The 288,358-nt window shown below is 34.9% G+C and overlaps 1 protein-coding gene, 2 long non-coding RNA genes, 1 other non-coding gene and 1 pseudogene across 8 annotated transcripts in view; 1 reads left to right on the top strand and 4 right to left on the bottom strand.

Moving 5' to 3' along the window:
• Window positions 1-41,852, top strand: part of DACH1 (dachshund family transcription factor 1) — a 407,431-nt gene extending 365,579 nt beyond the window's left edge. The window contains exons 8-11 of the mRNA XM_008517937.2: window positions 3,114-3,261; window positions 6,281-6,424; window positions 6,935-7,003; window positions 39,162-41,852. Coding sequence (XP_008516159.2) covers window positions 3,114-3,261; window positions 6,281-6,424; window positions 6,935-7,003; window positions 39,162-39,199 — 399 coding nt within the window. The 3' untranslated portion in view covers window positions 39,200-41,852. The remainder of the gene's footprint in view (window positions 1-3,113; window positions 3,262-6,280; window positions 6,425-6,934; window positions 7,004-39,161) is intronic.
• Window positions 41,853-96,150: 54,298 nt separating this feature from the next.
• On the bottom strand, window positions 96,151-212,605 carry LOC139076476 (uncharacterized). Of its 5 annotated transcripts, XR_011528122.1 has the most exons (5): window positions 212,383-212,605; window positions 202,819-202,923; window positions 113,492-113,653; window positions 99,348-99,487; window positions 96,151-97,391 (listed from the first exon to the last, which is right to left on the bottom strand). It is a non-coding gene; the product is annotated as an uncharacterized lncRNA (long non-coding RNA). The 5 variants fall into 5 exon arrangements; XR_011528121.1 differs by lacking the exon at window positions 113,492-113,653; XR_011528124.1 differs by lacking the exons at window positions 96,151-97,391; window positions 99,348-99,487 and adding an exon at window positions 108,326-109,889.
• On the bottom strand, window positions 106,286-106,346 carry LOC139076569 (U7 small nuclear RNA). The gene has a single exon (XR_011528306.1). It is a non-coding gene; the product is annotated as a U7 small nuclear RNA (small nuclear RNA).
• Window positions 174,452-175,499, bottom strand: LOC139076556 (rab9 effector protein with kelch motifs pseudogene; annotated as a pseudogene).
• Window positions 212,606-219,640: 7,035 nt separating the features above from the next.
• Window positions 219,641-222,330, bottom strand: LOC139076477 (uncharacterized). The gene is made up of 2 exons (XR_011528126.1): window positions 221,884-222,330; window positions 219,641-221,772 (listed from the first exon to the last, which is right to left on the bottom strand). It is a non-coding gene; the product is annotated as an uncharacterized lncRNA (long non-coding RNA).
• Window positions 222,331-288,358: the final 66,028 nt, after the last annotated feature.

Below are 288,358 nucleotides of genomic sequence, written 5' to 3'. Positions count from 1 at the left end.
TTTAATGATACTCAAGGAACCTTACTCATCATCTGATTCTGAAATAAATTTGTATAAAATACCAACATGGACCAAGTAAGCTTTTCCCCTGGGATCTAACTAGCATGTTAAGAAATGTTTCTCTCACAACAGCATTACTTTAAGTCCTCTTACACGAGCAGGTATTTGGACTTTTGAGGCTGTAGAAATAGTTGAAACATTGCCAGATCAATTACAGTGCCCCTTTGAAAAGCAAGATATACTTATTCCCTGAAAAATAATTTACAAAATAGATCATTTTAAACAGCAAAAATATTTATATATTATCACAACCATTATGCCTTACTAAAGGAAAAGAAATTTGAGACCAAACAACAATTATCTCCTGTAACTGCTGTGCCATAAAGTAAGCTTAAAATGCATTTCTTTAGAATTATCGTCATCTAACTTCAAGATCCATGAGAACTGACCTCCCCTTGGAGTAGATTCATGTTTTAAAGCTCGTATCTTTTACTGTAACTCACGTTGTCATCACAGAAGTTTGCTCCATACTCTATGTCCACTTGAGACTCAGCATTTAGTGTGTGACCTTTGGCATATGACCTACCTGGAAAATTTACAGAAGTTACACAAATCTGAAAGTACTATTATTGCTGATGATTAAAAACGTGTCCTATTGATTTATAGATGTTGTGAAGACTACTTAATATTGCTTTTCCCAGCCCCCTGCTGCACTGAAATTTAATCGGTTTTCTGTAATTTTTGCAGCAGAGCTGTCATGGGCAATAACGTACTTTTGCATATGCATCAGTTTGGCTCGAATGCAGATTTTTGTTCACACTGGACTCCTACTGATGTGAACTGATTTAAAGTCTAAAAATGAAACTTAATTTTATATAGCTTATAACTAGTCCCTAGAGGGTATTGGATCCTAAAAGCTAATATTTTTCCGACATAATCAGCAGGAATAGGTAATGTATTACCATTGGTGACATTAGCAGCAACTGTAACAAAAAGAAACAGTAAACATAAATGATCTTAGCAACTTCATAGTTTACAACAAATATTAATATAAAATTATACAAATTAGAGTTGCAGTTTAACATTATTCAACATGTTTATTCATAATGATTGTTTCATATTTAACGAACACCAAAATATTGTGTTTTGTCAGCCAAGGACAATAATAGTTTAATAGTAATTTATTTTAAACAGCTACTGATAATACAACCAATCAACACATTAAGTGGTGCCAACATTGGCATCTTGCTAAATAATCTCTAGACATTGCACAGAGAGTACATCTTTCAAAGATAAGTCAACAAGAGCAATCAGAGCAGAAAATTAGAATTTGGTATCTTAGAATTAAAATACAGCTAAACTAAAGTTTTAATTGGGGTGATCTAAAAGGGCACTTGATGTAATGATCTCTTTCATTTGTTACTAATTGTTTGTTCCTGATGAAGAAGAAACATACACAGGAATGTTGCTGAATTGAGTTAAGATGGCAGTTTCCTTAGGAGCTATTGTTAAAAACTAAAGAGTAGGGAGGAGCAAACTGCCAGGTAGAAATCCTCCAGCTTGTTTCATATTGCAAAAATTATATTGGGAAATTCAGGGTCAGGTACAACAAACATGAAATAATTTATATGTGTTTGAAAAGAGAATAAAAATGTGTTACGACAATGCTACACTGGTGGGCTGAACTAAGGGTACATCACTACCTTTCACAAGTCAACCTGGATTTCAAATTCCTAATTTAAACTACTTACATTGTCTCTTGTGTTGGTATGGCACCAACTTCCATTTGATTTACAATTTCAGTTGAAAATTTCAGTGTGATGTTCATGGACCAAGGCAAAATATCTTTTACTTCCAAATCGCATTTGGTATTGCTGAGTTGATAAGGATAGAAATTTTAGCTCCAAGTTTTACTAATAATTTCACTAATAATTTTCTAAAGTATCTTAGGAGACAACACAGGCAGAATGCTTTGTAAATGTTTTACACCTTCTCATCATCTCATTTTCAGAAATCACAGAATACTACTAAATTTTTTAATTAGCATACAGTAAATCAAATTATATACGTAAAAGATTCCTTAATCAGGTGTATAAATAAACGTTGCTTTTACCATATGATCTTAAATTATTATGCTGTCAAATAGTCCCCTAAAGGTTATGCTCTATTTATCATAACCATTTTGAATGATTTTTTAAAATTAGCTCATTATTAGGCCGCTAAGTTTTGGATTCCTTAAATATATTATATATCTCTAGAAATATATACCAGTAATATGATTTCTATTCATCAAATGTTTAAAATCTACTATATGGTAGGCACTCTTTGGGCCCTGGGAGCATAGTACCGATAAGAGAAAATGTCTCTGCCTCAGAGAGCTTACATTTTAATGGGGAGACACAACATAAAGCAGTAAACAAATAAATATATAACAATGTTACGTAATAATAAATGCTGTGAAGAATTTTAAGGAGGGAATAACGAGGTGGGTTTGGAGGGCTCTTCCAGATAGGGTGGGAAGAGAAGGCCTTTCTTGAGTGGTGACTGAGTGGTGAAATAAAATGAGGGCATGAGCCATACAAAAATTGGGAGGAAAAGCATTCAGGAGGGTAACAGAAAGGGCAAAGTCTCTGGTGCAGAAACAAATTGGTGCCTTGAGGAATGAAGAGACGACCATTGTGTCTAGTATAATCTCGGTAGGGAGTGGTAGAGAATGAGCTCTCAGAGATAGGTGGGTACTGCCAGGATCCTGTGGGGTTGTATAAACTATGTCAGATAATTACTTGTGGAAGAGTTTCAGCCTAATTTTCTTTTCAGTTCTTATTTTTTAGACAGGCTTATATGCTGCTCTCATTTAGCTTTAAATCTAGATATTCTAATTAGAAGCAACTGAACCTGAATGTCAAGAATATTTGTTTGCCTAAAATAGTTTAATTAGATTTAGAAGGTTTGTACTTTAGATATACTATTTGTCCTAGTGAGTACAGAGTGAATGCACAACAAAAATTAAAGAATTTGATAAGTGGGTTACTCTCTTTTAAAATGCTTTTAAGTAATGAGTGAAATGTGCTTTGTACCAAAATATTACAATTCTGAATACCTTCTTTGTACAGGGGCTCTTGAAAGTTGCCATAGATAATGCCAGAGCTCAAGAAAAACAGGTCCAACTGGAAAAAACAGAGCTGAAGATGGATTTTTTAAGGGAAAGAGAACTGAGGGAAACACTTGAGAAGCAGTTGGCTATGGAACAAAAGAATAGAGGTATTTTCAAACTTCCAAATAAGTTTAATACTTTACATAAAACATTCAACATAAGAATGCTATGTTTGATGATTTACTGTGAGACTGTAGCTTTTTTGTTAATTTACTTGTAGCTAAAGCTCAGAGAAGGATCTGAATCCTGGACTCACTGTGTTTCTTCATCTCCAAAGTACATGGTTTCTCTTTTGTTCATACCTCAGGGAATTGAAATATATCCATTATATCATTAATCACATAATTTTTATTGCTTATAGAGTTTAACAAATTCATAATTTTAAGATAAGAATGAACTCTGATAAGGTGACAGCCACGAAGAAAAATTTTATATTCATTCACAATCGCCCTTTGAAAAAACTTGAGTTAAAGTCATAAAGCTAAAATAGAAAATACTGATTATTCAAGCGAAACAGATTTAGTAAGATATTTATCAACTGAAATTGAAGACTGATGAATATCTGAACAAATGACCAAAGTTGAGTGTTTGTATAATTTTCTTTCTGAATGCCTCATTTTCATCCAACAAGGTCAAGTACACATTAGGGTAGAAACCGATATGAATTTTTATTGGGTAAAAATAATGATATTATCAATCTGTGAATTGCTTCTTTTAACACACTTTACAGTGCATGTATGGATAATTTTGAAGGTCATTCATATTTGTGTGTTTAATTATGTTTGAGGTTGAAGAGTATTTTCCTTACAACCAGCTTCCGCTTTGCCTCAACTATTAGATTCTTCTAAGTATTGTAGAAGGAGAGCTCCTATTCTGTCATTTAATAAGTATCCAACATAAATATTCCACATGTTCTCCTTTTATATGTTTGACATGGTCATTTGAGAATCATTGTTTTTGTTTTGCTCTTAAAACTGGCAGGAATTAGTAGATTTTTTCATTTAGTCCAAAGCAACAGCTAGTGGGTTTGCGGGATGAGGTTGATTTAGGAAGCTGTCACCCATGGTGTATAGCACAGTTCTAAATAATGTAGATTCACATAGGTTTAGGTACTAAAATAAAATGATATAAACATTGATAATGGGATGTTCTAAGTGAATAATGAAGATTGGTCAAAGTTCATTATATGAACCATCTTCCACGAGATAGCCATGTCTTGATTTTGTTTTCACCTAGAGAAGTCTTTTTATTACAAAACATGAGGCAGACCCTTGAATTCATAAAGTAGCTTTTTGGTTGTTTGAGAAGCCTTCAAAATTTTATTGGTTAAAACATGTTTGGAGGATTTGCATTCTGTTTCATCTCTTTAACCACTAGAGGGCAAAACATTTCACAGATACACCATGAACCTCCCATTTAATTAATTGTGAAAAATAAATTAAAGGTAATAACTACCAATAATTATCTGTTATGAATGTGTCTATTGAAGCAGTGTGTTACCCTGAAGAGACAACATGGCAATCCTATTTGGTTCAATCACATGGGAGGAAACAACGAGTGGTCAATGGCAAGGCATTGGGTATTGAGTTTTTAGTGTAACGGAAATTTACAATCCAAATAAATAATTCAGAAATTACTGTTTCTTTTCATAGAGACTTATAAACAATCATCTTTGGAAAGAGAAATAGTAGGCCAGTAATTTTGTTAAGACAAGCTATGATTTTCACACTATTAAACAAAGTAAATTAGCATTTATTTGAAACTAGTTTTTTTCTCATAAGACTGTAGCCAATGTACATTTTGAAGAAGAAAAAACAGTTTCTGTTTTTTGATGATACTAGCAACAATAAACCCAACAAATTATTGATCTGTCATCTTAACAATATTAATAATTATAAAAACGGGATGTGGAAATTAGAAATTGAAACTAAAATTCTGACTTGAACCATTATTACCTTATTTCATATTTTGACTAGTGTGGTAAATAAAAATGTTTTTGTTCTTTAATCTGTAGTAAGAAATCAAATAATAGACTTGGAATGATTACTCCTTATGACTAACTTGAGCAGAAGGATTTCCCATACTGATTCTGTCACATTCACATCCACAATGTTTATCAACTATCAAAAAAATTATTTCAGAGAAAAATACATGTATGCTTCCCATATGTTGATTGCTTACATTATATGAAGTATTGTACAAATTAAAATAATTATCATTCTGAAAGTAGAGTTAACATAGATTTTGTGAAGAACATTTTTATTTGTTATTATTTATTGACAATATATCATATATAAAGATATAAACTGTCCAGTAGGAGAAAAATGCATCATAATCAACTTTTTCTATAATAATCTACTTTTTAAAATATAAATAGCACATTAATGTTAGCAGTAGCCCATTATTATTAGCAGTGAAGTTTTATATTCTATTGGATTCCTGCAGAGTAAAAATATAATTTTCTTAAAATATGTTATAGTGCATATAAATCTTCTGTGAAGAAATTATTCATATCTCCAAGAAAATTACAATAGCTTCATCCAAAAAAATTCTGCTTATATGTGTTAACAATAATGAAGAGTATTTAGCTCCTCAGAAACAATAATATTTATTGCATTTTCTAAAACTTTAAGAAAGAATTATTAAAAACCTAATTGGTGTAACATGGTTTTGCAAAGTGTAGGGGAAATACTCCCTTTGCTATTCAAAATTGGCACCTTATAAAGAGATGGGAGGCATACTTATGGAGGTTTGCACTATGCAAACTACTCTGCACTATTCTGATTCAAGGGCAGAGTCTAAAGCACAAAATTCATTTAATCAGACTTCCTTTATCAGTGAATATAAATATTTACTAAAATTAGTTTCCCATTAACTCTGTTCCCACATATGACAATTAAAGGCATACTTGTAATGTAATAGTTCAAGGCTAAATGAAAATTGGCCTCCTTGGACATTTCACTGGGATTTATTTTAGGTAAAGGTGGAGTTGTTTTGAACTTCCTCTGCATAGGTAGCCTCGGTCCAGCAGAAAAGAAAATGAATTTTATAAAAAATGTAGGTCATTTGTAAGTTTTAACGTTGCAAAAATTTTCTTTAAAATGATGTACTTACACTTTCTTCTAGCCATAGTTCAAAAGAGGCTAAAGAAGGAGAAGAAGGCAAAGAGAAAATTGCAGGAAGCACTTGAATTTGAGACAAAACGGCGTGAGCAAGCAGAACAAACGCTAAAACAGGCAGCTTCTACAGATAGTCTCAGGGTCTTAAATGGTAAGAGGGTGCCTCTTTATGCCTGGCTGACTAACTTTCGTTTTTAACTCTCAAAAGACAATTTAGACATGTGTTTGTGGTTTATATATTTCTAGGTCTTGTGATTCATTAAACTGTGTTTGTAGCTGAAAGCATAGTGGGAAGAATAACCACGTGTGTTGGGGAAAAGCTTTATTTCATAGGTGCTTCCACAGTTTGTTACTTAACTCCAGTATCTGGGACCTGACATTGCTTCTCTGTTTAACTAAATCGGTCTCTACCGAAACGTGATAAAATATTAATCTGAGAACTTCCCAACCCCCATCCCATTTTATGAACAATTTTCCATTACTTATTTATCTATTCAAATCTTTCGATAATTCTTATGGTTATAGTCTTTGTTCAACCTTTAAAAGATGACAAAGATTTATGTAATTTTAATTCAGCACCAAAGTAACAGGTTGCTTTTTTTTTAAAGGACAATAGGAATCAAATGAAATATGTGTCACTCTTACCTCTCTGTGCTTTTAGACTCTCTGACCCCAGAGATAGAAGCTGACCGCAGTGGCGGCAGAACAGATGCTGAAAGGACAATACAAGGTAGGAATTTGCAAAAGGCTATAAATCTAGATCTTGCTATATGAGTTTTTCCTCAGCTTTAGCCTGCTATTCAAGCATGTAGCCTACCATCTGGGCCACATCAAAACAAGTTCAAACAAGGTCAAGTTCATCTTGCTTGTTTATATGAGTGAATTCATTTTGTGCTGATAGATTTTCTTTAAATTAACAGGTCATTTCTGTTTATACAATGCAATTAAAAAGGAATAATTAATTTTAAACAATGTATGATTTAATCCTGGACACAGTAAATGTGTTTTATTGAATGGTTGAAGCCCAATCTAATGCAAGAAGAATTTATAAGTTCTATTCTTTATAAAGAAAAGCATGGGTTAATCAAATAAGTGGCTCTTAAAATTTAAAAATTTCTTGTTGTTTTTGTGATAGATACTGCAAGGTATATGCAAAATAGACTAGTTGAATGTTAACAATAAACAAGATTGTTTTGTCCTATGTGAATTTTCCAAATGTTCTGTATGCCATTATATACATTTTAATAACACAAATCTGCTGAGCAAAATCATACATAGAATACTAAAGGGAGTTGTATTAAACACTCAGAAGAGCTAAACATGTATATTTCCAAGACCACACTATTAGGAAAGAATAAAATCTGAAGGTAGCATTTATAGTCTAACATCTATTCTAGACAATAAACTCAATCTGACAACATGAATACTAAACAGTAAAAAGAGCATTTGTTTTCTGTTTTAGATGAAGGTGGTTCTTCAAGGGGAAGCCTAAAATGATTAACTACTCAAATCCTTCCAATTGCTTTCATTTTGCATTTTAAGCTCAATGAGTTTTGGAAAATTTGTTAGCATTAATGGTGTTACTTAATCAGCTCCAAAAGTGTCATTCTTGGTTTAGTGTAAAGGAAATAAACTTTTGTAAAGTATCATGTATGCAATAAGTAAGAATCAGAAACTTGAAGAAACATTCCTGGAGACTGTTTTTTGCCTAAATTTATTTTACCTGAGACTATGGTAATTACTTTTTAAATCCAAGGGCTTGAACCATATGTTATTATGAGAGACATCTCTTTAGATACATATGCAGTTGCAGATGTAGGAAAAACTTCATTTTTTCAGTCATTATGTATTTCAGCAAAATTATATATGTGTGTGTGCATATAATATTATTAAAATCATACGATTTCTGTTGTGTCTCTCTTCTAAAAATTGCATACACATATTAACAAATTACTAATAACAAAGCCTATCCTCATCATCAGGGACAATAACCTCAATAAGGTCAATCTAAATATCAGCGCTGGTTTGTGTGTACAGGGACCACTCATGCACTAACTTTAGCTAATGTCCAAAGTGGTCTAACAAAGCACATGAGTCTCCAGGTAGATGTGATATATAAATTATCTTGTATCAACGGAATCCTCAAGATGGTCAGAACTCAATCCAAGAAAAATTATAGACAACATATTCCTGCATACAAATAGGAAATTTGTCATTGATATTTAGAAGTGATTAGGCAATGATTAAAGATTTGTGCATAGTTGACATAATATGTATTCCATGAGTTTGCTATTAGTAATATTTTACTAACCAATAAAGATTAGTTATTTTTATTTGAATTTGTAAAATTCATATATATTAAAATATACACTTTAAAATGGATAAAGTCTTGCTTATAAGGTTGAAATATTGACAACTCTCAATTTCTATTGTGATTTGTTTATTCTGAATGAAACTTTTAATCATAAATTGCTTTGCTTTTGCTATCCAGAATGCTGTGAGTTGGGTAACACAGAAAACCGACCCAAACAACTTTATAATTAAGGAAACAAAGCATTTGAACAACAATTATACATAGTAACTTAAAGTCAAATATAAATGATTATGGGGTGATTTAATGCTTTGGTTTAATTGTAATATGAAATCTTCATTCATATTCATTCACTTCATTCATTCTTTCAACCAGTCGATTAAGAAGATGTCTTCCTCTATTCTAATGTGAATAATCAGTGATATTCTACTTTTTGCATACTCAGATTTAATGATTTTGTTATATTCTTCAAAATGCACAGTTTTCAATAAAACAACTACTATTTATGATTTGAATTAAATGATTTTTTAAATGTAATTTTAAAAAACCACTGTAGTTAAATCTGTGTTTCTGTATGTTAGTTGCTAAAAAGGTATTTCACCAGCAGTTGAACTACCTGAGACTTTTAAGATACTGGAGCAAAGAGACCATTTTTTGCTACTCTAACCTCACTAAATTAACTCATTTAGTCTGTTGAAGTTTTTTTTTTAAACTTCAAACTAAATTAGTACATTGTAAGCTAACAAACAGAACAAAATTACCTGTGAACAAAAGAAATCAAATATAAAAGGCTATTTGGTTAAATTCTAAGTCTAAGCAGAAGAATGGGAAAGGCAAAGAAAAAGAACCAGAACTCATTACTAATTTGTGAGATGGTCTGTCATGCATTTTGGGAGCCATGAGCACCTGTTGTTTCACAATTCAAGAATGACGTCTGAACTTTACACAATGTTATAAGCCAATATGACCTCAAAAAAATAATTAAAGAGTAAAAAACACGAATGATGCAAAGACAACCCCTTGCTCCCTTCATTTTCTCTCTCTGGTGTCTTGTATTCTTTCTTGCTTCCCTTCCAATCATAAATGAAATTATTCTCTATTCCAAAATAAACTCAACTTAATTAGGAAAGACAAGGGAAATTCACGTTTATTTATGCTTGTCATGTATTTGTTTATTTATAACATTTTGACAATAAATAAATACCATGCTTGGCGCAAGAGTTAGTTACCTGGCAGTCAGACACTTGCTCAAGTGCCGAGTAGTTATCCCTACATAAGCACCTCAGGTTAGACTAAATATTGCCTCATTGGCATTTCAGTACCACCACCTTTGTCAAACTATAGAGGGGAAGAGGAAACCAGAAAGCAGTTTAGAAAATATTCCTAAGCAAACAGGCCCTAAATAATTTACTTCCTTGTCTTAATAAGTAAGATAAATCAGTTCATACTACATAGGGATAAATTATTCGTTGCTGATATTTCTGAAAACTCAAAATTCACGAGTTATGAATATAGAGTAAACATGGAAAAACTACAAAAACAAGTTTGTTTGTTTTTTTTTTTTGAGGAAGTCTAGCCCTGAGCTAACATCTGCCAATCCTCCTCTTTTTGCTGAGGAAGGCTGGCCCAGAGCTAACATCCATGCCCATCTTCCTCTACTTTATATGTGGGACGCCTACCACAGCATGGCGTGCCAAGTGTTGCCATGTCCGCACCCAAAATTCGAACCGGTGAACCCTGGCCGCTGAAGCCGAACCTGAGCACTTAACCCCCGTGCCATGGGGCAGCCCCAAACAACTTGTTTTAGGATTTAAATTGTATGCTGATTAACTCTCTCATGCCTTGAGTTACATATTTGTATGTTATGATATGTGTTAGAGTTTGAAAAATTTCTTACTTTAAAACTTTTTCTAATATCTTTTGCTAACATAGAGTAGACAGAGTTCAAATACATACTCATTGAACAGTTTTTTGGACTAGTTAATAAATATCCTCCCAAATCACTTCTGACAACACACACATAAATGCACAGCCATACACTCTGTGCAGCCAAATCTATAATGTGATAGCTTTCTTCAGCTAAGTTCTACTCTCTTTTTTATTCTCTCTCTCTAGGCAATGGCATCCACTTAAATGGTCTATTTAACTTAAATATTTTGACAACTTAAGAAAATATCTCTCCAGCCCATTCAGACATCTCCTCAGAGCTCCAGATAATATCCAACTTTTATTTGGCTGTCTCACAGGGACTTCAAGGCCCAGTGCACAAAATCGAAAGCTCTTTCACCCCCACCCCCCTGCACCCTGTCTTCGTCCAGTGTTCCTTCCCTATGGTGCCCTCATCTTGCCGATCCCATATCCTTCTTAATATATAATGAGGGGAGAACGGAGCTCGACATTTCCCTCCCTTGCCCTGCACACACCATCACAGCTCTTCCCCTCACTCTCTGTGCTTCTGCCATACTGGAATTTTTTCTTCATTTCCTGAAAGGCTCACATCTTTCTCCACCTACCAGGGATATTTTTTCCTCTTCCCTGGCTTGGCTTACTCATCCTTTCAATTTCATCTTAGAAGTCACTGTCTCCAGGCACGCCTCCCAGACTCCACACTCCCCCTTGCATCACCTCCCTGGCCCCTGGGTCTAGTTCGACGTCTTAGAAGTTCTCACCATACCTTTCACTTTTCTGTCATCACATGCTGTGCATTGGTAGTGTCTCGTTCAGTGTCTTCCTCTCCCTGGATGGTAGCCAGGCAGAGCATGAACCATGCCTATTTTATTCACAACTGTGTCAAGTGTTTGTGCCACATTCGTAGTGTGAATGTTTGATACATCCTGGTGCCTGCTACTTGTTCCCTGAAGGAAAGTATCAACCATTGACGAATTAGGACCTATGTTAGAGTTTGTGGATGCTGAGGATCCTTATGGGTCTGTCATTTCTCAGACTTTGGTTGGAGAGACTGATGGGAGGAAGTAAAGGATACTATGACTCTGCCTACAAAAGTCAGAATTACAAATTCTGGCAGAGCAAATTTTCATATCCCGTAGCTGAATTAACAGTATGTGTTTATTCTTCTTGTGTGCATTTGTAATGTTACTTTCTTCTTTGCACATTTAACCTAAGATTTGGATTTTGTGAATATTCACTTATACACAATTTTCCATTTTAAATTTATGTTTAATTTCACATACCATAGTCACATTTCTTAAATAACACTTTCTTCTTTGGTTTAATACACATTAACCTTTTGCTTCTTTTCTGATTTGTGTCTTAGAATTTCAAATGATTAAATCTTCTCTATATATTGTTTAGAAGATCAATACATAGACATGAACTGTAACATGGGAGAAATGTGGATTAGTGCTGTTTTATCTTTTATAAATTTCCCAAAAGTCTGGAAAGTTCACTTTCAAAACAGTTTTTTGTTTTTTATGTCTTAGTAAAACTTGTCTTTTTAAACCAAAAAGTAATTGTTAAAATCAATGGGAATGTGGACCGCAGTTCCTCTGACTTCTTAGAATATCTGCAAGTTATGCTTGCAAAATCTCCAGTTCACTTGAAAGTACTTCTCTTTTATTTACTTCCAATGGCCATAATCAAAACTGTTTGGCTTTTTATTCTTTTTTTGACTGATCTCAGATCATAGAAAACCAAATATTCTTCCAATAAAAGGACATGAAAGACATGCCTTCACATTGACAATCTTTTTTTTCTCCAACTTAAAAATATCTTCTTTTTACTTCCTAGATATTTGAAGATACATGCTGAATATAAAAATTATTCATTTATTCAACAAATATTTATTGAACACTGATGATATGTCAAGCACATTTTTATGATGTTACTGCTTTAGCACTGGGAAAGGACTTCAAAAATCAATTAAATCTCCTCATTTTGCAAAGAGGAAACTGAGACTTAGCGAGGGTACATGACTTGTTAAAGGTTACCCCATGAGTTAATCAGAGTTGGGAATATAATTTAGTCCAGGTGCTTTTCACATCCCCTTTTCTTCCTCCTGATTGTTTGTAGATTAGGATTGTTAAAATATGCCCTCCTTTCTCTTTTAAAATATGATTATATTACTATTGTTATTTGTTTAGTAACTTACAGTTCCAAAGCACCATAACGCATGTCATTCTTATGAGTGGCATTTATATCTGTATCAAGCTTTCTTAGTGATTCAAATATTCTAGCACTCAATGAATTTCCTACTAATATACTTTCTCTCATTAAGACCTAGGGATCTTACATAGGAAGTGGAAGTATTTGCTTATTGAAATAGTGAGGTGGACTAGGAGCTGATATTTACTGAGCCTTTCCTGTATATTCTAATTTAAAGGGGAGATAACTAAAGCTCAAAGTGGCTAATTAATGTTCTCACGTTTGCATTATGAGTTATTGGGGTCACTGACATTTGAATCCAAACTTATGACTCCAAATTCCGTGGTCTTTCCTCCATGCCTGACTTCTGGACTTAATGGCTCTCTTATAGGCTAATTACTCACAACTCCACCAGTCATTTAGGATACTTAGCACATTTCCTGTTAATGACCTAAAAAATTCCAGTCTATTGACAGCTACTAGGGAATGTTATACACTTGGAAAAAAGTGTTTCCCTTCCAGTTTTTTACTTTTAAATCAGTCATTATGCCTATACCATGTTTATAGACACTTCTAGACATGCTGGAGAAAACTTCACTTTAAGTGAAGAAAATAAAATGGCAATAAAAGAAATTGAGAAATTAATTGTACTACTTAGATAAAAGCCTTAGCCACATCCCTACAACTTAGCATGCAAGGACCTTATGATAAATTTAAATTCAAACACAAATCCAATTTTGAATTAATATAAGACTTTTGGAGAACCTCTTCATTTTTTTTCAGTATATGTTTGACCAGAGTTGCTAAATGATACTCTAAGATTTTTACTCTGTAACAGACCTAAATTGAACCTTACTTCAACTTACCACTTAGAAGATCTTTTTCAAAGTGTTTAAATTTGCTTTTGTAGAGTTGTCTTATGAACATTTCTATTTCTGATACTTAAAAAAAGGCCCTTAAGTTTAATGTAGGAGTGGAGGTTATTTAGTCATCTCCACAGAACTAGTAATTAGGAACTGCTAGGAGTCAGGTCTAGATTCAAATCTCTGTTACACTATTTTCTTTTTTCTTTAGTAGTTGCTTAAACTCAGAGGGTTATTTTGAGGATTAAATAAAATAATCCATGTAAAGCACTTAGCACATACTGGGCAATAGTATGCACATAGTTAAGTTTTAGTTGTTAATGTTAAATTTTATTATTTTGAGTTAAAGTATTTATGGTGCCTAGCAACTGGTAAACACTGAAGCTATTATTACTCTAATATACAATTTACTTTTCTTTTTTCAGAAAATTGGTCTTTACTTATAATATAATGTTGAATTATTCCCACAGTAAAGTGTTTGCAGAAATTTACAAGAATTTTTTTGTTACCTGAACCTAATTTTCCATATTTTAAAATGTCTTTATTTAGCTTAAAAGGGGAAGGCTTTCATAAAAAAAAGGAGGGGGAGTGTTGGTTAAAGCTGATTTCTGGGCTGCCTGCAGTGCATATTGACTATTGTTTATTCACCTAGAAATATGTAATCACCATAGATATTACCTCGAACTATTTTTCTCGATTTTAAAAAATAAATATTGGAATTATATTACTATGAACAAAACAAAACAATAATAAATTTACTTCTAGTCCCTTGGCACTGGTTTCTGGTGTTTGGCAGCATTTCAATGCAGCTAATCAATTTAAGACAGCATTGATTAAGTTGAACAAAAGATGATATTGATTGCAGGCAGTAACGGATAAACAAGCTATTGTGCCATAGTTATCATAGGTCATTGTTAACTACTCATTTAACTAGACAACCAGTTACTATTATTAAATAGAAAGTCTCAGAGATACTCATGAGTTTTAATATTTTATAAAATTTAGAATAATGTTTTCTTATGATTTCAGGATAAGCATTTTTATTCTTTTAAGATGTATGTAAAAAAGTGAATCTTGTTTTTGAATGTACATAGATATGCTTAACCTCCAAATGCTGAAGCCCTCCTGTAGGTTTTGCTGGAAATGGCTTCTTATGTAATTTAATTTAATTATACATAAAATTGGACATAGTGGGCAGTTAAGTATGAAGTTGCTCAAAATAGTAATAAAATGTAATTCATTATAATTATTACATACATAAAATTATTTTCAATATATTATTTCCATGGATCTAATTTTCAAAACTCTTGGTTCCTATGGGAAAAAAAAAAAAGCATGATTGTTGTTATTAAATATTTGTGTTAAGTTGTGACATATCATGAGGTTTTATCATGTGATTTCAGTTCTTGCTCCATTGCCCAAATATTAGGCAGAGTAAATTAAAGCAAAATTATTGGGCTTAGCTTGTAATACATTTGACATCATTTTTCCTGATGAAAGTAAAACAATAGGTGGTAGGTGCTGAGTCTGGGGTTATAGAGATATCAGGAATAATGAATTGGAATTGAAGATTTAGAGAGAGGAAACGGCCACTGTATAACTAAATTACTTTTAAGTATTGAAACAGAGCAGTTATTAACGGAAAATACAATAATGTATGGTTGCTGTAGATAAAATTGAAAAATTGAATTAAATTGACTTGTTCATGAACATGTTTTTGGCTTGGCTTGAATACTGTCTGAAGACCATAATCAAAGAATAGTGATAAATGGAAATTGGGAAAGATATTAGCAGAGGGACCTGAAGATCAATGCTAGATCCATTTGGATTTAACATCATAATTAGTGATATGGAAGAGTGGTTAAACAGAGTGTATCAGTGAAATTCACAGATGATACTAATTTAGAAGGTATAACCTACATCTGTGTGGACAATGTGAGTATGGAAAAGAAATTTAGAGAATTTAGAAATGTAAGGATGAATGGAATGAGATTGCCTTTGTAAGAAGGAAAATTTAATTTTAATATGTTTTTAAAAAACATTAAAAAGCTCAGCAAATATCAACGATAATATATGTCCACTTATAACTTTTCATAGTGCTGTACCAACAGTGACTGGCTACAGGACTGAGAGAACTATCAGAGGATAGGTTGGAAAATAATCCTCGATCATTGTAATTTTATATAGATTATTGTTGATGATGCTTTTTATTATTATGACTAACTAGACAGTTTAGGAAGTCAGTTTTTCATTATGGTCAATACATTAATTTCCTATTTTTTTAGGCAGTACATTATCATCTTAAAATTTAAGGAAAATTTATTTAAAATAGGTTTTCACTTTGCGTCTTTTACCTTTATTATCAAGGGAAAAAATTGATGGCATTCTCTTCGATTAACTTGCTCACTGAAGACTGTAGCAGTAGAAAATGTGTGTGATGTCTACCAAAACTGAAAAAGATTACCATTTAGTAGTATAGATTAGTGACTCATATTCACAAAATCTGTTTTCTCTGTTTTCATCCATCCTTAGACAGTAAAAGTAGCCTGGCCATCTGAGAGGACCCTTAATAAATATTCAGAGTAGCTTCTTTAAGATGGAGCATAAATATGATTTTTTTATTTTTTGAGAAATGTTATTTATACTTTGAGTTATAAAAGTGATCTGAAAATATTTCAATTACAGGAAAAGAACTCCATTTTTTAATTCTATTCACTAAATTACAGGATTTGTGTGAACAAAATAAAAAATTGATACGTAAACACATGGGGAAGGAAAGTATGTCATCAATTTTGATAGCATGTATATGTTTAGACATTCGAGATATATAACACCATTTGCTATAAATTCTCCTTTAGAAAAAAAATAAAGCATCATCATTCAGACTATAAATGTAAAAACGCTTATAGTGCATTATTGCACCTCCCATGGTTAGGGACAGAATGCAGACATGCCACAATAATGTTTTTTATTTCTACTGTTCGAACCATATTAATGAGAACATCATTTTGGAGAACTAATTATTTCTATTTGTCTTGTGTCACACTTTCTAATTCCCCTATATTAGCACAGCCAAAGCAAATTAATTGCTTTTCCAGCAGTTGAACCTTGTCCAAGAATGAGCTCACATTCCCTTCCAGTTTCCCTGTTTCTGGGAGAGCATTGTGTCAGAAATTTCTCTTGATACTAAACATAGTCTAGAGAATATCTTTACAGATTTCTGTGCGCTCAGTTGATGAAATTTATAAGTTTAAGTGACCCGCCAGGAAAGATAAAGTTCTTAGCTGCAAGATTATACATCAAAACAGTTAAAGTGAAATTAAAATTAAATGAATGAATCTCACTGAAGCAAAAAAAGCAGTAATTAATGGTTCCCTTAATTGTCTTCATAAAATATTTGCATGGGTCTAATTTGCATAATTTGCATGTATTAATTAATCTTTCAAAGGAATTTTGTGCTGAGAGAAGCCAAAAAATCTCTTTGTTTTATTTAACATCTAATGAAATATTTATCTTCTTTAATGAACTTCTCATCTTCATTAAAATAAAAATTGCACAAGTTTGTATGTTTTAAATGTTCTTATAATTGAAGTATTCAAAAAATCTCTTTAGACTTACAACAGCCGAAAAACAAACACATTACTTAGCATTCAGTATCATTTTAACAACAGCTACACTTAAAAGAAAGTCCAAATTCGCTCTCTCAAAGGTGGCAAAGCATTTGGTAAATGAACAAATGAATATAGTATTTAGTTTTAAAAGTAAGTTTTACAGAGTCTGGATCAGTTCTTTCAATGGTAGTGTTATTTTCATGGCTGCAGTAGTGGACAGCTACAGGGTATATATGAGAAAAATCAGTAAGTTTAATCGTTTGGGAGACGGTTCGTTGGTTGAAAATATTGTAGCTGGTTCAAAGAGATTAGACCATTAAAATCCACTTGCTGTTATTAACAACTGCTAGATTGACTGACAGTATTTCCTTGCAGAACCTGTAAACTTCCAACTTTATTCTAAATCTGCCTGCTGGAGATTTGCAGCAGGGCTTTCTCCTCTCACAAACTAAGAGATCATAGCGAAAACCAAGAGACGTGCCTTGGAAGGAATGAAATCCACAGTTTCAAGTGCCAAATAGCGTATATTCAAGAGAAGTGAGGATGGGTGTGAGGAGAGAGCCTGGAAGTTAAACAGACATAAGGGAAGGGAAATTGGTGATCTGTTAATGGTATTCATTCATTTTAATGCAGCAGTGATTCAGGATATGACAAAGAAGAACATCAGTTAACATTTCCAAAGTAATTTAAAGTTTGCACAGCTTTTTCACACACATTATTTTTGTTGATCTTCATGGCACGCCTGTTTTATATTTGAGGAAACTAAGGCACATGGACATAAAGCAAATTGCTTGGAATCAAACTGTGCACTCAGGACTGCTGAGTCCCTTTGACTCTGTATGCCTTGCTCCTACATCCCATCAATCTTTTCATCTCATGCTAATTTATGAAGTGGCTACGAGTGGCTAAATGTTAAACTGGATAATGAGGGTGGCATAAATCTAGAAGGATTAAGATTCAAAATGCAGATATATAATTCCTTCCATGTAAAGTTTAGTAATGTGATAAAATCAAATAAATTGAGTTTGGTTTCCTGTAGGATACATTTTGAGGCAAATATAAAGGCATTTTCACTAGGCAATGGTTATTTCTTAGCCCTGCGAACACTGTCATTACAATTTCTCATGAAGTTTTCTCTAATATAAAAAGAAAAAGAAATCCATTGGTTTACGAATAGATTTGTATAATTATTAATCAGTTGCAAAATAAATGCCAATACAGATTTTCTCTTGCATTAATATTGATACTTTCTTTAAATAACTGATTTCTAAAGGATTAAAGTTAACATTAAGACAATTTAGTCCTGAGAGAGCAGTGGTAGAGTCAGAGCCATCGCCTAGTGTCAACACTACCGTTCATTAACGTTGTGACCCGGGTAACTTACTTTAACTGCTAAGACCTGCTCTATTACTGATATTTTTATCCTGTCAAAATGGTAAAGACACCTAATTTTTTATGAATATAGACGCATACATGCACGCACACACACATACAAACGTAATGTGTCCATGGTGCATTGTGGTTGCATGGGTTCTGGATTCAGACTGCCTGGGTTCAAATCCCTGTGCTGTTCTTTATTGTCTGTCTAACACTGAGTGTGTAAAGTAAACTTTTTGATTTTGGGGGTTCCTAATCTGTAAAACACAGATAATGATCTTAATATCCACTTCACATAGTTGCTAAGGGGATTAAGTGAATTGATAGATGTGAAGAACTTAGATTGGTACCTGCTATAGGCCAAGTGCTAAAAAGAATTTGCTATTTTTACAATTATGCACACAGTTTATGTAATAGTACTTACAATAGTACTATTAGATTCATTTTGGTAAAAATCGTACGTTATTTGGATTAGAAAAAGTTCTTTTAAGCCAAAGAATATTTTTTATACGTATGTGACACAAACTTTTTATTTCAGCATGTTTTAAGCTGAAAAATAATTATATTCACCAGATTTTCCAAGCCATTTAAAAAATTCGTGACCGAATGTGAAATTCACTATTTATGTCAGTTTCAACAATATGGCTCAGGAAGATTTATTTGCAGCCACATATTCTGTATAATCATTTCTCTCTTTCCAAATTAAATAAAAGATAAACTAGTTATTTTTGACTCCTTTAGGTTGGAAGTGTTAGAGCTTCTTAATTTTTTTATCATCTTTTGGCAAATTTCTCTTACCATAGTTTGTATTTTCGTGTAGTGTGGAGTAACTGCAGACTCTCTTAATTCATATATAATCATACTCCAGAGATAGTAAATCTTCAAACATAGTTCTACTTAAGCTTACTAATTACACCTATAAAACGATGAGTGATGGCTACAAATTATTGGATCTGACTCTCATTCTTTATTTCTCCCTGGGAGAAAGAACACTGGATGGGGAGATTGTAGACCATAAATTATTCCCATACATAATCAGGTGTGCTGTGTTTAACTTTGATTCCATACTGTAGTTTTACATTTACTTATGAAATTCCCATTTTAACAGATTAAGAGCTAATGATTTGATTTCCATGATAGAATGAAATTTACTGGTATTAATAACTTCAATGTCTTTATTTTTTCTTAACGGCTTATATTGGTTAATATTGGTTTTAGGTTTACCTTGTTCCAAGTTATCACAGTGTTTTGACTGGTTTTTATAAATTTCTCTAGCAAAGTTATTTGAGATGTCACAGTCTAGGCCTTATCCTTAGTTAAAGGATCAGGAATGAAGAGAAATTTTACAAATAAGAAAAGGTTAGCTGTAAGACAACAGGAATGGAAAGTTCATTCCTCTTCTAAACCCAACAGATGGCTCTGGGTTCCAGCCAAAGGCTGTCCAAGTGGGACCATAAGCTCAGTCCTCCCATATTTGTGTTCTGAGGGAACTCAGAAATATACATTTTTATGTAAAATTACGGATTTTTAAAAGTACTGTGGAATCCTGAAGAACATAAATGTTTATTTATGTACTATGATAATAGTAAGACAGAAAAAATTTCCCTCAGTCAAAAAAGCTCATAGTATATCAGATTATGTCAACACATAAACCAAATTGAAAATAACAATTAAATCACAAGTAAAGGAAACAGCTCTCCAAGTTTTTTAGTTTTATTTATTTTTTTGAATCTTTAAAAAATTTCCTTCTTTTTTTTTTTTTTGAGGAAGACTAGCCCTGAGCTAACATCCATGCCCATCTTCCTCTACTTTATATGTGGGATGCCTGCCACAGCATGGCTTGACAAGTAGTGCGTAGGTCCACACCCAGGATCCAAACCAGTGAACCCCACGCCACCAAAGCGGAACGTGCGAACTTAACTGCTGCATCACTGGGCCAGCTCCTCTCTGAGCTTTTTAGAATGGAAGCAATGACTTCCCCTAACTACTTTCATTTCAGACATACTTTTGAGATAGAATTTTGAGACCCACTTGCCCACATATTCCTTCAAATTTATGCAATTCAGGTTAATCCCGTTGTGTTAGGCACTTAAGTGGTATACTTATTGCAAAGGATTAAAAATGCTCAATTTTTTATTTTGCAAATTCTAATTATACTTCTTAAGTTATTAGAATGAGAAGCATTTAAAGAAATTGCAGAAGGTACTTTAAAGGGTTGATTAATTATATAATATAGCTCATTCACTTGCATTTCCCTAAGAATTCAGAATCAATTCTGGTTAACATATCCAAGTCTCAATGAATGAAAAGAGTGAAGTAAATGTGGTAGATAAAAAGAAAAATGTTAATGGCGTGGCACTCACATGCTTATGGTCTATCGTCTGCAATAAATTTCTTATAATTCTGGTCTTTTCCGGGTGGGACCTCTGAGATGTGTGATATATTTGCACTAACTTCCCAAGGGTTACAAGCAGCAGAATCAAAATGTGGCTATAAAAACTATTTCTCCATATCATATTATTCCATTATTTGCAGGTATTTTATTATCTTACAATGAGACTTTAAAATGCAGGCAAAATTCATCTAGTGACTTATTGCTTCTTGTTACACATTCTAATATAGGAAATGAGGGCAGGTGGTTCCACTGCACTGAAACGATTTGAGTTCAAACTAGACAGAAACCTCCTCACTGGCTCTCAAAAAGTTACCCTTGTAACTTCCAAATACAGGACATGGGATTGGTCATAACAAACCATGACTCACACACTAGCAGACCATCCAGCCGAAAGAAGTGTGGAGACACTAAAGAATATGAGTTATCATGTTAACAATAAAGCAAACTTCATGTTGGTCCAAAGCTGGGAATAGCGGTTAGCTTAGTTTCCACATTCTCTCATCTCATAATTTCACATCCACAACCAAATTCTCAACTGACTAATTCCCAAAATACTGATAGCATTTATCTACACACTTAAAATATTAGGAAGATTAATGCTTGAGTGCTAAGAAACATGCAAAAATTAGGTGAATATTTTTAGGATATTTATACACTGTAAATTTCAGTATAACTAGATTTTTGGGTATTTTTGTTTTAAGTCAATTAACAATTGATTTTCTAAATTAATGTTTAAATGCTTAGTTGGTGGGTAATTGCCTACTTTGATCTCAAATGCAGTTTTTAGTTGCCTTGCTTTGAATGGTATGTCAATGTGTAATTCTATTCGTTTGTGAGAAAATTAGAATACAAGCATTTACTTAAACCCAACAATTCACATAGAAAGGCTGTGAATTATCACAATTTGGCTCCTTTGCATGCTATTTTTACAAAACAAAGGAAATGCACAATTTTCCAATTATTTTCTTAATGTTAAATATGTGTAGTTAACAAAGAGGTGAAATTTTAGGTCATCATTCCAAATGTCTGGGCTTTTATATTTTAACACTTGTGGTAGTGCTTTAATATGAAATATTAAACAAACAACAAGTATGAGTGCAATTTCAGCAATATTCAATGGATCAAGGACTGTTTAGAATTCTGAGAGACTTGAAACTAGTGATTTTTATCATTGTTTTTTACTATTGGCAGCATTTGTGATTTCTGAATAAAATAAGTTAGCAATATGGTAGACATCTGAATATATAAATAATTATATAAATATATAAATTAGCCTTTTTTGCTCATCTCTGGGCTTAATTTTAATTTCAGTTTCTTCTTTACTGTGATTTTTGTCTTCTTGCTCTCTAAACCACTAACTGGAGGTCTACGTTTTCATATAGTTAGCCTAATAAATACAGAATATGAAGATATCTCATGAAGGAAAGTTCTGGAAGCTCCAAAATCATGAATTTAAGTTGTATTCGAACTTCAGAATTGCTATTCGTTTCTTTCAATTAAATATTTTTCATCTGATCTCTCTTCCTGAAACCCTTCTGACCATTGCAACTTCTTTAAAATCTTCACTGCTGTGTAAACTGGAGAAACATAGATGGACACACTCCTCCAACTTCGCTTTTAGACTGCTATCAACGTCCTCTTCGGAGAATCAGCTCATGAGCAGTTTGGGAGAACTAAGTTTAAAATTGCCAGTCTGTGAGAAATGAACGTCACTTTTGAAAATATATATAGCTTCTTGAATTTTCAAAGTCCACGTTTAGTCTTTTAAACACTCCACAGTCCCGCGTTAATGTTAAACAGTGTCCCGCATTAAAGTCGATATATTTGATTAAAAAGTTAAACTAGCATTTCTTAAAATCATCTGATTACAAAACATTTTTATTGAATTTAAAGTATAATATCTCATGGAATGAACTTTGGCAAACTGTTTATTGTAACCAATTCTTGGTAAATCTATTGTAACCAATTGACTTTAACAAATATTTATACACTTAAGTGCTGGGGCCAGAAAAAATGCAAAAGACGTATCTTTTATAAATTATTCATAATCTAGTGTGATATAGAGATATATAAATAATTCTGTTAAAATGCATGTTGAGTTCATTCCTACTGATAAAGCTGTGAGTGTCAAGGTGTTGTTCAGGGGTGATGGGTACTATAAGTCAAGTTTTATTTATATAAAAATATAAAATATTTATACAATAAATTTTTTATATGAAACAGGAATAATTTTAACAAATCAAAGTTTGGCTATATCATGTGTCTGCATATCTCTAGATTCAAAAACTAACGCACTCTATAAACATTTTAGGTAGTCATACTTTGAAGTTTTTCCAATGGAAATCATTTTTAACTTTGTTGTTTGTAAGAACTCATAAACACACTATTGGGAACATGTATCCAAGGCCTAAAATTAATTTCATAGATTAAATCTGAAATTTAGAAAATTTGATATTTTTTTCCTGAAAGATGTAAAAGATGTATTCCCTTTAATGAAGTATCACTTTGATCTAGTGCTTATGAAATGTAAACAAAGTACTTACACAGCACAAACAAAGCAATTAATTCCAGTTAGGTGATTGGTAAAGATTCATTCAAGTCTGGATGTATAAGTCTAAATCCTCTGAGAAGCTATATTATTAACAGATTTTATATAATTTTTGCAAATAGAGAAATAAATGTGATGGCTGCTTCTGAGTATGGCTTTGGGCAGATTCCTAAATAATATCTATTAAAATGAAAACCTGGCCCCACCTTGTTTTATATCTTAAATCGATATACTAAATCCTAAATCCAGTATAAATATTGCATAGGAGGTATTGCTATAGAGTGAGAATAAAGAAGTGAAGAAGGTAATGAATTCAGAAGTGAGGTAATGAGCATTCAAGTTCTGGTATTGTGCAAGGAATAAGTGGGAAGCTGCCTTTGAAATACAAGGGGAAAATCAAATTGTAGGACTTAGAAAACAGTCATTGGTAATTTGAAATAGGTAATCTAGGAAAGAGATCCAGGCTACAGGGGTTGATGATGAGTTTGGCTTGTTGCTGCTGAGTTCGATATAACAAGGGGGCATTTGGATAGAGTTGTAGAGAAAGCATCTGGGTGGATATGGAGCTGGTGCTTGAATGTGAGATGGTTTGAATATGAGGTCCAGACAAGAGAAACAACCTTGGGCACCAATAAAGGCTTATGTTGAAAATATAGAATCTTTTTTCATAATCTTGATATTGTCATTCTTCTGAAAAGGCTGGAGTATCAAGCCACCACTACCCAAGAAATAATAAGAGTAACAAATGCAACGTTGAGAAACAAAGTATGTTCAAATGGCTATGACTTAATACACTTCTGTAACATTTTACACCATCCTTATTTGTAATGAATGACCTAATTTAAAAAGAAATAGAGAAATATAATGTAGCTTTTTTTTAATGGCAGTTAGAAAGGATAGATTACTCAGTGTTGAATTTTGTCCATTAAAGTGAGTGAAATACAACTTGGACAAAAAAATTTACAGGGCTAGATTATATATATAAAATTAGAATAGAGAATGCTAAAAATACATAGTGGTATATTAGATAATTCATATTTTGACTTATTTATTTTTCATCTTTGTTGATTCTGCAGATTTTACCTGTGACAAACTGTCAATTCAACTCTTGCATTAAGAGACATGTATTTTTCATGATATTGTTTCATATGGCAATATGTTGGATACCAATCCTTTCAAGTAATCAAACTACATTGAATAGACTCATAAACAAAAAAGCAACAATAATTTACTCTCATTGTCAGCTTTTCCCTCTGATGCATAGATATTCTTTGCAATCATTTGAACAGTATAATACATTCTTATTTTGATGAAGAGAAAGTAAAAATTACACTTGTTCTTTAGTCTTGGTAAGTAAAGAAAAAATGCCCAGATAATAGTGTTCTGTATTATCACAACAAAGTGTGTGCTATACGAAAATAATACTAGTTCTACACTATATTTTAAGTTTAGAGAGCATCATGATTTTTCAATACATAAGGCATTTAGTAATAGAGTCATCAGGTCTGGTTAGAGTTGCAGCATTTAGAGAATTCTCATCCAAGCCCTGAACTAGTAAAGAACCGGACCAGTGAAGGAGGGCTGATAAAGTCGTGAACTCTTCCTATGGACACCATTATGCTACCAAAGACCTGATAGGAAAACAGGCAGTATTTATTATCCAAGATGTACAAGTTAGTATTCTTATAGCTATGAAAATAAGTTTCCCTAAAAAGAGATGGCACTGAAGTCTGTCCAATTGAAATGAATCAAGGATCTTAAGATAAAACAGGCACTCTTGGTTGAACAATTTAGTATTGTCCAAGTGCAACTGTGAACCAGCCCACAGAGGAAAAGTAGTACATAGTCCCTCTGGTAGGAAAATAAAGGTTTTATTATAAAGTGGCTTTGACATAAGCCTAGATGAGCTCCTTAAATTCATAATGCTTCTCGAAATCTAACCTTAATTCAGGATATAATGATCTACATAGTGACATAAGTTAATTTTATTCATGTCACAATTGCTAGTGATGGGAAAATAAGGCAATACTGACAGTAACCACAGCCACAAGCTATTAATTTTAATGGAAATTGTGGCCTATGTTACCGTGACCCAGGGCAGAATTTCACAGTGTGCCTAAAATATACATATATCAGCACTTATCTTTTTTCTAAATATATGCACATTTATTAAAATATGCTTTAAATGTTTGTTTGTAGAGTTTTTGTGTTTATTTTTTAAAATCGTATTAAAGAAATTTGGCAATCTCATGGAATTTAATATATGCTGAGAATAAATTGGAGCTTACAATAAGCATAAATTGCAAGTTAAGTCCGGAGTGCTCAGATGTTTCCTGAAATTCTTTGTGTCCACAGAGACAGAGACAATTTGTAAAATGCAAAGTTATCTATTAGCATTGCATATTTTTGTAAGAGCACACTTTGTCTCTTTTTCATTGCTTTCCGTTTTAGAAAGCGTTTAGTGTCTTTCATTTGTTACTGTTTGTGGCGGTTTTGTTGATATTTTCCTAATCAGTTTTCAAAAAATTATCTGTTTCTTTGAAAAACGTGGTATAATGAACAATGGTTTCATACATTGCAAAATACCAGATTTAACCAAAATTGAACGTGGCCAATCACCACTACCAAAAGTTCTGAGGAACGTTAAAAAGATTGGTTTCTTCTTCAAACTAGTACCTTTTTAGCCAGTTTCAATAGAAAAGTCTAGAATGGTTATTTTTCTTCTCTTGTCTTTCTTGGTAGTTCATTAAATGGTAACAACTTCAACAGTACAGAGCTATACAATTTCCTGCGATGGTTACTTCTGTCATATTGCATCAAATGATCTGATACAATCATTATTATTCTGAAACAAGTTTATATAAGGATTAGACTATTGACAATTATCATTTTTATTTCTGAGAGGACCATCATATATCATGAAATAAAATCATCAATCTTTAAGGAAAACTTATTTTTTTTATTCCCAGTAGAATCAAAGTACCCCAAGGTAATACAAGTACAGGTAATTTCCGCTTATCATGGACATATATATTTAATATATATGTATATGTATATAATATATATATTAAAAAACAAATCCTTTAAAAGTGTGAAAAGAAATATTCTGTGATTTAGAATAATTTATTCCATTAGTAGCAAATCATTGAGGGTTTTAGAAATTATTTTAATATAGTAAGATAACAAATATTGTACTGGGAAACATACAGGTTGGTTTTGCTGTTTCTCTGAAATGCAGGTAAGCTTACAAGAGAACTCATGAAGTGGCATTTGGCTTGGTGAGTTCACATGACCCAGAGTGGGGTTATCAATCTTTTCTGTGTTCCAGAAGAAAGCAAACTAAGGTATGCTAAAACATTGTAAATCACAAGAACTGAAATATTTTCTTGTGACATTGACCAGTGCATCTTTCTTACAAAGGAAAGAGTATTAATTATGTACTGTGGCACAACAAATTACTTCAAAGCTTCATGGTTTACAACATTTATTTCCTTGTAGTTTCTTTATGTACGGAATCTGGAAGTAGCTTAGTTGGGTGCTCTGCTTTGGGGTCTCTCCCAGACTGCAGTAAGGTGTTGGCAGGGGCTTCATTCATCTCTAGTGTCAACTGAGGCAGGATCTACTTCCAAACTCACTCATGTGGCTGTTGGCATGCCTCATATCCTCAAGGGTGTTGGACTGAGGGCTTCAGTTCCTTCCTGGCTATTGGCCAGAAGCCATCATCAGTTCCTTCCCACTTGGACACCCCATAGGGTAACTAAGTACATGGCAATCCCATTCATCAGATGAAGCAAGTGAAAAGATCGGGAGAGAGTGTCTGCCAGCAAGATGAAAGGCACGGTTTCTTATAACCTAATCTTGGAAGTGACTTCCTATCACTTTTGCCATGTTCTCTTCATTAGAAGCAAGTCACTAGAGACAGCTCACACTTAAAGGAGACGGGCATCACACAACGATGTGAATACTAGGATGCAGGGAGCAGTGCTGGCCATCTTAGAGGATTCCCACCGTAGAGAGCTATGTAGAAAATAAAATTGTCTAGTTACCTGGCAAGAATGGGATTGGAACAAGGAGTATTATATAATTAAAATATTTTATGGACTCAGGAATATCTAAAGGTAAACCAGATGCCCACATTCATTCTTCAAAGGTAACCTCATCCCTGGTTGGTACTTTAAAGGACATTTGCTGAAACTTACCTGATTATCTTTGCTTTCTCTAGGCTATATTTCTGGACAAACACTACTGATTCTCATATTCTTTCTTTAGATACGATAATTCAGTCAATATACTTTCTTGCCTGTTTGCTAGTCTGTTTCTTTAATATAACTTTGCACATCTCTGTACTGGACCCTTATGTGTTAAAGTGTAGTGCACAGAGGGCTACCTTATTTAATAGTTCTTGTATAGCAGTTACTGTCCTCATCCACATACTTTTGAGGATTCCATTAGGTAAGAGAAAAAGAAAAGCTATTTCCCACAAAAGAGTCATTTCTTTAGATAAAACAATTCTCAATTTGTTGAAAAAATTTGAGCTGTTTCATTGAAGTTTGTCATTTGTCAAGTTTAGAACTATCCCAGCATTTAGGTTCAGCATTGTATAAATATGTTAAATAAAGCTCTAGAGATTTAGAACTTTATTCACTCACAATTACTTCCTTAAACAACTATAACTTTATTAAAATTACTGAATTAGTCATGCTATAGAAAATAGAAAATGCTAAACTTTTAAAGAAAGATGATGATTTTTTCCTCCAAACTTAAAAGAAAATAACTAGGCTCTGACAAGAGCTGTCCTTCTAATTGCTCCCTTTAGTTTTTCCCCACAGATAACATATAAATTGATTCTGAAAACTCAATTTATTCACCGAGGATTTTGCCTATTTATTGCAGTTCTGAAGGTTAGGAATGCTGGATTTGAAAGATCCTATTTCCCTCCTCTGCAATATTTTATTTTATCAAATAAGGCATCACTTTTCTTCTATGCTTTGTTTTAATTAAGCATAGTAGATAATTGGTCCATTCATCATTCAGGTTCAGATATGCCCTCAAAGGATTTTTTCCTTCCATCTCTGTGTCTTAGTCTTCTTTCTCCCAGAAATGAATAAAAGAGTGGAGAAAGTAATGAAATTTCATTGTACTTTTCTTTGCTGAAATTGGGAGGTCTCACCTTCCAATCAGGACAAGATAACCTAAGTGCAAAGTACCCCATTCTCACTTGCTGGTACATTAACCACTCTGATGGTTTCTCACTCCTTACTAATGAATGCTTAATTAGAACACACACACAAAAATCCTTTACTAAAGCAGACCTACCAGCAATATAATTTTTCTTTATTTACAAAAACAAAACCCAACTTTTAAAGAGGTCTGTGCTCTGCTTTTTGTTTTTGTTTTTAAGAAACTTTAAAAAGATAACTTGTGTTCCAAACACAGTTAAACAGAACAGTAATTTCCTTATACCAACAAATGCACAGTAGCATACACAGTCCTAATTAACTAATAGGTAACAGTTAAGCAGACTTCATAAACTTTACAATTGTAAATTTACCATTAAAACATAATGGGCCAATATACCAGAAGACAACTTATATCCACACCTTCAGTCCAGTAAGTTTCGTGAACCTGAACCTGGTTTTTCTGGAGAAGTCTATTAAGCAAATCACTAAGCATCTTCTTACTATTCAATACTTGAATAGGACTTCTTAAAAGCCTTTTTGCTAGGCAGAAAACATATTTACCATGAGAATACTGCCCACTTAATCAGTGAAACAGTATATGTAGATAGTAGAGAGTGTAGGGCTTTAACCAGTTATTAATAAATATCTGATATGAGTGACGTATTAAAATTTTATTCCAGGGGCCAGCCTGGTCATGCAGCGGTTAAGTTTGCATGCTGTGCTTTGGCGTCCTAGGGTTCACCAGTTCGGATCCCCTGTGAGGACCTACACACCATTTATCAACCAATGGTGTGGCAGGCATCCCACATATAAAGTAGAGGAAGATGGGCATGGATGTTAGCTCAGGGCCAATCTTCCTCAGCAAAAAAAAGAGGAAGATTGGTGGCAGATGTTAGCTCAGGGCTAATCTTCCTCAAAAAAATAATTTTTATTTCACTTAGGCCAACTATTTAATTTTTTTTTTTGAGGAAGATTAGCCCTGAGCTAACATCTGCCACCAGTCCTCCTCTTTCTTTTTGCTGAGGAAGACTGTCCCTGAGCTAACATCCATGCCCATCTTCCTCTACTGTATATGTGGGACTCCTACCACAACATGGCTTGCCAAGTGGTGCCATGTCTGCACCCGGGATCCAAACCGGCAAACCCTGGGCTCCCAAAGCAGAACCTGTGAACTTAACTGCTGTGCCACCAGGCCGGCCCCCAACTATTTAATTTTTAATTTGCATTTGAAAAAAACTTAGAAATGTTCAAAAAATTAAAACTCTCATACATCATTTAGGAAGATTCATCTCATTAATAAATTGCTCCCATATGGTTTATAATTTTCTCTCTCTGCATAGTGTTTTCTGAAACATTTAACAGTAAGATATAGAAATCATGGTCTTTTACCTGTTATATTTACCCATACATATTTCAGGGGGTATTTACTAAAAATAAGGATCTTCTCTTACGCATCAACACAGTATATTTATCAGCTCAGTAAATATTTCATTGACACCATACTTTTATTTAATCTGACATCAAAATTCTAATTTTGTCCTTTGACCCAATCATGTCCTTCATAAGCATTTTTTATAGCGTTACTGAATCCAAATTAGGATCACATATTATATTTAGTTGTCATTTATCTTTAGTCTCTTTGATCTTAAGCATTTCCTTGGCCTGTTAAAAAAGCTTATAAAATTGACATTTTCTGAAGAATGCAGTCTTAATAGAACATTCCTCATTTTGCAGCTGATGTTTCCTATGATTAGACTTAGCTTGTGTATTCTAAGCCAGTATAGTACACAAGTAAAGTTGTGTTCTTCTTGGGGTATAACATCCGGGGCATATAATACCCATCTTCCCCTCATTTTGTGATGTTAGTTTTGATAGTTCATCTGTATATTTTTATTGAGAACTTGCTAGGTTCCAGACAATATTTAAGGTGCTAGAAATACACACTCATATGTTATGTTATCTGCTCTTAAGGAAACTATAGCCAAACTTTAATCAATTTCTCTAGGATAGTGAAGCTTTATAAGTGTTGGCATAGTGAAAACAACTTGGGGGAGACAAGAGTTTGGATCCTATGACAGGTGATTGTGACAACACTTAAGTTCCAGTAATACAATGTGTGGGATCCAAACTCTGCCTTCATGAATATGGGCTGATTGTTCATGACTAAAAAGTGTTGTCAGAGGGCTAATGTCCTAACGTTAAGCACAGAATTGCTTGTTCCCTATTGCAATAGACAAACATAGATAATTGATGATAATTTTTTTTTTTATCAATTTTGCTTGCCTGTGGTTATGGAGATATGGTTTTAAGAAGATTTAATTCTCAAATAGACATCAATTCATAGAACTATAGGGTGTAGTTGGGGAAGATTCTTGAATTACAGAATAAAAGATCGTTAATACCTAGCAAAACAGGAATACCCAGTACAGCCAGCCCTGGTGGTCTAGTGTTTAAGATTCAATGCTTTCAGCTTTGCGACCCAGGCTCATTTCTCAGTCAGGGAACCACATCATCCATCTGTTGGTCATCATACTGTAGTGGCTGCATGTTGCTGTGGTGCTGAAAGCTATGCCACAGGTATTTCAAGCACCAGCAGGGTCACCCATGGTGGACAGGCTTCAGTGGAGCTTCCAGAATAAGACAGACTAGGAAGAAGGAACTAGTCACCCACTTCCAAGAAATTGGCCAAGAAAACCCCATGAAGCAGCAGAACATTGTCTGATATAGTGCCAGAAGCTGAGAAGATGGCACAAAAAGACCGGGAAGGGTTCCATCTGCTGTCCACAGTGTAGCTGGGAGTGGGAATTGACTCCACAGCACTAACGGCAACAAAAGCAGGATTATCTTAACCTTTGGTAGTAAATTCCTCTTTGCTCACAGAGAGCATCAACGTCATAGTATTGAGCCTAAAATTCAGGCAAAGGGCCTTTTCTTTAAGATATAACAAGAATGTCACTTCTCAGAGGAACTTAGATACTGTAAGCTGGTTTAACCTTTTGGGAAGAGTATTTTGCCTGGGGCTGTATTTGACTAAATAACTCAGAGCCAGCTAAGATTAACTATAGCCATCTGCAGACCTTCAAATGCCTTCTCTTCACATTCTTCAGTTCAGCTTTCATTACTGGTTTCTCTGTTTTGCCCCCCATTTAGAAAGAATGTTGTGATTAGATCAGCTTGCCCATTCTGCTTCCACAATACCTAAAGTCTAGTTCCACCTGCTTCAAATTGTCAAAGCTCTGGTCTCTCCTCAATTTTTGTGGTTACCTAGAGTCTGATACAAAGTCCCTACCATGGAAAGGACAGGCATTCACTTTCACTGTCGTTGTCGAAAAACACCGTTACCTTTCAACCTGTATATTATAGCTTTAGATGATCTTCTGTTCTCAGAACATGTTTTAAACTGGACTGTATGCACTTTCTTCTTTGAAGAAAACTGAAAAATATGTAACAGCAGTTCTTGATTATAATTTTTTTGTCTTCAATATTAGCCAAATCAAGAGCTTTATTTCATACTAGCCTTGTAATAAAACATGATATTATCTACTCTTATTTCAAATGAGCTGGGCTGTATTAGTGTATAAGGTAATCCATTACCTATGGCTTGTACTAGTATATTCGGATCATATAGACAGAATACCATTGTTGTTGTGCTCTCTTACACACAGTCTGTGCTCACTGTCTAGAATAGCACCAGGTACTTATGCAGAAAGCACTCCAAAGGGCTATTGGTTCTAGTCCTCTCTCACTTTGACCCAGTCTGTGGGCCTTAGCTTCTGTAGCTATATCCCTGAATTACATAAAGTTCAAAATCTGTCACAACTTTTCCAGTTTTTACTTTTTAATTGTATTTGACACAACCTTGAATATAACTTCTGGAAATCACTTACACTGTTATTATCTGCATTTCAAGAGAAGAAATGATATTTACTTAGTATCCTCTTGTAAAAGGGCCTGTGCTGAACATCAATCTCTCTTAAAATATTTCTCATGTTAAATGTCGACTTTGTGTCTCTGTTTCTTTGCTTTAGCAGTAGCAGAATGTTCTTACTCTAAATATAAAATTATAAAAAAAGCAAGAAACAATATTTTCTTTAATTAGCTTCTTCCTTTGGGGGTTTTAGAAGAGGGGTTATGACTTGACAAAGATCCTTCCCATCTGTTCCTGTTTGTTTGCTTTTATTTTGACTTCCTTTCCTTGTCTTATCAAATATCACATGAATCATTAACATTTGTTTTCATCGTTTGTTTTGGTTTCCCTTTCTTCACATGATTAAGACATTATGTGGAGAGAGGCTCAAAGCTACTACATTTCATATTAACCTAATATTCTTTAAGTAAATATTAAACTTTCTAGATATATGATCTTATATGTTTACCTTCTGTTATATTAATATTTTCCTCAGCTCTTGGAGTAGTTAGATATGTGCTCATACAGCCATTTTGTGAAAGCAGCAAACTTTGTTAGATTACAGGTGTCTGGATATAAGTTTTGAACAAATAGATGCCATTTTTAATAAAGCTACTTCCTAAGAGGAAATGTAATTTATTAAGCCTTTTGTGCAAAAGACATGTAAGAGATCCTTGTGGATGTTTGCAAGAGAGTTCTATTCAAAACTGGAATATACGTCTATTTGCATATTGTGTGATACCTTTCATTAGCATACTCCCTTGTTAATTATTTCATGTAATTTTCATACAATGAAAGAATTGGATTTCTGGTGTCACTCAACTAAGCAATTTGAAATTGTTCTAATTTATATGTCATCTTCTAATAGGAAATCTTGTTACATAATGTGATTAATTTTGAGCAAATTTCATTAGTTTTTAAAATAAATGATCAAGGTATCTAATATTCTAGTTTTACATATGGAACAAAAGCTAAATTATATATTTGTCTATATGAATTGGACACAACGAATAGCTATATATAATAATACCTGCAAAAACATTAAATCAAAACAGTGAACTTAATACTCAAACACAAAACAAAGCTAGAAATTTTCTGGTAGAGTCCCCATTTCTCCCTCCTTAGCCATAGCAAATAAATAACATATAGAATCTAATACTTAATGATTTGATTTGATGGTTTCAACTTTAATATTAAAACCCGAGGTCCATTTTTAGAAGGAATTTAAATTTTTTTCTTCAACTCATAATCTGTAGATCTAAATCTGCCTAATAACAATAAACAGCATAAAAAATTCACACCTGCAATAAACTATTCCTTGATCTAGATACTTTCTTATATGCCAAATTATCTCTGTAAGCATCAAATCACAGTGAACTTTGGAACTATTAAGAATTTGTAATTTAAATAGTTTCACTCAATCCCTACTCCCAAATGCTTTTAATGAGAACAGACTTTTTAATTAAATACTCCCATGCACAACGTGTAGCTTGATGATTTTTCTGTCACATCAACCTCCCTACAAAAGCAAATAATCATTGTGTCAAAGGAAGATATTTCTTTTGAAACCAAATTATCAGAATTCTAGTTCTGATTTTACTTTGTTCAGTTGAGACTCTACACACTAAAAGGAAGGCCCTGTCTCTGGGAGGATGGCGAGGAATAGATCCACAAAGCAGGGAGACTGATGGTATTGAGGTGTTCAAGAGTCAGTCCCTTCCTCTCCAAGTCAGAGACAACATATTTCTCCTCTAGTGATAGTCCAATTGCTTATTAGAGGAAAGTGACATTAGAGGAATGGACACAAAATTTGGATTCACACAAATATCAAATCATGGTGTTTCCATTTGCTAGCTCTGTGAAAATGTGCAAGACACTTCATATTTTTGAGCCTTAATAGCCTATTTGTAAAAGACACTAAGAGTACTTATTTTGCTGAGTTCTTGGGAAGTTCAAACTGGAAATCTATAAAACACCTTGAACACAACAGATCCTCAGAAAATACTAGCTATACTGATAATGACCATTCTTGCCTTTTTTGCTACTTTACTTAAAGAAAAGTTTTCAAGAAATGTTTTGAGACGTCAAGGAATAATTGTTTGGTAAACCCGGCTCAGTATCAGGAACAAATAGGGAAAATATTTGGAGGGGGCCAACATATGCAGAAATAAGTAAAGATGATATAAGAAGTGGTGGATAGGTGAGAGATTATCTAGTTACAAGGTAAATACAATGCACAAAGGACAGCCCTTAAAACAAAACATGTGAATAAGCCCTCTGAGCTTCCAGATGGAAACAACACACCTCTGACTGATAAAGTCTTAGCCACAGAAACACTCCGGGGATTCCATGATCTCCATCCTGTAGCTTGTTTTCGCAGGGCCTTCTCTATGGCCCCATGGCTTTGCTGTTTGAAGAATCAGGGAAGGAAAGCATTGGAATCATTATTATATAACATAAAAACACAGCCCGGTTTGTGTCATGGGCCCATAGACCCTTCCTAGCACCCTTGCCATTCAACTTTCACTTAGGTGGTTTGTTATGTGGCTCTTGGCTGTGGGCTGCAGGACCAATATAACTTCTCTGGAACAATGTAAAATTAGATAAAACTTTTTTTGCTTACAGATTTTGAATTACCTATAAGTATGTTTCAATAAGGATGACAAAATTGTAAAGTAGAATTGCTTTGAAAGTTAGGCTCTGTAGACAAAGGGAGACAGAGTGACTCTTCTAGGATCTGTCTATGCCTGGTCTATTTCTGCTTCCAGTTCATTCTAAGGCAGATAATCTCTGATGTATACGTATTATTTAATCACAGAAATGCCTTAACTATAGCAGGTGGGATCTGTTTTATAGCTGGCATCTTTAATGCTTGATGCATTTGTCCATCTGTCAGGAACAATAGTCAAAAATTAAATAGCAGACATTTACTAAAAGTGGAATTATAGCAGATCAGATACTGAGCTATAAATATAATGTATATAATTTTTATAAATATATTTTATATATGGTTTATGGTAAAGATACTTACAAAATAATAATTATTGTCATATTTTTAAAATGAGTATAGTTTTATTTTAAAATTAATCTCAGACATTAAAATTTCTAACATGCTAATTATTTTTTATGTGGGCATATTGATTAATTTCTCTATCCAAAAGTTTAACATTTAAGACTATATTAAAACTTTTAAGGTAAGCATCATGCTAAAGCATTCTCATTCTAATATTGTTGGGAAAAGAAATATGGCTGCTGCTTTCATGGGTCTCACCATGCAGTAGGCTCCCCATATGGAACTTCAAAGTGAAACAAGTACAATGGAGTTAATTCTTAGGGTGCTTGTATGGGAGAATAAATAGGGGAGCTCTATTTAGAGAAGTTCAATAGCAGGGAGCAGAAAAGCAAGAGAGGAGGGAGGAGGTACTTATCTTCTAGGCTTCTAGAAGGAAGAACAGGCCTGAATACTCCAATGCAGTACAGAGCTTGGTGTGCTGTAGAATGCAAAGGAGAGCCAGGGTCAAGGAGTGAGGGGAGAGTGGTAATAGATTAAGATTAAAGAGGAAAATCAATACAAAATTATGCAACATCTTGTAGACCTTGGTGAAGAATTTGGCTCCTCGATCTTTTAAAACAATTGTCCATACTTAATGGACTCTTTTTATATATCCACTCTTTGCTACTAGATTCTTTCTACATTATATGCTGTAGACATCACAAAAGATTAGAAAACTATTTTTTCAAGACTTTAATTTTTTTCTTTAATGTACAAAGATTTTAAAAATCCATAGTGAGCACTGAAATGTTAGTTTTGAACAAATTATTACTTTTCCACAGATATTGGGAAGGATCTCACTTAATGGAACTTGAATTTTGAGCAAGTTGAGAATATCTCTCTTCTCTGTTTCCAATTCTAGGAATCATTGTCTATTTTTAAAAAATAAGAATTGGAATGATACTCTTAACATAATTGAATAGATTATAAGAATAATGAGATAATTGAAAGCAGAGAGAAGTAGGGATAAATTCATGAAAGACTAAAAATTAGAAAACTTTGGTAAAACTATCAGCACTCTACTTCTTCAGTTATCTCTAGATCCTATTATTTACTAGATTTTTAAAAAAATACATTGCTTTATGTAGAAAAATTATTAGGATCAAAATTAATTTTAAAAAGATTCTATTTTTAGCCACATCGTACCAAGTATATGAAAGATTGAAGTTTATTTTTATAATATCAAGTTTATTAGGTTTATTTACAAAGTGAATAATTGAAACTCCTGCTAAGCTGAAATTAGAAGTAGTTATATATTAGTACATTTATATAATGTAAGTAAGAAAAAGCATAGTTTTTCCCACAGGTGGGTGCAATCAAGCCAAGCAAATGGAAGAAATCATGCCATGTTCCATGCAAAAGCAATAAACATTTCAGAATATGTTAATATGGTACTGTCATAGCCTTACTTAGAAAGAAATGTTCACCAAAATTATATGGTTTTAGGGGCCAGCTCCTGGGCTGAGTGGTTAAGTTCGCGCGCTCCGCTGTGGCAGCCCAGGGTTCAGATCCTGGGCGCGGACATGGCACCGCTCGTCAGGCCACATGGAGGCGGCGTCCCACAAGCCACAACTAGAAGAACCTGCAACTAAAATACACAACGATGTACAGGGGGGTTTGGGGAGATAAAGCAGAAAAAAAATTTATATGGTTTTGATATTGATATTTGAATAATTCTTGATATAGGAAGTTCGTATATTTATTGAATATTACAATAGCTACTGCTGAGCTCTAGTAATATTTAATGTTAATGAGCCTATCGTTAGGGGCCAAGAAGGTGAAATATTTTTAGACCACATATGTAGGGTGGTTATCCAGCATAGTTTTTGTATGCCTTTGAGTCATCGTTCAAAAACAGAGTTCAGTAGGATTAGTAATATACTTTCACTGGTGAATCTTAGATTATATCTTATATCCAAAGGTGTAGGCTATTTAGGGGGAGCAGATTTTCACTGTGATTATTAGATGTTTCATATATTAAGAATAAATCTGATGTATGATCATTGAACTGGAAAACTAAGAATATTTAGAGACTTTCAAGTAATTGTTATCATTACCCTTAAAGTTGAACTGGATTAATTTTACAGAGCAGCTAATACTTGACACACCTTATTAGAAATTAGCCAGAATGAGACCAATCTCATCGACTTTTCTGCCCACGTTGTTGAGGGCAAGTGGTGGATTTTTGGATATTGACAATATAAGTTAAATATATGTATATTTTAATGTATTTCAATGTTTCACTATCTACTTTTTGTAAATTACATGAAACCTATCTCTGATTCATTCATTCATTCATTCAACACATATTTATTGAACATAGACTAGATGTTTGGGACATATCAATGAGCAAAACATTACCTTCATGACATCCTGGAGATGATATTCCAACTGTACAAATTAGGCTACGATGTAACATGTGATAGGAATATAAAATTTGGACAAGCCAATATTTCTATAAAGTAAAAAACGTTGGTTTTATGACCTTTACTAATTACTATATTTACTACAGGTTATGTCAAAGCACTCAATTAACTTTGTGTTGAAGGTGAGATCTGCAAATACTTAGACTATTTTTTCTATTTCCTGAATTTACTATAGGTTATTTCTGTTTCCCTATATTTTAATTCTTGAAGGTACCAGACATTTTGCAAACATTTACATGGCAATATGCATTTTTTAAAAATCTTTGGAAAACTTTCCTTTTCCCATTATCTTTTACTATAGGTGTTAAAACTTGAAATTTAGACATATTTTACACAAATACATCAAAAGTTTAGACCACACCAAAAAGTGGACAGTTTAGAGGGTGTTATATTTGAGAAATAGGCTTATGTTTTGTTTTTCCTCTGGATTTTTAGTTTATCATTCCTTTATCTGCTTTATTCGAATGGGTTTATTGAATGTATCCAAGATTTGATTTACTTTTCTTTTTCCCCTGTGTGTTTCTCAACTGGTAAAAATTGAGTAATATATTTCCAACTTAGCATTTAATTGTTTTGGTTAATCTCAATTGAAGGGGGACAGGCTATAGTTCATTGAGAGTGATGAAATAACCTAGGTGGCTTTCACCTAAATATCAACAAATGTGCACAATAGTTACATTACATGGTATATTTAACAACACTGCTAAGGAGTAAGGTGGGAGCTAAGTCTTTCGTGATGAAGATACACCTGAGTGCGTTCAGAGAAAATTTGGTTCTGCAAGCTTGGAGGAAGTAATTGTCATTCAGCAGAAATCAACTAGCCTTGCATATCAGTGAAACACACGTGCATACTCTTATCTATTTTCTGAGTGCTGTGGAACTGATATCAAAATAGCAAATATATATTTATGAGAACTAGAAATGCTGTATTCTTTTCAACCACATGAACTCAATGTAATTATGAAATTAACTTTGAGAATATGTGAAAAATGTTGCTTCCTAAACAGGTGAAGATAGAATAAAACCCACAAATTTTATATCAGCCTATGTAATTTTTACATTCACATTTGTCCCCCAAATGTCATGTCATTAATTATTTTTTATTGTTCATTTTTAGATGGAAGACTGTATTTGAAAACTACTGTCATGTACTGAATCTTTCCTGTTGAAGAAATCCATGTTATAGTAAAGAACTTTGCAGTCAGACATTCGTCATTGGAAAGTTTGGAAAAAATAAAGTCCTTTTAAGGGAACTTCCTCAATTTTGTGTATTAATGTTCTTTAAAAGTTTAAGTATTCTACAAAAAAAGAAAGTTTCCTCCATTGATTTTCACCTGTGGTTCATACCAGAGACCTGAGAATGTTTGTAAATGTACAAGTGTCAAACTTCTTACCATTAATACCTGCAACTTTGCTGCTGGACACTTGGATACAGAGTTAAAGGCAGGTCTGAATAAGACCCAGCTTTGTTTTTTTAATGGAATGAACCATTTTCCTCTTCTGAAAATTCTGTATCTGAGCACATCAGGAGACTCTTGTGGCAGTGGTCACCCAGACTTACAGAATCACGCCCTCCAGAAACCAGCAAGAACGCTTAGAAATGAACTTGCAGAGGGCATAGAGGATTCCTTAAAAAATCAATAAAGTAAAGAGTAATATTCTGTTACATTCAATTTTAAACTCTCTAATTGTGGGTTTTCTCCTGAAGATTTTTTTCACATACTTTCCAAAAGACCAACAAATGGATGCTGACAACAACCCAGTGAATTACATTTTGCATATCTGAAAAGAAGCATTGAATATAAGCCAAGAGGTTTCACTGAAGGTCTTTTTACCTAAAAAAAGAAGTAAATGTAACATTTTCATTCCAAACTGGTAGTGGTATATAGAATTAAAATAGTAATGATGCTTCTTATTCAAACTGTTGGTCACATGTACAGTATATAAACATAAAACATACAAGGAAGGTATTATGTATGCAGTAGTATACTAGAGTTTAGGAAAATGAAAATTTTAGAAAATACGTTTTGTCACCCTGTTGGTCAGAAAGACACCTTTCTGGTTTTAACGCATGCAGGCATGTAAATATTTGTCTGGAGTCACAGTATTAATGAATGAGATCTTAAGCATCTGGTGACATCAGAATTCTGTGCCAGCCACTTTTATTTGTATATTGAACCCTAGTTAGTGCCCCAAACTGCACTATTGAGAATGGATCGTGGCTGAACAGTAAATCAAAACACCAGAAATATTTTTATATGTTAATGTCATATTATGTTAATGTTGCTGAAAAACAAAACCTAACAAACCCTTGATGTATCAGTCCAATACCATGTAGCGCGGAGTGATAAAGTTAAAATGTGTTGTGCTTCCCACCCTGGTCAGAGGGAAGGGTGCCTACGTGTTATTTTCACTGTCTTTTTGAAAGTTACAGTATGTGCGTTCACTTTTGTGCAGAAACTGGAAGTAAAGCTGCAAACAGTGCTTATTACATGCTGAAGTTACCTTCTCTTTGTTTTTCCATACCTGGAGTTACACCTTTAAAGACTGATATTGTCAGTCAGTAGAGTCGGTTATGATTTTGCTGTCATCTTAAAATTATGATCATAACGTTATTTATTACCGTAAACAGCAAAACCTTAAATGTCTAAGAAAACTAGTTTTAAAATGATAGTTCTGATTGGGTATTAATTATTTGGTTAAGAAAAAAATTAAAATTATAGATACTCCGGCACTAAGCTTCTATAGTTTTTAGGTCTTCCTTGCAATACTGGAACATATTTCTTTTGTGTAGCTCTCTATTAACCAGCCAAGTCCATTTTTTACTACAATAAAAGGTTATATATACAGTTCCTATTTTAGCTTGCTTAAAAGGGAGCAATATTTTTATTTAAAATACTGTTAGTAAATGCTTTGTAGAAATTTGGTTTTCTAAGCATAGCTCCTCCAGAACCATCTTTTGTTGTTTAAGCATGAGAGATTCTATTCTTTGTTGTATGTCTTTCTTGTTTATCCCTGTATGCAGTTTTTAAAGGATTACAACACTTAAAATTGGAGGGATTTGTGGCAAGCTTTTCAATCATACATCTTTTGAAATATTTGTTGAAAAGCCTGCAACTTACATCAGCAGTAGAATCAGCCATTGCTCCACTCCTTGCATAGAGTCACTTGATAAGTAGGTTAAATAGTTTTAAAATACAGACTTTCAAGACTTTTGAGAATGCTTTAGTGTTGGGATCGATATAAAGGAAATTTTAGCAAGGAATAAAGAAAAAAGCTATCAGCTATATGCTAAGAGAGAGTCTTACTAACATGTTGTAAATATGACAATTCATGAAATGTTATTTGAAGTCTGTAACTTAAGTTTTTTTGCCCCTTTTTTAGTTATACAGGTTGGTTTGAAATTTGTTTTTTGGTATAAACAAGTAAAATTGTGCCCATTTTATGGTTTCCATGCTTTTGTAATCCTAAAAATATTAATGTCTAGTTGTTCTATATTATAACCCCATTTGCGCTCTATGCAAGCCCTTGGAACAGAACATACCCATCTTCATGTAGGACCTATGAAAATTGTCTATTTTTATCTATATATTTAAAGTTTTCTAAAAATGATAAAAGGTTATTACGAATTTTGTTGTACAAAATCTGTACAAAAATCTGTTTTTACATCATAATACAAAAATTGGAAATTTTTCTATGGTAGCCTAGTTCTTTGAGCCTGGTTTCAATGTGAGAACCACGTTTACTGTTATTGTATTTAATTTTCTTTTTCTTTTCAACAATCTCTAATAAAACTGTCTGAAATCTCCCTGTGACTTTATTTACAGTTCGTCTTTATTAAATTTTGTGAAATGCATAGCATTGAAGGAATATTTACTTTCTAATGGGAGGCATCTAAAAACAACATAAGTCAGCTCTTTGCAATGCGAGGGGAACAATGCTCAATGATTTTATTTAACATGCAACTGCTTCTATCTCTAATATGAATTACTGTGGTGAAAAACATCATAAAAGCACACTCTGTAGTTATTGTTTAACAAGCAGATTTTCCATATTTTGTTTCTTGCCAGCTAAGCAAACTGCCCACATATACATGATTTATTTATGTACATTTCTCAGTTTATGAAGCTGTTATTTGTACCTTTTTCCTTTATATTCTTATATTCCCATGATTCTTATTTCACAAAGCTTTGTGCTGAATAATGTAAAGTAGACATGTTGATGGAACAAAATATATTATTCCCATATCTATGAGAGTGTAGATTTGTAACTCTAACTCAGTGTTTTGCTTTTGATCTCTATCATTGGAAAAAAATGCCTTTAGAAACTTTGAAATTCCAATCTCCTTTAATAATATATAAACGTTTTAATCAATCCAAAATGCAGCATTTGAAGAAATATTGGGTTACTATCTCTGTGAATATTCTAAACATTCCCAAGAGAATGGAAAATGGATTTTTTTTCTGTCTAAAGAAATTATTTCAATGAATGAACAAATTATGATTTTTTCCCTAATAAAAATCTAAAATGTTTATGTGACCATTACAAACACATTTTTGTCTTCTGTCATCATATGTTTATGTTGGTAAGACTTGTAACTCGAACATCATACAGTCTCTGGATGTCAGTGGAATTTGGTGATGATTTAAGGTTTTTCCCCATGTGATTTCATTGGAACTAGCAAATTTACAATCTGCACAAAAGCTATTTATTACTAAAGGAGAGTAAATTATGAATAAAAGTTATATGGATTGCATTTTTACAATATGGGAAGTAGAGATGTTAATAGAATTAAAACATTATTGTAAATGGCATTGTAAAAATATCACTTTTCCTCATGTGCGGGCTTGGTGCTAACATTTATCTTTATTATGTAAACTGGTATATAAAAGCTAAACTGATCCTCATTTATTCATTTTAACAGATTCATTAATAAAGCCTCTATTCTGCACAAAGCACTGTGCTAGGTGTTGTAATGACTGAAGTTGAAAACAGCTGTTGTTCCAGAGAAGCTTATATTTTTGTTGGAAAAGGAAAGCTTACTTTTAGCAAGAAAAGATTCATTGAGCATCTTCTACTCTGTAGTGGACGTGGGGCTGGTACTAAGAGGATATTGACTTAGACATTTTTCCACTAAGCAGTAATAGTCTAGTAACTAATTTTGTACATTCATCTTCTTGAGAGTAATACAAGATGATTTGGGAGTCAGACAATTGTGTAGGGGTTGAGAAAAGGGATGGATACATTTTCCCCTAGGTAAAATACCATACTAGTTATTCTTTTTATGTTATTTTTAGTCTATTTCAATCACGTCATTCTTCCTACCAATGCTTACAAACTTTGTTTTAAGGTAAGTAGCCTGTTTAATCACAAAAGCTTTATCATCAACAAACAATAAATTCCTAATGTGTTTAGATTATTGAGTATAGATGTACAATATTTAATTATCACCCAGCATTTATACATCTATGGTAAGTAATGGCCTAATATGATTCAAACAGAGCATAAATTCCTAAACGCCAAATGAGGGCATCAGGTAACGAGTGATGTTTGTAGTGGCAGCATCCATTTACATTTATAGGTTAATGAGCTAGAGATTTTGAGCTGAACTATTGGATAGTTAAGACTCCTTCGGTTGGATGTAACAAAAACAAATTCCCGCAAAGCTAAAGAGAAAAAGGAATTCGTTGTAAAGACAAGAGAGACACACATGGAACCTCAAGGCAGGAATGCAGCCAGCCCCCAGGGGCCAGGGTCCCTTTTCCACCTTCACCTTTCTGTTCCTCTCAGTAACTTCTTCTTTCTCCTCTCATTGCAGAAATATTTGCTTCTCTTGTTCATCTCTTGACTCCTCTATTATTCAGAAGCATAAGACCAACCCACAGAAGTGAACCGGTTTTCTGTTTCTTGTGCTAAGTAGACTCCCTGAGAGTTCTAATTGCCTCAAGTCGGAGCACATGCCAGTAAGGTAGCTTGGCAGTACATCAGATGCATCTGGGGAATTTTAGAAACTACTGTATCCAATTAAATTTTAAAATCTTGAGGTTGGGGCTAGGGCACAGGATCTTTAAGTTCCTTGGGTGATTCTGATGAGCAGCTAATGTTTAGGACCACTATCTGATAGGGTGGCAAGTATCACATTATAGAAAATGATTAGTGGGCCTTCTGTTGTGGGGCACGGGGGTAGTTGGGGGTTGGTGGGGGGCATTGTGAGCTGTGCAGAGACTACAAGAGCCAACTAATAGTTCTGTAAAATTTTAAAATTTCATAAAATCTGTAAAATGATATATTTTTAAAAAGTAATTTTAGCATCATGGACTTAATTCTGAATTGAATATGAATTTGCAATCCTCCCAATCAGGTGTAATAGAAGTCATATTATTTTTTTCTAAGTAAAATTATTGATTAATCTGACCCCAGAACCAACTGCACAGAGAGGTGAAAATTCTATTTCAATCATTGTCGAGGCCTCCTCCCTCTAAATGTCCTTAGTCCAAATGTTTTCCTCAGTCCATATCATTTGGTGAGACCTCTTGTGTTTTCTTACCCAGGATCCAGCATTTGAGAAGCAACCCTATGCCCCTCTCTTCGGAGATCCTCCAGGTTTGTGGAAGCAAAAATTATAACACAGTGTGTTGTGCTTCTCAATGTAGGGAGAGGAAATGTTTAAGACAATTATTTATAAATGGGCAAGTGTAAAGTTGTGTGAAGGAGTAATGTTTCTATGCTTTACTTGAAATGGTAAAATGTCAATCACTACAAGTAGACTGTGATAAATTTTGCATATATAATGTAGTACCTAAAGCAACTGCTAAAAACGCTATCTCAATATATACATTCAAGAACACTATAGATAAATCAAAATGGAATTCAATGCTGTAGTAAGGTTAGCTCCCAGATAAGCAGTGAATACTTTCTGGTAATTCATCCAGGGCTTTAAGCTACTTTGCTAGTAGTTTTCAACACTCTCTCAGGTACTTTGGCTGCTCTTTCAACAATGCTAATTGTGTGTCAAACTTTGTCTACTACAATAAGCAACAGATAAAGATACTTTAGTTGATGCATCTCCAGCATGATACGTCTCTATTTTTCTATTTATTGTGTGTGCTCACGTTCAAAATATATTTCATAGTGATATTTTTAAACAAGCAAGGACTGAGGTGATAACTATTTGGTTATTAAAATTTAATTGTTTTTAAATCACATTGTTAGCTTCTACCCCAGTATGGGAACTGGGAGAAGGACATGTTGATACCAGTCAGTCCTTTTCTTACTAACTCATCTTGTTAAATTTATAAAGGCAAAGGGGCTCCCATTGAGTTGGATCTTTCATTTAAATCCATCTATTGTCATGTGCCTGGGTTCATTTATGCTGAATGGATTTTGGCTGCTTCCGTAAATAGATTTTGATGCTTTTTAGTATATGCTTTACGTGCACTTTTTCTTTTCCCACAGATAGCTACTGTGAGATGACAATAGGTACACATCAAGGCCTAAATGAAAATGGACAAATTGTTGGGAACTGAAGTTTCCTGCAATACAGAACAGAACTGGGCAAGGGTGGAGAATCTAATCAAAGAGCCAATAGGCAAATGATCTAATAGCACAATGTATTTTCAGGAGAGGAAGGTTGGGGGTGATAGAAAATTCTTAACTGATGAACACAAATGATGATTTAGCACCTAGATTTGACACGTATTTAAAGCTGACTATCTGGGTTTGGGAGACACTGCCTCATCCTTGGGTAATCTTTCACCTGTAGTTGACTTGATGTCGCCAAATGTACCTCTATTTTGGCAGGTCACTTAGGAGTCCCCTTTGATCTGCTGAGTATTCAGTGTTAGGTCCAGCTATCTTCTGCTCATTCTCACATCTGTACCACACATATCCATAGTAAACACTTAGGTATTCTTTACTCCAAAAACACGAGGAATGTTGGAGCATTGCCCCAAATGCAGCAAACTCTCTCTGTACCTTTGTCAGAGCATTAAGCCAGACATGCATTCCTATCGTGTGAAATTCAAGCCTGAGATAGACACTGGTCCTGTGTGTCCAATAACCTCTAGTAGACAAATACCAGGTCCTCTGAGTGGTCCCATTGAGGTTTCTTCCCAGTCTTTAGATAGGAGGCAGACATCTGTCACCCCCTATGAGTGATTGAAGGGGCTTGGACCTGAAACAACCCACAGCCCTCACCAACAACCGTCTTCTTACCTTAAATCTTTACCCCATATCTTAAATCTCTTTTATAGTCTGGAGGTAGATGGACAGCTGAGGTCACAAAATTAGTTTTCAGACAGCTATCTGCAAATTCTATATGATGACTTTGCATCTTACCTTGAAATGTGGTATCCATTTTATTCATTTATTTAATTAAAAAATACTTTAAAAAATTTTGAGATAATTATAGACTAAATGCAGTTGTAAGAAATAACAAAGAGGGGCCGGCCCAGTGGTGCAGCGGTTAAGTTCGCACTTTCTGCTTCTCGGCGGCCCGGGGTTCGCCAGTTTGGATCTCAGGTGTGGACATGGCACCGCTTGGCATGCCATGCAGTGGCAGGTGTCCCACATACAAAAATTAGAGGAAGATGGGCACCGACATTAGCTCAGGGCCAGGCTTCCTCATCAAAAAGAGGAGGACTGGCAGTAGTTAGCTCAGGGCTAATTTTCCTCAAAAAAAAGAAATAACAAAGAGACATCCCATGTACCTTTCAGCCATTTTCCCCAAGGATAACATTTTGCATAAATATAGTACAGTATCAAAACCAGGAAACAGAATAGTTGATATCATCTACCAGCTTTATTCAGATTTTACCATATTTACAGGCAGTTATTTGTGTGTGTGTGTTTAGTTCTATACAATTTTATCATAAGTGTAGATTGACTGAGCACCACCACAGTCAAGATACAAAATAGTTCCATCACTAGGATCCCTCATGCTACAACCGCTAGCCTCTCTCCCTACCTCTCTGTGTAAGTCAGGGTTCTCCCGAGAAACATTACCACTAGGATAAATACACACACACACATACCCAGAAATGTGGGTGCTACTAGACCATATAGAGTATGTACATCCTCCAAATGCACGACCTCTTCCTGCCATTCCTCTGGTGGCTCCTGTGGCCTGTAGAGACAGAGTGGGGGAAATTTCCGTTGATAACTTGGTATACAGATGAGTCTAGTTGGGGCAACATGCCCACAGGGATTGCAGTCGCTATTCAGCCCAACACTGACACCATCTGGATGGAAACAGAAACAAACAGTAGCAACCAGTGGGCTGAACTGAGTGGTTTGGCTGCTTGTTAACCCTTTGCACTGACAGTTGAACTGTTCTAAAGGGATTAACTCTTTGGCTAGGACAGTGGGAGGGCGAGGACTGAATGGTCATGTGGGATCAGGATATGTGGAAAGACATTTGGATTATCTCGCAAGAACCTGAGGCTGTCCTCACTGTTTAACACCGCCAGCTCGTAGGGTGCTGACACCCTCCGGCAATCAGGAAGCTAATGCCCTAGCCCCAGTAGGAGCCCTAGCAACTCACCCTTCAGCAGATTCAACAGATTGGGTCCATAGGAAAGTGCCTACCCCAGCGCCTGAGTGGGATGGTGTACTACCGAGGATGTTGGATTGCCCTTGAAATACAGTGACTTTGTTAAGGCAGTAACAGTATGTCCTGTGTGACAATGTCCAAGGCAACTGTCAAAGCACTCTGGGGCCATTTACTGGAGTTGGGAGTTCTCAGCTGGTGAGAGATTGGCAAATTGATTATATTGGCCCACTCCCTCTGAGTAAGTGTTGTAAATATGCCTTGGTTTGTGTGGACACTGTAACTGGCCTAACCCAAGCTTTCTCTTCTTGCCACATAAACCAGGCTGCCACCATTAGGGGATTAGAGGAGCTGAGTAACACGTATGGATAGTGTCGTTGAATAGAGAGTGATCAAGGGTCACATTTTAAAGGTCATAATGTACAAGACTGAGCAAAAGAACATGACATTGAATGGAGGTTCCATCTCCCCTGTAATTCACAAGCAGTAGGGTTGGTAGAAGGGAAGAATGGAATATGAAAGCAGCAGATTAAATTACCAACAAATAAAACCACCTTAGCTGGGTGGACTAAGGTACTATCCTAGGCTTTAATACATTTAAATGATCAACCAGTAGGGCATTTTGCTCCATTTGCCAGACTGGGGACCCCTACCAAAACACCCAACACCGTAAGGTATGGAAGTCGAGGAAAATAGCCACTGCCCTGACTCTCAACATGTATCAACATGTTATGCTGCTGAGAACACCAAGCCCCATCATGCCTGGGAAAGGCTTATCTACTGAAATTTGCAATGGGATGCCCCACTAGGACAGGTGAATTACTTCATACCCCTAGGTGGGGGGGGAACCACTCACTCTCCACTGGGATCCCATTGTCCTGCTTGCAAGTGGGACCTATTGAAATGAACTATACCTGGAATGGAACATGCATCATGGGAAAAGGGGAGAAGGTAGGGGTCCTGCTTTGGCATCACCTGGTCCAATCCATTTCCTCATGCCTGACAGTGCTGCCTCCCTCGGTCAACATATATGACATGCACAGCCAGGTCAAATTTCTAAAGCTACCAATCTTCCTCTCCTCAAGGCTAGGTAGGCACGTTCTGTTTTCCATTGATACAGATCATTTATCTGCTGTCTTTTGCACCTCCGTTGGCATGGAGGACATTATAGTACAGATAGAGGGTCTTACTAACTTCACTCAGCAAGCCTTAAACTATAGCCAGCAAACCTGTCTTTACTGAACACTGAAATGTCTCTAATGGGAAAGCCTGTTCTCCAAAATGGAATGGGCTTGGACATTATTATTGTCTCTCAAGGAAGCACTTGTGCCATTATTCAAACAGAATGCTATGTGTTCATACCTGATGAGTCAGGTAACATATCATCTTTATTAAATCCCATGAGGACACAAGTAAATGCCCTGAGTGACCCAATTCCCAGCCTAGGGGACTTAGTAAATTAGCAGTTTGGATGATGGATCCCTTGGTGGAAAAAGTTACTTATTTGGGGAATCATTATCTTAATCTGTGTTTTCTTTTGCATGTATCTATATTGTTGCTGTGGCATCTGCTTCCAATGCAGCCAGACAGCCACCACGCTAATGAAACCCCTTGCACATTGTAGAAGACGGAAGCGAGGTAAGATCGTAAGAGTCCATCCTGAGGGGTAGAGTGTTGAAGGAGGAGATCTAGAGGTCGTGATTGCTGGTTGACCCCTCTGCTGGACCGGGGCAACTGGAGGCTCATCTCCTCCCCTGTCCTTGGAATGTATCTTCAGCCCACTGTTTCCACTCTAGGAGCCGTTTCAAGGATGCAGTCTTAAGAGAGTAATGTGTTATTGAGATCGTCTGGACTGGATACATGACTGAACCCTGTTAACCCTCTATATAAACTTTTAAGATTCGGACAGGCAGGCGTGAAGATCTCATCCTGTGGGCCCCCAAGACAAGCCTCTTAAGTAAGTTCTGTCACTTTTAAAACAGCCACCAATCAGGAGTGGTCTGCCTCTTTCTTTGGTCTCTCCTTACCCTCCCTGTACAGGCATCAGTTTTAGATTTCACCTGGGGAAGGAACTCCTGAGGTTGTGAATCAACATGTACTTTCTAGGAGTCTTAAAATATTTTTATTTTACTCTCTTTTTGAAAAAGAAAGTAATTTTTCTTATGTGCAGTTCTAGATTCTCAGTAATTTTTTCTTAGCAATTTGTGTGTTACACAGGCTTCTGGCATCCATTGTTATTATGGAAATATAGTTTAAATATTGTTCTTTGTAGACAATTTGTCTGTTGTCTCTTCTCTGCTTTTAATAACTTTTATTTGTCTTTGGTGCTTTGCAGCTTGAATGTAATGTGTCTAAGTATGAATTTACTTTTATTTATTATGTTTGGGACGTAATGGGCTTCCCAATAGTTGAGGAGGTGTTTTTCTTTAATTTAGAAAATTCTAAGCCATTATCCCTTCAAATAACGCCTCTTTTTTTACAACAATCTGGAATCTTTATTCAGTTCTAAATTAGAATTTTCTACTTTAACTTCTAGGTTTTCTAACCTTCAGTCTTGTATGCCATTTCTTTAACTCTGCTTCATTCCATGTAATTTCTTCAGATTTCTCTTTCAATCTACTAGATATACGTGCAGGTATATATAGTTTACTATTTAACTCTCACATAGAATTTTTAATATCAATTATTATATTTTCATTTTTAGAAGTTTAATTTGGTTCTTTTCAAACCTTCTTAGTCATTTTTGGTAGTCTCTCTATGTGTTTGGTTCTCTCTTTTATTTCTTTATGTATTATGATATGTATACATAGTCTCACATTTTTTACTCTGTTTCTAAAAATCCAGTATTTTATATCACTGAGGTCTGATTTTGCATTCATTATATTTCTGATTCTCTCTAGAGCCTTGTTTCTTAATAATTTTTAAAACATTTTGATTTGAACTCATGTTTATTGAAATTTTATCTGTGGCAATCCTTTAAAGTCTGGTTCGAGAATGTAGTATTCTGTGGAGGAATTTTATTTCCTTCTGCTTTTAACACTTTTAACTTAGATTTAAATTTAAAATAACTTTAAATTCTTATCTGGTAGTCACAGTTCACAGAGACAGTGTAAATTGTAGTAATCATCTTCAGAGCATTTCCAAATCCATGAAGGTAAGCCTGTTCAAATGAGACTTCTCTCCTCTCCCCAGAGCCACAGCTGACACCATATTTTTCTGATATCTGCCTTTGTGAGGTGGATGTTTTTCTGCTTGAACTTTTTAACTGAGAGTATAGCCCTTTTGAGTCCTAGCGTCATGTGAAATTGTCCAGTCCGACTTTATTTCCTGCCCCTCATAATCATGAACACTGAAACTGAGGCTCTGTTACCACGGATTTGTAGCTGGCTCAAGGATAAACAAGGGCTTCTGCTCTTGTCTGTTTCCTGGAGAGAAGACACTTTTATTTTGGCCTCAGAAGGACACCTCCATGTTTTAAAATATGTCATCCTGCATTTTTGGTTATATTTTTGTGACAGGGACTGTGTATTGGACTGATATTACCATAAATGAATACTCACTACTTAAAACTTAATTTTGAAACTCCTGAGATATAATCTATAACTATAAATATTAATCAATCAACAGCAGTTAAACATTCGTCTATTATGTTCTTGTTGTAAAGAATCATGGATAGTGATAAAAAAATGGAGTGACATATGTCAAGGCTTCTAAAATGGAGCTGGGAGGCCATTAAGGTAATGGGGCTTATGCACATGCACCATATCTCTGCCCAGGTGGAATGTAACATTTGAACTGTGTCTCTCTTGTTATCTTGACTCTCTTTCAGGAAAAATGCTTACTCCCATATATAAGAACATTTTGCCTTAGAGATGGCATTAGCAACCAACCACGTATAGCCAAGAGGTAGCCGTTTCTGCTAGCACCAATCACAAGTCTGGCAAAACAACTTATGTGATTTATCTCTTTTTGCCTTTGTAAACCCTTGCCTCTTTTGTCTTCTTTGGAGCCACGTTTCCGGTTTCTGTCTGAATCTCTGTCTCCTGAAATGCAATTCTAATTGTACAAATAAATATCTGCTGTTTGAATTGTAGTGAACTTTTCCTTGGTTGACAGAATTAATGATGTAATACATGTAAAGTTCTTAGTGTTATTTCTAGAATAGAATACATACTGAACAATGTTAATTATTATTATTAGAATAATACAGGACATCAAAGACGCAATCTTGGGCCTCAGAGAACACATATGTTATAATAAAAGTAAAAGACTAAGATACAAATATCCGCTGATTGCAATTTTGCAAAAATAATAAATGATGCATAGTTTTAATATTTATCTTTTCATATTAAAAGGCATTTATTTAACTTAATATATACATATATAAACACATATAATAGTACATATAAATATATAATACACATATTAACACGTATATAAATACATACAATAGACATATAAACTCTTAAGAAAGATATATGTCCAAAGGTTATGTCTTATTGATGGTATTAGAAGGATTTACTTTCTCCTTTATGACTTTGAAAGATTTCCCAATTTGAAAAATGAACATGCATTACTTTTTTTTCATCAGTAAGAGTTACTAGAGTTTATTGATACTTTTTGAACACTTACAGATTTTGCTTTGATCATTGATGAAGTCAAGCTGCTGCCAAGCATGATCTAACTGGACATTTCATTTCTTCCTCCCTCCCCATCTCTTTCTATCCTTCCTTCCTTTCTTTCTTTTTTTTCTATAGACTTTAGAAATAGTAGGTAACTTAGACGTTGTTTATTATCTTAGTTTAAAAAATTAAGGGCCGGCCCAGTAGCACAGCAATTAAGTTCACACTCTCTGCTTTGGCCGTCTGGAGTTCCCTGGTTTGGATCCTGGGCTCTTACCTACGCAGCGCTCATCCAGCCACACTGTGGCAGGCGTCCCACCTATAAAATAGAGGAAGATGGGCACAGATGTTAGCTTAGGGCCAATATTCCTCAGCAAAAGGAGGAGGATTGGCGACAGGTGTTTGCTCAGGGCTAATCCTCCTCAAAAAAAATAATAAATAAATAAATAAAAATTAAAAATGAGAGAAGAGAACTAGGCTGTCTATATAGCATAAACTGCAGCGTAAATTGAGCGATTTCCAAAGTTTACTTGATGTTGACAGCCAAAACAGACGTTATGTTGTTAGTTAAAATATGTGTGCATGTATATACAATGTTTATAAGTATATGAATGTATACATGCATATATAAGTATGTGAATGATCTAGATTCACTAGATTAAATAAATTACTCTAGTCCTATATGATTTGTTACTCAGGTATGGTTTTTTTTTTTTTAAAGATTTTATTTTTTCCTTTTTCTCCCCAAAGCCCCCCGGTACCCCGGTACATAGTTGTATATTCTTCGTTGTGGGTCCTTCCAGCTGTGGCATGTGGGACGCTGCCTCAGCATGGTTTGATGAGCAGTGCCATGTCCGCGCCCAGGATTCGAACCAACGAAACACTGGGCCGCCTGCAGCGGAGCGCGTGAACTTAACCACTTGGCCATGGGGCCAGCCCCTAAGGTATGGTCTTTGGACCAGTAGTATTGACGTCACCTGGGGGAGCTGTTAGAAATGAAGACTCTCAGGCCCTGCCGTAGATCTACCAAATCAAAGTCTGCTTTTTAACAAGATCCCCAGTTGATTCATATGCAATTAAGGTTTAAGGAGCATTACAAAAACAGATTTTAAACAGCAAAGTGAGTTGAGAGTTGAGACAATTATCAAAGGGAAAAAATCTGTTTCAATTATCTATATGATTTTTATGAAGTGATATTTGGGGAGTTGAGGAGAGGATCGTCAGGATGTTGAGTTATCTGGATAAATACTTCAGTTTAGATTTTTATGCGACAGTGTAGACACTGCCATGATGAATGCTCAAGGGTGATCATTCAAGTCTGTTAAATCAATCAGGAGAAGTATAGTAATGCTTATCATTTGAAGCTAAATTACTTATTGTACAAATAAGGATAGGAATCTAAAAATTAAAAAGAAAATCTTAAATCTCACTATGTGACTTTTCCATTTCAATGCCCACCAGTATCTATATATTCACACACAGTTGTATTTGTTCACTGTTTTGCTTAATTCCGGGCTAAGCGATGAGCATGGACAAAGTTGTGGAGGATAAATGAAAAGGATGTGACATTTGAAGACTTTGTAAGCATTCTTTTTTGTATAGTGCTATATTGATCTAATTGAAAGCATGATTATTAATAACAATTCCACTATAATCAAACTTCCTAATCATGATTTGTGACGACTGCCTCACATCCCATTGAGTTGATGCACATATAATAATTGTTCTCCCATTATATGGATATTCAGATAGTTTCTATGGTTTGTTATTATAAATAATACAGTAATAAACATCTTTGTACAATAGTTTAATCAATTAAATTCATTTCCATTGCATAAATTACCAATGGGATATTGGATTCAAGTATATAAAATACCATAGGGTTTTATTTTTAAGACATTATTTTTTTAGATCAGTTTTAGGTTCAACATGTATGACTTTTACAAACAGGGTTTTTTTTTTTTTAAGATTAATAAAGGAAAAGATGGTATAGTGAAGTCAATGAGGATGATAATTGATCTTTATTGTTTGTTTCTTCTGTTTACTTTGGGTTTTATTTGCTCATTTTTTTCTACTTTTCTAAGGTGACAATTGAGGTCATTTATTTGAGACTGTACATTTCACCCTATTGTTTTAGTGGCATATGTTGTGTTTTCATTTTCATTCAGTTCAAATTTCTTTCTGATTTCCCTTTCGATTTCTTTTTGACCTATGGGATACATACAATTGTGTCGTTTCATTTCCAAATATTTTGAGGGTTTCCAGAGATCTTTCTATTATTGACTTCTAACTTAATTCTAGGGTTGCCAGAGAACATACTTTGTAAGACTTGAATGTTTTTAAATTTAGGAGACTTATTTTATGACTTAGAATATGGTCTATGTTTCAAATGTTCCTTATGCACTTGGAAAAAATGTATATATTCCTCTACTGTTTAGTGGAGAATTTTATAAATGTCAATTAGATCAAGTTGATTGATGATTTTCTTCAAATACTCTGTACTCTTGCTGATTTTTTTTTTTTTAAAGATTTTATTTTTTCCTTTTTCTCCCCAAAGCCCCCTGGTACATAGTTGTGTATTCTTCCTTGTGGGTTCTTCTAGTTGTGGCATGTGGCACGCTGCCTCAGCATGGTCTGATGAGCAGTGCCATGTCCGCACCCAGGATTCAAACCAACGAAACACTGGGCTGCCTGCAGCGGAGCGCGCGAACTTAACCACCCGGCCACGGGGCCAGCCCCTGTACTCTTGCTGATTTTTGATCTGATTGTTCTATTATTGAAGGAAGGATACTTAAATATCTTACTATAATTGTGTATTTTTCTGTTTCTCCTTTCAATACTACTACTTTAGCCTCCTGTATTTTGAAGCTCTGATATTCTGTGCATAAATATTTAGGATTGCTAAATCCTCTGGATGAATTGACATTTTATCGTTATGACATACTTTCTTTCTCCTTTTTAATATTATTTCATCTGAAATCTACTGGTCTGATATTCATACAGACAGTCCAACTTCCCTTTGATTAATGCTACTATGGTATATCTTTTTCCATCTTTTCACTTTTGACCTATATGTGTCTTTGTAATTAAAGTGAATTTCCAATAAGTAACTTCCAGTTGGGCATTGCTTTTTGAAAAGTCGAATCAGATCATTCTGTGCCCTTTGATTGGATTATTTCGATTATTTGAATTTAATGTGATTCTTAATATGATTAGGTTTAAATCTATCTTGCCACTTGTTTTCCATATGTGAATTTATTTGTTAATTTGTATGCCATTTTTTTGTTAACTAAGTACTCTTAGGATTCTATCTTTTTTCTTGATATATTTGTATAACTCTTTGTTTTGTTGTTTTAATAGTTGCTTTATGGCTTACCCTATACATCTTAACTTATTTGAAGTCTAACTTAAAGTGATATTATATCATTTTAAGTAAAATATAAGAATTTTACAAAACTATTCTTCCATTTCTTACTTATTGATCTCTGTGCTGTTGTTGCCATATATTTTATTACTAACTATGTTATAAACCACAATGTTACATTGTTATTATTTCTGTTAAAATAGTCAACTATATTTTAAAGTAAAATGTCTTATATTTACTGACAGAGTTATCATTTCCTATTATCTTCAGTCCTTTGGCAAATCCATTTTTTTATCTGGTATCATTTCCCTTGTGTCTGAAGAACTTCCTTTAGAATTTCTTTCAGTCCAGTCTGCTGGTGATGAATTATTTCAACTTTTCTGTGTCTCAAAAGCCTTTGTTACTTTCAGTTTTGAAAGATATCTCCATAGCATAAAACTCTAGTTTGACAATTTTTCTTAAAGTACTTTAATTTTGTTGCTTTCTTGTCTTCTCATTTATACTGTTTCTGACAAGAAATCATGGTATTTCTTATCTTTGTTCCTTTGTAATTTGTCTTCTTCCTCTGGATGCTTCCAAGATTTTCTTGTTATTAAATGTTTTGTGCAATTTGATTATCATGTACCTTTGTTTAGCTTTCTTCATATTTCTTATGCTTGAGGTTTGTTAAGATTCTTGGATCCCTTAGTTTATAGTTTTTATCAGTTTGAAATATTTGAAGACATTATATCTTGTAATATTTTTCTCTTCAGTCGTTTCTCCTTTCTTTAGGCACTCCAATAATACATATATTAGACTGCTTGAAGTTGTCCCACTCTTCATGTTTTCTTCTGCAATTTTTAATCATCTGTTAATCCTATCTAGTGATATTTTTTCTCAGACACATTTGACTCATTTTCCAGAATACTAATTTGGGTCTTTTAAAAATATGTTCCATGTCTTAATATGTTCACTGGTTTTGAATGTATGGAATGCAGTGATAATAATTGTCTTAATTCCCTTGTCCTCTGATTCTAACATCTATTAGTTCTAGGTGATTTTTAATTGATTGTCTTTTCTCCTTCTTGTATCTCAAGCTTTTCTGCTTCATTGAATGCCTGGTAATTTATGATTATATGCCAGTCATTGTGAATTTTACCTTAGATTCTGGATATTTCAAATTTCTATAGATACACTTGAGTTTTGCTCTTGGATGCTGTGTCAGGAGTTATTCAGACCATGGCAAGGTTCAATGATTCTCTAGGAAAACACACAGGACTCAGCATATACTCATACTTATGATTGTGATTTATTATGGAGAAAGGATAAAAAGCAAAATCATCAAAGGTGAAAGGCACATGGGGCAAAGACCTGAGGGAAACCAGGCCCAAGCTTCCAAGGTCCTCCCAGAGTGAAATCATACAGGATACACTTAAAGCCCCGAGCAATGAGTTGTGACAATGTGTGAAACGTTGCCAACTAGGGATGTAGGTACACAAATTCCAGAGTCCCAGGAAGAAAGGAGATGTTTAGCATAAACCATATTGTTTGTTTACCAGTTTAGGCACAAGGAATCACTCATCAGTTTATGGTGAGAACACTTCCCAATCTTAAATTCCCAGATGCCAGCCAATGCCAGCCTTGTATGTAGGCTAGTCATAGGATAGCAGTCAGGATTGCTATGTTAACTCTTGTCTGCATAGATGCTGTTAAATTACTTAAAAACAATTTGATTCTTTCTGACTTTGATTTAAGTTTTGCTAGGTGGAGTCAGAGTAGTGTTTGCTCTGTCACTATTTCCCACTACTGAAGCAAGACTCCTTGAGTACTTTATCCAATAGCACATGAATTATAGGTTTTAGAGGATGGCTGTTGGAAGTAGGCACTGCTCCAAGGCTGGCGAGCCTCAGGTAATATTCCCTTTTATTCTTGTGGGTATTTCTTTGCCAGCCTTATGTAGTTTCCTTTCACATGGGTGTTGATCAGGTCTCTGCTGAAAACTCGAAAGAAATCCTCTATTGGTATCCTAAGTTCTCTCTCTGTGCATCTCTTTCTTTGGCAATACTCTGCTCTGTGAACTTGAGTCACCCTGTTCTCTGCATACTCTGAGCTTTGTCTTCTCAATTAGAAATTCCTACAGGCTCTATCTGTCTTCCCTCCTTGTTCCTTAGCCTGCAAACTACATTCAATCTCTCTTCGTGTAGTGCTCTTCACCTATCTTAAGATTTCCCTTGTTTATTTTTGTTTTTTCAGAGATCACTGTCTTTTATTGCCTGTTGTCCAGAGTCTTGAAAACTTTTTTCACACATTTAGAATGTTAGCTATTTTGGGTTGAAGGATAAATCCAATCCCTATTATTCCATCTTGGCTAGAAGCTAAGACTTCTCAGGAAAGATAAGTTTAAATAGTTACATGTTGACGTATAGTATCAGGAAAGGTAGATTTAAATAGTCCCATTTTGAGGTCTATTACCAGGTTAGCTTCTAGTCACTCAATCTCTTCGTATACTTCCTCGATCAGATTTTCTTCCTTTTCCTACCTTGATGTTTACCACTCTTAATCACCTAATCACTTGAACATTGTTTAGCAATACTACCTCTTATTCTGCTCTCTTACATAACTTTAACATTCACCCTGCTCGTCTAGTACTGTATATACCAGAAGTTTTGAGTGTCTTGAAATTTTCTGCCAAAAATATATAATGTTTTCCACTAAGACTTTACTTATACTGTCCATTGTGGCTAGACCACCTCCTTTTCTATCCTAACTCTGTCTTGTTACCTGCTTTTAATTCTAATTATGAATCAGGTCAGGTGCCAACATCTCAGGAAGCATTTCTTAATGATCCTTCCTATTCAACTAACTCAACAAAGGCTACAACCCTTCTTGGTTCTCTCACAAGGCATTGAACTCTATGATTACATCTAAAATGATTTGTAATGCTTTTTTTTTTTTTTTACTTCTTTTCTTTGAATGTGAATCACACAAGGAAACAAATTCTATCTTCTTTTGTTATGTCATAGATTCCAGGTCTGTGAATGATTTCTAGTAATTGATTAATAAATATTTGCTAAAGTGGTTATGAAATTATGAGCTAAACTATCTCTAAAGAAAATTTTCCATCATCTACTATAACACTTTAATTTATAGATGAAAATGTTTGTGAGACCCAGTGAAAGCAACAGTGCATTTTCATAAAGCATCCACAGAAAGATGCTTTAGGGGTACGGGAACATGAGGCTGAGCTCCTTGGTTAGGATGGATCAGTGGAAGGTAGTAAATGTCAGAGATAAGCACAAAGCTGGCAGATATAGCAGACATGAAGTAAGAGGAGGTGAAAAGGTAGTTGGAGGGCACATTGTATTGGTAAGAACAAAAAGGCACAGTTCAAATATTGACTTTATTAGTTTTCCTTGCCTTCTGAATTCTTAATGTTAGTATATTTTATATCCCCCTAGTAACACTAGAGAAGAAATAGGAAGAGGTGAGTCATGTATTTTGGAATGAATATAAATAATAATTAGAAGACTAATAGTAGTGGCTAACATTTATTGCACATTTATTCATTAACTATATGTAAGCACCTGCCTAAGAATTTTACCTCATTTAAGCCTCACAATAAACTCCAAGGTAACTGCTTTTGCATCGACATTCTTAAGATGAGGAGAAGCTCAAAAAGATTAACAACTTGCTCATAAAACTAGTAAATTTCAAAGCCAGGATTAGAATTTGAACAGTCAATGGTCTTAACCATTGGTTTTTAATAGTCATGACTCTCACTAACTCTTGACAGAAATCCCAGATCAAATTTCCTTAAGCAACAAAAAGGTGAAAGTATTTTTCAAATCCAGGGTTATTTTAGCCTCTTTTGTAGGCTGAATTATTTTTTTGTTTCTTCCTAGCAAGTCTTTCTCCTGTCTTCCTCCTTTATTCAAGATCTGCACAAAACATAACTCCTTCTAACAGTTTATTTCTCTATGCACCTGGGTTCCATTTACGTAGAAAAATAGAAGATTTTTTCTTCACCAACAGTGTGACTAAAATAGCTAGTATTTTCACCAAAGAAATATTCTCTCCTTCCATTGTGTAACAGAGTTATGGATAAGTTTTTCCAGGTCAACAGTTTCTAAGTAAGATCATGTGACTGAATTCTAGCTAATAAGGTAAGTACAGAGCTGATATATCCCACTTCTATGTCTGGTCCACTAAAATCTCCCATATGGTCCTTGTATTCTCTTTTTGCCTATGGATTTTGCCCCCAGAGCCACCTTGAAAATCACATTTGATGATTAAATGGCTTGCATTAGCATATTTTTCTGAATGCATGTGTGAAATAGAATACCCTACTTATCTCTCACCTATTTGGTAAGAAACAACTTCTACTTTTTTTTTAAAGATTTTATTTTTTCCTTTTTTCTCCCCAAAGCCCCCCAGTACATAGTTGTATATTCTTCGTTGTGGGTCCTTCTAGTTGTGGCATGTGGGACGCCGCCTCAGCGTGGTTTGATGAGCAGTGCCATGTCCGCGCCCAGGATTTGAACCAACGAAACACTGGGCCGCCTGCAGTGGAGCACGCAAACTTAACCACTCGGCCACGGGACCAGCCCCAACAACTTCTATTTTTTGAAATCATTGTTAGAAGAGTTAGTGATATTTAAAAAACAAAATAGTTCTTGGTTTGACTTTTATGGCCTAATTTGTTAATTTGTCCACACCTGAAGGTTGGCTGAGTGGAAGCGTTACTGTGATTGATTTGAGTCTCATAGTCACATTTAGGGTTAGAGAAGACTCAAGTCTACCTAAGTCACTTGGACTAAGAATGAGAAAGGGGAGATCATTTACTATAGCTATACTGTAGTATTCTTACCAGAAAAAAAAGAGTGGTAGTCGTCTCCAGTATAATTTTTGATGAGAGTTTCATCAAATAAGTAGTATTTTAAATTTATACCTTTAATGGCTTGTTGACACACACTATCTCATTTTATCACATGCCTTTGTGAATTGTGTAATATAGATCATCTTATTTCCACTTAACAGTTGAGGACAGAGTTGAGGAAGGTTTAAGGTATTTTTGTTTACCAAGTGTCTCTGAATTTGAGTGCAGACAGGTTTTTGATTCATTTGAGGTTGTATGTGACTGGGATAGAAGAATTGATACTAAATAAGAAATATCTGAAACCTCTACTCACTGACTCCCACTTCTATGGAAAAACAAGTTTTGCTTCCCTGTTACTCCATTTTCATGCTTACAGAATCCAGGTAACTGGTAAAGGTGAAAAAGTAAAGAAAAGATGATGACAAAGATGATTAAGAAACAATGAGGAAGAGTTAATGAATAAATGTATAATTAACTGAGCCAGAGAGTACAAGGTGGAAAAAGATAAGACAACAACTGATAGCAGACTTATAGAGAGGGCTTCTGGTGGCTTAGAATCAGGGAAGAGAAAACGCAGCTTTGGTTTAGGAGTAATATTGAAAAGTGGAAATATTGGGAAAGAGAACTTTTAGGTAAGTTTGTGTCACAGTATTGGGCACAATAGAAGTACTCAAATTGTTTTAATTGCTTTCAGCTATTGAAATATTGACATTTTTAATGCAATCATGTACAGAAACTAGTTTATGTTTACTATTAAGTGAGCTAAGCATTATTAGAATTAGATATCTTTGAAATTTCATGCATGTATTTGAAAGTTAATCAAGTAGAGGTACTAGTAAAGATTTAAATATTTCTATCCCTAGTCTCTACAATTGAATCTTGCATAGATATCAGCAAGCATTATACCTGAATTCTTAATGACAGTTGGCTCCTAAAGAGAACCATAGCATCTCCTAACAAAGTATACGTTAAAATCTTTGAAGGGCGTTCAATCTGGACAAAGAATATCTGAGACTTGTTGGCTCAATATACAAGCCAAATTCACGTTTTACTTTACAGGATCCTTAATTCAAATTTGATTGATTCTTTTAGCTGTTCTCATTTGTGTTTGCACAATGAATAGTCATATTTGTAGATGAGTCTGCAGTAGATACATTATTTTTTTGGCTTTTGAACAAACTTAGATCAATAATAGGAAACATATCTATTAAAAGTGTGTTCACTGTTGTTCAGTTGTTATGTTGAATACCGATTTCATGCTTGCTTCCCTCTGTTTTTGTACTCAGAAAAAAAGCCAAACAACTATTGTAACTTTCTTCATAGACTCTACAATGATAACTCTTTATAGGTGAAGAAGATAAAGTATGATAAAGTCTTTTATGAGCACACTCCTAGTTATATTTGGTAAAATATAGAAATATTTAATATATATTTAATATACATTCTTAGTTTCTTTGAGAATCTCATACCTTATTTTGAGACAAGAACTTGTGACTGGACTGCTTAATTTTAGTCAGTTTTATGGCTAATTTAATTAGTGAAACTCAGATACAACAATAAGCACATTTCTAAAAGAAAGAAAAATTTTTGTAGGAAAACCGTTATACAAACTGAAAAGATTCCAGCAAATGATCCCAGTACACTGTGAGGAAATCAGTCAGGCTTCAGCCACGTAAGTGTTCAAAATATTTAATTGAGCCCTAAGCTTAATTGTTGTTAAAAAATATTTTTTGGAGTTCTTCTAGTTTGAAAAGTCAGGGATACACTTAGATTACTTCCGTTTGCTGAAATTTATTTTGAGATCACATGGGAAGACATCTACCAATGGCTGAGTTCTCTGAGAAATAAACTCTGAGACAGAAATTTGCATGCCGACGTTTATTGGAACATGTTCTTTGGATCAATAACTGAAAGAGAATGAAAAAGAAGGTTTAGGCAAAAGAAGTTGAGGTTCAGTTCTGTGATAAGAAGGGCCTCAACCAATCCCATGGGAGCTGGTGTGACTGCAGAGTTGTATAACATAAATGCAAGGCGGGCTGGGCCTTCCACGCCTGCATGGAGCAGTCATTAGATGTGAGTGATTTCTGGGAAGGGGACATGACCTTGGTGAGGTGACTCTTCAGCTGGGGGCAATATTGGAGAGGTACTTTGATGAGAGTCGTAGCCAATAAGCCCAGCAGCTGAAGGAGCAAGTCTTGACGGGAGGACACAGTTGGTATACCATAGCATCCACTACAATAAAATAACTAGAAATGGTCTCCCTAGTTGCACAGCTCGGTCTCAGAAACTAGAACAAGGTTCGGGACACAGCACCTCTGTAGCAAGAGGCATTACTGGGCTTTCTAATCATACACTTGGTGTTCTTTTCTCTTTATCTTTTTATTCTGCTTTGTAGTATTTCAGCTGTGTTCTGTTTCCAGTTTTATTGCTACAGCTGCTACTGTTATTGGCTAACTTATCTTTTAAATCATGGCTTCTAAGGCTTCAGAGATAGCACAGCGTTATTCCTGCACATCTCCCTGCTTCCGCACAACTCTACTGTCTGCTTCTTATCTCACATTCAAATTCCCTAAGGGAGAGACTGTTTTTGTATTAAATTCTCACTGTTCAAGGAAAACTGTATCTCTTGGGCAAATCTCTTGTGCCAGGTCCCACTATGGGCTGGTCTATATAAACGACTGCCTTTAGTCTGTGATGTAGCTAAATTATGAAATCATAGTCATACAACATGATTATCTGTTTATAAAGAACTTCCTAGAAACAGGGCTCTGGGCAAGGCAGCCAATAAAGGGCTGTTCAATAGAGGTCTTTTTAAACTGAAGGTCGTTGCCTGGTTTACTAATTCACAGTGGTGATCCCTTTACAGATTTACCCCACAAAGTGTTTGACCCAGTAGGGGTTCTCAAATTTCACTGTGCACTTAATATCTTAGGAAGAAACTGTAAAATGAAGATTCCTGGGGTTGACAGTAGACACTCTGTGTTCATAGGGTTGCACATAGAAAGAGATTTAAAGGAAGCAGTCAGATGCTTACAAAACTGTTGGGAGGGTTGGCATACCTGGCTCCAGGTTTGACTTCCACGAATAACTCCCAAAATAACACCATGGAACTGGCTCATTAAGAGAGCTTCTTTGCCTGCTGTGATCAGGAAGTTAGGGAATTAGGCAGTCTATCATAACACATGCCAACAAAATAGACAGCACATACCTTTCCTGTTGGCACCAAAAAGCTATGGAAGAGGCACGAGGACCTCTCCTACAACTGTCCCAGGAAAATTTGACCATATCCACGCCCTACATGCAGCAGGAATAGGGGAAGCAGCAGAAACAGCGCCTCTGCTTCATGATCTTCACTCCCTTCTCACAGACTTTCATAGGTACGTCCACTTGCAGAAGACAGATTCTACATGGTATTCAAGGAGAAGGGAGCCTTGAGGAAGTTGCTCTAACTTCTAGTCTGCAATGAATAAGCTAGTCTGAACCATTTGCCACATACCCCGAGTGAATCTGATCCAGGTGTCCATGAACCACAAATGGAGAAAATAAATGATCAGATGATAACTCATTGGGTAGAAGTTAGTGGATTCTAATAAAGAAGAAAAACATTCATAAGATCCTAATAAAGAAGAGAAACATTAACAGAAGGAATAGCTTTTCTAAACCTGTCTGGATTTTACAGTGTTATTAAATATGTCCTAATTACTGTGAAGTACGCAAGACAGTATCTACGATTTTTGGTCTCGTTTTGTAAATTATTTGTAGGCTTTTATATAGATACAGCCATAGGATTGAATGTTAGAACTTACCAATCTCTGACCTTAAATACTGATATTTAAACTAACGGATAATATTGTCAACTACATTAAAACAATGGACTGATTACTTCATAAAATCATGGTTAATATGGCCCCAAGGCACATCATCCAGAATTGCTCTTTAGTGCCGCGTTTCCTGCATTGTTTCTAAGGCTGATGGAGCAAAGAGGAAAGAGAGAAGAGGAGGTAATGGATGTAGCAGCAGTGCTAAGAGCAGCCAAGGCATCGCTTAGCGATTGCCAATCACTCAGGGACAGATCCGCTATTTGCTCATCTCACTGCTCTCATTCTATGGCAGGTGAAGTTCTGTGAAAATACAACATATCAACTTTTCCTTTTTACTTTTAAATAAAACTGAGTAAAATCTATTTTCCTGTAGCTTGTGTTTCCGTAATATGAATTAGATAACATGCATTTGGTAAAAATGGGAATATCATACAAACGTTGTATTCATTCATGCTTGGTTTTTCCTCACAGTATTTCTTAATTAATCCAAGGGGTTTAATTTGGCAGCTGAGGGGGTTGATCAGGGAAGAGATACCATACAGCTTTTAGGTAGTTACTAGATGCCACTTCCTCCTTCCGTATCTCTTCTCCTGACAACGGCTCCTATATTCATTTCTTCTACAGCCCTGGACACAGATTGCTGATGTTCAGCCATGGCCAGAGAGATTCTCACGTGACAGTGACACTTCATTCTGTGCTTAGATCCTCCTCATTACGCAAGGAAAAGAGACATCAAATGCAAGGGACTTCTTAGTCCACAGTTAGTTATTTAAACAGGCCATCGTTCAGATCCTCTTCTCTCCATTATTCTCAAAGCACTCCTTCTAAGAGAAGTAACACTGAACTGAGATGCAGATACCTGCTTGCTGGAAGATTTTTTTCTCTGGCACTTTCTTCCTGATAAGTGACTTATAAATTATGCTCATTGAATGTTTTCTCAAGTTCCACAATAAATTTTTTTTGCTTAAGATGGGAAATATATTGAATTTGAGCTAGTTTTGCCATCTTCTCATCAAGAGAAGATTGAAGGCCTGTAGCACTTTATTCCTTTTGCTTGTTTCTCACCAGCTTTATTTTAAATTTTTTCCTGTATAAAGCTGTTCTCTGTGCCTAATGCAGGTCAGTCCACTGGCTGATCTTTGCTCGCTGCTCAATGGTACAGGCAGGAAGGCATGAAACACCTTTTTCCAACCATCTGGAAGGTCTCTTCCAGACCTTTGCCTTACAATACCATTCCATCCCCTTCATAGCCCTCACTTATGATTTGAGGATTTGTCATGGTTTTGTAACAGATGGAAATATTGTAAAGCAATCTTACTGACTTCATTAAATGAGCTATACATACTTTATCACCAAATAAGCATTATTGGATATCAACAGTTTAAGATGATATCTCCTCTAGAATGTGCCTACTGAGTCTAGGATTTCTGAGGATGTCTTTATAATATTGGCAGCATAACCACTGTTATCCTTCTTTAGGAGGCCTGACCATCTAAGTATCTCCACTAATTTCTACCCAGGAAAGTTATAGCAACTGAACCAAAAATGCCCTACATAGCAGAACTCAGAAAACTGTTGAGGAAAACAGGACTTATTATCTGCTTTAAAGACCTTACATTATATGCAAATTACGAGAACTTTTGAGATTAGATTTTGATGGGATAAAATTCACATTGTAATTTCTGAAGAGCACTCAAAAATAACACAAAGAGGTCGAACTCAATCTTTTAGCTGGCTAAAAAGTTAAGAGCTTGTTTAAGTAGATAAAGAAAATCTATCACACACCTTTAATAGAATTTAAAAATCATACTCAAAGAGAAATGTTAAAGACTTCCTCTTGCAGTCAGCAAAGATGCAAGGATGCTCACTATTACTGCTTCTATTCAACGTTATGTTGGAGATCTTTGCTACTGTATGTAAAAAAAATAAAAAGGAAGAAAGAAAATAATAATCATTATTAGTTAATGATGTCATGCTCTACCAAAAAAGAAAGTCTACAACTTATGAATTGATAATGAGAACAGTAAAATTTCTGGATACAAGATCAATAAAGAAAAATCACTTGCATCCCTACCCATAAGAGATATCTGGATGTAAGCAAGGATTGAGAAATATATGACTTCACGGGGAGTTTGCCCTTTGTAATAATGGTAAAGGGAAGAATTTATAGAATTTTAAGCAGGGATGTTACATTGTTGCCTTATAAGCAAGGACTGGATGGGAACAAGAGTAAAGATAGTCAGACACAGTTAGGAGGCTGTTATTGTAACTCAGTTTGAGAGATGAGGGTGGACTGGAAAAAGGGAAGTGATATAAGAATGCTCTCCCCTGTGGATGAATGGAAGATAGTGTCTGGACGTCTCAGTGATTTATAAGATGTAGTGAGTGAGCGAGAGCCAGGGGTCTGAAAGAGCTCTCAGGTTTGTGGATAGCACCAAATGGATGTCAGGCACAAGGAGATGAGTAGTTCAGTTTGGTGTGTGAGGTTTCAGATTATCACAAGATATCAAACTGGAGATAATCCTTTAAGAAAATGTATATATAGGTGTGAGTCACATAAGAAAAACCCAAGCTGAAGATACAAGTTTGAGAAACTTCAGGATATTAAACACAAAGCCATGATAGGCAGTGAGATTAATCAGGGAAACTGTGTAGTTGTGTGATAAGAAGAAAGCCAAGATAATATTGAGCCCGATTTATAATTTGAATAAAAGAAGTTGAACCTGATGAAACGTGTGGTCAGAGGGGTAGGAGAAAAGCAGATAGACATGGATGAGAAATCACAGTAGATTCAGTAGAAGGTTGGCAAGGAAGGAGAAATGGGAGAATGAGGGAAAGGGAAGAAAGAAATGGAAAACAAGAGGGTCTTACATCTTTTTTTTTAAACAGTAGGTTTTTTTTTTTTTTAAAGATTTTATTTATTTTTCCTTTTTTCTCCCCAAAGCCCCCCGTGGTACATAGTTGTATATTCTTCGTTGTGGGTCCTTCTAGTTGTGGCATGTGGGACACTGCCTCAGCATGGTTTGATGAGCAGTGCCATGTCCGCGCCCAGGATTCGAACCAACGAAACACTGGGCCGCCTGCAGCGGAGCACTCGAACTTAACCACTCGTCCACGGGGCCAGCCCCCAGAGGGTCTTACATCTTTGACCAAGAGTAAGGGTAAAAGGATGTCAGACATGATTGACACAGCTGGCTACAAGACTGTAAAATGATTCACCTTGATATTTGACTGGTTGATGGGGCTTCCCAGGCTTCCTGGGATCCTACTGAGAAGTGCGAAGATTATAGTTTGAAGTGAATTTAAGTTTTCTGATGAATGGAGAGACACTTTCCCTCTGGATCAAGCCAGACAACTTGAGTATGAAGACTGGCAACATGTCACCAGGCTTAAGACTGATGGTCCACTGTGATACTTAATTTTATATGTTAACTTACTGGGCTTTGGAGTACTGCAATATTTGGTCAAACATTATTCTGGGTGTGTCTGTGAGGATGTTGTAGACGAGATCGACATTTGAATCGATACACCGAGTGAAGCAAATTGCCTTCCCTAATGTAGGCGGGCCTCATCCAAGCAGTTGAAGGCCTGAATAGAATACAAAGACCAACCTTTCTGCAAGTAAGAGGGAATTCCTCTTGCCTGACTATCTTGAGCTGGGACATCAGTTTTTCCCTACCCTTGGATTCACACTAAAACATTGGCTCTTTCTGAGTCACAAGCTTGCTGGCATTTGGACTGGAACATCATCATGGGCTTTCCTGGTTCTTAAGGCCTTTGGATGCAGAATGGAACTACACCATCTAACCTGAGTATCTAGCTTTTAACTGGAGATTGTGGGACAAGTCAGACTGCATACCCACATAAACTATTTCTTTATAATGAAAATATATGAAGATATCAATATAGATACAGACAAATAGATAATTGTATGTATCTATCTATATATATCCTCATGGCTCTGTTTCTCTGGAGAACCTTGACTAATACACCCACTGACTTCTAGGATGATGTGATTGCCATCTTGAATTGATGGGAGACTGTAAGACAAAGTACATGAGGTAGATTTTGAATCTTTGGAATGGAAAGTGTTTATCCTTGCTGAGAGGAATTCCTCTGTGCTAGATTTTTTGAGTGAAGCAGAAGTGAAAGTTGTTTTTTCTGCTCCAAAAAGAGGAATATCAAGATAAGAGAAGGGAATTAATGGGATAAAATATTTATGAAGAACCTTCGATGGGGCACTGTTTTAAGGCATGTTATATCATCACCTACATTGTATAATTGAATCATCATCATAAACAACCATCTTATGAGGTAAGTATTATTAGGCCTGTAAAAAAAATGAAGATATAAAAGTATGAAGTCTAGGAAATTTTCCTGAGGTGACACACCTAGGAAATGAGGGGTCAAGTAATAAAATTGAGTTTGTCCTACTCCACAGCCATTCTCTCAAAATCTTTCCATTATACCTGGCTACTTATTGTTTTTTTATATACATCAAAGAATCAGGGAATGATGTTAAATATATGGTTATTAGATAAGTATTAATATCAATTGGTGGAGTTTAGGTCAATGTTTCACAAACTTGAGTAATGTTTTAAAGCATAAGCAATTTTTTCAGACCCCATTGTTTTAAATTATTTTTTAATATAAACTTACTTCAATATATACAAATATAAAAGGAAATATATTTGTTTTACCTATACCCATAAGAACCAAACAAATTTATGCATTAAATGAAGCAAACCCCAAAACCCAATAAACTCTAAATTCATATTATATTATGGTTGATGATGATATGCTGAAACTAAATCATCACTTACAAAATGAATATGTTAATGATCGTTGTAGCCAGGCTCTTTTCTATTCGACAGGTCTATACTGCTGTTTACTTGGTGATGACAAATTTTCCACTATCTCCTTTCCAAACTACTGTGAAATCTTTTATAGAATATTCTAAAGTTATGTCATATTTTTTGGCATAAAATCATTGTTTGCTAAAGCATCATATATTAAGACTTCCTCTTTTCTTACTCATTAATGTGAGAAAAATCCAGTCTAAGTAAAAGGATATGACATCATAGCTAATTCAAATCAAAATGCCAACGTGGACATTAACATGTTGTTGCAATATTAGGTTATAAGGTGTTTGTTGAACCAGATAACCCAGAATACACATATAATAATTTTTATAATGTTCTGGCTTTATTATATTTGCAAATAACTTGGGACCTGATATATACACTTGCTGAACCTCATTCTCCTTATCCATAAAATTAAGATAAAAATAATAGCTATCTCATAGATTATATGAGTATTAGAAGAGTTAATATATGTTTGACACTTAGGAAATATCTTTCACACTCAGTTCCCAATAAATATTATTATTAACAATTTTTATCCTGAAATGAATGCAAACTGTTTTAGAAATTAATTTTAAAACTTAACCAACCTCTGAGAATATACCCATAGGATCCAGGATTTAGAGAAGCCTAGTTTGACAAACCCTGGTTCCAACTTTCTATACTATTTATGCCAGAAGCTGTGGTTCACACATAACAATAATATATAGAATAATATGTCCAGCTTAATCACTGTTATTTTTCAAAAATCATTTCCTTGCTTAAACATGTGCTTATTTTAATTTGGAAATTTCTACTATTTGCCTTTCCACAGACTCAACCATCAAATCTTCTGTCAAATTTTGAATATCTACATTTAAATGCCCTGAACATTTCATCACAGAAGATCTGGCACTGGATTATTTTTCTTTTTTATTTCTGAAAAATTTGAACTGATAGGAGTTTGGCCAAAAACGTGGCATTGTGTTGATATACTATTTATTTTTCCTGTGTATAAATCATATATCTTTTAGATTCATCACATCTTATTGATTATATTAAAAGCTCCAAGCATTTCACAATTCCTATTTATTTGGATTTAGTCCAAATAAAACTAATGTCAAATTATTCCACCCACTTTTTTTCAAATTCTATTTACAATGATCCTCAAAGCCGAGGAAATTAGATGCATGATTACATGGGAAAGCAGATGTTGTGCTGACCCCAGTCGGGACAACCCAGTCGTTTGGGCTTCTCTTGTGAGCATGGACCCTATTGAAGCTGCATTTCCGCACACCAATGACAATGTCTTTTTCACTCAAAGGCAGAAATTGTTTGCTATATGAAACTCCTGGACAAATGAAATTCAATTTTCAAATGGAGAGTAACTGAGGACAGGCAAGAGAATGAATCATCCTCCCTCCTCCCCCAGAAATTCATAAGAAATCAATCATTCACTATTTTAACATTTCTTATTTTTTACTTTTTTGTTGTCAAAATCAAAGGAAGTTTATAAAGTTTTATAAGAAATTCATATGCCATTTGTTAAAAGTTGTAACCCTCAATTCCACCCAGATAAAAATCATTAGAATGTTACTAAATTTTATGAGTTGTCACGATCTTTTTTTTCCTGCCAGAGTTAGCAATAAAAAAGGGAAAATTAACTCAAAAAAGAAACTTCAAATTACATATTGAAAAATTCTCTACAAAAATAGTCTCAGTAATTATTTAATTCTTTGGCTGCTAACCATTTAATATCAGAGTCAAAGCATGATTTCTATTGCACATATCACTCGCTCTTCAGGAAAACAAAACACAAAGTTTATTACTACCCAGCTTTCTTTGTAGAACTATTGGGTTACTCAGAGTTCCTATATTTATGTGTGCCTTGCATGCCGTTTCAACAAGATCGCTTTCAGCTTTGAGAATCAATTTTCCTAGCAAAACCATGGCTTGCTTACATACACAACTACATAAAATTTTTACTTATCTCTCTGGGTTGTGTGTTCTAACTAACTAGTTCTACTGAATTCTGAACATTTTTTAAATGATGCATATCATTTAAAGGGACAATAGGAGACTCTACAATGTCCAGCAGGATAAACTAATGTGGTGACAGCCTGATTATCACATTATTACTTCCTACCTGAAACATCTTCCAATAGTTTTATAGCTGAGCTGTCCAAAACAACCACCACCACGTGAACTACAGCAACAATAATGTCATCAGTTGCATGAAGGGGATTAAATTCAGTAAACATAATAATAGAAGTTTCCTGATATTTAGCTTGTGCTGGATTGGTTTCAGTTCTCCATAACACAGATGCTACTGATCACAATGTAATTGTCAGGAAAAGAAAATCGGCCAGCTAGACCCTGTGAGTTGATTAGCATAAGGGAAATCTACACTTGTGAACACAGACAAAACCTAGCTTTGCAGAACACAATGAATGTGATTGGCATAACTGTTTGACCTCTAGTTTGAGGGAGGATTCTTGTGGTTCTATTCTTCTTTTAGAGTCATGGTGTGAAATGAAGGCAGAATGCTCCCATTCTAATCCTTTCGATTTCTCTTCTCCCCTCTATTAGTCAGCTTATAAAGCTTTTACTGCTAGCCCTAAGATCCTGGTTGTGTGATAAAGGAGCAAATGTTGCCATTGGAAACTTTAGTTTGGCTCATTTACTGTCCAGGAAACAACAACAAAAAGAAGCAAATGAGAAATGTACTTTGTAAGTGCTTTAAAGATGACCAAAATGATGAAAACCAATTTAGCAAATAGAATTTGTGAATTAAATAGCCAACACTTTTCTTTACATAATCAATATCATTTCTCCTATCAGTAAAAGAGTATATCGAGACCAAAAGTCACCTTTTTTACAGTGTAAAAACAACTTACTTGCAGATGTCTCTGTGTTTTACAGGGAGTAAATTCACTTCGTACAGTCTACGTAGTGATGCGTCTCAGAGGAAGTTGTGACTGTGACTTGGCCTCAAACAGAAAAAGTCAGAATATATGCCTGTCTGAAAATTATTTGCTCAAATTAGTGGTCATAAAATAAATAATCGAGATATATTGAACACTTACTTTATGCCAGGTCCTCTTCTAAGTGCTTTCCAGGCATTAATGATTTGATCCTTCTAATAAGCTTATGAGGGAGGAAAATATGTCATCCCCATCTTGTAGATGACAGGATTGACAGACTGCGTGGTAAAGGCTCCCAGAGCTCATAAGTGGTGAAATTGGAATTCAAAACCAGGCAATCTGGTTTCAAGGTCCATTCTTCTAGCCACTCTGTAAGACATGCCAATATAAACTATCTGATTTAAGAGACAATATGGTACTCTGGAACCAAGTTTGATTTCTGAGTTTTCCATAGACAAGCTGTCTGTTCTTGAGTAAATCAGTTCATTGTACTGGGACTCAGTTTTTCCATCTGAAAGTGAAGACTTTCCATCTAAAGGTACATGTATAATTTGTATTTATGTGTATTTTGATCTGGTTGTATACTGCATACGTATATTTTGTATCTCTTTTTTCTAGAATTAATTCTGATCTTCACGTATCTACTCTATTGCATATAGACCTCTTTGCAACAATAGAAGTGTCATAACTGCAAAACTCTGAACAAACTATTATTTTCTCTCTGTATCCACTTTATAAGTGATGAGTTCATCTTCCCAGTCTGAGTTTGCTCCATTCCTTCTGTTCTGTAATTTATAGTCTTTATTCACATATTCTGAATTTGCTGATGGTTAGGTTTTCTAAATTATATGTTCCAATGAAGAAAAAAAAATTATGTCAGACACACTACGGATAACATGTTTAATACTATTCTTTTTTGTTTTTCCAGTTTTATTGAGAAATAATTGACATACATCACTGTGTAAGTTTAACGCATACAGCACAAAACAATTACCACAAAGGTTCAGCTAACATCCATCTTCCCGTATAGATACAGTTAAAAGAAAAGAAAGAAGGAAACAAAATTTCTCCTTGCCAACACTGTTCTTGAAGAGTCAATGTAACCTCTTTTATATCATAAAGAGGAAAATGAGCACCTATGGAAAAACGATAAAACACTATGAGTGAGGCAATTTAAAGATATAATAACCATATTCTAAAACAATTAACGGAGAAATCAAAGGTAACCGGAAAAAACAAATAAACAAACAAGAGTAAATAATAATCATTTGGTGAAGTTAGCTGCCTCTCAGTTTATGGTAAATTTTCATGGAAATTCCTTCTTAGAACTAAGAGGAAAGTGAGAAATGATTTTAAAGCCTCTTGCCTTTCACAGTAGCTATTCAAAACACTGGAATATCATACCCTGTCGCCCCTGTGTGGTTAATATGGGGCCCCTGGTCATAAAGAAACACATACATAATTGAAGGAAATTAAAATAAATTAAAATTTCATATTTTGATAGATATTTAATGACTATCTTAACACCACTTGTTGTGCTGATCAGCAGCAATAATCCTCCATTAATTGTCCACCAGACTGATACAAAACCAAAGAATAAGAAGAAAAAAGAAACATTTTCTTATTTCTTTGTTCATTCTTCTGAATCTAGCCAAATGTTCATCAAATGACCCCGTTGAAGTAGCCTGTACAATGCCCGGCAACAAATTGGGCTTAAGGTTCCACTTCCTCGTGTGGCTGTGTGAAGAGCTCCTTGCATAGTAACGTCCAAGGATATGAAAATGTGATATGGTTTGTAGGTACTTGGGGGAAAATCATATCACACTTCTGTGAAAACCCCGTGCAAGAACAGTATATTGTATCTTAGACTCATGAGCTGGTGTTTAAATAACCCATCAGTTTTTCACCTACGCCTTTCTTCTATCTTGTGTGTACGTGAGTGGTGGTACAAACTTTCAGTAAAATACTTTTCTCAATTATATTCATCATTTTATTCTCTACTATAGATGTAGTAACCATTCTTTTTTAAAGCTTTTGCTTAGATTTTTCCTTTACTTTTCTACTAAAAGGATTATTGATCGTACTCAGGTTTTTAACATTTCACATCTGCTTGCTACGACCGTATCTTTGCCTGTCTTACTACCTCATTTGTATTTCATTCCATTACATTTTGTACACAGCCGCTAGAAGGTGATAGTATATATTAGCTAATGTGATCAAATTACCTTTCCATGTGATAGTATACATTAGGTCAATTGCTTGACAGGACCACACAATATTTATTTCTGGCTAAACATACTTTTAATTGCATTTTAATTCACACTTAAAATATACATAGAGTATAATTCAAAAATATAGTATAATTTGGAGTATACTTCTATAAGTTTTGAGAATGCCTGCAGATATGTAACCATCACCACAATCAAGATACGCAACTGTTCCATCACTCTCCAAAATGACATTGTGTTGAACTTTTAAGTCAGTTCCTCCCTCCAATCACTGATCTGTTTCCTATTTCTGTAATGTTCCCTTTCCCAAGATATCACATAAATAGAATCATACAACATGTAAACTCAGTCTGGCTTCTTTCATTTCACATAATACTTTCAAGATTCATCCATGTTGTTTAGTATATCAGTAAATTTTCTCCTTTTTTTCTTTAGTAGTATTCTAGTTTATCCACTCACTAGTTGAAGGACATTAGGTTGTTTCTGATGATTATGAAGAAAGTTGTTAAAACATTTGTGTTCAGGTTTGGGGTTAATATGAGTTTACATTTCCTCTAAGTAAACACATGGAAATACAATTGCTGAGACATACAGTAAGGGCATGATTAGCTTCACAAGAAACTGCCAAACTGTTTTCCCAAGTGGCTGTACCAAGATGCACTCCAACCAGCAGTATACGAGAGATCCAGGTGCTCTCCATCCTCTCCAGTGCTTGATATTGTCTGATTTTGTGTGTGTGTGAGGAAGATTGTCGCTGAGCCAACAGCTGTGCCAATCTTCCTCTGTTTTATGTGGGATGCTGCCACAGTGTGGCTTGATGAGTGGTGCTAGGTCCCCGCCTGGGATTGGAACCTGTGAACCCTGAGCTGCCAAAGCAGAGTACGTGACCTTAACCACTATACCACTGGGCTTGCCCCATCTGATATATTTTTTAATGTAGCCATTGTGATAGACTTAGTAGTATCTCTTTGTAATTTTAAAAGTAGCTTATTTGAGGTATAATTGACGTAAAATAAACTAAATAGTTACCATATCCTATGATCTTCATTTCTCTATGTTGATTCATATTTGCATTTGATTTTTAGTTTGGCACATCCTTGTTATTTTGATATTACTATAAATTCTTTAACTTTTTCCTGGGATGCAGTTGTTACTTGGAAACAGTTTGATCCTTTCAGGTCTTGCTTTTAAGATTTATTAGGTAGGACCAGTCTAGGATCAAGTATGATCACTGACATAAGATCCTTTAGATATTCCACCCAATGTCCTGTGAATTATGAGTTTTTCCACTTTAGTTGGTGAGAGTAGGCTCTTTTCCTAGCTCTGTGTGAGTGTAATGCACTGTTTCCTCTCTTCTTTTCAGGTGGCTCTTTTCCCAACCTTGGATAGATTGCTCACAGGTATGTGTGATCTATACCCAGGTGAGCATTGGAAGGGACTCCTCTCTGGATCTCCAGAATTCTCTCTCTGTGCAACTCTCTCCTCTCTGTACTCCAGCAACCTCGATCTCCCAGGATTGCTAATTCAGAGTTAGCTAACTAAACCTGTATTTCCGTTTTTTCCATAGGCCAGAGCTTGGAAACTCTCTCAAGGAAGTGAGCTGGGGGAAATATTAGTTTCACCTCGCTTTTTTACCATTTCTCAGGGATCACTGTCATTCATTGCTTTATGTTCAGTGCCTTGAAATACTCATGACAATTACAGTTCTCACTTCAGTAACTGCTCACGTGGTCATAGCTGGTATTTATAACTACCTTCTTTCATTATGCATTTGTATTCCCTTTGCCTTCAGCAAGCACCTCAACTTCCTCATTGTTCTTTACCTTGTGGATTGACGCAAACCTTCATTCCTGAATGGTCTGGGCCATTAGTAGTCCTACCTGGATTAGATTGTTCTAGTTTTCCATTGACCTTAGTCACAGGGCATGGTAATAGTAAGAGACACGCTAAGGAATCTCTTGTATTCCCAACATACCCTTCCTTAGCTCCACAATGGAGCAGTAGGCCAATTTCCCCTTGGTAGTTAGGATCAGTCACTTTAGCCAGCACACTAACTCTTTTCTTTGGCTACTGATTCAGAGGCATGCGGAGCCCAAAATGGCTGGATAGTAGTCTTAACTTCTAGTTCAATGGAATAATTGTTGTTTCTTCTAGTGGAAGTATTCCTCCCTCTGGAACTAAGACATCTAGTCCAGAAGAGCGTAAAGTCATGCAAACAGGAAGCAAAAGTTTTGCCACTCGGTTATTATGGGTAATAATGAGTGGTGCCAATCCCGTTTTCACTCCTTGATTTCTGGACCTGTGAATTCTGGCTGTGGAAGAAACAGGTTGGATGCTGATTTAGAGCATATACAGCCTTCTGGAGAATCTTACCTCACCCCTACAAGGTATTGCCACCTAGCTGGCATTTTGAGTCTTCAGTGGATCATTGCAGTGTTCTGTCAAACTAGCTGCTTCAGGATGATGGAGAATACGGTAAGATTAGTGAATTCCATGAGTATGGGCCCGTTACCATATTTATTTTGATCTTAAGTGAGTTTGCTGATTAGATGCAATGCTGTGTGAAAATTATGACAGTGCGTAAGTCATTCTGTAAGTCCATTGGTGGTGATTTTGGCAGAGGCATTGCATGCAGGGAAGGCAGATCCATATCCAAAGTAAGTACCTATTTTAGTAAGAAATAAATGCTTCCTTTCTGTGATGCAAGAAATCAACCTGCACCAGGCAGCTCACTGATCACCCTGGGGAATGCTGCCATAACAGGAACTTAGTATTGGTCTCTGCTGCTGGCAGATTGGGCACTCAGTGATGGCCTTAGCCAGGTTGGCCTTGGTAAGTGAGAGTCCGTGTTGCTGAAGCCATCTACAACCTCCATCCTTATCACCATGGCCACTTTCCCCATGGGCCCATTGGGCAATGATAGGGGTACCTGGAGAAAGAGACTGACTGGTATCCACAGAACAGGTCATCTGTCCACTTGATTATTAAAATTCTTCTCTGCTGAGGTCACCCTTTGATGAGCATTCATATGGGGCACAATTATCTTCATATTTTTTTGCCCACTCAGAGAATTTTTATCTACATACCTCTTCCACAAATTGCTTTGCCACCAATATTCCAATGATGTTCCTTCCAAGTTCCTGACCATCCAGCCAAACCATTGTCCATAGTTGACAAATTGGTATATAATCACATATCTGGCCTTTTCTCCTTCCAATCAAAGTGAACAGCCAGGTGCACTACCCAAAGTTCTGCTCACTGAGAGGATTTCCCTTCACCACTGTCCTTCAGGGATGCCCCAGAGAGGGCCTAGAGCTGTCCACTTTGAGTGGTACCTATATGTCATGCAGAACCATCTGTAAACCAGGCCTGAGTCTTCTCTTCCTCTGTCAACTGACTGTATGGAACTCCCCATGAGGCCATAGATACAGGCTGAGAGAAAGAAGAAGGGGTAGCAGGAATGGGGATCATAGGCATTTGGGACAATTGCTTTAGGTAACTTACTTGTGCCTTCAGAGCTTGCTCGGGCCTGATCACGTATATATCATTTTCCATTTGATGATGGGATGTTGCTGTGCTCAAGACTCAGGAAAGCCAGTGGTATAAATTCCAGTTCAAATCTGAAGGCCAGAGAACCAGGAGCATTGATAGTCCAAGTCCTAATCCAAAAGTAGGATAAAACTGTTGTCTCAGTTCAAGCAGTTAGGCAGAGAGAGGAATTCCGCCTTCCTCTGCAGTTTTGTTCTATTCAGGCCCTCAATGGATTGGATGATGCTCACCCATATTCAGGAGAGCAATCTTCTTTACTCAGCCCACCAATTCAAATGCTAATCTCATCTGGAAACATCCTCGCAGACACACCGAGAAATAATGTTTAATCTGGGCATCCCAGGGCCCAGTCAACTTGGCACATAAAATTAACCATTATACCTACCAATTATTTTTTTTATTTTTACTATTTATTTATTTATTAACAGTCTGTACCTTAACTTTATTTACCTTTTATTGTGGTAACATTGGTTTATAACACTATATAAATTTCAGGTGTATATCATTATATTTCGATTTCTGTGTCAACTACATCGTAATGACTACCCAAAGACTAATTACAATCCATCATCATACACATATGTCTTTCACCCTCTTCTGTCCTCCCTTCCCCTCTGGTAACCACCAATTCAATCTGTGTTTATTTGTTGTTGTTTTTGTCTTCTATTTATGACATCATACCGTATTTGACTTTCCCCCTCTGAATTATTTTGCTTAGCATAATACCCTCAAGGTCCATTCATGTTGTCACAAATGGCCAGATTTCAGCCTTTTTTACAGCTGAGTAGTATTGCATTGTGTATATATACCACATCTTCTTTATCCATTTGTCTCTTGATGGGCACCTGCTTGCAGATCTTGGCTATGGTGAATAATGTTGCAATGATCGTAGGGGTACATGTATCTTTACCTGTGTGTATTCTCATGTTCTTTGGATAAATACCCAGCAGTGGAATAGATGGACCATACGGTAGTTCTGTTTTAATTTTTTGAGGAATTTCCATACTGTTTTCCATAGTGGTTGTCCCAGTTTGTACTCCCACCAGCAGTGTGTAAGTGTTCCCTTTTCTCCACAACCTCTCCAACACTTATTTCCTGTCTTGTTAATTATAGCCATTCTGATTGGTGCGAGGTGATATTTTATTGTAGTTTTGATTTGCATTTCCCTGGTAATTAGTGATGTTGAACATTTTTTCACGTGCCTGTTGGCCATCTGTATATTTTCTTTGGAGAAATGTCTGTTCAGATCTTTTGCCCATTTTTTAATTAGGTTGTTAGTTTTTTTGTTGTTGAGATGTATGAGTTCTTTATATATTTTGGATAGTAATCCTTTATCAGATATACGGTTTGCAAATATCTTCTCCCAGTTGTTAGGTTGTCTTTTCATTTTGTTGATGGTTTCCTTTGCCATGCAGGGGCTCTTTAGTGTGATGTAGTCCCATTTGCTTATTTTTTCTATTGTTTCCCTTGCCCTGTCAGACATGGTACTTGAAAATATGCTGCTAAGACCAATGTGGAAGAGCATATTGCCTATGTTTTCTTCTAGAAGTTTTATGGATTCAAGTCTTACATTCAAGACTTTAATCCATTTTGAGTTAATTTTTGTGTATGGTGTATGATAATGGTCTACTTTCATTCTTTTGAATGTGGCTGTCCAGTTTTCCCAACACCATTTATTGAAGAGACTTTCCTTTCTCCATTGTGTGTTCTTGGCTACTTTGTGAAAAATAAGCTGTCCACAGATGTGTGGGTTTACTTCTGGGCTCTTGATTCTATTCCATTGATCTGTGTATCCATTTTTGTGCCGGTACCATGATGTTTTGATTACTATAGCTTTGTAGTATATTTTGAAATCAGGGAGTGTGATACCTCAGGTTTGTTCTTTTTTCTTAGACTTCCTTTGGCTATTCAGGGTCTTTTGCTGTTCCATATAAATTTTAGGACTCTTTCTTCTATTTCTGTGAAAAATGACATTGAAACTTTGATAGGAATTTCACGGAATTTCTAGGTTGCTTTAGGAAGTGTGGATATTTTAACTATGTCAATTCTTCCAATCCAAGAGCATGGAATATCTCTCCATTTCTTTGTATCTTCCTCACTTTCTTTCAATAGTTTTATAGTTTTCAGAGTACGGATCTTTCACATCTTTTGTTAAGTTTTCTCCTAGGTATTTTATTCTTTTTGTTACAATTGTAGATGGGATTGTATTCTTAAATTCTCTTTCTGCTACCTAGTTTTTACTGTATAGAAATGCAGCTGATTTTTATATGTTGATTTTGCATCCTGAAACTTTACTGTATTCATCTATTATTTCTAAAACTTTTTTTGTGGACTCTTTAGAGGTTTCTATGTATAAAATCATGTCACCTGCAAATAGTGTGACAGTTTCACTTCTTCCTTTCCAATTTGGACCCATTTTCTTTCTTTTTCTTGCTTGATTTCTCTGGTTAGGACTTCCAATTCTTAGTTAAATAAGAGCAGTGAAAGTGGGCATCCTTATCTGGTTCCTGTTCTTGGAGGGATAGCTTTCAGTTTTTCTCCCTTGAGAATGATATTACTGTGGGTTTGTCATATATGGCCTTTATTATGTTGAAATGCTTCCCGTCTGTACCCATTTTATTCAGAGTTTTTATAATAAGTGGATGCTATATCTTGTCAAATGCTTTCTCTGCATCTATTGAGATGATCATGTGATTTTTATTCTTCATTTTGTTAATGTGTTGTATCACATTGATTGATTTGAGGATGTTTAACCATCCCTGCATCCCTGGAATAAATCCCACTTGATCATGATGTATGATCTTTTTAATGTATTGCTGTATTTGATTTGCTAACATTTTGCGGAGGATTTTTGTATCAATGTTCAACAGTGATATTGGCCTGTAATTTTCTTTTTTTGTGTTGTCCTTGTCTGGTTTTATTATCAGGATAATGTTGGCTTCATAGAATGAGTTAGGAAGCCTCCCCTCCTCTTCAGTTCTTTGGAAGTGTTTCAGAAGGATAGGTATTAATTCTTCTTTGAATATTTGGTAGAATTCACCAAGGAAGCCATCTGGTCCTGGACTTTTATTTTTTGGGAGGTTTTGGATAACTGCTTCAATTTCCTTACTGGTAATTGGTCTTTTCATATTCTCTATTTCTTCTTCTTTCAGTTTTGAAAGATTGTGTGATTCAGGAATTTATCCATTTCTTCTAGATTATCCAATTTGTTGGTATACAGATTTTTGTAGTATTCTTTTATAATCTTTTGCATTTCTGAGGTGTCTGTTGTAATTTCTACTCTTTCATTTCTTATTTTATTGATTTGAGCCTTCTCTCTTTTTTTTCTTGTTGAGTCTAGCTAAAGGTTTGTCAACTTTTTTTATGTTTTCAAAGAACCATCTTTTAGATACATTGTTTTTTTTTCTGTATATTTTTGGTTTCTATGTCATTTATCTCTGTTCTGATTTTTATTATTTCTTTCCTTCTACTTATTTTGAGCTTTGCTGGTTCTTCTTTTCCTTTATGTACACTATTAGATTATTTGAGATTTTTCTTGTTTGTTGAGATAGGCTTGTATTGCTATAAACTTCTCTCTTAGACTGGCTTTTGATGTATCCTATACATTTTGGCACGTTGTATTTTCATTCTCTACTGTCTCTAGGTATTTTCTGATTTTTCCTTTGATTTCTTCATTGACCCAATCATCATTCAGCAGCATTTTGTTTAATCTTGACATATTTATGGCTTTTGTTTTTTCTTCCTGTAATTGATTTCTAGTCTCATACTGTTGTGGTCAGAAAAGATGCTTGGTATTATTTAAATATTCTTAAATTTATTGAGACTTGTTTTGTGGCCTAATATGTGATCTATCCTAGACAATGTTCCATGTGCATTTAAAAAATTGTGTATTCTGTGGTTTTTGGATGGAATGCTCTGTATATATCTACTAAGTTCATCTGTTCTAATGTGTGATTTAAGGCGAATATTTCCTTACTGATCTTCTGTTTGGATGATGTGATCTATCCAGTGGTGTAAGTGGAGAGTTAAAGTCTATTATTATTGTGTTGCTGTCTATTTCTCCCTTTATGTCTGTTAATAATTGCTTTGTATATTTAGGTGCTCCTATGTTGGGTGCATAGATATTTACAAGTGTTATATTCTCTCGTTGGACTTTTCATTGTGTAGAACCTTCTTTCTCTCTTGTTACAGTTTTTATTTTAAAGTCTATTGTGTGTTGTATCTGATATAAGTATTGTTACCCAAGCTTTCTTTTCATTGATATTTGTGTGGAGAATCTTTTTCCAACCCATCACTTTCAGTTTGTGAATGTCTGTGTCTGAAGTGTCTCTTGTATGCAGCATATATAGGGGTCTTCTTTTTTTATCCAATCAGCCACCCTATGCCTTTTGATTAGAGCACTCAGTCCATTGACATTTAAAGTAGCTATTGGTAAGAATGTACTTGTTGCTATTTTGTTACTCTTTTTCTGGATGTTTTAGTAGTTCTTCTCTGTTCCTTTCTTCTTCTCTTCCTCTCTTCCCTTGTGGTTTGATGGGTTTCTTTAGTTTTATGTTTGGGTTTCTTTCTCTTAATTTTTTGTGTATTTATTATAGGTTTCTGGTTTATGATTACCATGAAGTTCATATATAATAATCTACATATATAGTAATCTATATTAAGCTGATGGTCTTTTCAGTTTGACCTCTTGCTAAAATGTCTACTCTTTTACTCCCTTCCTCCAACATTTTATGTTTTTAATATCATATCTAACCTCTTTTTTTGTGCATGTGTTACCCTCTTATCGTGGAAATAGATAATTTTAGTGCTTTTGTCTTTGACCTTCATGTTAGCTTCACAGGTGGTCGATCTGCTACCTGTACTATATATGGCCTTTACCAGTGATTTTATTGCTTTTTTTTAAAAAATAATTTTCTTATTCCTATGTGTGGTCTTCTCTTTTCACTTGAATAACCCCCTTGAACATCTCTTATAAGACTGGTTTCTTGGTGATAAATTCCTTTAGTTTTTCCTTCTCTGGGGAACTCCTTATCTCTTCTTCCATTCTGAATGATAATCTTGCCAGGTAGAGTATTCTTGGCTATAGCTTTTTTCCTTTCAGTACTCTAAATATATTGTGCCATTCCCTTCTAGCCTGTAAGGTTTCTGCTGAGAAGTCAGTTGATAGCCTTATGGGGTTTCCTTTGTGTGTAACTTGTTACCTTTCTCTTGCACCTTTTAGGATTCTCTCTTTTTCTGTAATTCTTGACATTTTAATTATAATGCATCTTGATGTGGGCCTCTTTTTGTTTGTCTTTTTTGGTGCTCTTTGTGCTTCCTGTACCTGACTTTCTGTTTCCTTCCTTAGGTTAGGAGAGTTTTCAGCTATTATTTCTTCAAATAGATTCTCTGCCCCTTTGTCTCTCTCTTCTCCTTCTGGGACACATATAATATGGATGTTCATGTACTTGATGTTGTCCCAGAGGTCCCCTAGACTGTCCTCATACTTCTTAATTCTTTTTTTCTTTTATTTGTTGAGCTGGGGTGATTTCCTCTAGTTTTTTGTCCAGGTCACTGATCTGTTCTTCTGTATCACCTACTCTGCTATTGAGACCCTCTAGTGAAGATTTCACTTCCAGTATTGTATACTTCAGTTCTGATTGGTTCTTTTTAGGTTTTCCAATCTTTGTTTAAGGTCTCACTGAATTCATTTTTTTTTTTAAATCACCCTTCAGCAGTATGTACTCTTCATTCTTGTTAAGAGGGATTCTAGATATTTTTCCCCTGCTCCTTCCTTCTTATGCGGTATGAAGTTATTGGAAATAATATTCTTTTCCAGTTTACTTCCTTGGGTTGTCTGCCTTTCCAGACTTCAGTCAAGTCAACACTTTGCATGAACTCTCGCTCAGAACCAAATGGCAATTTCTGTGAAGTTAAGCTCTTAACCAAGCTTCAATTTCAATTTCACCTATACTATTTTTGTATTCTAAGTTGGAGAGTAAGATCCTTGAATACAGAAAACGGTATCTTGCTTTTATTGTTTTCTTTACTGAATCCAGTATAATACTGTAGATACAAATCCAATGACTGATTAACTTGCAAGCTAGGGGCCATAACAGTTTTGGGGACGGAAAAAGACAATGACCAGGGATTGTGCCAGTTAAGTCTTCCCCATATAGTATTCAGGAGAGAGTTGTAGGCAAGTTGGGTATCATAAATGTTACAAACATGCTGAAATAGAAGAACACAGAAGGATATTCAAGCTTGAGTAGTGAGTTATGCATTGATGGGGTGGTCAATCTTACCTCACTTGTATGAAACACTTTAAAAAGGACTTTAGCCCTCTCATGCCCTTTGAAGTGAGGAATCATGAAATATTTTTGAAATTAGTCTGTTGTTAAGTCCGTCTAGTTGTTTCCTTACAACCACAAATAATTTATTCCCTAAATTCAGTATTATGTTTTATTAGGTGGAGTTTACCAAATAGGATACTATTTTACTCTTCTCTATAAATCAGGGTCAAAACTAAACTGCATGTTTGAACTGATTTATTTCTTGATATGTTCAAAATAATTTTCTTCCTAATCTTTTTCTTTAAACCTTGCATAAATTGTTGAGGAGGTGGATTTACTGAAATCGGAAAGCACTTGGCCAAGGCAAACTGCCCTCTGGCAAATAAGAACATTGGTGCCAAGGGACACTTTAAGAGGCCTTTCTTCTTGCATTTGTGCTGCTGTGTGAAGTTATCCTATTTAAAGGCTTGTGTTTTTCCCCTGACTTTCTCTTTTCTGTACTGAGTTGTAAAAATCTCCATCTCTTTTTAATTTCCCTTTCATTTCACATGATTGCATGATGTGATCTCTTGTGGATTTTTAGTGAGAAGTTAATTTATAAGACTATTTTCTCAATTCTATTTTGCTTTCTAAACTGTGTAAAAAGGAATCTAGGTAACAAGTACAGAGGAACCAACTGCTTCAGTTATTTGTCCCTAGGATGATTATATGTCCTGTTGTACCCAGAGAAGCTCCAATTTATTGCTGTTTTCCTAGAGTATTTACCAAAAATGCCCCTTTTTGAGCCAGCCATGATGGCTCAGTGGTTAAAGTTTGGTGCTTTCACTGCTTTGGTGGCCCGGGTTCATTTCCTGGTTGCAGAACCACACCACCGTCTGTCAGTTGCCATACTGTGGCGGCAGCTCACATAGAAGAACTAGAAGGACTTACAACTTGGATAAACAACTATGCACTGGGGCTTTGAGGAGGAAAAAAATAGAGGAAGGCTGGCAACCGACATTAGCTCAGGGCAACTTCTTCCTTGAAAAAAAAAGAAGCGTATGGTTTGGGTTTTGAAAAATAATTTAAAAATTAAACAAAAAAAATGCCCCTTTTTAATCTCCAAAATGTCTAGGTTTAAGTGATGAATTATTATGGCCAATCTCCTCATAGTACAAATGGGTGCTACACGTGTATTCTTTTGTAACTACTTGGTCAACTACCTCGGAGCAACAAAAATCCAAATGGCAGAGAACAGGAGGGAAAAATCCAGTCCATTTTGTTATATTTGAAATGTGTAACATCAATGTGGCCATTTCTGCTTTTTTGGTTATTTCCTGTATATATTTGCCCAAGTAGTGGTTTTAAATAGGATTTTTCTTAAAGAAGGATAATGCACAAAGAGCAACACTTATTGCTGAATTCTAGTTAACAGAATGAGATATGGAAGCATTTTGCATTATGATTCTCCTGTTTATTTGTGAATGCTCTTGAATTAAGTGACTGGGAAAGTGAGGTGAGAAGACAGTTACAGTCCCACAGAATGTGCAATACAATACAGAGAATACCAGCTAGACTAGGAAATGAGGTACACCTAACATTTAAAAAAAGAGCAGAAGACCAAAATATACATGGTATACTAAAGGAACTCAAGTAGATATCAAATGCCACCACCACTGTCATAGATAATTGCAGATATTTGCCTTAAGAGAAGGCACATCAAATAAAACAGCAGTGATGGCAATGGTGGACTCAACATTAACATACCTATCCATTTGACTTGAAATCTATGTGCTCATGAGCCTATTCTAGAAAGTATTTCACTCCTCATAACTTTAAAACAAAGCACAATTTGGAAAAGGTAGCCTGAACTCTTATGAAGTTAGACTAAGAAAATGCCTTTCTAAATTGAAGTGAGACAACAGGTAGCGTTATATATATTCTCAATTTTTCAAGCTTCTCTAAAATTCTGTACTATCATTCCAAAACTGCGTTCATTGACATTGCTTAGCAAAGACACTTTTTGATAATAAATGCTCACCTTTGTCTTTATAGTGAATTTTATATTCTCATTATATTTTAACTGTAGAAAATTTTCTGACCTAGATTTATAGAACTTTCCACCCAAGATGCTTAGTGATCACTTCCTCAGATAAATAGGTGACGATCTGCTTTGGGAATGTGAAATGATTTCTGGAAGGCAAATGACCTAAGTAGTTCATCATTATGCATAGAATCCACTATTTTCAATTATCCATGCCACTGCTTTGCTACTTTAGCATGACTAATAAAAAGTTATTATTATTGTTGTTTCTTATTTTTTCTCTATTGAATTACAACTATGAGCAATTCACAAAGAAAATGAGCGATTCACACCATCTGTAATTACTACTGTCATTGATTTATTTGAAGCTGATGATACAGAATTACCACACTTTGGTTAATGTTTGAGCTTTGAAACTAAACATGCATGGTATTTTTTTCCAGGGCTTGAAATACACCTCTTAGACATCATTGATATTTTTGATCTTATTAAAAGGATCATCTTCTGTGGATAATCACTTTAGATGCATACTTACTGTGTGTGGCAGACACAGCTCATTGGCTATCAAGCAGCCATTGCACTCCTCATTTTCTGCCTATAGAAACTGTATTTAAATAGGCAGTAAGAAGAAATCCCTTAGTCCTATGGAAGGGAAGATTCTTCCCCAGCTCTATTATTATACCCAGGGAATAATCCTATGTCTATTCTGGGAATCTCAACCCCTTTAGCCAAAACTTAATCCAGAGTTAGGAATGTGACAGAGTTCTGACCAATGATGGGACAAATCTGCTTCCTGTGGCTCCTTATACAAAACGACAGAGCAAACATTCATGAGAGGAAAATGCTTTGCCTCATATCCCTTGTTTCAATTTTGGCATGCTGGAGGTACAGGAACCATATTTCAACCAAAAGACAAATCTAACACACTAGGATGCCAGAACAGAGAGAGAAGAAGGTCTGGACTCTTCATGACATCTCTGAGCTGCTGAACCATATTTGTATTGTTTGTTACTTGTACAATAAGTATCCTTATGTTTTGAACCACTTTTAGTCATTTTCTTGCTGTCTTTGTTACTTGCTGTTGGAAGCCTTCTTTATAGATACATTAAACAAGTTATTTTTGTTCATTAATTCCAGAAGGTCCAATTTACAAATGCTTTTCTTCACTCCTATTCATGATTATCCTCTATTTTTTGATTTGGGGGTATAAAGCCATCATCTTTTAGTTCATGTTTTCTTTAAGCTCTGGAACCAATCTCATCCATAGGCTAGGAAAGCGCAAGATTCAATAGGTCCCCTACTCAGTTATTCAACCTCAAGTGAATGTTGCATGCGGATTCTAAAATGATCATTGTTTCCTGATTCTGGTAACCAGCTTTTTGAGTTTCTTCTCTGAGAATGAACTTCTCCAGAATAGAATAGTGTTCAAGTGCACCAACTACTTTCAAGGCACCACTCTGTCATTTATTACATTTGTGAATTAAGCACATTAGGGAATTTTATGGGGCCTTGCTTTCCTTGTCTGTAGATTTAAGATAACAATACTGTTACAGATGAATATGAAGGTGAAATGAAAACAAGCTGAGCTCAGTGCTGGGTACCATGAGGGGAAAAGTCTAATAGTTGGTGTAGATATCGGTCTTTTAGAGCTCGTCATGTGGAGGCTCAAGGGGATTGGGTAAATTGTTCAAGACCCTGCAGAAAAAGAAAGATTTAAGCCATGTGTTTGTACAAACAGGATTTTTATTGTTCCCAATCTACCATGCTGCCCCATTTCTATGTTTATGTTAGTAAGATCATTCATTTCTCTTATTTTCTGAAAACATCCTTCCCCTCCTTCATCTTTCTTTTTCTTTTTCCTTTTGAGGAATATTAGCCCTGAGCTAACATCTGTGCCCATCTTCCTCTGTTTCATATGTGGGATGCCTGCCACAGCATGGCTTGATAAGTGGTGCGTAGTTCTGCACCTGGGATCTGAACTGGCGAACCCCAGGCCGCCAAAGGGGAGCACAGGAACTTAACCACTACGCCACTGGTCTTGCTCCATCTTTTCATTGTTTTCATCATTCATTCTCATTCTTCCCAGTGGAGGGGAGGAAAATCACTTGGTCTCAAATCTCACAGCTTCTTGGTGAAAAATTTGAATAATATTGAAATTTGGAGATTACTAGACCAAGATACTTCATAGTCATTTGCATTGCCAGCTTGTTAAAACAAGGTGATAATTTATTGAACGTTTAGAACAAAGTGTTTTTGGGTGTTCTGGAACCTAGTTTGGAATTAATCTCCTTTTGTCCTAGTTTCTTTTAATTCCTCTTTAAGAAATGATTTAATATGGAGTAGCTTAAGGAGTGAGGGATAATAGCCAAATTAGTAATAGTTCCCTCTGCAAGGTGGTAAAGGATGAAAAGCACAGAGACCTTTTCCCCTTTTGCACTCAGATTTTATTCTTTTACATCTGGTGCCTTGTGAAACTAGTAGGAGGCACTGAATGAATCATCGTTGCATATCATTAACATAATGCCCATGTGTAGATTTACCAGCAGACTTTCAGTTTGATAAACTGTTGGCATGTAAATATTTCCTTGAAGAAATTCCAGTCCAGCTGCTTTTGTTTACAAATCTATCAATGGTTAAAATCATTGAATGTATTTTGCCCGTTTCTGAATTACAATTACATGTCTAATTTTGAATTAATTATAAAAGGGGAAGACAAAACTACACAATAAATATTTCCCCATTTCTGGACTTAAGCCAGGTTTTCCCTTATTCATGAAATGTAAGATTTTATTCTCATGTGCCATAACCTTACCATTTTGTATTTATACGTACAGGTAGTTAGACAAAATGTGTGTATTTGAAAAATTATTTGATTCTTAGGAAGACTGCTTACTCCCTTGTTTTACTTTCTTCTCTATACTGCTTAATTGTCCCAAGGCTTTAATTAAGATTAGATTTTGATATGCCACTCACACTAATATCTAAACTGACCTGAATATTGAATATCTGTCGCTTTCCAATGTTTTCATCACGTATGATCAAAAGGATTCTGCAATTGTTTAGCTTTTCTGCTTTTCCTCCATAAATCACAGTGACCAAGTACATGAATTCATAAATTAATATAAATGGTGAAAAAAACACCAGGCCATAGGGTTGTTACTATTCATTTGTGAGTTCACCTGCAATACGATTACACTGATGGCAACAGATCATCTATCCCGCTCACACCGCATAAAAAGCATCTCATCATTCGTTGTGCCTGCAACACAACACACACAGTGAATGTGTCACACTGGATAGCCTGTGAAGGCTGGTGTGTGTGTGTGAATGTGAGCCAAGGGGCCAAGTCTGAGAGATCAAATTCTATCCAGTAGTGTTCCCACCTCTGCCCTTGAGCACTCAGACAACGAATGTGGGAGGAGCAGAAGGAGGTGGCAGTGTGAGGTGAAAGGTGGAGCACTGCTAGCTCAGAGAAAGATCTTTGATCTCTTCTTGTTTCAGAAAGCTGCTGCTCTGCTAGGTCCGTAGGACCTTTACCAGGCATTCAAAAGGTCTGCAGAAACTCATCCACAAAGATTCTTATACATCTTTAAGTCCCAAGATACAAAGTGCGTAGCACAGAGTAGCAACCCAATAAATGGTTGTGAAACTATGGAACTAAGCTGGAGATCCCAATAGGTTTTCCCTGACAATAGCAGGCAAAGCTGCAAGCATAGTGGTCTCTTTGTGAAGTAGGCAAAGCTCTGGAGCCCATTTCTCTTTGGGCTCATGCTACTTTTCTCCTAGAGGTCAATGCAGGCTGCTTCTCAGGCATCTTCAAGTAAGGCCAGCAGCAAAAACAACAAAAATAATACTATAAACTAACATTGTCTAGATTATTTGGCACTTCACTAAATACTTTTGAAGCATCATTTCATTCAATCCTCAAACACTCTTTTGAGGTAGAAGATACTATTTTTTCCATTTTGAAGAGGAGAAAACTATTATAGCATCTTTCAGACAAGACAGCTGAGATGTCCAATCAGTGGCACAAGAATTCAATCAAGCCTGGCTCCCTTTAACTTTCAAATCCCCGTATTAATGCTGTTTGTCCTAGACCTTCTCTGATTTGCCTCTGGAAAGGAGTTAACTGAGATTTCAGCTGGAAGTGCATGTATTCGGTTCTAACAGTAGAAGGGGCCAGGGTAGGTGCCTAGGAAGCAGTATTTTAATAAACACACAGATTGGTTCAATTGAAATCATCTTAGAGCCTCAATTTACTTAATACTGAGTAGGCATAATTAACTTTAAAGTGATTTTTAAGGAGTTTTTCCATAAGACAATATTGAAAAGCAGCACCATTCCAAGAAAAATGTTAGTTCTGCTGCTCTAACAGCTTCTGAGACTTGGGGCCCAGATTTAAGAGAGAAGAAAGTCTCTTTACATCAACATGTCACTGAGAAATGTATGTGGAAAACACATGTATTAGCTCTATCTTGCAAATAGGAGGCTTATGAGGCAATTCATATATGAAAGTCTCAAGTTTTGTTATCAAGAGGATAAAATCAATTCCTCCTCCCTTGTATTAGATATTCTTTTTGTAATCACATATTTCTTTCTTAATTTTTTGTCATTACACAAGTAATAGAGGATTTTTTTAAGGAAAGGAAAAATAACCTCCCACAGTACAGAAGGTTATAAAGTAAAAGTCTGCCCCCTGCTCTCCCTAACTTCAGCATCAGATTATCATGTATTTGTCCACACTTTTGTGCTCCATACAAATATTCACATATTAACAAATATACCCACTTTTACTTACGATAAAATTTTTCGTGTAGTTAGGTTTTCGTTTTTAGTAATTAGTGTATCGTGGACATCAATTTGGAACATTACAAATTTACCTCCACTTCGTCCTTTTAATAGCTACTTGATATTCTATGGAATAGATGTAAATATTTTATGTCTACCTCTATTAATGAAAATTTAAAATGTCTCTATTTTTCTGAGTTAATAATAACCCTAAAGTTAACATGCTATACAAAATATCATACATTTCTGCATGTATTCTTATCAGTTCAGGTCAGAAAAGACATGTAACAGATTGATAGTCTTGTTTCTCTTTATTTGAGTGATTGGAACAGTACGATGTGTGTGTGTGTGTGTGTGTGTGTACATTTATGTGTTTTTCTTTGTGTTTGATTGTTGGAGTGTCAGAATATGGTGACCCATCACTCTATATCTTTTCCCTTTTTTCTTGGACACACAGTCAGATGACATTTCCAAGCCATCTTTGTAGCTAGGTGTGTCCTTATCACTAAGCTCTAGCCACAGGTATCAGCAGAGTGAAGCACCACTTTTAGGCCCCGCCCAGCCTGTGGAGACTTGCCCACTTGCAATCCTGGCAATCCTCTTCATCCCTTTGGATGCTGAAGATGGCAGGGCTACAAGAAGGGAAGAGCCTGTGTGTCTGGAGTACTGTGTGTGGAAGAGTCAACTGCAAATATTGAAACCCCATTTTGGACTGTGAGTGGGTGAGAAATAAACATTTACTACAATTGATCTATTTTATAACTTAAGGTTTGCTTATAACCACACTCGCAATACTGCTCCCTCCACTTTAAAAAAAAATTAATAGTAAACATGTTACGTAGGTAATATTAAAGAGATTTTTAAAAATTCACCCAGTTTATTCAAGACCTTGTAGACCTCGTCAATTGCTTTTCTCTTTGCTGTAGTTCCATTTAGTCTCTCTTTCTATAGAATTTATTTTATACAATAAAGTATCCTTTTTTTCTGTCCTCTACACAATGAGATCTCCTTTTGTGTTCAAATTCCAGAACTGACTAATATTACTTTGAAGAGAACTGATAAGACTTGTAAACAACAATGAAAGTGTTATTTGTTAAGTAGTTCTAGAATCAATAATGTCTGACATCGACTTGACTGGTACACTATAAGAATAAACAAAATAAAACAAAACTGTACTCAGGAAGACTCAGGAAGGTAGGGAAGAACCCATGTGGAATTCATCAAAATAGGGTGTGATAGGTCTTGATCAGCATCATCCCGTAAAGAAAAAGAAAGTGCTCCTTAAAGCCATTGTGTCTGTCCACAGTTGAAGACCAACATAAAAAAATATTTTAGACAATTTTTTTTGTAATTGCGGTAACATTGTATTATAATACTATACAGCTTTTGGATGTATATCATAATATATTTTGAATTCTGTGTAGATTACATCACGTTCACCACCCAAAAACTAATTATAGTCCATCCCCTCACATGTGAGCCTAATCACCCTTTTTCCCTCCCCCCGCTTCCCCTGTGGTAACCAATCCAATCTCCATTGCTATGTGTTTGTTTGTCATTGTTTTTATCTTCTACTTATGAATGAGATCATATAGTATTTGACTTTCTCCCTCTGACTAATTTCACTCAGCATAATACCCTCACGGACCATCCATGTTGTCACAAATGGCCGGATTTCATCATTTCTTATGGCTGAGTAGTATTCCATTGTGTATATATACCAGATCTTCTTTATTCATTCGTCCCTTGATAGGCACCTAGGTTGCTTCCAAGTCTTGGCTATTGCGTATAATGCTGCAATGAATATAAGGGTGCATGTATCTTTATGCCTTTGCGTTTTCAAGTTCATGAGGTATCACCTCACTCAGGTCAGAATGGCTATAATTAACAAGACAGGAAACAACAAGTCTTGGAGAGGATGTGGAAAGAAGGGAACCCTTGTACACTGCTGGCGGGAGTGCAAACTGGTGCAGCCACTATGGAAAGCAGTATGAAGTATCCTCAGAAAATTAAGAATATATCTACCATATGATCCAGCTATCCCACTGCTGGGTATTTATTTTAGACTTTTTAAAAGTCCTGCTACAGATTTACCAAGGCTGAGCAGTTTATATTTTAAGGAATTGGAAAGTAATTCCTCTGGAGAAAAACCCGGGAGATAATAACCAAGTACCCACAGTGTCATACCATTGCACAGGACCATCTTTTTGCATAAATCTTGTTTGACAGGATTTCCAGCTGTCTATACTATACATGGTTCATTTGGCCAAACTACATTTAATGAACTTATGCCACAAGCAACTTTTCACATGATGATAACTAGGAAAAATTGTGACAACCTTAGAGAAGTAAACTTGACAAATGGGTGAATAAAAATTCTACAAGTTGTGTAAATGCAATCCCTCCATCACAAAAAATGAATGGTTAATGGCCATTCCACTCTGCATTAGCCAACACTAAAAGGCCTACTTTACTTGTGATATACAAATAACTACCTTTAGCATTATTGAGAATTATGCAACCACAGATAGAGGATAATACTTTCCTGTGAAAGGAATTTAGAAGTTATGTGCTGACTATTTGATTTTGTTTTAGAAATCTTCAATTGAAGCCTCATGAGTAATTATCCAGGGGTAAAACATGAAAAATTTAGTAAGTTATTTAGTAGGTATTCAATTCTATGTTTCTAATTTTATAAATTTTATTGTTGTTGCATAGTGGACACATACTCAGAAAAAATTTTTCTAAAAGAAAAAAGTAAAAATGCAAATAAATTTCCTTACTTAGATTGTAAACTAGGGCCATATGTAATTCACCTTTTACGGTCTTCCCCAAACAGAATTTAGCAATTGTTTTTCATTCTTATTCCAGAAACAGGAGTGAATGGAAGAATAATGATTGGTAATTTGAATCTTGGGCTGTTCTCTTTTTATTTTTAACATCTCAGCTTCTCCAAAGAAATTGATAACAAAATACACCTAGAATTTCATGAACCTAGAGAATTTAAAAGAGTTGAAATGTTTCTTTCAAGGAATATATTTAACAATAGTTTCTTCAACATGAAAAAGAGAGGATGCAAAACTCCAAGTTAATGGAGATAAATACACAAATAAATTTGTAGAGATATTATATTAAACATAATTTTGATTTAGATAAAGAGTACTGGCTCAAAGAGTTAATAGAAGTTTTCAAAAGCCACCCATAATGTGGACCTGGACCTGTCTGATTCCAACGCTGATGATTTTTCTGCTACATTAGATTATATGTCAGAACAATGTATTATTGAATAAAAATTCACAGAGGTAAGTGGAATTGCAGTTGAAACATTTTGGAGGAGAAAAAAGGGTAAGAGAAGCAGAAATAAATTTTTTTCAGAGTTCTAGGCCAGTGGAACAATATTCAAAATGACTTCTTAATGCATATTATAAAATAGGCACCATATTAATAGTAAAAATGATAGAGGAGTTTATCTGTTAGAAGTTTTATTCTGCCAAAAACAGAATATCTGATAAATTCTTGACTCACTTTATTAAATATTTCATCATGGAAAATGTAGAGGAATCAATGTGGGGAATTGCAACTTTGGACACTATTATGATGAGTAAAGAAAATCGGGAATGGAAGCCAAATGATCTTTGGGAATACGTCACTATGTCATTTTTTAGTGTATTAAAACCAAAGAAATGAAGGCTGGAAGTCACCAGACGTGACCAGGACTTTATGAAAGTGTATTTCAAAACATTGAAAGGAAATAGTTATGGCTCTATTGTTGGCTCTAAAAATGAAAATAGCTTAAAAGATATATGGATTATATAAAACAAACTTCTAAAGGTGCTATATCTTAACGTTTAATATTAAAAAGCTATGTTATTGCACTGTAGAAAATGGCACCATATACTATATATCTGTATGTTTATATCTATGGCATCTATATTTATAGCTATGTCATCTATACATCTTACTAAAGACCTAATATAAACATGGATAGATATGTAACACACACACTATAATATATTATACATATTATACATGGTATATATAATCTTAGTTTGGATACTAATTTAAAATTCTTTAAAGAATAAACACGACTTTAACTGTGTAGGGGCTGTCTCTGTCCTTGGTGTTCTTTGAATCCAGCTCTTCTTTGATCAACCAGATTTTGTTGCTCCTCCCCTCGGCGTGTCCCTCACTGTTGTTTTTCTCACGGCAGCCTGTGGTGGGGTGGTCAAGATGACCCCTGCTTTGTACACGGGTGTTTGTAGTCACAGTTGTTTGGTCTGTATTTAATCTTTTTTCAACTTTTAGATATAAAGTTTTCATCAAGATAACATTTCTAAAAATGCTGTTTTCCTCAATATACATTTTGAATAATACTTTTCCTATTGCAAATTAAAAAAAAGTTTCTCTTTCCTATTTGTGTACTCTCTTCACTTTTCAGCTATTCTGTAGCACTACAGGGCTTATTACAGCCCATATTGTTGAAAGCACAACACAAAACAAATTACATAATGTCCACCTCTTAAAAGTTATTTGGCCAACTTGTAACTTATACTGGAAACTTATGCTTTGTTAATAATTATCTACACTTTCTCTCTGCTGATTGCCTCCTATAATTCTTGAGTGTGCAGTCAGCAGGCTCACTTAACATCCCATCTGTTTTCAGATTTCCCAGACCTGTAACAGTTCCACAAGGCCATATGATTTGCTCTGGTCAATGGGCTGGGGGCAGAAGGGACATGTGACACTTCATGGCCAAAGTATTTAAGAACTTGTGCATGATCCTCCAGCCAACTGTTCCTCATTGATATAAACTCAGTGGTCTCATTGGAGAGGGGTAACCCCCAGATTGAGGTAGCCTGGGTTGCTGAGTCACCACTTAGTGGACAGTTGGCCTAAAATGGAGATGGTAAACTACAGCCCTTGGGTCAAATCCAGCTTACCACCTCTTTTTGTGAACAAGAGGGTTTTTTTTTTTGAAACACACCCTCATTTATTTACATATTACCTATGGCTGCTTTCACGCTACAATGGCAGAGTTGAGTAGTTGCTACAGAGATTCTTTAGCTTGTTAAGCCAAAAATCTGATCTTTTACTGAAAAATTTGCCAATGCTTGATTTAGAGCATCAATAAGTAGCATGAGATCGTTCTGATATCTTCACAACTAAGACCATTAATGTCATAAATATAATATTTCTAAAATATTCTATAATATATTCTCATAAATGATCATAAAACACACATCATAAAGTAAAAGACATGTCTCCAACAGTATATAATAAATTGTGATTTATTTCTAAAAAAAGAATATTTTAAACTTAACATAAAAAGATAAAATGAAATACAAGCAACATCATTTGAATAAATCAGGCAACTTATGCTAAAGATGGAATTGGATGCTCTTAGAACAGAAATTCCCTGCATATTATTCTCTACTTTGCTTTGAAGATGTCAATCCATTCACACTATGGGTTTGAAATATTTTTCCTGCCCTTTATGAGCCATTAGTAAAGAATAAAAATAGTGGTTGACTTAAGATGCTGTATATTTTTATCGTGTGAATATTATATAGGAGACAGATCATATCTGAAGTATAATTTGGCAGCTGTCACTCATCTGAATCAGTTCAGAGAAATATAAAGGGAAAGGCTAGATCACGTAGGTCATCATATATGTGTGTGTATGTGTGTGTGTGTCTCTGTCATGACATTACACAGAATCAAGAATAAGAGTGGCCGGCCCGGTGGGGCAGCGGTTAAGTTCGTACATTCCCCTTCTCAGTGGCCCAGCGTTCGCCAGTTCCGATCCTGGGTGCGGACATGGCACCGCTTGGCAAAAGCCATGCTGTGGTAGGCGTCCCACATATAAAGGAGAGGAAGATGGGCACAAATGTTAGCTAAGGGCCAGTCTTCCTCAGCAAAAGAAGAGGATTGGCAGTAGCTAGCTCAGGGCTAAACGTCCTCAAAAAAAAAAAAAAAAAAAAGAGAATAAGATACTATCAGGCCTTGCACTTATTACCCACGGCTAAATAGCTTTTTTTAAAAGAAAAGATCTGGGAGTAGAAATTCTTGTTTCCAATTCACATATATTGGGTTAATTTAAGCATAGTTTTCAAGTGCACGTTGTAGTGAATAATTGTTGATGATCATAAATGCATTTTCCATGGCTACTTATATTTCAAATGATCTTGAATAGATCATTGTGGAAATTGACTTATTTGTTTCTGTGGCTCTTTTCCATCAGCTCCTATTGCCCACCTCATCCATGCTCTATACATAAGTGATAACTGTCCACGTGGTGATTCTACCCAAGCTCGGACTTGCAGAAATGTTTATTTCTAGTCATATAGTAAGCTCTGGAGGAATATAGTATAAATCTTTAATACTTCTATGAGTAAAACCTCTAGAGGAAAATTCTACAATCTTTTCATAGGACCATTTACCCTTGATATCGTTGTCTTTTGTGCTGATTTTAAAGAGGGAGATGAACACGGCACAGGTCCCTTTCCTGTACGCCTGAAAGAGTAAACACAAAGGTGTGTCACAGACACTGGGCTCGCCTCAACAGAGTGGATTGACTCAATCACTTGAGGCTGAGTTTTATTACTTTTCAATCTCTTAATTTAAAGAAATAATTCCTGGCTGGGACCCCTCAGCAAAATTCCAAATGGGAAAGATTTTTCAGCTGTATTCTTCCACCTTTCTTTTTTGAGCTTTTCTCTTTCCATGCTCTTCAGTTTCTGTCCATACTCAAAATGATTTCTGGCTGTCTAGAATTCCTGCGCAATTTGCTAAGAATTGGAGCATTAGACTTTATGATCATCTGTTACTATAATTTTTGCTTTATTTCTGTCATTTTGAGTAAAATAATGTTAATGTCTGACTGATCTTACCATTTTCATGATCAAGCATTTCCTTATGAACCAAAACAAGTTTTGGATTTGTGGAATATGTAAGAGTTATTTTTAGCACGGGATATTATCCCATACTCTCTGGTAACTATGGTTACCACTAACCTCATAAGACAAAAATATTACAACCAGTCCTGGAAATCAAATACTATCTTTTGCCCACATACTGTCCTCAGCACTCCTAGTCTCAGTTTTATTTCCCTTCTCTGGAAGTTTTCCAGTTCCATTATATCTCTTCTTAGAGAAATCAATCAGAGCTCCAGCCAGGATTTGTGCATAAATCCCTGAATCTTCAGTCCCTATGCCAGTCACATGTGCTTATTTCCTTTAACCTATACTTTCACACATATATTTGCACACACACACACACACACACACACACACAGCTTCCTTTATCTAAAGCAGTAATTTTCAACCATGGCTGCTAAATGTAATCATCTGGATACCTCTGAAAAAACCCAAACCTTTGTATGTCCCCATTCCCGAACAATTAAATAAAAATTTTTGGGTAAGAGTAAGCAGGCATCAGTATTTTTCTTAATTCCTCAGTTCAGGAAACTCCAAGTTAATGATATAGTCCGAGGAATATTTTCATACTAGGGGAATTTACAATTTAATCATATTTAAGGTGACATAATACCACCAAATAGTGATTGAAATTATTGTTTTCCTGGCCTAGTAATCAGAGACTTTAGTTAGATGTATTCAGTATCTCTATGCATAGTTAAAGCAAGTATGAAATGTGTTGACTTTCTGTCGATTGCTGTTCGTTGATCTGCAAACATATCAACAATCCTTATGATTTGTGTTTTTCATTTGGGCTAAGATTTAGTGGTAATTTACATTTGTAGAAGTATAATATTGTTCAAATAGCAATTAAAATTTATTTCTCAAATACTACATGTGCAAGTGCACCATTTTTGAAAGTAAGTTCAAATATATTCATTCTTTTGATTCCATTACTCTAATTGGCAGACTGAATCCTAAGGAGTAAACCAAAACGCACAAAGATGTTCATCACACTACTATTTATTTAGAAGAGTATGTATGATAAAATATCTATTAAAAAACTAAATTATATGAGTGTAGGGAATAACCAATATTAGGATGTTGGAACTATAGCCATTAATAATCATATATTTGAATATTTGGTCATATTAAAAGGTCAAGGATATAAATATCAGGATATTAAGATGATTATTATGGAACAATCTCAATTCTGTTAAATGACTTCTTTTAACTCCACAACAAAGAGCACACCAGTATGGCCTCCCCGAAAGAGGGTTTTAGAAAATCAAGAAGTGGCATAAGGATCTCTGGTAAGACATTGAGTCAAAGTTTACCTGTGTCACAATTTTGTCTATAAGTGACCTTATTTATAGCCTCAAAGACAACAAACTATGTCATAATTAAGACTGATAGCTTATCAGGGTCATACTTTTGGTCTGAGTCTGGTCAAAGATGTCTGGTTGTTGAGTTTTTGTAATGTAGTCAGGCAAGTGATGAAGCAGTAAACTTAGTGAGTTTGGAGCGTCGGAGGATGGAGTAAATACAAACTCACCTACATTGCTGAGGTGCAGTGGTTGCTGGGTGAATTCCTGCTGTGGGATATCTTTTTTTCTGCCTTGGATCACAGCTGCAAGGAATCTTGAAAGGCAATTCTATTTCCTCCACAGTCAATTTCTTGAATAAGGCGGTTATCTGAACATGGCAAGAACAAGGGTCATTTATTTATTTGTTTTTGCTTTATTCCAACTTGTTGCCTGTCATAACTATTTAAGTTTAATGTATAAATTATCTCTTGCTTTAGAAATGTGGAAATTGGCCAGATGTCAATGAGTAAATAAATGCATATAATTTGAAGTAAATGCCTCTGAGTTTTTTCTCTTTAAAAGCAAGGCCGTGCTAGATGAGCCTGTCTCCTGCAGACATTCATGATTATTTATTTACAAGACTGGCAGCACAGTTGGCATTTTTTAATAGGCAGAATAAGATGGTTTTATATCTCAGAAGACTTTTGATTTAAATGACAGATAAAGCAACTCAAACATAACGGTATTAATGAAGAAGCCTACTAAGTCTTAGGGTTATGAGGAAGAATATATTGGTATTGGTTTCCTCACAACCTCTTTTAGCCTTTCATTGTTTTAAAATTACATTTCAGTTTTACTGGGTGTCCTTCATGATGAATCTTCAGCAAAATTTTAAATACCAAATGGGTTTTTACAAGGCATTCCCATCAATAGTTTTGCAAAAGGAAGAGAAAGGTATGCATTTTCTTGAAATAAAGTCAACTTCCACTGATCTTTTAAAATTATGTTCTAGGAATTTAAGTGTCAGGTTAAATGGGCTAAAAAGATTCGGAAAAAATCTAGAAAGCATGGAGACTTGTAAAGAAATACTTGATTCTCTACAATTATGCCTACGATTGGCCTTAGACCCGTGATTCTGAATGACCTCCAAATATAGATTTTCTACCACTTGCCAAAATAAAGAGTACTGTGCTAATAGCAAGTAAAGTGAGTTTGGGTACATTATTGATTAACTCTATCGTTCATGCACTGCCTTGAAAATATTTAGTTACATGATTCATTCACTTTGCACTTAATCAGTTTATGAATTATGTGACTAACGATGATAGGCCAACTGTGTGAATGATAAATTTAGTGAATAGAGTTTTCTGATGCATTTTACCTTTCCAGTACATTATCAAAAATGAAACGTTGCCTCTAATCCTAAGGAAATATAGTGTAACTCTTGGCAGCCCTACTACTACAGCATATTTTTATTCATGAGGGAATGGGGCAATGCTTTCTTTTCAGAAAGTAATATGCTTCCTTCTATCTATGAAGTAAATTTGTTATCATATCTATAATGGAAAGCAAATGATATGTCTTACTATAAGTTTACATTCTTGGTAGCCAGTACTATAATTGAGGGTATTGAAATGGTAGAAAATAGTGTGTAGAAGAATGACAGAACAGGATGCAATGTGAAGGGAAAACTGGGCTAGTTGATGCCCCAGTGATTTCTGGTTCATGTATCTAAGAACAGGGACACATTTCACATCTTCATTTTTACCTCCTATTGTATAAGAGCATAGCCATTCTGAGTCTTTTTCGAAAGAAACCAAACCAAAACAATAAAAAAGAAACCCCAAGAGGCCAAGATAGCTAATTGATTTTTACCAATTTAATTAAACAACCAGACATATTAGTGAAAAATTTCACTAATTCAATTAAGCAAAATTTTCAATTAGTAAAATTTCAGTAATTTCACTTAGCTGATTGTCTGAACTGACTGGTGGTTTACATGAACAGATGAGTCAGCATAATGATAGCTTCACAGAGAAGTAATACAATAATCAAGAGGTAAATGGTAGAACTCTCTGTAAAGTATGTAAAGAAGAGTAATTTTTAGTTGCTACTTTAACCTGTCATCACGTGAGAAGACTATATTAATTATATCTTCCATATGCTTCATAATAATTACTATATATTTGACATTGAGAATCAATACATCCTATATTCCATTGTGATTATTACGCACTTCATATTGTACATAAGTTTCTCTTCCTCCGTTCTGTGTGAATGCAATAGCCCTCTAATTTGTAGTGCTCTTGGCATACCTATCCAAGTCCTTCCTGCATGAGGCAGCCAGAGTAATTTTTTTATAAGCAGGAACTGGAACATGTTACTCCCCATATCAGAACGTTCAATGTCCCATTACCATAAAGATCAAATTCAAAAGTCTCAAAGTAGGCCACAAGGATGTATATGTTCAAAAAGCTTCCTACGCCCTGCTTTAGCAGCACCACTCACCTCTTTGTTCTCAAAGTTTTCCCCTTACAAGACATCCAATTCTACGAATGTGCCAGTCTTCTCAAGCAAAGGAAATTAGGACATCAGCCTTCCTTCTACTTCTGTCAACTTACCTATCTAACTCTCCCCATCTTTCAATTCCTCACTGTAGTGAATTTAATCGAAACCTTTCCCGACTCCTTAACTAGGACAAATCTTGCTGTATGTTTGCACATTAACCTATATTCTCTTTTGGCAAGAGTTATCACATTGTTAATAACTTATTCAATCTTTCCAGCTTGCTTTTAAGATCCATGCTGGCAGGGCCATGTGTGTTCTCTTCATTCAATCTGTAGCACCTATAACTCTTTATGAGTAGATAGGCAATGCACAGTTATAGATTGAATCTCTCAAGGAAATTACATACCGATCAAAAAAGAGAAGCAAGTATAGAGCTTAATAATTTATTTGGTCGTCAGAATACTTTGTATTTAATATTTATAACAGAACTATTTGATCCCAAGGTATTTCGTTCACCCATTGAGAAATACAGGTTCATACCTCAGAAAGAAGTGACAGTTTTTCCTTGGTGCTATGCAAATGAAACCAATTCATTCATTTGCAAGTGAACTCATTCATTAATTCATTTATCCAGCTAACATTTATTGATCACCAAATGCCAGAAGCTGTAGTCTTAGGTATATGTTATGGAATATTGAATCTTGCTTTTGAATAGCTCACTGTAGAGTGGAAGAGATGAATCAGTAGCAAATAATTACTATATGATTTTAAAATTTCTCTAATAAGAGCAAGTCTAGGAGCTATGAGGGCTCTTTAGCTTTCCATCAATTGTTTTAGCATTATGTAGACACAACCTTGCAGCCTATTTTTGGCTCACATTTTATTGACAGGATGAGTAAACAATCATAAAAAATTGAAGAAAGATATCCTGAGATAAATAACACAGTAAACTGGATTTGCTTGCCTCATACCAACCTCATCAAACTCACATCCTGCTTAACAACTGTCCTCATCATTTGATTTTCTTTCCTCCCCGTGAATATTAGGAATATTACTCCTTACTTTGTTATCTACCCAGTCTCATATTCAGTAAGTTTTTTCTAACACTAGCAGACCATCAGGAATCTGTGCATATTGTATCACATTTTTTTAAACAATTCACAGCCTCTTAACTAATTATTTTCCTAAAAATAAAAAATTACTGACGTATATCCAACACATTAACAGTATTTTAAGTGGAAATTTCAGATGATTTTGACATGGTATCACCTCAAGGAAATGCATTTCCCAAGGTAGTCTGTGATCACTGGTTTATTTACTGACAGAATGTTTTGCATGATGAGTTTCTATATCTTATCCCAACCTAACATCTTACTTGCCTTTCTGCCTACAACTAAACGTTGAGTTGACATCCTCATTGAGTTGTTCACAATAATACCTGGATGCTCTCTTTGGGAATACAGCTAATTTAGAACCCATTAGTATGTACACATAATTTACATTGTTCAGTTAAATGTGCAGTATCTTGCACAAGTCTACAGTGAATCATCTGCCATCCAGTACCAATTAACCAGCTTAGTTGCTGTTTCCAGGGTTCTGCAAAAGCCTACCTTGTTTTGCTTAACCCAGGTAATTGTATGTCAGCAACAGATTGTGAATGCTATTACTCCATCATTTACTTCTTCTTCCAGGTCATTTATATAGATCATATTACCGTGTGTGTGTGTGCATGCACGCGCGTGTACATGTGTTTGCAAAAATGAGAGTTCTTAGGGCTAGTTCTGTTTGAACTCTTTAGATGCACACCTGACAATTGCCTACAAGTTACTGAGAAGATAATAACTCTGTTAATTTGTATTCTTATTTGACCACTATGCAGGCAAAATACTCAAGGCAACTACCTGAATAAGGATAAGATATAGTATCTAGGTGTTCGCATGAATGTATATTTAGAATGATACAGAAGAAAACTTTAAATTTTATCTAATTTGCATTGAATAAATGAAAAATAATTATTTTCTGAGATTTTTATGTTGAATTTATTAATCTTCTTTATTTAAAAGCTTTTCATTCTTTCTTTCATATTTTATTCATGAAACAAATATTTACTGTATACCAAGTATATTTCAGCCACTATGTCAAATGATGGCGATCAGTGGCGAACAAGGAAAATGTGGATCCTGCTTTACCTTCTAAATGTAAAAAACAGACCAAAACCCAGAATTATAAATTGGGCTAATCATATATGAAGCAATACTCCCTTTTTATACTTGAAGGCTTTATACTCCCTCTTTTGATTCTCCTCTCTTTTTACACTTGAATGCTTTGTATACAAATTAAAGTTATCTTTCCATAGGGTAATTAGCAAAAGCTTCATTGAAGAGATGATATTTAAGATGAAAATGGAAAGCAGAGGAGGAGCCAGCTAAGTGAAGAGCGAGGATATCAGTATTCTGGAAGCAGAAATAACATGTGTGATGGTCATGAATTGAGGAAGAGTTTTTTATTTTGAAAGAACTGAAAGGAGAATAGCGTGCCTAGATATCAATAGTGGCAAATATTTGAGAAAAGACTGGAAAAATAGGTTGGGGTCAAATTATATAGTACTTTGAGATTCATTTAAAAAATTGTATATAATCCTAAGAACACTGGAATATCATTTTAGCTGTGAAATGACGCTATCTTATTTAGGACTTTAAAGATCACTCATTTTTGGAAAAGGAAAGAGGAAACTTGTTCAAGTGGGAAGGCCACTTAGGAAGCTGATATATTAAGCCTGGGAAGATGATGGATGACACTACGTTAAGGAGACTGGTGATGAAACATAAAGACATTGTAAATAAATTAACAAGATAAAATTTACAGAAGATGCTAATAGATTATGAGAGGAGTAAACAGAAGGGAAGAATCAAGAATAATTCCCAGATTTCTGACTTAAGGAATTAGGTGGAATGTGGTATCCGTTTACCGAGAAGTAAACAGTGACTTCTCGGGAAATCTAGGAGTAAATCTGGCAATTCTTAAGGGGAGAAATTTAAAACGATTGTGAAATAAATTATTTAATTTTGAATGTTTTAAATTTGAAAAGTTTCTATCCAAGTGTAGAGGTCAAACTAAGCAGATGGATATGAACTCTTGTAATACAAAGAAGAAAATTGGAATAGATAATGAATTGGAAGATACTGGTATAGAGCTTTATGAAAAGGTACAGTGAAAGAGATAAGTAGAGAACCAAGAAAAGAAGAGGAACATCAGTATTTGGAGGCTAGGTAGAGGAGAAGAAAAGTGATCTGTTACATAGCAGAGTGGGCTCATGAAATATAAAAGAGAAAAATGAACGGTATCAAATGATGTAGTGATTCAGAATAAGATTAATACAGAGCAATATTCTTTGTAGCAATAGTTTGGACATTGCTGAATATGAGAAGAGTGGTTTAAATGGAATGTTAGGTAGTAAATATGATTTAAGTGGTTAAAATGTGAATGCAGGTAGGAAACAAGAGGTGGTAAACATGGTTCTAGGAAGTTTGTCTATGGTTCTTTGAAGTTTGTTTATGAAAAATAACCAAAAAGTGAGGTTGTGGCTGGGGAACATTGAGGAAGTTATGGGACTTCGTTTTCAAATATTGGAGATACTGGGTTATTTTTTAAAAATAGTGGAAATGATTCATTAAAGATGGGAAAACTCTGACTTTTGAATGGTAACAAAATTAATTAAGTCCACAAGAAAGCAAGAGGAAACAGGAGCGATAACTCAAGTGAGATGATTGACCTTTGAAAGAAATTCTTCTTCTAAAACAGAAGGAAAGAAGGAAAAGATGAAAGCTAAATAGACTTGAAGATTTAATTGTTGAAAATGAGGAAATTGGCTAAGAATGAGGAGGGACGTACACTTGGGGCAAGAGGAGAAGTGGCAAATTTGTGGATTGAATACTCACTATCTTTCTAATCATTTGTTTATGCAACAATATTCCACAATATTTGAGCGTCAACCATGTGTCAGGAGCCATTTGAATAGCTGAGAAACATTGGTAAAGAGATGGACAGTAATACCTGCTTTTGTGATTGCAAACTAAAACTATATTTATGTGGAGGGATTTTCTGGAACTGAGGTGATTTTCTGCAGCTACTCCGGCAGATACAGAGAGGATAAATATTGAGGGCTCTTGACACAGGGGTGGCTCTGGGTCTGTGACTCTGATGTTTCTTAAGCTAACTTCCTAACTGTTGTCTCCCTTAATCATGGAGAATAGTATAGAAAAGACACCTTTCCATTTCCCAACTTCATTTAATCTTATTTCCATTGTTTGCCAATTTATTAGGTACATTAAAATGTATTGCCATTCTTTTAATTTCTTCATATTCCATTTCTCCCTCTTCTATAGTATTCTGAATTATCATTCCCATGTATGTTTTTATATCTTCTATGCATAGCAAATCATATATATTCATTGTCTTGGAAGCTTAAAACTATAAGTAATAAATTCTATATCATTCTACTCAACAGTATGTTTTTTAAAATGCGTCTTAGTTCTCTTTTATTTATTTTAGCTGATATGTGTCGTTCCATGTATCAATATACAACAGCTTAGCTTTGTCTGATATTAGAATAACCATAAAAGTTTTTTGTGTGTTGTTTTGGTTATTTATTTCTCCTATCTTTTTTTGTGTGTGTGTGGAGGGTCTTCGATGAGGACCAGAAAACCTGCTAGACAGATTCTAAAAGCGTTGTAGCACTTCTATCTTTCTACTTCAATATTTCTGTATCCTTATGTTAAAGCGTACACTTTCAGCCAAAATAGCTACATTTAAAAATTTAATATGACAAATTACCTTTAATTACAGTATTTAGATCATTTAAATATAATATAATTTCTAACATATTTGGGTTTAAATCTACCATCCACCTTATCTCTTTTTGCTTATTATAAAAATTTTAAAATTGCTTTATATCATACTATTTTAGTTATATACGACATCAGCAGAAAATTACAATATAAAACTTGACCAATTAGAACCTGATATACTTAATATTTTCTTCACTTCCTGATAAATTCAAGGACCTTGGAACACTTAAATGTATATATTCCCTTCTAAATAAATATATATCATAAAACATATATTTTTATATTATTATTGTCATATAGCTTAAGTGTACATGTACTTTAAATGACAAGGAGCTTCATTATTTTTGGTACATTAAATATTTATTTAATGTATTCTTAAATTTATCATTTCTGTTTCTCTTTAATTCTTTATGTTTTTATTTGATCTGAGAATACTTTTCTTCTATTTGAAGAACTCCGTCAATGCAACTTGTAGTATAGTCTACTGGTGACAAATTTTTCCAGTTTGTCTAAGAATGAACTTGGCTTTCATTTTTAGAAGGATATTTTTTTACTGAATATGGAATTCTTGATTGGGATTTATTTTATTTTCACACATTAAAAATTCCTTTCAATATCTTAATTTCTGTAGGGAATTTAGCTGTCGGTATTACTGTTTCTACTTTGAAGGTAGTGTCCATTTCCTCTACTTTTTAGAATATTTTCTTTTTCTTTGTTTTTAAACACTTGAGGTATAATTTTTCTTGTTTTAATTGAAATTGCTGTTCCTAGAGCTTCTTGTATCTGTAGCTTGATGTATTTTTTCAGTTTTGAAATATTATCAGCTGTTATCTCTTCAAATATTGAATTGCTGTATACTGTCTCCTCCATTTGCATCATTACATTAGACCCTTCTACCCTGTTCCAGATGTCCCTTACACTATTTTCTGTACTTTTTAAATCTTTTTACCTCTCCTGGTTTCAATTATTTTTTTGTTTTGTTTTTTCCTTTTTCAACCTTAGCTAATATGCTGAATTGGATTGATAAATCAGATTTACACAAATTGGCGATCTTCTCCCGTATCAAGTGTAACCAATCATTTCAAGAATGCACGCAATTCAAGGGCTTAGATGAAGCTCAGAGAGTTCTGGGACACCAATGGTGGTCCCTGTTGGTGATGGCTCCTTACTACATCAGACATGTCCATATGACTCAATAGATGGAGTTTCCAAGTGAGAGAGAATGTGCAATTGACTTGTTCTTGACTGAACAATTATGTTCTTTCCTGTTAAGTAAATGCCACTTAAACAAATTCTAAAGATAACTGCAATGTTGTCATTATTCCTTAACATTTAGTATTTTGTTTTTTGAAATGATTCACTTTATTACACTTAATGCATTTTTTGAATTACAACCAAATGTTTATCTTCATTATGTTTAATCTATTAATAAAATTCTGCCTATAAATCTATAATTATATTCTTTTCATTTTTAACTTTTCATGACTTCCTAAAGGTTCATCAATACTTCCTTGCTTGGTTCAATACAAATGTAGTCAAGTAGAATATGTCCAAAACTGTGGTCAGCTTAATTTACCACAATCAATTTACAAATGACCAGCAATCTAGAAAATATCAGAATGTAAAAACTATAGAAGTTTTCAGAGCCTCAATATATCAATTTGGTTGAACATTTCAAGAACACTATGTCTGTGTGAGGAGTGTATAAAAATTGATTGGGAATATAAATAGTAAAATTGACAGATTTATTTTAAAGAAGCTATATTGGGAGGAAATTCCCTTTATTTACGAGATCATTGCATAAAAAAATCAGAATTCGCTTTTTTCAGAATTCTTGAATTTAATCTAAAACATACACACACATCTTCATATTTTTTGTCAATTATATTATTTTAATCCTCTAACTTACTGTAAAACTTTACTTTGAAGAGTATTATGAGAGTTTCAAAATTAAATCTAAGTTCTCATGGGGAAATTTCTCTGAAAGTAAAAATACTCAAGTCAGTTATAGAGAGGTTCTGAAGTTAGTTCCTAAAGAGGAGTTTTGAAACTGTGTTTAGCAAAGGTTATATTTTTGGATTAAAGCCAAAGCTTCAATATATTGAAATTAGCAATTATACATTAGATATATAATTTTGTTATTTTGTTATAAAACCAGTGTCATTATACTATAGCTATAACTTTAATTACATTTTTAACTAATCTAATTTATTGTAAATCAAAAGAAAGGTTTTTATCATTCTCTTCCAGTAAGAAAATTACAAAGTCTTTATCTGAGGCATAATTTGAACCTTCAATAAAGTAAATTATAGATTTTTATTTTTAACCTGTGTATTATGAGATTTTTTGTAAGATTAGTAGGAATTCATTTTAGAAGTTTGGGCATAATACTGTAACAAACATAGAGTACTAAAATAAAACTTTTAGGAGCTGCTAAGATAGTTTCAAAAACCTATTAAAATTTTGTTCATCTTATTCCTTATGGAAGTTTGTGTGTTTGTTAACTCATTTGGTTGATTGGTTGATTTCTCTTTAGGCCCTTTTCCTAAATGAATCACTCATTATTGAATATACTTCAAAGTTTCTTTGTTGAAAATCAGATATCAACTATTTATCTTATGTAGAAATTATAATTTCAAACCTTACATATTTTTGTTTATCATCTTTATCTCTCTCTCTCAATCTATCTGTCCATCTATCTAATCTTCTGTCTTTATCTTTCTATCTATAATCTGTCCATTTATCTATCTATAATTGTTTGTTACTGTTTATATGATCTTTAGTTCTCACTTTTCTAATAGTAAGTATCGTAGACAGAGTTTAGCTTTCATATGCAGAGAAATTTTGTATCGTCTATTGAGTACCTTTTGTCATATGACTGTATCACAGCTCTTCTAAAGAATTCAGCTGAACAAAAAAATAATTTGACCAATATTATATTAATAGTTTACTGAGGAACTGCAAGCCATGATTAGAAAGGTTTTTTTTTTAAACCTTTTGTTTGTATTTTTTTAAATAAACTTTTTAAGGACAATTTTTGATTTACAGAAAAATCATAAAGATAGTAACAGAAAGTTCCTATATACCTTCCACTATTTTCTCTATTATCAACATCTTACATTAATATGGTACTATTTTTACAACTAATGAACCATATTAATACATTATTATTAGAAAAAGTCCATATTTTATTCGTATTTCTTCAGTTTTTAACTTAACGTCCTTTTCCTCTTCTGGGATCTTGTCCAGGATGCCACAATAAATTTAATACTCTTGTCTCCTTAGGCTCTTCTTGGCTATGTCGGTTTCTTGGACTTTGCTTGTTTTTGATGACTTTGACAATTTTGAGGATTACTGGGCAGGTATCTTGTAGAATGTCCCTCAATTAGGATTTGTCCAATATTTTTCTCATGATTAGACTCTGATTATGTGTTGCTGAAAGGAAGACCACAAAAGGTAAAGTGATAGTTTCATCACAACGTATTAAGCGTACACACTGTCAACATAATGTACCAGTATTGATGGTGACCTTGATCACCTGGAGGACATAGTGTTTGTCAGGTTTCTCCACTATAAAGTTACCTCCCAACCCCACTTTCCATACTGTCCACTTTTGGAAGAAGTCATTATGTGCAACCTACAACTAAGGAGTGGGAAGTCATTCTCCACCTTCTTGAAGGTGGAATAGCTATAATCAACTTTATAAAATAGGTCACAGATAAATAACTTTTATTTTCCTTTGTTTATGGCAATTTGACATGGCCATTTGAAGTCTGTGACACTTTGATTTATATGATATAAATTCATTACATTTACAACTCTTTAAAATTCAAGTGATGCATGCAAAAGACCCCAAATCTTGTTTGCCTCTAAAATTCCCTCTTTATTAGACCTTAACCCATCTCTTATCTGATTCTTACCCCTTTCATGAGCTTTACTTGGGAGATGTAGTTGGAGAGTCAGGAATGGGAGGAGGGAGTAAGAGATGCTTATTGCATACATTATTTTGTACATTAAAATGTTTCTGCATTTTAGTTCAAGTATTTTGATGTATTTGTGTGAAATGCATCTTGTGTATATCTTCATTTCTGAAATGTAATGTCTCTTATTCCTCCCTTGTCCAATATTTCTGAAGACCACATATAGAAATTACAGAGCCACAGGATAAAACATCCTGGATCCTGTAGTCAGTCCTGGGAAGGGAACAGCCTTGCAGTGTTACCAGACCTCCCATAGCATTTGCAAGGGCAAGAAACACATATCTGTAGTAAACCATCAAGGTTTCAAGATTTGATTGTTATTGTAATATAACCTAACACATTCTGACTATAATGAGAAATTTAATTTAAAATCTTAATTTAAATTTTAATTTAAAATCTTTATTTGAGAATATTTTATAGCCTAATTAATTGCTTCACTTTATCCTCAGGGGCAATCTCTTCTACTCAGATTTATTGGAAAAGGGCTGCCTTTTTCAAGCCAAAAAAGGGTTCCATAAAGAGTTTGCCAGGATTATTACATGAACGGGAGAAGTCGTTCAAATACTGAAAGACTCAAAGAAGACTGATTAATTCACTAGAAAAATATAATAACTTCTCTTCACTAGGCACCAGCTACATGAGGAAAACAAACCCTTTATTGATTCATTATTGAGTTTAACATTCCTTGCAGTAGAGTTACTTCTTGAGTCAAAATATTGTTTGTAGAAAGTCGTTACTGAATATAAAGTTCCCTGGAGAAACATTGAATTGATAATAATAGTAATAACAAGTAATATTTATGAGCAGTTCATGTTTTGTGGATACTGAGGCTCATACCATTTGCAGAGCCCACTTTAAGAAAAAGAATATAAAATTAGCAATTAAAGTATTTGTTTAGAAGAATAAAGAATATAGTAAATATTACAAATTAAAAAATCATAAATATTACAGTAATCACAAAATTTTCATTTTTGTCTGTCTACTCATTCATTTGGCAATAATTTAAAAGTATTTTCTCTACAGATAATAGAAATATATCATTCTTTCTTCTTCATGGGTGATCAAAACGTCTATTTTATTATGAGAGTTTAGAAGAGTTTCTTTCACATTCACAATTCCTCATAGGTAATGTCACGTAAATTTTAGAATTAATGTCAAAGTTGGGAAAGGCTGTAAATTTTCAGGGCGTTTCAACTTTTCTTGTGCAGCGGCTAAGTTAAATGTCCCTACATCCTTCCAGTGCTTCTTTCCGTAAGACTCACTCATGTCTCTCACATCTCAATATCACCTCTTACCCTGTCACAACAATGGATGAGACTCACAGAAGGAGGTATGAGGATTCCTGAGAGCTTTCTTTAGGCTGTTATAGCCAGCAATAACTTGAATTTGAACTCTACAAGTACATTCCATAAATCAAAACTAATGTATGTATCCTCAACAAAATTTGCTCTTAGCTAGATCCCAAAAAACATTTGCAACAACCTCAAAACTACACTACACACATGCAATGGGAGGGAAATCGGAGTGGTCATATTTGATTGCAGTTAAAATATCTTACTTTTGTAAACTTACAAAAGCATATGAACATGTGAACATACTGCTCAGTCTCCTTTCCAGGGAGTAGGAAGGGCTTAATCAAGTGAAGGACTCTGAAGCTTAAAACACATCTGCTGAGATTTTGGGCCATGAGTTGTGTTGGGATTTGTCTCATTTTACACAGGAGTATCCATTAACATATTAACAGGGACTCCCTCACATGAACTAGCTGGCAATTACCTAGCATAAAGCAAGACTGAGGAACTTAGAACTTTCAATAACTGTTGATTCCAGAATAGTCATGAGCCTGGTGCATGAAAGACTACAAGGCTAAGGAGGTTTGGATTGGGGTTCTGTGGTGGAAGACATAAAATATCCAAAAAATAGCATGAAGACTCACACCTTTGAGGAAAAGAGAATGAAAGAATCAGGGAGTGTTGAAGACAGTCATCACCACTAAGAAATTTTCTTATGCATGCACCTCTGATGAGGATACAAGAGCTCTTAGATATCAGTCTTTTTCTCCTGTCCTCCACCTTACCCTTCTAAAGTTACTTGAGATTTTGGACTTTTCTTCCTGTCTGTTGTGTCTGCAGCCATTTAGAAATAGCCCTAGACATATTTAGAAAGTACAACTAACTTTGCTTGAGAGATTTAAGGAAGATTTCATGAGCGTTTGATGAAGATGGAGTAGGAACAAGGAAGGGCATCTTGGACAAGGGATGGGTAAGAGCAGGGGCAGTATGAAAAGCCACCATATGTCCAGGGAACGGTGATTTCAGTGTGCCTGGTAGGAAATGTTGGTGATAGGAAGCAACCAAAGATGAAGCTGGAGAAGATGGTTGAGACTAAGGAATTCGGACGTGGAGGAAATTGCAGGCCAGGGAAAGCTAGAGGATCTTTGGCAGTACAGAGATATGACGACATTAGTTTCAATACATATAAGAATGGATTTGAACTGAGCAATTTGGAAAGTGTATTATGTCTTTCAGGGAAGGTGACTAAAGCCCTCCAGCACTAATCTAGCAATTTTTTAACAGCACTTGCGTGGCTTAATTGATCTAGCACATCTCTATAAGAGGTTTGATTCAGGAAAAACAAAACCGGTGAGAAATAGTTCTTATATTTACAGGTGCACAAGAGATTAGTGATCAGATATTAGATTTTGTGGCTGATCCTAATTATTTTTACCCAAAACTATTCCAAATGTATAAACACAGACATAGGCACTACGATGTTTAAGAAAATAAACTCCTAAATTTTATAGTGAGTTCCCTTTCCTGGAAATCATAGGTGTTTCACGTATTTTAACAGCATCAATGACTAACTAATATTGTTATGACAAGGTAGCATTATGTTTAGTCAGCTAACCTGTGCATCTTAAATTTTTAAACTAACATTTCTTCTTCTTTTTTTAACCAGAGAGAAAAATTAAACCAAACGAAGGGAAAGAGCAGTTTAGTTCTCAGATTTTTCTATTTGGCACATTTTCCCATAGGATTTTCTTTCACAAGTTCTCGCCTCTCCTGTGGGGTGGGTATGCAGTACTCTGACAGCACGCGGCCAGCACAGGAGATTTGAGCTCCCACACCATGACACGGAACATTTGCCTTTTGACGTTTTCTTTTCCTATCTGATTCTTGCAAACGTTTGATTTTTTCTCAGTTTAAAGTTAGTGTGTCCCTAGTAAAAATAGGCAAAACCAAAAAAGGGAAGAATTACTTTTTTCCATCTTAGTAAAATAGACTATAACTATCGAACTTTTCATTCAGACATATCCACAATGCACATTCTGGCTCTTCACTATAAGAGTCAATGAAATGAAGACATATCATCACTCCCAGGAGAGCTACAGAGAAAAACAGAAATTTTATATTTGGCAATACGCTTTGGGTTATGTTTAACATGTTTATATAGGAAGGAGAATGCACACATAAATGTCATGGACTGAAAAAATTTTCGCACTTTCTGTGGACAATAAATTGTGCTCAGTTTAACAACTTGTTTTAAGCTCAAGTCAACATATTCTAGGTAGAGCTAAAGAACTCTGACAGCAAATCTTATTATACTTAATAAAATTTTTTTTAAATGTAAAACTTATGGCTAATTTTCAAATAATCTTATATTTGGATGATCCTTTTTGTTCAATCTTTTCTTTATGATTTCTAAGAATTTACACTGATTCCAGATGATGCCATTGCCACTAGCAGCTTGCTTATTTGCTAGATTTTTAACTAAAAGCTAGTTAGACAAGCTGTATATTTAAAAACTATCATGAGATTACATATAGGCAAAATACTTGCCAGAGAAGATGCATTTCATTATTTCTGGCACTTTTAAACCATCATAAGCGTCTATTGCAAACACATCTATAAATAGGGCCACATTTCTCCATAATAAAAGGTTGGACAGGTTACACAGATTTCACTGCACATAAAACTTGGAGTATTACCACCTTGTTGAAAACCTTTTCTTCAATTTTTATGAAACTCTCTTGCTTCTCTTTTGATCAACTTGACTGTTCCTTTACAGTTTCCTTTTCTGGTGCTGCTTGTTTTGCTTGCTTTTTTTTGTAAGTCATTAGAACCAGAGAACATCTATGAGAGTCAACTTCACTTTTTCACGCATAGAATGCACTACCTGAAGCTTGCAAAAATGTGCAGCCACCCAGAAAGCTTTGTTCCTGCGTCACAAACTTTGTGCTCACTTGAGAACAATGTCAAAGGTGTTCATTTCTTTGAGTTTATCCTACTCATAGATTGTTGAGCTTCTTGTTTGTGTGTATTAATGTTTTTCATCATATTTTGGAAATCTGGGGCATTTATTTCTACAAGTATTCTTCCTAAACCTTTTTTTCCTATCCTGGGACTCCCAATGTGCATACGTTGACACTCTCATGATGTCCGCCAAGTCTCTTTCATTTTTCTTCATTCTTATTTTCTTTCTGTTCCTCAGACTGGAATCTCTAGTGACCTATTTTCAAGTTCCCTGATTCTTTTATCTCCCAGCTCAATATGCTATTTAGCCCCTCTAGTGAATTTTTCATTTCAGTTACACTTTTTCGATTCCAGAATTTCTGTTTGGTCTCTCAATATAATTTCTCTCTTTATTGATGTTTTTCATTTGTTGAGACATTGTTCTCATACTTTCCTTTACTTATTTACATATGATTTCCTTTACTTCTTTGAACAGATTCTTTTTTTTTAAGCTTAGGAAGATTCACCCTTAGCTAACATCCATGCCAGTCTTCCTTTATTTTTCAGTATGTGGGCTGCTAGCATAGCATGGCCGCTAACTGAACAGTGTAGTTCTGTGCCCAGGAACCAAACCTGGGCCGTCAAAGTGGAGTGCACTGAACTTAACCACTAGGCCAGTGGGGCTGGCCCTGAACATATTTTGAATGGCTAAAGTCTTTGCCTGGTAAATACAACATCTGGTCTTCCTTAGGGACAATTTCTATTTTATTTTCCTGAGTATGAGCCATACTTTGCTGTTTCTTTGTATGTGTCATCTTTATTTGTTGAAAACTGTACATTTTAAATAATATAATTGGAGCAAGTATGGAAGTCAGATTCTCCCTGCTCCCAGGATTTGTTTTTATTGCTGTTTGTTGTTGCCCTTGTTACTATGTATTTGTTTAGTGACTTTCTTGGACTAATTCTCTAAAAATCTGTATTCTTTGTCATCTGTGGCTGCTGAAGTCACTGCTTGATAGCTTAGTGGTCAGCTAATGATTGAACAGATATTTTCTCAAATGCCTTAAGCCAGCAAGTCTTCCACCCTTTACAAAAGGGGCTCTATGTGTGTTGAAATGTGACTTCCACATTCTGGCAGTTTACTACCCTGCCTCAGTCTTCACTTCCAGCTTCTACAGAGCCTCAGGCTCAGCCAGAAGTGAAAAACGGAGGCCTTCTTAGATCTCTCCTGAGCTTGCACACAGTGGCCCACAAGCACATGGACTTCTAGATTCCCAGAAAATATCAGAGCTTTTCAGAGCCTGCTATGGATATATTATTCTTTTGACTTTGTTTTTCATCTTTTTGTCTATCTCTTTCTTTTCCCTAGATGCCATCACTGCATCAGGCAGTAGCAATATTACACAATTGACACTACTTTTTTCTTTTGACACACAGTCTGAGGATTGGGCTTTCCTTACTGAGTGAGCTGAGTCAGGTTAAATAATGACAAACTCTGTGAATGGGGCTTTTAGTAGCTTTCAGGTCAAATCATGACAATTCTCTGGGGACTGATCTTTTGTGGGGAGCTCCAAACCTATTCTTCTTCCCTCTCCAGTGGCTGCTAGATGGCTGTTTTTCATAGCTACTGTTGCTCCAAGACTGCTGCTTTTCAGAGCTACTGTGGAGCTGAGGTGAGAAGTAGGTGGACAGGGAATTTTAAAATGTGGCAATCCTTGCTATTCTTACTGAGAGTCAACTGTTTTTCTTGAATAAACCTTCATCGGATTGTTGTAAGCCTTTGGATAATTCCAAGAGTTCTGAAAAAGTTGATTTTGACAGCTTTTGCCAGTGTTAATCCTTTTCTGGAGGAGTGGGTTTTTGAAGGTCCTTTCTCTACCATTTGGGAAGTGCTTCTCTCTCATGTTTGTAGAGTTCATTGGATATGCTGGATATGAGTGCTTTATCAGATATGTGATTTGAAAATATTTTCTCCTTGTCTGTGGTTTGACTTTTGATCTCTTAGCAGTGTATTTCAAAAGTAGAGATTATTAACTTTGATGAAGTCAAAGAAACAAATTGTTTTATTTAATAAATTGTGCTTTTGTTGTCCTATTTAAGAATTCTTTGCCTAATCATGAAGTTTTCTCCTATTTTAATCTGAAATATTTATGGTTCTAATTTTTATGCTTAAGGCTATGATCCATTTTGGGTTACTTTTTGCATCTGGCGTGACGTATAAATAAAAGTGCTTTTTGTTTTTCTGTTTTTTTGGTGAGGAAGATTGTCCCTGAGCTAACCTCTGTGCCAATCTTCCTCTGTTTTATACGTGGGATGCCGCCACAGCATGGGTTGATGAGTGGTATGTAGGTCCATGCCCAGGATCCAAAATCGTGAACCCCAGACCGCTGAAGCAGAGCAGGTGAACGTAACCACTATGCCACAGGCCGGCCCCTCAAAGTTCACTTTTTAAATGTGGATATACAATTTTTCTAGCATCTGTTGTTGACAAGACTAGACATTCTCATTGATATGTGTTTGTATCTTGACCCGAAATTAGTTGTTCATCTATTTATAACATCTTAGCAATATCAAGTCATTTTGTCCATGATTACAGTATATTTCTCCATTTATTTTTGTCTTTAATTTTTCTCAGCAATGCTTTTTAGCTTCAGGTGTTTTTGTCTAAAGCAATATCATTCATTGCTAGCATATAGAAATGCAGTCTTTGTTATAATGACATTATACTCTTCAACACTGCTGAATCCACTTATTAGTTTTAGTAGCTTTTTTGTAGATGCTCTGGAATTTTCCACATAGGCAATCATCTAGCCTGTGAACAAACACTGTTTTATATCTTCTTTTTCAATCAAGATAATTTTTATTGAAAGCAATTTCAACATCATGGCAGAATGAGCTGTCCTTTATCTCTCCCCTCTAAGTTACAACCAGTCAGACATCCACTGACCAACAAAGGACTCCCTGCACAGCATACCAGAATGTCTGAGTTATCCACACATCTATACATCTGAAGGTGGACAGGTTGAACCTCAAAGAACCAGTGGAACTAGAGGAGCAGCCCTCGTCCTCTCCTCTGATAGAGGTGATCCAAGGTGCAAATCCTCACGCTGGCACCCATGCCAGCAAGAATAGGCTGCAAGGGCAAATACAGCACTCATGGCTTGGCCTCTGTCCCTCCAGTGGTGGTGGGTGCTACACACATCCTGAGGCTTGAGGACACAGGTGAGCCTGTTACATGGCCTTGTCCCCTTCCCTTGGCAGTGGCACTGGTCTTTCCATCAGTGGAGACTACATCCAAGGCACAAATTTCCCAGCTGGGGTGGATGCTCTGACCTGAGGTTTTAAGGTAGGTTACCAGTGCACGCTAGTGCTGACCACCAGAGGCTGTGCCCCCTGCCCCTCCCAACAGTGGTGAGTGGCACACATGTCCTGATGCTCCAGGACACAGTGAATTTGGTGACCTGGCCCCCTACCCCAGCAGTGACACTGGTCTTTCCAGCAGTGAAGACAGCAACTGAAAGATGAATTTCACTGTAAAGAGCAGAGTGCCTTGACCTGAGGTTTCAAACCACACTAGTGAGTGCCAGTTACCAGAAACTTCAGGACCAGCAACAATGCTTGTGGCTTAGCCCCTACTTCTCCCCTAGCAGTGGCAGGTGGCATCTGAAACCTGAGGCTTCAGGAACCACAGCAGAACCAGAGACCCAGTCCCCAGTGGTGGTACCACCAACACCAGCTTTACCAGCAGAGGGAGCTACATAGCTGGGCCCCCAACAGTAATAGTGACACCTGCCAGCACCTGCCAAATACAATTGAAGCAGCTCAGAACAAAAGCAACCAAAGCTGTACCCAAATAATAAAGGTGGCCACTACCACAAATGTATTGGCAGAGGATCAGTTCATCGAACACAGTAAGAACTACAGTAACACAGTAGAACAGAGGGAGAGTGGCAGCTCTCCAGGAACCAAATTTGAAGTTACAGAAGATTACAATCTGACTGACAGAGAATTCAAAATAGCTGTCATAAAGAAACTGAACATGGGCCTGGCCTGGTTGCACAGTGGTTAAGTTTGCACATTCCACTTCAGTGGCCCAGGGTTTGCTGGTTTGGATCCCGGGTGCAGACCTATGCACTGCTTGGCAAGCCATGCTGTAGCAGGTGTCCCACATATAAAGTAGGGGAAGATGGTTATGGAAGTTAGCTCAGGGCCAGTCTTCCTCAGAAAAGAGAGGAGGATTGGCAGTGGATGTTAGTTCAGGGCTTATCTTCCTCAACAACAACAAAAAAGTAACTCAACAAGTTACAAGAAAACTCAGAAAGACAGTTCAATGAGCTCAGGAATAAAATCAATGAGCAGAAGGAATATGTCACCAAAGAGACTGAAGCTTTAAAAACAAGAACCAAACAGAAATTCTGGATATGAAAAACACAATTAATGAGATAAAAAGTAATATAGAGGGGCCAGCCTGGTGGTGTCATGGTTACATTAACATGCTCTGCTTCAGTGGCCTGGAGTTTGCAGATTCAGACACCATGCATGGACATATGCACTTCTCATCATGCCATCTGTGGCAGCATCTCACATACAAAAAATAGAGGACTATTGCCACAGATGTTAGCTCAGTGACAGTCTTCCTCAAGCAAAAAGAGGAAGATTGTCAACAGATGTTAGCTCAGGGCCAATCTTCCTCAGACACACACAAAATAATTCAGAAAGCATAAAAAATAGAACAAACCTATGGAGGAGAGAATCAGTGAACTCGAAGATAAAAACCTAGAAATGATTGAAGTGGTGGAGGAGAGAGAACTAAGATTTTTAAAAATGAAGAAATTCTTTGAGACATATCCAACTCATTGAGGAAAAGTAACATTATAGGTTAGTTTTAGATTATAGGTATCCCAGTGGGAAAAGAGATGAAGAAAGAAGCAGAGAAATTATTCAAAGAAATAATACTTGAGAACTTCCCAAACTTGGCAAAGGAAGTGGTCATGCAAGCACATGAAGCTAATAGAACTCTTACATATATCAATGCTAAAAGATCTTCTCCAAGGCATATAATATTAAAGCTGGTAAAAGTCACTGACAAAGAAAAATTACGAAGGGTAAGAAGAGAGAAGAAAATAACCTACAAAGGAACCCCCATCAGGTTTTCAGTGGATTTCTCAGCAGAAATCTGAGATACAGGAGAGAGTGGAATGATATATTCAATATATTGAAAGAGAAAACCTATCAGCCAAGAATACTCTATCCAGTGAAATTATCCTCCAGATATGACAGAGAAATAATGGTTTTCCCAGACAAATAAAAGCTGAGGGAGTTCTTTGCCACTAGACTTGTCTTACAAGAAATGATGAAGGGAGCCTTCCTACCTGAAACAAAAAGGCAAACTTTTACAAGGTTTTGGGCAAGGAGATAAATAGACAGACAAAATCAGAAAACTGCAATAGTGTATGAAAATAGGTTAGCAAACACTTAACTGTAAAATAAAAGAGAAAGAGAAAGAAAGCATCAAAAACAACTCTAAACACTTCAATTTGGTCACAAACTCACAATACAAAAAAGAATAATTTGTGACATCAAAAACGTAGAAGGGGAAGAGGAAAAGGATGGAAACTCTTTAGGTTAATGGAGACAAGAGGCCATCAGAAAATGGACTATATCATCTATGAGATCTTTCATATAAACCTCACAGTGACCACAGAACAAAAAATCAGAGCAGAGTCACAAATCATAAATAAACAGAAAACTGAGAAAACCATCACAGAAAACCACCACTGAAATGGCAGAAAGAAAAAATGGAAATATAGAACAACGGGAAAACAAAAGATCGAATGGCAGTATTAAGCCCTCACATATCAACAATCACTGTAAATGGATTGAATTCTCAAATCAAAAGACACAGAGTGGCTAGATGGATTAAAAAGCAATACTCAACAATATACTGTCTCCAAGAAACACATCTCAGCTCTAAAGGCAAACATAAGCTCAAAGAGAAGGGATGGAAGATGATACTCCAGGCAAATGGCAAGCAAAAGAAAGTGGCTGTAGCCATACTTATATCAGATAAGGTGGACTTCAAGATAAAAAAGATAACAAGAGACAAAGATGGTCATTATACAATGATAAAAAGGACATTCCACCAAGAAGACATAATATTTATTAATGTATATGCACCTAAAACAGGAGCACCAAAGTATATAAAGCAACTATTAACAGACCTAAAGGGAGAGATTGACAGCGACATAATAATAATAGGGGACCTTAACACCCCACTTACATCAATGGATAGCCCATCCAGAGAGAGCATCAACAAGGAAACAGTGACCTTAAATGAAACACTAGACTAGATGAACTTAAAAGATGTATCTAGAACATTCTATCCAAAATAGCAGAATACACATTCTTCTCAAGTGCACATGGAACATTCTCAAAGATAGATCATATTTTGGGAAACAAGGCAAACCTTGATAAATTTACGAAGATTGAAATCACATCAAGCATTTTTATGACTATAATGCTATGAAACTAGATATAAAGTATTAAAAAAAATGGGGAAATCACAAATATGTGGAGACTAAGTAATATACTACCAAACAGCTGCTGGATCAATGAAGAAACCAAAAGAGAAATCAAAAAATACCTAGAGACAACTGAAAATGAAAACAAAACATATAAAAACTTTTGGGATGCAGCAAAACCTGCACTAAGAGGGAAGTTTATAGAAATATGAGCTTACCTCAATAAACAAGAAAAATCTCAAATAAAAAAGCCTATCCTATACCTAAAAGCAGAAAAAGAGGAACAAAGCCCAAAGTCAGTAGAAGGAAATAAATAATAAAAATCAGATCAGAAATGAAATAGAGACTGAAAAAAAAAATAGAAAGGATCAATGAAACTAAGACCAAACTTGATAAACCCTAGCCAGACTCACTCAGAAAAAAAGATATAAGGCTCAAATAAATAAAATCAAAAATGAAAGAGGAGAAATTACAGCAGATACCACAAAAATACAAAAGATTATAACAGAATACTATGAAAAGCTATATGCCAACAGAATGGATAACCTGGAAGAAATGGATAAATTCTTAAAATCATACAACTTCCCAAAACTGATTCAAGAAGGAATAGAGAATCTGAATAGACCAATCACAAGTAAAGAGAAACAGTAATCAAAAACCTCCGAAAAAACAAAAGTCCAGGACTGGATGGCTTCTTTGGTGAATTTTATGAAACATTCAAAGAAGATTTACTTCCTATCCTTCTCAAACTATCACGAAAAACTGAGGAGACCAGTATGCTTCCTGAGTCATTTGATGAGGTCACTATTACTCTGATACCAAAATCAGAAAAGGACAACACAAAAAAGGAAAATTATAGGTCAGTATTGCTAATGAACATAGATGAAAAAATCCTCAACAAAATATTAGCAATTTGTATACAACAATACATTAAAAGGATCATACACACCATCAAGTGGGATTTATTCCGGGGATGCAGGGATGGTTCAAGATCTGCAAATCCAGAAATGCGATACACCACATTAACAAAATGGCAAATAAAAATCATGTGATCATCCTAAAAGATGCAGAGAAAGCATTTGACAAGATCTGATCTCCATTTATGCTAAAATCTCTAAATAAAATGGCTATAAAATGAAAATATCTTGACATAATAAAGGCCATATATAACAAACACACAGCCAACATCATATTCAACAGAGAAAAACTGAAAGCCATTCCTCTTAGAAGAGGAACAAGACAAGGATGCCCACTCTTGACACTCAACATAGTACTGGAAGTTTTAGCCAGAGCAATTAGGCAAGAAAAATACCTAAAACATATCCAAATTGAAAAGAAAGATGTGAAACTCTCACTATTTGTGGATGACTTGATTCTACATAGAGAAAACCCTGAAGAATCCATCAAAAAAACTTTTAGAAATAGTCAACAAATAGAGTAAACTTGCAGGATGCAAAATCAACATACAAAAGTAAGTTGCATTCCTATACACTAATAATGAACTAGCAAAAAGAGAAGTCAAGAATATAATCCCATTTACAATTGCAAAAAAAAGAATACAATATCTAGAAATAAATCTAATGAAGAAGGTGAAAGATCTATACACTGAAAACTATAAGACATTGTTGAAAGAAATTGGAGAAGATATAAACAAATGGAAAGATATTCTATGCTCATGGATTGGAAGAATAAACATGGTTAAAATGTCCATATTACATAAAGCAATGCACAGATTCAATGCAATCCCAATCAGAATTCCAACGACAGTCTTCATGGAAATAGAACTAAGAATCCCAATATTTATATAGAACAACAAAAGACCTCAAATAACCAAAAGAATCATGAGAACAAAGAACACAATTTGGAGGTATCACATTCCCTGAGTTCAAATTATACTATAAAGTGATAGTAATCAAAATAGCCTGGTACTGGCACAAAAACAGATACACAGAGCAATGGAACAGAATTGAGAGGTCAGTAATAAAACCACACATCTACAGACAACTAATCTTTGACAAAGGAGACAAGAACATACAATGGAGAAAGAAAAGTCTTTTCAATAAATGGAGTTGGGAAGACTGGACAGATGTGCAAAAGAATGAAAATAAACTATTATCTTAAACCCTACACAAAAATGGACTCAAAATGGATTAAAGACTTGAATGTATGACCTGAAACCATAAACCTACTATAAGAAAAGATAAGCAGTACACTCTTTGATGTTGAGTTTAATAGTATCCTTTCAAATACCATGTCTACTCAGGCAAGGGTAACACAAGAAAAAATAAACAAATGGGACTACATCAGACTAAACAGCTTCTGCAAAACAAAGGAAACAATCAACAAAATGAAAAGACAACCTAACAACTGGGGGAAAACACTTGCAAATCATATATCTAACAAGGGCTTAATTTCCAAAATATGTAAAGAATGCATACAACTCAACAACAAAAAAAATGAACAACTTGATCAATAAATGGGCAGAGGATATGAACAGACATTTTTCCAAAGAAGATATCCAGATGGTAAACAGGTAAATGAAAAGATGTTCAATTTCACTAAGTATTAGGGAAACGCAAATCAAAACTACGAGATATCACCTCACCACCCTCACCAGAATGGCTATAATTAACAAGACAAGAAATAATAGGTGTTGGAGAGGATGTGGATGAAAGGGAACCCTTATACACTACTGGTGGGAATGCATACTGGTGCAGCCACTATGGAAAACAGGATGGAGATTGCTCAAAAAATGAAAAATAAAAATACCATATGATGCCACTATTCCACTACTGGGTATCGATCCAATGAATATGAAATCAACAATTCAAAAGAATTTATGCACCCCTATGTTCACTGCAGCATTATTTACAATAGCGAAGAAATGGGAGCAACCCAAGTGCCCATGAATGCGTGATTGGATAAAGAAGATGTGGTTTATATATACAATGGAATACCACTCAAACATAAAAAAGACAAAAATTGTACCATTTGTGACAACATGGTTGGACCTTGAAGGTATTATGCTGAACTAAATAAATCAGACAGAAAAAGACAAATACGGTATGATTTCACTCATATGTGGAGGAGAAACTCATAGATAAGGAAAACAGATTAGTGATTACCAGAGGAAAAGGGGGTAGGAGGAGGTTGAAAGGGGTGAAGGGGCACATGTGTGTGGTAATGGATAAAAACTAGACTATTGATGGTGAACACGATGCAATCTGTGCAGAAACTGAAATATAATAATGTACACCTAAAATTTACATGATGTTAAAAGCCAATACGACTTCAATAAAAAAGTTAAATAGAGCTATTTTCATATGAGAAATAATAAAAATTAAAACCAAAAAAAGAGATAACTTTTTATTTTAATTTTTTCCTTATTTCACTCTCTATAATCTCTAGTACAACGTTGAATACAGATAGAATAGTGGCTATCCTTGTCTTGTTCTTGATCTTAGGGGGAAAACATTTAGTCTTTCACCATTAAATATGATGCTGACTGCAGGGTTTTCATGGCTGTTTCTCATCAGTTTTCAGAATTTTTCTTGTATTTCTAGCTTAATGATGGTTTTGTTCCAGGATCGTTTGTTGCATTTTGTAAAATATTCTTTTCTACATTTATTGAGATGATCGTATGTTTTTCTTTTTTAGATTGTTAATATCGTAACAATCTAAATACTGATTGCAAATGATCGTAAAATATTTATTTGCTCTTTGATATCATCTGAAAATATTGTTTGTAATATCTATTTACAGTGCAAGCAGAGCACATTTTAAAAATGAATAACTAAAATATATTCAGGATATAATAATCATAGTGAATAAAACTACACTGTGACTCCTCTGAAGTAGTGTGCACAAATGGAAATTAGGGAAAAATCCATATTTTTCCATATTAGCATGAAATATTGTATTTTCCTTTCCTGTATGTCTGTTAAAATGCAATAGTGTAATCACTAATATAAACGTATAAAAGTCTTGTTAAGGCAATAAATTAAATAATATTTAAAATGTTTCTTTCTAAATAAAATACATTATTCAGAGCTGAAAAAAAGTTGAAAATGGGAAGCGATACTTTTAGCTAATTTTTTAAATTATTAAAATTTGCATCTTGTACTTATTCGTTATCTATTTCAATTCCTAAAGAATATATAAGTAAAATAGTGTTCATTTTGATGTTATTGACTGACCTAGTTGGCAAGAAGAAGCATGAAAACATGGCAGCAAAGTGGCCCATTTGTTAATAACCTAAGTTAATACAAAAAGACCATCAGAAAATAAACTGTTAGATTTCTTAGGCATAATTGTTCCTCCTAAGCAGCAGGAATTACCAGATAGAATAGGTGAGGCAACACAAATTTACGAATGTTTAATTTATGACACGAATTTATTTACAATCTTTTCAGCAAGTGACACAAATGGGTAAGACCCAAGAAGTTTTGAACGTGTAGTTTCATTGTTATTCTTTTTATTTACTCACCAAATCTATTACCTCTTTAATAGTTCAGACCCTTCTTGCACGAACCTTGGCTAAACTGCGCCTCAGAGCTTCACCTGCAGTGAAGGGTAGTGAAGCAACTTATCACTCTGGCCTTGGTTATTGCTACTTGCTTAGTTTGCATGTTAACCTTTTCATTACACTATTAACATAAAAAAAGGACCCAATACCTGGAGTGATTAGGAGTATATTTAATTCTATCCATGAAAACAAGTTTTGAATCCCAGTTAGCTTTCAAACTAACTGCAGTATTTCTTTCATCTGGCAAAAGTAGCAAGAAAATTGGTTTTAGGTAAAATGCAGCTGAAAAATCTATTAGAGAAGGGTACACCAAAACGGAATCTCATTCCCCAAGTTGCTAACAAAATTCCAACGTGCATGCTTTTATTTTTCAAAAAAAAAATTAAATTGATATATCATACACTTCCCCCAAATCTTATTAATTTGGTGATTCTCCTATTGAAAAATGTATCCAAAAGTGAGGAGGAAAATTTATTTAAAGCTGATCTTCTTCGGATATATGTTTTGAGCGAAAAAGCAATAGATCTTAGGATCTATACTGTGAGTATAGCCGGAAGACTCCTCTCTCGTCATGAAAACAGACACATAAATTTCCACGTGCATAACCTGGTGTAAAATATCTTTTCATCGGGTGTTGGAGATAACAGAAGGGCTGTGAGGCAAAAATTGGCTCTGATCTTCACTGGACCATTCAGCATCACCTGGTTTCACCGGCTGTGAATTACACGTGGTACAAAGCGCCTGGAGGAGCAGATGCAGAGATGTTCGTGTCCTGAACTTGGAGCCCTGTTGGTATCAAAGCAGCTCACTGGAGGATGCTTCAACCCCCAAAGACTATTTGACCACATTTCCAGAGCTTTCTGATATAAAACACTTTAAGAAATAAAAGATAATATGCTAAGGCTTTCATCCCTCTCCCCTCAGACTCCATTATAATCACCTTCTGAGGAAGCACACCTCATTACAAAACCAAATTGCTTGCCTCCCAAGAGCTACTTTTTAGTCTGGGTGGATTTTACTTATCCTCCAAACAACCAAAAATAATCAAGATGATTGTCTGAGTTTGACAATGTCTGATGGCTTTTGCATAATAAAGTCAGAAAGATTTTCTTTTCTTTGTTTTTTTCTTTAAGAAAATTCCTTCTGATAAACGGAGACTCTATAATTGATGCATATTAAGAGTAACATTATTAATTCACATCATATGAATACTTATAAACATTTGTATTAAAAAAACAGAGTTTCAGTTATCTGAATTTAGAGATCTTAATCACATCACTAAGAAGCCAGCCAGAAGTATCTATTCTTATATTATTCTTATGTTATTTAATCTACCTTTTGTCCTCGAAATATTTTCCCTTGGTATTTTTGTCTAAAATACAATAGCATAATCACTAATATAAGTATACATAAAAGTCTTTTTCAGGCAATAAAGTACAAAGTATTTAAAATGTTTCTTTCTAAATAAAAGTTATTATCAAGTGCCAGGGAGAATCTCAAACAACTTTTAGGGAGAGAGCACCCAGAAATGGTGACTATAAGTTTAATGTAGCCTTCAGTTTGAAATTACATGGACCAGATTCGTCCCTGGTTTTCAAAACTCTTGTCTGGTACTGCTTTTTTCAGTCTTTAAAGTTGCCCTCACTTTGTCTTTGGAATCGTAGTCTGAACTGAGACAACTCATGTTTTCCAAAACTTAAAGATGAAGTTCTACAGTTCTCAACTCAGACGGGCTGGAGATACTTGGAGGAGCAGGGTGGTAGGTCTATTTGCATGATGACGTTAGGAGTCTCCTAAGATGAAATTTACCATAAAGAGAGAGAGAGAGGGAGAGAGAGAGAGAGAGAGAAAGGGGAAGAAGAAGGAGAAGGAGAGAAGCAGAGAGAGAGGGAGATAATGAATAGATTGTTGGCAGGCGTTATCCTGTGCATCGTAGGATGTTAGCAGCATTTCAGGCCTCTATCCACTAGATATCAATACCAATCCCTGCTAACTCCTCCCCCAGTTATGACAACCAAAAATGTCTCTAGACGTTGTTAAATATACCCTGGGGCAAACTCATCCTTGGCTAAGAGCCCCTGATAGAAGGGAAGGAGGGTTTTGAGCATAACTTTGCAGTGCGTTATTCAGATTATCATTTGGATTGGCTTGCTCTGCACCCCAATCAATGTGGCCAGGATCAGGAGTGCAGAGTGAACACAGATATGAGGATGAATTCCGTAGAACCTATCAGGAGAGTTAGAAGACCTCATGGCTACAGCTGGATGAAGGAGAAGGCTTTCAGAACTATATTCAAAGGTATATCATGTGAACCAGCTCCTGGGAACTTTCTGAAAAAAATAATATATAGATAGATAGATAGATACATATACATATACATACACACACAAACTCATGTGAGTGTTACCTCTCTTTTTGTTCTAGTCTCATGAAATGGCTGTGTGGAATTTAAATTTATTACCAATAGTGACCCTGTTGTAACGTAACTCCCAGGCTGGTGTCAACCAAGAAAATGAAGGTTATATCCTTATTAATTTTAAATACCACAAAATTATCTCTTACTTGAAATCTTTGCATCTAATAGTACAAATTTATAAGTTTGATGGATTTGAGAGTATATGGGAACTTTTGTGCTTTTCAACACTAGCTAAACCCAGAGAGGATTAAATGACAATGTGGGCCTTATTGTACCATGTACCAGTGGTCTCAGTGTCATCTCCTGGTTGGCAGTATTGACATCAACAAATCAACTTGTTAGAAATGAAATTCTCATACAAATGAAATCATATAGTACTTGTTTTTCTCTATCTGACTTATTTCACTTAGCATAATACCTGCTAAGTCCATTCATGTTGTCACAAATGGCAAGATTTCATTCTTTTTATGGCTAAGTAATATTCCATTGAATAGATATACCACATCTTCTTTATCCATTCATCTATCAATAAGCACTTAGTTGCTTCCTTTTCTTGGCTATTGCAAATTACGCTGCAATGTGGCTTCTAAAACAAAAAAAGCAAACAAAACAAAACAGAAACAATCATAGATACAAAGAACAAATGTGTGGTTGCTGGAGGGGCCGGGTGGGGGGATGAGTGAAATCGGTGAAGGGGATCAAGAAGTATAAACTTCCATTAATAAAATAAATGTAGAAAATAAATGGGTCACAGGGACGTGGTGTACAGCATGGGGAATATAGTCAATGATATTGTAATAACTTGGTGTGGTGACAGATGGCTGAAGTTATTGTGGTGATCACTTCATAATGTATAAAAATATTGAGTCATTGTGTCATACACCTGAAACTAATATAGGATTGTATGTCACTTATAATTCAATTAAAAAAAAGGACATGCAAATTCTTGGGAACCACCCCAGACCTACCGAATCACTCTTCCATTTTTAGTTTTCTATGAGTACTTTTTCATGAATGGATTTTGAATTTTATCAAATTACTTTTCTGTCTCTTAGGAGATGCATTTTAAGATTCTCTTTTTAATCAGTTAGTGCACCTTATTTTAAAATACATTTTCTTATGTTAAAACAATCTTTGTGTGTCTGGAGTGAACTCATCTGGGACAAGATATTATCCCTTTTACATATTTGTTGAGTTTTTTTTGCTAATATTTAGTATTTGAGTAAGCCTCTATATTCGAGTGAAATTAGGTTTTAGGTTCGCTTTCTCATATTATCCTCATCTGGTTATGGTATCAAGTTTACATTAACCTCATAAAACTAGTTGGAGAATACTTCTCTCTTCTCATGAAATATTTCCATAGGATTTGAATTCTCTTCCTTTGACTGTATGAAAGTATTCATCTCTAAAGCTGTATAGGTTTAACGTTTTCTCTGCTGAAAAAATTTGTGATATTAATTGAAATATTTCATGACGATATGACCACTTAGGATTTATTTTTTCTTTCATCACATTTCTTAATCTATATTTTTCTAGGAATTTCTTTTTTCATCTAAGTTTTTCACTATAAATTTCTTCGAAATGTTAAAGTTATTCAAATTTTTCTTTTCATCCTTTTAATTCCTTGCTACTCAAGGTGCATTCTGCAGATAGGCAGCAATAGCATGACCTGGGAGCATTTTAGAACTGCTCAACCTTGGGTCCTACCCCAGGCCTACTTAATGAGGTCCCTGCTGTGGGCCAAATTGTGTCTCCCCCCCACCAAACTAATATATTGAAGTTCTTACTCTCAGTACATTAGAATGTGATGGTAATTGAAGATAGGGCCTTAAAGAGGTAATTAAGGTTAAATTAGGTCATACAGGTGGGCTCTAATTAAATATAATTAGTGTCCTTATAAGAAGAGGAAGAGACATGGGGGATGCATAAACATAGAAGAGAGACCATGTATAAGCCGAGGAGAAAGGCCTCAGGAGAAAGCAAAACTGCCAGCGCCCTGATCTTGGACTTCTGCCCCTACCACTGTGAGAAAATGAATTTCTGTCGTTTAAGTCTCCCAGTTTGTGGTATTTTGTTATGGCCATCCTAGCAAAGTAATGTAGTCCTCAAGTTTTTTGTAAGCACATTAAGTTTTGAGAAGCGTTGTTTAATCTCTCCTGCATCTGCACTAATATCCCCTTTTACATTACTAATATTGTTTGCTTGTGCCTTGACACTTTTTTCTTGATCAATATTTCCAGAAATTTATCCATTTTATTAGACTTTTAAAAGGACTAACTTTTAGCTTTCTTGATCATCAATATTATATCTTTGTATGTTATTTTATTATTTTCTTCAATTACATTTGTTATTTTGTTTTACTTTGAATCTATCCCATTGTTCTCAGGTAGAATTTTTAAGCTTAATGTTACTGATACTATATAATGGGACATAATATTAATATTAAACTAGACAGACATGTGGGGTTTTGACCAGACACATTGATAATATGCAGTTGTTAGTTTATCCATATGTCTTAGAAATTTTGAGTCTTTTTATATTAGCCAAAATTTGAAAAGACTTCCCTCTTCTCATTTTGGCAAACTCTAAGTGCACCAAATTGTGTCAGCGGATTCTTTACGGCATGGATGTGTGGTGGTTCTGCTGCTCCAGCTGCAAGGAGATGAGACATAACGCTGCTTTACAAAAGTGTATAGCCATAAAATGGGAATCCTGTAGTTTGTCTAAACATCAATAAGGACAAAATTCTCTTTATCAAACAGAGTAGAACGTATAAATTTTCCATACTCTGCATTGATATTCCAAAGATAATTACCAAATCCTGTTGATTTTACGTTCATGTATTTTCCTATATCTTCTTTCAAAATCTTAGTACAAGACTCTGTTATCCCTTAAAAAACTTCTGTAACATCTTATACAGACTTGGATCACTTCAATTAGTCTTCACACAGAAGTCAGTATTCATTGAAGAATACGTTTTATCACTGTTTAAACAAAAAAGCTTAATAAATTGATCCTGTTTGTAGAATAAGAACCAAGTTTTTCCCTGTGGTTTTTTTTTTTTGATGGTTGAAGACTTTTATTTTTTTATTTTTATTTTTTTCAGATGTACATCGTAATATATTTTGAATTCTGTGTGGATTACATCATGTTCACCACCCAAAGACTAATCACAATCTATTACCACACGTGTGCTTAATCACCCCTTTTGTCCTCCTCCCTCCCTCCTTCCCCCTTCCCCTCTGGTAACCATCAATCCAATCTCTGTTGCTGTGTGTTTGGTTGTTGTTGTTTTTATCTTCTACTTATGAGTGAGATCAAATGGTATTTGGCTTTCTCCCTTTGACTTATTTCACTTAGCATAATACCCTCAAGGTCCATCCATGTTGTCACAAATTCTCACTGTGTTCTATAGGACTCTTTATGGTCTCATTTATTCAGTTTTGACAGTCTTGTCTCTTAACACTCTTTTTTCTGAGGATTCTACTTTTTTTTTTTGAGGAAGATTATCCCTGAGCTAACATCTGTCACCAATCCTCCTCTTTTTGCTGAGGAAGATTGGCCCTGAGCTAACATCTGTGCCCATCTTCTCCTATTTTATCTGTGGGATGCCACCACAACATGGCTTGATAAGCAGCATATATGTCTGTGCCTGAGATCTGAACTGGCGATCTCTGGGCAGCCATAGCAGAGTGCGCGAACTTAACCACTATGCCACCAGGCTGCCCCTGGATTCTACTTTTTCAGGATGTTGGTTTCATTCATTTCCCTTGGGAGTTTCACACATACTAAGTTCTGGATCAATCTCCAATGTACCTTAACCTGATGAATTATTCCTAATCCTTCATGGCTTTACCAAAGATCAGGGCCCTGACTGCAGAGACTACATCTGGCCCCTCAGCCATAAACTCCAATTGTATCCTATATTTTTTTCATAGTAATTTTCACATTGGCAATTCAATAATTAATTGTGTAATTAGCTATTCAAAGTCTGTCACCTTGCTGTCATATAAGCTTCAGAGGCAGGTATCAGCCCTGTCTCATTTACCATCCCAGTGTTTCATGCAAGTGAAAATAAGTAGAGACTATCTAATTTAAAGCAAGTGTGATAAAAAATTTCAGTACATTTCTTGCACAGCCAACTTTAGCAACTCAAGTTATATTTTCTAAAGTTATAACAAAATTTATAACAAAATTTATAAAGGATAATAAAACTGATTACAACACAGAATGACTTTCTGGGTGATGAATCTCTATTCATATTGGCTCCCAAAAGACCTAAGAATAAGCCCTTATACTACATTGCAGTGGTATCCAAGGGGCCATTCTATAACTTATATAATGTGAATTTGAGTGTGTGTGTGTGTCTGTTTTAAATAGACCTTATTTTTTAGAGCAGCTTTAAGTTCACAGCAAAATTGAGCAGAAGAGACTCCCTGTATACAGCTTGCCCCCCACATATGCATGGCCTCCTCCCCATTAAAATCCCTCACTGGAGTGGTACATTTGTTACAACCAGTGAACCTACATTGACACATAATTATCACCCAAAGTCTATACTTTACATTAGGGTTCACTCTCGGTGCTGTACATTCTATGGATATTCACAAACGTGTGATATATTTCTACCATTATAATATCATATATAGTAGTTTCGTTACCCTAAAAGTCCTCTGTTCTCCATCTATTCATCCCTCCCTCCCCCAACCCCTTGCAACCACTCACCATTCCTTTACTATCTCTATAGTACTGCCTTTTCCAGAATGTCATATAGTTGGAATCATACAGTATGTAGTCTTTTCAGATTGGCTTCTTTCATGTGGTAATATACATTTAAATTTCCTCCATGTCTTTTTGTGGCTTGATAGGTCATTTCTTTTAAGTGCTAAATAATATTCCACTATCTTGATGTACCAAGTTTACCCGTTGCCTACTGAAGGACATCTTAGTTGCTTCCAAGTTTTGGCAATTATGAATAAAGCTGCTATAAATATTCATGTGAAGGTTTTATGTGGACCCAAGTTTTCAATTTGTGTAAATATTAAGGACTGTAATTGCTAGATCATATGATAAGAGTAAGTTTAGTTTTATATGAAACTGCCAAACCGTTGTCCAAAGTGGCTGCACCATTTCGCATTCCCACTAGCAATGTATGATGTTGCTTCACATCCATGCCAGCACTTAGTACTATTAGTGTTTTGGGTTTTGGCCATTCTAATAGGTATGTGATGGTATTTCATTGTTGTTTTAATTTGTAATTCCCTGATAAGATATGATATTGAACATTTTTCATGTGCTTATTTGCCATCTTCTTTGGTGAAATGTCTGTTCAGGTCTTTTGCCCACTTTTTAATTATATTGTTTGTTTTCTTACTGTTGAGTTTTAAGAGTTCTTTGTCTAGTTTGGATAACAATCCTTTATCAATATGTCTTTTGCATATATTTTCTTCCAGTCTGTGGCTTGTCTTTTCATTCTCTTAACAGTGTCTTTCACAGAGCAGTTTTTAATTTTAATGAAATCTAGCTTATCAATTCTTTCTTTCAGGGATTGTGACTTTGGTGTTGTGTCTAAAAAGTCATCACCAAATCCAAGGTCATCTAGGTCTTTCTCCTATGGTATGTCCTAGGAGATTCATAATTTTGCATTTTACATTTAGGGTTGTGATGCATTTTGAGATAATTTTTGTGAAGAGTGTAAGAACTGTCTAGATTCATTTTTTTGCATGTGACTGTCTAGTTGTTCCAGTACCATAATTGAAAAGACAATCTTTTCTCCATTGTATTGCCTTTGCTCCTTTGTTGAAGATCAGTTGATGATACTTATGTGGGTGTGTTTTTGGGCTCTCTATTCTGTTCTGTTGAGCTACTTGTCTATTTCACTAATACCACACATGTTGATTACTGTAGCTTTACAGTAAGTCTTGAAATTGGGAAGTTGGGCTTGTCAGTTTTCCAGCTTGGTTCTTCTCCTTCAATACTGTCTTTGCTATTTTGGGTCTTTTGCCTCGCCATATAAACTTTAGAATAAATTTGTCAATATGCACAGAATAATTTGCTCAGATTGATTGATATTGTGATGAAACAGTAGATCAAGTTGGGAGGAACCTTGACAATATTGTTTTCCTATCCATGAACATGGAATATCTCCATTTATTTTGTCCTTCTTGATTTCTTTCATCAGACTTTTGTAGTTTTCCTCATATAGATCTCCTTTATCATATACTCTCTCTTGTTCTTTAATTAGCCTGGCTGGAGGCTTCTTAATTTTGTTGATCTTTTTAAAGAACCAACTTTTGGTTCCTGTTGATTTTCTTTATTGATTTCCTGCTTTCAATTTCATTGATTTCTGCTCTGATTTTTATGATTTCTTTTCTTGTGTTTTCTTGGAATTAATTTGCTCTCTTTCTTCTGTTTTCCTAAGGTCAAAGCTTAGCAAATTGATTTTAGATTTTTATTTTCCAATAGATACATTCAAAGTTAGAAATATCCCTCTAAGCACTGCTTTTGCTGTATCCCACAAATTTTGATAAAGTGTATATTCATTTTAATTTAGTTCAAAGTACTTTTAATTTGTTTTGAGATTTCTTCATTGGCTCATATGTTATTTAAAGCTGTATTATTAAATGTCCACATAATTTGGGTTTTTCCAACTATCGTTCTGTTATTTATTTCTAATTTAAATCTACTGTGGTCTAAGAGCAGATATTGTATGATTTCTATTCCTTTAAATTTGTTAAAGTTTGTTTTGTGGTCCAGAATGCGGTCTATTTTGGTGATGTCCCATGTAGGCTCAAGAAGTATGTGTGTTCTGGTGTTATTGAATGAAGTTGTCAATAGATGTCAATTGTATCCAGCTGCTTGATGGTGTTGATGAGTTCAACTATTTCCTTACTGTTTTTGCCTGCTGAATCTGTCCAATTTCTTATAGAATTTCTTATAGAAGAATTTCTTATAGAATTTCTTATAGAAGAGTGTTGCGATCTCCAACTATAAGAGTGGATTCCTGTAATTCTCCTTGAAGTTCTACTAATTTTTGACTCATGTATGTCGATCCTCTGTTGTTAGGCATACGCACATTAGGGGTTACTATGTCTTCTTGAAGAATTGACTCTTGTATAACTATATAATACCTCTCTTTATCCCTGATAACTTTCCTTGCTCTAGAATCTGCTCTAACATTAATATAGCAATTCTTGCTTTCTTTTATTAGTGTTAGCATTGTATGTTTTTTCCATCCATTTCCTTTTAATCTATATGTGTCTTTATATTTAAAGTGGAATTCTTGTAAACAACATATAGTTGGGTCTTGTTTTTTGATGCTTTCTGACCATCTCTTCTTTTATTTGGTGTATTTAGACAATTGCCATTTAACTATAATGATTATTGATATAGTTGGATTAATATCTCCCATATTTGTTATTGTTTTCTATTTGTTGCCCTTGTCCTTCATTCTTATTTTTGTCTTCCACAGTTTTTCTGCATTTTATGGCTTTAATTAAATCTTTTTCATGATTTCATTTTCTCTCTTTTCTTGTCATATCAGTTATATTTCTTTTATTTAACTTTTTTAATGCAGGTACCTTACAATAACAAAATAATCCTGGTTTTTCCCTCCTGTCCCTTGTACCATTGCCATGATTTGTTTCACTTATATATAAACATACATGATTAAATACATAGTTGCTATTATTATTTTGAACAAATCTGTTATCGATTAGATCAATTAGAAATAAGAAAAATAAAATTATTATTTTACCTTCATGTATTCCTTCTCTGATGCTCTTTCTTTCTTTATGTAGATCTGAGTTTCTCACTTATATTACTTTCCTTCTTCCCAAAGATTTTTTTTTTAATATTTCTTACAAGGTGATCTACTGGCAACAAATTCCATCAATTTTTGGTTATCTGATAACATTTTTATTTCTCCCTCTCTTTTGGAGGACAATTTTACAGGGCACAGAATTCTAGTTTGGTCCTTTTTTTGTCTCTCAGTGCTTTAAATATTTTCACTCTACTCTCTTCTTGCTTGCATGAAAAAATCAAATGAAGAAATGTCAGATGTAATTCATATCTTTGTCTCTCTGCAGGAAAGGTGTTTTCCTCCCCTCTGGCTTCTTTCAAGATGTTTTATTTATTTTTGTTTTGCTGAAGTTTTAATATTATTGCTTCAAATTTTTTTTCTGTTCTTCTCTCTTTCTTCTCCTAGCATTCCAGTTATTTGTACTTGTCCCACAGTTTTGGGGTACTCTGTTCTGCTTTTTTATTTTTTTCAGTCTTTGCCTACCAGTTTTGGAAGTTTCTACTGAGATAGTCTCAAGCTCAGATTTTTTTCTTCAGCTGTGTCCAGTTTACTAATGAGCCTATCAAAAGCATTCTTTGTTTCTGTTACAATGTTCTTGATCTCTAGCATTTAGTTTTCATTCTTTCTTAGAATTTCTGTCTTTCTGCTTACATTGCCCTTCTGATCTTGCATGTTGTCTGTTTTATCACTAGAGCCTTTAGCATATTAATCATAGTTATTTTAAATTCCCAGTCTGATGATTCCAACATCCCTGTCTGGTCTGATGCTTGCTTTAGCTCTTCAAGCTATTTTTTTTGCCTTTTAGTATGTCTTTTAACTTTTTCTTGCTAGCCAGACATGACATACTGGGTAAAAGGAACGGTGGTAAACAGGCCTTTAGTAATGTGTTGGTAAGGTGTAGGGGGAGTGGAAGCATTCTATAGATGTATGATTAGGTCTCAGTCTTTTAGTGAGATTTTGCTTCTGGACTGTGAACTTCATCAGTGCTCCTTAGTAACCTGCTCCTCCCCCTCTTAGGTGGAACAGGATGGCTAGAGTGGACTGGAGTTGCATATTTCCCTTCTCCTGCCTTGGTTAGGCTTTAACTCCCCAATAGTTTAGGCTCTGGTAAAATAGTTTCCCTTGAGGGCAGGCCTTAGTAGGACAGAATACTCTGGAATATTTCAAAATGGTTCCTTTTCCCCCTCCCATTCTCAGAAGCAAGAGGGGACTTTTCTCTGATAGTCACGGTGAGAACCTGGTCAAGCACCTAAAGGTAAAACTCACAAAAGTGTGAGGGCCCCCCAAGACTGGGTTCCCCTTCAATTTTTAACTCTCAGACTTGACTAAACTCAGCCACCAGCAATTCATAAATTACAGTTCAGGTTTTCCTACCCAACTCCAGTTCCCACTGAGGTTTCTGCTCATGGATTTCTGATCCAGTAAGTGGTGATTCTCTGCATTCATCTGTCAACCTCTCCAATTTTGTAGAAAGCCATTTGCCCTATGACTTTACTTCTCTGACAGATCTGAAAAGAGTTGTTGACTTTTTCAACTAGTTCAGCTTCTTATTTGTTGTTATGGTGGAATGATGACTTCAAAGCTCCTGATATACTGGACCAGAAAACAGAAACTCATATAATAGATATTTTTACAACTATATTTGATAATAATAAACATGGATGCTCTTGTATATGTCAGACACTATTCTCAGAGCTTTTTAAGTTTTAACAGATTTCAACCTCAGAATTACTCTAGGAGAAAGTTACTGGTATAGATTCTATTTTACAAGTGAGGAAACTTAGGCACAGAGAGGCTAAGAAATTTTCCTAAGGTCACATAGCTCACAAGTGATGACGTTAGAACATGAATCCAAGCTGTTTAAATCCAACCTGTTGTCTTAACCCACATGCCACTGTTCTTTGCCTACACAGCAACTGTTTACTCCTTCCTTTCTCCTTTGTAAAGTAGTCTAATTGAGTTCAGGAATCCTGTCCCAATGGGGCCAAGTCCTTCAGGAGAAGCAGTCTTATCCTTCACTAGCTGGAGCAGAATCGTATTTGGTCTAACTGATCATGATGTTTGTATTTTCCTTGTTTGGAATTCGTTTATAAATGGACATATTACAAAATTCTGGTCAAAGGGACATAACAGAGGTTCCAGAAGCCACTTTGAAAAGATTTCTCTTTTTCTACTGCACATTATCCTGTCTGGATATGATATCTGGAATTACTGCTGCCATCCTGTGAATTTAAGGGAGTCAAGTTGACATGCTGAGGTTTCCAAGATTAGTAACATGGAAAGATGACATCCTTTACCTGTTGAATTAACCTAATCCTGGAGCCAGATTTGTGAGTTGTTTTTATGAGAAAATCATTTCCTAATTGTTGAAGACAATTTGGAAAAACTTTGATAAGAGTTTTCTGCAAACTGCTGTTGAGAGTAACTAACCTGATACATAATCCAACAAAACAATGAGTAAATTTAAAATCATTTTTGTTATGTCTCTCACTTATCAAATAAAGAGTATTTCCCACTAGAAGATCCAGAAAATTGGTCCCTCGAAATAAAAGCAGTCAGTAGAGAATTTGAAGCAATTTTTTTGTGGGAAGTAATCCATAGTCATTAATAAGGTGGAAACTGAAGTCAAACTCTCTAGTTTCCATTTTTCATTCCAACACTTACAAATTATGGCCTGAGACAAGTTATTTAATTTTTATTTGCCTCAGTTTCCTCATATATAAAATAGATAAGTACTAAGAACTACTCCAGGGTTACTGTGAAGATTAAATGAGATTATCTACATAAAGTTCTTAGCAAGTACTCAAAACATCATAGGCACTAAATAAATGTGAATTGTTATTATAAGTAATATTTTATTTTTCTGAAATACAACATTCCTCACCAATTTTTCTCTACCTTACAAGATAATCAAGTTTCTACCGAAAAAATTTACACAGAAATAAAATTAGTTCCAGTTACTATACCTCACTAGGTATGCTTAAAAACATTCACAAGCTGTGTAATTCTAAGAAAAAAATTAAAATTAGATTTGTTTCAGCTAAATCACTTTGGCAATAAGGTTTTACATTTTAGATCTGACTTTAGATTTTAGAATTGACTTTTTATTCTAGGTACACTGTTGGTTTTCCATCTTTCAATGTAGAACAGCAGAATAAAAATTTATATGATGTTAATCTTAAGAATGAGATTTATTTGTCTAACTTAATTTTCAATTTATAAGTATTAACTATTGGACATGAGGTTGAAATTCTGATACCTTGTATTCTTCTTTTAATTGATTCTTGACAATGAATATAGTAATGAAATGGAATATCTTGGCATAATACGCTGCTATTTAGTATTTGACACTGAAACGTACTAGTAAGTATGAAAGTAAAATTGCCGTTTCCAAGATATTAATTTGTCAGTTTACTTCTCTTTGTAACAAGGTTTTAAAAATGCATTGTCCCAAGATTATTATTCATTTTTTTTCTTAGATTTTTTTTTTTTTTAAGCCATAGACTCAATGATTCCCTTCAATAGCCTTTCCTCGTTTTATTCTCAGTAATGACTCTTTTGGGAGCAGTGCTGTGGGGAATGAGATTGATCACCCATCACTGCTTCTGATGTGCTGTTTAACCAAGCTGGTGAACCATAGACTGTCATCATAGAGGGTATCAAATCAACAGTGTGTACTGTGCAGCCTACACTCCTATGCACCTAACAATCATGAGAATTCTTTTAGTTCATCAGACAGCCCTAGGAACTACTAAGCAAATTTCAGAAGAAAAATGTTTTATGTGATTCTGGGTAATCTATGTCACTCAAGAAGTTGAAAAACAGTGTCCCAAGTATGTGACTTCCTGATTTAGACCTTATACATTCAAAGAAATTCCAGCATTTAAGTTATATTAAGCAAAGACGTGTGCTTCAGATTTGGACTTAACTACATGATGACACTTTTAAAAGATTCATAATTATCAGTGGCAGTGTTTTGTCTCCCAAATCACTTTACCAAAACATGGCAATTTATTGAGGTGTTTTATTCACTTTATTTTTAAATTCTTCTTCTTCGACTTTATGTCATGCTCTTGTTCATTGAGGATTTGGGCAAACTCTTTAGAAAGAAAAAAATTAAATTGTTACACTTCTTAAGTGTTTTGCCTATTAACATTTTGCTCTCCAGTGAGACAGTCAGATTTTAAAAGACAACATCCATGTTTTCAGTTTATTTCATGTCTTATAGTGGTCACGCCTTGCACAATGATTACATTCTGATTACATGCTAGTAGAATTATGCCGAATTTCGTACCTTATTTAAGTAGAGAGGATTCAACTAAATTTTCTCAAGTACTTTAGTTTGGAGTTTGTGTTATTTTATGATGAAATCTATTTATAACGCAAAATCAATCTTTCCTGTTCACACACAACTTGTCATTCATCTTGTTTTTTCCAAAAATACATTGAGTATGCTTTTCAAAAAACTTTCTAAAGAGATAGAGATTAACTAAATATACCTTTCACATATCAGAAAAATCTGCTTGTGCAAAAATAAGTTTTTATTTATATATATGTAGACATATTCAAAGGTTAAGAATGCCTTCAAAATTTTTGAGAATACCTGTAACATTGCCAATTCATGTAATGAAATTATTATATGTTAATATGGAATGATCACATTATATTATATGTTAATGAATGATTACATGTTAATAGTTTTTTCTGGATCTTTTTTAGGAAAACTAAATGAGAGAATTTTTATATTCTTGAAAGTTAAAAATACAGTTTTCATTTTAAAGTAGACATAACAATAGCATTTCATTGTAATACACTAATTCTTAACATATCTCACACTTAATTGAACAAAAACAGCTTTTTCCTTTTTCTGTACTTTCCTGTCAAAGCTGATAAGTTTCTACTTCTTGATAAAGCTTCTGTTTTTATCCTTTCCAACTCATATTCTGGTTTTGAAGAGAGTGCCTGGAACATAATAGATAATAAAAAATTTTTATAGGAAAATCAATTGAATGAAAAATTGCTTCATGCACTAATTGTTTTTTTTTTGCAGAAATTTTATAATATAGTGGATAAAATTGTCAGCATATTTCACAAGAATTTTGCTTTCCCCTTTCCATGTTAAATTTACAAAATGGTTTGTGTATAAAAATGTAAAAGAAATATAATGAGATAGATAGAAAGCAACTTATTTGAGCTTCTTGGTTTGATAAGTGTGTTTAGACATTGATGATGTTAGGGCTTTTGAAGTCACTACAGGCGGAGCTCCACTAAACCTTATAGATAGTCTTTTAACTTTATATGTGCATTATGTGAGGTAGCTTAATGAAGAAGGAGGGAATATAAGAAAGAATAATACGCACTTTAATAAATCATATATCCTTGTGCTATTTAAATGTTTCTTCAAGGTTGATTGAAACTTTAACCTCAGTCTCAATAAAAAAGAAAAGCTTCAAATTTGCCAGACCTTGAATTTTTACAACACTGTGTTGAATTATGCAGTGATCAGTCAATTATTCATCTCCCTCAGCCTGAGATAGCTGTGCTTTGAAAAGCATGCAAAAATGGGGCTACAGAATGTGATGCTGTGTCAACACATTTCACTCAGGATTGCTTACAAGACAAATTTTTGTTTCAACATTGATTCTAGTTTTCTTGATGTTTGCTTCTAATAAGGTACCTGTTACAAATCAATTTCAGTTTGCATGCTTTAGTTTCTGATTCAGGATGATACACTGCCAAAATGACATTACTGCCTTTTCCATAGATTTCTACACCAGTATGAGGAATAGAGATCGTTCACATTTCAAGGTAATCTTAACATAGCACTGCAAAACAAGCCTACTTTTCTGCTAATGGAACAAGCAAGAATGGATGAACTAGTTCCAAACTCCAGAATAGATTTATCTGCAATAGTTGGAATTCTTAAAATAATATTTCACCAATAAAATTAATAGAAAGAAGAAGGCAGAAATATGTGTGCTGGCCTCTAACAAATCTATTGACAAACAAAGATCTGTTTGAGAGGCACAGAAGGAGAGAAACAGTACAGGAGTGATCAAGGGTGTGGGCTTCAGAATTTGAATCCTGAATTGGAATCATGATTTGCCAGCTCTTTAACCTAGGACAAGTGGATTTATCTCTCTGAGGCTCAGATTCCTCATTGTTATAACGGGAAAAACACATTTCATAGGATAGTTATGAAGATTATATAATAGAATGTATGTTGAGTATTTAAAACACAATGTTTAGCCCAAGGTTGGCACTCAAAAAATGGTATCTATTTTTATTAACTGATGAACAGAGATGAGAAAGGAGATTCAAAGAGATGTTTGTACCCCAGGACACACGCTTTCTAAAACTAGTAAATTTGATAAAATATTCTGTCTTAAGTGGTTAACAAGTACTGGCCACAGTACTTTGTCCAAAATCCACTGGCATATTTACGTTTAATAGGAGGACTTTGGAACTGGAAGGGGTTTCTTGTATTTGATACTCACTCTGCTTACCCATAAAGTCAGCTTTGTCTGTATCACATTTTCTTTCAATACAATTATATTGTTCTGTTTTTATAAAATCTTTTCAGCACAACTAGAATATTCAGAGACCCAACATAAATTACGAAATTCAAATCTCAGTTGATTTCCTGTTAAAGGTGAATATCCAGCCAGCCCAAAGTTGACAATGAAATTGCTCCATGTGTTCAAGGAAAGCTAGCTGAATAGAATTGGAAATCTGGAACCTATTCAATTCAAGTACACTGTGGGCATAGCTTTAGTTTTAACATTAAAGATTTTACAAGGTGGAGATATTTTTTCAGTTTGAAGACAATACTAAAAAGGTGTACATTGTTAAAGTGTTTGTTTATGACTACAAAATAATACACAATTCATCTCAAAATTAGCAAAGAAAAGTAGAGAATGAAAGATATTGAATTTCTACCTTTAATAGACAAAATTCGTCACTGTATTTCCAAACATAATTATATCTGATAACTATGGAAATAAGAGTATTGCAAACCAATTTGTCCAAATGCATAAGACATTGGATATTCTAGATATAGGGTTATCCCTTGCTAAATGATTTTAAAGTAAACCAACTCCAATTAACACAAAAGTTGTGAGACCAAATGTACACCATAATCCATATAGAAAGGATATTTATGGAAAAAAAATTCGAGTGGAGCTTTGTTTTACTATATGGAATATAAACTTAGATGCATCATTGCTTTCAAAGGTGTAATTCTTTCTTGTTAGAAATACTGAGTAAAAATCAGTGGAGCAGGGGTTAATGAATCTAGGATCAAATGAATCTGAGCATATGCTCCATTAATCTCAAAAAAGCTACCCATGTCGTTTATATAAATAACATCTCAGAATACTTAAAACTGAAAAGCCTTAATGGCCACTGACCTCATTCATAGGCCAGTGTTTACCTAGATTTTTCCAAGTTCAAGAAATAGTCATTATAAACTCTTACATATATCTGCCTAAGTTATTGTTTCTGCAGTATTTGAGGTTAGGAAACCATAAATGAATTCACTTTGCATTATCCAGAATTCTATCAGGAGAAAAAGCAAATATGTTGAAGGAGCAGAGTGAAACACGGTAAGCAAACATAAGGTTTGAGAATGAGAAGTGGATTTTCATCTGGGCCTGTCGCTTCCGAACGTGTGACCATGGCCAAATGTTCAACCTATAGTGATCTCAACTTGTAAACCCCAAAATTGGTGGTGATCATGCTTACTTCAAAGAGTTATCCTAGGGTGAAATGAGGCACAGGTTATAAAATACCTCTTATAGTCCTTAGCATCTGATAAGTGCTCAAACGTGATATTTACTAACCTATCATGATGGCCTGAAACTAGAGGGGAGAAGTGATTGTTTTTCAGAAATCTTTCGAGCTATTCTATAAACATAACGTGTTTCTACCATACAATTGCTAGCAACTCTATCTGTGATTAAATGAATATATTTCTCTATACTCTTTTCTTTTGTGCCTTTCCTTCTTATTTCATTAAACAACTTCCTATCTACCTATCTCTATCTATTTATCTATATTCTGTAACTGTTTATCATAATTATACACACACAGGTTTACACCACTTTCTTTTACACTCTGAAAAGATGATTCATCCTATTTTCTCCAAATATTTGTTTTTTAAGTGGGGCTATATGTCAGATTCGTCTGTGGAGATGCCCAAAAAATATAGACAAATGGGCCCCATGCTGGACTCGAGTCAGAATTCCCAGAGGTGGGACATAGGAATGATGACTTAAAATTTTAAAGAGATATTTTCCCAGGTTATGCTTGTACATTAAGAGCCAGTGTAGTAGAATATTTGATGTTTCTTTTGTGTAGTTGTGCTGATATATGAAACTCAGCAAATAGTCAGGGGAGAAGAATAAAAATTATACAATTCATTAGAAGGAATAGTCTTATTTCTGCATTTACTTATTAATGTCTCACCATGAAGCTAAAAATGAATCAATCCAGTTTTAAAAAGATAGGTACTTTAGCATGCTAAAATAGACTACATTAGTGAAAACAGAAGGAGAGTAACAAAAAGGGTAGAAAATTAAGATAAATTTGAGATGAAGTTCAGTATAAAATATTTAACATATAAAGACTTATGTATTTGCTAAATCTAGGCCACAAATTTCACTCTAAGCTTTGTCTAGCTAAAGCAAAGAAATAAAAATAAGCATTTGCAGTGTTTACATGGTCCATAACATAAAAATAAGCCAATGGATGGAGAAACATAATTATTCCTGATGGAAAGACCAGAAATAAATTTCTACAGTCTGTCTGTGGATGATACTAGGTCCAAACAATTGGGCAGATTTTGACGTATATTTTTTGGACAAGGAAAATAAAAAACTTCTAGGAAAACAAGATGTTTTGTATCTCTATATATAGTGGAAATATCTGATGAATCAAGCCTCTTTGCCCACAAATCAGTCTGAAGTTAGCTTCAACTCTAGCACCATACATATAATCATATAATTCTAAGGGGAAAACTTCTCAACATGGTTCTGTAAATGGTAAAGCTAGTCTTAGATATCTTAAAATATCTAGATTTATTGTTTTCTAGGAAAGCACTTTAGTCTTGGAATGAATTACTACCTTTCCTCTAATCATACCTGAGGTAATAACACGGTTGCTAAAAGTCGTCTTCTGCTAAAGCTGGTACAAGTGATGAGGTTATTATAATTTAGGGTGTGTTCCATCCTTTTGTAAGAGGTAATTTCACATGAGATGACTGTAATAGATACAGTATGCTGTGATGTAGTATACAATAATAGAGTGTAATATAGCATTGTATGAGGACTGTAGACCAGAATGACAGTCCTGGGCCAAACAACCTGGGACGATCAATTTGATTTACACATAAGGCTGATGCAAACCAAGGCACATGAACATCATGAAATCCATTTAGTCCTACATGCAGTGATGGAGGCCTAGAAAATAGTCATTTTCTTTCCATCTTTTCTTGCTGTTCAATTTTGGTTGAGTGCCATATAATGTACTGAAATAAACTGTCAACACACACTGCTATTGCTCATTGGCAAAAAGCTCTGCTGCTTTTTGGATGGTTGACAAAGTGTCTATGGCATCAACACAGAATCTTTGTAAGTATAAAATTAGATGAATATCATGCCATAGTGAAATGTTGCCTTGCTGATAACAATACTATACTCTTCATACGTACTTTTACACCTATGATTTCATTTAAATTCAATTCAACACATATTTATTGGACGGTTTATGCACAAGTGCTATGCTGAGTGCTAGGGATGCAAGAATGAATAATACATGGCCCCTGCACTTGAGGAAATCACAATATAGTGGGTAATATGGGTGTGAAAACAAATAAATTGTAATAAAATATGAAAAACACTTTTAGAATGAAAAGGAAACGTGCTGTGGAAGCTCAGAGAAGTGAACAGTTAAATTATTCTAGGAAAGTTATTGAAAAGATGACATTTCACCTGAGTTTTATGAGAAGTAGAAATTTTTCCTATTCTAAGCAGTAGGAAAAACATTTGCCTAAATCCTGAAACATGAAAAGTTTTGGAATGCTATTGTATGTTGCAAAGTTTAGTAGGGTGGAAGCATGGGAGCTTAGGATATGAAAAAAACATGAGAGAAGTGTAAAATGAGCAGAAAGAGAATTCATGGCGTTAGGGATGGACAACTGGAGGTACACTGTGAACGACTTTCTGTGGAAAGCTCAGGAATTTGGATTTTATTTTGTAACCAATGGACAGCCAGGGGTGGTTTTAACATAGGGAATTAACAGAATGATTTTTTTTTAAAGATAATCATCATGTTGAAGGGATTAGAGAGAGGCTGTGACAGGAGAATGCTGCAATAATTTGAGGAAAGGATGAGGACAGAATTGGAATAAGACCATGACAGTGAAGATAAGAATAGAAGCCAGACTTGAGAGACGTTTCTAAAGAAAAATGCAAAAAGATTTGGTGAGCAACTAAATTTGAGTCAGTGAGAGAGTGGGCAAAATCCAAGGAATAACCAAAGTTTGCATCTTGGAGGAATATCAAAACGAATGCTGACCCTCCTGACTAAGAAGACGTCAGGCAGAGTGTGTTTTGAAAGTATTAAATTGAATTCAGTTGTGCACATGCTCAATTTAAGGCACTTGCAAGATATGTACGTATGCAAGTTGGTTAAGCATTTGGAAGTGTAGCCGGGATTTCAGGAAGAAAAGTGTGGCTGAGGATAGAGACTTGAGATTCATCTGCCTGAAGAATGTAGTTCAGGTCATAGACACGGATAAAATCCTGTGCCATGTACACCTTAGATGCCTCCTCACATACTCTGATTCCTATCTGTCTCTGGGATCCTTGACTACTTACCATCGTTGCCTTCCAATCCATCACTCCAGTGATCAGTGCTGCATGGTCTCCGATCATCTTCATGCAGGCACTGACCACTTGCCCACACCTTGCACCTTTTCTCTCTTGATACCCCCTTTGCCACTGTGTGTGAGACACAGGAAGGATCTGCTTGGCATTCTTTCATGCAGAAAGTGGAAGTGAAGGGGAATTGATGCACTGTGGGGTAAAACTGTGATCAGTGGTAGACAAGAGCCAGCAGATAAATTATTTTCTTTTCTTCATCAAAATAGACTTCTATTAGTTCGTAGAGACTCTTAGGACATTACCCAATGTAATCCATCAATCAATTACATTTGATAGCAACGATGTTTCCAGCTTAGTTACAAACACTTCATTCTGGTTTTCCTTCCTTCCTTATCTCACTTCTCCTTTACCTCATTCATGCTTCCTTAATATTTGATGTCCTAATAGAATAGCAATACTTAAGACTTTGTCTAAGGCACTGCTCTGTGGGAAAACTGGATTATATCTTCATTGGGAAAGGTGTATCATTTCTGGGACCAAATGGGAGAGAGGAACCACCAAGTAATTTGAACAGGTAAAGTTTAATATAAATAATTATTAATTATAATAAGGGCTTAGAATAATAAAGAATTGACAAGGAAGACATAGGAATTCTAAAAAATGTAGAAATAGCAGGCATGAGGAGGAGTCACTCTCCATGGGGTGAGATAGAGCACCAAAGAGGCAGTTCTGCCAGGTTGGGATCAAGATCTTTTTGGATAGGGTACAGACCTGGTTCATTGAATGGAAGAGAAAGCACTGTGGTTCCACACCAGTGGAACTTTCCAGAAATTTCCTTCTAGGATGCTTGGGAAAGCTGTTCACAGGGAAGTGTCTCATCAGAGGCACCCCCATACAAAAGTACCCAAGAGAGTTGATGGGGGAAGTTGCTGGCTGGTGGGTGCTGCCAGTCACCATGCATCACAGGAATGGACACTGCAGAAAATGTTGATGTGTGGAACTTTGGTACTGCAGAATCTCCATGCACTGCAGAAGCCTATTGCCAGAAAAGAAGCCCACATTGCACACTCTTGGCCCTGGGAAAGCTGAGTGCACTGTAGGAGCTGGACACTGGAGAAGATACCTGTGCTGCAAGAGCTTGCCCAGTAAGCATTGGTGACAGGAAGAAAAACTCTTTCTCTTTGAAGTGTCACTCCAGCACCCTCTATTGATAAAGTTCAACATTATGCCAACTGGTAAAGGAAAAATATTTAAAAGGCTCAAATCCATTTTCATTGAGCAGACAAAAAGGGTAAAAGAATCAAACACCAATCAATCAATACCTGGCACACAAACTAAGAAAACCACCTTGGAAGAGTATTATGAGTAAGACTATAAGACAACAAATAACGTAGCCAGATGGATCTTGACATTTTAAAAGTAGCTTATAGAATGATGAGCCAGTGTGAAACAAATACGGAAAATTCAGCAAACCAAGGGGAGAGGGATGCTTGAAAAGCCAAGTGGATCACAGGTTTGAGGAAAAGGGTATGGTTAACAGTTTAGTCACTCTAGGGAGGTGAAAAAAGGATAAAGAGTGAATGAAGCCCTTTGAATTTGTAAATGTCTAGGTTATTAATGATATCAATGATATCGATTTACTGGTTCAGTAAATGATTTAAGGAAGAAGCCTGAATAAGATAGTATGAAGAGTAATTAGATATTGAAGAAGCAGAGATGTTCAAGAGATTCTGAGACAAATGGAAAATGCAGTTATATGAATGATAAGAGGTAGAAAGTATTTTTGTTATATTATTATTGTTATTTATTAAATGAAAGAGAGAAAAACTTTGACATATTTGTATATGGAGAAGAATGGCACTAAGAGACCAAAGTTGAAGTAGTGGAAGCCTCATATAGAGGCTAAGGCAAAGCCTTGAAAAGAAAGAGGAATCCTTTTCCCTCTGAGAAAACATGGAAAGGGTAATGATTAGCATTACCTTGGAGGGCAGGACCTATGGAAAAAGCTCAGGGCTATAGTTAGAAGACCTAGAATTTGATTTCTTTTTCTTCCTAGTAATGGGCTGTTGACTTAAGCAAGTCACACTCTTACTGTGTCTTAATTTTCTACATGTAAATTTGTGATACGAACTCAATGCTATGTAAGATCCCCTTGAGAGCTAACATTCCATGGCCATGTTAGGCTTTCCATTTTATAGTTGGAAAAGAAGAAGCAGGAGGGATAATTACCTGACCAAGCTTATCTAGAAAGTCAGTAATAAATTTGAGAGAATCACTCAGGACCAGAGCATTGAGACACAGACAAAGTGCATGAAATGTTTTGTACAAAATCAATTTTATATGAACCACCTAAATAAGCAAACTCATGAAATGCTAGAATAGTGCTTCAAATATGTCTGTAATTCAGAAATGTAACATCAGTGGAGTACAGTGCAGCATAATGACAGCCCACTCAGTAAATATGATGTGCATGTGGAATACAAATCAGTTCTCAAATAAAGGCATATTGTAGGATTTATACCAAGGGTAAGAAAGGGGAAAGAGAAACAAAGGGAAGTTATAAGTATCTGAGGCAACTGCAACCAACTCATAGAAATAATAGTATTGGTAGTTTTAGAGTTAATAGTAATGCAGAGGGACCAAGGAATTTCCCCTCTCAGCCTCTGCATATGCTAGATAAAGATCCTCTGATTCTGTGCTTCTCAAACTTTATTGGGCAGACAAGTCACCTACAGATCTACTTAGAACGTAAATTCTGACTTAGTAGACCTAGGCTTGTGGTGGGACCTGAGATTCTGTGGTTCTAACAAGCTCCTAGGTGATGCAGACCACACTGGGTAGAAAGGGTCTGAGAAATGACAATTGGCTGAACTGAAGGGTCAATATGGAATACATGTGAAAACAACTATAAAACAAGGCAAACGATATTGAAAAAAAAGTACTAGGGTGTAGACTAGTCTCAGAGGCTCAAAGGAGATTTCTAATGCATGGTTTATATTTCAGTGTTAGTTTTTAAATTCTTTCAAAAATTCCCCTTTAAAAAGTTTGTCAGCTAATGTTTGCAGCAGTTTCATGAATGTTAGTGACTGTCTAGATGAATAATCCTCATAATTTTCTTTGCAAATCAACTGATATCAGATAAACCTAACTGATTAATTAAAAGCAGATCCTGAGGGACTGTTACAGCCTGGAGAAGACTAAGGAGAAATAACGAAATGCATGTGAGAACCTCAAACAGAAAAATACATAAATGGAAAAATGAAGTCTGTGGACTGAGTAATAACATTATACCAATGGTAATTTTCTAATACCGAAAATTATGCTAAATCTATGTAAATTGTTAGTACTAGAGGATTTGGAGTGAGGGAAATAGTGAGACTCTACAATTTTATGGATTTTCTGTGTCAACTTAGTTCAAATTTAAAGTTTCTTTTCAATAAAACCGGATTCCTGTGCCCTATTCTAGACCTACTAAACCAGATTTCTAGAGGGAAGCAAGGAATGTGCATTGTCAATACATTTCCTGGGCAATTATTTTGCACATTAAGGGTCAAGAACAACTTATAACACAGCTTTTGAAAGGGGTCTTGCTCTAATCCTACCTCTGAGGTATAGAGGGAGACTGCGCAGTTACAGAAGGAATGGCCACTCGAAGTTTGATTCTGCGCACTGCAGAATACGTGCATGGTTTGATTTTGTACTGCGGGATGCGTACAATGCTACCATTTCTCTGCCTCTTACCTCCCCTTCTCTGGTGCCATATTCTAAAGCAGTTTCGTGTATCTTTGAACTAAAGATTTTACCTTGTCAGAATCTATTTGATATTTTGTTAACTTACATGATAGTCTGCCTGCAATTTTATATGAAGGTGCAATCTGCTTTAGAGTGTGATACTGAGACTCTAAAACATACTTCTAAAAGGTTCTGCCATATTGGAAGCCTGTACATTGAAAAGAAATGTTGGATTTTTCGAAGTTGGATCTAAATCAATCATGAGTCTAATGCTTCACACTGCTGATATGTCAGTCATTTGCTAGAATGGTGTGCCATTCATACTGTTAAATGAACATTTTCATTTCCCAGAGGAGTGATCTGCTGTCCATCCTTATAATATGGAACATTGTTCCCAGGCTATTTACATCAGCGCTGCTCCCTTACAATGGGCCTGTTTCATTGGTTTACATAAATTGAAGGATGCTTTTAAAGAAACTAGAAAAGAACGAATCAACGTGCGACTTGTGATTAATCGGAGAGATTGTGTGACAACGAGAAGATGCATCAGAATATAAGAGGGATATTATGGACACCAACTTTAATAATGTATAGTATACATTTAAACAGCCTTATTTGGAAAAGGTCCATATTGACTATATGTATCAAAAGGGTGATTTAGCGGAGTTTTTCCTGTGCATTATGATTATGTGACTAGAAGCAGGAAACAGTATTTGTAGTTTCAATCATCTAATGAGGTCTGTCCTAAAAACGTAGATTTTTTAAAGTATACTTTGTGGAGATATGTTTATATGAATTTTTATGAGATCTAATGGATAGGTTTAGAAGCTAGTCTGTTTTCTTTTCAAATCAAGGATATTGAGTAATTTTTGTGTAAATTATCTTCCTTTTTCTTACAATAAATATTACAAATAGGTAACAAATCTGTAAATAGAAGGAAATGGATTTTCCCCCGTTCATTCTCTATTGCTGCTGAGTGGAAACCAACCTCACAACGAGCAAAAATTACTCTGAGAAATGTTCTGAAATCAAATTTCCCTAAAGAAAAAGAGAAAAATGCTTGCACAGATTCAATCATTTCCATCTACACAGATTAAATATAAAGATACTAAGAAGTTTGCTCTTTATGTATTTTTCTTCTAATTCACCAAGTATTGGTTCACTAAAGGAAACAAAAACTAGTAAGGGTTTGTGTGCATATATAGACACACCCAACGCAAAGACACACGAGTGTACTAGACTGAAAGCTTTAACAAATCCTCATTATTCAGGTAGTTAAAGAGCAAGCTAAATAGCAGCGGCAACATGCTGTAAATCCTCAAGGCTGACAGAGAAGTGGTTATGACAGCTTTCACATTATCTTATTGCAGAATCGAGGCAGTAGTCACAGCTGGCTCATATGTCAAAATGTGTCAGGACTTAAATGGTAAAACAGGAGTGCAACAGCAATTGGCTTTTCAATCAATAATACAATCAATATATTTCACAGATATTTTCCCATATCTAAATTACTCTGCAGAGATGAGGGAGCCCGACTGAGTGTTTATAAATCAATAAAGCACACAACGAAAGGACATCAGCTCCTGTTCTCTTAGTTCAAGGTGCTGTTTGCCTCTTCTTTCCAACTCCCTTCTTATTTAAGAATGTACTTTTGAGGACAAACAGCCCTCTTGCGCACACAAATCAGCTTACTGCTGCCTTTTGTGCACAGGATGTTTTTTAATAATTTTGTGCTTGAGCATTCAAACTAAGTGGAAGGACAGCTTTTCTTAGCTCAGAACGCTTTGACTGTTAGAATTAATAAAGCAGCTCTCAAATTTCAAGTAATATATGCTACATAAACTTCAAATAAATAATATCAAAGTACAGCATCCAGACTTGCGAGTTGAAATAATAGCCCAGGGCATTATTTTTTTCCTCACATGGAACCATATTCTTGCTGAAAATTATATATTGTATTTGTGCAGATATGTCACAAATGAGAAAAATGCTGTACTCTACAAATCTATCCCCTTTTCAGAAAGATATGATGGGCCCCCCCCCCAAAAAATCTAAAATTTAATGCAAAACTCTAATATTGACATATAATTTTATTTCCAGCCTGTATATCAAAATGAGGCAAAGTATGAAGTATAGTTTAACAAAAGCTGCTGTATTCTGAGTTAAAACTGCCGTACTCTATCAATAGCCTCTATAACACAAAGTAATATTATGTTTCACACTGTCAGAGCTTCTTTAAAAACAGAAGGCCATATTGTGTTACAAGTGGAATGCAAATTAAATGCATCAATCCATATACTTTGCCTAAGCTTATGTTGCTGAGGGAATCATTTTCCAAGTAGCTTACACTGAAACACAAACAACGCCGTGAAGACCATGTTGAGGCATCATGATAAGGACATCACTTCTATGTGAATTTGGGCCATGATTCAAAAATGAGGAACCAAAATTGAAGATGCTCCTCCTTAACCAAACCTCATTTTTGTCACTGTTTTTTTTTCTCTCTGTAAGATTGAGATAGAAAGTATCAATTTATAACTAAGAATATTTACTTCTTATTCCAATGACTAAAGTGATTGGTTTGCCTAACAAGTTGGCAATGCCTTGTGAATAGAGATAGAATTTCATTCCTTCTGCCAATATTTTCTTCTGACAAGTAATTATCTCCACACTAGTAATTGGTAAATTAGAATGTAATTTCCTTTGTCAGGTCCCATCCTTTCTTCCAGCCTCATCTCCCACTAACTCTGTCCTTATACCTTATATCTCAGCTAAGGTGGACCTCAATCCATTCCCTGAATATGCCTTGCACTGTCAAGATTTCAAGCCTTTCTTCAACCTGCTGGAAAATTTTCAACTTGTGAACATATTGAACTTGTCATTGTTGCAAGGCTCATTTGAAATCAAACCCTTTTGTGAAGGCTATCTCATTCTCCAAGCAGAATTAGATGTTCTTTTTTCTAAATTTGTACCTCATGTTTCACATGGTTCTATGAGATGCTTAAGTGCTGCCTTCTTTTCTAATTATTTATTAATGCTTGCTTCCTTAAGAACACATTGCAAAACTCTCCAGTGTTTGGGGCTTGCCTTGGTCATTTTTTGATTCCCTGCTTCTGAATAAATATTGAATTGTTTCACTTGTTTTTCCTGAAGGAAGCATGTGTTTAAGGTTTAAAATCATTTATAAAAAACAATACAAATGGGCTTTAAGGTCCTAAAAAAATTTCAATCTCATTCATTTCATTAACATAAATATTCAGGAGTGGCTCCTTTATAACAGGTGCGAGTAAATAGCACCAGACAAAACAGATGGAAATCCTTGCTTCATTTTACTTACATTTTGCAGTAATGAAAAAATTGTGAGTTAAAACCATAATGGACATCATTTTTATATAAAATTTCCAAAGATTTAAGACAAATTTTAAGGCCCATATGCAATATTTTATCACATTTTTCTCATGATTATGTCCAATGTAATATATGGTATATACTTGTACTCAAAAAAATTATTCCTCATTTATCTGAAATTCCAATTTAACTAGATGTACTGTGTTTTATCTGGGAATTCTAACTTAAACGATATTTAATAAATAAAAATTAAAATAAGCTTTATCCATATACTTTTAATGCAGACATTAAAATGCTATTTAAGTGATTGACAAAATGTTAAGTGAAAATAAATATTATAATAGCATGTAGAGCATAATGTTAGTTTTATTTTTTCAAATAAGATATATATATATATATATATATATATATATATATATATATATATAAACATGGGAAAATCCCTAAAAATTTTTGGAAATATGGGGCTATACATGGAAAAAAACAATATACACCCTCTACCCGTTGAGAGTTTATCAACTAATTTAGTTACAACATAAATACAACGTGTTGGTGCGGTCCCACTTCAGGTGCAAGTTGACTCCTCCACTATTTTTCTTCCTTTGCCACAGGCCTCAGAAAATCAGCTTGATTTCTCTCCCTAAGAGCCATTCTCATTTCACTGATGTTTCTTCCTGGAAGACTGGCCATACAACTTTCTCAACAGCCCCATTCTTACTGCCCTAAAAACATTTATATACACTTTTTCTATTTTAAAGCTTTAAACTTCTATTCCAATAGTAAATAGGTAACAACTATATTTTAAAATGGAGGTGATACAAAGCTCAAGACATATTACAAATTATTTATAGTCGTGGTTTACAGACCACCATTGCATATTTTAAACTGGAAGTCCTTGGTGTTTATTCCTGATGGTGTGCCTTAACTGGCCTTTCAAACACTTTGACATCATATTTAAGGACAGTCCTTGTTCTCTTTACCTTTCTTTGTAAAGACCTCACAAGCCAGGCTAAAGGAGTGTTCTTTTTGCTACAAAAGTAAAGTTCATCTTTTTTTTTAGGAAGATTAGCCCTTAGCTGACGTTTGCCACCAGTCCTCCTCTTTTTGCTGAGGAAGATTGGCCCTGAGCTAACATTTGTGCCCATCTTCCTCTACTTTATATGTGGGACACCTGCCCCAGCATGGCTTGATAAGCACTGCCCAGGTCCATGCTGGGATCCCAGGCAGCAAACCCAGGCCACCAAAGCAGAACATGTGAACTCAACCAGTAGACCACCAGGCCGTCCCCAAGTGTAGCATTCATCTTTACAGAGATCTAGGATGGATTAATTTAGGGCTTGGTGTAGCACAGAAAGCTTTAAAACAAACTTCTGAATGTTATTATTTTTATTTCTTGAATCTTTCATTATAGGCAGTAAATGTGTTTCTGAAGATTTATTTATAAAATAAAACATAGTAAACAACTTACATATGAATTCACTTTACAATAAAATTGGAAATTACTTCTCGCAGACAATTCAATGGCCTTATGATGTTCTCAAGTTTGACTAATCACTGAATAAGAACAGCAACAGCTAACCTTAACTGAGCACTTACTATGTACCAAGCTCTTTCTATATTTAATCTAAAATCACATATAACCTCAGTTCAGATGATCAACTCTACTGATAGGATCTAGTTATATACTTTGGCATTCTGCTAAACATACATGTGCAAAACTGGAGCCAGAAAACAGCATTGAGAATTTATATACAGGAATGAGTGCTCTGAATATGCCATAGGGTCTTCAGCCAAAATATAAGATGGAAACATATTCAGGCAGAGTATAAACTTGACAGTACACAGTAGTCTTTGCTGTCATTCAAGAGAGAAAATACTGGAGAAAATTCTCCATTAGGCATTTGGAATTGCATGCAGAAATAATGTTAATAAAATTATCCATATCCTTACTTTTCATGAAATTACCCCCAAATTTTCAAACAATCAGCCTCTGAATCCCTCCCTCTCCCCTCATTGTTTGCATACTTGCTGTGGTAATAAATATCCTTCAAGATGATGAGGTAAACCTAGGATGGATATTAAATTAACCCAGGATGGAAGCTCATGCCCTCAGACCAGCTGTGGAGCGACTTCAGCATGGACAAGCTTTGAATTAATCTTGAGGAAGCGAGGAAGAGTAGCAAGTCTTGGACTGCTCTTGAAGACGTCGACAAATGAGAAGATTCATATCAAGTTTTACAAACATTCTGAGGGCTCAATTTGCTATATCATTATCAGAGAATTCAATACAAAGTGAAACAGTTCAGAGGGCTCAAAAATATTAACTGATAATGATAAAGAAGAAAGGTGATTGACTAAGGGTAGATTCAATTTGATTCAAAGGCAAGAAATACATGAAAGTTATAAGTAGCAACAAAGGAGAATTGTTTTGTTGACAGTCATGCAAATAAGCATTGACCCGTATGCTCAGCGCCTAAAATAAATTTAGTGTACTTTGTTCACATTTCCTGTCAGCTTGGGTTTTATAACAAGTTACATTTTGTTGGAACTCTGAGAATACTTGTTGAAGGAAGGAGCTTGTCTTTTTTTAACCTGCTGATTACTAGAACACTAAAAGAGTATGGTTGAATGGAAGGCTGAAGCAATGGCATTTGTAATTTAATTTGGGTCAATGAACATTTGAGGACCAAATATAACTTTCATGGTCTAATAATTCTTGAAAACTTTGAAAAGCTGGTTTAACATTCTTCTTGTATACACTTGGAAGCATAAATCATTTTAAATATCTTAATTATGTAATATGTCAAATTCATCTAAAGATACAGAGGCACCTATGTGTCCACCATACTGATTAACATTCTGTGATATTTGTTTCAGAATTTAGGTTTTTAAGAAATAAATATTAGAGATGCCTTTGAAGTGATCCTTTCTATTTTATTCCACATCCTCCATGCCCAAGAGAAAACAGATATCCCAAATTAGTTGTTCACTCTTCTCTTTAATATGCTAAACTATTACTGTAAAACTACATATCCCTATTACACATTTTTTTTTGTATTTTTAATTTCTATAATTGTACTATATCACCTGTAACTTGATTTTATCACTTAATAAAATATATTGGAATCATTGTATTGACTTTTACAGAACTAGTGTGTTATATTTGCTGCTTAATATTCCAATAATTGCACAATTTATTCATCCATTCTATCATTGAATTACATTTTAAATTGTTTAGTTGTTTTGTTAAGAAATGCTATAATCAACTCTCTTACACAGGTCTCCTTGTACATATGTGTATGTTCTCTAGAATACATAGCTCACAATGGAATTGCTAGATTTATGTGCATTTTCAACTTTGCTAGAAATTGCTAAAATATGTTATGAAATCTTAAATATATTGTTTGCAAAATCAATTTTTCTATATGTTCTAAAAAATTTCTTTTTTTATTTTTAAACTTTTTCTGTGTGTTTTATGTCTTTATCAGGAAGTTATATTTACATGATTATATATACATGATTTCTTATAGGAATATTATTTAACATATTTTTTCTATAAATGAAGTACTAATTGTTACATTCCAATTTACTGAATAGTACATTTCTTTATAGAGTTGTATTCCCACTTTGGCATGTAACAACCACACATGGATATATACATACGTATATATAGAAAACATATGCATGTAGAAAACATATATATGTACATATATAACAATTCTATGTGTGTGTGTATATATAGATAGATAGATATTCCAAGATTATCTATTATTTGCCTCTCTTTGTATCAATACTTTTTCTTTAAATTACTGTCGTTTTATAACTTGTCTGGATAGTTAGTAGATGGAATCCTATTACCACAATTAGCGCTTTCTCTCTTTCTCTTCCTCCTTCCCTTCCTCCTCCTTCACATTCTTTTTCTTTTTTCTTCTTCCTCTTATTTCCTCCTCCTTTTTTTCTCCCCTGCTTCTCCCTTTCCTCGCCTCTCTTCCTTCTCCTTCTTTGCCACCTCCCCCTTATCTCTTTTTCCTCAAAATCATTGTGGCCATTATTTGTGCTTTGTTAATCATATGAAATCAGCTTAAGTTTATCATATCTTGTTGAGATTTGTTGACGTTAAGTTGGCAAGAATTTAATTCTTTAAATAATTAATCTTCCTATGTAAGAACATAAAATGTCTCTGCACTTATATGTGTATTTTCATGTTTTTAACGTCATACATTTTTTTCCTCTGTAGTATTGCATATCTATTATTGTGTTTATCCCAAAATAATTTCTAAATGTTAGTACTTTTTATTTTTGGCTATTGAAATTCAGGGGCTTTTTTTACATATTTAAATTTGTTTTTATAGGAATATAGGAATGTTATTATTTTTATATATTGAGCTTTTCCAGATTTTTAAAAAATTTTTACTAGTTTCAGTAGATTGTCTAGTGGTGTTTTGTATAGTTTCTCTAAATATAATGTGGGTAACAAACAATTAAAATTTATTACCTCCATAATAATCCTTATATGAAATTTGTCTTGCTTTATTGTATTGCCTTGGACTCCAAATGCAATATTGACTAAAAATGATGATAATAGACATCTATCCTGATTTTAGAGATCACAAGCATAAACTTTCACCATTAATAATGTTATTTGTTGTATAGTGGTAGGCACCATCTTTCACTACCTAGAAATGTTGCTTTGATTAACAGTTTTATATCTATATAATCATACATGAGTTTTACTTTTTGGTATTTATTGAGATAATACTGATTTTCCTTTAATCATTAGTTTTATAAAAATTGATAAAATTATATTTTTTTACTGAATATAATTTCATTTTAAAAGACAAACCATTTTTGCATTTGTCAATTTTAAAAATTACACATTTATGGGCCAGCCCAGTGGCGTAGTAAAGTTCCCATGCTCCACTTTGGCAGCCCAGCTTTCGCAGGTTCGGATCCCAGGCACGGACATCGCACCACTCATCAAGCTGCTCTGTGGTGGCATCTCACATAAAATAGAAGAAGACTGGCAGATATTAGCCCAGTGACAATCTTCCTCTAGCAAACAGAGGAAGATTGGCAACAGATGTTAGCTCAGGACCAATCTATCTCACCAGAAAAAAAAAAAAAAATACATTTTTAGATTCATTGAATTAGTATTTTATTTACATATTTGTATCTATATTTTGTCCTATTATTTTTATTTTTCACACTTTCCCTCTTTAATTTTAGTATCAATGTCATACTAATCTGTTAACATTATTTGCATTAGTGAGTTTTCTTCTTTATTCTCTCTAAATTTCTCTATGAAATAAGGGTTATCTGTATTCTATTTTCTTAAAAATCATCCATAAATTCATCTGGGTCTGATACTTTTATATGGGTAGAATTTTATCTACTGATTCAATTTCTCCAATAGCTACAGGCTTGACTCTTCAGTTATTCTCTCTTTACCAGAGTCAGTTGTTATGCTTCACGTATTTCAAGACAAAAGCTCATTTCTTCTAAGATTACAAATGTATGAGTATAAATGATTCATAATGTTCCAAATGAGGTATCTAACCCCGCTATTACATGTAATGTTATCCACTGTGGCAGAGACTGCCTGATGCTTACTGATCCCTCTTGCCAGCTTTCCTTCAGGTAGTTTGAGTACATGCAATATCTTTTGGCCAATGGAGGTGGGGAACATGATAGCCACAACTTCCAGATCCAGCTCTAAAATATCCCACCATCATTATGATCATTCTCTTTGTTTTCAACCAAAGAAAATGGATGTAGTGAAGGACGCTAAGGAAGCCCTGAAGGAAGGCAGGGCCAAAAGATGGAAGTTTCACTTCAATATATATAGATGTGAATTTATTTTTATATATCCCATATGGAATTTACTCTGTTTCATGAATCTGAAAGTTCATGCCTTTGGTTAATTTTTGTGAAAGATGCAAAGATCCTGAATTTCAAGTTACCACTTGGAGAAGAGCTATCCATGATAGCCACATCAGCTGCATTAGACAGCCAAGAGGGTGAGATAGAATACCACTACTTCCTATTTTGTTTAAGCCACTGAAATTGTCAGTTTAAAAAAATAAATAAATAACTGTGTATAGAGTTAGAATTAAATGTCCTGACTGATATACTATTTTTAAGAATATTCCTCATATTGTTTTATTGTTTATTTTGTGACCAATCTTGTAAAAGATTTTCCATTTTTTTCCAGACAGCCAGCTTTTGGTTTGATGCTCTTCTCTATTATTTCTTTCTTACTACTAAATTAATATCCTTTGCCCCACACTCTTTGGGATTACTCTATTGTGTATTTTCTAACTTCTTGAGCCAATCACTCTCCTGATTTTTCTTTATTCTTTTCCAAAACATGAACTTGATACAATAAATTTTCCTCTAAGTACTGCTTTAGATGAACCTTACAAGATTTATTTTACTTGAAATAGTCTCAATATCATTCTCTTTAAAATATTTGATGACTACCATTTTCATTTCTTAAGCCATGATTTATTTAGAACGCTTAAAATTTCCAATAAATTGAATTTAAAAAATTACTCTTTTTATTGATTTATAACTTTACGTCATTGTAATGACACATAAACTTATTCTTTGGTATTTGTTGATATAAACTTTCTGGAGCTACTATATGGCCTTTTATTTTTTGTAAATATTCCATATGTGCTTAAAAAGAATGTGAATTTTCTTATTACTACTAGATATAAAGACCATAATTTCTAATATGTCAGTGTTGTGAATTGTTATCCAGACTGTCAAAAACTGATTTTTACTTGATTAATCTATCAAGTATTGAGAAAGGTATATGAAATTTTTTCACTAGATGTCTAGAGTTTTAATTTCTCCTTAAAGTCTCTTGCTTTACATATTTTAATTTCATATTATTAGGTCCATATAAATCTTAATTCTTTTGATTTCTCATGAATTAGAAACCATTATATAATTATATAGTGACTTCTTTTATTACCACAGTAATGTATTTGTCTAAAGTCTATTATGTCTCAAGTTAAATAAGCTAAAGTAGCTGCCCATTGATAAATATTTACTCAATATCTATCTCCCAAGCTTTTACTTTCAATCTTTTGTGTTCTTATGTTTGGTCTTATCTTTAGAAAATATTTTATTATTGAATATAATTTTGGAGATCCAATCTGATAATATCTAGCTATAATTGTTGATTTTTAGTAGTTTATACTTATTAGGATTACCAATATATTTGTATTTATTTCTAGAGTCCTATTTTTGCTTTTTACATGTCCTATTTTTTCCTGTACCACTTTTTTCTTTTTCTAGCCTTATTTGGATTATTTAGGTTTTTAAATTTATTTTTCTCCTCTGCTGGTTTAGAAGTTATATTTCTATTTTTTCATTGCCTCTCTTTAAATTTTTAAACATGCATGCTTTACTTAAATTCCAAAGTTAATCAAATCTCTTCTTTTCCTTCTGTAGAACTTGAAGTATTTATAAAGAGATTAAAGGTGAGACAGGAATTTGTGGGCAAGGACAGTTTCTTGGTGTACAACAAAAGATCCAACTATGCCTCTCAGACTAGAAAAGATATTCCTGGGCTTGAGAGATGGGAGAAAGTCAAATCTACTGTTCCTGTAGCTTCAGGTATCTGGTGCCTGTTACAGAACCACTGGGAATGTAATAGTTGCCTACCTTACCCTCTCACCCCCACTGGAATGGGTGTATGATCTCCAGGCAGACAGAATCATAGACAGGCTCATAAATGATGCTCATCTCCCACATGGACATGAAGTCAGCAGAGACTCATCAGAACTGAAGTGGAAGGTGAGGACAGAAGAAAAAGGAGTCCTGTGGTAGTTTAGTTGGACCTATAACTCACATCTCCCTCTCGTGAATTGGCAACACGAAAGACCGCAGAATGGGGAAACAGAAGGACTTCCAGAGTTATGGAATGAAGTTTCCTTTAAAGCAGGAGAAATAGGAATTTGCATTAAAAAGTGAAATAACCACAATAAAAATCTGAATTTATGAATTAAAACTACTATTCATAACAATGAATTATTTTTCCCTAAGAAAAAAGAGTGTATTATGAAAAGGAAGATGGTGACTGACTTTTTACAAAATTAAACATTTGTTTAATTAAATGCAAATACATTTAATAAAATGTTTTTTCCCATGAAAATAAAAGGAAAGACCTTAGAGTTCATGTTACTTAATATTCTTGCTTTGCAGGGGGGATGCTGATTCTCAGGGTGCTGGGTGACTTGCTCATGTTTAACTAGTAGGCAGAGGATGAGATTGGAAAACAGTGTCTGGACTCCAACTTTAGTGTTCTTCCTCCAGGCTTCTGTAACTGATAATGGAGGGGGAAGGGACATTGAAATAATCAAAATGATAACAATTCCCAGTGGTGGAAAGGTACATAAAGGACAAAGTACTCCCAGAATGTCCTTGAAGTGAATTACTTGCTAAATCCAACAACCCGACTAGTGAGAACCATTAAGACTTCAAAAACAATACTGTATTGAATTGTCTAACAGCTGCTGTAAGTAAACATGTAACAATATTTGTCCTTTTATTTTCTAAATGCTGTAGGCATATAAAGAAAAATTCCACATAGTTGTTCATAATAAACGACTGTCCTGCACCAAAAGTTTTTGTTCATTTCAAAAAGTATTTACTCCAAAAGTTTTTGTTCATTTCAAAAAGTATTTACTGTGTTCTGTGTGAATACTAGGATACTTTACTATTTAGATGGCAAATAACTAGGTTTTATGCCACTGTATAAGAGACTGAATGAAACTATTATTTTCCTCTTAGTAATTCCATTTCAAAATTCTCAAGTCCAAACATCACTTGATACCAAATAAAGTTAGAAAATATAATATTATGAGAGCTAGAAAATCATACAATAGACATAAGCAGTGCTTTAAAAGAAAAATACCATTCCGCTTAGACCATACTGTAAGATGGAGGAGTAAATTAAAGGACCAGGGAGCAGATCTGTGTAGCTAATGTATACATTTCAGTTGTATTAATCAAACCATTTTATAGCATTTATTGAAATATTAAAATCAGAAATAGATGAAAATTGCTCCAAAAGGACATATATATATATAAAATAATCTGGTCTTCATAAAATATATATGAAAGAAAAGTTTCCCAAAATTTAATCCAGAATTGAGTCATGAAACTTATAATATTAAATCTAGCATTAAATCGTTCATGGTGACATTATCAGAAGTCTATATTTCTATGGCCTAAAAGACATATATGTTTTAAATTTGTGGGACCCTATTTTGAAAACTTATGTTCAATGCGATAGCCCGAAGACCCTATAAGATGCTTAAATATATATATATCAATATACTCTGCTTACTTGGGAATGAAATTGGCCCAATACACTTTACGGTGATTTTTAATACAATGAAATAAGGCATAAATGATGCTTGAGTTAATTAGAAAATTTTGTGAATTTGAATACCCCTTTAGAGACAATCTCAAATGAACTTTATTTCATTATATAGTATTTATGTGTCAGAAAATTTTTGTTCTAATAATTAAGGTTTTTATTATTAGGAAAACTGGATACCTGAGAGATGGCTAGGATATTTAGTGAAATGTTGTGTTAGGAAATGATTAATTTAATTAGACTTTTATTCTTTTCCCCCAAGTTTTTGCAAGTGTATAGATTACCTTTTATATTTTCAAGATAGTTCATGACCTAAAACTTGTCAAACTAAGTGAGTTCTAATTTTGACCTTACCATTGATTGGGTTCATCATTGCTCTTCTGATAAATCATTAACTCCATTTAGTAAAACAGCAAACCCTCCGTCTTTCATGTGCTGAGTGAATGTACTACTTTTTAAAAGAATACTTCGGGTAACACTCACTACAAACAATTGCCCTTTCGCTCATCCAGTCATTGTCTGACTGTTTTCTCATAAAAAGGAAGGGTTGGGATTTTATATAGTTCCCTCTTTTGTCTTCCAGCTTTCCTCTTAGAGCTAAAAGAGAACATTTTGACTTTAGACTACTTAATTATTCAATGGAAATCAAACATATAGTCTCTCATCTAGATTATTTTTAAACTGCAGACAAGCCGATTACCTCAGTAGGGCTTAGTGAAATACATAATTTTTCTGTTTGTTTATTTAACGAGACTTTAATTAGTTAAGCTAGATTCATAACTTCTCAATTCATTTCTAAGATGCTCAATACAACCTCAAGGAAACATCCCAGAAGGAACCATTTCATTCACATCAGTAAAGGTTCTTTCCGCTCCCCAAACTATTTCTCTTTTTAAACTCAAGACTGGATTAATGTTACTGATTGATTTATATATTTTTAAAAATATTTTGCAATCATTATTGTTACCAGTTTTCTATAATTTGAGGTGATACATTTAATTTAGAAAATGCTGAATACAAATACATAATAGAGTTACTTTCTAAAATGTAAAGCATGTTATTAATATGGTAATAGTTAAAACAATTTGCTTCTTTCTTTTTCTCTAGGTCACTTGCAACAATATAGACTGTTCTGAGATTCACAGGGTTAGATATCCTTGTGATAAAAAGAGTGTTAAAATTTTGACTTTGACCATGAAATTTGTTCCACTCTTCTAAAGAAACATCGCTAACCTGTAAAGGGATTTTAACAACATGTCTTTCAAAGTCAAACAAAGCAATTCTTATACAGAGAAGGACGCATTGACTGGTAATGAGGTGTGAGAAGTTTCAAATAGCTTGGTGTGGGACCAAGGTTAATATAATTATGGACCACAAACCCCAAGAAATCATTCACTCTCTTACGTCTGAACTACCAGCCTGCAATAAAAGGTGGTCTTTCAGTCTTCAGTGCACTGATTTAAAATGATCTATTGATCCGGACCAAAGAAAGATGAATATACTGAGGAACTGAGGCCGCCTCCAAGTGATAATGAGCAGAACCGAAGGAATGTAGCTGTGGGATAGGGAATCTTCTTTCTACAAAAGGCTATGGCAAAAGCTGGGACTTTAAAGAACAATGACGAAGATTGGAAGAAGAATGTCATTCTTGTGGTCCCTGAGAAAATGCATTAAAAGGATGTCAGGAACTACAGAGAAGAATCATACAAGTGAATAAAAGATGAGTTCTTTGCAGTTGTGGAATGAAGTAGGAGCCAATGAGAATTACACAACTTTGGGAACTGTGGAAGCTTTACTTGCTTCTAAAGATTTTTTTTTAAACCTAGTGCAAATGAAAAATGTGGCAAGAAAAACCACCCGTCAAATCTTTCAATCATCAGCATTTTCCTGTGTGTTCTGATAAAGAAGCAATAATATTGAGATATGTATATTTCTGGTCTGTATATGCCTTCTCATTTTTGGTTACTCATGGACGCACATATGAATACACATGCTTTGTAGATAATTCCTTTCTAATGATTATAAATTGGAAAGTAGTAAAGATATAGATTTTTTTGTATTACAAACAAGCTAGCTTTAAAAATAGATGTCTAGGTTTCAGAAATCCTTTTTCTTTGAGGCAGAAAATACATTGATAGTACAATTTTAAATAGTTGTATCTGCATTATACCTTCTCTGTTGTTTCAGTTACTTGTGTGTTTGGGTTTAATGAATTTAAATGTGTCGCTATCATGTTCTTCAGAGAGAATTTCCTTATGTTATAGAGGAGGAATTATTTTAACTCATTCTCCTCCTTCCAGCATGAAAAACAAAAAACATGCAATAATATTTGTTCTACTTAAACATCAGTGTAGATACCATAGAAATATTTAGGTCAGGATTGATCACATTTATGAGCATATTTAAATACTTTAATAGTTAATAATTAAAATGAAATATTTCCAGTTTCTCTCTTATTCATGCCTTGTCCAGACATGCCTTACCACTCCACAAAGCTTTCCTTCACTGTGTGGTCCAGTTTTCCCCACTTCTCCACTTAGTCCCATTTACGATATTTCACAAGGAAGTGAACTGAGATGTGTGTGACTCAGTCGTGTTCTCAAGAAAACACCAAGCAAATAGGCTTTCGGCTTGGACTCCAAAGATCTAAATGGAAGAGTGGAAAGGAGTGATCATAATTTTGAAGAAGTATGTGTGATGTGGTGGAAGGTATGTGGCCCTAGACTCTGGAAAACTTGAGTGTAAATCCTGGATTTGCCAAATATTTAGCTAGAGTTTTGACTTCTCCAAGTCTCTTTTGTGCAAAATGGGGATGACAAGATCTACCTAAAGGTGTTATTGTGGTCTTTCATTGTCTACAATTTTCTACTGTCTATCTTTAAATTTCATATTTGTCAAATTTATGTTATATATGTATATTGTATAACATATATTATTGCATATGTATATTTTATATGTATATGTATATATATACACACACATCAAAGGCATACAGAAAAAACAGCAGTCTTATGTTCCACACCTCTCCATCTCCAATTCTCTGAGCAGATCACATTGCAACATTTCTACTTGTTTCAGATATTAAGCTCCATAGTTCCAAATACTGAATTTACAAATCTATTTTATAGTTTTTTCAATTTAAAATTATCTGATTTCTGACGTGGAAGATGAAGATTTCACTCTCTTATCTTCCACCACCTACTCACATACTTCCCTTCTACTCATATCTGTACTGTATAGTTTTATCATAAAATTTAGATAAATCAACATTCAGTGCTCTTCATGATTTCATAGTATTGTTTGCAGTTGAGTCACAGAATATGCAACCAATAAATTAACTTTCGTACACCAACTTTTTGTTTTCTGGAGTTTAGAAGTGCCTAATTTTATAATTTGATGGTGTTTTAGGACATTAATAATTCATCCCTACATTGTACAAAAGAACTGAAGTCATATTTGTATGGTAAATCACATAAGGTATTGATTATTTCCTTGTGTGTCTGTATGTCCGTATATGATGATTTTCTTCGCATCTGCTGCTCTCCAAGTGTGCTGACAAGAGCTGCTCAGCTGTCTACCCCGGCATCTTTCATTAAGAAATCCCCTTGCCTCTCTCTTGATTGGATCCTCTGTTTCTTCTTACTTTATTTACCTATTGTTTTAGAGAAATACGTCTTCAAGAATATTCTCGAAAAAGGTGTACTGAAACTTTGAGATCTTGTTTTGAGATCTTGCTGGTTTGAAAATAATTTTTAACCTCATATTTGAAACATAGTTTTTCTATTATTAGTGGTAATTCTCTCTAGATATTTCAAAGGCATTTTTCATTGTCTTTTAGCTGCCAGGTTGCCATTAATGAGTTTAATGCAATATGGTTACTGAGAAATTGTAATTTATTTTTGTTTTTATTCCACTCACCCCCACTTCTCAATCATAGATGCTTTTTGATTCTTCTTTTTTTTTGTTGCCACTGCTATAATATTTCTTAATGCTATGCCTTAATAAGGATATTTTTTCCCTTATTTTGTCTGTTACTCAGTGAGTCCTTTCAATTTAGAAATCTTGTGCTTTAGAAAAATTTTTTTTGCATTGTTTCCTTGACAGCTGTTCCTCCAGCCAATTTTTCACTGTCTTGAGTCTTCCTTTTAGTCCGGTCTTGGAAATCATGCATTGATCTTTTGATTTCCCTATCTTTTTTCTTTTTTTTACAATATCTTTTATCATTTTATGGAAACTCCCACAAATTTTCTTTTAAAATGTCCATTGACGTTTTCAAAGCACTGCTATGATGATATTCTCTAATTACCAAGAGTCTCTCTTTGAACACGTGGCATCCTTTATTTTCTTTTTATAGCAACCTCCTCTTGTTTATACTTACTAAAGCTCTTATGTTTCTCAAGACTTTATAGTTGGTAAAGATGGTTTTTTTTCTTGCATTATGTTTTTTCTTAGTTCATTTCTTACTTATTTTGGTCTCCATCTTTCATCTTAGAGGTTTTCTTCAAATGTCTGATGAGCCTTGGCTGACAATTCACAATCGAGAGTATAGAACTAAACAGGTGACCGCTAGACCAAGCATGTGTGAGACATGTGGAGTGGGGGCCTTCATCTTAGGAGAGAGATAGAGCATTTCACTGGAGGATCCCTCCTGACATATCTGTCAGTCTTTTCTCCTAGACTTGGCAGCTTCACTAAATGGAATCTTTAGACTCCTGCCTACCTGCATGGTACAATATATCTAGCTTCCAGCATCCAGCTTTCTAGGCATTAACTGGGAAAAGGGAGCAGGATCTCACTATTTGATGTGTATAATTTCCCTTATTTCCTTTGCTTTCAGTATGAAACCTCACTCTTGTGTTTAACCCTGCCCGATTTCCCAATAACACAACTTCTCTGGTTTAATTTCCCCAGGAGAAATTTTTCCAGGTAGTCATCTTGTTATTCTAGGTAAGGGAGGACACCTCATAGAGGTTCCTTCACAGATTAGTGAGCTGCCCTCCTATGTTTGATTCAATACTTAATCTCTACCTTCCACAGATACCTGCCGTCTGCAATACCTGGGCCTTCCACCTGTCTGCGGTGTGAATCATGTTGCATCTTGCTGCTCATGTGCCAACTAGCTTTCTTTCTTTCTTTCTTTTTTTAATGATTAGCTGTTTTTTTTTTTTCTAGATTGGCACCTGAGCTAACAACTGTTACCAATCTTTTTGTTTTTTTTCTGTTTTATCTCCCCAAATCTCCCCCATACATAGTTGTATATCTTAGTTGCATATCTTTCTAATTGTGGCATGTGGGACGCCGCCTCAATGTGGCCTGACAAGCAGTGCCATGTCTGTGCCCAGGATCCGAACCAGCGAAACCCTGCGCCGCCGTAGCAGAGCGTGCGAACTTAACCACTCTGCCATGGGGCTGGCCCCCCAGCTTTTTTATCTTTGTTAGATTCAGTTGCCATTCATCCATTCACTCTCCCACTCTGAATATTCTAGAAGGTTAACATCTCTTAACTATTTGCATCTCCTATTCCATTCTTTTCTAGTTTGTACATTTGTACTTTCCTAATGATCATTTTACTGCCATTTTAGTGGGAATTTCTATGGTAATTAAGATAATTATTTATTCAATCTATAATAACCACAAAAATGCCAGTGATTTTTATACTTTATTTTTTCCTTTAAAAAAGGATGATTTATTTAAAAAATAATCTAAAATGAATTGTCAAAATAAATAAATAAAGAATGAAACTTCTCCAGTTGAAATAGAAGCAAGGGAGATAAAACCCCACCAACTGAATTTTACCTTTCTCATCAGCCCTCGAGAAAACACCAACAGAAGCCTAGGACTCCAGAACAGTATTTGGACTCCATTCAAATATGACCATACGAAATTGGTTAGGGTTCTGGTCCAGACTACAAAAACCACTTTACCTACTTTAAACTTAAATAATTTATTGCCAGGAATAGTTTGACAGGCTGGAAGAATGGGCTCCCCACACAGCTCCAATTTCTTGCAATCTCACTCCTTCTGCTGTGATTGGGAAAGCTCCTCTGATTTAGAAAACCACCAAATTAGGAAGTCTCTGCAACAGTCTGCATCAGCAAAATAGTTATTTCCCTCAAATTCTCTCTTCCCTCCTAACTGGGATCTAATTTAATGTTTTGATTAAGTGTAGTTGATTCATGGAACTTCAATCACGTCTGGAAGCCAATGGCATCAAAGTCTGAGAAATGTACTTTCTAGCCTTTTAGCACCCTCTGGAAAAAGGCAGGAATGAGTGTAAGAAAGCTAATCTGTTGTCTAGCCACCCTACATCTACATGTATCTACCACATCTGCAGCAATTTGCTTTGTTCACACAACAATATAACTTGGATATTTTGGCTCTACTTTTTCTTTTTAAATACATACAATTCCAAATGATTGAGTGAGTTCTTCAGCCATACTCCCCTACCTAGGCTTATGAGTGGAGAAGTCAGATGCTTCAATTGATTCATGGTTTGGGATTTACATGATGAGTATAAAAGTAGAATAAGGATGCAGACAATTGAGATGAATAGTTGATTGGCTACAGTCTTTGAAGAGAAGGCTATTTAGAAAATGCTCACATCATCCTTAAAAGGCTTATTGATCAGTTTATTAGATAAAATCCTTACCTCAAAGAATAAAATACATTTTAGCTAGTGTAAGAAGGAAATAATATAATAAAGTTTATTACAAAATTCACAGAACTCTTCCAGAGCCAGAAAATCAGACTTGAAGGCTACCCTACCAGAAAGACCCAAATTCTGTTGAAGAATGACTTCAGCAGAAACCCGATTGCATGGAATTGGTCACAGACCCTGCAGACAGCATTGCTGATGCTGGCACTAGGCACTACTATTTAAGACTCTGTCATTTTGGTATGGAAAGCTGGATTCCTCTGCCAACATACTCAGTAGAATGGGTTCCAGGCAGCACTTGTTTCTTCAAAATGCTTCTGAATTAACAGAGTTAGGGTATCATGCCTGTGTCTTAATTGCAAGAGAGTTTGCTTTTTGAATTTGACAAAACATGGAACAATAAGGTTGGAAAAACTCAAATGTCCTCTACAATAGGATTGATGAGAGGTTATAGGAAATTGAGAGAGGCAGTGAAATAGGATGTTGACATCAGTGGTGGTGTTATTGGAATTTAATATTTAATTGATGTAGACATTGCAGGATAGGGCAAGAATTTACACTATGGTAGACAATAAATGCTTGTATTGTAATTAAAGAATGATAATACCTAATAAATGTAGTAAATATGTATAATAAAAAAACCCTGAAAGTGTGGATGAATAAAAAGCAATCATCCTCACATTTAACTAAGATTTAGACAAGTTTTGTATATATGGCTAACACTTATTATAGCAATTATAATAGCAATGGAAAATGAATAACAAAATGAGCTTACTAATGGCTTGTCACTAGGACTTTAATAACTCTAAGTTTTTTTAAAAGCTACTTTGAATCAGCCCCAAATTTTCCAAATATTTGATTTCCTATGCATGTTAGAGCATTTTAGGGTGTGTCACACATATATTAGTGATACAAGATAATATAGATAGAAAACAGGCCTTCAAATATACTTTCCAGAAATTGATATATCAGAAGTTATTATAACTTTTGTTTTTATAAACTTATAACAAATAACTTTAGCCTAACATACACTTCAAATTACTAATCTATTTTGGCAACAAATAAAGCATTCTTAGGATAGCAATTTCCATGAAAAGTAGAGTGTCTCTCACTGATTTACTTATTCTGGTAGCAGAGACACTATTAGATAAATTTCATCATGCAAATGTCTCTACAAAAAACAGAACCAACATTTTCTACGAGGATTTACTTCAAGCACCACTTAACGTAACTATCACTCTGCTGTTTTAGAGCATTTGTTATGTTATCTCAGAAGAAACTGCTTGTAAGAATGGAAGATTGGTGCATGTGCTTGCTGTTGTTCTCTTCTATTTATTTTATTGTAAGGTTTGCAATTTTTTTCTAAAGTTATTTTTATTCACTTTGAGATTTGACTGGATCATTGTCTTATTTCATGATTATAAAGGATGAGTGTTAATCAAAAACAAATTACAAATCTCCTGTAGCATAAAGTTTAAAGAGAGGGTTGAAGGTAAATGGTTAGAAAGAGATGAAAGTTGGAGAATGATAAAGATGAAAGGGAGATAGAGGAAAAATTTTTAAGACAGCTGAAGTCAGAAAGAGGGAAAAGAAGGTTTGATATAAAAAATGAGATGGTAGAAAGATGTAAGAAAACAGAAAAGAAAATAAATTGACATGACACAATAAAGTAGCTATGAAAGAAACAGCATTGTTGGTTTGTTGGAGGAGAAAAAGAGTAACTTTTCTTAAATGTTTGTAAAATAAATGAAGTCTAATCATGTCTTTAGATGAATAGAGTTACATGGATGAGGGATTTTATAGAAAGAATATGAGAATATAACTGTCATACTGAGTCACATCAACTCTAGAGATCCAGCATAGTTCCTTTGATGTTTTTCAGGAAAACATGTTAGTTGCCCTCCACACTCGAACCTTGGGGAGTCTGTGATCCCTAACTTCCTTTTGGTAACCCATTATAAACCCCATTCATGAATTTATCTAAGCCTTTCCTGACCAATTTATATTTTCAGTCTATATAACCTTCTAAGGTAATGACTTGCATATGTTTACTACCAACTGTGTAAAGTACAAAGCATAAATCCCTTTTATCTTTTACACTACATCGGGCATCTTCTAGTCCTGGTGCTCTTTAATTTGGTGAATGGAATCCATCATTACCTTTCAAGATTTGGCAGAGTTTGAATCCATGTAGTCTCATCTGTAGTTTTATAAAATTGAATATTCCTAACCTTTTACAATATTCTGACACAGAAGCGAAGGTTGTGCCACATAATGTCAAGAGCTTTACTTTTATTCCGTTGCAGGCTTTGAGGGAAATTCTCTCATATTTCTAGGTCTCAAAAGTGCTTGATAATCTCTAAAATTCCTTCCATCTTCCTATTGCCTGTACACTGTCACTCATCCCATCCCACTCCCAGAAAAAAAGAAAAAAAGTTGTGGAAGTGAGGGAGAAAATTGCAGTGCAGATGAGTACCTGATCTTTGAGAGTGAAACCACCAGGATTCAAATCCCATTTTCTCTTCTTAGTGCTATGCTCTTAAGCAAGTTACTTACTTCTTCATACCTCGGTTTCTTCATCAGTAACTCAGGAATAACAGTAGTTCCAACTTCATAAGGTTATATTTTGTTACCAAATGAGTGTGTGTGTGTTTGTATAACTTGAAAACAGCATCTACCACAAAATAAACACTACATAAAAGTTAACATATAAGAGTGGGCCTGGTGGTGTAGTGGTTAAGTTCATGAACTACTCTTCATCGAGCTGGGGTTTGCAGGTTCAGATACTGGGCAGAGACCTACACTGCTCATCAAGCCATGCTGTGGTGGCATCCCACATACAAAAAATAGAGGAAGATTGGCACAGATGTTAGCTCAGGAACAATCTTCCTCAAGCAAAAAGAGGAAGATTAGAAACAGATGTTAGCTCAGCGATAATATTCCTCACTGAAAAAAAAAGTTAGTGTATTCCCCTGCCCTCCCCCCCCCCACACACACACACAGAGAAAGAGAAAGAGAGACAGAGAACAACCACTTCTCCCTGCACCAGTGCCCTCATGCAATCCCATTCCACATTGACTCTGGGCTTGGCTACATGACTTGGTTTGACCAATGGGACATGAGTAAATGTGAAACAGGTCTATCTTGATAAATGCTTTTGCATGGGGCTTACCTTGTTGGAATGTTTCCCTGAGACCACTATGTAAATTGGTGCATCTAACCTACTTGAGGTTACATGAAAATAAAAGTCCAGCAATCCCAGCTGGAGCCCAGCTTCCAGTAGACCTGCCAACTGAATCTGACCACATAAATTTGCTGAGGCAAGATCAGAAGAAGGGCTGTCCAGCCAAACCATAGAATCATGATAAATCATATGATTGCTCTTTAAAATCAATAAAATTAAGGTAATTTGTTACACAGGACTATATAACTGGTAGTTTAATCTTCTCTGGATCTTTTCTATGTGCTAGTCTTAAGGGTTTATGACAGTTACTAAAAATTCACATAAAGCTAAACTAATAAATTCCAGTCTCATTCCCTGTTATAAGATGTACACACTATATGTACAAATTTGACAAAGAAATGTAATTGCGCTAAATTGAATAGATAGTGATGTCTAATTTAGTGTTCTGTGGGAAACAGACTTGGAAACAGAGATTTGCATGCAGGAAGTTTATTGGGAAGTGTCCTTGAGATTAATACGTGTGAGGGAGTGAGAAAAGCAGGCCTGGGCAGTGGGAGAAGTTCAACTGCAATGTAATTGATGCAAGGTCTCAACAGATCATTTGCCGGGCTCTGGAGCTGTGACGGTCCTTCAGAATTGTTCCAAATTTAAGAATGCGGGTCAAGCCTTTGTACCACATCCTCAATTAGTCCCTGGTTGAGGACTGCCTTCAGGGAGAGATTTTAATCTTGAGTGAGGCACCTCTTTTTCTTTTTTTTTTGTGAGGAAGATTGTTCTTGAGTTAACATCCATTGCTAATGCTCATCCTTTTGCTTGAGGAAGATTGTCCCTGGACTAAGATCTGTGCCAATCTTCCTCTATTTCGTATATGGGATGCCACCACAGCATGGCTCAATGAGTGGTGTGTAGGTCTGCGCCCAGGATCCAAACCCGCAAACCCCCGGCCACTGAAGTGGAGTGTCTGCACTTAACCACTACACAACCAGACTGGCCCCTCTTCTTCTTTTGTTCACCTTTATTTATAAATAATAAATACTTTTATTGAGATATAATTGACATATAGCATTATATAGTTTCAGGTATACAACATATTGATTTGATATTTGTATATATTGTGAAATGATCATCGCAATAAGTCTAGTTAACATCCATCACCACACATAGTTACACACTGTTTTCCTTGTGATGAGAATCTTTTAGATCTGCTCTCTTAGCAGCTTTCAAATATACAATACAGTATTATTATCTATAGTACCATGCTGTACATTACATCTCAAGGACTTATTTATCTTATCAACTTTTTTATTTAATAAAATATGGGTTTTATTAGTCAACTACAGTCAAAATATGATCTTTATAGATTTCCCTTCTTCATTCATTCCACCAAACATAAAACAGAGCTGTGTGCCAGTTTAGTTTTCCTCATGTGGGTCACAACCTTGGTTTGTCAGCAAAATCCCCTTTCTCAGCTTCATAGTTGAAAGTGACAGAAGTTGGCTGTTCTTTCTCAGATAGAGACATCACTAGCCTTGGACTGATACACATAGGATGGTCCAATCATATAGCTGTGAAAAGGGATGTCAAATTTAAGCAAGGTCCAATGCTACTTTTCTGTGTGACGTTGGTACAGTGTGTTCAGTGCTCCTGTAAGAACTAATGATATACACGTTTCTCCATGACCACAGCTAAATGTGTGGCACAACTGTGGGAACACCCAGTGGGACTCAATTTCTACAACTTCATTTCACTTAATTCAATGTAATGGAAGTCATCATAGAATTTTTGACCTGATGAGCCTCCATGGATGAAGAGCTTTGTCCTTCCCACTATTGTCACAAGATTATCCCAGGAAAGTTATGTTTTTTTACAGATCTTTGACTGAGACAAGGTCAGAGTGTTTGTATCAAACCCTCATAGCTTCAATATTTCAAGTCAGTAATCAATGAGTGAATGAAGAAACAAAATGGATGAATGACTAGAGGAATGGATGAATATGACCAGTGCCTAGATCACTGACTGCCAGCCCCAAAGCCCAGAATTCAGCAGCAAAATCTTTCTGTATGTAGAAGGGCTCCTGTTGCTGCTCCTACTGTAGTCCCATCTCTGCATGGCAGTCTTGGAAGGAGGACACAGGACTGAGAAAGAATGGACTGTTCTTTTTCATCTCAATGTCCTCATTGGTCTAAGATGGCTGCTGGAGCTTTTGCCTGCCCATCTGCATCCCAGTTATTAGGATGGATTAAGAAAAGGAGGAGGTACCCCATGTTTTTTGAAGAAATTTCCTTAAGTACTCCACACTTTCATTTGCAACTTGATGCTGGAACTTAGTCACATGGCCACAGCAAGCTGCAAGAAAGCTAGTCCAGTTGTGCATCTAGCTCAGTGTGCAGAGTCTCTGGATGACTGCTGATTCTCTAACAGATTTAGTAGCTCTTTATTATTTGGTGACTTACTAAACTAAAAGACAACTTATCTACCTGCTAAACACCCAGAAGAGAAGGAGCACAAAGAATGGCACAAAAATTCCATTTAGAACAAGTAGAGAGTAAAAACATTGGCATCATTAGCTCATCAAAATTTTGAAATCCTGCTAGGCAGGAATAGAGAAGCCCCTTAACTTGGTGATAGAATAGATTTCTTGGTTACAATACCTGTTTATTCTACTTGTGCTTTCTGGAGAAACTTTCCTGCCATTGTCCTCCCTGGTCTCTTGTTCCAGAGCCCTACCTTCTCGGGGAGACGCTTCATTCTCTATGACCCTCCATGGCTATTTCTAATGTAGGCAATAGAGGGCGTCCTTTCATGGAGCTTGAAAAGATTCTAAGGGCTGTTTCCTTCCAGTGCAGGTTCAGGTACTATTAAAGTTTTAATAGTAACAGATAGTTTCAGTCCAGGTTTATAGGTTCTTTGGCTTCCAGATTCCAGGCCTGATTCTACCTTGAGACCACTTAAAAGAATAGGCTTGGGTGGAAAGACAACATACTTAATCTGATCTTTGCTGTTAGCTTCCCTCCCATTGTCTGACAGGCAACTATTAGTGGAAGGCCTTTTTAAAAGCTTTGAGGCCAGTGATTTATCTCCCGCTAAGGATGCTTCTTCAGAGTAGACTTATATGTGCTTTAGTTTGGAGCACAGAGCAGTTATCTTTTTTAAAAAAATCCTTAAAGACTTCGAATATAATGCATTTGGATTTCACACCAGAGAGAGAGAACACTTCCCTAATATCTCCGCTTACAGATAAGCTGGATTGAGTCAGTTCCTCAATCCTGGAACTTTGTTGAAAGCAGCAAGAAGCAGCCTGCACAGACAACATTCTAACTTTTCCACACTGTCCCTTAAGGCTGTTTAGTCTGCTTTTCATATAGCTTTTTGTCTGCTTTCCAAGGAAAGGCAGGCAGCAGTTTGACCAAATGTTTTATCATTGAATTATGAATGTTGCCAGCTTCCCAACCTACCATATTGGGGGTGTTAGAGTAACCAGATTAGGCCCAAAATGGAGTCGCTCATGCTAAGCCCCTTGTCAGCAAACCTAAACTTAGCTAAGTTTCTATGCTCAGCTCTTCCAGAAAAGAAAGGCCCAGGTCAGGCAATCAGTGCTTGCCTCTTTGGCACAAGTTACCTGACCTGGCTCTAAGACTTCCCTTTGCTCCATATAAGGAAACTAACCCTACTTTAACCAATCAGAAAATGCCCAGTATAACTTCCTTTTTCCCGCTCCCTCCTGTCTATAAAATCTCCTGCTTTCTACAGTTCTTTGGAGCTCCTTTCTCTGCTAGATTGGATACTGCCCAATTCATGAATCACTGAATTAAAAAGAATAACTTTAAAAATAAAAATCTTTAAAATTTATTCATTTGAATTTTGTTCTTTAGCAGGGGTAGATATGAGGTTCTGATATTTCAATGTTTCATGCCCATGGAACAAATTCTGTGTAAATTAGGATTGTGATAGGCTGAGAGTAACAGAGACACAGAAAGTAGTTGCTTAAAAAACACATGAATTTATTTCTCTTTTTGGTATTCCAAGTGGTCCAGGGCTGGTGGGTAAGACCCCAATGCCATTAGGAGCCCTGATCTCTGTCTTTATTGTGTACCATTCCAATGAGTGGAGCTTATCCCTAAGTTCACTTGAAGGCTTGAGGGGGGTGCTGCAATTCTGAACATTATATCTACATGTGTAGGGCCTGGGCCTTGCTTGCTCAGCGAAAGCCCCCACACCCATTGAAACCATATGTCCTTCTGGCTCACTTCTGGGCAGGCCGCCCAGCTGCTGAGATTTGTAACAACCTAGGGCCTGGCCAGCCCAGATCCTCCCTTATCTCACATAAAGAACATCACGTCTTACAGGGACACAGAGCCCCTCCATGTGAGCTACTGATCCTGAGAACGCTGGTTATACCAAGGACAGCCCCTTGGCAAGCATGCAGCCTTTGTTCCTCTGTCTACTTAAGCAAGCTTCTCTCAGGGGGTGGTAATGGGTGCACATTGGTGTCCAGCTGGCCACCACTGGACCTTCCCTGTAAGTAACTCCCAATAAACCCATATGCCTTGTTCACTGTTCTCCAGGTCTTTTCTTTGGTCTCTCGGCAACCTATCCCACACTGCTCACCCGGATGGGCATGTGGCACAACAACATGATAAACCACAAGAGGGAAATTACTAAATGGAGCTGACAAACTGGCCAAATCCTCCCTTCTTTGTTCCTCTGACTTGAATTATCTCACTTAATGACCTTCCTAGTTGTTCTATCCTACACTTATATACCGTTATTCAGAACTTAGTCATCTGGTTGGCAAAGCTCCAAGGGAGGTTAGAAACTGTTGTCTTTTATTCTAGGTGGCAACGAATCTGTCTAACAATTGGGTTTCTGCTATCAGGGAAGAAGAAAGGAATGATGGTTGAGGTAGTCAACTAACAGAGGAAAATGAAAGAGAGAAGGAGAGATGAACCAAGGGAATAGATTTATTGTGAAACTTCCAGTACAAAGATATTGCTCTTTTCTTCTCTGGCTAAACTTCTAGGAAGTTGTTGAATTCTTACTAGGAGAGCTTGGTATCCTGTCTAGGAGATCAGTATTCTATTGCGTGATGCCCATAACATCACAACAGGGCAGCCATCTAATTTATTCAAATCAGGATAACTTAGAATTGAAAGAAGACACTACTCACATTCTAGAGCACTGTGTATAAACTGGAATCCTCTTGTGTAAATCAAGATATATGAGAACTTTTATCCTAGTTATGAGAAACCTCACTGCCTCTTGTCATTTACCCTCTCTGTCACCTAGGGCTAGGATTAGCATTACTCTAGCAGTAATAATAGTAATAAGCAATATTAGTAGATCAAAGCATGTTCACAGATCTCTTTCTTACTATTTTCAACAAATTGCTAAAAATTTTAAAAACAAATTCAATAAAAAATTTTATAAATAAGCTTATTTAAGCCAAGAGTTAAAGTCATTCTCAAATTCAAAGTACTAAAGGGTAAAGTCAACATTTGAACCTAGGTACATCTGATGCCAAGTTTTCCTCTTGATTCCGCATGCCACATTATTAAGAGCATCCTCTCCTCGGAGACAGGGATGTCTTTGTGAGTCAGTAGTATGCCCCCTTATCAGAAAGTACACGTGTAGGCATGGTTTAGAACACTCTCAGTCAATACTAGAGTGGTAGTCCAGAAATCATGGTCCTGTTCTGGACTGTACTTGACCAACTCATGTAGTATTTATTTGGGCTTATCCAGCATTGGAAACTTTGTAGACCATTTACTATAACATTTTTCTCCCATAACTGTGAGAGACATAACTAATCATTCTTGACATTTTCTCCCACTTGATTTGACTTAGCCTCACAATCCTTCTCAACACTGCATTTCAAACAGCCCCTTCAAGAATGGGCATAAAGGAAGTGACAGCAAAATGGTAGAAGGCAGCTCGTAGCTTTCATCCTTCCAGAAAAACATTGAAAAGCAAGCAGAAACTGTCAGAACCAAATTTGTCAGAACTCTGGAAAGCAGTAAAAAGTTTGCAGTAGCTAAGCAAATGCTGAAGCAAGATAAAGATAAATTTGAAGTAATAATAAAAGTTTGTGGTACTTTTCCTTGCCCTTGTCCCCGCCCCTCACCATTGTGGTAGAGGTCTTGGTTTTAAGGTAGCAGTAGCCTGCGTTCCTAGGGGGAACCCACTGATTCCAGAGGGAACAAAGCAGACCTATTTGCAAATTATTGTGTACATCTGTTCTAACCTTCCTAGGCACTACCTGAAGGAATGATGCAAGGTGCTTATTTCTCTGTCACCTTACTGGAAACTCAAGTGGTCAGCATTACTCAAAAACACTGCAAGCCAAACTAACAATTCTCAGATGCTTGTGGCAAAAGATTATGGTCAAAACAGTCAATAAACCACCTGAGACCCAAGAGCATAAGCTGGGCAGAGTTTCTTTGGAAAATTAGAACACTCAATAGCAGCATCTATATTGAGAGATTTAGAAAGCCGTGCACAGGCCCAGGCAAGGACACGTGCTCAGAGAATACCTGAGAAGACCCCAAGCTTTCACTTTAGGCTAATCCATAGGCTCAGTGCAAGCCTGGCTAAGTGTGGAAGGAGTGCCCCTGCATGGAGTCAATGTCCAATGCTTGCTCTTTTTTAAAAAAAATGTTATTGGTTCCTAGCATTCAGAGATATCTCTGTCAAAGCACTAGCTGAACATAAGCCAGGAAGCAGAGATTTTGGTGGCTGTACATGACAAGGAATGCAGTCTTTGCAGGAATATTTTGGGCTCACTAGACAGGTAGACCACTATAGCCTTTAACAATTGAAAAGGCAGCAGACCTTGGTGAATGAGGAGAATCTAATGTCCAGAATTACCATAGCATAAAGTTTAAATGTCCAATTTTCAACAAAAATTTATCACAAAGCATATAAAGAAAGAGAGAAGTATGACCCATTCTAAGGAACAAAGTAAATTGACAGAAACCATCCCTACAGAAGGTGAGATTTACTAGGCAAAAACTTTTAAACAATTGTCTTAAGTATGCTCAAATAGCTAAAAGAAAACATGAGTAAAGAACTAAAAGAAATCAGGAAAATGATATGTGAACAAAATTAGACTATCAATCAAGAGATAGAAACTATTAAAAAAAACAAACAGAAATTCTGGAGCTGAAAATGTAATAACTGAAATGAAAAATTCACTAGAGAGATTCAACAGCAAATTTGAGCATGTAGAAGAAAGAATCAGTGGACTTGTAGATAGGACAATTGAAATGGTCCATTTAGAAGAATAAAGAAAAAAAGTAAACTGAGCCTGAGAGACATGTGGGAGATCCATCAAGTGGAACAATGTGCACAGCATGGGAATACCAGAAAGAGATGAGACAAAGAAAGGGGCAGAAAGTCTATTTGAAGAAATAATGGCTGAAGATACCACGAAGTGATGAAAGACATGAATCTACATATTCAAAAAGCTCAGTGGACCCTAATTAGGATAAACTCAGAGACCCACACAGAAATAGATTATAATCAAACTGTTCGAAACCAAAGACAAAGAGAATCTTGAAAGCAGCAAGAGAGAAATGACTGGTCAGATACAAGGGATCCCTAATAAGGTATCTTTTTTGATCGTGATGGAATGAAATTTGAAATTAATAAGAGAAGGAAAACTGGAAAATTCACAAACATGTGGAAATTAACAATATGCTCTTTGACAACCAATGGACCTCAGAAGAAATTACAAAGGAAACTAGAAAATATTTAGAGACAAATAAACAAAACCAAAACATACTAAAACTTATGGGATGCAGCGAAGGCAGTGCTCAGGGCAAAATTTATAACGGCAAATGCCTATATTAAAAAAAGAAAAGACTTAAAATTCATAACCTAATTTTATATTTTGAGGAAGGAGAAAAGAATAACAAACTAAATCCAAAGGTAGCAGAAGGAAGGGAAAAAAAAAATCAGAGTGGAGATAAATAAAATAGAGGATAGAAAAACGATAGAATCAATGAAATCAAAAGTTAATTCTTTAAAAAGGTCAAAAAAAAAAAAAAAAATCTTTAGCTAGACTGACCAAGAAAAGAAAAAATAGAGAGAAACCACAAATAAATAAAATCAGCAACGAGAGTGGGGACATTACTAGTGACAGTACAGAAATAAAAAGGATTATAAGCGAACATTATGAACAAATATATACCAATAAATTTAGATAAATGTACAAATTCATAGAACACACTAATTACTCAAACTGAGACAAGATGAGAGGAACAGGCTAATCAGTCAAAAGTAGACCCACTTAGAAATGTTCACTTGATTTTTAACTAAGGTGTCAAGTTAATTCAAAGGGGAAAGAGTAGTGCTTTAATCGCATGGGGCTGGAAAAACTGAATATTCACTTAAAAATTAAGCCCTTAATTCACAACATACACAAAAAATTAATTTAAAATAAAGTGCTTTTAAAAATATTAATTAATGTGCATTTATTGTTTTTGATTGTTGTTGACAAAAATTTAACTAAATAAATCAGTGTTCCAGACTTATTTTACATATTAATAAGGAATTAGTTCACATTTGCAAGCCCATATGAAATGAGAAGGGAGAAGGGAAGCAGAAAGGTAGAAAAAAAGGCAGTCATCATAAAATTTAGTAAGATGTATTTTACAAATAATGAATATCTTGGTATACATGTGACTATTAAGTTTTTTTTTGAAACATAATATTTATTACCTACTGAAGTTAACAAAGAATCAGCTTGTCAAAATAGATCAGAAGATATAGTTTTAAAAATAGAGAAGGTGCAAGTTAGAATAGTGTTCATACAATACTGTGCTCCCAAATAAGAAGCAAAAAGAGAGTTAGAGCTGGAAAAAAGGGAAAACTGGAATAAGAAAATTTGAATCAAAAATTTCAGGAAGCTATATGTATATAGTTATATCTATGGTAACTATAAGATGAAATATGTCTAGGTTAAATATTCATCCAGATATAAGAAGAATTTGGAAAAGACAGAACACAAAATACTTATGAGTTTCTGAAAATAGAACACAAACATATGCTTGCCTCAGACTTGAGATTGAATTTCTTGCAAACTTCCTGGAATTCTTCCAAGACAGTTTTTGGTCCACAAAATGAGACATTCTAAGAAATAAAGAGAGGCAGATTTGGCACGAAGTTAATGAAGACGGAATTTTCCAGCCTCTCACTTGCAAAGATGCTCAGCAAGCTTTGGGGAAGGGTCTTAGCAGTGTTTCAGGTGGCCACGTGATTAAAGATGAATCCCCATATTGTTTAAGATTTAGGACTGCAATTTGTTTTTGGAAATAGGTATATGGAGCCTTGGAAAATGGGCACAGAGGATTTGAAAACACTTTGTTTCTTTTGCCTTCTGAAAACATTTCACAATGTCTCTCCCCTGCAATCTCAACAAAATGTTTGTAGATTGGTTTTGCTTAGTTGCAGAGAGTGTGCATTTTAAAGGCATTCTTTTCGTCTTTCCTGTATCTAGTCCTGAATCCAAACATTCAATGCCTTCCTGATTTTATGGCCTGGTTTTGTTGACTCTTGTCTCTGGGGTCCCACTGTGATCCCGAAAATGCCGAGTAACTTGGATGCTTGAGATGAAAAAAGCTTTGTTTAAGCTTTATTTAACCTACTCAGCTCACCAGAGTTGGATGGGCATTTCTCAAACACTCTTTTCAATAAACTCAATAAAAAGGGTTATATAGCCCTCAAGCAATTAATGGTAACTTTATGCCAGCCCTGCATAAGAATCCAATAGAGAGCTATAATATGGCTCTGTCAGGACTTTTTACACAAGCTCCTGTCTGCTGCATTCTAGCAAATACAGGAGAATAGTTCTGAGGCTTGGGTTTATTTTGGTTTAGCTTCTCTTTTGTTTTGTAAGCGTTAGCTGCAAAAATCACTGTTCTATTCAATTTAATTCTATTGTCCCTTCTCTAATTTAATTTATTTTTTCTTAGTGTTTCTAATACATGTAGTTTACAATTTTTGTGTAATGCAGAAATAATCTGAGATGTTCTCTATCCTTGATCAAGACATAATTTCTTTGTTTCATCTTTAATCATTCATGTATCTGAATTTAGCCAATACACAAGAAATTCAATGATAGAGTTTCATCTTAATAAGCATAGATTTAAGAACTGGGTGGTGTTATACTGCAAATAGAACATGTGAGATGTGCTGGGAAGGACGACAAGATCTGTCCTGCCTGAGTGCCTCAGTGAAGGATCACATAACTACCAAAGATTCCAAAGATTCCGAGGCCTGGATCCCTCATAGGGGGAAGTTTCCTACCTCTTACTACCCACAGGTTTCTGGCCTGTGGACTGTGCTAAGTACTATGTACTTAAAAATGTCTATTAGGGAGCCAGCCCAGTGGTACCATGGTTAAGTTCAGTGTGCTCTGCTTTGGCTGCTTGGAGTTCACAGTTTCAGATCCCCGGCATGACCTACACCACTTGTCAAGCCATGCTGTGGCGGCAACCCACATACAAAAGAGATGAAGACTGCCATGGATGTTAGGTCAGGGCCAGTCTTCCTCACACACATGCACACACACACACAAAAAGTCTATCAGAAAATCCTTGGAAAATCTCTTCGAAAGCAGGGGGTGGCTTTGATGATGTGAGATTTCATCTATGGTGAGAAGAAGAAGATGTGATTTTTAAGTGATATTTACAGAATTTTGGTCAAGTGGATAGCTTTCTTCTTTATGAACATATCCTACTAGATATGCTGGATTATGAATATGATCTTGAATGAACTAAAACTAGGCAAGGAACACTACTGCAGAAGAAGTTAAAAGGAGTTTCCTGAGGGGCACAGAGAATAGAAGAGAAAGAGAAGACAATGAAAGAAGGGGAAGCAGGTGAGGAAAATGTTGGTCAGCGAGAAATTCCTGAAAGTGAGAGGGACCAAAAGACTTTTGGAAGTTTTTCTAACTCTCATAATTTGTTCACTTCATGGTAATGTAACTCATCATCTCAAACATACACTGAAACTTGCGAGTGATATATTTAAATAATTAAAGAAAACAGGCTGGTTTTCATAACTGAGTCAACATGGTAGAGAATGTATCTTTCAAAGGCAATGGAAGTCAGGTCAAATTTAACAAAATTAGGAAACAGAGCATGAGATGGAAATAACACTGTATATATTTAGATGTCACAAACATCTTGGAAGTGAAGTGGTATCAGAAAATGGGTGGAGAATAATCAATTTTATTTAAACATCAAAAAAGAGGATTATACAATTAATCGAAACCGTTGGATAGTATCGTATTAGCCAACATAATGTCTAATAGTTGTTTTAAGAAATAACACCACATTTTAGTTACTCAATACATTAAAAAGTCTATTTATTACATTCACCAAGGCTAATATGGGTTGGGAGGCCCTTTTGGGTGGCTCTCCCCCAATCAGTGAAACAAGGATCCCTCCATTAGGATCCTTTCATCCTCAGCATCCTTAACTTTTGGCCGTGTGAATGAGAGATGGAGAGACTAGTGGATTACGTGGGACATTTTATGAATAGGACTGGACGAGCATACATCAATACTACTTACATTCCATTGGCCAGAACCCAATCATATGGCCCTAAACTGACTGAAGCAAGGCTGGGAAATCTTGTCCTGACCAGGCTGACTTTAGGGTGAAACTGGCCAGTCTCTGCCACAGGTGTATCTACATCTATTGCTATAATCATTTGGAGAAAATGGAGGATTGGAGTTTGGGAGTAGAACAAGCTAAAAGCCCCACTTGTTACAATTTCTTTTTAAAATCATACCTTAAGTTTTGTGTTTGTAATTTCCAGATTTGGATCAACAGAACTTAATACCCAAGTTTTAGTTGATCCCTAGAGAAACTCATTTTGACACCTAAATACAGATACCAATTCACTTTGAAAAACATATAGAACAGGGGTTGGCATGCTGACATACTTTCCTCAGAGCGACAGATAGTAAATATTTTAGGCTTGTGGACCTATTGTCTGTGTCTCAACTGCGTATCTCTGCCACTGTACTCCCAAGGTAGCCATAGACAGTTGGAAACACACATGCGTGGATGTGTTCCAATAAAACTTTATTTACAAAGACAATCATCTGGTCTGAGGGTCACAGTTTTCCATCCCCTGATTTAAATAAATAATTGATGACCTAAAGAAAAAAACACAGAAGTAGCTTATTTTATACGATATGTTGTGAATTACACGTAAAACAAATTCCTATAGATCATATCATATTTTTAAAAGCCCTTTGAAAGTTGTATAACCTCTTTTCCAAGCGATAAATTCTTTATTGAGTGAATAATCACCCCTTGAGTTATTTTTGGTTTAAATATATATGTTTACTGCTTCATAAAGACCACCAACTTTCCAGCCTGAAATAGTTTAAGTTCTCAATTCTATAACCTGTACTATGCCAATTACTTATTTTAGAATCTCTTTTACCAACTCACTTCCTATTTTCTAATTACTCATCTGTTGGTAAGTATCTTTTATTATGTGCTTTTGATTGCAGGTGCCAGAAAACTTGTCTAAGATGGCTTAAAGACTGGACAGTTTCCCTCACATAACAAGCATTCTAGAGAGCGATGGTTTCAACGCTGTCATAGGTCTGAGTTGGCTTCTCTGAGATTAAATTCTCTTTCTTTTTAAGGTACTTGAATATCCACAGCAAGTCTACACAGCATAGCCTCAGATTACAATATCAAAAGGGAATTAGAGGGAAGATTTTTTTTCTCTTGAACACCTTTTTTTTTTATTAGAAGGAAAATCTTCCCAAGAAGCCATCCAGGTCACTTTCAGTGAAATTTCATCGGCAACTATTGAATCATTGTCCATCCTCTAGAAGAAAGGAAGAAGGCAGAGAAAATGAGCATTTGACACTTTTAGTTTCTAAATGAAAAGATAAGATCTAGCAGCCAAGAAGAGAGGTTGGGCTGTGAATTGCTTTTGGATAAATAGATAACAGTGTCTGTCACAGCTCTTAAGTGAATAATCATCAAGTAGTATTTTGGTTTCTGGCAGGAACCTATAAACAGGCAAAATTTCACTCAACAGCTAACTCAAATCTCTTAGATGCCTGCAGCTGAGTGCTGATAAGAACGCCCATCGTGTCCTATAGATGGGACTCGGGACTGAACACCATCTTCGGTGGTTGCCTAGCTGGTTACATATCTCCCTGTCCATGGTACTAGCAAAATACTCTCCTGCATAGCCATGTTTTATAGCATTGGCTCTATTGGGTTTGTTGATTTATTGATCATGATTTTAAGAAAATGCTTAAGAACCTTTGCCTAGAATAAGCGTGCTTGAATTGAACAAAGAGAGACCATGGTTTTGATTAGTGTAGTGGAATTTCTCATTCTCGGATCCTTTTATTAGTAAATCAGTCTCCATTCTAGGCAATCTCTGACTGTGCATAGCGCTGGTAGGAGACAGTACCACTCTCAGTCTGAAAGCTGGAGGAGTCATATACTGATTATCCCTCTCCTGGCCCATCAGGAGTTACTTGGGTGATTTAGGCTCAGTCTATCAAACTCTCTCCCCTCTGAATTTGAATCTTTAATGAGTGGCACAAGAACATGAGGATGGGGAGATGCCATATTTATTGCAACCAGTAGAATTTAAGTGCACTTTGCTATGGTTCCTGTTTCCAGTCTTCCTTCTTCCTGCTCATGTTCTAGACCTTGTTGTCCAGTCTTTTGCTAATTTTGTGAGCCCCAGATTATATTTTCAATAAATTGAGATCTTGCTTGAGTTAGATGAGGTAAACTTCTGTTCTTGGGTTTAACCCCCAGGACTGTAAAAGGCATGTGTTGGTAGTTGGCACCAGCCCCTATGCTGCAGCTCCATGATGTTTGTGATATCTTCTTCTGTTGTGAATGTCTGAGGCTGCAGTGATGTCTGTGGCTTAGACTTGTGCTGGCTTCTGTTCTGATTGAGCTTGTTTCCCGCTCAGTGTAGAGTTGAGTAAGGGAAATGGCAGGGGAGGAGTTGAGGGAGGGTACCATAAGAGGTTTCTATAGATAAATTATGTGAGGTTTTGCTGTCTTTAATTTGATGGACTGGTAGCTCCCAAAACATTCCTTCCAACAATTTCCCGGCAAGTCTTAGTGGCTTGAGTTGCCTGAATGCATCAGACTAAACACTAACCACCCTTTAAAATTTAACTGTTGACAAATTTTTATACTCTTAAAATAGGGGTTCTCCAGAGTCTGGCTGGATACCTGCATGGGAACATGTCTCAAGAGCTTAAAACAGGGTACTTGATGTCGAGCTGTGGGGCCTGAATACACTGGAATATACATAATGTGGCCCAGTGTTCCAGGTTATTTTTCTCTTCAATCGTCCTCATCAGAGAGGGATAGTCTTCATGACTAGGCTCTTCTGCTTTTAGGGTAATTGACAGTCAACTCACAATGCCATAAAAATAAATATAACTAATATTTTCTTGTCATTTTTTTTTTGAGGAAGATTAACCTTAAGCTAACATCTGCTTCCAATCCTCCTCTTTTTGCTGAGGAAGATTGGCCCTGAGCTAACATCTGTGCCCATCTTCCTCTACTTTATATGTGGGACACCCGCCACAGCATGGCTTGCCAAGCAGTGTGTAGGTCCGCGCCTGGGATCTGAAATTGTGAACCCCAGGCAACCAAAGCAGAGCACACAAACTTAACCACTATGTCACTGTGTTGGCCTCCTTTCTTGGCATTTTTAATCTATAAAATGAAGAACATTATTATATTTGATTCTCACAGAAATGTGGAAGGTAGGAAAAGACGTATTGTATTATTTTCTTTTTAGAGAAGATAAAAGCCTTTTAGAGGGGCTGGTCCAGTGAAGTAGTGGTTAAGTTTGTGTGCTCTGCTTTGGTGGCCCAGGGTTTGCAGGTTTGGATCCCAGGTGTGGACCTACACACTGTTCAGCAAGTCGTATTGTGGAAGTGTCCCACATGCAAAAATAGAGGAAGATTGGCAGAGATGTTAGCTCAGGGACAATCTTCCTTGAGCAAAAAGAGAAACTTGGCAATGGATATTAGCTCAGGGCCAATCTTTGTTACTAAAAAACAGAAAACTTCAGAGAGTTCAAGCGATTTGTCCAAGATTGCTAAAATAATAGGTAGATGCAAGATTCAAACTCAGATCTAGCTTCAAAGGCCAAAGCTTTATATTCTAAGAGAATAATCATTTGTGGTAGATGAAGAGATGATTCAACTTTTTATCACTGAATCAGAGCTATCATAGATTCTGTCTGTTTTGATCAAATTTTACCCTTAATATTAATTATACTCTAAGGACTTGTGACTAAATGCTGGAAATGGCTTCAAAGAAGGAGCTCTGGGAACCAGTTGTTTGGGAGGCAAGAGAGACAGTTTTTAGAGGAAAAATATAACTATATCCATATTATAAAATGTAAGGGGCTGGCCCTGTAGCCAAGTGGTTACATTCATGCTCTCTGATTTGGCGGCCCAGGGTTTTGCCAGTTCAGATCCTGGGCGTGGACATGGCGCTGCTTATCAGGCCATGCTGAGGTGGCGTCCCACGTGCCACAACCAGAGGGATCTGCCACTCAAATATGCAACTATATACTGAGGGGATTTAGGGAGAAAAAGGAGAACAAACGAAAATAAGATTGGCAACAGTTGTTAGTTCAGGTGCCAATCTTTAAAAATAAAATAAAATAAAATAAAATGTGAATGTATGCCAGAACCAGAAAGGACTATAAGAAGGACCTAATGCCATCTAGTCTAATTTCTTTATTCAATAAAAGGAGAAATAAATTTCAGGCACTGTGCAAAAACTTTGTTGCATGTTGGTTGTTTAAATTTAGTATTATTTAAGCCACCCTATGTGAAAGATTTTTAAAATGCCAATTTAAAATTTTACAAAGTAGAAAATTGAGACTCACAGAGGTTTAATGATATATCCAATGTTATTAGATCTATTAAGAGGCAGACAGCGAATGAGCAAATGCTCTTCTCTATAGATTCTGGACTATGGTTTTGCCAGAATCTATACAATCCACTGCAAAATCATCATCAATGCACTCTTTTCAAAGGGAGTAAAAGGATAGTTTACTTTTCTCACAAAAAAGCCTATTTCTGGCAAGATGAATGGATCAAATACTTTAGTAGACTTATTTAAGGGCCACAATTCAAAGAAAACTAAAAGCACAAGTGTTTTTATTTTATGAATGAATTCTAAGAACAAAATATTGAAACCAGAAGAATTTTGTTCATACGTAGTTCAGGTTTCTCTAACACCTAAGACTCACTCTGGGTAATGAAATTCAATAAATAGTATGCAATTAATAGAATTAGTACAGCTGGGACACGGGTACAAAATGTTACAGCAGATGGAGGATATGTATACTTCAAACAGAGCACATTGGCAAGCAGAATAGTTAGTAAAAGCAACAGAAAAATATATAAACAGTGGTCCATTAGTCATATTAAGATGGAAAGTAAACCAAACAGGCTTGTTGATGTAATCAACACTGGACTGGAACAAAGATAAAGTGTTTGTCCAAAGGAAAGGATACCAGGAAAAGACTAGAGAATTATTATTATTTTTAAACAGAACTTTAAAGCAAAAAGAAAAACTGAATATTCGCAGAGGATACTTGACAAACAATCTCAATTGATAGGCCTGATTTCAATAAGAAAGAAGTCGATTAAAGTACTTGAAGTAACACAAATGTAATATACATCTATATATCTTACACTTGATATTTAGGATTAGATACGAAAAATTTAGTATAAAATTTTCTTTAAATCCAAATGAGGACTTTGCTATAAAAGCCAACTCAAGGAGAGTAAAGTTTAAACATATAAAATAAAGTTATAAAACATACACAGTAGTTCTTAAAGCACAGGTTTGTGGTCCATCATTTTTCCGGAAAAAAAAATTTTTAATAGATTATTTACCAAACATTGCTAGCAAGTGAAACTACAAGGCAGCCAGTAAATTATCACCTTGTTTTAAAGATGAAAATAGATGAAGGACAGAGAAGTTCAGCAATTTGCCCATGGTCATAAAGTTATAAAGTGCTAAGGTAGGAATCCAATAAATTTTTCCGAGACATAAATCCTGTGACAGACAGGTCTTACTGTGTTTGCACTGTAGAGGAAAACTTTGGACAAGCGTTGAAGGATATAACATAAGCAGTTATATAATTCTTAATAAATCACTTATCCATTCAGCTTTTGGGGTTTCTTCGTTGTAATATGAGTACATTGAATGAAATGGCTCCTTCTAATTATTATAAGTCTAATGAAAACTCTATGTTCTCTAATAAGATATTAATAAATCTATCATTTTAGAAAAACAAAAGAAACAACTAATAGTCAAAAAATTCAGATGGCATTTAGTAGTTTTTTGACAAATATACAAAATAATAAATGAAATAGTTGTTACTAGATTTAAGAAAATATTTTACTTTAGTTTAGGCAAGTAAATATAAAGAGCTCTGCGAAATACATGATTTATTTTGAAAAATATAAATTTTAAATTTGGTTCAAAAGAGATTAAAAAACTGAGTAAATTCATAACTCAAAAAGAAATGGATAAGTTTTAAAGTAGTTAACTCCAAAAGTGAACTAGAACCAGTTTTGTAGAAACTTTAAAGAATAGAACATTATACTATTAGAAAATTTTAAGAGTACAGAGAGTAAAGGAAGAAAGAATTATCTACTTTTTACAAACACAGCGTTACTCTTGACATCCACAGCTAGCAATTGCAACAGAAAATAGGCCCATCTCAATTATAAATATATAAGCAAGAATCTTTCTAAAAGGCTTGTGTGAGTAAACTCCAAAGAATGTTAACATGAATAAATGAGATTTTTACCAGGAACAGAAATGTAGTTCAAAATTATAAAATCTACTAACATACAATTCAGCATGTCAATATGACAAAGGAAAAAAATAATTTCTATAGATGCTAAGATAATTGACAAAATTTAAAATCAAAATGTGATTATACAGTGAATCTTAAAAGTAGACTAGATAGTTGCCTCTATACCATAAAAAATTATCTCATAGCAACAGTCATTGAAATCTTCCATCTGAAGTCAAGACCATGACAAAGAGGCCCACTGTAATCACTGTCATTTAAAATTATTTTGGAAGTATGAATGAATGCAATTAGTACACAAAGAGTAATGAGATATATAAAAATTTTAAAGGGGCAGGCAATATTCTTTTGATAATGATATTTTATACTTCTAACTAAAGATAGCCATCTGAAAATATGGAAACAGAAAGGGAAGTACATAAGGTGGCTAGTTAAAAAGCAGTCATATATAAACCAAAAATCAGTTAAAAAGTGAAAATGAAGAAGAGTTTCTACTCACAGGAGCAAAGACATATGTATACCTTCTCAAAAAAAAAAAAAAAACAAGAAGAAATTTGTAAGTACTATTTAAAGAAAACTTAAAAATGCTACTGAGGGACTTCAATCCAGATGAATTTAATAAAAGAAAAGCCATATCTTATTTGTGGAAATACATACTCAATATTGTGATGCTATCAATATCTCTAATACAATATTAGTTATAAATCTAATAGCATCTCTTGAAATATAAACAATCAATTCAAAACGTATGTGTAAAAACAGAGAAGAATTTGCAAAATTTTGACATACAACTAATTCTCTAGCTATTAAAATATATATTAAAGCTACATCAACTAGAATAGTTTGGAGTTATCTAACATTGATTGACAGTTTCTTGCCTTTTCAATATATAATGTACATAACCACCACATTTGTTTTTTTCTTCAAACTAGGGTGTCTGCAAGCTGATATCTTTTGTATATGTTCAAAAAGATCTGTTCCCTGGATGTATTAGAGAGACTATCATTGGGTTCCATTTTACAGATGTCATACAGATTGTCTGCCTTCTGTTGTCCCCTTCATCAGGGAGTCTAATTTAACTTAAGTGGGTTACATTTTTTGGTTAAAATCACTTTCCAATTATTCTTCCTAGGGGTAACACTCTCATCACCATGATTACTTTTCAGTTGTTTCAGAAACTCTTTAATCACCAAAAGAGTATATTTTACCATGAAATCTTTATGTATTACTGAACTCAGCCACTATATTGCTTTACAGCCTTAATAAATGGGGTTTTTTAATATGGAGAAGTAAAAAAGACAGGCATCTCAAACAAGCACAATGTTGCCTAGAACGTTATTCACAACCTCTGTTATATTAAGACTATCAGCAACTCCAATGACTAGACTGGGAAAGTAGCAGCGCTTCTTTTAGAAGCCAGTGTCCTTTGGTTAAGTCTTTAGTTCTCCATCATCAGAGACTCAGCTACTTTCTCTTCCTTTGTCTGTCTCCATATGTCTTGGTTTCTGTTCCTATTATACCAGCTGGTTAACTCTCTTTTTTCTCCAGGGTAACTCCATTTGAGAGATGATGGTCCCATTAATCTCCACAATCCCTGTTGGACAGAACCTTTTTACAAAACACTTCTAACTGTAGATTGAATCCTTTGGGTCAGGTTCTAAGAAAATGGAAAGTATTTGTGAGAAAGACTGGAATCTGGCAGGCTTGCTTCAAGAAAGCATGAGAACTTCTATCTCATGGAACAATGTTGGTTATATCAGTTGTTGGACTGACACTCACGGAAATCAACATCTTGCAGTAATTTTTATTAATTTTCATACTTTCATTCTTACTAAATTCATTCCTCAACACTACCAGGGGGCCGGCCCGGTGGTTAAGTTTGCACATTCTGCTTCAGCGGCCCAGGGTTCGCCAGTTCGGATCCGGGGTGTGGACCCATGCACCACTTGTCAAGCCATGCTGGGGTAAGCATCTCACATATAAAGCAGAGGAAGATGAGCACGGATGTTAGCTCAGGGACAGTCTTCCTCAGCAAAAAGAGGAGGATTGGCAACAGATGTTAGCTCAGGGCTAATCTTCCTCCAAAAAAAAAGAAAAAAAGAATACCATATTTTATTCTGAGAATTCTTGGCTACCAACCTGACATAATGCATAAAAGATTAAAAGTTTTATGAGTCAAAGATTCTTCTTTGGCGTCTTTAAATGAAGTTAATTTTATTTTCCTAGATTAAGAAACTTTCCTATCCATAAATGGGTTAGTTCTATAAGGATAAACAAGCAGTACTTTAATTTTTATCACATTAATGTGATAATTTTCTATAGTCAAAAAGATACAATGAAATTTTATCTAATACTATAAAGTATAGGTATTTTATACACTTAGGGAAAAATTTGATAGCATATTTCAACATGTAAAATGTGCTCATCCATTAGATTAGCAATTCCAAATCTACAACAGCTTTTGACAAAAATACCTGCGTATACACACATATATACACATAAAAATACGTCTGACTCGTTGTGTAAAATAGCAGAGTAGGAAGCAAATTAAATATCTGTAAGTGGAAATGGGTAATTGTTGTGATCCTACTGGGGAAATTATGTGGGTGTTAAACTAAATAAGGTAGATTTGTAAGTATTGATATAAAAATATCTCCAATACAGAGATCTCCACATACACTAACATGTATGAAGATAACGGTCTCTTCTACACCATGCTGTTAAAATGATTGCTTTTGAGGCATGAAGTGTTAAAGTGTGAGGAGTGTGCTGAGAAATCTCTTTCTTATTTTACAAACTTACGAATTATTAGATTTATTTTAATGAGACAGTATTTACCAATTGTACATCTAGATTTTTAAGGTTTTTATTAAAGTATAACGTACCTACAGAAAAGTGCACAAACTGTAAGTTTTCAGTTTGTTGAGTTTGCACAAACCATGAGTTTGCTCCTGTATCCAGTACCTGGATCCAGAAATGGAAGATTACTAGCACCCCAGAAGTCTCTCTCATGCCCCCTCCCAGACAATATCTCTCAAATGTTAACCACTATCCTGAATTTTAATACCATAGGTTAGTCTTGCCTGATTTTGAACTTCTGTAAATGGGAGGTTTCAGTATATATGCTTGATTTGGCTCTTTGTGATGTTGTCTATTTGATTTTTTAGCAAAAATTTATTTAATCTCCATGTTGTGTAGTATTCAATTGTGTGAAAATATTACATTTTATCCATCCAACTGCTAAAGGACATTTGGATTGTTTCCAGTTTCTGGCTAGTACAAAGAGAGCTGCTGTGAACATTCTGTACGTTTCTCTTACTGAACATATGCACGCATTTCTGTTGGCTCTATCCCTAAGAGTGAAATTGCTGGGTTATAAGGTAAGCAGCTGCTCAGCTTTTACACCTCCTTGCAAGCAGTTTTCAAAGTGGTTTTTTAACCACCTATTGGCAATGTATGGGAGTTATATTTGGTACACAGTCTATGAATACTTGGTATAGTTTCAGTCTTTTTCAATTTAGCTATTCTAGTATTGTGTAGTGATATTTCATTTTGTGTTCAATTTTCATTTCCCCTATGACAAAAAATCAAGTACATTTTTATTCTTTTAATAACCATTTAGATAAACTCTTCTTAAAGTATGTATTCAAGCCCTTTGCCCACTTTCTATTGTGATGCCTCTCTTTCTCTTTTTCTCCAGTATATTGAGAAATAAATATATGCCTCACTAATAAAAATTATATATACTTAAGATTCACGATGTGATAGTTTGATATACACATGCGTTGTGAAATAAATACCACAATCAAGTTAATTAACACATCCACCACCTCACATTGTTACCTTGTGTGTGTGTGGTGAGTACACCTAAGATCTACTCCACTCTACTTAAATTTCAAGTATACAATACATTATCAGGAACCATAATCACCAAGAAGTACATTAGATTCCCAGAACTTATTCATCGTATAATTGAAAGTTTGTACCCTTGGACCAAATCTCTCTATTTCCTCTACCCCCCACCCCCCCAGCCGCTGGTAACCACCATTGTACTCTCTGGTTCTATGAGTTTGATGTTTTTAGATTCCACATATAAAAGAGATCATATAGTATTTGTCATCCTCTGTCTGGCTTACTTCATCAGCTTCATGTCCTCCAGATTCATCCACGTTGTTGCAAATTTCAGGATTCCGTTCACTTTTTTCTTTGGTTGAATAATATTCAGCCAATATATATGGATATTATTATATATATAGAATTATATATTTATAGTGGAATATACATATATAAATATATAGTGTACAATCATTCCTTTTCCCTACATCTTTGCCAGTATTTGCTATCTCTTGTCTTTGATAATAACCATCCTAACAGGTGTGAGGTGATATCTCATTTGGTTTGGATTTGCATTTCCCTGATTAGTGATACTGAGCACTTTTTCATATAAGTGTTGGCCATTTGTATGTCTTCTTTGGCAAAGTGTTTATTTCATTCCTTTGCTCATTTTTAAATTGGGTTATTTTTTTTTTTTTTTGCTATTGAGTTGTATGTGTTTGTTATATATTTTAGATATCAACCCTGTATCAGATATATGGTTTGCAAATATTTTCTCCCATTCCACAGATTGCCTTTTCATTTTGTTGATGGTTTCTTTTGCTGTGCAGAAGCTTTTTAGTTTGATGTAGTCCCACTTGTTTACTTTTGCTTTATGTTGCCTAAGTTTTTCTGGTTATAGACAAAAAATCATTGCCAAAGCCAATGTCAAAGGGATTCTTCTCTATGTTTTCTTCTAGGAGTTTTACTGTTTCAGGTCTTATGTTTGAATCTTTCGTCCATTATGAGTGATATTTGTATGGTGTAAGATAAAAGTCCAATTTCATTCTTTTCCTTTGGATGTACAGTTTTCCTGGTACCACTTATGGAAGAGACTATCCTTTCCCTACTGTGTTTTCTTGACACTCTTGTTGTACATTAGTTGGCGACATATATGTGGGTTTATTTTGGGACTCTCTATTCTGCTCTGTTGGTCCATGTGTCTGTTTTTATGCCAGTACCATACTGTTTGGATTACTATAGCTTGGTACTATAGTTCGAAATCAAGAAGAATGATGCCTTCGGATTTGTTTTTTTCTCAGAATTACTTTCACTATTTTGGGTCTTTTGTGGTTCTATACAAATTTTGAAGTTGTTTCTTCTATTTTAGTGAAAAAAATCCATTAGCATTTTGATTAGGATTTCACTGAATCTGTAGTTTGTTTTGGGTAGTATAGACTTTTAACAATACTAAATCTCCTAATCTGTGAACCCAGGTATCTGTGCACTCATTTGTGTCCTTCAGTTTCTTTCGTCAATGTCTTACAGTTTTTAATTTAAAGATCTTTTACGTCCTTGGTTAAATTTATTCCTATTTTATTCTTTTGATGCTATAATAAATGGGATTGTTTTCTTAATTTCTTTTTCTGATAGTTTTTTGTTAATGTACAGAAATGCAACAGATTTTTGTACATTGATTTTATATCTTGCAACTTCATTGAATTTATTATGCCTCTTTTTTCTTTTTGATTTGTATGATTAATTTATATATCTGACATAAGTGTTTTGTCAGATATGTATAATACAGATATTTCTCTCTCTCTGAAGCTTGCTTTTTTATTATGCTAACTGTGTCTTTGATGAACAAAAGTTCTTAATACTAGTGAAGTTAATTTTGTCAACTTTTTGTTTCTTTATGATTAGCACTTTTTGCATATTATTTAAGAAATCATTTTTTAAACCCAAGGACATGGAGATAATACTATTTTTTAAATTGCTTTACCGTATTACCTTTTCTGTTCAAATCTACAAACCACACAGAATTGATTTTTATGTGTGATGTGAGGTCAAGATTTATCTTTTTTTCAGTATGGACGTCTAATCAACAGAGTTCCATTTATTGAACAGTCCATTATTTCTCATAATACTACATTTTCACATCTGAGTTAAGTCAAGTAACCATAAATGTGTGGAACTATTTCCACACTGTTTATTCTTTTATACTGGTCCTTTTCTTTATCCTGGTAGAGAACCAAACTGTCTTAATTTCTGTAGCTTTAAAATAGGTCCTCGTGTCTGGTAGTGCAATCTTATGTTTAATGTCGGAAATTTCTTGATCATGCACTGAGTATCCTGAACATTATGGAAAGTATCTTTACATATTCAGTGAAACTTGGGAGAATAATGAGGCACTGGGATGGATGCTTTTAACTTTCAATATTATGTTTTAGAGTAAGAGGACTTGTGTAAGTGGCTGAGTGTGTTCCCCAAATTACCTGACTTCTCACAGGCTTATTTTCTGCAGGGCAAAGATAGTTGGAAAAATATAGTCATGATACAGTTGCCTAAATAATATGCAATTTTCCTTTCCCATTTTCTTCATTAAAAATAAAACCTCAGAAATTTAACCAGCCAAATAATTATATTTCCCAACTTTCCTTAAAGACAGAACTGGTTCTTCGATATATTTCTAGAAAATTTTTTGCCTCCTTCTGATCTTGCATGCTTTCCTTTTTCTTCTGGCTTAAAATACTGTTATGATGTTTGGAATACTGGACAGTCATATTTTTACAATGGCTTAAGCTACACTTTGAGGAAACAAACATGAGAATAAATATCACAGGCTAAGAGAAATGAAGCAGAAAGATGGAAGTATGAACTTGTTTGACAGAATTCAGTTAATTAGGCACTTTGGACCCAACCTCTGGACTTCTTGTCACGTAAGGAACAGCTAATACTATTTGTTGGTCCAACATGGTCTCATGTTACATTTCATGCAGCCAAATGTAGTCATAATAGGGAAAACTATCTATTTTTCACTGCCAGCTTCCTACTCCCACCCATAAGAATTATCTCATAAAGCGTACTCATTGAGAAATACACAGTTACTTTAGAAGCACTAAATTGGCATCCCAGTGTATTAGTGGTACACTTCTATTTGAAGTGACTCATATTATTTTGCTACTTCTAGCAATTAAAATACCCAGGTTTTAAAGAATAATTTTATACATGAGGAAGGATTCAAGGTTATCTATAAAATATGATCGCTCTCATAGACTTAGATTCCTCTACATTTTTGTGAGTAGTACATTAAAGAGTGGGTTTAGAGTTAGCAATAATTTATTCATGTAAAGCTTATAACTCTGGCACACCAATGGATATTTACTTCTGAAAAAAGAAACAGACAAAAAATATAGCGAATAAGAAAGCATTGGTAATAGCAAACACAGTTAAAATCACCATCTTAGTTGAATTTTTAATTTAAAATAAAATTTAACTGTAGATAGAAACCAATATTGAAATAAACTACAAAGAACCAGTAGTTCCATCAGTTTTAAACATGTACAATGACTCTCCAAATTGTTAATTTACAGCAGGCTATGCTCCTTTTAATAACTTACTGTTTCATAAAATACAGGTTTTCTTTTTAAGTTTGAGAAAGATATGGAAAAAACTGCTTATATTTTCTGTTGTTAATTTTGGAACGTCTCCCACCTCTCACTTAGTGACACTGGTTTTCTTCCATCTGTTAGAGAACTAAATAAAATATGAGCTGTTGTCCATTATGCTTTGTAGAAATGGCAAATGCAAATACTTAGCCCACTCTTCTTGGCTTTAAATATTGTTTCTTTTTGTTTTTTAGCTCATGTGTTTATTTTAAACAAATTTCAACATTTAAATTAAGCATTGTATTTTAAATTTTAAAAGGTATTAAGGTAATTAAGTTATTAATTAATAATATAACTAAACAATATTTAATTTCAGATATTCTCCATGATCTCTATAGATTTGATATTATAGCAAGCCAGAAATAAATTCCATGGAAGACAAACCTTAAATTAATACTGATTCACTAGTATTCAATATTTTAAGATTAGTAAAAGAAACTCATAAATAAATGCTTTGGAAAATCCAAATACTATATAGAAAAAATAATCTACAGATAAATACATTAAAAAGATAATTGAGATGGTGACAGGTACCATGAAGAAAACAAAGTAAAATCATGCGATAGAAAATAGCTAGAAGGGGGTATTGTTTTTTTCAGTAATTTCATTGAGTTCATAATGGTTTATAACATTGTATAATTTCAGGTGCACATTATTATTTATCAATTTCTGAATACACTTCATTGTGCTCACACCCAGTAATCTAATTTTTATCCACCACCACACATATGTGCCCCTTTGTCCCTTTCGTCAACCCCGCAACCCCCTTCATCTCTGGTAACAACTAGTCTGTTCTCTTTATCCATATATTTATTATCTTCCACATGAATTAAATCATACAGTATTTATCTTTTTTGTCTGGCTTACTTTGCTTAATGTCACACCCTCAAGGTCCTTCCATGTTGTTCCAAATGGGATGATTTTGTCTTTTTATGGCTGAGTAGTATTCCATTGTGTATGTATGTGTATACACACACACACACACACACACACACACACACCCCACATCTTCTTTATCCATTCATTTGTAGAAGGGTTGCTTCCACATCTTGGCTATTGTAAACAATGCTGCAATGAACCTAGGCGTGCATAAGTCTCTTTGGGTCATTGATTTCAAGTTCTTTGGATAAATACCCAGTAGTGGGATGGCTGGATCATATGGTATTTCTATTTTTAATTTTTTGAGAAATCTCCATACTGTTTTCCATAGTGGCTGCACCAGTTTGCACTCCCACCAGCAGTGAATGAGCATTCACTTTCTCCACATTCTCTCCAACATTTCGTTTTTTGTCTTGGTGATCACAGCCATTCTGACCAGTATAAGGCGATATTTCATTGTTGTTTTGATTTGCATTTCCCTAATAGCTAGTGTTGTTGAACGTTGTTTCATGTGTCTGTTGGTCATCTGTATATCTTCTTTGGAAAAACGTCGGTTCATATCCTCTGCCGTTTTTTCGACCAGGTTCTTTGTTTTATTTTTTGTTGAGTTGTATCAGTTCTTTATATATTTTGAAGATCAACTCCTTGTCGGATAAATGATTTGCAAATAGCTTATCCCAGTTGTTGGGCTGTATTTTCATTTCGTTCATGATTTCCCTTGCTTTGCAGAAGTTTTTAGTCTGATGTAAATCCATTTGCTAACTTTTTCTTTTGTTTCCCTTGCCTGAGTAGACATGGTATTTGAAAAGATGTTATGTCAAAGAGTGTACTGCCTATATTTTCTTCTAGGAGTTTTATGGTTTCAGGTCTTACATTCAAATCTTTAATGCATTTCAAGTTAAATTTTGCGTATGATGCAAGATAATGGTCTACTTTCATTCTTTTGCATGTGGCTGTCCAGTTTTCCCAACACCATTCATTGAAGAGATTTTCCTTTCTCTGTTGTATATTCTCAGCTCCTTTGTTGAAGATTGACTGTCCATAGATGTGTGGTTTTATTTTTGGGCTTTCAATTCTGTTCATTGATCTGTTTGTCTGTTTTTGTGTGGAAGGGGCTGTTTTTAATGGTGTGCAGAGGAAATGTCTGAATTGTAATTGAGCTAATATCCTACATTAGCATAGATGTACAGCTCCTATAACAAATTCCTAACTGAATGATAATAATTTAAATCACTTTTTTCTGTATCATGTAACAGTCCTCAGATTAGCAGTCCATGTTGTTGAGGTCAATTCTTCTTTTATCTTTTGGCTCTTCTCCATCCTCCCACCCCCAGGACGTTGTCTTCATCCTCACATCGATAAGCATTCAATATGATATCTAAGAGTTTCACTTTTCAGGCAGAGAGCAAGAGAAAAAATGAAGGAGACACATGCCATTTCATTTCAAGAACATCACCTAGAAGTTATTCAAACCAGGTCTACTTATACCCTTTGGGCCAACCCAAAGTCACATAGCTACATCTAGTGCAAATGAAGCTGAGTAAGGATGTCTTCATTTTAGCCAGATATAATATTTGAGTTCCATTACTAAAGAGAAGACTGGACTTTGGGTGACAGACAGACTTTTACCTAAAATGAAGAGAAGGATCAAACACTGCTAAAATTTTGGGAGACAGTTTACAGGCCATTATTTCTTCAAATGTTTTCTCATTCTGCACCAATAACTTTGGCTGCTTTTTCTGGAATAATGAAATGACTATTAGACCTTCTGATATTGTCCCATGCGTGCCTGAGCTCTGTTTATTTTTGTTCAATTTCTTTCCTTCTATTATTAAGATTGGAAAATTTCTAATGATCTCTTTTGAAGTTCACAGAGTCTTTCCTATTTCATTCCCAAGTCTAGTATTGAGCCCATGCAGTGAAACCTTTATCTGATTTTTGTATTTTTCAGTTCTAACATTTCCATTTGGCACCTGATTATACAATATAGTTTCTATTTCTCTGCTGAAAATTTCTATCTTTCTATTAATTTTGAGAGTGATCAACTTTCGCTTGTGGAACATGGTGATAAACTGCTGTGACTCTGCCTGATAATTTCAACATCTGAGTCATCTTGGGATTGGCGTTTTTATTATTTTTTCTCTCTAATGTTGGCCAGATTCTCCCAGTTCTTTCAATGTCAAGTGATTTTGGATTGTGTCCTGAACACTTTGAATATTATGTTGTAAAACTCTGAGTCCTGTTAAAATTCTTTGAAGATTTACTGTACATTTTCTTTTTTCCTGTTTGTTTTAGCAGGCAATTGGCCTGCTTAGGTTCAGATCAAAAGTTTTGATTTGCCTTCTGTAGGCAGTTCTTCTAAAGTCAGTTCCGGTTTCAAAGTCTGTACTCTGCTGTTTGAGTTTCCTTGTGCCTGTTCACCCAGGGTTTTGTCTAGGACTTAGGTCTTGGTGTAAACAATAATTCTGTTCTCAAAGCTTTAATCATGCTTGTTGGTGTCTGTTCCATTAGTGCTCAGATTGGAATGAGGCTGGGTGTTTGTCAATTCAAGTGCAGTATTTGGGTATCCCTTCTCCATCTCTCACATCCCCAATTTCCCAGCCACTCTGTGGTTCCCTGGGGTCCCTTTCCCAGTCTTCTGACTTGTAAGCCTGAGTTTTTCTCATGGGTTAACCTTTTGAGATGGTGAGCAATTTTGCAATACTGTGGCTATTCTCAAGCAAAGCTGAGACAGAAAAGAGAGACAAAATAATGGTGATCTCCCCCATACTCTTTGGATGTTTGAGGTCCTTCTCAATTCTTCCAGACGGAGGGATGGTTTTCGCCTGAGGTTTGAGATACCTTGCCATGGGAGCAGAGCAGCTTCATGACTGGGGCTTCCTCCAGGCAGAGGTGAAATATAAAAGAAAAAACAGGAGATCCTTTTCCCAATCCACTTTCCAGCTAACAGATGTCCTTGTGTCCTGTCTTCTGCCTTGAAAACCAGAACTTTCCTCCTAATTTTTATTGTCCACCTCTACTTGCACTCTGAAGTAAAAGCCAGGAGATAAAGGAGGTAGAGAAAAAACTAGAAAAGTCATGGCCTTTCTTTTCTTCCTCAAGATTGACTTCCTTCCCAATTCATCTGCTATTATGTACTGTCCAGAGTAAATATGGTCATTCTTTGTATTCTGTCCAGAGTTTTCATTGCAATCATGGAGAAAGGGTCTGTAATGAGCTTATTCCATCTTCATCATCATTGTAACTCTTTTACTAATTCTTAATATTTAATTATTAATGATTTATTCATCATGCTATGTTGTGGTCTACATTTTTGTCATATAGTTTGCCAAGTATATTTCCTGGTTTCAGTGAGGAAAGGGGAATTTGAAATATTTGGAAAACAGAGAAGAAATTTATGGGAAAATCTAATATAGAATTCACATACTTTAGACTTGATATACATTTAACATACTTTATACTCACTTTGCAGGGACAATGTGCAGAACACGCAATCAATTACTAATCATTTCACTGCTGAGTTGACGTGGATAATATGATTCTCCAATTCTGATTCTCAAAGTTTGTTTCCTAGAATTAAAAACAACTCTGTAACTTCATAGAAGAAACATACAGTGATAAAAGGACATTAAGTGGTTCTGCCATTTAATAAAATATTTACCCAACCTGACCCTTTATGCACTTACTTCATATTCATGTAAACTCCTAATATTTCTTTGAAATATCTTTATAATTTTTAGTACAAAAATACATAGCACCACATAAATTAGACACTAGAAAAGTAGAATGAAGCAAGGTATACCACATAAAAGATTTTTAATAGTAAATTAAAGTTCTCTTGAAAATTTTTTCTTGTGCATTTTAGCATTTTGAAGGATGCTTTCTAAATTAACCTTTCTTTATTCCATCTCCACTTGGTAACTATGTATGAAATATTTTGATACAATGAGGAGGAACATTGTCTAAACAATTACTTTTTCCTGTTAGTAAACTTTGTATGACTCTATTACTCATAATCTAAATTTGGACAAAGCAATGGATATAGCAGACATTCAAAGCTATTCTGGATGGATATAACCCAATCTATATAGCAGTATATTTCCTGGAATTGTTTTTGAGAAAAATCATGCACTTTTCCATCAACAGGAGTTCTCATGTACAATGTTAACCTCAGAACGTACAGGTCAGGCATTCCTATCCTCTCATGTCATTAATATTGGTAAAAATCAGAGATGGAATTATGTTCAATAAACTTCTAGTGAAAAAACCAGACATGTTTAAGGAATCGTCTAAATTTATAACATTAATTATTATGATGATTATTAAACAAAGGAATTTAATTTAATAAATTTTCTTAAATGCCAACTCTGTAAAGACCTGCACAGAGACTACAAAGATGAGAGATATATAGGAATATCAAAATTAGAGTCCTTGTGCTCAGGAGAGTTATAATTTTATAGGAGTATATTAAAAAATTGAGAATAATTTTCATTACCAGTTGCTATTTTTAAGAAAATTAATATTTATTGAGAACTTATTATACGTCTGATTCTATTTTCTGCATTTTATAGTTTTTGTGTTATTTTATAGGAAGTAAGTTTGTATTTTCCCCACAGTACAAACAAAGGTACAGACTCAAAAAGGTTTAGAAATTTTCCAAAATAGATTCAGGATTCAAATTCCTCTTTGAAGCCCATGAAACACTATGAAGCCTCAGACAATATTTTGGGGATTCTTGCCATTATTGTTGCAAACAAAATGCCACAAGAGTTGAAAAAAAGAAAGAAACCTAATTTGATCACAAGTAGTTCACGAAAGTGGCAGTACATTCTTTAGAATGTGGAAGAGGGCATTCTATTTAGAAAGTTGAGAATAATCTAGAACCTGGAAGTTGAAAAGCTAAAGATTTGTTCAAGGAACTGCAAGTGCTGGAGTTATGGGGTTTCCACAGGGGAGCAGTGATGGAGTAATGTTGTAGTGATCAAGTGCTGTAGAAGTAGAACAAGATAAATTGAGGCTGAGGAGTTTGCTTGTCATTCACTAGGTAGGTGATATCCACTATAGCTCATTGAGAGGAAGAATGAAGTCATAGTTTATCAAGATAAGTCATAATTTCTTAGGTAGGCTATAACACGGAAAAGAAAGAGACTGGAGGGAACAAATCAGTGTAGAACACTATTGTAAGAGTTTAGGCAAGAGGATATTAACCAGCAGACAAACGTGAGGAATGTTAGGGGAGATAGAATCTATGGGATTTTAAAAGTTGCTAAGTATATTTTATAGATGGGAGAGAGGCATTAATTAACTAAGAAAGTTTGAACTGTTATAGTTGAGAGAGCAGAGGTAACTCTGAGGGAAAAAGAGAAAAGATAAATGGTTTTGTACATTTAGTTTAGGGTGAGGATGGTGGACCCATGTGCATTGGATTAAGATAGTGGAGATTCTCTTGGATTCGGGCTGAAGATCTGGGCAGGGCTGAGGCACCTCAATTTGGGAGGTATCTGCAGACGAATTATCATGGAAACCCTCAAAATGGATGGAATAACCCAAGAATCAAGTGCATAGGAAAAAGAAATTTCTTCAAGCACCATAAATTTAGGATTACAGAAAAAAAATTCGACAAGACAATAAAAAGCTGTACTTCATGCATATGAATACATATCAGCAGGATTCAAAAGCAGAAAAATAATTTTAGCTCCCTCTTTTTTTTTTCCTGCTTTTTCTCCCCAAATTCCCCCAGTATTTAGTTGTGTATTTTTTCAGTTGCGGTCCTTCAAATTATGGCATATGGGACGCCGCCTCAACAGAGGCCTGATGAGCGGTGCCATGTCCCTGCTCAGGATCTGAACCCTGGGCCACGGAAGCAGAGTGCACGAACTTAACCATTTAGCCACAGGGCTGCCCCTCCTCTTTTTTTTTTTTTTTTAATCCTTAAATGCTATTACATATTATCTCACTTAATCTCAAGATTCCTCTGAAGTAGGGCTACTGTTATCCCTTTATAGGGGAGAAACCTGGAGCTCTGATGGGCTATGAAACTTCCCTCTGCTCACATAGCCAATGAGTGGCTGAGCCATGATTCACACCAAGCAGCCCGCATCTAGATTGTGTACTTTTTACTTTTATGTTATACTGTCTCTTGGTTATGGAAAATAGCTTGTTTTAATAAGAATCTTTTATTTTACGAATATGCATAGCTGAAGATTTATAGTCATCTTCTTTTGTAAGTCCTTATTTTACTCGTTATCTTGATAAGCCAAAGTGACAAGAGACAGAGAAGGATTCAAAGTCACATAGGAGAAATTTCCAGGTGGGGTGTAAGCTCTAGGGAGTAATACAACACAACTAAAATAAATATAGATATGGTGGTATTAACTCTATTTTCCAAAAGTGACTTCTTGTACAACTGATCTAATTTAAATTTTTTATACAATACACCAATCAGTGCATATGATAAATTTTTTAATAATTTGTATCTCAAACTCACAGTGCCTTCAAAGTGTGGACCCTCATAAGAAGAGGTAGTTGTTGTTCTGATAGCAAACAACCCTTTTATCCTTGGCATGATAGACTTTGTCATGCATTAAGACATTATTAAAGAGTAGATTGGGATATTTATGTACTGAGATAAATGTTGAGAAAACTGCAAAGCTCTTTGCTACACATAGAGAGAAATTCAAGTAAAAAATTTAGGGATCCAATAAGAGGATATTAGGAACTTCCTAGGAAAATGAAGGGCTACAGAGGAAAAGAGTCAAGAGACCTTGGAACTATAATCCTAGAGGAGGTACCTGGAGATTTCTCTAAGAAAATGCTGTGTACTCCACACCATAAACCCCTTGTTCCATCATACTTAGAAAGCATTTAGTAAATTTTAAATAGCTCACTTATGCTCTGATGATGGTGAAGTTTGCTGTTGGTCAGACCTAAAGAAAAGAGTGATGAGATTCTCCATATGAGTCACACACCTAAGGAAGCAGGTGTATGCTTTTATTATCAGAAGGCAGAGCAGCATGGAGGCTAAGTGTGGACTTTGGAGCCAAACAGCTTAGGTTTGAATCTTGGCTTGGGCACTCACCCTAGCAATGTGATGTAGATAAATTTTCCATGCCCCATGGGTTTTTTTGTGAGGATTAAATTAGATTATCCATACAAGGTTCTTAGAATAGTGCCTAGTGTGTGATTAGTTTTCAATAATTGTTCACTTCCCTGATAATGATATTTGAATAAATATTTAAAGAATATTTGCTTAAAGTAGTGCTCATTTGTTTATCTGCCAGTGGCATGTCATTGGATTAATTCTGTATTCCTGATGAGCTCTCTTTCAATTATTCTTACCTAGTAATTTTTATTTGGATATTCCAATATTTTCAGCATGAAAATGTATTATCTTAAAGTTTTAACCTCCTCTTTTACACATCTCTTCTAATTTTAATGTTGTCTTTTTCTCGTCACAATTCTCCCGTATTCAGGTTTGCAAAAGTTTGGCTATTTTATTGATCTTCTTCAAAGAACCAGCTTTGGGTTATATTTGCGGAACCTGTTTCCTTATTATTTTCTGTTCCATTGTTTTTTGTTTTTGTCTCTATTTTTTTAAACTGTTTTTGCTTCTTGTTATTCTAAGTTTTGAGGAACTGTAAGTGGAGTCCTTTAGGTTCAGTACAAGTTAATTTTAAATTAATACATTACATTTACATCTTATATTACAAACAATACTTTGGCTATATCATACAAGTTTTTTTTTCCCCCATAGGAAACACTGTTAATATAATGCACTTAAAATATTTAATAATTTTCATTTTTATTTCATCATTAATCAGTAATTATGTAATGATTCCTTAAAAAACAATATTGTCAATATGAGTGGATTGGGGAGTACAGAAGTGTTATCTTTTACTATTGTCTAATTTTCTTACATTGTAATCTGATGTATAGCCCATAAAATACGCTTTTAAAATTATTTTATCGAGCCTTTCTTTTGAACTCAAAGGTCAATTTTTGTGACAATTTTATGTATCTTGAATGAATGCATTCTCTTTTGCTACATTAAATATTCAATGGATATATTAGTACAACACAATTTTGTTATTGATGTTTTAATATCTCTACTTTTAGAATTTGTTTTTTTATATGTCAATTGCACATGAAAATTTGTCTTATTTTTCACTATTTATGTTCTGCATTTGTCATTTGGCCTCGTCTCACTTTCTTTTCTCTTTTATATTTCAAAATACATATTGAACTATAAATTTTAGCAAAATAAAAAAGCCCAATCCATCCAATTTTGACTTGAATCCTAATTTGTCTGATGTTACTAGTGATACAATTGCTTTCTATTTGTAAATATTTCTTGATATATGTATTTTCAAATCAATTATATTAAAATGTTGAGATGTGTGTAATTTTGCTTTCTTTTAGCTTCTCATATGTAGATTTTCATTTTATCATAGATTTTCTTTAAATCATTTTGGATAATCTATGCCTTTTAGTACAGGTGGTGACCCAATCTTGTTTGTTAGGATCACTCATAAATTTGGGCTTATTAACATGCTGTACTATTTATTCTTTATATTTTCTTTTAGGGCTTTGCATTTTCATCACTTTCTTTCTTCCCTTCATTTTTTTTTCTAGTGGTTTAGGGGATATATCCTATTTATAGACTTCATCTCATTATCTTCAATCATTTAACACACAATTATTTTTTATCAATCTATAAATAATGAGTATCTATATCTTTCTTATGAAGGAGGGAAGACCTTTTCTATTAACCTCCTGTCCAGACCTTCTACCCATATCCTTTCTCAAATGCCACATGCCTTAAGATCATCTAGAGAGTTAGTGACAGAATTATGACAATATTTGAACAGAATATTTATATGGAGTATTATCCTTGAGTATTTTTTCATCTGAAATATCTTTATTTTGTTGTTTTTGCTGTTTCACATATAAATGACGGTTTAAGTAATTAATGACACAGGTTTAAAATTACGGTTCCTTACAAACTTGTTAATGCTTTTTTAGAATCCTGAATTTTAGAAAAACAGCCTTTTTGGTCCTCCAAGCTTTTAGGATGTTCTCTCATCCATGTGATGCTGAAATGTCATGATTTGTCTAGCTGTGTGCCTTTTCCGTTAATTCTGTACAGTATTTAGTGTATCCTTCAATCTGAAGACATGTTTTCAGCTCTTAATTACTTTATTCTATTATTTCCTTGATTATTCCTACTTTGTCTTTTATCCTCTTTTGGAAGTTTTTATTTATGTTTTTAAAAAATATTGTTATTTTTAAAGTAGTTTTAGGTCCATATTAAAATTGAGCGGAAGGTAAAGAGATTTACATATAGTCCTTGCTCCCACACATGCATAGCTTCTCCCATTATCAACATCCTCCACGAGAGTGGTACATTTGTACAGTTGATGAACCCACATTGACACAAAATAACCATCAAAAGTCCATAGTTTGGTTTACCTTAGGGTTCTCTTGTAGTGTTGTACATTCTGGGTGTTTGCACAAATGTATCATAACATATATCTATAATTATAGTATCATACAGAGTATTTTCACTGCCTTAAAAATCCCCTGTGCTTCACCTACTCGTTCCTCCCCTCACTCACCCCAACCCCTGGAAACCATTGATCTTTTCAATGTCTCCATAATTTTGCCTTTTCCAGAAGGTCATATAATTGGAATCATATAGAATGTAGATTTTTCAGAATGGCTTCTTTCACTTAGTAATATACATTTAAGCTTCCTCCATGTCATTTTGTGGTTTGATAACTCATTTATTTTTAGCACTGAATCATACTCCATTGTCTGGATGTCCCACAGTTTATTAATCCATTCACCTCCTGAAGGGCATCTTGGTTGCTTCCAAGTTTTAGCAATGATAAATGAAGCTGCTATTAACATCTGTGTGCGTGTTTTTATGTGGACATAAGTTTTCATCTGCTTTGGGTAAATACCAAGGAGCATGATTGCTGGATCATATGGTAAGTGTTCTTTTGGAACTCTTATGAGGCAAATGTTACAGTAAATGGTCTATCGGGCTCTCCATCCCTTTGTCTTTCAGAATAATTCTGAGATGATCCAAAGTTCTGATAATCCATCAAGCATGGCTGCTAAGAACAAACACTCTGGGGTCAGATTATTTAGGATCAAATGCAAGTTAGTTCTCTCATTTCTTAGCTGTATGACCTGAGGGTTATTATTCGGTCTTTCAAGAAGAAAACTTCTCACCAATTAAAATAAAATAAAGTAGAACGACCAATATTATCAATTATTGTAGAGATTAAATCAGATACTGCATATAAAGTATCTAGCATAGTGTCTGTCATATAAATTTTTGACATTTGTTAACTATTATTGTTGTTAATTGATTTTCTTGAAATTTTGAGGATTGGCCAATCGCCTCTAATGTAGACATGTAGAATATCTTTTCTGGGGAGTAGGGGGTACCTAGCCAAGGCATGATCCCACCAATTTTCCCCAAGCACTAGATTCACTGCTATAGTTTGACTAGAAATATCACTATTACTAATGCTTAGAACAATCAGGGAGAAAAGGAGAGTCTGGTCCACCTGGCTGGTCCAAATGCATCTCCTGAGTTATCATTCCCAAAAGCCAGTGACACCACTGACTGACTCACCGCCTGGTTCGCCTCTACTGTTTCTACCTCTGTCGTATTTCAGCCTGCCTGGGTTTAGGGCTCAAGTATCCTCCAGTTTTGTTTCTCTCTATAGTTGTACCCATGTATTTTCTAACCTTCGTAATTCTTCAGTATTTATGGACCACTGAAAATACAGTAGTTTTTCAGAGTCAGTGTGGATTTATTCTTCTTTAAAATATGTTTTCTGTTATGTTGTGGGATTTGAGATGGAAGGAAGACTTTGACCCCCTTAAACCAATCTCAACAGATTGTTGGAAGTGTTCTGAAAATAAGTTTTTCAGTTTATGTTTGATGTACTGCCCATGCACCATAGCTAGGTTTCTAGGATCTATTCCGAGCAGGTGGCTCTAGTGGAAGAGTGCCTTTGGATATGGGGACTTCTATTATGTCTCCCAGCTCAGTCATAGGCATCAGGGTTCCAAGAGCATTCCCAGGAGGGTACACAGGAGACCAATACAGACCTTCTCACTCTTTGGTTTCAAGGAACCAAATACTCTCCCAAACCACTCTCCTATCTTCCAACCCTTGCCATTCTTTTTCATAGCTATTAACATAGCTGCTTGAAAGTTATTAACATTAGCCACAGCTTCACAGGCATTAGGCCATGTGTCTTGCAACTCTACATTCTAGCATAATATTTTCTCTTTTACGGTAAGCTTGAGAAAAAATACAAACAGCCCTCCCACATTATAAAAAAATATAAGCTATTTTCTAAATAATTAACTCCTATTTAATCTTAATAAAAAAATCAAATTCCATTTAGCTGTTAATTTTGAAGGGTAAAATAAAAGGACTAGCAAGTATTATTTAGAGGTCTTACTTTGCCAAGCACTTTAAAATATTTTACCGCTTAATCTTCAAAACAATTCTATGATGCAAGTCTACCCTCATTTTACTGAAGAAATAGTTGAAGTTCAAAGAATATAAGTAGCTTGTCAAAACATCACGAAAGGCTACATGATGGGTCAGAGATATGAAGCCTGCAGGACAACAAAGTCCATTCAGTCAATTTCACATAAGCAATTAGCAAGTGTACCCTTTAAGCAAAGTATGTCTTTTGCTTCTTTTTACGATTTACAAAAACGTCACATACTATAATATAAAAACATATCTGACTACAAAATAGACCCAAAAAGAAACGATTAGAGAATGTGGTATTTCTACATTGGAGGAGGGGCTTATTCGAAATGGATACATAAATCTTTAGCCTGGGACTCAAAAGAAAACAATCTGTTAATATTTCAACACATCATTCCCTTAATTTAGTTGCTTTTAATGATGAAGCTCTAATATAATTAATTTTTCTTTTTAAATTTAAGTATATAAAAAGATTAATAGTTTAAATATCATAACACATTGTGATTCTTCCGTTGCTCCCACTATAAAAATAAATTTTAGAATAGACGGGTTAAAAGTACAATGCCTGTAAAATTAATTTGTAGTATTAGGCAAGTTATGTTTTAGTTAAAGCACTGAGAGATGCTAATACGTGCAGAAAAGTATCATAATATTTATAGCAAACACAGTTGAGCTTTGGTACAGAGAGGGAAATGAGATTCCCAGATCAATTTCAAACTATTGTATTGTTTGAGCCATTTCAAATGTCTCCTCTGGGACTTTTTAGATTGTGGGGTTCAGGGCAACCATGTCTTTAATACACAGGGACATTTTCAGGATATAATAATTGGTAAACATGGCTTACGTGATTTATCATTAGTTAAGGAAAATATTCATTGGAAAATCAAATAATGAAAATGCCATGTTTCTCCATAACGTAATACCTACAAACTAGATAATTTGATGGCAATTACGTATGTGGATTAACACCGAATAAAGTTAATCCAGGTTATTATTTTAAAATTTGCCATAACATGAAGGGAGTCAAAACTTATTGAATGATTCTAGCCTGTGAATTAGTTGTTGGTGGATATTCCTTGAAAAGTAATTTACCTTATTTTGTTTTTAAAAATTGTATCCTTCAACAACTGAGCAGAAATAAATATGATGTCTTACAATCATGCAGTATGTGGTTGTCCATTTAGATGATAGTAATAAAGACCCGATCTGTAATAATCCAAAGGAAAGGAGAAATGTTTTAATGAGGAATATTTACCCCATAGCCCAGATGGTGAGAATGTTTATTTAAGGATTTCATTGAGCGCACCATTGTATTGGATGCTGTAAGTGATTTATACCTTGGGCTAAAGGTAAGATCTCTATTACATCTTCAACCAATTAATTACTTAATTTTTCCAAAAGCTTGAAGTAAAGTTAGAAATATGAATATATTTTTTACCGAGGAGTTTTTCTTTTTCTATAGCCTAACTTAACCTTGTTAAACACGGTAAGCTTATTTAACTTACCTGAAGCCATTCTTCACTGTAGCACGCGTTCTAAAGTACTGAGTGAATTCTATTTAGTTCAAATCAACCACTAGCTTTACCTAAACTTAAGAAAGTGAAAGCATTCTCAAAAATAATATTGCCAGAGGCTAAACTGTTAACTTCCATTTCAGCTGGCAGATCCTGTATTTTATTGTTCTCAGTGTACTAACGTACAATTGTGTAACTGCTTTCCTTCTGGACCCTCTATAAAAATAGATGCCTATCTTAAAAAGCTGTCTAAGGAAGTAGGGTTTTAAGTAAACAATACAATAACTTGTCTTAAGGCTGAGCAGAGTTTTCAAATATCAGAGAAACTAGAGAAGCAGCTGGATTGAATTTTTAGTTACTACTTCTTTAAGTGAAACAAATACTACCGAAATCTTTTAAAATGTGAAATAATATAGCTTATTTGAAATTCTCATAATTATAAAGGGTTAGAATTTTGTGTATATATCTCAATTCTCCTTTTAAGTGGCTCTAACACACACTTTAAGCTAATGGATAAGGCATTTGTGAATGCATGGAATCACAAATAAGTTAGTAAACACAGAAAGCATTTTGAGCAGGATTGAAATATAATAGATACGTAGATAATGACACATTTCAACTGAGAGTTTGCAATAGTTATCTTCCAAGCAAAGTGTAAAGCTTGATTGAACAAAAGATAAAGTTAATACTATCTAATAAGAACAGACCATTATAGATCAGTGAAACTGCAAAACAGAATTATAAGACAAGGGGCAAGCCACATTATCTAAATTAACATTTTTCCAGCATGAACAAGAAGGGCCACTGTAGGAAAGCAAGAGCTAAATGGTATGGCCTGCATTTAGTCAACCTGAAGTAATTATTAATTTATGGTTGTCTGTGATTTTAATGAAAATGAAAGCTGTGAGGGAAGAATGGAGAGAGATAATGTGCCGTGAAATTGAGTTTCATTTATTTAGGGGCCACCTTTTCCTTTTTTGTTGTTGTTAAAGGAAAGAAAGTTAATGCAAGATGTCCACATTAAAATTTCACTAGGATTATGTAACCACCGAGTTAAATGGTAATCATTATATTCGAGGCAGAATGAATACAAAAGAAATTGAAGCCTGGATTTAGGGCCTATTGGCAAGGGCAGGAGGAAAAAAACCACCAATGGGCTGCAATTAATGTCAAAGTTATAATTATTGTCTTTATAAATATGTTGAATCCAAAAGCTATGTCATCAGACATTTTATTCTTATTGTCATCATGAAAATGCCCCTTTTGATGATGGCGTTGTTGGAAAGAATCTATTTCAAGAGTAAGGAGGAAGCCACGGGAGGCAAAACAAACCATCAAATGCAACCTCCTTCTTTGACCTCAAAGAAAGTGTTTCTAAATAGTCATGAGTGACAGGCTTTCTAGAAAATAATAGGCATGTATAGGGTAATAGTGTGGAAAAACAACAGTTCATGAATTGAATTTGGTAGCTTCCCTCTACAAATGTAACAACTCTGTTCCCAGAAACATCTTCAAACAAGAAGTCGAGTGATAGGTCTAAATTCCTCGCTAACTGCAACAGGAACAATAATGCTCGATGACCTTACAACTTTTTTTTCTGGAATAAAAACTCATTTTCTGATATTTTAATTTCCACTGTTAAGAAATAATAAGAAAATAATAGAAAATTGGGATAATTTCAGCATTTATTCCCATCTTAAATGTGAAAAATTTATCTTTGCTTTACAAAAACTGAGGTGAAGTCCATGGAATGGAATGCATACAAGATATCCAATTTTTCTTCAAAATATTATTATAAAATATATTTTACCACATTTGTGTTGTGTCTTACGTTTTCTAGATTGGATATAAATTTATCTATTAAGAACATATTGGGACTGACCCTGTGGCATAGTGGTTAAGTTTGGTGCACTCCAAGTCAGTGTCCCAGGTCTGCGGGTTTGGATCCTGGGCGCAGACCTACACCACAGATCAGCTAGGCTATAGTGGTGACCCACATACAAAGTAGAGGAGGATTGGCACACATGTTAGCTCAGCGAGAATCTTCCTCAAGCAAAGAAAGAAAGAAAGAAAGGAAGGAAGGAAGGAAGGAAGAGAAAGTATTCATTACAGGGCATTCTTGGAGAAACAGAAAATAAAATAAAACCTAAAATTTTGCTACAGTCAGTAAAACCTGTCTTTCTTTCCTTTATTCTTCCTTTTTTTTTCTTTCTTCCTTCTTTCCTCCTTTCCTTTCTCCCTTCATTCTTTAGTCTCTTTCACTGAATCAGCAAACATTTATTGGGCATTTAGTAAGTGCTTGACATTGTGCTGAAGTGTTGGGAATACAAATTTAAATAAGTGTTACCTCTAGTATCAAGGAGCCTACATGTGTCCATATGATTCAGCAGTGTATAAGGTAGGATTCTGCAAAAGAATAAAGATCTAAATGAAATTTAGAGAATGCAGAATCTTGCTTTCTGAGGTGAGAGGGAAGGATTCATGCTGGTGTTGGCATTTGAAAGCACCTTGATGGGTCTAGAGGAGGACACAGCAATTGAGGCTGTTTACAGAAGGCAATGGAGAGCAAGTGCTTGCTGCTAAATGAGAGAACTGCAGTTCAGAGTAGCATCTTCCAGGAGTTGTCAGAGACCTAAGATACTGGGAGTAATGCTTAGAAGACTGTACTAGGAGAGCTACAGTAGCAACTGAAGCCTAGAATTTAAGAAATAGTTATAAGGCTCACCATCTGGTGCCTGAGAAGAAAATCAGCCAGATGTAACACAACAGGGTGAGGTGGAAGTGGGTAGAGATGGAGTATAAAGTTCCTCACCTTGTGGACGAAAAGGAAATATTAGCCACTTTTTTGTTCGTTTTTATGTAAATTATTTACTGGTACTAAAGTGCAGGGAAAACAGTGTAATAGCAAAAAAAGCAAATACGTTTTACTCCTTGAGGCAAAGACAACTCTGATTCCCTAAATGGCCTAATACGGCTCAGGTAGAAATTCTGAATGGTTCTGAACTTAAAGATCCAGAAGACCTAAATGCCTACATGGTCTTCCAACACAGAAAAGAGAGTTAGGTTGTATTAACATGTCATTACTAGCTAATGCCACATGCATTTTGTACACTTGAACAACTCTCTATATAGATTGATATTTAAAATCCTGTATGGACTTGGCATACTTAGCCAATGACTAAATATTACTCCAACTATCATCCAAAATTTCAGGCCCACCCAGAGAAGAATTGTCATTTTTGATACAATATAAGGAGCTGATGATAACCTATTTGAATGGAAAATATTCCTTTGCTGGCTTACACACAACAAGGAGAAATAGAACCTCTCCCTTAAAATGAAAAAGTGGTTTTATAATATCGCCTGAGTTGATCTTAACTGTAATGTGCATTGACTAAGATACAAAATCAAACAAAAAATCAGAAACTTTGCAGCAGTAACAGAAAAACTTACAACCTGTTGCCAAACTTCCCTCATTTCTCTTCGTGCCTCATTCTTAGTTAGTAACTTGTTGCTGGAACGGACAGCTCATAATCTCCTGAACAAACAAACAAGGCAATTTGCGCCTTCTCTTTCTGCAGATTCTTGAACTGAAAGCTCCTTCTCCATCTCCTACTCATCTTGAACAATTCCCTGGGGAAGACGTCTTACTATACTCTCAAAGTAAGAACTCTCTCTCTGTACGTCCTTCTTTCTGAAAATGTAACTCTAACACTGTGTTCAAGTGAGTGGTATCTACGGTCCTTCAGGTTTTCAGCCACTCTTCATTCATTTTAGAGTACAGGCCCGTTTTATCATTTAAAATAGGCATGGAATAAATGCTGGTTGAATGCTGAAAACTAACGAAGGCATAGCATAAAAGAAATTTTAAGGCTCAAGATTTCTACTTCTTAGATAATTCGAAGGATTTGGGACCCTCGTGACTCATCTTAAAATAAAAATTCAGGGGCCAGCCTGGTGGCATAGTGGTTAAGTTTGCGCACTCCGCTTTGGCGGCCCTGGATTCTCAGGTTTGGATCCCGGGTGCAGACCTACATGTGGCTCATCAGCCATGCTGTGGCGGCATCCCACATACAAAATAGAGGAAGAATGGCACAGATGTTAGCTCAGCAGCAATTTTCCTCAAGCAAAAAAAGGGAGGATTGGTAATAGATTTTAGTTCAGGGCCAATCTTCCTTTCAGAAAAGAAAGAAAATGAAATCTATATTCCAGGCACCAATGGTGGATTGAATAAAACCCTCTACTTTCTCTCCCTCCTGAAATCCCAATAAAATGACAATAAAGGAATTTTAAAAATAATAGTAATAAAAATTAAGAGTTGTCATCATTCCTATAAAGAGTAAGTATATTGTCCATCTATGAGCGCGTCGCAGGCTGCTCACAGTAAAAATTTTTAATGGGAAGACATTCAGCAAAATATTATTAACACCCATTGTTATCTCTATTATTACACTTTTTAATCAAGAAAACAATGGAAAATAAAAAGAAAAAACTTTTCAATGGGAAACAGTTACTGGAAAACAGGATTATTGAAGATCGGTTGAACCATTTGTTGGAAAATGAGAGTTGATTTGTAATAGCACCATGCATTTTCTTCAGAATACTTTCTTATTGAGGAGAAAGAAATAATGAGCCTATGTTGTTATATCTTCAATAGGTCATATCCTAACATTCACACAATGATGAATGGGAAGGAATTTCTTACACTGTTAGGTATTTGAACCCAGAGAAGATCTATTTCACATTGTAAGTCAAAGTGCAACAACCTGATGTATCTGCAGAGACCACAAAAAAGAAAGTGTAGTCCACAGCAATAATTTTATTTTTCATTCTTGTATTCCATTATGAATACTTCCAAGTGAATTTCCCTTCTGGATTTGCCTACCTGCTAGAGTTCAAACACCTCTTTAAGCAAAGTGGCAATAAAAAGCTTTAATAAGTGCAAGCCTTGCTGAGTGAGGAATCATTAGTGTAGAGGTGCAGAAAAACACTTTCTTATATGTAGGAAAGTGTTAGGAAAGCAGAGTGTGGAAATAAGAGTCATCAAAATGCAAGTATAATAAGCTATTTAAATAAACAAATCTCTCACTAATATTGCACACTAAATCCTTTTTTCCTTAGCCTCCTCCGTAGTAGAATTGTCCTTTCTTTTTCTATCCCAACCTAACTTTTTGTTTACTTTAGACCTTGTTGGAATACTTCCACCTTAGCAAGGTTCACAGGCAAATAAACAGCAGAGGTTGATCCTCTAATGGTGATAATTTCTTACTTCTATGGATGTCTCTTTAAAAAGGGGTTAAGAATTTCAGTCTTGCTAATGGCCTCTTAACGGTACACCTATCTTACAGAGTCCCGGAGGAAAGAAAAACATGGCACTTGAAACCAAAGAATTTAAGAAAATTAATTTTACTAGCTACTCCAGGTCAGGGGGTGGAGAAATACAATGGAAACAATAGCTCTAAATCATTCTATATACAATATAATACAATAAAACAAAGCAAACAAATTTCCCTAATCAAACAAGTAGCGATATTTTACTGCCTTGGTAATATCAATCAACTAATTCTTAATTTTATGTAAGTGGTAGGTGTACAGAAGAAGATGCTTAAATCATAGCCCACATCCCTGGTTATCAGAAATCCTATTAGGTAGTTTTATTTTCTTGAGACCTGATCACAATGACATGTTAAGTGATGCTGATGATAGTTGTGAGAAACTTCATAAAATCCAGATAAAGAGATGTCATTTGTTCCATCAAAGCAAAAGATAGAAAGATCTGAATGTAAACAACAACTTACAAAAAAGCTTGAAAGGTGTTTCAAAAGATCTTATTTGCCACTGAGATATAAGTGTCTGGGTGTGCATATTAGGAGTCAATTTAAGAAAAGAGCTGAAGTAGAAATATATATCTGAGAAGAAATAGCATTTATACATATAATTCATGGAAATACATAATTTTTTTCTCAGAGTGGAGTGGTAATATCTTATTGCTCAATTTGCAACTGGTATTACTCTTCATTTTTGTGGGTAAATATGGTATTGAGAGATTGAACAGACGGGTAGATTGAAGTTTGAAAGAGACACAATTCTCAGTTTCTATGATTTTGAGGATATATATTTATGTTCTCTCTCACTTGTTTAGGATACAACATTATGAAGGCCAAAATCATGAATTTGATTCCCATATAATTTTTAAATTACTTTTTGCTGCTTAGTCATTGATTATACCAATTTATAAGTCTAAAATGTTGTCAATATTATTCAAGAGTGACTAGACCATGGAGCACATTCAGATAAACACAATCTAGCATCCTGTTCTGAAAAGCTGAGGGTTTATTTCTACTAATTGCAGGACAGTGCTACCATTTGCGTATACTTTATTTATTATAATTTTCATCTATTGAGTATTTACAATGTGTCAGGCACTTTGCAAACACTTTTTATTCTCCAAATAATCATCTTATATAGGTATTATAATTATTTTTTCCAACTTATAGAAGAAGAAACTGAGGCTAGAAACATTTTAAAATTTGTGTAATGTTGTAAAATTACTCAGTGAAAGAGGTAGGCTGTGAACTCATGGTGTCTGATGTGAAATCCAACTTCTTAACTAGAATTCTACAGCTTTGCTACCAAAAACAAATCTAAAAACAAGAACATTTTAATAGTGCTATCAAAAGATGTTTAAAGGTAAATTAACTTATAAAGTATTAAAATGAAAAAACCAGGGGCCAGCCTGGTGGTGTAGTGGTTAAGTTTGCACTCTGGGGCAGCCAGGGGTTTGCAGGTTAGTATCCTAGGCACAGACCTACACAGCACTCATCAAGCCATGCTGTGGCAGCATCCCACGGGGCCAATCTTCCTCACCAAAAAAAAAAAAAAAAAAGTAACCAACAGACTTTTTCCAATGACTAAATTTATGGAAACTTTATTTTAAAAGTTACATGTAAATATGTAGACATATATGTATATTTGTAAGTTTCATGTCTTTTCCTTCTTAGGCAAGACAGCGAATTTTTATATTTCCTTGTATGTTAAATACAGTGTAAAGAAAAGACTGTAATGGAACCTACTTCTAATAAAGAAAATTCTGTAAGGGCTATCCTATGCCCAGATAAAGGAAACTTTCCTCAAGAGCCCTCAGTTCTTCATTTCTCCAGCAGAACCCTATTCTGACCTTCTGGGAAGTCAGGAGGATATGGTTACGGGTCAATTCAAAAGCAATCACAGAAAAAAAGGACACATTAGCTTTTTAGTTTTATTATTATTTTAATTTGGAGAAGGAGCATTAAATTCGAATAGATTATATATATTCCCATTCATAGTATAGTCAATACATTATTCTATCCTTAATAAAATTGTAATTGTAAATTGTAATTAGAAAATTATAATAAAAGTGTAAAACTGTAATTCTATCAGTTCATACAAAGTTAACCACTTCACGTTACTTCTAGTCTTCGGTTTTAGGAGAGGTTAACTCTGGATAACTTAAGCAAACAGAAAAACTTACGGGAAAGTTATGAGCATGAGGGATGAGCAAGCTGAGGAAAAATGTTGGGAAAACACTGAAATTAAGACAGCTGTACCGTCCCCAAGTTCACAGAATTGGGGGACAATTCTTTAAGATTAAACCAACCCCAAGGTCTCCTGTCTTTTAATCCTTTGTGGAAGCTTCACTTCCAGGCAGAGAGGCCACCTGGTTTATTGAGTCACTTCTCAGTGAGGACAGTCTCTTGGACTGGCAGAAGGATCAGACTGCAGCCAGTGGAAGATTGTTCTCCAACACAAATTCACAGGACTTTTACCCAAAGTGGCAAAGACGACTCCTGTTCAGCATAGCTTCTGAGGGTTTTGTCCTTCTCCGAGGTAGCACACTGAGTTTTCAGTGACCAAAACGAGTATGAGGAATATTTGGAAACACACAATAATACTTAGCTCCATTGTAAAAGAGTGGGTTGTGCTCACAATTTCCTTTAATGTTTAAATGCCAGGTGCTGTGGAAACCTTTTATTTGTCTTATGCTATCAAGCCGAAGGTCACATTTTTATGACCATTGATGTCACCCTCTTTTCCTCCCCATTCCTTGTATATTTTCAAGCGCTGTGGCCAAAAATGAAAAGCACTTCCCTTTGTTTTCCTATGGGATCCCATACAACACAACAGCGGCAAAGGATCCAAATGACTTAGTCTGGCACCAGAAACTATTTCATCGCTACTCGAGCAATTGCCATCTAAATTGCTTTTTGATCCATACGTATATTTATTTTCCTGTTTTCTTCTTGCTATTGTTTTTGTTTCTCTCCAAACACACAAATATAATACAGATTTTAAAATTCACATCTGAAAAGAAGGGAGGCAAATACGCTTTTTGTATAAACGGAGTTAACTTTCACATTTACAAGTCAATTCTTTTATCTGAAGTTTCTATTTCAGCCAGGAATGATAAGCAGAAGCCAACAATGGGACCGACATTGTACTTTTCATTTCTTTATGTAATTCTTATTTTATTTCAATACACCCAACCTGATGTTTTCAAGTGCATCTCCTATTTTTTCAACCACTTTAGATAAGTTTTTCACAGATGAAGGTTTGATAACTTCATGGCCTACTATTACAAGCTTATGGAAATCAGTAGGAAAACCTGAAAGTTAACTTTTAGTGACTTAGCTTTGCTGGCAGGAAACAGTAGCTGATGACCTTGGACCTGGAACATGTTAAAGAACCAGTGGTTGTTAAGAATTTAAATTGAGATGTACAACATGTACTCATAGGTAAAGACACAGATGACCAGGCCATGAAATATATTTGTCAACATTTTTCATTATAGATATTTTTTCTGATGTTAATTCCACTAGTAAGATTTCTGTAAGTCCTCACAGGATGACCAGTCAGGAGCTCCTCTCTATATACATTTTCTATTCATTTATCCAAATTATAAAGTAAATCTTAAGCTATCAGAAAAATGAGCTGAAATAAAATTTCTGGTAAAATTTCTCTGCTAAAATTTTTTGTATTGTCTTTACTTTTCTTTCAAAAATCTTTTAATCAGTTATAATATAATGTTTTTGGTGGATATTTATGAAAATACAGACAGTATATTACTTTCATGGTCTACAGATAGATGATTATATAAACCAAGACTAAATCTAAACAAATATGGTTAGCAGGTTCACAGTTTGAGCGAAGTCATAACCCCAAGCAATTTTCTTAGACATTATCATCAATAATACTTCAAAAATAAGGACTAAATTTTTCCCTAATGGTCACGGTTTGTAGGAACAATAGCACAATAAAATTATATACATGAGGTATACTTCCTTAGCGGTAGCAAAGCAAGATAAGTTCATCAAGTCACCTGGCTGACCCGTGTGCTCCTAGAAGCTGCAAAACAGAACATGAAAATGTTAGCGTGCTAGACTTTGCTCTGGGAAATATGAGTAGAAGTTACTGTAAGAAGGGGCAGTAATGGGATAATAACATAAATATTTGTACCTGGCAATGAAAAGGATTAGCATCCCTTCTCGGGCTAGTTGCTGACTAAATTATTCTCACCCACTTTGTTTGGAAGAACCATTTCTGGAGAAGTGAAGTCATACTCATTTCCTGAGACGGACCTTTCTGCAGAACCGCTCTTGTTTGTTATCGTCTTATTCAGTTTTCCGAAGATTCGGCGTTAACTGTTGACTGTCTTCATAATATGCAATTAAAGCTGTGTGTGTGTGTGTGTGTGTGTTTGGTGTATGTTTACATTTAAGGCCTGAGTAAAGTCTCCCAAATCCCGAGTCAGAAGAGCCACATTTGCTTTTGTCAGAAGTGGTGCGGGACCTTGATGAGCATGTGGAAACGGTGTAGAGAGAGAAGCTCCCCGTGTCGATTAATTCAGTGCACAGCTGGGGCTGGGAAGGCAAGCCCATTCTAGGGAATGAAGAATGGCCGATCAGGGGTGGAGCTGCCCGCCTCCCTCTCCACAATGTACTAATCCTCAATTTGGCACTGCTTTAAAAGAAAAGAAATCTAAATTGAGGCCAGCTGATTTCTTACTGAATCAGCCAGCTGGATGTGGAGCCAATTTCCGCAGCTTCCACGCTGTGGTAGCCAGGAAATATTTTAATTGAAAGAACTCTATGTTGACAAATACCGAAGACAGCCTATTTATAACTTTTAACCAATATTTATGGAATTCCCTGATTTAATAACATTTCCCTTTAGACTCAATTGCAAAATAGAAAAATTGTTAGGCTAGAACCAAAGCTAAATGATGTGGAAGGATAATAAGCAAATCCAGAGAAAAGGAAAAAGGAACAACCGGTAAATGTTGTACACAAATCAACAGGCATATGTAACTGAGGCCAACAATGTAAATATATTAACAAAAATAGTTTAGGTTGTAATTTTTAAAAATATGATTTAGAAGATCTAATATAACACAGTAATGCTATGTTTTTAAGCACATATGGTCTTACAAGTTACGTCTAAATTATGCGTATTAGGTGAGGAATTTTATTTTGCTAGCCAATCTGAATGATTTGGCTTATTTGTTCCCTTTTAAAATGAAATAAGGTGTGCTTAAAATGATCTTAAAACACAAAATCCAATGCAAACTTTCTCTCTTACTTAACATTGGTACAGTGATTTGAAAATGCTAACCTTTTATAGGGATAATATAATACTATAATCTTTAAAATATATACCCTCCTTTCTTAAAATTGTGGCAGAGTTTATTTACCTCGTTCCACAGTTAAAACTATCTAGTTTCGGCAGTTTCTTCATCAATAAATTTTTAATGTTTGAAGACAGTGCTTTGCCTTTAAAAGTTAGTTCTTCTCTGTATAAGTTTATTTTATTCTTAAATAATTCAATTTTTTACAATATTCAATGTGATGCACATGGTGATTTTTCTTTCTTATAATCAGGAATATTATTATAAAATTAGTTTCACTCAGCCAAAGAGGAGTGAGGAATTGGAAAGTAAAAATATTTTGAAACATGGTTCATTCCATATTGTAATGGTAGCAAGGTCCAAAATTGATGATTTATGCAGTTCCAGATACCTGTGAATCACAAATATGATCACACAATAATATTGGATGTTGGGAAGATGCTATTACTAAATTTACCTAGTTGGGAAAGGTACTGTTGTTTTTTCCATTACTGTTACTGATGATGGAGAATTATCAAGAGTGGCAGTGCTGGTAGTTGTGGTATGCTGTAAGGCAGCTCTCCCTAGTGGACACTTTGCTGTAACCATGCTCAATCAATGCCTCAAGAGAGAAGAATGTCCCCATGAACTTTCTGAGTATAGATTGACCTATCTAGGTAAACAAATATCAAGATGTTAGGTATAGTGTGTATATATTTTAAGAATACTATCTCAAATAATAAACTGATTTGGGGATGGAGATATGAAAAATCCAATGTTATATACATCTCTCAAAATAGACAAAGTATTTTTGAGCACTGTCACCCTCTAAATTGGTTATTACTTCTGGAAGTAAATATTAAGAAGTGATAAGAGATATATGTTAGTACATTCATGGGAGAGATAAGAGAAATATTTGAGTTCATGGAATCTGAAATAAAAACATTCACAAATAAAATCCAAGCGAAATTTAAAAAAATTTGGCAGAGAACTATTGAGAATTATTTAATCATAGAGGAATGTGCCTGCCGTAGAATTTCATAAGTAATCATACTGGGGAGATAGATGCACCTCATTACTCACTTTCCATTTTTATGAAAAGTTCATCCACGTGTGCAACGATGCATTTATAGGTTTACACCCTCTTTGAAAAAAAAAAGGCATTTTGCATTTAAATTGCCCTTCCTATTTCTAAAGCAGCTCTAAGAAGAGTGTGAGCCTTAACCTAACAATATGTAATAAAAACAGTTAGAACAATGTTGAGCATAGTTTGAAACAGTGTATTATGTTTTAATGTCCTATAATTCATTTATTAGGTGGTTTACTTTTGATTCCATGAAGTTGCACAGTACTAATTATAGAGGAAACGATCTTTTCTATAGGACTTGAGTCAGAGTGATGGATATTGGTGAACTGTCTCTGGGTACAGTCAGCTTGGGAGAAGTCCAGGTGGGAACACCATCTACGCCCATAGCTAGATCTTCACCTTTTCTCATTAAAAAAGTCAGGAGAGATAAAAAGACTGGTAAGAAAAACAGAATTATTCTATGTGCAATTCTCAACACCCTTCCCTTTTTCTCCATTCCTGGAATAGTTTAACCTTTGTTCTGAGGATACCTATTTAAAGTAATTATCAGGCTTTGTTCCCATGTTCTTGTCAAGGGAGGTAGAGATGGTGTTCTTCTTATTATTTTGGGGGGAGTGAGAGTCTCCATCAGCCCCAAGGCCTATCAAATAATGTTCAGATGGTAGCCCATGAATACTTATTGACTGGGTGACTGTCTAAACCTATGAAAAAACGAACACTACATCAGGAAAGGAGAAATCACCCTTCCCAATCTGCTCCTGCATCTATGTAGGATTTTTTGGTCTTGGCTTCAATTAAAGAACAGACTAGAAGAGTAGGGGTCAGCATGAAAGCCATAGCCTCTCAGTCAAAGTGAGATGGGAGCCTTGAATTAGCCTATCATTAAAACACACCAGGAAACACAAAATTCATGCTGTAAAAATGATCATTTCTGTATTGAAAATCCTGGGCCAGCAAATTTGTACTAAGAAAGAAAATGAGAGAGGCAGAGAGAGGCAGAGAGAGGTTGGGAGGAGAGAGGGAGAGGAAACTGTAGCACTCACTGGCCTGCAAGGGGTTACAGAAATCCAACCCTCCTCAGACTTCCAAGGTTGTAATTCTCCCGTGGAGAAATTGAAAACAAGAACAGAGGAGTCATGTTATCGACTTAGAAAGACTGAGGTGACTGGGGTGCTGGCACTCCTTAAAAAAGGGAATATTTTTTCCTCTCTTCCTCTGTCTACGTGGGCTACAAGAGCACACTTTGCAGAATAGTGGCAGGAAACTAGCACGTGTTAAACACAGAAGCAGGAAAACACATAATGCCCTAGACAGGGACATTAGAAATACAGCTGTTACTGTCCTCATATGGAAGACTTCTCATCTTGTTTTCATGTTAAACTCTCACTTTCAGAGGCCATATCAACATTAAAACAGAAAATAGCATGAGCCGGTTCACATGCTTATGAAGGCTTGGGCTCTTCACTTATGGTTATTTAGGATGATGTTTAAAAACCTAGTATTTTAGCATTATGGTAAATTTCCATCATCAATGTATATTTCCTCATTTAATTTTTAATAATTTTGACTATGAGCAGTAATGCAACAAGTGAACTTTATTTTATATTCATTATACATGCAGACTAGCTATTATTGAATAATTTTCTTTATTGCTATTGTCAAAAATTTTAGGATTATTGAATAGATTTTGGATATTATGTTTTATAGCTACATTCATATATTTGCCCAAGTTTTAAAAAATAGTTATTCAGGGGCTGGCCCGATGGCGCAGCGGTTAAGTGCGCACGTTCGGCTTCTCAGCGGCCCGGGGTGTGCCAGTTCGGATCCCGGGTGCAGACATGGCACCGCTTGGCACACCATGCTGTGGTAGGCATCCCACATATAAAGTAGAGGAAGATGGGCACGGACGTTAGCTCAGGGCCAGGCTTCCTCAGCAAAAAAAGAGGAGGACTGGCAGTAGTTAGCTCAAGGCTAATCTTTCTCGGAAAAAAAAATAGTTATTCAATTGTAAATATAAGAATATAGCACATATTCAAATGGGCCACTTATATAACTATGATTATACTCTTCATGCTTTGTGTATTTTTTACTCTTTAAAATTTGTTTATTGCAGTATTATTGAAATATGTTTTTTAACCTGTTGTCTAAATGTTATTCAAGGTTATCATTTCATTAAATGATATAACTTCTTCCTTTAGAAGTGCTAGATTTAATAGTGGTCTTTATATTTCCGTGTTATAATGATTTGGAGAAATTACGGCATTTTTTCTTTTCTTCAGAAATTTATGTTTTATTTCATATACAATACTATTTGCAATAGTAGGCACATGATGATCTTTAATAATTTGGGCATTATGTAGGTCCAATTATCTGTGCTAAGTATGGCAGGCGTAAGTCTTGCTCACCCACGGAGGAATAACTCTTGCTCCCATAAACTATCTTCACCATAAACTATTTTGCTACATTTTCACTCCCATGAAAAATCCCTTGGTGCTTACTGAATCAATTGTATCCTTTCTCAACAGTTTCAAGAAACATGCTAATATATAAGGTAATGTATCCCAATAATGGCAAGTGCTTATAAAAATTCCTAAATGTGTGTGATTGCTAAATGGTTGATAAAAAATACATCTAGCCAAGGTAAGCAAGTATTGTTTTTAGATAGGAATGTAAAATTTAATCTGACATTATCCAAAAGTAATGTTTCCATTTCAAATATTTTTTTAAATATCTTGAAGTCTTTTAGTACTATTGCAAGAAAATTTTGAGAAAGAAAATTTAAATAGCTCTTAAGACTATAGAATTATTAAATAAATAAATGTTTTGACTATTAGCGACACTGTCCCTTTAAAGGCCAATAACACATAATCAGCCATTCCTTGACCATTCAAATAGAAATCTAAGGACGTTTTCAGTTGAATAGTTGCATTGCAATGTGAAATGGCGTGTATCAACAGAAATAACCCTTTTCATTTTACCTAATCCCAGGAAATAAAAGCTTTAGCTAATAATAACCCATCCTTACATTAGAAATGTAATTCTAGTAACAGAAAAATCTGAAATAGCTGACACACCATTCATCATGGAATGTCAAACAGCCATCAGTTCAAGAATAGAATCAAGGTGCCAAACTAGTAGATATGAAAGTACTTTATTTGCAGGTGCTCTTCCTATCAAAAGAAAACAACAGAGGAGAACTCCTCATTCCACCTACTCTAAAATTTTAGCATTGATGTTGGAGTCAGAAATACCAAGCATTCAAAATTATACTTCATGTCTTCATTTATCATACAAAAGTACTTTATCTGACACATATATACAAAACTAGGCAAACCAAGCAGTATTAAAAGGAGCTTCAGTACAAACAAAAGAAAAGATGTGTTAAAAATTATCAGCTAATTTTGAACAAGACGACAAATACTATATAACCCCAGGAAACAAATTTGCTAAGAAAGCAAACTAACTATCTTTCATTTCATTCAAAAAAGACTCATAGGTTAGCCCACTGAATAGTAAAACGTTAATTTGATTTTTTGTAAGTTTAAGTATTATTTTAATAGCTTTTATGGCAAAATATATTTTAGCAATTGATACAAACAATTGAAATATATATAAACATATGTATGTTATCTATATTTTAAACCATTTACTATTAGTTAATTATGCTTTTTTTAAAAAAAAAAAAACATGCTGACATTATACCCATTTAGTCTCCATAAGGTAGTAAGTTAACACAAATTTGTAGAAATAACAAGAGGGTATAGTGAGATTTTTTTACCAAGGATTTTCACTTTAAACTGACTTTTATAGGTTAAAATTTTATACACGTAACATCAATGCAAGTAAATATCAGAAGGTGAAAAATTAAGACACTATCTACAGTTCAGTAGCTTTCCTACAGTCAGTATTTTTTCTCAATCAATCCCCTCCCACCAGTGCCGGAGCTTTTACATTAACGTTTTTACTTTCTTTTAAAATATAGTTTTATCATTTATGAGTGCATTCTTAAATAATACGTTTTAGTTTTCCTGTTTTCAGAACTTGTAAAAATGGAATCACAGTGTAATTCTATTTTGTGTCTTGCTTTTTTCTTTCAAATTGCATTTGTAAGATTCATTGACATCGTCAGGTGTAGCTCTAGTTGATTCCTTTACATTGCTGTATATTTCCCTGTATACTACAATTTGTTTATCTGTTCCATTATTGATGGCCATTTAGGCTGTTTCCGGTTTCAGGAAATTATAAACAATGCTTCTGTGAATATTCTTATAGATGCATCCTGGTGCATATGAGATGTATTTATTATGGTTAAATGTTGGGGAGTGTGATTAATTAGTGGGTCATAGCATACACATTTCCTCAATGTTATGAAATAATGCACATGGATTTTAAAGTTGTTTATGACAGTTTACATTTTCACTAGTAGTGAACTGCTGAGGTCAATGAAAGGTTTAAAAAATGCATAAACCTGGGGTCAGCTCTGTGGCATAGTGGTTAAGCTCAATGTGCTCCACTTCAGCAGCTGGAACCCAGCTCATGGGTTCAGATCCCAGGCACAGACCTACACCATTCATCAGCCATACTTTGGCGACCCACAGATAAAATAGAGGAAGACTGGCACAGATGTTAGCTGAGAGCTAATCTTCCTCAAGTGAAAAATGAGGAAAATTGGCAGCAGATGTTACCTCATGGCTAATCTTCCTCAGGAAAAAAAAGCTACACATAAACCTGTGTAACCCAAACCTCTTCTAGATATAAATTTATTACTCCAGAAAGGTCCCTTGTTGTCTCTTCCCAGCCAATATTTACCTCCGTCTCCACAGATGCACCCACTGCTATGATTTTTCTTCGTCACAGATTAGTTTTGCCTGCTCTAGAAATTCATATAAGTGGAATCCTATGGTGTATATTGTTTTAGGTAAAGTTTATTTTTTTTCTTTTAGTTGGCATATCATTTGGAGATTCATCTATGTTATTGTGTGTATTAGAAGTCTGGTTACTTTTGTTGCTGGGTGGTATTCCATTGTGTGTATATACGAGTAGTTATATTTGGTTCTCCATTCTCTTCCTGAGGGGTATCAGGGCTCTTTTCAGTTTGAGGGCATTATGAATAAAGTTACGGTGAACATTCTTGGTCAAGCATTTTTTTTGTTTGCTTGTTTATTTGTTTGTTTTTTATGTGTGCTGCATTAAATTTTCTTGGATAGAAACCTATATGTGGAATTGTTGGGCCACTGGGGAGTATATATTTATTTTTTATGAAAGAACTGCCAGTCGTCTTGCATGGTGCCAGTTTCCCTATATTCCTAGTTTACTCCATGTTCTTGCTAACATTTGGTGTTGTCGACCTTTTAATTTTAGCCATTCTTTTTGCTGTCTTGTGGTAACACATTGTGGCTTGAATTTGCAATTCTCTAGTGACTAACCATTTGACTCCTTCATCATTTAATTGTTGGCCATCATACATTTTCTGAAGTGTTTATTCAAGTGTTTTACCCAGCTTTTAAAAACTTGGGCTGTCTTTTAATCATTGTTGTAGAAGTTCTTGATATATCCAAGTAGAAACTCTTTGTCAGATATATACATGTACCAAATATTTTTTTTTTCCAAGCTGTGACTTGGGTTTTAATTTTCTAAATGATGTCATTTTGGTGAGCAGAGCTTTTTTTTTTTTTTTACATTTTTGTTTTAACTGAGGTGAAAGTCACATAAGATGAAATTATCCAATTTAAAGTATACAATTCAGCGGTATTCAGTTCAATCACAATATTTTGCAGCTACTGCCTCTATCTAATTCCAAAACATTTCCTGACTCCAAAAGAAAACCCTGTGCCCATTAAGAAGCTACTCCTTATTCTTTCCTCTCCCCAGCCTCTGGCAACCACTAATCTGCTTTTTGTCCCTATGTGTTTATTTATTTCTGCATAGTTAATATAAATGGAGTAATGAAATGTCTCTTCCTTTGTGTCTGGCTTCTTGCACCTAGCATAATGTTTTTGAATTTCATCCAAGTTGTTGCATGTATCAGTGTTCCATTCATTTTTATGACTGAGCCATATTCCATTGTGTGTATATACCACATTTTATTTATTCCTTAACCTGTTGATGGACACTTGGGTTTTTTCCACCTTTTGGCTATTGTGAACAGAAGCTTTTAATTTTGATAAAGCCTAATTTGTATTTTTTCTTTAATGATTATCGTGTTCTGTTGCTTTTCAAACAATTCTTAGAGTAGCCAAAGTAAATAAAATATTTTCTTGTTTTCTTTAAATACTTTGTTTTAGCTTTTAAATCTAAGTCTAGAATCTATCTCCAATGAATTTTTGTGTATATTGTGAAATAAGGATCAAAGACCTCCCTCCCCCTTCCCCTTGCTCTTTCTCTCCTTCCCCTCTATCTTGCCCAGTTCCCAACTCTCCTCCTTCTCTGCCATCTGCCTTCCTCCTCCCCCTGGTCTCTGCTTCTCCTTTTTCTTCTTCGTATTCCTCTTACTCTCTCCTCTTCTGCCTCCGCCTCCTCCACTGCCTTCTTTCCTATATGGATACCCAGTTGTTCCAGAATTACTTTTAGAAAAGAGTTTTCTTTCCCAATAGGTTTCTTTCCTTTGGTTCCTTTGTCAAAAATCAAATATAATCCTATTTATGGGCTCTCAGTTTCATTCCAATGATCTATTGGTCAATCTTTACACCACTGTTATATGGTCTAATTATATAGCGTCATAGTAAGATAGCATAATATGCCAACTTTACTGTTTTACTAAAGATTGCTTATCTATTATTCTCTTTTCTTGGAATTCCATATAAAATATAGAATCAGCTGGTCTATTTCTCAAAAACTGTCTGCTCAGATTATGATTGAAATAAAATTGAACTTATATATCATTTCTTGGAGAATTTTTTCCTTACAATATAAAGCCTTTTAATTCATGAATATAGTATATATCTACATTTATTTAGTCTTCCTTTAATTACCCTCAGCAAAGTACTATAGTTTTTAATGTAGAAATTTTGCATGTTTTCTGTTAAATTATTATATTTTTGATGCAATTGTTAATAATTTTTTAAATTATGTTTATTGTATTTTTGATAGTACAAAACTGGATTTTGTAAACTTGAGTCTTACATTCTTACTAAATACACTTATTAGTATTAATAATTGATTTGTAGTTTTTTTAGGATTTTCTATACTAACATAAGTAAGCACTCATGTTATCTCCAAATGGAGAAGTTTGACTTTCTTTCTGAACTTTATACCTTTTACTACTTTTCTGTGTCTTATTGCAATGGCTAGACTCTTCATTATTATATTTATTAGAAGAGTTGAGAGTAAGCATTATTGTTGTGTTTCTAGTCTTAGGAGAGGAGCATTCAATATTACATAATTGTGACATTCACCCCAGATTTTTGTAGACACTCTTTATCAGATTGATGAAGATCCTTTATAATCTTGGATTACTGAGAACTTTTATCTTGAATGCAATTTATCAAAATGCTTTTATCTATCTATTAAAATGACCATGTGGGTTTTCTGATTTATTGATATGATGATTTATATTGATTAGATTTCAAGGGCTAACCCAATCATTTATCATTGGAGTAAATCTCACTTGACCATCAAATATTATCCTTTTTATATATTACTGGATTAATTTTGTTGACATTTTGTTAAGGATTTTTGATTCTACGTTCATGAGAGCTAATCATCTCTATATTTTTTGCAACATTGTTTTTAGATTTTAGTGTTAGGGTTATGGTGATCTCATTGGGAATATTCTCTATTTCTGGAAGAAAAAAACTATCATATTGGAATCTTCTTCCTTGAATATTTGACATAATTCTGAAGTATAACAATGTAGTCCGGGAGTTTTCTTTATGGAAATTATTTGATAAACAACTAAATTTACTTAATGTATCAGACGTTATTACACCTTCCTCATTATGTGATATTCTTTCTTCAATATATTATATTCCTCATTATCTGATATTTTTTCTCAATCACTGCTTTTTAGAATTTCTTGTTTTCATTGGTTTTTAAAAGCTTTTGTAGGAAATACTAGGTATAGTTTTCTTTTTACTTACCTTGCATGGGGTTCACTGAGCAGCGAATTTATAACATCATAAAATTTAGGAAATTTTCACTATTCTTTAAAAAATTTTTTTCTGCTTTTATTTCTCTCTGCTCTCCTTCTGACTTCAATTACACATTTGTTGTAGACTGCTTGATGTTGCCTTCATGAGATTCTGTTCATTTTTTCTCAATGCTTTTCATCTCTGTCCTTCAGATTGGATAACTTCCTTTTATCTATTTTAGGTTCATTGGGCATTCTTTTTATTTTCTACATGATATTAAGCCCATACTTAACGTTTCACTTAAGATATTTTTTATTGTTTGGTCTAGAATTCCTATTTGTTTTATTTTTGTGCTCCATTTGTATGCTAAGAATCTTGTGTGTTCATTAATTATTGTCAAATTTTACTTTATGCTGTGATGCGTGATAAATAGATAATTTAATATCTTTTCTATAAAATTCAGTATCTGGGTCGTCTCACATTGTTTTCTCTTTACTTCTTTTTTTCTTATCTTTGGGTCACAGTTTACCATTTCTTCAAGTCTTCAGTAATTTTTAAAATATCTTTCAGGCACTATGAATGATACACTGTAGAAAATCTGATTTTTGTTATATTTCTCTAAGTTTTGCTTTTTTATAGAGACAGGCACTTCACTTGAGGGGAGTCATATTCCAAATCTGTCTTCCTGGTAGCAGGCAGCATCTGAGACTGCTCATTTCATTTAGTTTTCCAGCTGTTCCTTTTTGATTTGCAAATACATTTCAGTGTTCAGTCAGGGTTTTGACTTGGTGAATGACATACTAGCTGGATTTCAGGTCTGACTCTCCTTTTTGTCCAGGATCTTCTTGCTATGCCAAGCTATAAAACCATTTAGTTAGTAACGGATTAATAAAGTGAAATTACCCTGAATTAGATGAATTTGTTATAAATTAAAATATCTGACTGGTCCCTAAATTATGTAAATAGATATTTATAGTCTACTGTAGGTTTCAAGAATAAATTGAGGTGATCCAAAACAATTTTATTGGAGAGTGTGTTAAACCATCCCAACAAAAGAAGGACTTTGAGTCGCAGACGTAAATGCATAATTATCTAAGGAAGTGGGCAGGAAACCTGTAGTTGGCCCACATTGTAAAGGTTTGTGACAACCCTGCATCAAGCAAGTCTATAGAGGCCATTTTTGGAACATTTGCTCACTTCCTGTCTCTGTGTCACATTTTGGTAATTTTCACAATATTTCAAGCTTTATTATTATGTATTTGTTATGGCAATCTGTGATCAGTAATCTTTGATGTTACGACTGTAATTGTTTTGGGTCATCACGAACCATGCCCATATAACACAGTGAACTGAATTGATAAATGTTGTGTGTGTTCTGACTGCTCCACCACTGGCCGTTCTCCCTCTCTCTATCTCCCCTTAGGCCTCCCTATTCCCTGAGGCACAACAATATTGAAATTAGGCCCATTAATAACTTTACAATGGCCTCTAAATATTCAAGTAAAAGGAGGAGTTGCATGTCTCTCACTTTAAACCAAAAGCTAGATATGATTAAACTCAGTGAGGAAGGCACATCCAAAGCTGAGGTAGGCTGAAATCTAGTCCTCTTATGCCAAACAGTTAGCCAAGTTGTGAATCCAAAGGAAAAGTTCTAGAAGGAAATTAAAAGTGCTACTCCAGTGAATACATGAATGATAAGAAAGTGAAACAGCCTTACTGCTGGTATGGAGAAAGTTTTAGTGTTCTGGATAGAAGATTAAACCAGCCACAACATCCCCTTAACCAAAAAAGTTAGCCAAAGCCTTAACTCACTTCAGTTCTATGAAGGCTGAGAGAGATGAAGAAGCTGCAGAAGAAAGAGTTTGAAGCTAGCAGAGTTCAGGAGTTTTAAGGAAAGAAGCAATCTCTGTAACATAAAAGTGTAAGGTAAAGCAGCTAGTGCTGATGGAGAAGCTTATGTAGAAGCTGCAGCAAGTTATCGAGAAGGTCTAGCTAAGATAATTAATGAATAATAATTAATACACTAATCAACAGATTTTCAATGTAGACAAAACAGCTTTCTCTTGGAATAAGATGACATCTAGGCCTTTCAGAGCTAGAAAGAAGTCAATGCCTGGCTTCAAAGCTTCAAAGGATAGGCTGACTCACTTGTTAGGGGCTAATGCAGCTGGTGACTTTAAGTTGAAGTCAATGCTCATTTACCATTCCAAAAATCCTTGGGCCCTAAAGAATTATGTTAAATCTACTCTGCCTCTGTTCTATAAATGGAACAACAAAGCCTGGATGACAGCACATCTGTTTACAACATGGTTTACTGAATATTTTAAGCCCACTGTTGAGACCTGCTGCTCACAAGAAAAGATTCCTTTCAAAATATCACTGTTCATTGACAATGCACCTGGTCACCCAAGAGCTCTAATGAAAATGTGTAACAAAATTCATGTTTTCATGACTGCTAACACAACACCCATTCTGCAGATCATGGCTAAAGGAGTAATTTCTACTTTTAAATCTTATTATTTAAGAAATACATTTTGTAAGGTCTAGCTGCCATAGACAGTGATTCTTCTGATTGATCTGGGCAAAGTCAGTTGAAAACCTTCTGGAAAGGATTATAGATGCCATTAAGAACATTCGTGATTCATGGGAAGAGGTCAAAATATCAACATTAACAGGAGTTTGGAAGAAGTTGATTCCAACTCTCATGGATAACTTTCAGGGGTTCAAGACTTCAGTGGAGGAAGTGACTGCAGATGTGGTGGAAATAGCAAGACAACTAGAATTAGAAGTGGATCCTGAATATGTGACTGAATTGCTGCAATCTCTTGGTAAAACTAATGGATGAAGAGTTGCTTCCTATGAATGAGCAAAGAAAGTAGTTTCTTGAGATGAAATCTACTCCTGATTAAGATGCTGTGACGATTGTTGAAATGACAATGAAAAATGTAAAATATTACATAAATTTCATTCATAAAGCAGCAGCAGGGTTTGAGAGAATTGACTCAATTTTGAAAGAAGTTCTACTGTGGGTAAAATGCTATCAAACACCACCACATGCTACCGAGAAACCACTCATGAAAAGAGGAGTCAATTAGTATGGCAAACTTCATTGTTGTCTTATTTTAAGAAATTGCCACAGTCACCCCAAACTTCAGCAGCCATCAACATCAAAGCAAGACCCTCCACTGGAAAAAAAATTATGACTTGCTGGAGGCTCAGATTATGGCTAGCATTTTTGAGCAATAAAGTACATTTAAGTTAAGGTATGTTCATTGTTTTTTTAGACATAATACTATCGCAAACTTAATAGACTAAAATATAGTGTAAATATAACTTTTATATGCACTGGGAAACCAAAACTTCATGTGACTCACTTTGTTGTGATATTCGATTTATTGTAGTGGTCTGGACCCAAACCAATAATGTCTCTGAGGTATGCCTGTACATGTACATATATATGCTAAATTAGAAAAGTTTCATGTATTAGAAGATGTAAGGGAGAAATGTGGATGAAAGTTGGAAGGCTCTTGTAATAATCAAGAAATAAATGATTTCAGATAGGCCCAAAATGGTAGTAAAAGAGGTGGAAAGAAGTGAATGACTTACACTGCATTTTGAAAGTAGAATTGAGAGGGCTCAAGAGGTGGAATTGAAAGAAAAGACTATTGTCTCATAGTTTTTGGTATTACATGACAGGGCCATTTTTTTAGATTATTAAAAATAAACACAGAGGAGCAGCAGATCAGTAATTCATTTTTATCTATGATCAATTGGGATGCATGAGAAAATAAAGATATCAAGTAGTCAGTTGTACGTATGAGTTCAAAGTTCAAAAGAAAATTTTAGTCTACATATAAAATATTCGGAATTATTGCTGTACGTATATATTTACAAACGGGGGGGAGTAATGAGTTCACTTAGCAGATAATTGAAATCAAAAAGGAAGGGAGTGATGGGATCAAACCTGAGTAATTCTAAGAGAATAGGTAGAAGGTTTTATTATTAATTTTCTTAATTTAATTAATAATAAAGGAGACTGACAAAAGAAGAGTAAATTGTGAATTAGAAGAAAATCAGCTGAGTGTACCATGGAAGTGAAGATAAGGGTATTTTCAAGAAAGAGTGAAATTTAACTATATAGAATATTGCTGAGTGATCAGGTCAAATGTGATATAAAAAATATTACTCAGTGATCTTAGCATTAAAAAATGGTCTATAGGGACTTTAACCATAATAGGCTTAATTGAAATATTGAGAATCAAATCAAGAGAAGAGTTTATTGAAGAATAAGTGAGAGATGAGGAAGAGAAAGCAATGTATATAGTCAACAACTGTTTAGATTTTATGAAAGCGGTACAGCAATAGTAAGAGCTTTATGTGGGATATACAAATGATGGATAAATGCTGATGGGAAGAATCCACAAAAAATGAAAAGTTGAAAATATAGAAGAGGAAAGGGTTAAAGATGAACATTGTACCTTAAAGAGAAGGGAGGTTCTGGCATCCAGAACAAATATGAAGGATCTTGCCTTTGTTAGGAAGAGGGATAATTGTTAGAGTGGGGGGGAAAAGAGGGAAGGCATAAAAAACGAGTGTCTCTGCAGGTAGCTTTGTAGACTGTAGGAAGTAAGATGAAGAAGTTTCCATCTGATGGCTTCTTAGATTAGAGAAAGAGTGAGTGGGGGAAAGGGATACGAACTGGTGATTTAAAGAGAATATAGACAGTATTAATCAGTCATAGTGATGAATGAATCCCTAGGAGTAAATAGGTGGAATGGAAGTAAAGTCCCTAGAGATGATGAAGACAAGGAACTGAGAGACTGGGCAAAAGAGTATTTATTATCATGGCCTTGGAAGGCTGTCTTCAAGCGTTGGGGAGAAAAACCACAATTATCCTCAACGAATTAGACGTGGATAACACAGTCCACAGACAATAGCAATGAGAAGGGGAAACTGTGAAAGAACCTAATTGAGTGAAGTTCAAAAGAGAAGGAATTTTCACAAGACTGAAGGAAATTTGGTGGTCTAGGACAATGAATAGAAAAGATGAGACTCCTACCATTTTGGGACCAAATGTAAAGAAGAAAGCTTCCGTTTAAGAAGCATACAAGGAAGCCAGGTTTATTTCCACTAGGACATGGTAGATGTTCAAAGAAGAGTTTTAAAATATGGGAGAATATGAAGAACACAGATCCAGAGTTCAGGAACTATACCAGCAGAGTGCAAGAGGGAGGCCAATGTGGAGAGCTTGCATCAAAGTAACAGATGCAAAAGTATTATGGGATGAACGATTGTGAGTTAATTATGATGGGGGGCTTTTGTTTTGGCAATGAGTAGTGTAAATATGTGCTTGAGGCCCGATGGATTCAGTAGAGATAATATCTTAGAACAATGGTTTCCCTATCTACATGTTTATTTCAAACACACGAGGTTTTTTTGGTGGTTTTATTTTTGCGTAGGCAAGAGTTCTTCACTAATAGTATACATGTGAGAGAAGAGGAAAGAGTGATTGAAAATGATAAACATTGATCACAATCATAAGGAATTTAGGTCTTAACGACTAGTTGTAACAGATCCAACCTTCATCCCATAGGTTGGTTTTCATTGTGATTATTGGGGATGGCTGGTGACTGATGCTCTGTCTTTCTCTGTACAAGTGGATGTAGTTTTAGTCTGGAAGAAGGTTGGAGGCTTCTTGGGTCAATGCTGGTGCTGATTCACAGGGAAAACTTTTTCTTCCCAGAGCGTGAAATATTGGCATCAAATAGCATAGAGATACCACTTTAACTCTCCCTCATCCCCAGAGAGCTTTGCAAAAACATTTTCAGCTGTTCTTCAATACTTTGATTTCTTTTTAATGTGAAGGATTATACATGAGTACGTAGTATCTTTAAGATATAAAGAGAAAAGAGTAAGATTTAGAATTATTTTCCTAAGACAGAAATAAATTGTGTAATCTACTATTTAATTCCCAAACGTCACCAAGAATGTGACTTTTTATCCAGCACTTCTTCAGGAGTATATATCAGTCTGACAGTGAAAGGACACTCTAATTCCTGTGTAATACCCTGTGGAGTGACATTTGTATGGAATGTCAAGTTCTAAGACCTTGCTGTTAATTACTATGCTTTCTAAGATATTTTTAATTTAATGTGAATTAGCAGATTTGTGTCAGTATCTTACTTCTTTACACGAAACAATATCATTTCCAACTTATCCCATACTCTAGCACCCATCAAATTTTGAAGTGACCTTTTGTTGCGCTGGCAGATCGAAGATTATATCAATTATGAATTGCAATGTATTATCAATCAAAATGTTACTCACCAGGCTGCTTTTCTGCTGTTATCAAATACATCCTCAGAAGTTATAATCCTATATTTGAAAATAAGATATGAAGAGTTTTATTCTCCTATCAATGAATGCACATAAATTTTTATTTCCACTAATATTAATGGGTAAGTTAGATGTATGTGTCAAGTATAGAATAAATCTAAAAAAGAATATTAGATAAAGATTTACCATTAAAATTTTTAAAAGATGAAAATGCACTAGCAAACTTTTAATATATAAATCATTAAAAATAATCATATCTAAAGATGTTTACAGTTTGAGAAAGGCATTTTTTAATTTTGTAACTATTCTAGTCAGTCAACATGATACGTGGTGTTATCCAGTATCTCAAAATTGAAATAAAAGCCTATATGTATTCATTTACTTAGAGACAGAAGGCTTGGTTTCCAAACGAAATTGACCAGCCTGACAAGATAAATGGTCACAGAAATGTTGGATTGAAAGCGTACCTTATTATAAACAAAACTATGTAGGAGTAAATGTATTTATTTTATTATTTGTACAGCATTTTCCCTCTAATTCAATGCTCCTCAAATTTTGATCTGTACCAGAATATTCTGTAGAACTTAGTAAAAAGACAGGGGAAAGGCGTTCTTCCCATTCCACTTCTATTTGTGATGTCTAGAGATTTACAATAAATGTTAAGAACCACTGCTCTAAAAAACTTCCATTTGGTATAACTTTTGTATTTCTTTAATTCAAAGAAACACCTTTTCTATTTTCTTCTTCTGACCCAACTATTTTCAAATCAGTTATGCATTCTACAATCAGTGGCACCTTAGAATTTAGAATACGGGGAATCCTCAAGGAAACAGCGCCACTACTTTTTACTGTGACTTGTATATTCTTCTGGGGCCAGGCTTCAAGTCTTGGTGATGGAAATATGACCTGGATTTTCACCCCCCACACCTTCTGTTGTACAATACCTTTTTACAGTGACAAATTGCACAACTATTTTGGTTATTGAAGAGTTATAAAGTGGGTGAATTCGGTAAAAATGTAATCTCTCCTGTAACTATGTAAATAGATATAAGGCCTAATTTAGATTTCAAGTTGAAGTTCTCTTACCTGATTTCTCATTTTCTTCCTCCTGCTAGCATCTAATCAAGAAAGAAGGTGGTTTTCCATATTGTCTTCCTTTAGAGAAGGATCTGTTAAAATTGTTGTGGATGTTCAAGTTTGACGTTGGGTAAAACTCTTCCCCAGTGCCTCCAAATGCATAGAAAGGTATTATGTGTGAATTTTACAGTTTTAGTAGCCTTGAATTTATTCCCTAACTGCCCTAGTGTCCCCAATTTGCCTACTATCAGATACAGAGCTCCTATCTAGCCGTCAGATCTCTGATATCTATCCTCAACCTGCACAGCAAACCCAGTCTCTGAGATGCAGCTCTGATATTCATGTGTCACAGTTATTTTTTCCCCCATAGTTTTGTGGTATGCTCAGCCACTCCTGCAGCCAACTCATATTGTATTTTCCTGGACTGTATTCATCATTTTCACATCACACTGGGTAATACTGTTTCTCTGGAATCCCTTGGTCCCCTTGTTGTAATCTCAAAACAACAGTGAGTAAGCAACTAGGAATCCCATTCAAAAGTAAATTGAAAAAAATAGTATTGTTCTTAGAATTAAAAATCTATATAACAGACTCATGCTGTTTGTTGACCTAGACGACTACTCTTCTCTCAACCAGAATTATGTCAGTGTTCTGAGAAGAGGGCCATCTGTACTACTTGCTAATATGAGTCCAATAATGAATATTGCATGCTAGTCATACAGAACTGGTAAAAGGCACTAACCTGTGACATGTAAATAGCACCAGCAGAGCAGTGAGGGAGTGGTTGCTTTCATGCATACTTGACAGGGCGCTCTGTGCAGTTCCTCCTGAAATGTATCTCTGGTAACCCACTCAAGGCTTAATCTTCAGTTATGAATATGATAGTGCGTATTACTCTGTGGCAGGCGTTGACTGAATAAAGCCATGGATTTCTTTTCTCTAGCATTTTCCTTCTCTAATGCTGCCACCACTGGCAGCATATGAAATATGGAAGGCTTTTTGTGGCTGGCAAATCAGGGCATTATAAAACAGTATTTATATTCCCTCCTGGGTATGCTAGCGTGAGAGGTGTCCAAGAGTTGGGGAAAAATGGGAGAGAATGTAATTGGAAGGGTACTGAACCAGCAGAGCTAAGGAGAAGAACCAGAAGATTGGAAGAATTTGAGTTTGAAACAGTTAAAGCAATATCATACATTGACCCTAAAGGACAGAACAAGGATAGAGATAGGTGAGCAGATACCTACAAAAGGCAAGAGCAGAGTGGGAACATATTTGAAGAATGTATACAAAAATGTGGTTAATTAGTTATTCTGTGAGCCAAAGAGGATACTGGAGTTCCTGTTTATTTCCTGTCCTATATCAGTAGACCTTGCAGTCAAAGAAGCCATGCTAAGTTAATTTTGTCCCCCTTAGACATTTCTGTCATTACTGGTGACTTCTGTTTCTCTTTGTCTACTAACCCCTTCTCCTTGCAGATATTTTAGATGATTCTCAAAGCAATTAGCTCATTGTTTTGGTTTTATTTTTCTTCTCTTTGTCAAATTCTGACTGGATCCATTCAAAGTATTAGTGATGAAAATCAATTTCCTCCCTTTGTGCCTTTCAGTCAATTTCAAACCCACATCTCAACATTCAAAACACTCTTGTATCTTTTATCCATTTTTTCTCTCTTTTTTTCCCCCTAGTAACATCTTGATCAAATATTTGTTTTGTTTTCCCCCTCTCATCTCATCTTTACTCTTTTTCCTCTTGAGTAAAACATTTTTTCTGCGCATCTGTCAAATGCTCTGTCATTTCTCCTTTAGTTCTTTATTGCAACAGAGCTTAGTCTTACACATCTAAAGACCAAGGTTGAATCAGCCGAGACTGATGAAGAATCAAAGAAATAAGACATCACACCTCCATGGACATGTTTTTTCCATCCATCGTTTCTACTGCTTTTTATTCTTAAAAGAATTAAGATTAAAATTATGAGTATATTAATGTTCTCATTGTTCATGGAACAGAAGACAACATCAGCCATTTAATTTAGTTTTTTGGCTAATGGCTTTATATTAAAAGTTTATTCCTTTTACATGTTCATTTCAGGAAGAAAAAAAATCTTTGAAAAATGCCAAGCAAAAGAGAAATGCTAAGCCAAATACAAGTAATAGAGATGAATTTTTTTGTTTGGATGAGTGTAATTTAATAGCATGCTAGATCTGGAAGGTCTTTTAAAAACCATTATTCTGTCAAAGCCTTTCTTCTACAGAAAAGAAAAAGTAAGCTAAGATAATGTGAATCGTATATCTAAGGTGGCTGGTAAGAGAATCTGAATGTTTTAAGCTCACTCTTTTCAGAAAATTAACAACAGAAATTGAGTAAAATATATTTTTAAAGTATTGATTTATAATATAAACAATGTAATTTTTGAATAAATACAATTTATGAACAAATTTCGCATATTGGAGGTAAACATGAGGTACCATCAGAAACTGTGAAATGCTTGTGTTTCAAAAATGATCTTGGCAATAGTAACTTAAAATTAATTTCATTGCATTTAGGTAAGAATATTGTCACAAGACCCAAGACTGCCTAAAAAAATAATGATAAATGGCTATTTATTGAGCTGTTTTATTTAATATCTTCATGATGCTTGAAAATTATAGGAACAAAAATGACAAAGGATCTTTAAAGAGTGATTCATAAGGAAAAGATTAAAATCACATAATATTTATAGCTTTGCCAAAAATTACTTGTGGGTAATAATAAATATTTACAATGACTGAGATTAATTATTTAAGGGATAAAACCAGATAAAAATAAGCTAATTTGTTTTCCAATTGTTTTTATTGTGCTAGACTATAACGTATCTTCTCCAGCTCCAAATTGTGGAACACACAATTACTTTAAGATTGGAGATTATAATGAAAATAAGCATTTATTGAGTTCTTACTGTGTGCTGGGTATTGTTCTAAAGTGCCTTACATTTATTAACTCAATCCTTCCTAATGATAATCCTCAGATGGGCACTACTATCTGTAACGACAGAGGAGGACACTGAGGCACAGAACAGTAATACGTAGTAATAGTAACAGGACTTTTCAAAGGTGTCACACCTTGAATGAGGTAGAGTCAGGACTTAAAACGAGGCAAGCCTACTCCAGTATGGGGATAATTAACCTCTATACTGTCTTAGATTAGATTTCCAAATTACTATAAAGTAGCTGCAGGAATTATTTAGCGCGAGATATAGGAGATCTAATACATTCCATTCAGATAATATTTATTGAGCACATATTACATTCTAGGAATTGACAGGATCTACATAGACCCTGATAGAAAAGTAAAATGTCCACTTGTGTATCTCCTTGTGTTTCCTTTTCTTTTGCCTTCAGTCTAATACGTTTGGTTATTGACCCCTTACTGCATTCATGCTCTTACTAACCCTCCCTCTGGCAAAATCTGCTCTTATCTAATTGCCATGTTGTATCTGAAATATTAAGTCACACCAAGGGGAAAATAACAAATAATAAATAGCATTTTTATTTTAATAGCCCATAGTCACATTTCTCAAAGAAATAATACTTGAACGTGGTAGCATTAACTGTGGAGAGAGATTTTTGAGTCAGGGTTTTTCCAGGCCTATATATGCTTATCACTTTAACAGAAAAAATAATATATTACTTTCAATAAATACGTCCTTCTTACTTGGGACAGGTCTGGTATTGCTTGAATAACTCAGGCATAATCCTAAGTGGGCTCCTTCCTAAACCACCTTGGTTATTTGAATTGATACACTTATGCCACCCAAGTCCTAGAAGAAGAAAGTTACAAAATTCTTATAGAATATTATTTTTAATTGAATGTGCTCTCTTAAAAGAGCATTTTAATTGAGATTTAATAACTCCATAAAAGATAAATCTAGCTGCCATGTAATAAACAGTAATTAATTAGTTAATATCAATTAAATACTAAAAATATTAATTTACATTTAATGTCTAACTACTGTAATTTGCTATAGCTATCTTATTAAATGCTAATTAAATTCCTAAATATTCTTACAAATTTAATGCATTAATAACAAGAACGTAAGTACATATTTACTGTATCTGCACTTCTGAGTTCATTACATGGCAACGAGATTTATCTCTTTTACGGTAATTAAATACACTAAGCAAACCTCAGTAACTTTTCCTAACACATACCATAACTGTTTTATTAATTTCAAATTAAATGCTCATTTAAGGTTTTTAATCTACGGCTGCCCCAAACAATTTTCTATGGGTTATTATATGTTTAATTAAACTTTAGTTTTTAAACTTTGAGTTGAAGTTTTCTAAATTGGTTTCTCACTGTATTCAGTATTAACTTCTTGATAAAAATATTTATTAACATTTTCCATATGCACCATGTTTTTTCCTCTGTCCTATCTATGTACCTTTGTTCTCTATCTACTAAGTCTATAACTGTGTTTTCCTCTGTTTAATATGGGCCAGCAATGTTTTTCCTTTCTTTTTCTGTCATTAAAGAGCAGAGCTTTCACTAGCATCCTCTTCAGGTATCTCTTATTTCCATTAATTACCACTCCATTGCTAGAGAAACATCCCCATCAGGAAAATTAAAAAGAGAGAGAAAGGAAAGAAGAAAAAGGTCCTGTGACATTTATAGGCAAAAGTGAGTCCAGTTGGAAAGGCTGCAAAAGCAATAAGGTTCTGCCAAGGTTCCAGCCTCAGGATGATTTTTGAAAGACTAAGAGAAAATATAGTCCTTGCATGTATCAAATGATTTAGAATCTTCAGTCCTTCCAGATATGATGGGGGATGTCATAAAGACGGGAGGCTGCTGAGCAGCAAGGAAAGCACATTAGCTATTAACCTTCCCCCAGCCGATCAACTTTATTTTGCAATCTTCCCTCAGAACCATTAGAATACCCTGAAGAAATAACTTTCCAATTAAAAAGGATCTCAGAGAACAAAGCCATTTTATCTCTGACTCCTGGTGTTCTTTATTCCAATAATTTAAATTGGAATTGATTTTTCAATTTAGCCGTTGACTTGCTATGGACACACAGCTGAAAAGGCCGAATGGAATTGCATGGCTGAAATATTTGTCTTTGTGATGCACTTCTCATAAATTCACAGGAGCCCTTTTTTTTTTTTAATGCATTTTCTTCTGCTGCCTTTGCCTTAGACAACAGCTTTTTAGCACAGCATGGGCAAACTGAGAAAACACGTCCACCATGACCTCGGGGGCCTCGTCCTCCATTTCTCATACATCTATCTAATTGTTACATCTCCTGGAAAATAAATAAATCCAGTCCAACCAAAATGATAGGGACTCATGAAGCCCAAATATTTGTTTTCTCATTTCTACAGGAGATTTAATTACTTGAAAGAGGAAAATACCTTTTTCAGTATATTTTACCACAAAAATATGCTGTAATGGAGACTGAACTCTCTATAATTGCTTTAATTATTAGTAGCTAAAAATAATAGATTTTTCAATGAACACTTAATAATTTTGAATTAAACACTCCAAATATTAAATTGTTCTTTATTACCCTTTAATATGTTATAATAAAATCATTAGAAATATCCAATTATTAAAATACTTGATTAGCAGTCAGAACTTTCTCGTTTACTCACATTCCTGATCATTTTCTTTTTGTGACCTTAGATGAAATGCCACAGTCTTTGTCTTCGTCTCCTTCCTGTTTCCTCACCCTGTCACTCCAGCAGGTGTCTCTACTTTCCTTTGTCTTACAGGCTCAAGTCCTGTTCTGAGCTCAGTACTGATGTGAATAGCAGGTATGGAAGGAAATCCTGAGCTCACAACATTGTTTAATTTTTACTAAACACCATATTGCTTATTACTCACCCCTTGTGGTTTTTGCTAGGCATTGTCTTTTACAGAGCTGCCTGGATGCATGATCTCAGAACCTGTCCTTGAACACTGGCTTGACAATCTTTTTTACAATATCAAGAGTAAAAGAGAACATGGAACCCCCTAGAAAGTAGATGCCATGATAACACGATCCTTATAGGTATTTATTACTTACTGCTCTATTTCTTCTGCCAAAACAGTGCTTGAATTCTACTGGTACTCAGAAATCTACTGAATGTATGAATTATAAACTGTGGTTCCTATCTGACTTTTCTTCCCTATAACTAGTTATGAATTAACGTAGGGAGAGAAAATATTTATAGTAAACACCATAAATGTACCTTTGTACTGACTGCTGTAACAGAGTAGGTCTTAGGTACCACTATTAAAAACATATTTTCCATAGCACTATATTAAGGGTTTGGCATTGGTTCCTCACCTCTGGGTATTGCATGGTTTGTGCCACTTTTAAATTCACTATGATTAAAATAACAACAACACATGGCAGCATTGGTCGCATGCCTTACCAGGAGCACAAGTTTCTTGCCAACCAACGTCAGAATGCAGAAGAAATGTTTTTACAGCACACATTCATTTAACAAATTTATTGCGTCCTGTTGCATGCTGGGCCCTGCTCTAAGCACTTGGGGTACACCAGCAAATAAAGTAAACAGAAATTCCTATCCTTGTGAAGCTTGAGCTTAATGAGTGGAAACACATAAAGAACAAGCATAATTTGAAAAGTGATGTAGGAGATTAAATCATTATAAGAGATTAAAGATCATGTGGTAGGTGAAAATGTGAATAGAGCAGCGTAAAGGGGCCCCCAGAAGAGCAGGGGGAGTGCCTGCAATTTAAGGAAGGCTGCTCAGCGTGGCTTTTTGAGAAGTTATTTTAGCAAAGTCTGGGGCAGATGAAGGAGGGAGCCATGTCGATAATCTGAGGCAGGAGCCTTCCAGGAAGAAGGAACAGATTGCCAAGGGCTCTAACCAAGAAGTATGTTTGGTAGACTTGGCAGCAAGAAGCCAGTGTGGCTGGAGCAGAGTGAGTGAGGCTGGCAGGAGTTTAGGTCAGAGAGGAACTAAGACCAGATACTGAAGGACCTTGTAAGGCCACTGCAGGGACTTTGGCTTGTACCCTGTGAGAGAAATGGAGAGCCGCTGCCAGCTGCTCCCGTTCTGGCTCTGCTTTGAATAAATGGAGTTTTCTCTACAGTAACATCTGATTACACACTTCCTTGTTTTTGGGTGAGGGGTGGGGGACAGAATTGAGGGGTATTTCTCAAAGCAAGACTTGTATTTTCATTCTGATCGTAAGTTTTCCAGAGATCACAAGTCTTATTTTCCTCTTGACTCTAAGCATCTACTTTGCCCAACTATGTTAGTCACGCAGAAGTATAACAGTCTATTTACACACTGTCCTCACTTAAGATGATGTAAGGCCAGTGATTGATTCTTTTCATTTATCTGTTTCCGGGGTCTGACACGGGATAAATGCTCCACAAGTGTTTGATGAAATATTGAGCCTAACTGAGAACCAGCAGCAAAAGGGAAAAGGCAAATTGTGTAATTATAGCACAACTGGCTTATTTTGACAATAACTTGGGGTCCTCCTGCTTAAATTGCCATCCTAGATTTTTCTTGTTAAAGTAATTTAGTTAGAAAATGTTTATGGTGTCTCCTAACATAGACAATGGTTATATTCCAAATACTGTTCAGCATTCTCTCAGAACACCTACTTATTTAAGATTTCCCTAACTTCTACAATTTCAGGAAATTTGTCTGATGTCTATATGCATTCAAATTAATTCACACACTCTATTTTCCTCACTCTCAGAGAATTCTCCATTCAGTCAAAGTCATAGAAAATGTATATCAAATTTTCCTCATTCTTCTGATGATTCTGTGAAAACTCCAACCTTTAGAATATCTCCTCACTACAGAAGACAGACTGGGAAAGCAAGAAGCTGTCTTGCTCCTCCTGGATATTAATATCCTTCTGGGAGGATGAGCCCAGGTGTAACCCAGTGTCCCCTGTGTCCCGGGGTAAATAACACCTTCTGCATATTAATATCTGGAATAGTATAAATGCACACATGCATGCATACACATGCTTTGGAAAAATACAGTCTCTGATTTGCTTGTAGTGAAACTCATTTTCCTGTCCAACATTCAATAATGTGGACCATCAGTGGGTAGGCGGTTACTTGCTTGGCATGACAACAGAATGGCATAGCATGTCACTGTAATGACTTTCTTGGTGACACAGGTCATAACCTTTCTTGTATTTCATGAGACATGCTCAACTCCATACAAAATAGAGCTTTTAAAGAGTCATTTACAAATTGAATTTTATAAATTTAAAAGAGGATCAGTTAATAAGGACCACACTTGCATCCTGCATTGACAATTATATATCTATTTTCAGTATATTAACCTGACCACAACAAGCTCAACTAGAAGTAATATAAAAAGGTGGGCTTTGTTATATGTCCACCCTGTATTGCAAAGGAGTAACCCTAAACTATTGTGGCAAACTGAAGATTCACCCGATTAACTAAAGAACTCTTGTCTGGATCCTTCAAAGTTCAGGCTCTGCTGCTCTTCATCCCTGTGTTTCATGGTATTCTTTCACATGAAGGTTTCCCTGATGGAGCAAATCCCATCCCCTCCTGACTTTTCTAGGAACATTGCTCCAGCAGTCTTCCTCTCTCTATCCTGAGTCATCATACAAGTGCCCTTTTTATTGGATCATCTCAAACAGAATTAAAACACACTGAAATTTCAACCCGAAACCAATCTCTCTTGACCCTGAACCCTCCTCTAGCTACAATTCTATTTTTTTGCTCTTTAAAACAAAGTTCCTCGAAAAAGTTGTTTATAATTTCCATAGACAATCTGCTTTCTCCTATTTTCTTTTTAAACCCATTCCAATCAAGTTTTTGTTCCAACAACTCTCTCGAAAATACTCTTGTCATGGTAACCAATGGTGTTGCTAAACTCAATAGTAAAATTTGTCTTCCTGACCATCAATCAAACTGTGTTAGACACAGCTGATTGCTCCTTACTCATTAATACATTTTTTACCTCTATGGCTTCCCTGATAGCACACGCACACTTCTGATTCCTTATTCGTTGCTAACCTGGAATATTTGGAGTGGCTCAGAGCTTTTCTCTCCTTTACATAGATGTATTTTCTTGGTGATCTCATTATTTCTCATGGTTTTAAGTGTCTTTCATACACCGATGCTCCCAGCCTAGACGACTCCTCAGAACTTTAGAATTTTATATCTAATTGTTTACTTGCTATTGCTACACAGTTTGCTGGAAGACATCCCTATATTAACATGAACAAAATTTAATACCTGAGCTATCTTTCTAGATTAGGGATGAGGGGTCTTTTTCACAATCACCCACATCTAAGGAAATAATAACTCCATTCTTCTAGTTATTCACACCAATAAATTTGAGTTGTCCTTGAGTTTTCTCTCTTCACCGCACATTTAATCTGTCAGGAAATCATGTTGTCTCCACCTTCAAAATATATGCAGAATCCAATCATTTATTAGCATCTTGAATGATGGTACTCTGATGCAAGTTATCAGCATCTCTCAACTTGACTACTGGGACAATCTTCTAATTGATGTCACTGTTCATTTCCTGCCCTCTGTTACCTATTCTCTACACAGCAGGCAGAGCAAATCTTTTTTTTTAACCAAACTTTTAATATGCAAGGCAGACCAGGTTGCTTCTCTGCTCAAAACTTCCAGGGCTTTCCATCTGATTTTGAGTGAAAGTCAAATCCTTACCATGCCCACAAGTTACTCTTGACTACACTGTGCATAACCTACATCAACATGGTGAGCAATATGGGGGGAATAATGAGGGAAAAACCCAAGCTGCCACAATGTGCTTTTGTTTTCTCTCCCTCACTTTCTTCTAGCTACCCTGATCTTGCTTTTCTTTAAACAGGTTTGGCATGAATCTACCTCAGGGCCTTCATGCTGGCTGTTCTCTCTGCCTTGCATGCATTTCTCTCACCTGTCTTAATTCCCCCTCATTTCCTTAAAGACTTTTTTCAAGTGTCTGTTGTCAAGTAATACCTTCTCTGACTACCTTCAAAGTGCAACTCTTTCTCCAAATCTTTCCATCCACTTCCTTGCTTTATACGTTCTTTATAACATTTATCACCAGCTGACACACTACATATTTGACTTACTTATTTCATAATTATTTGTCTTGTCTCACTAAGTGTAAAGTACATGAGGGCAGAGGCTGGTACGTTTTTTTCTTTGGAGTAAATACGTGTTGAAAGAGTAATGTGATTGAATATCAGTCTCTGGTTTAAGAATTTTATTACTATTTGCAGATAATTCACACTTGTAGCTAACATAACTATTTACTAATTTATTTCAAATGTCTTTGGTCTGTAATTTCTTTGAAGATTTGTTTCCTGTCATGTGCTCAAAAGATGCCTGCCAGAATTGATATGTTCATCTAGTAATTATTTTTCTCTCTCTTTAATATATATATATACTTTTTTTGGTGAGGAAGATTGGCCCAGAGCTAACATCTGTTGCTAGTCTTCCTCTGCTTTGTATGAGGGATGTTGCCACAGCATGGCTTGATGAGCAGTGTGTAGGTCCGCACCTGGGATCCGAACCCACAAATCCCAGGCCACCGAAGTGGAGCGCATAAACTTCACTATCCCACCTGGCTGGCCTCTCTCTATAATATTCTTGCTTAAACATACATTTGCATTCTGTCATAAACTTATTTTGATACGGAGAATCAAGTTATATTTGGGGATGGAACAAAATATAAACTTAGCAATTGGGCAGAAAACTACATTTTAGTAGCTCGGGTTTTTCTCTGATAAACATTGCTGACCAAATTCATGTGGACCCTATTAAAACAATTAGAGCCAGCCTTGATGGTCTAATGGTTAAAGTTCAGCACTCTCCCCTCTTTGGCAGCCAAGATTCACTTCCCATTTGCAGACCCATACCACTTCTCTCTCAGGTGTCATGCTGTGATGGCAGTTCACATAGAAGAGCTAGAAGGACCTACAACTAGGATATGCAACCATGCACTGGGGCTCTGGAGAGACAAAAAAAGAGGAAGATTGGCAACAGATGTTAGCTCAGGACAAGTCTTTCTCTGCAAAAAAAAAGGATGAGTTTAAAAAAATATTTCCTATAATTTTTAATTAACTGTTAAATTTACAACAGAGCTTTATGTTTTGTTGGTTTGTTTTGGAAGCTCTTCTCTAAAACTATTCATTAATTGTCCTGGGTGGGGAGGTGATTTAAGGCCCATCTACTGGTAAGTGTTGGGCTCCAAAATAACAAATTCATCTAAAACTCTTGCAGGTGAAGTATCTTTACATTTAAAGCAATGATGAAATTATTTATCTGAAAAAAGAACAATATTGTTAAACTCAAAATAAAATTACAGACAAAATATTGCACTATATATCCTAACTTTTTGAGTTTTTAGTAATTAACAATGAAAGCCAGTGCTTTAAATGCAGGAGTACTTCATTGGAAAAGATACCTAAAAGTTAAATGTAAGCATAATGAGCATGTTACTTGAAAATTGAAAATGAGATTGCCCTATGTTTCCTTTTTAGACACAGTTTAATAAACAAAGGTTGATAGTTAATTCTGGATAAAAATTAAAAATGAAATTTTCCATCTTTATAAGAGAAAGTTGAAGGTAGCGTAGGGATATAAACATCCTGAAGACATTTAACTTGAGGGAGATAAGAAGTCTTATTTATTTTGGAAGGAACAAGAAAAATTCTTAAAAGTCTTGAAAAATCAGAATTTCAGAAAAACGAAAAATATTAATAGATTTATTAGAAATTAGAAGACGATGGTGGGGCTAGTTTAAATGATCTAAATCTTCACTTTTTTAGGCCATAAGTATAATGTAAAGTTAATAAATCAATGAATAGATATATAAGAATATTGTAAAATGTTATAAGGAAAGTCAAGGGAAAAATAAAACCAAATCAATAAAAAATTGGTTTAAGGATTGAAATGCAGAATGGAATGAGATAATATTCTTTTGCTTTTCATCATTATCTTGTCTGAATTTTGTTTTCTATGTGCATACAATCATTTTAAAAAGGATTTTCAAAATAAAGAAAAAAAGCTACAGAAAGCTACATCGTCACCTAAAGCATACTTGCAATATATATTCAAAAACTGTGCATTGAGATATAGAAACCTAAATGCAAATATACGTTAAGAGCATGGAAACTCCCCTTAACATGTGGTTCTCCATTTGAGGAATGTCTGTGAATGTATGTTAAGGTGAGAATTTACCTTAATATTTAAATTTGTTTTAATTGTGAATTGTGTTTGCCCCCCAGCTCTAAGTGTAGACAGAAAAAAAAAGAAAATCCCTACTTATTATTATGTTCACCAACTGCCAAGAAAAATATTGGATTTGGATCAGATATCTAGCAACAGAAAGCATTAGAGTTGCTCCAAAAAAAATAATGATTTGGCAGTATATTTTTAGTAGAAAAATAAGGAATGATTTGGAAAATAAACATTAAAATAGCAAAAGTTGAAAACAACAGCTGGAAGTTTGATCCTCAATGAACTTCTCCGTTGAAGTCTGAGTGAATGATGGAAAAGAGAAGAATAAAGTAAGGCTGAGATATCAGTAAAGAAAGCTTTTATTTGCATGTTTCTTTTCTTTTTCCAGTTAATTTAAAAAATTTTTTTCTTTTATTTGTTTATTTTTGGATGTACATCATAATATATTTCGAATTCTGTGTAAATTACATGTTTCATCAGAATGAATTGCAGACTATTATGACATTCCCTACAAGTACTTAAAAGTAAATCTGAGTTACAAGAAAAAAGGAAAATTCAGTCAATAAAAGTCTTTGGATAGGCTTAAAATTATTCAAATCCTTAGAATAAACTTGCACTTTTACTTTTTTTCGAGTGAAAATTTTGAAATATTTGATTTTCCTTCCAAATAATGTTAACACACACAAAAATCATCAAGTAAGCAAGAAATGGCTGCTCTGATTCTGCAGAGGCCTGCTTGTCTTCTTTAAAATGTCCGCTTTCTTAAACGTTTATTTTAGTATGTTCCTAATCCCCTGCTGTGCTGAACTTGACAGTAGTGTTAAGTGAATAGCAGGGAGCAGAGTGATTTGTTTAAAACATTGAGGAGTGTAAGGGGAAAGACAGATTCTCGGTATTTGTAGGATTATAAACATAGATGAATTGATGCTGTTAAAGATTTCTTTTCAGTGACTAACCTGGAATATCCTGGAGTCTTGGAGAACACAGGGTCATCTTCCAGTTAATATGACATGGCTGCTTCATATTGTCTCAGTACTTTCTCATTCCTTTGCTCTTTTTATCTATATGTATCAAAAATTTGGTTAGATTTCTAGTTGCCAACTCTTGATATCCCTTGGGTGTGTAAAAGGGGATCTAAACTGTCACTCCCTGAAACCCTTCAATTTATGTTGTTGATTAAGTTATTATTCCAACTACTTCTCTTCCTCTTTGGAAGTGTTTTATATATTCATATTCTTTGCCATGGAACTTTGCAGTGCCTTACCTCTAGGCAGAGAATGTTTGCCTATCCCACTGGTGTTGAGCTTGGTCACTTGACTTGCCTTGCCTTGGCTAATGGAACGTGAGCAGATATGAAGCCAAACCAAGACCAGCAGAGCTCAGGTGAATACAGTCAAGTCCAGCCAAGTCCAATCATCCTAGTGAAGCCCGGCCAAAGCCAACAGCTGCCATCCAATCTCCTAAAAAGCACAGCTCTAATGTGACATGAGCAAGAAACAAATGTTTGCTGTTATAAGCCATTGAAAACTTGGGATTGTTTGTTGGGGCAGCAAATGCTGACTATTTCATGCTGTTGTTTCTGTAAATGTTGACAGTTGATACAAAAAGATAAAGTTTCACAAAATTGTCAATGAGTCAGAGATGGGGATCAGTAGAGAGACATATTAGTTTTTATAACTATCAGAAGTTGTTATTTGTAGTTTTCATTCAAATATGAATTAACCCAGGGCTGATCCCATAGGTTCCTTTCCTAAATTCATTCTCAGAGAATCTGATCGGAAACTCTGTAACTCTAATTGAAATAATTGAAAGTGAACTGGCTTGATACTGTGTGAATTGGAAGCAACACCAAGTTATGCAAATTTTGGCTTGAGGTGGACATGAGTTGACAAACTACTATGGTTACATGAGTATCAGGTCATGTCTTCTAGCCGCAGAGTGCTCCATATATACTTGGAACCCACCTCTTAGGTACTACATGCAGTAGGAACATATTTTGTATTTCTCTTTCTTTGTGTAGAGAATCTTTCCTTGATTTGGTTCACTAAACATGAATTGTTTATGGCTACAAGAGTCATTACTCTTTTGTTAGTATGTTACACAACCCAATTCATTCTAGTCTTTACAAAACAGACATTTCACTGGATCTCATACTTGGGAAATCCAAAGGATATCTAGATACGAATAATGCTCTCTCTCTCTCTCTGTCTCTCTCTGCACAGATACACTCTCCCTCTTTATCTATCTATCTATCTATTTCCCAAATCTCAGGTTTCCTTACCTCCACTTTTCTTTGCACACTAGCCTCCTTCTTCCTTGCCAAAGTAAGGCTATCTCCATGAAATGTGAAAGATGGCTGCTGAGTCCCAAGCCTGCAGACATAAGTCTACATTCCAAAATTAATATGCAGTCTTTCTTACACCTTACAGAAGAGCCCCAGAGAGATCTCTGATTGGCTCAGTCTGAATAACTTGTCTCAGAGTAATCTCTGATTGGCTCAGTCTGGATCCTTTGTCCAGCAGTGTGACCCACTGTGTTGTTTGCCTTGATTGTCCCAATAAAAACACATAGAAGGATTAAGAATCTTCACAAATGAAGCAGAAGAATAGAGATAAAAATTCTCCTGAGTAGAGGAAACTTTAAATTACTTCTGTCTAATGCGGACTCATCTCCATACATTTAAGCACCTCATAACTAGGAGGGAGAAAAACACAGATCTTGTGATTTTTTTCCATTTTCTTTCCTTGAGCATCTACAACTGTGACCCCTGGGATTTATGACCTAACCCCAGCCCAAGTCTCTTTCTTTATTTGGCTTTGCTAAATGACTTTCTCTAACTAAAGATATTTCTAGCCTGAGGTTTCAAGCAAGAATAGTTTCAAGCTAATTTCTGGGCTCATGAAATAAGAGAGAAAATGTTCATGATAATGAGTGTCACTAGATTTCTTATATAAGGATAATATATTTAGAAAAGGATTGTAAGTGTTTGGCAATTGAAAGTTAGATCCTGGAGGATTAGAGTAAGAGAGGTATTTGGCATTTACCAAGAAGAAAGAGAGGAAGAATTGAAAGAAAGTGAAAGGAAGAATCAAAAGAAAGTGAAAGCATGCAATGAGGCAGTGGAACCAGCTTTATTGTTAAAGATTTTATCCTTCTAAATATAATCCCTCCCTATGACCCCTAGATATTTACTAAAGCTATTAAAATCAGCAGATGATTGGAATATGTGGACTTTGTGCAGAAGAAAGAGAAGGGACTGGGTTTTGCAACTAGATGGAAGCAAACTAAGGTGGAGCACATGGGCAATGGGGAGATCCTCAAGGCAACAAAGAGCACGAGGAAAGTACAAGCCATGTACAATTTTCAGAATGGTGTGGCAGACTCTGGATTCTCCCAGGTTGTAAGTATGGAGGATTATCAAAGCTAATCAAATCTCTGAGGAGTGAGAAAGCTGTAATTGACTTCTGGGATAATAGCTTCTAAAATCAATATCTCTATAGACTGATTAGGAAATTACCTGAATTCTTTTAGTTCTATGATTGCAAGGTCTCTTTAACTGACACTTCCTTCACCCTACAAAGTAGAAACACTCCAAAATATTGGTTGAATGGCAAAGGAATCCTCTTGTACGTATTGCATGTTGCTTTTGTCACACAGTATGTGGTCTGATCTGCTCTAGTGTAATGTAGTGTTTAAATTAACAGCTGGAAAAGCAACAATTTATTTGCTCATGATACTGTGGTCAGCAATTGGGGCTGGGTTTGACTGTGCTTACTGACACATTTGGGCCTCGGCTAGGATGGAGGAGATGTTTGGGACCTGTCTCTACATATCTATCCTCTCTCATTCTCTGACATACTGGCGTGGGCTTTTTGTTTGTTTATCATAAAAGAAGAGTTCGCAGCAGCTAGAGAAGACAAGGCCCAATGCAGAAGTATTTTTCAAGTCTCTGATTGTATCACAATTGTAGTATCTCATTGATCAAAGCAAATCACATGCCCAAGCCCAAAATCAGTGTGGGTGAGGTCTACGCACTACACACTGAAAGCCATTCATGTAACAAGCTACCATAGAAACCTTACTATCATTGATTATGAAAAGTTATGAGTCTATGCTACAAGTTTAATGTCTTTAACAAAGACTATCTTAGGCGATCAGGGTGTGTGGAGGGTGTGTGTGTGTGTGAATTTTCTCCTGTTATCACATAAAGGAAGAAGCTTAAATGCTTTTGTAAAAGGCTCTGCTTCCACTTAGAGTAGAAAATGAAAGTCGCCCCTATGAAGTTAATATTTTCCAAAAATGGCCACAGCAATATTCTGTTTCACAATATTCACAATTAAAATTCTTACCTATTTTCTTCACTCGGAGGTAGACTTTTTCCAAATACGCAGGAAAAAGTTCCATGAGAACATTAAATGTGTAGATTTTTGTTCTCCATTCTATGGTTGGTGTCTAGCACGTAGTTCAGCGCATGTTAGATGTCAAATATTAGTTTGAATAAATGAATGAGTGAATTCATTAACTAAGTAATGGATGAATCATTGAATAGATAAAAAGGAATTGTCTCAGCTGGCCAGGTATGTTAAATATTATAGTTAAAAAAAACCTCACACTAGTTTGGTTTACATTTTAAACTGTAGTAAAATTAAATTGATTTTAATCTTTACACATAGCCTCAGAGCAACACAGCACACTGAAGTTGTATTTAACACGAATTCTTAGTTTAGAGTCAAAATAAATTCTTCTGTCCATTCACTTTCCTAACACACACTTATCCCATTGGAAATCATAGTCATCCCCATATCTTCAGCCACCATCTATAGTATGATGACCCTCAAACAGATATGACAATATAGCCCTTATTTTTGAGCTCCTGGGCTTTCTCTTAGAAATCTTTGGTTGAAAATCTCTAGGCAGGTAAAACTTAAAACTTTCAGAAGTGAACTTACTTTTTCTCTAAAATGTTGGCTTGTTCCTCAACATTTTCTGTCTTCATGCCCCTACATTATCTTCTATATAGTTGTCCAGATCATAAAAGCAGGAGTCTCTAAGTTTCTCTCTGTACCATCATTGCCCACCTTTAATCTGTCCTACTACCTGATATCTATCAAATTCATTCTCAACTGTCTATCCCCATGGTCTTTACCTTGGTTTGAAACTTTATTATCTCTATAGCTTAAAAAAGAAAAGGTAAAACAAACAAACAAAATCCACTTAACTCATCCTTCTTTATCTAGTCAGTCCTTCCTTCATTGTTCTGCCAGACTGATATTTCTAATCTAAATATGATTGTGTCTTTCCCCTTCTAAATGTATTTAATCATTATAACCCTTCTAGAAATAAGTCCACAAGCATTTCTTGTCATACAGGCACTTCATCATCTGAAACAAGCCTATACACAGTTGCAGACTCCATCAAATTCTTTTTTCCTCTAGAAACAAGCATATAAAAGCGATATAGAATAGTTGTTCTCCAGACCCCCCCCCCACGCATTGGTAACGTTATTGCCTCTGCCAGAAATTCTTTACTCAACTCTACTAATCATTTTCTAAGTACAAATGCTAGTATTACCCCCACCTTCACTGCCCCTCTGTCCATTTAGATCCTCCATTCTTTATATCCCTGCACGAAATGGTCCATACCTGCGTAGTACTCATCTCATTGTTTTGTGATTATTTGTGCACATCTGTTCCCATGATTTCTTACTGAATTTATGAAGTATATTGATTGCTGTATCAGTCCAAGTTCCACCAGAGAATCCAAACCAGTAGGCAATACGTAATTAAGAGGTTTATGGCAAGGAATTAGCTTACATGATTGTGGAGACTGCCTAAGTCAGTCTAAAAGGTCTGGCTGTCAAGAAATGCAGGCTGAAACTCTCAAACAGGAGCTGAAGCTGCTGGAATTTCTTCAATCTGGAAGCCTAAACTCTAATCTTAAGCCTTTTCAACTGATTGAATAAGGTCCACCCAGATTATCTAGGATAATCTCATTTACAATTATGATTATGATTATAATTACTGATTATCAACTGATTATGGACTTCAATCACATCTACAAAGTATCTTCACAGCAACACCTGGAACAGAGGTTGAGTGACTGTGGACTGTAGCCTAGCCAAGTGGACATATCAAAAGACCACTACAATTGCAAATATAACTTTAATATGATTTGCAATATCTTAGGATGGAAGAACTGAAAACAAGGATGGGCTAACTTTTAGATTTATAATTGATTACACCTTAATTTAAAAATGAATGACAATTATGTAATTAATTATTTTGATATTTGTAACCTATTCAAGTTAGGTTATTGAATCGTTTTTGTTAAGACTACAGTAAATAACATTTTACCAAACATTGAGTTCATAAGAATTGTTTGAAATAGTGGAATATGTAGAGGTACGTACATAAGAAAATATGAACTATTGTCTACTTTGGTATGCTGGAGAATTAAACACAGAATTTAGATGTGGGATATAGGAAATGAAGACATTGAATCCCATCAAAAATTTTTTCTTTAGAAAAAGCTTTTCACTAAAAACATATTCATTGTGTGAATTAAATGCAAAATATTATGAAGATATTCACCAAAGAATTTATATTCCTAAGTAAGCCTCTATTATTATAAATTATTATATATGGACGTTCTTTTAGTAGTCAAATACATATTTATGATCTGCCTTAAAACAATGTACAGTTAACAAGTGCACTTCTTTCATAGTGTAAAATTAGTTTTGTAAAGCTAAGAATGAATCCTGGATTATAACTTTAGGCATCAGGATAATTAAGGAGAGACACATCAAGTCTATCTAACTTGAAAATTCAAGTAATTAATGCTCTTAATTGATATTCTAATTATTATTTTTTCAAAAGATTAAAATCTTAGAAAATTAAAAATATTGACATACATTTCATTGCTTACAAAATTCACATTTGTAGAAAGCATTAACATATTGTTATTACAATACATAAATATGTAATATATGCTAAGAGTAAAACATATAATTTTACTTGAGTTAATAATATTTATCACCGCAATAATTGGTGTCATACATGATGTGTTGACCTAATATCAAAAATGTTTGAAAATAATTTGAAAAGCACCCCAGAGAAAAATAAATTTACAACCTATGTGTTTAAAAGTTAATGTACATTTTCAGGGCATTCACAGGTAGAAGAAGGCAACGGATACTGTCCCCTAGTCTAGCACATCCATACTCATAACATCTATTTGCTCTGCTTTGTCAAAACATATGAAAAATCATTAAAGTGTTTTAATAAATGTCTGGTTTTTCTGCTCATTCATCTTATAAATATTAATTAGCCATGGATCAGGCAATTAAAGTTTAATCAATTTGCACTAATTAGCACCACATACTTGCATAAAAAGATAAAACCAACTTCTGCATCTGGCTGTTATTTGCAGTTTTTGTCAAGTGCTGATGAGTTTAATCTTGAAGGGAAGATTAAGAAGAAAAGAAAAAAAGTAAATCAAGAAAGTAGTGTTAATTTTATTAAATTTTCACTCAAAGCACTCGTCATGAGCATCGCAGAGATAACACCAGGGACATTACACTTTTTACCCAGACCTGATTCCCCTCTTCTTCCTCATAGCCCCTTCCGAAAGAGCAGGCCTTCAGATCTTCTCCTTGTGACACTGCCATGTGCATTTTATTTAACTTTCACCAGGGATTCAAGTCTGATTCATTTCTAATTTTCCTGACTTAAAAACTTTTAAAATGAATGGTTCCTATAGTTATAGACATAGACATTAAGGATCCACTTTCTTCCTTCAGAATGAATGTGAATGGTCTGTGTTGAAGGAGAAATTTAAAAGTTGTAGCCTTACAAATGAAATTGAAATGTTCGTCACTGGAAATTGCATGCAACCCTTCCAATGAGAGAGATCTCTGAAAGGCTTAAAATTTGCATTCCAATCTTTGTGGGCATTTCGTAGCTGAACACATTTTTGTCCCGCATAGACTTTAAGAGACTAACTCCTGCTTCTCTGTCTTTGACTTCTGAATTTGATTAAATAAATTACACTGCCAATCTAGTAAGGAGACATTGTACAGTGCATTTGCATTACTATTTTGTGTTTTAATAACCAGAGAAAATAAAGTGTTCCATTACTGCCTATTCATATAATTGACAAGGATTATAGAGAATGGAGCTAGTCTTTAATCACTGATGGAAATTTATCTTAGGCTTGGCAGGTAAAACTACACGTTTTAAGATGATTTAGCATTGTACTAAAAAATAGAGCATGATTCATAAAAAAAAGCTATGCACCATTTACATGGGGATTTTTATTCAGTTTATGCAAGAATAGACCAGTGAATGGTTATTGATATTTTTCAAATAAAGTATGTATGATTCATTAAACTCCCTATTCCCCTGTGAACAAGCCACTGCTCTGTTAAGCACTCTTTGCATACATATCCCATAAAGAAAGCAAAGGCAGAAAAAGGGGGTGTCATGCTTCAATTCCTTCTTTTAAAAAAGTGCCTAAAAATGAGATCACATACAGTAATAGATAATTCTCTAAACTACCATCTGGATTTCAATACATATGATTATTCACCTATTGTTGAAAAACTGTGAATATGTTCTTTCTTAATACAGTATACGCATGCTGGGATAGAGGTACATACCTGCGTATACTTAAAAAAAAAGACTGTGAATCAAATTCTGATGCTCTAGAATCTTTCTACTATGAATGGAATAGTACATGAAAAAAATGCTTTTAAAAATTTAAATTACTAAGAAGGTAACTGCCTTATGGGGCAAAGAAAGAAGATATCATTGCCATGATTCAGTAGACTCCTCATGAACACATTCCCTATGTTCTTACAATATTAGAAGTCCAGCCTTATGTTTATAGGTAGAGGGAAGCCAGCATAGTATAGGGGCAAGATCTGAGTATATGTCTATGTTTTTTCCCTGTCCAGGCTAAAGGCTTTAGGCAACACTTTTTTTTTTTTTAAGATTTTATTTTTTTCCTTTTTCTCCCCAAAGCCCCCCAGTACGTAGTTGTATATTCTTCGTTGTGGGTCCTTCTAGTTGTGGCACGTGGGACGCCGCCTCAGCGTGGCCTGATGAGCAGTGCCATGTCCACGCCCAGGACTCGAACCAACGAAACACTGGGCTGCCTGCAGCGGAGGGCGCGAACCTAACCACTCGGCCACGGGGCCAGCCCCAAGGCAACACTTTTAATCTTTCTAATTCCCTATCTCCCACAACACAAAATAGTGGTTCATCCTCTACTTTGTTCAGTGAGTATTTGTTGATTGTATATTTGCTCATGAATGGTATAGGTAACCAGAACATATATCACTTGAGAAATGGTCAAAGGAATTGAGTATGTTACACCTGGAGAGTGACAGGCATCATGATTGTCATCAATATCTAAATATGTACAGCATGGAAGAGGACTTTAAACTTACTCTGTTTGATTCCAGGAGGTAAAAAAAAAATGTATAGAAGTCACAAGAAGGTAAATATTTACTTTATATAGAAAATAACTTTTGACTATAAATGTATGCCTTTTAAATGGCTTGTCATGGGAAGAAATGAGTCCAGTTGATCCTTTGTGAAGATTCTTTGTAAAAAATGTTGCTACTGAATAGAGTTGGAGACCAATTCTAAGATTATAGGAGAAAATAGAGAATATGATATAAATATGTAAAAAATAATGTGTTTGGACAATATCCTCCCTTCATGAAACATATTTATAAATTGCTGAAGTTTTTACACAAAGTTTACAATACAAGTTTAATTTCCCTATCCCTTTAAGACTAACACAGATAAATTCCCATTGCCATCATTACCCTAGATCCCCAAAATAATATACACTCTTCTTTACAATTGGGAGCCACTTCTCTGTTTCTTGAGCTATCTTTGTATAACTGAAATATATCAGTATTTTAAAAAGAAGCACAACTTACATAGCACAATTTTCTGGTCTTCTATGGCTTAAAAGTATTCTCAGTTTCTACATTTTTCTAAAAGAAGAAAGTCAATGTAAAAATTATGTTGGCTTTAATTTTTCTTCTCAGGTTTTCCCATTCCATTGTACAGTTTAGAGAGAATATAAATGAGAAATAATTGGATGTTCATAGCTTATTCTTGCCTACCCAATAGAATTTCCTCAGTCTGTTTATACAGTATTCATTAGAAGAATGAAGACTAGAGTAGAGGAAAGGATATTTTCTCCAGACAATTAGAAACATTGTTCATTATCTGAAAAATGGAGCTATCTATTTTCTAAACGTAAGTTATACAAACAGATGTATTTAACGGAAACGAAGGCCTAAAAATGTTCAAAATAAAAAAATGGTATATATCATCGAATTTGTTGATATTTTGTCCCATTTTGCAATCATGTAACTTATAGGTATTGTTAACTATGACTAACTAATGAAGGTACAAAACAACTTATGAAATGGTATTAAATAAAGTTAGCTTTATGAAGAAATCTGTTATAGCATTTTATAAAATTGAGCGTTATAATATGTTTTATCTGAATAAAGATTAGATTCACATCATAAAAAATAAAACAGGTGTGTTAACCAATTTATTCACTTCTTAAAGCACTAAGAAGTATCTAAAGTTCTATTTATTTAGTTATCTAAGATATCTATCTTAGACACACATCTTATTTAGATAGATAACTTATTTAGTTATCTAGAATTTAATTACCTGAGATACCTAAGATAACTAAATCTTACCAGTGAGATATAAGAAGAAACAATAATTCAGTAGAGAGAAAACAGAATTTTTAAGAAAAAATATTAAATACAGTACACACATTCTTTACCTAGTAAAACAGAGAAACTTGGACAAACTATGTTGCAATTAACTCAAGTTGAAAGATTATTTGAGAAAAGAAGTGGAAAGGATGAGCAGAAATGTGAATACATTCTTCCCTAGGTGATTTGTAACTTCACTTCATTTCATGGTAATAAGATATAGTGATTTTATTTTTAAAATTATGTAATAATTTATTTTTAATAAAAAGAGGTATTTTGACAATTTTTACATGTGACATTTTGTTTTGAGTAGTTTCAGAAAATGGGAAAACTTTGGCTCGAAGAAAGTATGTTTTCAGAAAAAAAAATTCCACCAACTACTATTACATTGCAAATCATTTATTCAGACAGTCAAACATTTATCTGAAATCCCACCAATGATCCATAAGAGCCGTGATTATTTTCCTGAATTTAGTGGCTTCCTAACCCTGAAGAGCATGCCTATTCACTCCTTCATGACATAATTCATGAAATTGTCTCTAAAATTCTCTTCCTGAGTATTAAAAAAAACAATTACTAAGAAATCCCTTTGGTTCCTTGTAACCTTTTCTCATATTTATATATTATTACACCCTTTACGTATATTCTTCATGTACTCTGTATTTTGCATTTATTTATCATGTTTTCCCATGAGAAAACCTGCCTAATTAAAACACTTATACAGTCCCAAGAACTCCATGAAAACTCATGTGCTAGAAATGAGTGTGATGCACTTCCATCACCACTGCATGAAAAACTACCAATGCTTAGGAGCAATTGTAGTGTCAAAAAGAATATCCAACCAGGTTGCAATGATTAAATGGACTACCGGAGCCAGAGATGATAATGAATCTTAAATCAACCTTGTTAGAATTTTTTTCTGTAATGTGATGATTAGAAAGGATCATTTTAAAATGAGACCATTTTTACATTGAACAAAACTCTGGAATATCAGGAATAAAATACATTTGGTAGAAGAAATATGATTACAATTTCCTTTCCTCCCCTTCAAAAAATAGATATAGTACTTTTTGGTTACTATCATCAAACTAAAAGTTTGAAAATTATTTGCTTTAAGTTAAAAACCTGATGGTAAAACGCAGGATATGCTTATGGATAAATTCTGATGCTGGCAAAAGTTCTGTTTAATGACATCTCCAATTTTCTTTCAGGCGCATGTCTCTTCATAAACTCCCAACTCTTTCTTATCTAACTGGGGTTTTCCTGACAAACTCTTCTTAATACCTGGTCTTGAAACATTTTCTAGTGTGTATCTCCATTTTTCACCAAACTCCAATAAAAAGGAATATCTTTGTTTCCCCTTTCCTTGGCATCAGTCTGCCCACTGTCAGTCCAAGTGTTTCAGGTAGACCCGGCTTTGTCTTACCTGCTACACAATTAGGGAAATGTACTCTTTTCCTAAAGAAAAAAACATTTAATTTTGTCCAGAATTCAGAAAGAGCATATGAGAATTGCTTCTCTCAGCTCCATGAAGCTTGCAAACTAACCTGGGGTGACTCAAAGAGCTGGTATGAATCAACGGGAAATTTTCGTCTGGGGCCTCAGTTCTTAATTTTAGCTGTCTTGACTGGAAGGTCCAAGAAGGCTTCACTCACATGTCTGATATCTCAGTGTATATTCCTTGTTACCTCTCTGTTTCCACGTGGCTAGATTCGTCTTCTGATTGTGGAAGTCTTAAAGTAGTCAACATGGTAGCTGTCTTCCAAGAGGAAGGAGCAGAAGTTGTCAGTCCTCTTACAAGCATAAGCTAGGAATGAACACATCATCACTTCCACCATGTTCTATTTGCTTAAACATAAATAAGCCCAGCCCATACTCTGCATCTGAAAGGGAAGAATGGAAAGGAATTTGTAGCTACCCTCTGGCCACAAATTATTTACATTCTTCCTACTTTCAAAATGCACTCAGCTTCTCCTATGAAACCCCAAAGCCTCACCCCATTATGTCATCAGATTCCCTACTTATTATCTAAATAGGTCCCAGTATGGGTTAAACTCTTCTGGTGGAGTACCTCAGGTGTAATTCCTTGGATATAACTCCTCACATGCTGAACACTGTGAAGTAAAGTTATCTGCCTTCTACACACAACATGCAATTATAAAGTTTGAATAGGAAACCTTCAACAGACCCATTCAAAAAGGGGGACAACAGGAACCACACAACTGTTACTGGTCTGAACATTTCTGAAATCCTGCCATGTCCCTATCACTGGTTTCTTGATTACGGCAAAGCCTTGTTCCCTGGAAATGGTTCTCTGTGACTCTTGGATGCACATGAGGGGCTCTCAGCTTCACCCTCTGAGTCATTCTTTCTTTTCTATAAAAAAGTAACCATGTTTACTGCTGAGTAGCTTTCTTATCTTATTTTTTGGTTGTAGAAGTTAGAGGGCCTAAGGGCCTCTTTTCATTTTGAACTGTCTCTGTCACTTTCAGACCAAGTTAATATAATTCCTTTAACGTTCTTGGGTTTCCCATGTATTACATTTTAATCCATTCACTTAGACAGAAGCCATAACCAGAAATCTTTTTGAGAAAAGATCTCTCTCTACCTTGGGCTGAGAATCAGTGTGCTGTGGGACAACGTCTGTAAGATTCTTAGAAATCTTTTTGTTTCACTTTGCAGATCTGCTGAGCACTGTCATAAGAATTTTTGAGGTACTAACAAAGGGTCTTGCAGTCTGTGGTCATTTCTTACATTGAGATTCTTTTTCCAGGAGAGTCTGGGACAAGAAATAGTTTTAATTTTGAGCGCACCTGTAGGTATGACTGGAAACTGAACAGCTCCTTCTTTAGTTCCTCTCTCTGTTGTACCTTATCATATACAGCTAAAAGAAATCCCTTGGCACTTTCAACACAGAGGGGAAATTTCCTTGACCAAATTCACTAGTTCATTAGGTATATTTCTACTTTTCAGAGTTTGCCAGATTTGCTGCTACTACATAACACGTCTCCATTTTTCCAGACTCCATAACAGTTTCCTTACTGTTCTTCAATCTTTAACTAATACTCTTCTTGAGGGCCTTTAGGCATAAGCTCTTGACAAGGTCCCAAATATAATGCTACGTATTTTAGTCTTTGTGATGGAAATACTCCTCTTCCTGGTAAGAAATTCTGTTCCAGTTATCAAATTCTTTTCTCCCCCTCAAAAAAAATATAAAACAGTTTCTGATTAGCTTTTATAGTTCTATGGCTTGACAGCACATCTAGTCCATTAGTCTCTTACACAGTTCCGTTAGAGATAGCTGCTTGGGTTGGAGCCATCTCGATGTTCAACTGGGTTTGTAGTCCAGATTCTTTTTGCTTCACTCACGTGATGACCTTCTCCTAACTCATGACTGTCTTAAGTAAGAAGCATGCATAGGGAAGAGAGGGCACTGCAAATTCTTTTCTTTAGTAGCTGCCAGGCCCTCCCCTTTTCTCCAGACATTCTCTGGGTCCATAAGATTCTGAGTTATGCAGGGAAGGCATAGACATATAAAGAAGTAAAGGATCTACTTCGCTCCTACTATGGTGAGCTAGCATTGGTTCTCCGTACAGTAAACATTATCAAAGCTGACTCTTTCTGTCAGACCTGTACATTTCCATAAATCTCTTACCTGCTCTTCCCTGACCCAAATGACACATAGGCTCTGATTAGTCACTCTTCATTTCTGGCACTTTCTGGTACAGTCTGGGCATTCTCTAGGCAATTCTTGAATAAACTCTAAGATCACCCTAGGTCAGTCTATTTATGTCTATATAAACTATGCCTTTTATTAACTTTATTTTGGTAAAAATTACATGCAAAAAACTGTATCCATTTAAAGCATACAATTTTATAAATACAGGTCTATGCAGTCATAAAATCACTGCCACAGTCAACATACAAAACATTTCCATCACCCCCAAAAGCTTCCTTGCGTTCCTTTGCAATTCATGCATTCCTGGCTCAATGGAAGCCACTAGTCAGCTATTGGTCACTATAGATTGCTTTGCCTTTCATAGAATTTTACATTAATGGACTCATGTAGTATGAGTATGTATTCTTTGTGTCTGTCTTCTTTCACTCGACATGATGTTGAGATTTACCCATGTTGTTGTGTGTATTGGTATTTCTTCTGTTTGTTGCTGAGGAGTATTCTATTGTATGAATATAGCTGTGGATAGGCATTGGGTCTTCAGTTTTGAGCTACTTATAATAAAGCTGTTATGAATATTCACGTAAAAGCCTTTGTGTGGGCATATATTTTTAATTCTCTTGAGTAATTACCTAGCAGTGGAATGGCCAAGTTATATGGTAAACAAATATTTAATTTTGAATAAACTCAGTTTTTCAAAGTGATTGTAAGTTCCAGGTGCTTCATTTTCTCACTAACACTTGGAATTATCAGTGTCTTTTATTTTTTCCATAATAGTGGGAATGCCCTGGCATGTCATCGTGGTTGTATCTTGTATTTCCTTTTGCCAGTTTTTTCAAATTGAGTAATAGATTGTAGGCATTCTTTGTACATTTTAGATACAATTTCATTGTCAGATATACATATTGGAACTATTTCACCCCGTTTTATGCTGACCTTTTCATTTCCATAATATGCTTTTTGAGAAGAAAAGTCTTTAATTTTGAAAAATTTCTAGTTATTAATTTTTATGGTTGGTGCTTTCTGAATCTTATCTGAGAAATATTTACTTACTCTCAACTTGCAAAGATCTTCTCCTATGTTTTATTTAATATTTTCTATACTTTTAGCTTTCATATATGATCCACTTCTGGTTAAATTTTATGTATTATGTAAGGGAAGGATTGATTATTTTATTTCATATGAATATCCAGCAATCCAGTACCATTTGCTGTAAATATTTCCTTTTGTCATTGAGTTGCCTTGGCACCTTTGTCAAAACATATATACATAAATACATTTATTAACTCTATTCTGTTTTATTGATCTGTATACCTGTTCTTTCACCAATGTCACATTGTTTTGATAATTCCAGCTTTTCATTAAGTCTTAAAATAAAGTATTGTAAGTCACTTGACTGTTAATTTTCCAAGTATTTGTTCATTCTAGGTCATTTGCATTTACCTACAAAATTCAGATGTAATTTGTTAATTTGCATAAGAAAAACCTACTAGGATTTGGATTGGGATTGTGTTGAATGTAGGTCAATTTAGGAAGAATTGACATCTGAACTATCCATGAACATGGTTCATCTTTCCATTTATTTTGGGCTTTGATTTCTTTCAGCAATGTTCTGTAGTTTTCAGTATAGATGTCTTCTTAAAAAATTATTTGAAATTATTTTTTGATTTGGCAGTTGTCTTAGTCATTTTGCAATAAAAAGTACCATAGACTGGATGACTTATAAACAACAAAACTTTCTTACAGTTCTAGAGGCTAGTAGTCAGAGATAAGGGTGACAGCATGGTCAGGTTCTAGTGAGAGCCTTCCTCCAGGTTGCAGACTGCTGACTTCTCCTTGTAGTTTTATGTGGTTAAAAGAGAAGGAGGTAGCTCTCTGGCCTCTTCTTGTAAGGGCACCAATCTTGTTCATGAGGACTCCACTCTCGTGACCTAATTACCTCCCAAAGGCCTCATGTCCAAATACCATCACGTAAGGGATTGCATTTCTACATATGAATTTGGGAGGACACATGCATTCAGTCTATAATAACAGTATTTTAAATGGAATTTAAAAATTCATTTTTCAATATCTTTGCTGCTTTTGTTGTTGCTAGTGTCATTGAGTTGATTCCAACTCCTAGCGGCTCTGTGTACAACAGAGTAGAACCCTGCCCCGTCTTTTCGCACCATCCTCTCACTTTCTAGTGCTGTATCAGTCAATACTCCACTGCTATTCATAGGGTTTTCAGGGCCAGTTTTTTTGGAAGTGTGTGGCCAGGTCCTTCTTCCTAGTCTGTCTTAGTCTGCAAGCTGTGCTGAAACCTGTCCACCATGGCTGCCTCTCCTGGTATTTGAAATAGCAGCAGCATAGCTTTCACAGCAACATGCAGCTGCCACAGTAAGACAACCAATAGATAGATGGTGTGGTCCTCTGACTGGGAAATGAATGTGGGCTACGTTGGTGAGAGCACCACACCTTAATCACTAGACCACCAGAGATGGCAATTCTTGCTGCTAGTATATAAAAATTCAAAAGTTTTTAATACCAATCTTATACCCTGAAACCTTGCTAAATTCATTTATCATTTCTCATAACTCTCTTGTAGATTCTTTAACATTTTTCTATCATGTCAGATAGAGACTTTTTTTTTTTAAAGATTGGCACCTGAGCTAACATCTGTTCCCAATCTTCTTTTTTGTTTTCTTCTTCTTCCTCTCCCCAAAGCCCCCTAGTACTTAGTTGTATATTCTAGTTGTAGGTCTTCTGGTTGTGCTATGTGGGATGCTGCCTCAGCATGTCTTGATGAGCAGTGCCATGTCCCACCCAGGATTTGAACCAGCAAAATCCTGGGCCACCGAAGCAGAGCGTGTGAACTTAGCCACTCAACCACAGGGCCAGACCCACAAATAGAGACAGTTTTATTGTTTTCCAATACATATTTATGCCATTTATTTCTTTACTTGCCTTACTGCAATGGTGAAGACCACAAGTAGAATACTGAATAGAAATGGTGAGAGTGGCTGTTGTTGCATTGCCTCCAATTTTATGAGGAAAGCATACGATATTTTCTCTGAAGTGGCATGTTAGCTATAGATTTTCTATAAATGCTCTGAATAAGAGAGAGGAAATTATCCTTTATTTTGCCATACTTTTTTTCAAAATTGGTGTTGAACTTTGTCAACATTTTCTGCATCTATAAAAATGAATGTGATTCTTCCTTTATTCTATAAATGTGGTAGGTTATATTATTTGATGTTTGACTAACACATCACAGTTGCGTTTCTCATGTTAACTCTATTGTTGTTGATGCATCATCCTTTTTTTATATTTTTGTATTTAATTTGATAATATCATTTTAAGGAACTTTATGACTATGTTCATGTAGGATATTAGTCTGTATATTATTACATTTTTGCAGTGTCCTTTTTGGGGTTTTTTTTGGGTTTTTGTCAGCTTTGTATAGGAATTTGGGAAGTAACCTCCTTCTGTATTGTGAAAGAGTTGTAAGATTGATGTCATTTCTTTCTTCCATGAATATTTAATAGAATTTAGCAGTAAAGCCATCAAGGCCTGAAGGTTATTTTGTTTTGTTTTTTTATGTGTGTGTTTTGGTTGTATTTTTATGCTGAAATATAATAAATTAAATTATCAGATATAAAGGTATTCAGATAGTCTGTTTTATCTTTGTCAGTTTTGATGTTTCATTTCTCAAGGAATTTGTAGATTTCTTCTAAGTTATTGAAACTTTTGGCCTAAATTATCGACACTATTCTGTTATTATCATTTTCACGTTTCTTAAGATCTGTAATAGTAACCCTGCTTTCAGTATTGCTATTACTCTGTTTTGTTCTTTTTTCCTTGATCATCCAGTTAGGAGTTTATCAATTTTTTAATCCTTTTAAAGACCCCATTCTTGATATTGTTAATTTTCTCTATACTAATTTCATCTTCTGATGAATTCTGCTTTTAAATATTTTAGTTTTATCTACTTATTCTGATTTTATTTTGACTCTACTTGTTTTTTGGAGGTTTTTTTGTCTTCTTAATGTAGTGTAGATTATTGAGTTCACATCTTCTTTTTTAATTATGTAATTTCAAGCTATAAATTTCCCTCTGGGTACTGTTTTAGCTTCAGCATACAAATTTTAATATATTTTATATTTATTATAATTTAGTTGTTATTTTCTATTTTTTTGTCAGTTCTCTTTTTAACTCACGCATTGTTTAGAAATCTATAGTTAAATTTCTGAAATTTTTTTAGAAGGGAGTTTGTAGTTATCTTATTGGCATTGGTTTCTAATTTAGTTCCATTGCAGTCAGACAATATGCTCCGTATGATGCTAATAATTTTAAAATTACTGCAACTTGTTTTAAGATTCAGCATGTAGTTTTTTTGGTGAATGAACCATGTGCACATATTTACTTGAAAATAATCTGTATTTTGCAATTTTTGATTATTGAACAGTGTTCCATAAATATCAGTTCATACACAGTGCTTAATAGTGTGGTTTTGATAAGTCCTATATTTGCTGATTCTTTATCAAGTTCTTTCAGTTGCTAAAAGAGGGGTGTTAAAATATCCTGTTGTAATTGGGAAATTAGCTATTCTGTAAAATGATCTATTCATATATTTTCAGGCTGTGTTTTTATGCACATGTGTATTCATAATTGTACACTCATCCTTATAAATTGACCCTTTATCTGTTCCCCTTTATCTCTGGTAATAATTTTTATCCTGAAATATGTTTTCTGATATTAATATAGCCACCACAGTCTTCCTAACTTTACTGTTTGCCAAGTATATATTTATTGTATCCACTTATTTTGAACTTATGCATAACTGTTTAATTAAAGTGGCTCTTGCACACAGCATATAGTTGGGTCTGACTTTTTTCCCCTTCTGGTAATCTTTGCCTTCTAAAAGGAGTCTTTATATGATAACATTAAATGTAGATTATTGTAGAGTTGGATTTAGGTCTACTATTTTATTGCCATTTTCTTCTTTGTATCCTCTGATTTTTGTTCCTCTCTTTCCTATTTTCTGATGTCTGTTGAATTATTTGAATAGTTTTAGAATTCCATTTTAATTTATCTATTTACTTCTTAGTCATACTGTTAGGCATAATCCTTTATTTAGAATTCTGTAGTGTGAGAACAACTTCAAAGGGGTAATTTAAGTTGAGGACCAAGGGTGGAATTTTTATAGTGCTTTAGTATGAGTGGTCAGCTGAAGTTTCACAAGTTTGGAAAATACCTATCTAAAGATGGTTCTCAAAGACGGAGGATTTGTTCTTGTGGTTCAGCAGTCATTGAGTGCGCAGTTTAGGATTATCAGGAAGGATAGGAGGAGCAGTTATGAAAACTAAGGTCATGTGTAGAACAGACTAGACAGTTTATCATATGTGAGAGTCTCTTGTATTACTCTACTTTTTGACTTCATCTACTTCACTTTTCTTCATGGTTCTTATTTCCACTTGAAACATTTTACCAGTTTATTAATCTATTTTGCATTGTCTGTCTCTCCCTTCAGAAATGTGGAGCTGCTGTGTACCCTGTTCTCTTGGTGTTTTCCAGTGTCTACAGTGTTGCCTGGCATTTAACGGAAACTCCAGAAATATTGCTGGAATAAAAGTTTGAGGGGTTAATTGTATTTTCTTTTTTGGAAAACGAATATACAATTTGGAACGGATTTGAGGCAAACTGTGCCATAAGCAGATTTTCTTTAAGTGGCTAAACAAAGTTTAAAAAACAAGTAACAATAAAAGAAAGTGTTTCTTTCACATGACTAGTGGTACAAAAAAGTAGTTCACCAGGACCTGGCTAATACCCCCAGTTTGAAGGAGTGTAACTTCTAAGTACGTATTGTTGAGTGTCCGTAGTTCACACAGTTACAACTCCACACTTCAAACATGCTGACAATTCCTAAAGAAAACTCCTTAAAAACAGGCATAAGTCAGATGTTCCCTCTTGACCAACTCCATCTAAGTGCAGACGCACAGCAGGGACGGATTAGATATATCCAGAGTAACCACATGAAACATGTTACTTGATCAATTTTCTAACATAAGGTTTCAGGACAATGATAGCAAGATAAGGGAAGAAAACTGGGAGGACTGGAGTCCCAATTACTATACACGCATAGTTTTTTGACAGTAGTGGGAAACCTTTTAGAGATAAGTTACAAAGAAAAGGCAAATAAATAATTTTGTACAAGAAATTTAACACATTCTGTGCAGTGTTTTCACTTTGCTGTCATCATTTGTATAATTCTTCATGGTTTGCTTGACCATCACCATCAATGTCTGCTTCCCTGATCAGACTGAGTGACTGAATAATCTTTTACTACCACTCTCATATCCCCCGTCATGCACAGAAACTAGAGCTCTAACACTTAAATAGATCCCTTCTCTTATAACCTCTCAGTTCCCTCAAGTTATAAGAAGTTATAACTTGAGTCTTAAGAACGATTATCTTTCTAATCAGGAGACAGTGGTTCACCAAGGAGATAGCAGACAAGTGAGAAGGGAGAGAGAAATGGGCACGACCTTTCACTATATAGTCACCATGCTCCGCCTCCAAAATATATTTGGCTCATTTCCAAGAGAGGTGGAAGTTTATTTAAAAAGCTGTAGAGGGATGAGAGAAGAAAAAGGGTAGACGGAAGCAATAACTTCCTCTGTCTTTCTTACATATGACATTTTACTATCTCCATTCTGAGCTTCAAACACTTCTTTATATTCTAAAGTCAAAAATTCTATTTATTTGCATTCCAAATTATTTATTAATATAGACTCATATTTGCATTTTGACGCAGACAATACTATTTTCCTGCCCTAATCTTGAAGGTTCACTAAACTGGCAATCAATTTTGAGGGAAATAATATTTTTCTCATAGTAGTTTCCTCCTGAGAAATTTATCCTATTTCGAAGCACATTGTGAACTGTGTTATTGTACTTTCTCTCCTGGTGATCATGCCTTTCTCCTCCCAGGACTGGATGGTGTAATTCCAGGCCTGTAACTCACCCTTACGTCCTTTCCTCCTACTTTGTGTGGCCGTATTCAATGTCTAACATTATTAGGTTTTAATTTTACCAAAAAATGAAAGTATACTAAAACTGTGATATCTAATTCTAAATATGTAACTAATGTCCCATTTTAGCAATTGTTAATGAGTAAATATAATGCAAAACAAATTTACTTAAGTAACGTATAACTATTTTTGCTGCCTTGATGCCATAGATAAGAAGTTCTGTAGTGAGTTCCCAGTTACTCTACTTTTGTTTGGCAAATGTCTTTACACTGTAATATTTTCTAGGTTTGATTAACCACCTCTAAAGATTTTTGAATAATTAAAACCTTTTCTAACACATTTTTCTTCAAATTGTATTTCTATTTGTTTACAGGCTTGATCTCAGTTTGTGCCTCGCCTGCAACGTTTTCCATTACTGTGCACGGTTTGAAAATGCCTTGATGGTGACAATCATTGGGCTCCTGGGGTGTGATCAGTGTGGTGAGCCTCCCTGACTTGCCTTTTACATTTTCTTCATTTTCCCACAATTAAACAGATTTTAGTCTTGTTTACAATTAGCCTCTCACTTTTAATTTTTTGTCAATTGGGTAATGTCATTCGTTTTCAGGATAATTTTGTAATATATGATTTTCAATTTCTTCAAGCTTGTAAACTATGATATTTTCTTCTAACAGTCAATTGAATACTGAAACTAGTTCACCTTAAAATTTAACAGTAAATTCCACATGTTACTCATGCAAATTTTCTTGCTATCCCTATATATATATATATATATATATATATATATATATATATATATATATATAAATATCTCCACACACATATATATATAAAATATATATGTATATACATATTTTGTGTGTGTGTGTGTGTGTTTGTCTGCAATAGTAATATCGGCGTGCTTTATGTGAGATAACATTTTATCTATATCCTTTTTCTTCCGGTCCTAGTCCATGATTCTTTTAAATAATACCTACCAATTTCTGTGTAAGAGAACTCTTAGGCCCTTCCTAAAGCAGGACAGCATATGAAACTCATAAAGCAGATCCAATCATGCTGAACCCTCCACTACTTCTCCCCACAGCATCTTCAAGCTAATTTTTCCTAAATCTTCTGATTAAATGCCACTGTCCTAAGATTTCTTCCAAAGTATCGAGATCCTCCTTTAAGGTATGTGAATCCACCTTAAGCTAATAGTCGTTCGAATTATAGAATTGATTAAGTATAGTTTCCACGCTTTCCTCTGTTTAATGCTGAATTGTCTACATACTGACACTACAACTGTATTAGTTAACTTTAAACTAGAAATAACATTCTAAAATTATATTCACATAAATTTTTAAAAATTAGCTTCATGGTTTAGCTGTTTAAAAAGTGAAAGAACTAATTAAAGTGTTACTAAATTTCACACACACACACACTATCTGTAATTCAGTACTTACTATGTTAAATAGGTCATTGACCCAAATAGAGCTTATGATAATAACCAGAAAAATCATTCTAAATAAAAGATTACTACTATTTTTGATCGGTCCATTTTTTTCACAGTAAAAGAACCATTTCAGCTCTGCTGTGGTAAAAATTTTGTTGAAAGTTATATTGTATTATTAGGCCTATTCTAATGCATTTTGTAAAATTAGGGTAGTTTACTGACTATTTAAGATGCCAAATAGCTCAATGTGGTGTAATCTTTCTCCCAGTCTTTCTATACCACCCAATATGGGTCATTTAATTGGCAATTAGCCCATGCATGTATGCATTGCAGCTGTCAACAACTACCCCAAGGAATCTTACAGTTTTAGGGAATGTATTGTCCTGTTTGTGGATCCCAATGGCCTATTTGTCATAAGTATCCTTTTGAGCCATCTATACCCAGCCTATTAGTGAGAACCCTGGAATTTCATTAGTCAGGTAAGCACAAACTGTTAGGTTGGCAAGACAGACAAAACCAAGAGTTTCACAGCATGTGTGAACCAAAAAGACATCTAAGCAATAACAATAGTGTTTCCAATGAACAGTCTCTCTGCTCCAATAAATTACATCACTTTAGACTTGATTCACCCTATTTACAGCTACTCTCTTCATATAGCACACTCAAATTTAAGTACTTTGATAACTCCTCGATTTTCTTCCTTTAAGAGTAAGGCATAAAACTCCAGGTTCAAAGTTGAATGGCTTGCAACAATAAGAACAATGCTAATGGGGCTATTTGGGAACAACAAAAAAATCAGTACCCACAGTTTTGCACAAAGAAGGAGAGGCTTTAGAGTGGGAATTATTTATTTGCTAGTCGCTTTCCACGTAGCATTTCACTTATTCTTCAGAAGACTCATACAGAGAGTTATTCCCGTCTTATAGATGAGGAAAGTTTACTCCAGATTGATCAATCAGGTCATGCAAGGACGGAGGCTGCAATGGCCTATCCATTGTCCCCAGGCCAGCCACTGATGCAGGTATCCTGAGTGAGACCTGAGTTTCCCAAGGGGCAGCTGGACCCAGTGGAGAGGGGGAGCCAGGGCTATTATGAAGCTGTAAGAGTCAGAGCTAGGATGTCAGTCCAGGTCTATCTTGCTTCAAAGGCAATCATTTGAACACACTGTCTGCTGATCAATTAAAAAATATTAATTAATTTAATGATCTTTTAGGCTGTTAATAAACTATAAAAGTAGTTGTTGATCACATGCAATAAACCAAGAACTCGGATAATTTTATTTACACATATGTATATGTATGTGTTCTTGTTCCCTTCTCAATCTTCAGGAAAGGGTGTACCTGTGTGTATATATATATATATTATTTTAGTTGGCTTTTTTGTTTCTGTGTGGTTGTATGTGTATGTGCACAGATAATAAAAAACAGCAGAATGGGGAAACAATTTCCAAACTACGTTTCTTACTTGAAGTCAGAGGCAAGAGCTACAGTAACCGAAAGATTATAGACAGACTCCTTTCCTCATCGCCCAACTTCTAAGAATTTGAATGAATATTGAGATGGCTGTGGATTTCATTTGGACTTAATATTTTGTTTAATTTTATGTAGACCTTAGGAGACAAGGTGTCCAAACTGATATCTGAGTTATAAATATTTTAGAAACATGCCTGTTTTGAGAAAACATTTGATATGGTTTGTTGCTACAGACTGAATGTTTGTGTTCCCCTGAAACTCATAGGTTGAAACCGACTCCCCAAAGTGGTAGTATTTGGAGGTGGGGCCTTTGGGAGGTGAGTAGGTCATTAGGATGGAGCCTTCATGGATGGGATGAGTGTTCTTATAAAAGAGGTCCAGAGAGCTCACTAACCCCTTCTGCCATGTAAGGACACAGAGAAAAGAGGGCTGTCAACGAACCAGAAAGTGGGCCCTCGCCAGACACCAAATCCGCCAGCACCTTGATCTTGGACTTCCCAGCCTCCAGAATTGTGAGAAATGAATTTCTGTTGTTACAAGCCACCCAGTCTATGCTATTCTGTTATAGCAGCTGGAATGGACCAAGACATTTGTACATCATCTATTAATCTGCAATTTAATTGAGATTTATTAATGCATTATTATGAAGATAAAATTGATATTTTCTGTTGCTATAATTTCTGTTGCAGAAATTTTTACAGCTTTGCTTTATTTGAACATAATTCTATCCCAAAGAAAAAATTCTGTAGGTATATCTGAAAGGAACTCTACAGACAATATAAAATTTTGTTATACTGTAATTTAATTAAGCAATTTCAAAAATAACAAAAAAGAGATTATTTGGTTTTTTAAATGGCAGAATGAAACTTTCTATCTGAATCTTTCAGCAAATTAGAGCTCTGTCTGCCAACTAAGCAACATAGGTATGATAGGCAGAGAAAGACCCCCACCCCCAACCCAAAGGTGTTTGCATCCTAATCCCCAGAACCTGGGAATAGTGTTAGGTTTCATGGAAAGAGGGAATTAAGGTAGCAGATGAGATTAAGCTTGCTTATCACTGGTCTTTAAAATAGGGAGAGGATCCTCGATTATCCATGTGGGCCCAATGATTGCATTAAAAGGACCATTAAAAGTGGAAGAGGAGGCAGAATAGTGTCAGAGTGATGCGGTGTGAGAAAGACTCAAGGGGTCATTGCTAAATTTGAAGAGGAAAGGGGACCACAAGTCAAAGAATGTGGGTAGTTTCTAGAAGCTCAAAAAGAAAACATTGTTTCCAAGAGCCTCCAGAAAGAAACACTGTCATGCTGACACCTTGATTTTGGCCTAATATCAGATTTATGTTCTCTAGAATGGTAAGATCATAAGTTTGCCTTGGTTTGAGGCACTAAGTTTGTGGCCATTACTTACGGCAGCAATATGAAATTAACACACTGAGTAATGTTCTAAACAATTGCATAACATAGCTGTTGAACAAATATTCTTTGGCTAAAGAGAGCAAGTTAGTGTGAAGTTGGAAATCTTATAGAAATATCCCTACCCCATCAATTTACAGCCAAACCACCAGTCCTTCAGCTATGTTCATGAGTCTCTAAAATATTTATGGATTAACTGAGTGGAGATGACCGCTTCTGAGAGCACTGGAGTATTCAGTTAAGGCATCTCTTGTTAAGGGACTACTGGCTGTCACAATCCATTTCAGAAGTGCTCAAGTCTGTGCAAAGGTTTCCATTTTCACTTTTTGCTAATGTAAGTACTCCTCAGGTACTTAAGTTCTCAATGTCTCAAAAGTTTCTATGAAAGAGCTCTTACTGTTTTCATCCATCTTTCTCTGATCATCCTCACCTAAGACATAGCCATGCATCTGTTCAATATCTGGGCTTGTATCATGCTGTACTCAACTACTTTTGCTCTAATTTAAGATTAATTTTTTCTTAAAAACAATCTATTCAGTTCCTCATCTTGGTAGATTTCTGTTGATTTACCCCACTAGTTCTTTAAAATATAACGATACAGAGTAAAATTAAATTATAAACACAGCTTAGATGCAAGCTAATACCCCCATTGCTTTAGCTTAAAATGTATTCACGATTTCATGAATTCATGATTTCCCACAAGTAACCTTTAAAAATATTTATAATGTTGCAAAAGGCCTTTAACACAGAGAGTGATACAAAGTAGACGCTTAAATGTTAATTTCCCACCCCTTTCTACAAAGAACCATGAAATACTTTCCTAGAGGAAAAAAATTGCTTAGATTAATGTAAAGAATATAATGTTTTGACTATTTAAAGCTGTAAGCAGGATAAGACAACTATTTCACATGATTTTATATCAGATACGTAGTTAATCTGAACAAAGTATATGAAGAGCAGTGGAGGAATGTCAATACATAATATCCTGAACTCTTTAGTCTTATTGTAGAAATCTCCATAATTATGGAGATTGGGCAAATTATCCTTAATGTTAATTCTCTACTAAAGCTGGTGCAATTAAAAGATAGCTTTGGCTCTAAATTACAATCTCAAATTTGCATTTGATGATATCAATTACATTAGTCAAAATTTCTCTAGTCAATATTTAAACTCTATTATTCTAAAAAGTAGACACTGATACAAATTGGTTTATTTGAGGATTGGGCTTGTCTTTTTACCTTAAATCGAAAGTATTATGGTTTTTTAGAAGTGGTCCCAAAATATAAGAAGATATGAAAGTTCTATTTCATTTCACACTATTGCTTCTTTTCTGTAGTTTAAGTCATTTGACTTGAAAAAGAAAACAAGCCCACAGTCAAACATATGTTGACATATATAACATTTGGCTTTTTATATTTTGGTGTGATTCAGCATAGTTTTTGTGAAAATAAAATGCCTATGTCCTAGACATTATAAATGAAGAGTGTTTTGTAAATACAATGGCAATTTTCCTACTATCTTAATGACATTTTAAATGTATTTCAAAAGTTGCCTGGGATTAATCACAAAGGGAAAAATAGCAACTTTTCAGTGAAGAAAACTAATAGACACCACCTTACCCAAGTGATCAAAGCTAGCATCACCACTAACAGGAAAAATAAACCTCACGTACCCGCAGATGTGATATCCTGAGAAGGACACTTCAACACTTATGTGGTATTCCTGCCCCCAAATTCATATCCTGAATTTAGTCATGAGGAAATATTACCCAAACCAAAACTGAGGGGCATTCTGTGAAATTACTGCCTGCAACCTTCAAAAGTGTCAAGATCATGAAAGTTGAGGTACAACTGAGGAACCTTCCAGAGTGAATGAACCCAAAGAGACATGACAAATAAATGCAATGTGAGATGCTGAGTCAGATCTTAAATCAAGAGAAAAAAATAGCTCTAAAGGACATTTTTTGGACAAGCTGATAACAATAAATTTGAATATGGAGTAAAGATTAGATAATAGCATTGTATTAATGTCATATTTCCTAATTTTGAAAATTGTGCTATAGTCATGTAAAAGAGTCTTGATCTCAGGAAATATACACGGGACAAGTTAGGACTATGAGACATTATGTTTCCAACTTAATCAAATAATATTAAAAAATTAAAATGCACATATTGAAAATATAGAGAGAAATAGTCATGTAGCAATCAGGGTTAAACTTAAGTGAATCTAGGTAAAGAGGGCAGAAACTCTTGATACTACTCTTGCAACTTTTCTCTAAATTTGAAACTATCAAAGTGTAAAAATTAGCCAAAAAAGTTGCCTGGGAAATGTGCCATATTTACCCTTATAAATTAAATGTATGTATTTAAAATATGGAGAGAGTTTTAAATATTTGACAAACCCACTTAATTTGTTAGAAAATGTGTAGTCTGGACAATATGTTCCAATGACTAATTTAAGTATATGTAGTATTACTTTAGTTGCTTTTAAACAGCAGGTGAAGAACAATTTTGGTGAAAGCATTGTTGTTTGCGATTTTTTGTGTTCTTTTCCTTATTTCTAAGATCAAGGAAATAGCTCTCTTTTAAAACAGTTATGAGTCAAGGTGAATTCAAACCAGATGTTTTGAGGGTTTAATTCCACTCTAAAATTACTGATACACTCCATAGAGAATGTGTAAGATCTAATGACCAGCCAGAATTTCCCAAAGATTGGACATTCCTGGATTAGCCTCCAAGTTAAATGTTTATTTTTCTAACTGTTTTATAGTGAAATTTGGTTAAAGGACTTGGCACAGTGCTCTTCAGTTTAATTTTAAGCCTGACAGAAATGCTGGCCTCAGTGTGTGCACGTGTGTAATTTAGTTGCTGTGCTACTGGAAGTCTATGGAAGATTAATGAATGGTGAGGCTCCGTGGCAGTTATAAGGGGATGCAGGATAAGAAAACCAGCCACCATCTGTTCAAAATGTCTTTTCTAGTGCTTTTAAAGAAAACAGTTAGCAGCAGGAGACAAAGGCAAACAATGATTTTAAATATTAATGTTTCTATTGTTGCAAATAAATATTGCAATTGTACTTTCATTATTTCAACAAATAAACCTGTATAAATTATGTTGTGACCATACCATACATTCAATTCAATTCTCAAAAAAGCAGGAAAATTACTTATAACTTAATATCCTTACCAATATTTATTCTCCATTAGGATAATCAGAGACATAATATATATTTAGTCCAAAGACAAGCTCTGTAAATCATCTTTTTCCTTAGAATTAACCTTTTCCTTAAAAATCACATCTACCACAGACTCATGCAATTTATACAAATGTATCAATTACATTATTCTGGATTCATTATTCCAATCTTGCCTTCAAATCTTTTCAAGAGAGGCCCTTGATAACTGGAATGCTGTCAGTTATTTGTGCTCACTGAGAAAACTCTAGACCAGTATTTTTCAAACTTTAATTGAAGACAAATCACTTGGGGGATCTTTTTAAAATGCAGATTTTGATTCAGTAAGTCTGAGCTTGAACCTGACCCCCAGGTGATGCCAATACTGTTAGTCCATGGTTACACTCTGATTATAAGGTCAGACATTTATCTTTATAAATCTTTCGCTGTAAAGAGTGGTGGAGCAGTCACTCATAAAATGCTAAAAATATACACACACCCCTAAATGTTGGAAGCTGCTCGGCTCAGTCTTTAAAAACGTTCCCAGTCACCCCTCTACCAAACAATAATAATAATAGAAACCCTTTAACAGCTGTCATTAGATGTCAGATGTCATTAGAACCAGTATTGAACCAGTATTTGGTACTTTCATCAACACCTTTGGTTATATCAGAAAATCATAAAATATGTACCTAACAACTTATACATTTTATCTTAATTAAAAAACATAAATGCTACTTCTTTTGCCTATCTTTGATCCAAGGCCAAGGTATTTTATTTTCGTATAAGTCTGCTGATTGGATTTCCTTGTCAACTTTCATAAAAGGTACCCATAATTCATCACCTTAGATTTCCAGTTTCCATTTCTTTCAAGTGGAGCAGTAACTTGAGGACATCTGCAGAACACTATGATTAGAAGATTTACAGTAACTTCCAATTTTTTATAATTAGCTTGTCTATACCTAATTCAACTATAATTATTTTAGAGAATCTAACTATTGGGATTATCCAAAGCACTAAACATAATTTCTATAAAAACAAAAATACCTCTTATTTATTGTTATTGCTGTTTACATAATGATTAAGTTATAGTTTCAAGGACAAACATAACTAAAATATTGAGCTCATTACTCAATGTTGGTAGCAGAACTGTGTGTAAACCAAGGAGTGATTGACTAGGCATAACAGTCCATTGTGCCATTAGTATCCATCAGTTTGTTTCACAGAGGGTATTGAGAATGATGACAAATCAGTGGTGGATGGTTAAGGAAACATCCATTCTTGATGAAAATCTGATGTATACCTGCCACACTTAAAAAAAATTAAAAGAATTCAATTCATAAACTCCAGAAGTATTTGTCTATCTCTTCTGACACTTTCCAATTATTTTCTACATTTGGCTGATCTTTCCTTCCCACATTGAGTCGTATTTTCTTCTTTATGACTCTCTCACCACTCCCAGTTTTCTGTGTCTATGTATTGACCTAGATATTTTAAATCTCCCCTTTTTATTTTGTTTTTTTCCCAAGTTTTACCTCTAGTTTTCCTACTTCTGAATCATAAAAGACCTGAGGGGAAATGACACAAACGAATTGGGGCAGTCTAAAATTATTTCTTTGGTAATAAATTGTTTATGTTTTGCAAATACTTGCTAAAATTGTTATTTGCCTGTTCGATCATTTTCTCAGCCAAGAGAGTGGAGCATTCATTCTGGAAGTCACTTGAGTCCCAATAGAATGAATTAAAGTAACTGTTGCTTACTACTGGAGAGTGTTATTTATGATAAGGACCATTCAAATAATACAAAATGAAAGTGTCCTTAAATACAGCACAAGTAAATACACATGAGCTGAGAACCAAAAGCCAGAAAAGGACCTTCTTCTCTTAATAGTAATATAAATATCTTAGTGCCACAAATTGACCATGAGATCATGAAATATGAGCAAAATATAACTAGATTTTCTACTCTTTCTTCTTTAAAAAAAATTGTGATTTGGGGTTGGCCTGGTGGCACAGCAGTTAATTTCCCGCACCCCACTTCGGCAGCTCAGGGTTCACTGGTTTGTATCCTGGATGCAGACCTATGCACCACTTATCAAGCCATGCTGTGGCAGGTGTCTCACATATAAAATAGAGGAAGATGGGCAGAGATCTTGGCTTAGAGCCAAACCTGCTCACCCAAAAAAGAGGAGTATTGGCTGCAGATGTTAGCTCATGGCTAATCGTCGTTAAAAAAAAGAGTGATTTTATAATTCTTTATCATTTCCATAAGAGAAAGTAAACAGGAGAGCAAAATTAAAAAAAACAAAATATACTGTAGGGAAAATTTTAGTGAAGACATGTTAGCAAAAAATTGTTAAAAAAGTTTAAATATTTAGAAAGAAAATACTTTTTCTAAGTTAGCTTAATTACTGGTTATGTATGGAGTTTTTGTACTCAGTTTTTACTTCATAATTTTATGATTTAGTGGAAAAAATATTGAGTTAGGATTCTAAAAACTTCACTACTCTTGATTCAGTTGCTTACTGACATATAATACCAAATAAATCATTTACTATTTTTGAAATTTATCATTTACTGTTTTTGAAATTTATTATGTTACTCTATTTTTCTGTGATCCTAATGTGGCTTTTGAAATTATTTTCAGAATAAAATCCCTTGTAAAATATTTGAAAGCTAAGATAGGGAAAGTGCATAATCAACACATTTAAAAAATTAATGAATGATTTATATATTATACCTAAACAGAAATTTAGATTCAAATTTAGAATATAGAAAGCAAATTGTTCTAATCATTTATGTTTTTTAACGTTAGGCGTTTTATTCGATTTCTCTTTGTTAATGATTTGAGGCAATTAAGAGAAAGCCTCCTCATGTCCAGAAATTAGACAGAGTATTTATCAGCATATGATTGTCTTTCTATGACTTTTGACGTACAAACACACACACACACATACACACACCCCACATGCAAACAATCACAGACAGAACCACCAACTTATGTGCCTATAAATGGATGATATATTTTATTAATTATTAGTTTGATCTCCTTAAAGAAATCATGCATTATTTACAGAGCACTGGTATTAGCAAAACTGACTCGATGTGATATTCAGGTTAATTGCTTTATTCTTCTGGGGGTTTTGACCTGATTTCTATTTTAGTAGGCAAAATACAGTGAAAATTGGGATTAGCAAAATTGTTCTTGCCTGTAAATGAATTTCCAATGTAAATAACTAAAGCAAATTGTAAAAAACAAAAAATCAACGACTCTAAGAGAATTACTCTTCTCTAATAGACACAACATTAAATAGAAGAAACCAACCAAAACTTCTTCCCAGACCTTTCTTGAAGGAATTACATTCATGAAGTTTGTTATGTAATTTGCACTAATTAAGATATAGAATTTTAATTGAAATCTAAGTGTAGGGGATAAGAATGAGTGGTTACATTTATTCTTACCTTATCTTTGAACAATATAATTTATTGTATAACAGTTGAATAAAATGAATCCAAAAAAGTCTGAAAATATAAGCAAGCAGCGAGTGTCAATAAACAGCTAGGTTAGCTCATGCTGCTTGACTCCATCCTACAAAGATATGGGCATAAGGCACAACTGATCTTGGTACTCTCCTGTCTCTTTCAAAGACTGGGTTATCACAGTGTTCCCCTCAGAAGGCTGTATATTTGACCATAGTCACTCAATATCAGCGGTATTTGTTTAAAATTCCCCGTATTTTTGCCAATTTCTCCAATAATGTTCTTCAGATCAAAAAGCTCCATGTGGTAGGCAGAAATTTGCGCCCCCACCCGCCAAAACCCCTGCTGTCAAAGCTGTTCCATCCTAATGGTAAGAACCTGTGAATATGTTTCCTTACATTGCAAACTGTGATTAAGGTTAGGGACCTTGAAGTGAGAAGAGTAACCTGAATTACCCAGGTGAGCCCAATTTAATCACATTAATTCTTAAAAGTGGAAAAGTTTTTCCAGCTGTGGTCAGAGAGACTCAAGATGGCAGGCAGAGGATTCCACTTTGACCACGCCCAGTGGTTGCTGGTTCTGAGATGCAGGGGGCTGTGTGCAAGGAACTGAATTCTGCCAACAACCTGAATGAACGAGGCATTGGATCCTTGTCTAGAGCCTTCAGAAAGGGACACAGCAGTGCCATCACCTTGATGTTGGCTGGGGTGAGTCTGTATTGGAATTCTGACCTGTAGAAGATGCTAAATTTAAGTTGCTCTAAGCCACTAAATTTGTGGTAATTTAGTGTGGTGGCATACAAAGACAATCCAAAATCACATCTCCTGTTTAATTGCCATTTCTCCTTAGTCTACTTCAATTTGCTAGTCGCTCAGTTTTACTTTGACTTTCACGATCTTAACAAATTTGAAAACTGCAAGTAGAGTAGAGTGTCCTTCAATATGGGTTTGTCTTAAGTGTCCATATGATTAGATTTAGGTTACGTGCATTTGGCAGAATACCACAGAAGTGATGCCATGGTTCTTCTCATTGAATTTTATTAGATGGAGAATGATTTTTATTTTTCCTATTGCTGGGGATATTCACTGTGACCCCTTGAATATCATGCTGTCTTCCAGGCTTCTCTAGCTGTGAACTTACTAATTTTCCTTTGGTAATTCATGAGTTTTGTAGGGGGTACTTTGAACAATGTAATTATCACATTTGTTGGCAAAATTTCAACTTATTCATTTATTTGTTTGTTGTACACATGGACTCTTGGTTTCCTCTTTAATGCAAGGGTTACAATAATTACCATTATTATTTATGTGTATGCCACCACGACTCTTCAATGGATGTTCTCATTACTGTCATGGAATTCTGACTTGGGTTGTCCGGCTGTGAGGACACTGTTCACATTACTTGAACTCCGACACTCTGTGGGCACCCCCTCCACTCTTCTTGGGCTCTGATGTTCCTCACCAGGCAGCCCCTTCACATGGCTACCCATCTCAGTCTACTGTGCCCTGACTCCTGATTTTCACAATTTTTAAATCTAAATTAGAACTTCTTTTGTTCTTCACAAGACCAAATGATTTGTATTTGAAAATACATCAGTTATTGGAACATGGTTTTATGATGGCATGGTATCAATTTTGAAATGTCATGAATAAAATCTAGATTATTAACTATTCAGTTTTGGTGAGTAAGGAGAGATGTTCTTAGTTTTGTCCACTTATTCTATAGGGTTAGAGTGGAAAATTTCAAACACTCTAGTATGATGAAAACATTAAATGCTAGGAAATTTTATAATTGTGTGTTCAGTAAGATTTAATAAACAACACATAGCATTGGAGATTGGATTGGTGGTTACCGTTGGGGAAGCGGGGAGAGGGGAGGGCAAAAGGGGTGATTAGGCTCACAAGTGAGGGGATGGACTATAATTAGTTTTCTAGTGGTGAACGTGATGTAATATACACAGAATTCGAAATATGACATACATCCAAAACATAAATTAAAAAAAATAAATTAAATATTTAAGTTAAATAAATAAATAAATAAAAATAAATTAGTTGGGAGTTCTGTAAAAGAATAAATAAATAAATATAGATGCAGAAAAAAAGATTTAATAAGAAAATGTACTATGAATTTTTATTCACCTTATTAATTTCTTTAAATCGCTAGTGTACTACACATATAAAAAAGTAAAGCCAACAAGTTGAAATGAAAAGTATTTTAAATGCTAAGTTAGAAAGCCTGGTTTCAAATATTTAGCTTCTAATTTATTCTGGACAAATTAATTAATCTATTTCCTCATTTGTAAATAGAAGAAGAATCTCTATCTTGCCCATTTTACAATCAGTGGGAAGAACAGGAGCTTTGGAGTCAGGTAATTTTGGATTTGCTTTTCTATTTTATGTGACTTTTGATAAAATATTTTTCTGATCTTCCATTTGGTCATCAGTAACATGGAGGTAGTAATGGCTACCTCAGAGATCTGAAGTAGCAATGAAATAGCATAATATGTATCACTACCTAGACCAGTGGCTGTTAGGTTCTTACAGTGTCTGACACTTAGCAGTATCAACACTTGGGAGAAAAAGAGAGATGTAGTATACAAAATTCTGTTGTGAATAATAAAGTGCTACATATGTGCTATTTAATTGGTCCTCTTTTTAAATGATTTCCTAACACTTTGTATTTCTCCTTTTTGGCATTACCACAAGTGTAATGACTTATCTTCTAGTTATATTTTAAGTCTTCATTGCCTAGTAGAATGTATAGAGAAAAAGAACCAGTTGTGAATCCCACCTGTAAGATCTGTGTTCATCTGTGTCTTCTTTCACTAAAGAGTGAACTCTTTTCAAGTAGTGCCTGGTGTAGTGTTTGACTCCTGAGTAAGTGTCAAATGAATGTTGAATGAAAGAATGAAAAAAAAGTACGAAATTCACATGTATTAATAAAAGCATACAATACTCAGTCACTTTCTCAACCATCTTTCTAGTTCATATATACTGATCATAGAATTGTCTAATGAAACCATAGATAATTTGTTTTTAAAAATCTGTTTCAATATGAGAAAATGCACTTTATTTTATAAGAACTTCAAGTTAGTTTTGAATATGGTAAAATATTAATTTCTCATTAAGTAATACTGAATTCGCTTTCAATAACCAGGCAAAAAAAACAGGATTAAAATTAATGTTGTTCTTTGCTTAGTAGCAATAATGTGCTACGACTCTAAGTGAATGTTTGGGAACAGATTGAGGAACTGTGTCAAACTGAAAACTACAAGAAAGAGAAGCTAGAACAATGAATTTGTGATTTTCATTGAAAATTTTTATTAATTGTTTTCAATTCTATTAAAACTCTCAAATCTTAATATTTATGTTATTATTGTTACAAGTATTTCTATTTTCCCTTGCTCTTAAATATTCCCCCACCAAGTTGTGAAAATCTTCATATTTTTCTTTAGATATTTTATCCAGAAAAAGTCATACATGCCAAATTCTTGACTAGGGGCATCCAGCATTAACCCAGGAGACTAGATATCCTGATATCCAATAGGCAGTGTTGAAAAGAGTGCAGTATTAGGTGTCTAAGGGAATATGGTAAACTTTAGAAATGTAGCCAGAATGAGAGCTTAGGCTCACTAGTGAATATAAGAGGTAAATCATTACGTTATACATTAACACACAAAGAGTAGTACTACAATTATCTTACCTTTATAGGCATCATTTGGCCAGTGGAACTTCTTTAAATGGAATAAACTAAACATGTTATGATTAAATATCATCTTGAAGTTAACACTGGGTACCTGGAACCTAATTTTCAAACCCAGCATATATTTTAATGGAGCCTTAATGAAAAGGCCATTTTTCTTTGCTTAGAAAAATATTTTGATATCGTAAAATAAACCACCTCTTTCCAATTGATGCTATTATGCAAAATTATGTTTTAATTGATTCTGACTCTCCTGACTTCTCTGATATATTGAACCCAGTGGCAAACATTTCAAAACACATTTTAATGTAGCAAAATTATTTGCAAAGTAAATACTATTACTCAGATAGATGCAGTCATAGCTATATATAATTGACTAAATATTTCAGGTGAATGGAATTTAGGTTTTTTTTTTTTTTTTTTGAGGAAGATTAGCCCTGAGCTAACTACTG

This window comes from Equus przewalskii, chromosome 16 (genome assembly GCF_037783145.1).
Source record: "Equus przewalskii isolate Varuska chromosome 16, EquPr2, whole genome shotgun sequence".
In the NCBI taxonomy this organism is placed as follows: domain Eukaryota; kingdom Metazoa; phylum Chordata; class Mammalia; order Perissodactyla; family Equidae; genus Equus; species Equus przewalskii.
This window is presented reverse-complemented; position numbering and strand designations above follow the sequence as displayed.